Genomic DNA, 269,499 nt, shown 5'->3' with positions numbered 1-269,499 from the left:
AGGACTTCATGTCACTGAGGCCTGGTTTCTGTCTCTGGGCTCCACTTCCCTGGCTTGAATCCATTCTCAGGATGGGTCTCTCCATAACATGGCAAGAGAGACATCCCCTCAGGCGCATATCCAGCCACAAAGAGCATCTGTTTTTGTCCCAGCATTCCTCAAAAGTGACTCGCTGGCTTGACTGGGTTATGTACCCATGCCTGAAATAATCTTGTGGCCATGGCAATGAGATTTACTAGTTAGCGTAGGTCCTGATTACATGCTCATAAAACTCACAATTAAGAAAATGGAAAGGCAGGAGAGTTCCTAACCACTTCTGGTCTGGCGCTGCCCAACTGAAGCCAATTTTTGCTCAAACTTAAAAAAAAAAAAAAACAAGAAAGAAAAATAGAAAAGCAAGCCACAGACTGGGAGAAAGTATTTGCAAAACATGTATCTGACAAAGGACTAGTATCTATCATATATAAAAACTCCTACAACACAATAATAAAAAGACAAACAACCCAATGAAATGAGGGTGGGAATTTAGGCACATCACAAAGGAAGACGAATAAATAGCCAATAAGCACAAGAAAATGTGCTCAACGTTGCTAGTCATGAGGCAAATACAAACTAAAATCACTGCACACCCACCTGAATGGCTAAAACTAAAACTAAAAAGATACTGGATTTGACAAGGTATGGAGCAACTGGAATGCTCACACATGGTTCTTGGGAATGTAAAATGGTACAACCACTTATAAAAAGGAGTAGAAGTCTCTTAATAAACTAAAAACGTACCCACTAGTTAACCTAGCAATCCCACTCGTCCATGTTTACCTAAGAGAAATGATAACATGTATCCATTAAAAAAGTTGTATGGTAATTGTCATAGCAACTTTAAGATTGGAAACAGCCCAAGTGGAAAAATTAGAACAGTAGTCACCTCTGAAAGCTGAGGATGGAGATAGACTGGAAAGGGGCACAAAGGATATTTTCTGGGGTAATGATAACGGTACTGTTCTATATACTGACAGACATTTGAACTGCACAGAACATACAAAACTCAGCACTGTCAAGACGGTGTATTTTTTTGTATGCAAATTTTATAATGAAAGAAAAAACATGTAAACAAATGTACTCTATTCAACGATACACATTTAGGAGGAAATGTACTGATGTCTGCGATTTACTTCGAAATGCAACAAAAATAAGATGGATTAATTGCTTGGTGGAGGAACAGATAGATCAATAGACATGCGATGAGGTAAACTTAGTAAAATAATAGAATGTAGGTGATGGGCTAATGGATGTTCACTATTCAATTCTTTTGATTTTGCTCTGCTTGAAGATTTCACAATAATATGCTGGGGAAAAAAAGATTACAGAAGCCATCTTTGGGGGAGGAAGCTGAGCCATAGAGCTCAGGCACAGAGTTCTGAGATCTCAGAGCCGTAGATCTGGAGAGTGAGTGAAGGGATGAAGGCAAATACAGCTGTTACCAGAAGAAAAATGGATGTAATGGGGATAAACAACTCTAGTCCACTAAAAATAGTGGCACAGAAACAGCTCAAGGGTGTGGGAGAAGAAACAGATTTGGCTGAAAGAGGATGACTCCAAATGGGTCACGCTCACACAGCGTTTAAGGATATGTGTGCCCTGCTGGACATATCCATCCTCCCTCAACCTTAGCTAAGCGTTGGACAGACTTATCTTCTTCCCTGGCTAGACCAACACAAAACAATACAGTTGCTTATAAAACTGCTTCTTTTCCTTCTGCATAGAGAGTAAATAATGACTGCTAGGGATCCATCCATCTAACCATCTATCCATCTACCTGCCCACCCATCCATCCATCTGTCCTCCCATCCGCCCATCCATCCTTCCAACAAAGGCTCTTTCTGTGGCTGGATTATTGAGGGATGGTCTCTGAAAGGTCCTTGCCTTTAATAATCTATCCTCACCAAGAAGTATCAGGAAAAAGATAGCTAGAATCGGGGCTGGAATGGAATCCAGAAAAGAGTTGCAAAGAACACAAGATGATAACAAAACCATAAAGAAAGCCGACAATTGGTATCTATGACTAGAGAGAGACATGAGCCAGGAGATAGAAACAGGCTGGAGTGGTGGTGGCAGCCGTAATGAACGCCGCCCTGAGTCAACTAGGCACGGGGGCTGAGATGCTTTTCCTACGAAGGAAAAAAAGTTACTGGCAAAACATATGCTCCATTTGTTACGTGGAGATTTCTAGAGATTCTAAATCTTGAGAATTTTGTCCCACAAATTAGGAATAGAGTTAAAAGTGAGTGTGTGTGTGTGTGTGTGTGTTTGTGTGTGTGTGTGTGTGTGTGTGTGTGTGCGCGCGCGCGCGTGCGCACATGCATGCTGAATCTAGCTGAGCCTGGGTGTATCTGGAAGGGAGAGAGGCAGGCAGGCAGGGTCCCCTCGCCCATCTTGTAAGTATCCCGCTTCTGGTCCATGTCTGTCTTGGGAACACCAGCTTTGCTCTGCAGCTTGGCTGTTGTGCTTGGCTCAGCCCTGGACCTGGAGGCCAGGGAGAGGAACAATGACTGCTTCACTAGAATGAGGCTGCCCTGAAGCAGGAAAGATGCGAAGTTTCCAAAGACAATTCTACCCATGTGGCAGCAGGAAGGAACCTAGCTGCATTTTGGGTATTTCATCTCTGAGATAAAATTAGTGTCCGGGATTGCCTCAAGGGTCAAAAAGTCCTAAAGGCCAGGTTGTGGGTTATCTTTTCTCACCCCAATGTCTGGGATGAGGTCTGGCTCCAGGCTGAATCACAGGCTGCTTTTGTGACATTCGGGTGCATGTTCCATGCTTCGCAGGGACACGTAACTTTCTGGTTTTTTCCTTGTTGATTCTCACAGCTTCCAAAGACCTGGGGCTCCAGAAAAGAGGTCTTGACCACGGGCCTGGGCCTGACAGCCACAGCCCCTGTGCTGTCTTTTCCTAATCTTGAAAAGAAGAAATAAACACACAGAAAGTCTCTCTCCCACTGACAGGGTCTGATGGATAGTCTGGCTCAGCTGCGTGGGGAGAGAAGGATGTTTTCATGTTTTAGAACCTGAGGCTTGCAGGTGATTCAGACAGAGAACAATTGTGGTTTGTTTGTAAAGATAAAATAGATAAGCCACAGGGAGGGCAAAGATGAGCCCAGCAAGTTCAAGTGCGCCGGTGGATGAACTAGTCCATGAGTTGCAGGCTTTGGTCCTGAAGTCTGCCTGGCTTCCAGACCTGGGATCCTCTTCCTCCTTCCTTTCTCGCTGACATTAGTAAATCAAAACAGGTGTCACTGAGCAAAAAAAGCAAGTAGTAGAAAGGCATGGTCAGTCTGATCCCTTTATGTAAAAACAAATTAAATGTACACACAAACCACTCAGTTTATTTCAAAGGATATGTACACGTACTTGCAAATGCATAGGAAAAAAGCCTGAGGCAGAGACGACAAAATGATAATAGAGGTTGCCTTTGGAGAAGGATGGAGAAGGATGAGGTGGGGAGGTGGGAGGGGGTGAGGAGTTGCGGGAGCCTACGGGACAGGTAGTCAAAAGAGATTTTCGTCTTACCTAAAATGGTAGTTTTTTAAAAAAAAAACAAACAAGTAGTATGTATTTGTGCATTGTTCATGTAATTAAAAATCGATTTTTAGAAAAGATCTTATTCTTTAGTGCAAAGTGAAAACATCAAACTGCGTGAAAAATGTAGGTTAGAGATTAACATTTGCCTGTCATCCATCCTCATCAAGAAGAGTGATAATGGTGATGGTGGTGACAATGATGTCAGGTAAGGTTTGTTGAGCTAGGGGCAGCTTTGTGTTAAACTCTTTACCTATATTACCTATTTAAGTTTTATGACCTCATGAGTTGGGTACTATTAATTATTCCCATTTTACAGATGAGGAACCCGAGGCTCAGAGAGCTAAGGGGATTTGACCATGGTTAGTGCAAGGTTAGTATATGGTTAGTACTTGAATTTCAGGGCCAGGTCTTTTGGACTTCACAGCCTCAACTTTCAACTACAACGTTACGCCTTCTGCTAAAAAGTTTCCTCTGCTACTCAGACTCCCTTACATTCCAAGAATGTTAGGAGACTTAGGGGGGCGGGGGTGAGGCAGAAGGAGGAGAAAGGGAGACAGGGCAGAGAAAAGAGGTGCTAGGAGCACTGTGGGGTGAAGCCTCAAGAACCCCGAGGGTCCTGAGCTGCCAGATGCCCACCTAAGCCCAATGGCTGGGAACACAGGTTCTGGAGTCAGGCCTGTCCCCAATCCCAGCTCTGCCACTGAGTAACTGGGTCACCTTGAACAAGCCCCTTAAGTCTCTGATTGAGCCCAGGGTCCTCTCCTGGAAAATGGCCATGTCCCAGGGCTGCTCTGGAATGCATGTGGGATGCATACAGAGTACTCTGGCAAAAATGGCAAGAGGATGCTCAGAAGTGCCTGTTCTTGGGGTTGGCATCACCAATGGGGCAACAGGTTGGGCCTTAAGGAATGAGCGACCAAACTGAGTACCTCCACTCTGCAGCAGAGACCAAGGCAAGGACAGGGCAGGTAGCACAACATAGAAGGTGCCCCCCTCCCAACCAGGTCTGCCTCTGTTGTCTGAAGGTCCTGAGAATGGGCGGAGGTGTCCTGAGGGCAAGTCAGTCCTGACCTGGGCTCACACAGGTAACATGGTCCTTCAAGAGACACAGGCAGATTCTGCCCATCCCTAGTCCTGCAGCAGCTCCCCCTCACAGGAGTGCCAAGGGGCTGAGGGGATTCCCTTTGGAAGGCCAGATGGAGGTGGTCCAGATTGCTAAACTCTGGTGTCCAGCTCTTAGCAAGAGATTGAAGGGGCATCAAATGATCCAGCACACTTTAAGCCTTTGGAGGCTGAAAAGCCATGGCTTTTGGGACCATACTGCATTGAGTAAAAGGGCTGGGAAATCATGGTGTATCAGGGCTGACCTCCTCTCAGTTCCTGCAGGCATGATTGTCTGTCTCAATGAGAGACAGCAGCAAACTAAGGGAGAGAAGATTTTGTTAACCAGTTTCCCTGCTACAGAACAGCCTCTTAATCTGTGCTCTGGTTACTCCTGCTAAATAACAAATTGCCCCAAATGTTACCGTTTTTAAACCACCATTTTGTTTTGCTCATGTAGATCAGGGATTTGGGAAAGGCTCAGCTGGATGTTTCTGGCTTGAGGGGGTCTCTTGTGCATGGTGCTGCAGTCAGAAGATGACGAGCTGGACCAGCAGGGCAGGGGCAGAAGCCACTGTTGGGTGGTGGGTGGATCTGGCAGCACTCAGGGCTAACTGAGCATCCCGCTCTCATGTGAAGTCACAGGTCCTCTCATGTGGTCTCTCCACGTGGGGGTGGGAGACATTGTTGCAATTATCTTTGGAAGATGCAATTGCTCACATCCTCTCATATTCCCAAGCCATAACCTTAGCCCCTTCCCCCAGCCACCATTGGGTTGGCCGCCTGCTATTATCCTTAAGGGAGCGGCCAGCCAGCTGCAGGTGATATTTGGGACACAGGACCCACCAGTGGAGTATCATCAATTCCTTTTGAACAGATATGGGCTCCATTAAAAGGGCTGGCTCTGGCCAAGCTCATAAAAGTAGTCACGCTCTTATTAATCCTCATACTTACTCTTGGAGGAGGGGCCATTACTATCCACATTTTACAGATGAGGAAACGGAAGCTTGGAGCGGGAAGGGACTTACACAGTTAGTAAGCAGCTGAATTGCCCCTAGAAACAGATCCCGAGACAAGGATCTGGGCGCAAGAAGTTGTTGATGGGGGGGTAGCCCCGAGACCAGGGCAGGAGGAGCAGCTGGGTTGGGTGGTTTTTTAAATGGCCACAAATTTCCATAAAAAGGTGAGGTCTTCTTCACTATCTCCGCCAATATAGTAAAGTAGCAGTGACGCTGTGAATTCCGAGGTGAGGTCATATGAGGACTGCAGCTTCCTACCTGGTCCACTGGGAGACTTGCTCTCGCAGCCCTGAGCTGCCCTATAAGAAGCGGGACTTCTCTGAGGAAGCCCAAGCTACCAAGAGAAGCCACGGGGAGGCTCTTCTGTCAACTGCCCCAGCTGAGCTCAGTGACAGACATGTGAGTAATGACACCTCCAGATGATTCCCGTCCCCGGGCGTTGAAGTCTCCCCAGTCCTCTCGATACTGACCCTTTCATATCTAGAGTCCCAGATTTCATGGAATAGAGTCAAACCTTCCCCTACGTGCTCTGTCTGAATTTCTGATCCATAAATCTGCAGGCATAATAAACTGGCTGTTTGGTCCCACTACATTTTCTGGTGGTTTGTTTTGCAGCAATAGGAACTAGACTGGGGGAAAGAAGGGCTCAAATTTTCTGGGGGTCCTTTAAGCAACTGAGCGGGGTCCTACCTCCTCAGAACTGCCCAACTCCTGCCCCTCGTTGGTTTCTGGTTTGCCTCTCACGTGGGCTGAGCACACTCTCTCGGACAGAGCGTGGAAGGAAGCCCGTGGACATGCTTGGGAACGGTCTGTGGATGACGTGTGGAGGGGGCTGTGTGGGGAGGGGCCGGCCAGACAGTGGCAGCTCAGTGGTGAAGCTGGGACTTGAACTTGAACTCTCTGCCTTCATGGAGCCCAGTGCTGCTTTCAGAATCTTGTGAGGACCATGAGAAGTCCCGGACACAGACAAGTTGTTTTGTGACATTAACGTGTTGCACGTGTGGGGCCACACGTCAATGTACAGGGACCAGCTTGTCCACAGATGCATCCCAGAACCTCCCTCTTCCCATCCCTTGCAATTCCTGTCCAATGTCATGAAAGCAGGAAGCAGACCAAGGTCACATTCCAAGATGGGCTTTGTATATTCACCGCCACATCTGTCTCCCCAACCAAACCAGAGGCTCTGGATGGGCTAGAAGTGGGCCTTCCATCCCTGGTACCCTCCTGATGCCCAGCTCGCTGCCCTGCCTCTGGCATCCGGCTGGAATCTTGAAGGCAGGGGCTTTGCCTGTCTTGTCTGCACTGCAGCTGTGTGCCTGGAACAGTGCCCAGCACACAGTAAGTTCTCAGGGATTATTTTTAGGGAAGGAAAATGAGTGGGCGCTCACTTACGATCCATGTGTGAATAAATAAATGTACGAGTAAATGAATGAAGACTTCTCTGAGACAGCCTGGCCCATAAAACCTCTGCTTCTGTTGTGAGATTTTAGCATTTAATGTCTATGAAGAGACACTTCTCTAAGTCTTTCTGGTTTATTTTTGCAGCTTTGGCTTTATCTCTAAACAGTAAGGGACTTTCATGCAGTGCCTGTGTCTACAAGAGATGTGCTATCGCACATAATTTATGGCTCATATTTTTATATTCCTCCCCTGCATTCTACATAAAAGCGCTGGACATTTGAACAATTTTTTGAAGATGAATTCCTGATGCACACACAGAGCATGTTATTAAAGGAAAGATAGAAATGGTGGTTGCCAAACTCTGATTTTGTGACAATAATATATGGGTGGATTAAAATTGCCAGAATTTCATATATCCGGAGGAAACTCTGATTCAAAAAGACACATGCACCCCACCGTTCATAGCAGCACTATTTACAATAGCTGAAATGTGGAAACAGCCTAAATGTCCATCAACAGAGGACTGGATAAAGAAGCTGTGGTATGTTTATACCATGAAATACTACTCAGCCATAAAAAAATTAAAATAATGCCATTTGCAGCAACATGGATGGACTTGGAGATTGTTATTCTAAGTGAAGTAAGCCAGAAAGAGAAAGAAAAATGCCATATGATACCACTTGTATCCGGAAACTGGGGTGGCGGGGGGAGACACAAATGAACTCATTTACAAAACAGAAACAGACTCACAGACAGAAAACAAACTTATGGTTACCAGCGGGGAAATAGTGGAGAGGGATAAATTGGAAGTTCAGGATTTGCAGATACTAACTACTATATATAAAATAGGTAAACAACAATTTCTACTGTATAGTACAAGGAACTATACTCAATATCTTGTAGCAACCTATAACGAAAAAGAATATGAAAAGGAATATATGTATGTATATTATGACTGAAACATGCTGCACACCAGAAATTGACACAATGTTGTAAACTGACTATACTTCAAATAAAAAATATTGCCAGAATTTAACCCATGACTTTTGCATCTATATTCATCAGAGAAGTAGCCTGTGGTTTTCTTTTTCTGTGCTCTGTTACCACTCAGCAACGAGGTTGTGCAAATTTCATAAGACACATTGGGAAGATTCCATCTTTTCTCTGCTGGGGAAGAGTCTGAATCTTGAGATTACCTGTTCCATGGATGTATGAAATAATCCAGACGTAAAACTATCAGGGCCCGGAGACTTTCTTTGGGGAGGGAATTCTTTGAGAAGATTGTCTATCTCTTCCATAGTTGATGTATAATTTGGTTTTCCACTTCTTTTCAAGTCAATTTTAGTAATTATAGAATGTCTTGGAAATTGTATATCATTCATCCCATCCAGATTTTCAGTTTTACTAGCCAGACCTATACATGTGATCCTCTGTTATTTTTTGAAATCTCCCCCATGATTGTATTCCCTTTCCCATTCCTAATGTTTATATTAATTTTTCTCTTTTCTTCCTTTTTAGGTTTTTTTTGGAAGCTGAGTTTTCTTTACTCAAAATTTAATTGTAGTAAAATATTCATAACATAAAATTTACTATTCTAACCATTCTTAACTGTGCAGTTCAGTGCCATTAAGTACAACACATTGTTGTATAACCATCACCACCGTCCATCTTTAGAAGTTTTTTTCATCTTGCAAATCTGAAACTCTGACTCATTAAACTCTACTAGCTCCCCATTCTTACGTCCCCTCAACCTCTGGTCACCACCATTCTACTTGCTGTCTGTATTAATATTTGACTTCTCTAGGAACCTCATATAAGTGGAATCACACAATATTTGTCCTTTTGTGTCTGGCTTATTTCACTTGGCATAATGTCTTCAAGATTCATCCATGTTGTAGCAAGTGTCAGAATTTCCCTCCTTTTCAAGGCTGAATAAAATTCCACTGTATGTAGACCACCTTTTGTTTATCCATTCATCTGTCAGTGGGCGCTTGGGTTGTTTCTACCTTTTGACCCTTGTGAATAACACTGTGACATGAGTGTACAAATACAGAAGCTGACTTTTGAAGCCTTTGTTATGGCAGGCGGGGGTCGGGGGGGAGCAAATCAAGAACTCCCCCTGCTGGTTCGTTCTTGGGGAAATCAGAACTAGGGGAACCACTGGCTGGTAAAAACCTCATCATCCCTTCCACGGATGAGGAGTTGAGGCTTAGAGAGGACAAGCAACACTACTGCAGCCACACAGCCAGGGAGTGGAGGAGTTAAGGTTTGAGCCCAGATCTGCCACCGGAAGCACTGCTTCCCAGCCACCTGGCCTCTCTTGTCCCTCCCTCTGAGCTGTGCTGGTATCTGCTCAGTGACGGGCCTGTCACTGGCCCAAAGTTATCCTGCAGGGACCTGCTTCTCAGTGCTGGGCAAGCTGTCTGTGGGAGTCTGAAACCCATTTTGTTCATTACAAATGAAAAGCAGATGAGATTTTAAATGTTTTGCTTTGGCTGCCAGTGCTGGGTGGAGCAGGGCCCGTGAGCAGTCACACCAAATAAAACATATTATTTAGGAGTGATTGGAAGGCAGACAAGCTGAAAACATTGTGCACGGAAGGACTACTGCTATCCGCTCCTGAGCATCCAAATCACTTTCCCCAGGCTCGCACATGGATTCACATTTAGGGCAATTTCCCTCATGGTAGCGCAACTCTGACTGGGCTCGGGCTTGTGGACAACTGATTTCCCAGCCAAATGACTTCCAGCCCCAACACGGAGGATGGGGCTCAGTGGGGCTTGGCTTCCCTGGGTCTGCCCTGAGCTGCCTGTGGAGACGTCATCTCAGCACTCAGGACTCATCCTCCCAGTTTCTGCTGGGATGAGAAGGGTGGACAGAGTCTTGACCCCATGCATTGGTTGAGCACTTATTCTGTGCACTGTAACGAGCAGGCTGAGCCGAGGAGCAGCAAAGGAGGAAACTGAGGCTCAGAGAGGTTAAGGTGCATGTCCAAAGTCACACAGCTCCCCAAGGAGCTCCTAAATGGTAGGAAGGCAGGGCTGGCTAGCAGGTGCCATCCTGTGTGATGCTGGCATCTTTCGCACAGACGTTTAGAGGGAGGAGGCAGGGTAGAACTGCCCAGCGTGGCATATGACATAGTGGGTTTCAGGCCCTCTGAAGCCAAATCCTAGGAAGGTTCCTTAGACACCAGCATAGGAACTCAGAGCCAGGGCTTGGAGGAATGGCCATAGGTGAGGGGGAACCTGCAGAGGTTATTAGCATATCTTTCTCATACTTTCTACTGTGCGTGGAGGCAGGGCTGAGTCTACAGCTATACAGAGGAGGAAGGTTGCAGAGGCCAGGAGCCACCAGCTCGAGGCATCCCCAACAGGACAGAGAGCCCAGCTCTTAGAGACTGGAGGCCTGGGAAGGGAGCACTGACCCAAATGCCAGACACAGGTACACAAGGCATCTGACATGTATGTATGAGCACTCAGTATGTGCCGGGCCCTTGTGTAATAGGGAAGAACAAACCTGACTCCATGTTAGATCTGTTCCTTCAGCCCTAACCCTGTGCTCTGGTTCCTGTGCTGAGTCATACTGGTTCTTAACCTTTTGTAAAAGAATGTTGCCTAGAGCCTGAAATATGACAGCCCATTGTCAAGGCTCTGATCTTAAGGGTATAACACTTTTCCATTCATATAGAGATAAAAAGTTGCAGAACAGAGAATAACATTTGTTTCATTGTAGGTTTACAGGAACATCATGACCTGACCCACCTGGACAGCTGCAAGAATAAAGGATTCCAACACCAAGAAGTTTGCAACAACCAACCACGCCCCATCCCCTTTTTAATACAAAAGGAACCTGAATTCTGACCTGGGTAAGACGGTTCTTTAGGACATTAGTTTGCGATCATCTCAGTCTGCTGCGTTTCTGAAAAAGCTGTTATTCCTTGACCCAACACTTGATTTATTGGCCTGTCGTGCAGCAAGCAGAACGAGTCTGGACTCGGTAACATTTGGGGCTCACACTCCAGCAGGAGGGAGCTGCAGAACAATGATGGTAACTCATTAACCAGAGCTTCACAAGCACCAAGCCCCGTGCTGAGCAATTTGGAGAGATTCACTCTTCAGCCCTCCTGAGAGCTTGATGGGGGGATGTGTTCATAAAACCAGATTAACTATCTTAAACAGTAAGAGCTCATTTCACAGTCCAATGCTGGGCAGGGGTGGCAGGTAGGGACTCTGCTCCACACAGTCATTCACAGCCCAGGGTTGAGAGCTGGCAGCAGGTTTCTCCTACAGTCTATTGGCCAGAATTCTGTCACAGGGTGCCTGCAGGGGCACCTGGAAATGTAGTCTGGCTGGGAGTACCTGGGAGGAAAAGGGAAATATTTGGTGGACAGTGGCCAGTGCTTGCCACTGATAGGAGCCATTAGGATTCCAATTTTGCATTGAAGAGATGGAAGCTCAGAGTGGTCCAGTGGCCCAGCTGGGAGGGGATGGAGCCGGGATTCAGCTGTGGGCAGTCTGACTCCAGACAGTATGCCCCAGGGTGCTCTGGGAGGGCCATTAACCAAGGGAGAGATGAGGGGAAGAGCTGGGGAACTTGGAGCTGGTTGACTTGTTTCTTCTTTCAACAAACTCTGGCTGGGGTGATGAGGGACAGGTCCCAGAACCCACTGATGAATAAACCAAGCCCAGCCCCTAAAGTGCCCACGGAAGGGGAAGAGAGAGCCAGGGAGTGGGAGGCAAAAAGACATCTCGGCCCCTCAGTGCTTTCTCTGTAACCAGGGTGTGCATTTAACAAAGTTCATTCCATCCCACCCTCTTTCTGCTTAAAACGCTTTCATGCCCTCCCCCCACCCTCCAGATAATGTCCCCAATTCTGCAGGATCTGGCCCTGCTGCACTCCAGCCCCACCCCTTCCAAACTCCAAGCCCCCACCTTGCTGAATCACGCACACTCAGAACATGTTGTTTCTCGTTCTCCACGCATGTTAGTTTGCTGGGGCTGCTGCCATAAAGCCCCGCAGACCGGACGGCTTAAACAGCAGCAATTTACTGTCTCCCAGCTCTGGAGTCTGGAAGCCTGAGATCAAGGTGTCGGCAGGGTTGGTTCCTCCTGGGGGCTGTGAGGCAGAACCCGTTCTATACCGCTCCCAGCCTCTGGCGGCTTGCTGGCCACTGCTGGCATTCCTTGGCTTGTAGAAGCATCGTTCTGACCTCTGCCTTCATCTTCACAGGGCCTTAGCTCCCTGTGCGTCTGTGTTCAATCATATTGGATTAGGGTCCTCTCCTCCTCCAGGATGACCTCATCTTAACTAATTACATCTGCAATGATCCTATTTCCAAATAAGGTCATATTCTGAGGTGCTGGGGGTTAGGACTTTAGCATATGCATTTTGGGGGTCACAAGTCAACTCATAACACTATGCTTTGCCTATGCTGTTCCCTCTGCCTGGAACTCCCTTCCCTACATTGTCTAGCAGGCAAGCTCCCAAAAGTCAGCTCAAGCACCGCTCCTTGGCAAAGGCCTCACAGTAGCCGAGCTAGAAGTGACCCATCCTCCGTTGTGCCCCACTGTCCTCATACAGCCACCGGCCAGCACATCAAACACTTTGTAACCATCTGTCTGCCTCTTTGCCTCCCTGACTCAACTAGACTGTCATTTCCTCAAGGGTAAGGATGGTGCCTACTAACCCTGGGTGTGCCTGGCACCAGGGCAGGATCTGCACATGGGAAGTAGCCCTGGCTCAAGGCCCATTGAATTGATGCATAAAGTGAGAAGGAAAGAAAGACGAAAGAAAATGAGAGATGGAGAAGCATGGGGAGTGAGCCAAATCAGTGTCCCTTGCCCCCTCCGGCCCTCCCCTCTACCAGGGCAGACTTGGGTGCTTTCCACGATTCAGGTAGAGCTTCGAGAATCAATGTTGTATTTGAGGGCTGGATTTTCTTCTGTGGATGGTTGGGGTGGGGGCAGTCTCTGGGGGCTCAAGGTAGTGGAGGCGGGGGTGTGCACAGTTGGGGGAGTGGGAGGGAAAGTGGAAACCTACCTACAAGGCCAGGCCCAGCCTCCCAGAGAAGCAAACTGCCATCCTTAAACACTCCCCAAACACATTTTTGATGTAAATCTGTTTTTGAAATAATAACAATAATGATAAATGAAAAGAGTGAGCGCACGCAAGAGGGAGGGAAAGGGGACTCAGCCAGGCCCCTCCCCCGGGACACCAAGCGGGGAAAAGCCCATGGAAAAATTGAAATTAGTTGTGACAGCTGAAATTCTCCGCTCTGCAGACGACATTTGACAGGGTACTTAAAAAAAAAAATAAGAAGAAAAGGGAAAGTGGATTGGGCTGCCGGGGAAGGGGGGGTGGGGGATTTCAAGTGACACAAGACGCATAATTCAAGCTTCTTAGATTGCAAAAGCTCTTCTTACCTAAGGGGCCTGCTGCCTTTATTTTTATCCAAATGGCTCAATTACCGCAAAGCCCCACAGAGAAAATTACGGATGTTTGCCTCTATTTTTCTCCTCTTGTCTCGACAACTGTAGATATTTTGTTTTCCTTCTTTCTCTTGCTCTCTCTCTCTTTTTTTGGGGGGGGGTCGGGGGTGAAGGGAGAAGGGGGGTGTTTAGATGGGCTAAGGGGCCGGTGGCTTTTGAATTGCTCCTCCAAGGCCGCATCACACACACACACACACACACACACACACACACACACACACACACACACAATCTCAGGCCACACCACAACTGGTCTTTGTGTGTATGTCCATTTTGATGTCTGTCCGTCTCTATCTTGCAAACGCGTCCTTGCTGTGCTGGTCCTTCCCTCCTCCCTCCTCCCCGCGGTTCCTGCTCGGCACCCGTGGCAGCAGCTTCCTAGGGCCCCTCGCTGCCCAGTGGGCACCCCCTCCTGGCTGCTCTCCTTCCGTCTCAGTGATTTCCAAACCCTGCAATAGACACAGGGAGGCGCAGAAGTGCCCATTTTCCAACGTTCTTACTGGGTCTCCGTTTGTCATTTCCGGAATTGCCGCTCCAGGGAGCCGGGCCCGGAGGCTGTGGCGCTCACACCTGCCGCTCCTCGGGGGACGTCTCAGCCTTGGAACCTGCCTCCAGCTCCAGAAAGCTCTCTCTGGGGCTCGGGGCTCCAAGGAATGCTGTCTGAGCATCAGGACCCTGGTCCCTGACTAGGGGGCAAATGGGGGATTTGACCTCTGACTTGCCAGTGGGGCTGTGCCTCCTCTCCAGCCACTTCCCTGGCCTCCCTCTGGGCCATCCTCACCGCGCCTCAGCCTCCCTACTTGCTTCCCTGCCCTCTTCTGGCCCCTCCCACAAAGCCAGGCTCCTTCCTTGCCTAGAACCTTTTCTGGCTCTTCGAGCTTGGGATAAACCCCTCATTGGCCTTAGGGTAAAAACCAGATCTCCTCCCCGCACCTTATAAAGCCCTGCAGCTCCAGCCCCACCCCTCCCTCCTGCTTCATCTGGGAGTCTCTCCCTCCCATCCCATCGCCTTCCTGCCCTGGGCCGTTGTAGCTGTGTCTCTGTCCACCTAGCTTGCTCTCCGCTTCCCTCTCTTCACCCATCTGTCTAACTCTCACCCAGCCTCAGGTATCACTGAAATGTCCCCTCCTCAAGAAACCTTCCCAGCTCACTCCTCCCTGCCATCAGGCCAGACCCTGCTCCGAGCTCTGGTGGCGCCTGCACGTGGGGTAGGACACAAAACACGGAACAGCTGTGTGGACCGGGTCCAACCAATCAGAATGCGTGCTGGCTGCAGCCCTGCAGCCGGGGCCTGGAGGCCCCTAGACTGGGCATGATGCTGGGAAAACGGATGTGGCGCTTGAGGAAGGCCGTGTCCCAGGTCTCGGCTGAGACACTGGGATGTGCCCCGCCAAGAGTGGGTCCTTGTCTTCGGGCAGGAAAGAATACAAGAGCGAGCCACAGCTGAGTAAAGGTAGATTTATTTAGAGAGATGTGCACTCCATGGACAGAGTGCAGGCCATCTCAGAAGGCAAGAGAGGGAACGACCAAGAGGCTCCTTGTTGCTAAGTTTTTATAAGCTGACAAGTGAGAGGATTATTCCAACTACTTTGGGGAAGGGGCCGGGATTCCCAGGAGTTGGGCCACCGCCCTCTCCTGGACCTTTCACGGTCAGCTTCAGAACTGTCGTGGCGCCTGTGGGAGTGTCATTCACCGTGCTGGTACATTACAATGTGTGTAATGAGGCTCAAGGTCCACTGGAGGGTGCGTCTCCGGCCGTCTTGGGCCTCCAGGTCTATTGGGAGTTGACTTTTCTGCCCTCTTGGTCCTAACTGCTGCGCCATTCCTTCAGTGGTGGTGCCCTGCCCCTTCCTTCCCGTCTCAGTGGGTCCCAGGTGAGGGAAGTGGACACAGAAGTATACCCATTGTTCAACCTCCGTTCCTGCCGGTGACCGGCAGCTTGCCGGTCCCTGTCCGACACGGCTCTCCGCCCACTAATCATTCTTGGTTTGATGCCCATCACCTCCACTAGCTGTGAGCCCTTGCGAGCAGACAACACTCCCTGTTGTATTTACACTGTGGCGCTGGATAAATAGCTCTTGATGGACCAAAGGGCCACTGGGACCTGGCCCTTTTTGGGGACCACTGATTTCTGTGCCCACCAATCCCGTCCTATGGCCGTATGTAGCTTAGCTGCCTGTGGGTGGCCAACAGGCCAGTAAATCCAAGTGGCACAGGACATTGGTAGCACACATGGCATCATGGTTGTACTTCAAAGGTTCAGGGTCAAAGGGCCTGGATGCAAATTCCAGCCTCAGTGCTCTCTCTCTGAGTGGTCTTGGGCAGTCAACTGAGCCTCACCTGTAAATGGGGCAGGGAAATGCTAATGTGTGTAAGTTACTTAACCCCTTGTTCCGGGCTTGTAGCATTTTGATTATTGAATTGGCTTTCTCATTATTTTATCTCCTTGCTTCCATAATCAAGCAGGATCCCTGGTTGATCCCTGCTTGCCTCTCCAAACCACTGTCCACTTCTCCACTCACTTGACACATATCTACTGAGTGTCAATGATTTTCCAGGTGTGAAGGGACAACAGTGAGCAAATCAAGTGAAAAACCTGCCCTTGGCAGGTCCACAGGGGACCCGCTACATGCAGGTAATGGACTGGAGCTTCCGACAGTGACTTACTGCCTCCTCCCTGCATCTCTTGGTTGTAGAAACCATGATTGCCCCCATTTTATAGCTGGAGGAACTGAGGCTCAGAGCTTGAGCAATTTGCCAGTCACTGGGTTAGTGTCAGAATTGAGATTTGAACTCAAGCCCTTCTGAAGCCAGACCCTGAACTTTGCTCTGCTAATCACTCATCAGATTGAGACACTCCTTCGTGTAATCCTTCTCAGTGTCCTCCATACTCTTGAACTTGGGTCCTACCAGGCCTGACCCCTGACTTCATTGTCTCCTTCAGCTCTCTCCTGTCCCCCTTGAGCCCCTTCACCCTGGCTGGGTGCCTCCCCCAACCACACTAATCCTTCAGTTCCCCAGACAGGCCTAGTGCTTTCTTACCTCCTAGCCTTCGCACATGCTGTTCCCTCCACCCAGGACACCCTTCCCTTCCTCTTGGTGTGGTTAACGTTCCTTCTCCTCCAGGTCCCAGCCAGACCTAACCTGCTCAGGGATGCTCTCCACTTCTCCCCAAGGCTGATAGGCATGACCTCCTCCTGTGGGCTCCTTCCTGAGGCTGTTATTCTAACTGGCTAATCCCGCTACTAGCCTGTGAGTTCCCAAGGCCAAGGCCTTTGTTTGCCTTTTTCAAAGTTATATCCTGGGCACACAGCACAGGGCCTGGGACACAACAGGAGCCCAACAGTATTTGCCGAATGAACAAATCAATGAAAAATCGCTGAAGTCACTCTCCCGGCTCCCTCTCGCCCAGACTGCAAGAAATGAGATGCAACATGAACAAAGCAGATCTTTCTCATGCTAAATGAAAACGGGCAGACACACGGACTGTATATAAACTTGTTAACAGATGTACTGACTGTATATAAACTTGCTATATCTGGGGAGCATGACTCAAAATGAGCATTCCCCTGAAAAAAGATGCGAACACCCAGGGAAAGAGCAATGAGCTCGCTGCGCTGAGAGAATATTCTGTAAATGCACGCGGGACCGCAAACTTCGCAGAGGGAGTAGCGCTGCGAAGCAGGGCGGCTCTTCCAGAGGGGAACACACTCCCCGACCATGGTATGTGTTACTGCGCAGCTTAATCCAGCATTAGTCTCACAAAATAATGTGTTCTAGGGTCACACTTATTGGAACTGTTGTGCCAAACCCCACAGCAGCCTTTTGCGCTGGGCTGGGTGAGAGTCCCAGCAGGGGCCCAAGACATCAAAGGTGTCAGGAGCTGCCCTGCGGGACAGAGGGAGGAGAAGGTGGGGGTCTCTGGGGCTGGGGGTGAGGATCAGAGGAGCAGGGAGCAGCCCATGCCCCCTGGGACTCCAGGAGAGGCCGCAAACCCCACAGCGGCTGGTGTAAACGACCCTATAGCGTGAGCTGAGGATGGGACTGGGGCTCCCCTTGGAGTTGCTGTGTGTGGGGATGTGGACCCCTGAGAGGCAGACCAGAAGGCCAGGACTGAGGGTCCTCATGCCACCCCCAGCACAGGCATCCTGGGCAGCCCTCAGTGCCCACATTCTGGGATTGGAAGTCACTGCCCACAATCAAGGGCAAGGAGGCCACAGCAGACATCCATAGGGTCACCTCAGAGTTGGGGCACAAAATTGGGAAGAAGGGGCAGCAGGGGGCCCCCGTGTGGAGCCCCAAATGTGGAGATCCCCAGATTCTCCTGTGGAGGCCAGGATGGGCCTGGATTGGGGGGGTGGTTGTGGGGCAAGGAAAGTGAGGGAGATTGTGCTCAGCTAGTCTGTGGGTCTCAGCTTGCGGGTCCCAGGGCCCCCCAGCAGAGTCAGGAGTCAGAAGGTGGGAACCAGGCAGCCCCAGACCCCATCTCTGAGCTGCCCACACTCCAGCAACATCACTCTTCTTCCCCTCCCCTCTAGCACAATCTCCATCCTTCCTCTTTCTTAGAAACGCTGCCTGCCTACCTGAGCAGATGGGTGCCTATGATGGTGCACCTGGGAGCAGCACAGCCCAGAGGGGCCCCTGATGGGCGTTTGCAGCTGGCGCCGGCCCAGCATCCCCGCCTTCTGCTGGCTGTGGGTGCAGGCCTGGAGTCACAGGCCTTGGCTTTGAGTCCTGCTTCGTTGCTCTGTGTCTTTGACAGCTGACCTCACTGCCAAGCCTCAGTTCTCCCACCTGTAAAATGGGTGGTTGTGAAGATTCAAAGGGACACTGTGTGTGGGGTGCTTGTCCCAGAGGATGTGCTGGGTTCTGGTACTGGCAGTGGCTGCTGGGTTTATCCTGGTGCTTTTTCCACTCTGGGAGGCTCTGCCTTAGTCAGCCTCTGATCCATCAAGAGAGGGCATCTGCCCTGAAGAGAACTGACTGGGGATAAATTTATGCCTGATTTGTGGCCACAGGCACAGATTAAGTCCAAGGTTGAGGGCCAGAGAGGGGGGACTTACACACATTTCAGATAAAGCCAGAATTAGGACACAAGGATCCTGACCCCAGGCCCAGGACACAACATCCCCAAGACTGGAACTGCTGAACACACCCTCCTGGGAGCCTGGGTCAGGAAGGGTGGAGGGTGAGGCTCAGCCAAAGTTTGTGAAGAACAAACAAATCATAAAAATCTGGTCATGTCACTCCGGCTGAAAACATCCCCCAGCTTGCAGGAGCAATTTCAAACATGTTTGCTGCAGAACCTTCAAATGGAATCTTACACCAAAAATCTAAACTGACAGCTAATGAAAGCGCCTGTCAGAGACCGGGGTGCGGGCTGAGTGCAGGACCTGAGCCGGACCCACCTGTCTTTGGTTTATCTTCTTTCAGGTTCCTGGGGTGCCTCTGAGGAAGCTCTAGAATTCCAGGGAGCTGTGTGAACCATTGGCCTAAAGCTCAAGTTCAAATGCTTGAGCAGAGTGTATAAGGCATGTCATGGTGCAGTCAGCTGGCCTCCCTCACCTCACCTCCCAGCCTCCCCCACATGCCCCCTGCACCACTCAGAATGGCCCATGGTCTTCTTGCTCCAACTGACTCACATCTTTGGCCATTCCTACAGATTGTTCCTTCCTCTTCTAATACTTTCCACCTGGCTCACTTCTATGCATCCTTCAAAACCCAGTCAAGCACCACCTCCTCCAGGGAGCCTTCCTAGGTTCCTGTGGATGATGGCACTGTCCTTCCAGTCCTGGACATACCTTGCTAATAGCATTTATCACCTGCCCTGTACCATCACTGAGTTGCACAAGGAGGCAATTCTGTGTAGGAGCTCAGAGCTGAGGCCTCAGAGACTTGGGCTCAAATGCTGACTCCCAGCTCAGCTGCTGTGGCTCCCTGGGCAGGCTTCCTGACCTGTCTGAACTGTTTCCTCATCTGCATAATAACACCCACCTCCCACAGTCAATATATGAATCAGACAAGATAGTGTGGGCAAAGAGCTTGGCCTGCTGTACACACGTTTAATCCACAGCAGCCGTCTTTCCTGCAGGTGCCCGGGGAGTCCAGAGAGATGCTGGGGATGGGGCCACAATGAGACAGAGGCTGAGGATCTGCCCTCAAGGAACTGACAATCCAGGCTGGGGAGCAGAAGTCTAGACGCAGGGCAATGAAATAATGCAACAACAGTTAAACACAGGCAGAAGGAGATGAGTGCATCTGGCTGGGTCATGTGTCTTGGCCTAAAACAGATGCTCAGTAAATGTTTGTTGAAATGAAAAGAGCTGCACTCTGGAAGGGAAAAGCGCCCGGTCTAGGGAGCATTTGTGGAGAGCGAGAATCTGAGCTGTGATTTAGAGGGTGAGCAGAATGTGGATGGGTGAGATTCAGAGGTACCTGGAGCCAGGGAGTCCAGGCAAGGCTGGGGGCTGGGCGAAGAGCACTTCAATTTTATCCCCAACTCAGCTACAAATGAACTGCAGCTGCTTCAAAATTATCTCATTGTTTTTCTCTTCCCTCTAACCTTTCTGTATTGCCTGGATGTTTTTCAACGAGCATGTGTTACTTTGAAAATCAGTAAAAACCATTAAGTTATTTTCATTTGCAAGATTTTTTCCCCTTAAATCACACGCACCAAGGACGGTTAAAATAAAGTTTTCAAAGCAAAAATAGAGGAGGCATCAGAAGCAATGATGAAGAGAGTGGTAATTATACCAGACACCTGAGAAGAGTGAGTTATTTTTGACCAACGGTTCACTTTGACTTTGAGCTTCCAAAGACAAGGCCGAAAGAGGAATTGGCAGAGGTGGGAGACAGGTAATAATAACCAGCACCTTGCGGCGTGGAAAGGCGGGGCGAAGGAAGTAGGGACTAAGATAGAGGCTCTGGTTTGCTGGGCACTTCCTTGAAGCCTCCTGCCTCATTGAAATCTATCCATGGCCTCCTGGGGAGGTACCATCACTGTCTTCACTGTGCAGAAGAGAGAATCAAAGCTTGCAGAGTTGAGCATCACCTCCATGGCCCAGGAGCAGGAAGTGGCTGAGGCGGGCTGCGGAGACCTGAGCGCATGCACACCAGCTGCACCCTGGGGAAGCAGCAGGTGGAGGCTGCGGCATCGACCAACGGACAGGGCTGTCCTCAAGTGCAGGTGCAGTGGGGTGGGGACTTGCCGGCCTCGAGACTGCCGGCCTGACAGCTGGGGGCCAGCACCTAAGCCTCCTAATGGAGTCTGGATACAGTGCACGGCGGTGACAGTTGAGCCCAGAGATAGCAGGGTGCGTCATGCCTGTTTGACAGAAGGGACAGGTCATGGCAGACCTGTAATCCCCTGATTTCTGGAAGGCTGTGGTACTTAACCCCTGCCTCTCCAGACTGGACAGCAGCCACACCAGCAGGGCTGGCAAGCTAGGGGTCCTGAGGATCCAGAGCAGGGAACACCGCTTCCTCGTCCCACCCCAGGGAGGACCTTTCACCTCTGCCATCTGGCCAGCGCCTACTTGGGCAGTTGGAGCTGTGGAGGGAGAGCTCCCTGCTTCAGCTCTCAACCTCTGCCTCCCAACTCCTTTTCCATGTGGAAGCCAGTAGGCATCTTTGAAAAAGAGAAATTTAGTGAGAACTAAATCCATTCTGTGGCTCCCTATTTGCCTTCAGGATGAAGCCAGTCTCCTTACTGTGGCCTCCAGGGTCCTTCCAGCAGGCTCTTGCCACTTCTCCAGCCCTTCCCTCTGGGCTTCTTTCTGGTCCTCCAGTTCAGCCCTGCCTCAGGGCCTTTGCATATACTGGTCCAGCCAGCTGTGATCCCAACTCTCCCTCGCCTCTGTCCATTCGATGAGCTGGCTCAGCGCTCATCCTTCAGGTCTCAGCCTAACCCACCTGAACCCTGAGACTGGGTCATGGTGCGCAGTCATGGGCCCCAGCAACCCCCATCTTTCAGACTGTGATTCTCTGAGGGCTGGGGAGGGCCTGTGCTTCTGGCTCCAAAATCCACACAGGCATCGCCTCAGTGAGTTCTTGCGGCACCTATGATGGCTGACCTTGCAACCCCACCAGGAAAGTAATGCTCTGAAAGGCTAGGGCTACAGGTGACACGGCCAATCCTGAGCAGAGTCAGGATTTGAGTCCGGGTCTGTCTGAGGCTCTGGAACCCTACATCAGACCGTCTCTGGGAGCTGGAAGAGACCTTAGAAGCCACAGTCCAACGTACTCAAGGGACGTATACGGAAACTAAGACCTAGAGATGGGCGGTGACCCCACCACTACCCCAAGGCTCCCCCAGCAAGTTGGTGAGGAACTGGGAGAGAATCCTGCCATCCCTAGCCCAGGCCTGGGGTCTTCTCCGCCCCCCACCCAGTACGTCCAGCCTCTCCTCTCCTAGCAGCCGCCTTCCGGTGCAGAAGAAGGGGAGCGAGGCGATGCCTGGGCTAGGACCCTTCCCCAGCTGCCGGGCTCTGGCTGGGAGCAGAGGGGCTTCTCGGAGAGGCCCCCTCCCCACCTGTCCCCCAGCCCTGCTGGCAGCTGCTTAGCACAATTAGCTAACAAGTGGTTGTTTTGTGGAGTTACTGCTGATGTGTTTTAAGTGGCTCTCTGAGTGGGAAATGTTTGGTAGGAGAGTCAGGCAGACAAAGGGGAGTGAGTGCATTAGGTTTTATCGGTCTGTTCTGCACACAGCTGACATCACTCTTTGAAGCGAGTTCTCTTCAGCCCTGGGAGAATGATAAAGAGACAAGAGGGAGAGAGTGCAGACAGGCAGACATGCTCGCTCACTTGCACACGCGCCATCCAGTCCTCCGAATGGAGGCATAATGGCCAGAGACATTGGACCAAACTGTCCGACAGATGGGGCCCGCCCTGCTTCCAAGGAGAGGCTCTGGCTGCAAAGACAGTCTTCAGGTGAAACAGAATAACTGAATTAGCCAACCATTGTGCTGTGAGAGGGTAATGCGTCTGCCTCTTCCTAATGGCCACCCAGTTGCCAGAGAATGAGACCTCTTCTGATCACGCAGGCGATTCAAGGACAAAAGTCACTGAGAGATGGCAGAGGGAGTGGGGAGGAGGGAGTCCCCCCGATCTGGGCTGAGGCTTGGACAAAGGGGCCATCTCCTGGCCACCCTCATGCCCAGAGCTTCTGCTCTTGGTTTGGTAAGAAGTAGTGAGCAAGGAAGTAGCTGTGTGGAAGGGATGCTGGCAATGGGGGTAGGGGTCCTGGGAGCAAGAAGGAGTGTGGCAGACAGGCAATGGTGACATGAGGGTAGACAGTGGGATGTAGTCTGGAGTTAAAGCAGCTTTCCTTAACCTCAGTTCAATATAGTCATCTTTATCAGTCCCCCTTTCTCCCAGGTCTTGTTTCTGCTTCCTTAAAGGGAGGGGATTTGATTTAACCCATTGTCTATCTATCTATCCATCCACCCTTCCACCTATTCATCCACCCACCCATCCATCCATCTGTCCATCCATCCATGCAAATATTCATCCATCCATCCTCCCACTCACCTGTCCATCCATCCATCCACTCACCCAATTATCCATCCATCCAAATGGACAGTCATTCACTTAATAAGTATTTTTGTTCAATAAAGGTTAAAAATATTGTACTTTGCTGTGTGTACAGCTTTGAGTACTGAAGTTGACATGCACTGCCTTACCATCATTCCTTTTTCATGGGGAATTCTCTCCTTAGAAACCCCCATCTTTCCATTTTTGTTTGTTGACATTTTCTACTTTCAAAGCCCATTTTGCATGGTAGCTCCTGCTTGGCGCCTTTTCAGATGCACTCACCTCTAGATAAGTTAGATATCATTTAATAAGTATTTTTTGAGCCCTGATTATGGGCCAGGCATTCTGATAGGGGCTGGGAATACTGAGTGAACGAGAAGCTCATAGGCTAGCGAGGGACAGATGATAATTAAAAATCCCAGAGATAATCATTAATGATAGTCATGATGTGTGTTCCGTGGAGAAGATGCAGGAGCCTGTGTGGCAGCTTGGTGGAGGGTGGGGAACACTGCCTGGGGGAGATGACTCTGGGGGTGAGACTTCTGGGGATGGGGCAGGAGAAGGAGGATGGTGGACACTGAGAGCCTCAGGTGGGCAGAAAGGGAAGGAAAGGAGATGTCCGGCAGAAGGAGGCTCTGAGGAGGGACAGAGCCCCAAGGAGTAGAAGGGGACCCAGTGAGCCCAGGTGAGGCTGGCCACAGGGGTGAGACCAGGAGGGGTCCAAGTTCCCCAAAGCTCAATGGTAAACACTGGTGATGACAGAGGAGGGGATGAAGGGAGAGGCTAAGGACAGACCTTGTCCAGGAGGAACTGGTCATGGAGGGGAACCCAGTCTGGGCTGGGAGTCTAGTTGACAGAGGAGAAAGAGGCACTTTTTACCAAGAGAAAGAATTTCATTCAACTCACCAAAGCCTCTTTGCTGTGCCTTGTCCTCACCCCCAGTCCTCACCTGACCCCTGAACTCTCCCCTATTGTTCTTCCATCATCTTCTGAGATGAGCCCGGCTGATACAGGCTCGTTGCCACTGTCCAGTGTGGGTGAGGCAAGGAAGCAAGGTGGTGGCTGGACACTCACAGAACTTGTGGGTCAGGGAACACAGGTTTTAGTTTCCTGAGGATAGTTCATCCAAATGAAGGAGGTATGCTTTTATTTTCCTTCTCCTTGGCCTGACTCAGGTAACACAGGGGAGATTTAGAACACCAATGACAAAATGGTTTCATCTGAGGGCACCAGCTCCAGCCCACACTGAGGGAGCAACAAGAGACATAAGGGAGATGGAGACCCTCGAGGGCCCTGCCCAGCATTCTCCTGGTGCAAACCCACAGGCTAGGGAGCCCAGAATTGGGATTGCCACCTGCAGTCACACTAAAGTAGTCTGAAGGCTAGGAAACAGGCCGGGTTTTGGGCTCCTTCCTCTTAACATCTCAGACAGCTCAATGAATAATTTTAGCAAAACAGCAGTGAGACCCAACGATTCCACTCCTGAGTAACAGATGAGTGCCTATGAAGGTTAATGTACAAGAATGTTCAAAGGAGCTTTTCTCCTGTGCATCTGGTAATTTTTGGTTACATACCAGACATTGTCATGATGCCTTGTAGAGACGTTTGACTCTGTTACTTTCTTAGGAAGACTGTTGGTTCTTACTGGTGGAGGCAGTTTCATTGCTGGCTGCTCACCTTGGACTTATGCATGCTTGGTTTTGGGCATTGTTAGAGCAGATCTGTAGAGAGCCCAAGGTGATTCTCAAACCCCTCTGACTTGGCAGAACTTAAACTCCAAATTTTGCCTCCCCTGTGGATCTTGCCAGGGCTTGTTTTTGTTATTAGGACACGTAGGCCTTACTGTAGGGCTTGGTCCTTATTCCTAAGGGGGAGACTCTTCTGATGTCAGAACTGGAGGCCATGATACCAGTGAATTCTGTCCTCTCTGGCTGGACCAGAACATCAATACCTCCCAGCACTGCTTGATTTCAGTATCTCTGTTCCACTCCTCACTCCCCCAGCAACTGCTGTCTGGAAAGACGCAAGTAGTCTTGGCCTGAGCACACACAGCCCAGATCTGGACCAAGGTCTTGCTTAGAAACCCACCCCATTGCAGCACCCTCTTCTCCAGCCCCACAGACTCCAGCTGCTGTAGCAGCTCTAAATTCTGACCTCTGCCTTCCCCACTCAGTGTGATGGCTCTGTTCAGCTAGGACCCCAGCTCGCCGATCTGGGGTTGGGACACGGGCCCCAGGCAGACAGCCAGGTGAGTGTGAGGCTCCCCTCGCAGGTTCCCTTTCTCCCAGGGATGGCAGTCTCGTGCTTTCTGAAAAGTAACTACCTCATATATTTGATCCAGTTTTATGGATGTTTATGGTGGGAGGGCTAGTTGTGTACCCATTACTCCACCATGGCCAACAGAAAATGGTTTCTGGCAGCATTATTCATTTCTTCTCAAATAAAAATTTTATTAAGGAACCATTTTAGCTCTACGGAAAAGTTGCAAAGATAGTACAGAGAGCACCCTCACACCCTTCACCCAGCTTCCCCGTCATTAACATCGTATGTGTAACCATGGCACATTTGTCAAAACTAAGAAATTAACATTGGTACAATATAATTAAAGTACAGACTTAGATCTGATTTTATTAGTGTTTCCATTAATGTCCTTTTACTGTCCTAGAATTCAGTCTAGAATCCCCTACATTAGCAGCTCTATTTGAATAGCCAGGAGCTGGGAACAACCGAAATGTCCATCAACAGAGATGGGTAAATAAATCATGGTACATTCATGTAATGAAATACTATGCAACAGGGGAAAGAAACAAATTACTATATAGGCAACAATGTGGATAGATGTCATAGACAGTGTTGAGTGAAAGGAGTCTGACGCAAAGGGACACTGCGGTTCCATTTTATAAAGTTCTAATTAATGAAGATAGAGGTCAGAGCAGTCATTACCATTTGTGGCAGAGAGCCCCTAGGACGACCCCCTTCCCATAATTCCTGGTGTTTACACCCTCTTTAATCCTCTCCCCTTGACCTTGGGTGGGACCAGTGAATTGCCTTCAGCCAAAAGAGTATGACAAAGATAAAAGAGTTTTTTGGATGTAATTAAGGTCCCAAATCAGTTGGATTTTGAGATCATCCTGCGGGTAGGCTGGACTTAATCAAGTGAAAGCCTTAAAAAAAGAAAGAGATTCCCCTGCTGGCTTAAAGAAGAAAGCTCCTGTGGTGTTAACTGCCTGCGAGAGGACCACATGGCAAAAGCAGATGAAACTTACAACCAGTGAGAAAATTGGGACCTTGGTCCTACGGCTGCAAGGAACTGAATTCTGCCAACAACCACGAGGTCCTGGAAGACCGCCCTGGGCTCTGGAAAGGAACACAGCCCAGCTGATGCCTTGACAGCAGCTGTGGGAGACCCTGAGCAGAGGACATGAAGCTGTGCCCAGACTCCAGACCCAAGGAAACTGTGAGATCATAAAGGGATGTTGTTTCAAGCTGCCAAGTTTGTGGTCATTTGTTACACAGAAAGAGGTACCCAATACACCATTGGAAGGAGAGTGACTGGGAGGGGGGCATAAGGCGGCTTCCAGGTTGCTGCAAATGTTCTATATCTGGATTTGGGTGATGGTTATATGGGTGTGTTAAGTAGTAAAAATGCATCAAGTGCACTTAAATTCTGTGCAGTTTACCATGTGTAACATACACCTAAATTAAAAGAAAAAAAAGATTCAATGGCGAACACAACGGTTCACCAACGCTGGTTTTCTATCCCAGCCTCCTGCCCTCCCCCTATCCATCACCTTATCTATCCCAGGACTCACCTCCAAGGGTCAGGCATCCCCTCTCCTCTGTCCCTGTTAGTCATTGCTTGCATAAAATCTCACCTACTTGGGCAGCATTTAGAGAGCAGAGGCGGCAGCTCTTTTCAAGTGATCATCTTTCCAAACATTTAAACCGGATCACGTCACCCCTATCCAAAATCCTCCAGTGGCCTGAGATCCTGAGTGACTGGGGTCTTGCCCAACCTACCGCCCATCCAGGGCCACCCCTGTCTCAGCCACCCCACCGCTCTCTGCTTTTTACTGGTGGGATCCATTTTACTCTTCTTTAAATGAGTTGCCATGTGCTGCAGTTCTGAAGTTACTTCAAATACTTTTGGACACAGAGTACCCTCCCCCTGCCACTTCCTCCTTTGTTCATCTGTACCCTCTTTCTTTAGGGTAAAGATCTTGAAGTGTATACATGCACATACCACACACACGTATGCGCACGCACACACGGCTCCTAATTTAACTTTACGAGACCAGCCCCTCTCACACCTTAACATGACTATGAGTCAGCTGAGGACCTTGCTAATGATGCAGATTCTAATTAGTAGGTCTTAGGGGAAGGGACCCCAGTTCTGCCTTTCTGGTAAGTTCCCAGGTGACCCTTTTGGTCCATGGCCCCTGCTTGGTGTCCAGGATTGGAGAACCACCTTCTCTTCCTGATGGCCCTGCTGCTGGGAGTGGGGGGTGGCGGGTCACATGAGGACTGAGGAAAATTTGGAGGGCCCTCCAGCTTTTGGTACCTTCCTCCCTAAGTAAAGGCCACTGTTCTCTCTGGGGAGTGAGGGGGTGGCTCGATGCCTCTGGCCTCTGCCCTTGGTGGGCTGTTTCAGCTGAGTCAGGAGACTGTCCTGAGGTTTGGCTTCTACACTTGGAGTCAAAGGCAGTGATCTCCGCCCTGGTGGCATGCTGGTTCCACTGGGGTCCTACTCGAAGGCTGTGGAAGAGACAGGCTTGGCCTTCTGAGGTGCCAGTGACACCCCAAGTACCATGCCTGCCACCTTCGCCCACAAGAGCAGGCAGAAGAGCTGAGCAGGGAGAGGGAAAACCGGAAACCTCCTTGAACTTGCTCTGTGGCCTTGAGGAGCCTCCTCGGCCTCAGTTCCCCATTTCTGGAACCGAGGAGCCTGGCCTCATAGCCCTCGGCTCTTGCAGGCTCGTGCCTGAGACACTTTGGTGGGTGGTGGACAAGCCCGGAGTTGTCCTGTGCCAACGGGTGCGTGCAGACCTCAGCTCAGTGGCTGTCACGTGGGGTTTCTGGGGGAGGGGGTCCCCTGCTGTCCTAACTGGCCCACTTGGGGCTGTTTTTCACAGCACCATTGATCCAGCTAAACCAGGGAGATGCATCACAGCTCCTCCTGAGGTCAGGGGTTGGGCCGCCCAGCTGGTAAATCACCCCGGGGTGGTGTTTTAAAGCCTTGCTCTGTGTTTTGGCTCCTTGGGGCCTAGCTTGGGAGCAGCAGGGCAGGGGGGAGGATGCTGAAGTTTGATATGGCTCTGGGGGCTGGTGGGGGCAAAGGGCTCCAGCCAAGGGAGGGACAAATAGATCGATGGGAAACTGCCAAGACCTCATGACCTCAGTGATGGCTTCAAACCATGTTCTTAATATGCCCTAGTAAATCTGGGGGTGGACTTACCTCCCCTGGGGACAGTGGGGACAGAGACAAGGGGGAGGCCAGGCAGGAGATGCCAGGGAAGTGACAGACAATGACCCAAGTGGCTAGATGCCCAGTATCCCCGGGCAGCCTGGGTTTGTCTGCTCTCCTTTGTCATCTATAATGGGGTCACAGCACTTTACAGTTTGCACAGGACCCGCCATGCCCTGTCCTTGTTGCAGCAGACTCCGAGGGAGTGTGGTTCGCGGCCAGTCTGACAATGGGGAAACTGGGCTCAGACTTGGCCCACGTGGCCCAGCTTGATGGTGGCAGAGCTTCTGAGGAACAGCAAAGGGGTCATTTTGGCTGCGGGACAAAATACAAGGAGGTCCAGACAGGTAGGGGGACCAGCTTCACTCCTTAATGAGCCACAGGAGGGTGTCAGTTCGGGGTGGGGGAAGGGCATGGCATGATGTGATGAGAGGTCTGGAAACCACATGGAAGTGGAGAAGGCTCCAGTGGGCATCAGGGGGCTCGTGTGATGGACAACAAGCTTAGACTTTCTTCCCAGCACCACCCACAGCCGCCACCATCTTCCCAGGCAACCACCTGCAGTTCCTAGAGTCTGACAGACCTGGGTTCGAATCCCTCCTCTGCCCCTGACATGCTGCATGGATGTAGGCAAGTGACTTTGCCTCTCTGAGCCTCAGTTTCCCCAACCTTACCTCTTCGAGTGTGAAAGAGCTAGCAGTGCCTGGCGTGGGTCAGTGAGCAGGGCCCCCGTTATTCCATTTCCCCTTCCAGCTGCCTCAGCGTCCCTCCCCAAGATGCCTCCGCTCTCCTGGCCCTGGGCTTCCCCAGCCGCCCTCCAAGGGAGCTGTGGGAGGCGAAGACATCACACCTGTGGGTCCCCGGCACCCAACACTATGGGCTGAGGGCACAGACGCAATGCAGAACACAGGGGCATCTGCCCCTCTGCCTCTAGGCGGCACTAATTGTCCCTGCTGGACCCCGCCCCCCCCAGGCCAGGTGCACTCAGAGGCCAGTGGCCCGGGTTCCAGCCTGGGCCCTGCACTACATATCCTTTCTGGATCTCGGTCTCCTCATTTGTGCAATGACTGGTGTTTCCCCAAAGCAACAGGCCCACCTGCTGGCCCACAAGATGAGTTAGGATTTTGCATATAATAACATCAGACCTTGTTGTGATAAATATATTGTCCTTTTAATTCTCTTCCATCCATCCTTGTGTCAGGGAGACTTGGGTCGGTGCTGATTTCTCTTTAGCGTCTTCTTAATATTCGCTCAACTGACTTTTTGAAAATGTTTCAACATTTAAAGAATATTTTAAATTGTGGTAAAATCCACATAACCTAAAATGTACCGTCTTAACCCTTAAGTTTATAGTCTGGTAGTGCTAATAAACTCACTTTTTTATCAGAGAGAGCAGAGTTCCTTAGAGAAAAGACCGGCGTTCCTCCCAATTCTTACACCTCATGTGTTCAAAGATGTGGGTGACGCGGGCCTTCCGCACACACCTGCTGGCGGCCGGTGGGCAGACCCAGCTCGGCTGGGAGGCGTGGGGTTCTGGGCCCGGGCTCTGGCTTCAGATGTTCCTGGGCTTCAATCCTGGCTCTGCTTCTCTCCAGCTGGGAGGCTTTAGGCAGTGAGTCTAGCCTCTCAGCCTCTGCATCCACACCTGCAAAATGGGGCTGCTGTCCACTGCCCCAAAGGGTCTTGTGGACCTTAGATGTAACCCCCAAGGAGGCACCTCATGGTTGCCATTATCCAAGAAGGATAGAGCCTGCTCAGTGAGCACCAGCCCTTTGATGTTTCTTCTCTCTGATTCTCATCCTCTCCAGTCTGCCCAGTGGTGGCTTAGGAAATAGGTCTTTCCTGAAGCACCCATTCATTTGGAAGGCTGCCTCCTTGACAGTTTGTTCCCACTGCCTGATGCTTCCCAGGACCAGAGAAGGAGGGAGAAGAGCCAGCCCGGGAGATCTGGTTACAGGCTGCTCAGCATTACCTGCCTCCCTCCTCCCAAAGGGCAGGGGTGGCACAAAGGGCCATGTCACTGACCAGTGCGATTGAGCGACCAGATTGCAGGGGCAGGGAGGGGACACGGGCGGGGGTGGGAGTGCCTATGTAGTTCTTGTATCTTCCTCTTGGACGGGGTTTTGACGGGCTGCCCGGCTGCCCCCGGGGAACTTGTTTGCCCCTGGCCTCTTTCTGCATCTGTGGCCCCAGGAGTCAGGGCTGAGGCTGTTGCCTGGCCCTGGGGCCAGCCCCGGCCATCGCTTCCCAGCAATCTGCCCCGGGACATAGATAAAGCCGCCTTTCAGAGCTCCATCCAGGACCTGGTAGGGAGCCGGGGAGGAGTGCTGGGGTCCTTGGAGCTGCCAGACAAAGCCGCCTTGTTGGGAGGGCTCAGAGGGAGCAGGGATCCCCCTCCCTGGTGAGACCCTTCCCCTCAGGGTCTCTCCAGGGTGCATGGGGCCAGCTGCTCCCAGGGGCAGGGCACTGGCCTCAATAAGCCCTGGGCACAGGAGGGCACAGAGGGTGGGGCTCAGGGGCCTGGATCTCTGAAAGCAGGACTACCCTGGGTTTAGGGGTGTCCCAGCTGCCTCTTGACCTGGCTCTTCTTAGCCACATGAGCCCTCATATGTTCTGGCTGCTCTTAGAACAAACCCAAGGCCTCATGAGGTGCTGGGTGACCTAGCCGCGCCCCCCTCCCCAGGCCCTCATTCTCTCTCTTTCCTGAGCCCACTCGACCCTTTCGGTTGCTTGAACCTCAGGTCCTTGGGAGTGTTCCCTTCTCTTCAGTCTTTTGGAAGAGTTTGAGTAGGATCAGTATAAATTCTTGTTTGTAAGTTTGGTAGACTTCCCCAGGGAAGCTATCTGGTCCGGGACTTTTGTTTGCAGGGAGGTTTTTAAAAAATTACTGATGCTATTTCACTTCTAGTGATCAGTCTGTTCAAATGATCTATTTGTTCTTGACTCAGTTTTGGTGAACCGTGTGTTTCTAGAAACTTATCCATTTCTTCTGGTTGTCCAGTTGGTTGCCATATAGTTGTTCATAGTTTTGAATCTCAGATCTTTGAACACATACTGTTCCCTCTGCCTGGAATGCCTTTCCCTGCACTTCTCACATGGCCGGTTCCTGCTCACCATTCTCAGAGGCCACCCTGACTCCCCTGTGCAACCTCCCCCACCACCTCCTATCCCGTTTACTCCTTGCAATGTCCCTCTAGTACCCCGGGGAGCTTGTCTTCTTCACCTGTGTTGTCAGCAACTAGGCAGTGCTGAGCACCTGGGACATGTGCAGTAAATAATTGTCTAATGAAATAAATGGCCCTGTTCCCCAAGGGGGTGTCACCCAGAGAGGGGAAACAGCAGCCGGGCCTGGCGCCTGTTGGTGTTTTATTTCAAAGTTTTTCTAGGGCTTCACAATCTCTTCCACATCTGTAGAGGGTCGCTCTTAGGCCACTCCCACCCTGAGAAAGGGGAGAGGTCCCTGTAACCCTCCCTCTGTCTCATCACCCTCCTACACCATCCTCTGAGTGGTGCCGAACCGCTGGGGGCTGCCTCGGACAGAGCCACGGCAGAGCATCTGTCTTCATGAACAAGGGGCCGGGTGAGGCCCAGGGGAGACCATGAAGACGGATGGGAGGTGGGAGCCGACCCCGGCCTGTGTAACATGGACATAAATAAATGATCACCCCAGGCGTAAACAGCCGGGTTGGGGGGTTTGGAGTCTACACGGTGATTTCTCAAACCTCGGGCAGGAGTCGGGTCAGCTGGGGTCCCAGATGGGAAGGCCTCCTGTTTTACAGTCGCTTCATTACCATCTTAACTGAGTGGCCGGCTGGGTCCCTGGGAGCCCCAGTGGGGGTGGCTAATGTCACAATTAGTCACAATTGGTGCCTGCACCCACCCCAGGGTCAGGGTGCGGGGGAGGGGTCAGGGGAGGCAGTAGCGTGTGGGGTGCCAGTGGAGTTGTGATAATTAATAGTAACAGAACAACAGCTCTCATTTGTTGAACGGTTACCAGGGGCCTGCCCTGTTGTGAGCTCTTTATGTGAATGATTTATGCCTCAGGCCAGCCTCATAAGGTAAGTACTATCATTGGGCCCATTTTATAGATGAGGAAACTGAGACTCAGAGAGATGAGGTGATCAGCTCCAAATCCAGGTTGGCCTGAGTTGGAACTGGAATTTGCAACCACTGTGCTCCCGGTTCTTACTGTGGCTCAGCAGGGAGCCCTCTGCGGCCCTGGCAGCTCTGACCATCTCCCTCAGGGAGGCTGGGGAACACGGCCCGTGTGACTGCATCTGCACAGCCTTGGTTGAACACGCAGGTACTCAGCCCCTCCCAGAGCCTATGGAGGTGAGACAGGTAATGAAGAACCATCACAGAGCCCATTTATCAGGCCTCCCCTTTGGTGGATGCAATCGGTCTCCATCTCTCCAGGCCTACAGTTTTCAAATTTCAGCAAGCATCAGAATCACCCAGGTAGCTTGTTAAACAGGTGGCTCTCCGGGCTCCAGACTCGGAAGGGCCCAAGTCAGGAATCTGCCTGTTTATCAAGAAACATCCCAGGGCAAGGGTAATAGCTCAGTGGTAGAGCGCATGCTTAGTGCACGAGGAGCTGGGTTCAATGCCTAGTACTTCCATTTAAAAAAAGATTAAAAGAAAAGAAGAAAAGAAAAAAGAATCATCTCACCCCCAGTGGCAAACACAGCTCCAGCATTTCAAAAGTCACAAAGGAAATCAGCCCAGAGTCCTTTCTCACTGGCCTGCCTGAGCTCGTCCAGGACGCAGACAAGTGGGGGGAACGTGTCTAAACCCTGACCCGTCCTCACTGCGCTCCCCTGGATGTTGCCAGCTGGGGCCCTGGCGCTTCGCAAGGAGACCGCTGGACGGGCTGTCAGCCTCACAAGCTCCCGGAAGGACATGCGAAAAGGAAGGGAACCTAGAGGTCATGAAATCCAAGCTCTTTGTTTCAGACTTGGGGGAACAAAGGCTCCAACCGGTTAAGGGACCTGCCTGAGGTCACATAGCAAGTTAGTGGCAGAGTCAGTTCAACAACTTCCCATGACGTCAAGCTGCTTGGGGCAACAGGTGTCTGGGATTCCATCACTGGAGAGTCAGTACTTGCTGCCAAGTTCCCGGAGGTGCACCCGAAGCCATCAAGATAAAGCGCTTTGTGTTAGCTGGGCTGATGTGGTCCAGGGCCTGGCAGAGAGCAGCTGGTCGGTTAATACTTTCAGAGCATATGCACTGAACATCGCCCACAGCAGTGGGCAAAACAGACGCAGACTTTGCCACCAGGGGCTCAGTCTGTCAAGCCTCCAAGGCCTGGGAGCCAGATAAGGAAGCTCCGGCAGTGGCTTCTCTCCTCCGGGGAGGAGGCTGATCCTCTTCCTCCTTACCCCGACTTGGCCGAGACCTCACTTTTGCTGATCCAATGTCAGGCGGGACGAAATGAGTGAAGCCGATGGAGTGTGAGACATTAGGGTGTGGTAGGGACTCCAGCCTACATGGATAGCGTTTGAATTCTAGGTTTTTATTTTTTCAAGATGCATTGAGTCAGACACTTGAAAACCCTGATATACATAAGGGCCAAGCCACGTATGACCATGGCCTTGGCCATGGTTGGCCATGGCCAGCATGCTATGTAGTACTGGCTGAGGAATCTGGAGACCAGAATTTATTTCTGGGCCTCAGGTGAGTGAGTGATCTTGGGTGAATCACTGGCTTCAGTGTCCCCATCTGTGCTCAGAAAGGGGTCAGGGTCACCTCCGAGGCTGTGTGCCGGGAAGCTGCTGGGAAACCAGGACAGACACCAGCATGCAGTGAGGCTGCTGTGGCTTTAAAAGTGCCTGGGCAGCCCCAGCGGCAGCAGCAAGCAGCGCAGGCCACCTGCGGAGCCCACCACAGCTGGGAAGATTAGTCTCTTCCACTAGACAACACCCATTACCATGTTCCAATAGCCATCACTTCCGCTAGGAGAGCTGCAGATGAGATATCGATTGCACTGACCCCAGGCGAGCCCTTTCCCCAGCCTGAGAGGCGTGCAGATCAGCCCTGCGCCTGGCTGGCCGCTGCCAGGGCCCTGCTGCCTCCTCCCTGCAGCCCCCCAGTGCTCTGCATCCAGGTGAAGCAGACAGCGGCCCCACTGGGTGGGCTGTTTGGGCCAGCAAAGGCCGGACTCCGTGTGCTCTTCGCTTTCAAGAAGGGAGTTGGGGTGGGGGCAGTTCAAGCGAGCAAAGGCGTGGAAGTGGGAAAGGACGGCCTGCAAAGGGCTTTGAGAGGTGGGGTCTGGCCAGGCCATGGGGAATGGGAGAAACAGGAGGCCAGGCTGCTGGCTGGGGAAGGGGGCCTGATGCCAGCTTTCGGGTGGGCAGTGCAAGTTTTGGGTCAGGAGGTGACACGACTTCAACTCCACCATTGCCCTTTAAGACTCCAGCCTCCTCTCCAGGTAGCCTGGCCTGCTGGCAGCTCCTAAGGGCTGCCCCTTCTCCCTCTGTTCGGGCACTGGAGTGCTGGAAATGGAAAGAGGGTGCTCTTGGACCTGGGCCCTGGAGGCAGCCTCTTGAGCGAGGAGGCTGTGCCCGCCCCCGCCCTGCCTGCCCCGACCCCAGCTCGGGGCTGGGCGCATCGCCCACGTGAGACTGAATGTCTTAGCAGAAATCAGCTGGGATCGAGAGTCAGCGGCAGGTGCAGCCTCCTTCATCCGTTCACTCATTGGTGGAATCCCGCAGGGTAGGAACCAGTCACAGCACAGAGCTCTTATCAGACAAGCAAGATGCCCTCTCTGGCCCCTGCCATCAGCACCGTGATGGGGGCAGCCCAGGTGGCTTGAAGCTTTATTTGCCCAACATGCCCCCATACATTTTTTCAAAGAAGGAAAGCACTCACTTTTTCTTTTTTTAACCCTATAATTTCCACCAGAGTCACCATGGCACCAGGGAGCCTTCTGGTGCACTGGAAATGTCCCACATCTTCATCTGGGTGGTGGCCACGCAGGTGGATATGCAAGGGAAAATTTATCAAGCTGTCCACCTAAGATTTATACACTTTACTCTGTGTGTGTGTACACATGTGTGTATGCGTGTGTGTGTGTGTGTGTGTGTGTGTGTGTGTTTGTGTGTGTAGATTTTACTTCAACAAAAACCAACTCCATCTTCTGCCTTTGGACAGGAATGTTTTGCATCTTCCAGGGAGGCAGGAGGGGCCTGGAAGGTGGGCCTGTCTGGCTGGTGGCTTGGATCCCTCCTCAGCTCCCCAGACCCAGAAGGTGAGAGGGCCTGGGGTCCTTGCTCGGTATATTCTGCTGAGCCCAGCCTCCTAGCTCCTGATTTCTTAAAATTCCCCCAGACATGAGAAACCTCCCATCGCCCAGCCAACTGGAGAAAGGAGTGTGTGTGGGGGGGATTTAGAAACAGTAATAAAATAATAAAATGATAACCAAGATGGGTTAAGAGAATCCCACCATTCATTTATTACAGTTTCCTTGAGAGCCTCTTATCTGCTGAGCCCTGTGCTGGGTGCCAGGGGATACAGTAGTGGGCACAGGGGACATGGTCACTGGTCGCTGCTCCCAGGGGGCCTGCCGCATGCAAGTAAATGGAAGCCATCTCAGGAACATCCCGGGCTGGGCATTTAGGGAAGGCTGGAGGATGTGGTCCTCCACCTCAAAGGCCGAGAAAGTGGCCCTGCAAACGGCCAGGTGCATCAGGTCAGAGGCAGCAGCTACCGATAAACAAAATACACCCAGTTGCCAAGCTGTGACTTTATAACAAAAAATCGAATTGTCACACGGGCCAAACTCACACCACAGAAGCACCTGCTCCCTGCAAGCATGCTGCACAGGCTGAGACACTGTCGGTGGGAGCCAGGAGCCCTGACACCCGCAGTTGCTGCATAAAAATGTGCCCCTGCAGGGTGGGCACTATTGACAGCCTGGTTTTATAGCTGAGGACGCTGAGGCCAGTTAGAAATTCTGAAGTCACCCTAGGCCACCAGTTAGGAAGGGGCAGAGGCAAGATTGGAACGCAGGTCCGCGCAGCCTGCCCTATAAGATGGGGGCTCGCCTCCCCCTTGCTTCCTTCACTATGATGGTTGTGAGGCGCCCACAGCATAAAGGAGAAGAAAGGGTCTTCTGAACTGTCCACCCAGGGCACACACTAAGGGCAAGTTTTATTTCCCTTGACCAGATTCTGTGATGTTCTCTCTATGCGGAGCAGTGACTGAGACCAGGCTCCAGGCCCGCTGTGTGCCACAGGGGGGCCTCCAATATTCCGGGAAGAAGGGCCCATTAAGATCCCATCCTGCAGGGAATGGGAGGGAGGGTGTAGCTCAGTGGTAGAGTGCGTGCTTGTCAAGCACGAGGTCCTGGGTTCAAGCCCCAGAACCTCCATTTTAAAAAATAAATAAATAAACCTAATTACCCACACTGCCCCACCATCCCACCAGCTTGCACACAGCTGTCTTGTGAGGATCCGATGTTCTACTCTGGCCAAGTGCCTTCTCTGTCCTCCCCATAGACTTACTCCAGCCCCGTGCATTCCTAGCCTGTGCTCTTCCCAATTCCTTTCCTTTACATTGCCCATCTTCCCCCAGCCCCTTCTCTTAAAAAATGTATTTTTGTGGGGGAGGGTATAACTCAGTGGTTGAGTGTGTGTTTAGCATGCACGAAGTCCTGGGTTCAATCCCTCGTACCTCCACTAAATAAATAAACCTAATTACTCACCCCAAAAGAATTTAATTAAAAAAATGTGTTTTTGAGTTTTAATGGAAAAGAATCTGAAAAAATATGTATGTATGACTGAATTGTTTTTCTGTACACCTGAAACTAACATTGTAAACTGACTACACTTCACTAAAATTTTTTTTAAATTTATTTTTAACCGCTTTATTGAGATGCAATTTATATCTCATGCAAGAGTCATCCATTTTAAGTATACGATTTATTTGTTATGAAGCCTATCAACAACATGGAAAGTTAATTATGCTATTATGTTAAATGGAAAAAAATGAAATAAATGTGCAGGAATGCAACATAAACTACGTTATATGCATGAAAACAAATGTGCATTTGCAAAAATGACTAGCTGGAAAAACATAAAAATATTAACCAAAACGTTTTGGTTAACATGTTGGATTCAGAAATGATTTTTTTCTGTTCCTCAAAGTTTCTATAGTTTTCAATATTACTCTACGAGGACACTCTGGCTGAGCCCAGGTAAACAACATTGTGTGACACTGACAGTCCCATCTATCCCCCAGTATCTATTTGCTTTTCCTGATTGAGTTGAGCTAGGAACATGCCCAGATAAAGATCTCCAATGTTGGGAGTGACCTGATCCAGACATATGCAGCCTTCTGTAATGGTCTGGGAGCAACTCCACAAAAGCCTTATAGCCAGGAGTGGGGAGATCTAGGGTCTCCCAAGGACAGACTCTACCCTGAGAGGCAGCAGTTAGTCTGGATGAGCTAACCCCTGCAATAGGATCTGATGGAGTATGAGGTGAGTCTAGTGGCAGCTGGGGGTTGTTGACTGAAACTATTGCCAGCTCAGACCGTTTGGCCACACCTGCATGCTCAGGTGGAAGCGGGCTGTGTATATGAAAAAGTAAGAGCTCTAACATGTCGGTGTTCAACAACCCTAGTACAGATCCCCTAAAGGGGTGGTTTCCTCCCTACTACTCAGTGGAGCTGGGGTCAGTGGTCTTGAGAGCTGGGGCAGCATCATGTCAATGGCATAGGCAGTGACACAAGGGACAAGAAGGTGAATGAAGGCAGGTCCTGGGCTGTGGCAGGAGGGCTGGGGTGGAATGGCTCCTGAGCACTTAGGCACTGCTCCTTGGGCTTCTAGATCAAGGAAAACCCTGAAGTGAGGGGGAGGGGAAAGGGGAGTACATGTTCCTGTAGTTCCTTGGATGTGGCTTCTGAGCTAGTAAAGACTGGGTAGGTATTCATTCACTCAACCAATACGTCGTGAGCACCTGTTATAGACCAGGCATGGTTTTGGCACCTGGGACACAGCTGTGAACAAAATAGACCTAGTGTCTGCCCACGTGGAGCTTCCTGTCTAGCGGAAGAGACATTTAACAATGCCCAGCGCCCAATAAAAACTGTTAGACACACAAAGCAAAGCAAGGCATAGAATGACAGCTGGTGATATGTGACAAAGAGAGGCAGGGCGAAGTGTGTAGTAAGGGCCAGGTGGGGGCTCTAGATTGAGCCTTGTGGCTACCTGTGGGAGGAGGAAGTTCCAGGCAGAGCTCTGCTCCTGGGGCTGAAGCAGAGGGAGAGGGAGAGTGAAGGGAGGTGAGAGGGAGCCAGATCAAGAAGGAATAGTCAGTGTACCAACTATCTTTTGCAGCATAACTAATGCAGACTTAGTGTAATAAAGCGAAACCTTACTGATTCATTCTCATGAGGCTATAGGTTGTCCGTCTGGGTGGTTCTTCTGCTGGCCTTGTGTGGGATCATTTAGGTCGCTGCTGTCATCTTACGGCTTGCCTGGTCTGGAGGTTCCCACGTGGCCTCACTTCCATGTCTGGTAGTTGGTGCCAGGTATAGTAGGGACTCTGGATTTTATGCTGAGTGAAATAGGAGCCATTGTGGGTGGGTGTTGGTTCAACAGGAATGAGAAACTGAGTGACTTAGGATAATGAGATACTAAGTGTGACCCCAGGCCCGGGTGGCCTAGGGGTATTTGGATGATATTATTGTTACATTGAAAAAAAAAATCAACTTCCACTTCTGTCTATGAAGGAGTAAGATGCCCTGGAATTATACTCCCACTGTAAACAATGGACAAAACACAGGCACATTTTTAGACATTCAGCAGCAGGCAGCACAGAACTGTGAAAAGAGAGAGACAGACAAGGGGAGCCCTGCTGCTGCCTAGCTTTCTGCCTGGAGATAATTCCCAAACTGCAGAATGGAGAGGGGGAGACAAAGAGTCCAGTGATCTTACTGAGCTAAGAAGGCAGATGGCCCTTGTGGAGGCCAAGGCAGCTGGGATTCACGGGGCCGATGACCAGAGAGGAGGGAGCTACTAACAGAAAGAACTCCAGCCATCTGCATAGCGGCCAGTGGAGTCTTTGGTAAATGCCAGTGTCGTCCTAGAGTGAAATCCCATGAAGCTGCATAAGAACAATTTTCAAGGAAAGAAAAATGACTGGGAATCTCATACAGGACTGGGAATTGTTCAAGTATCCTCCAGCATGAGTGGAGAGACCGCACTGAACACAAGTCATCAAGTAAGACTCCTAGAAAGGCCACACCTTAAGAAGTAGAGTGAAATTATCCCTAGAGTAAGAACTAAAGCTGCCCTCAAAGAGCTTAAAAACAAATCTTTAAAGAATTAAACTAATCTACAAGTAACTAAACTGCCTTCTCTGAAGAAGTCCAATACTGTTCAAGGGAATACAAGGAAATCCAATGATGCAAGGAGGTTACAATGCCCAGTGTTAAAGATTTTAAATCATGAGCTGTACAAAAAAGTAGAAAATGTGACCCAAAGTTAGGAGAAAAATCAGTCAATAGGAGCAGACCACGCAGCAACAGGGATGATAGAATGAACAGAAATGGACATTAAAGTAGCCATTATGAATATGTTCCATACACTCAAGGATGTAAAGGAAAATATAAGCATGGTGATGAGAGAAACTGCATATATAAAAATGACTCAGTGATGAAAAATATCTGAAATAAAACATACACTTGGTGAGATTAATAGCAGATTAGCACAGAAGAAAAGAACAGTGAATTTGAAGACATAGTAACATACACTGTACAAAATGAAGCTCAGAGGAAAAACAGACTTAACAGAGAAGAATTAACTGAGTCTCTGTGATTTATGGAACAATTTGAATGGTCTATGATATGTATAATTAGAGTGCCAGAAAGGAGAGGTGGGTAGACAAACAAATTTTAGGGAAAAATTCCTGGAAATGTTCCAAATTTGATTTAAAAAATCCACACTCTAAAGCTCAATGAACTCCAAGTGGAATAAACATAAGAAAACAGTAACATGGCACCTCACGATCAGGTTGATGAAATCAGCGACCAAGAGGAAGTCTTAAAAGCAGGCAGGAAAAAAGAGATAACTTTTACAATGATAAAAGTTTTTAGCTACTTTGATCAAGAATAAGGGAGGACACAAATTACCAAGGTGAGTAGTTAAAGAGGGATGTTACTCTCAATCCTAACATACAATTAAGGATAATAAAAAAAATTATAAGCCAATAAAATCAATAACTTAAAATGGAATGGGCAAATTCCTCAAAAGACATGAAGTGCCCAAGAGGAAATGGACAACATGAATAACCCAATATAAATCAAAGAAACTGAACTCATACTTTAAAAGCATCCCACCAAGAAAATTCCAGGCCCAGGTGGCTTCACTGGTGAACTCTCTCAAATATTTGTGAAAGAAAGATTATCAATCCTACACAAGGATAAGTATAAAATACATACCTTCCTTATTTTTAATTTTTAAAAATGATATTTGACTACCTAAAGAAAAAAATAGCAACATATTGTGAGGTTTTATAGAAGCAGTATATATGACAACAAAAGCACAGAGTGAAATGTTCTAAGATTATACCGTTGTAAGATTCTTATGTCACGAGATGGTATAACATTAATGAAAGTAGACTGTGGTAAGCTAAAGCTATACAATACTGCAAACTCTAGAGAAACCACTGAAAAGGCAAAAAGTATAGCTAATAAACTGACTACTAAAAATACTCAATCCAACAAAAGTGAGGAAAATAATTTAGAATGGAAAGAACGAAATCTATAAAGGAGGAAAGTTTAAGTAAGTTGGGGGTATCAATATAATGGAATATTAATGTAGTTGTTGAAAATGTTTGAGTTTTTTGATGTAGAAAACGACTTTTATGATAGAATGTTAATTTAAAAGCAGAGTAAAACACTTGCTTTTAAAATCCTTTAACCTAAATACCTCTGCAAAAATGTTTACAAGCATAGAAAAATATGACTGAGAAGAAATATATTAAGTATAAGCAGCATGTATAATCAGGTGGTGATACGATGGGTGATGGTTATTTCTCAAAGATTTTTTTTTTAAACTCAGATGCAGCCTGATGATGGTTAAGGACGTAAACACACAAGATCTGGGGGTCAACCAAGCCAGGGTTTGGTTCTTGGCTCTGTCACTTGCTAACTGACTGAACATTGGCAAATCCACTTCTCCATATGTAAGTTGCCTCCTCTGCCAAGTGCAGATAAAAGCATGTCGTTTTGGAGATTTTAATGAGATAATGTAAATAAAATGCATAGCAAAGTGTCTGGCACAAAGTTAATATTCATTGAGTAATTCACTGATAGCTTTTATAATAAGATGAAGACAAGTTTTAAAAGACAAAACTTTTAAAAGAAACCCTCATTCACAAGGGCAGTGGAGTGGAGATCAGAACCAGGGCAGAACCCACAGCGACCAGCAACCAAGTCTTCCCAAGAACAGTGCTTCTGGCTGCAAGTACCAGAAAATCTCTCACCAGGTTAATTACTCTAAATGGTAACTGGTTACGAGAACACCACAGCGTCTTAGAGAATCCAGGTTAAGAAATGCCACCAGCTTCCATGACACGTTACGGGAACTGGGATTCTAAACCGGAGACACTCTTCCCATCACTTCCTGCTTGCTTCCTTTTTCCTTTCTGTTTGTCCCCGCACTGGGCACCACCCTCAGGCCTAAGTTCCCAGGTCCTCACTTCTGGCCATTTCCCCGGGCCCAATCCCTGGGACTGAGATTCTGATTGGCCCAGATCTAGTCAGGTGACCACCCAAGGTCCAATCAGATCTGACCAAAGGGGTGGAGTCAAGTACAAACATGGCTGCTTTAGGCTGCAGTTTGTGGAGGAAGGATAGAGAGCCTTGTAGGACAGGAGTAGCCCCCTTCCCCCCCCCAAAAGTCCTCACCAGATTCTGTCCGCTCTTTTTCTCCTCTCTGCTCAGGCTTCTCTTCTTGCTCGGGTTCTTCCTCCTCCCTAATGTAGGCTACTTAGGGCCGCGCAGCCATGGTGGGGAAGCCTCGTGTGGTCAGCCGTGGCCACCATTCCCGGGAGTTCACTGTGGGCTGTGGGCGGGACCCCAAGGATGTCACCGAAACTCTCCTCGGTTCCCCTGGCACGTGCCACAGGGCCACAGTCGGTAACAAAATGTCAGGCTGCTGGTCTAGGGTCTGACGCAGATGGGCACTTCTGGATTCCATGGTTTTTGCTGGCGAGAGGGGTCTATTCTTACAGATAAACAGGCTCTCTGGCGGATGGCGGAAGGTGGCCTTCGGCAGCACTTAAGTCAGAAAACACAAAGGTTGGTCTAAGAAAAGCATGATTGACTACACACACACACCCTCTCTGTGTAGAAATAAAGAAACAAGACTTAATGTATCATTTTTTTAAATCGTCATTTTATAGCTCCTCACTGTAGCCGCACCCTCTCCTTCAGTTTGCTGACCACTTCTGCAGGCTACAGGGGACCAGGGAACAAAGCTAGGGCCTGGCACCCCCACTACACTGCCAGCCCTGGAGAACAAGTCACAATTACAAATTATCACAACAATTAGCAGCTGTACTTGGGAGACAGGCAAAGGGAGGGGGCCCAGCTCCTCATTGTCAGCGGGTCTATTTGGCGGTGACCTTGCTCTGAAGGCGATGATATTCCTTCAGCCTGTAAACCAGATTCAAAACAAAGAAAAATGTAAATTAACAATAACAACATGCACTTAGTTCAATTAATTCAGGGAGGGCTTGGGGGTGTGTGTGTGTGTGCAGGGGGCAGCTGTTTGTTGAGATGTGTGTGAAGTTGCCTTTTTTTCCCTCCCTCCCTTCCCTCTCCTGACCCGGCCCCTCCTGCCTCCCAATCAGGATAATGTTATTAATTTATCTTAGGGGGAAAACATTGCTTGCCACTGTTGAAGACAAAGCGTTTAACTGGCAGTGGGAGAAATGAAGAGGCCATTATGAAAACCCGGTGTGTTCGGAGCCATTTAAAAGGGTTTATGGAGTCATAAAATACAAGACAGGGTGAAGAAGCGGGGAGGTGGAGGTGACTGTCAGGAGGGGAGAGTGCCCAGGACGGCTGGGCTGGATTCGATGTCTTTCCTGGTCTTGGCTTCCCGGACAAGAGGCGGGCTCGGGGAGAAAATGGGTCTGTTATCAGAGATAGGAGAGTCATGCTTTCTTCTTGACCCCAAGCCCCATGAGAAGGAAGTTGGTGATTAAGAACCCAGAGCTGACCTAAACATTATCAAGCTAAGTGAAGTAAGCCAGACAAAGACAAAAACTATACGATATCACTTACATGTGGAATCTTAAGAAACTTATTTTATCAGAAACAGATTCATAGACAAAGAAAATGAACTTTTGGTTATGGGGGGAAGGGGGAGAGGGATAAATTGGGAGTTTGGAATTTGCAGATACTATTACTGTATATGAAATGGATAAACAAGGCCCCACTGTATAGCACAGGGAACTATGTACAATATCTTGTAATAACCTATAATGAAAAAGAATGTGTGTGCGCGTGTGTGTGTATGAGTCGCTATGCTGTACACTAGAGACTAACGCAACATTGCAAATAGACTATACTTCAATTAAAAAAAGAAACCCTCAGAGCTGGACAGACAGGCCTTCTGGACTCGGCCCCACGGAGCCCTTGCTGCTGGGCCCTGCGCCCATCCTGTGTGCCAGGGTCCGGGCAGAGTGCTTCATGTCCGCGGACTGATAACCGAGCTTTCACCGCACCTGTGACGCAGGTATGGTTGACATCCCCGCTGTGATTTCCAGAGGTTCGGAAGGGGCCTGAGACCAAACTGCAGAGCCAGGATTTGAACCCAGGTCTGAGTGGCTTCAGAAGTGTGTCACCCCACTGGGCCATGGAGACCCACGTTTCCAGTTAGACCTGCAGACCTGCAGCTCATGTATGGCGACATGAAGGCAGGCGCTGGCTGGGTGACCATCTGAGGCTCCTTTCTACGTCTCAGCCATTTCCCTTGCTAACCTGCCCAGGAAAGGGGCTCCTACTGGAGTCCCTGTGGCTGGAGAAGGTGGGAGTGCATGTCAGAGGCAAACAGCAGAATATAGAGACCTGGAACCCGAGTGCCCAGGACCTTCTGTTGCTCTTGGCTGTCAGAAGGCTGTGCTTCAGGCAGCAGCCTGTCGCTCCAACAGCTCAGGGGGGCTGTTTGATGTGACCTCCCACATTCGGGGTGCATAGATGTCCTGGAGCAGTGTTAACCTGAGCAAGTTACTTAACCTCCCCGTGCCTCAGCTTCCTCAGCTGAGGAGTGGGGGTGATTCTGCCCGTCTTATAGTGAGGACGAAATGCATGGATATTTGCAAAGCCTATAGTGGCTGGCATGGTCTCCAAGTGTGGGTGCAGGAAACTAGGGCCTTGCCTCTCTCTGGGTTTATGACCAGAGGATGGGAGCAGGCTGGGTCCAAAGCAGGCACTGAGGGTCTGCGGGTGGAGGGACAGGAAGGCGGGGCTTTTCTAGGGCAGGCTAGTAGTCAGAGCACTGAGGTCCCATCAGAGCCTGCTTCCCACACCTGGAGGGTCCGAGGACCCATCAGGGCCCAAAGCTGCTCACCTGAGGGAGTTGATGTTGATGAAACCAGTGGCATCGATCGGCTCGTAATCGCCCTGCACGTTCATGCTGCAAGGAGGGAGCAGAGGCTTGTTAGCATCCCCCGGGTCTTGGCCCTGGCACTGGAGGGACCTCAGCCTCTCAGACACCCAGGCGTTTCCCCTCTGTTGATCCAACCCGCCCTGCTCTTTGGCTTTTCATTCCATTCCTTCCAATTCAGGGAGCCCTACCCTGGGCCAGGCATCATGCCAGGGCTGGAGAGCAGGGAGCCGCACCCCTGCTATGCAAATGGGTGGGTTGGGTCCTGGCCCAGCCAGTACCAGCCTGGTGAAATCCTCCTACGAACCAGAGCGCTGCGTCTGTGACCCGAGGACCCATGTTGGAGCCAGCGCTGCCTTCAGGCTCTGGGGGGTCCTCGAGGAGTGCCCAGGGACAGCTGATGTGGCCAGTGGCCTGAAGGCCTAGGAGGCCAGAGGTTACACACCAAACAGCCTCCGATATGCATGAAAGCATTCCTCAAGCTGCAGGGAGGACCCAGCATTCAAGATCTGCCCACTAAGTCGCCTTTTACCTTGTTTGCCCAGAGTGCGTCCTCGTCCAATCCCTCCTCAAACCTGGGCACCCACCCCATGCCAGCTGGTCACGAAAAGTGCCCAGTCAACTCCTGCCATACTCAATGAAACAGATTTTTTTCCCAATCTACAGTTTCCATTACTAGATTCGACAGCCTCCCTCTCTTGGGTGTTCTCATTTCTCTGCCCTTCAGAACCCTTTCCAACCATGGTCCAGCCACCTGGGTGAGCATCCTGGCTCCACCCCCAACCACAGAGCTCAGGGCAAATGCCCCTGCTCTTTGAGCCGTAGTCTCTCACTTGTGAACGGGGGCTCTCAGCATTACCACTGGCTCCACGTGCAGCGATGTAGCTGGCACCTGGCACACGGTAAGCATCACGATTACCAACCTCATTCATTCACTCACTCATATACCAGGCATTTATTAAGCACCTCCTATCTGCCAGGCGCTGTGCCAGGTGCTGAGGAAGTAAGAACAAGACCAGAGTGGCACCCGCATGGGGGTGGGGAGGGGTGTGACCAGTGCAGACAGAAGCAATCAATCATCCATCTGCCTTTGATAATTACGACTGTGATATGCTCTTTGAGGATAAGTTCAGGGTGCTGTGGTCTCAGATCTGACTCCACAAGGCCACTCTCTGAGCCCCTTGGGGAAGGGGGTCCCTCCCATTTCTCATGGACCTACTGTTGTGTCCTGCCTTGAATCAGCCCCTTGTCTTCGCAGCAGCAGAACTCCAGCCTCAGGATAAAGCAGCCTTGGGGTTCTCGATGACAAGGAGATGGCCTGTCCCCTCAGGAGCCTTCCTCAGGGAGGTGAGAGTGGGGCAGGGAGGGCAGAGGAGACCTGCCGTTTTCTGAGGCCCTGAGGCTGTGCCTCTGACTGGCTCTTTGTGGACTGTGGACTCTGTACAACAACAAATGGGGTCTCGGCGCCTCCCCCGCCACGCCCTGGCCCTGACCTTCATGGGACCTTGATGCTGGCACATGGCACTCCCACGCTCCCTGCCCTCCCTCCTTTTCACCTCCACTGGCCCCTCCAGGGCTCAGGTGGCTGAAGCCACCGAGAACCGACTAGCAAGCTCCCTGTAAGGGGAGAAGACGTCAGACTTCCGAGGGGCTGCCGCTTGGGCAGGGGAAAAACTGGCCCACACTAAAGCATCAGCTTCCTCGAATGGCTTGTGCAGACCTTGCCGGGGGTGATAAACGAAGCTTAACATGAGCCCTCCCTCCACATACACACGCAAACCACGCAGCTGGCTTCGGACACCTGGCCTCACTCCCACTGTCGGAATCGCCTCGTCCCCTTTGGAAGGAGCCCTGCGCTCAGCCCAGGGAGAAAGCAGGGCTTGGACCGCCTTCCTGCTCCCCCATGTGCATCTGTCTTTTCACCTCCATCTCCCAAGAGTCAAAACAAACTCTCCCACCCTCTTCCCCCAAGCAGGCCCTTCAAACCCCCGCCCTCCCCCAGCAGCCCCTGCAGAGAGAGGCCCACATCCAGAGGCAAACTTGTCCCAGGAGATGGGTGAAGAGTTCCCAGAGGTGTTTCTCAAAAACTGAAGACCTCTTTTAAAAACTGTGGTTTGGGTGGGGTGGAGGGGGTGCCGGTGGAAAAAAGAGTTTACAATGATTTTTTTTTTTTAACCTCCCCTGACGGTCTACAGAAAACCTCTGTGCTTTTATTTTTGCTCATTCGAGTGGCTCTGACCTGCTCTATAATTACGTTACTTTCTACCTACTGTGCCGCGGCATTTCCAGTCCTGCTACCTCTCGCGGCTTCCTCGCTGGTCCCTGTGACGCTGTCACTCAAGGGCTTTCAAGTCAGCGATGTAGAAATCAGAAAGAAAGGGGAAATGGTCGGAGACACAGTGAGAATAAATGCTCCTGCTTTTCTCTCTTTTTTCCCCCTTTCCCTTTTTACTTTATTCATTTAATCTCCCCGAGTGAGACTGTAAGGCTTAATGAAGGGTTGGACAGATTATTAGGGGCTGTGGATTTGGAGGGGGAGGGAAGAAAGAGCCAGAGAGAGAAAGAGAGAAGATAATTTGACATTTACCCCGACTGATCTAAACTGATTCGGTTATATTTATGGCTTATAAAGTGTTTAGAAAGATTGAAGGGGGGAGAGAAATGCAACACGGCAAAGAGAAGAGAGAGAAAAAAAAATAATATTGACTGCCAAACAAAACTCGTACTTTAATCGCCGACTGGCTTCCGGAAGGGGCGAGCTGGCCGCGGCCTGAGCTAGGCTGGGCCTGGGACTTGAGTCAGGTAGGGCTACCTGTCCCCCTCTTGTTTGGCCAGGTGACCTCCAAAGGGAATGCCTCGCTTCTCGGTCAAGGCCACTTTCTCGGTCATGATGCAGACACAGGAGCACCTAATAGGCCGCCGCTGCCCTTGACCCAGCCTGCCAGAGCTCCCCACCGCTCCCGCGTCCTTCTCGGCACCCTCGGCCTGGCCTGCTGGTCCTGTCCCACTCTGATGCTCCCCTCGGCAGCCTCCTCTTGGACTCACTGTCCAATGCCCTCAACGCACATTTCTCCTCCACTCTAGGCCCGTGTGTCCAGCAGCTGACTATGGTTCTCCTGGCTGATCTCAAAGAAAACTCATCCTCAAGATGTCCAAATCCAAATGCACAATTTTTTCTCCCATTCCCTCAACTTAGTGATTGCCACCAAAGTGTACTTAGCATCTCTTGCCACAAAACCCAGGGTGATTCTGCACTCTTCCATCTCCCTCGACACCCAAGCTCATTCGATTCCACCTCCTAAATACCTGTCAAATCCGTCTGCTTCTCTCTAGTCCCAGAACCATCAACCTGGTCCAAGCCACCAGCACGTCCCACGGGAGCCCTGGTTTCCACCCCTGCCAGCTCCCACCTCGCTCAAATCTGTTCTCCAGAGCAGCAGGAAAGGCCCCTCAAAAACCACAGGTCCCTTTAGGATCGGGCTCCAAAGCCCTCACACTCCAGTGTTCTTGTAGTGCCTGTGGTGCTCTGGGTTCCTCCAAGGCTCAGAATCTCTACACAGCACGTAGTCTCTCTGGAAACTCTCCTGTCCCCTCTCTACCTGGCTCACTTTTTTCTTTTGGAGATCAGCTCAAAGATGACTTCCGAGGGGAAGCTTCTGCACATGCCGGTTATTATACCCAGCCAGAGTATCCAGTACCTCCACACGGCCCAACACCACCTTTCCTCACCCTACGCTCGGCCCTTTGACTGGGGCCTTGCTCCCATCCAGCCTGTAAGTTCCACGAGGGCAGAGGCAGGTACTCTTCAGGACTGTCTCCCCTGCGCCCTGCATGTCCTCAGGCACATCTTTGTTGAGAAAGCCAGTCAGAGAAGATGTTGGACTGAGGGTCTGTGCCCAGCTGGGGCAGGTGTGGGGGTGCCTACCTCACCAGCTCCTCATTGTAGAGGGACAGTGGGGACTCCCGGCCGAGGATGTACACCTGGCCCTTGAAGACAGACACCTGCACTTTCCCTTCCACACGCTCCTGGGACTTGGCGATGCAGTGGCGGACAAACTCACACTCAGGGCTGTGCCAGAAACCTGCGGGGAGGAAAAAGAGAGGGTGCTAGGGAGCCAGGGTGCCCACTGTGCTGACGGCCTTGGGCCAGGACACAGGGAGGACTTGGGCACATTGCACCTCACCCCATCATGGCAGACGTGAGCTTGGGAGGGCCGTCCCACATCTGCCTCATTCACTGTGAAGTTCTGGCACCATGTGCTCTTGTAAATGACTGTGTTAAGGATCAGTCCCGCCAGCTCCTGTCCTGTAACCTTGCTGGACTCCTGTGGGTGAAGACGTGCCTGCGCAAGACTGCAATGCAGTCAACCCCAAAGGTCACGAGGGTCTAACCCACTGCTTCATACCACAGACATTCAGGGAGTGCCAAGGGCAAGGTGCTGGGGACACAGTGGTGGAGGGACCCCATCCTTTGGCCCCATGGGGCTCAGTCTTATCAGGGCAGCAGACAGCTGGGCAGGAGACCTCAAGTAAGACTCAGGCATAGGTCACCAGGGCTGAGATGTGGGTGCCCAGCAAGACCATGTGTATGGTCTTCACTTCTCTGTGCCTCTGTTTCCCCATCTATTGAGTCCAGGGCTAGTGGGCTTACAGTGCATGGGGGCCCTGGGCTCACTGGTCAAGAGCTGGGAAGAGCCCCACACCTCAAGATGGGCAGGCTCCTTGGAAATCAGTGACTCACCTTTAAAATACTGCTCATATTTTCTTTTTCAAAAAATACTTTATTTATTTATTATTATATTGTTTAATGATTTTATTTTGGCAGAGAGGGGAGGTAATTAGGTTTATTTACTTTTGGAGGAGGTACTGGGGATTGAACCCAGGACCTTCTGTTTGCTAAGCATGCGCTCTATCACTTGAGCTAATCCCTCCCCCCTAAAATAATGCTAATATTTTCATATGCAGATATTTCTGCATGTGAAGCACAGGCACCAGGCTAAGTTCTCTTCACCTGGACTAACTCTTTGAATCCTCACAAACAGTCCCAGGACAAAAAGCTCTCTTGGCCTCTTTCTCTTCTTTTATTTTTTTCTTATTTTATTTTTCAATTTATTTTTTAATGGAGGTACTGGGGATTGAACCCAGGACCTCATGCATGCTAAGTATGTGCTCTACCACTGAGCTGTTCCCTATTCCCCAGCCTCTCTCTTTTCTGCATGAGGAAGTGAGGCTCCGGGAATTTGAGAGACTTCTCCAAGATCACACAGGCCGAAGTGGGGGACCTGACCTCAGCTGGCCTAAGTTATAACAACTCTGCTTCATATGATCATCTTGGCGCTCTCCCATCTGCATCTGCACCATCCCCGAGGCGCCTGAGAAATGTTCTACCTCCCCTGTCACTCACATCTGTCCCCTAGATCCCTTGGGTTGGGGAGGGCCATGCACTCAGTCCCCCGGTCGGCTCGGGGTCTGGACAGTGGCTCCTCTCATTCTCTGCTGAGGGCAGGCGGCTGTGGCCAGGGTTGGGGGAGGGACAGCGTGAGGGGTAGGGTTTCTCTGAAACGGAGCTGGGAAGGTGAGCCCACCTGGGCAGCTGTGGGGCCAGATGGTGCGCGATCTCCTGCCCTGATAAAGGGCCGGGTCAGCCGCGGGTCTGCGGCTATTGTTGGAGGCCCGGGCCTCCAGGGGCACCTGCTGAGGCTCTCCGTGGGAAAGGGGAGCAGGCCCTCTCGGCGCTGGGGTCCGGTGGCTCATAGACGTCGGGGAGGATGGGGCAGGGGGAGAATGGGCTAGGTCCTCAGTCTGTGGGGCCCTGCTATTTGAGTTCACATCAGCTCCGCCTTCACAAGCAACCTAATCTCTGTGCCTCAGTGTCCTTTGCTCGGTGAGATGACACTAACCACCTTCCAGGGGGTTGTGAGGATTCAGTGAGCATTTTGCATTTGAGATCTGAACATGGCCTCTGCCAGCCCTCCCTGTGTACAGGGAGACAGACACCCAGAGAGGGAAAGAGCCTTTCCAAAGCCACACAGCGAGACCCTGAGGGCTCCTGACTCTAGCCCAGACCCCGGTGGGAGGGGACACGGATGGCCACCCCCCGCCATGCCCCAGTGGCTCAGCCATCTTTCTAAGTTAGGATAATTAGACCATTAGGATCCAGGCTGGGAGACAGGCGGGAGATGGAGCCAGAGATAGGGGGGCAGAGACCCCTGTGGGTGCACCTGGCCTGGGCTTTATTGCCCCCCTCCCCACGGGGCCTTGTGCTCAGATTTCTCTTCCCAGCAGACCCAGCCTGGGGAGGGGATGCTGAGCCTGGGGTGCTGCACTGGGGAGGCCCTGTATGTCCCAGGCTGGGGGACGCCCTGTGGGTGGGGCCTGGGGCTGGGCCGGACTCTCTACCAATTGGGACGACAACTCTTTGTGCTTTAGACCCACTTTACTGCTGAAGCAACTGAGGTGAGGGGAGAGGTGGGCTACACCCTTAAATGAGATGAGTCCTGAGGCTGGGGTCCTGCCAGGACGACTCTTGTTGGGAGGGGCCAGTGTCTGCTCCTGGAGGGAGGCGGCCTGTATGAACCCCGTACAGGCAGGTCAGGAAATCTGGGGATGGGGTGAGAGGAGGGGGAGGTGGCCAGCGGTCACAGGAGCCAGGGCATCTAGGAGTGGGTCTGAGGCAGAAAGGCTTCCCCAGGCCTCAGTCTTCCAAGGCCCTGAGACTTCGAGGAAGTTGAATACCACAGCAGAGTCATGGCTCTGTAGCTGGGAAGCTGGAAAGGACGGAGAAGGGACCTGGCCTGGTGCCCTTTATTTCACAGGAGGGGAAACTGAGGCTCAGGGAGGAGACAGACCTACTCAAGGTCATAAACCCAGAGAGAGGCAAGGCCCCAGTTTCCTGCATCCACACTTGGAGACCATGCCAGCCACTAGAGGCTTTGCAAATATCCATGCATTTCGTCCTCACTATGAGATGGGCAGAATCACCCCCACTCCTCAGCTGAGGAAGCTGAGGGACAGGGAGGTTCAGTAACTTGCTCAGGTTAACGCTGCTCCAGAACATCTATGCACCCCGAATGTGGGAAGTCACATCAAACAGCCCTCGTGAGCTGCTGGGGGTTCAGGCTGCTGCCTGAGGCCCACCCTGACATCTCTGGGGGCATCTATGGACGTCAGAGGCATCTGGGTGAAGTTAATATTAATAACAAGTCCCTGGGAGGAGCCTCCACTCCGAGATTTTATTCCCTTTTAGACCTAATCACTGTAACTCATTTGGGGATGCAGAGGGCTGGATGCGTGACAGCAAGGACTCAACCCAGACAGTCTGGTGCAGAGGTACCAGCCCCGCAGCCAGGGAGCAAGCTGTGTCCCAGGCGCCTGGGCTCCCCTGTACACGCCACTGTGTCCCTCGATCACCTTCCTGCCCCATTGGGATCTACTGGAGTGGCCAAGAACTTGGCCTCTGAAGCCAGAATCCTGGACTCAAAGCTTCCGCTCAGCAGCTGTGAAACCTTGGACAAGTGTCTCTATCTCACCTCTGTGCAGCCAAGATCAGGTAATACTCGTCAGTGCCCAGCTCAAGGCTGGGCAGCGAGAGACATGGCAGCCATCCTGGTGTGGGAGGGAGGCTGGTGGCCCCCGGAGCAGGAGTAGCCCCGGGCCAGGTGCTCTCCCCTCATCGCAGCCTGCCACGTCTTAATGACTCTGCCACTTTGTAACCAAAATCCACCTTTCAGTGTGGCCACCCTGCTGAGCGAGGGAGCCCGCAGGAGACAATGGTATTTAAACACCTGTCTGTACCTGGGGAGAGGGGACTGGGCTTCAGAGCTGCTGGGAACAATGGGAGGGAGAAAATAATGCCAACCAATAACCACCAAGTCCCCTTGAAATCCCAAGATGAGTTACAGCGATTAGGAGGTTTCAGAGAAAACAGCACCTCGGAGAGGGTGGCGAGGGGAAGAGGCGAGGGCAGTGGCGGTTCGTCCCAGGCCGTTACTATTACTATTAACTTTCCTGGGGCCCCCCTGACATCCGGGCCCCTGTGGGTGGGAAGACTAGCCTGTCCCCACAACAGCTCAGAGGGGACCCTGGGATGTGATTTCTCAAATTAGGAAACCTGAATGTTACAGAGCAGGGTCAGCCCTTTCTGGAAAGGGCCAGAGAGTGACGATTTTGGTCTCTGCAGAGCCACGTGGCTTCTCGCCAAACCACTCCGCTCTGCCACCGTAGCGCCAAGGTAGCCAGACAGCGTATCATGGGTGAGCCAGACTGGGTCCGCAGAACGACTTAGGGACACTGAGATTTGAATTTCCTATAATTTCCATATGCCATGAGATAGTATTGTTTTTTTAAAAAAATTCTCCAGTAATTTAAAAATGTAAAAACTAGTCTTAACTGAACAAACTAGTCATGGGTTGAACAAAAATAGTTGACAGGTGGGATTGGTCACCCCTATTATAATGCGAGGGCTGGATTTGGAGTCGGGAGGCCTGGATTTTAACTCCGCGACAACAGGTAGGGCACGGAAACTCAGTCTCCCCATCTGGCGAGTGGAGACCGACCCACACTGCGTGCATGGGCTGGGCACGCGGCCATCCCAGTGGTTTCCCAGCGGGGCTCCGGCCCAGGCAATGCCCAGGCCTGGGGCTCAGTTCTCGGTCAAGGTGGGCTTTCCCTTGCTTGAGGCAGTTCAGGTAGTGGCTTCAGGTTCTGCCTGGAGACAGGCTGACCTGGGGTCAAGTGCAGCCAGGCCACTTCCGGTTGCGTCACTTTACATAAGCTCCTTTCAGACTGAGCCTCAGTTTCCTCATCTGTAAAAGGGGCTGGCCGCAGCTCTCTTACAAACACTGGGAGGCCCCTAGGATGGCTCGTGTCCCCACAACAGCCTGGCACCTGGCATGTGCTGGATAAGACTTGGCAGCCTCAGGGATGACAGGAGCTGCTTCCCTGGCCTGCTGGAGTCATGCAGCTCGCAGGTAGCAGAGGCAGCGAGACATCCTAGGGGACTGGCACATTTCCCTCGACACCCTGTGAACAAGGCAGGTCCCAGCATCCCCTCTCACTCCCTTGTCCCCTGCCCTTTCTCCACCCCCTTCAACCTGCATCTTCCGGGCGCAGGGTGCAGTGGGCAAGGTGGGACTGGAGGAGGGGTCCCCTGGGTGGGGGAGGGGAGGGGAGCGGCTGCAGGGTCTACGCACCCGTGTATACCAGCTCGGCGAATTTCAAGCCCAGGCCTTGTTTGATTTTGCGTACTTCCCGATCCATGGTGAAGGCCTCGATGTCTAAATGAGCGTGGTAAAGGATCGTCCCCGCTGGGGTCTCGTAGATACCTAGCCATTTTTCCAGGCAGGGGGAAAAGAAGAAAAAAGAGAGAAACACATGAAACCCAAACTGTCAGCGAATGACAAAAAAAAAAAAAATAATAATGACTCGTCTGACAGGAGACAGCCGGTCGGACCCATTCACGCCCAGCTTGCTGCAAAATGCGTCTGTCATTATGTTCACGCTGGGGCCACGACAGTCCACTCTGCGGCTTGCGGAGAAAATGTCTAGATGCCCCCCTTTGAAGAGGCCCTCAGACGCTGGAAAATGACAGGGTTTCAGAGCCGCTCCCCTCTCCTTCCCGACTCGTGCCCACCGGCCTGCAGCTGAAAACCTGTAATTAAACCGACAATGGTGGAGCCCAGGGCCCCAAGTGTCCCTTCCCACCTTCCACCAGGGAGCCCGGGGAGGGGACGGCTGGGCACACGTGAGCGCACATGTGTCCACATGTGCGCACACGTGCCGCCTTCAGCCGGCGGCTCCCCTGCAGCCACGTCTCTGCAGAGAAACCCTGACCTGTGCTGATCCCACTCTACAGATGGGGAAACTGAGCCCCAGAGAAGGGACGCGGCTGAGGTGGAGCTGGGAACTGAGTCTAGGCCCCCGCGTTCCTGACCAGCACTTTGGGCTGGTTGGTGATGCGGCCAAACCCAGACAGTGGTGGGAAGGCGGTCCTGCTAAGTCTTCTCCCCATCACCTCAGGTCCAGGTCCTCCATTTGCCAGACAACCTGCTTGGACCAGGTGGTCTCCAGGTGATGAGGGGGCACCTGGCCCTGAGCTGAGCAAGGTCCCGGGAGGAAGGTCTGATTAGTAGCGCCACCCTAGATTTGAGGGCAGTGGGTCCCCAAGGAGCAGGATTACGCACAATGCGCACAAGGCCAGGCTCCCATTTCCCAGCAGCGTGGCCCCGTGAATGAAGATCGGGTGAGTACCTTGGACAAACCCGCCCTGCGTCTGCTGGGCTGATAGAGGGGTAATGACCGCCCTATCCCCACAAAGGCCACCCCAGAAGGTCCCTTTCTTCCCACCACATAACTTTACAGCCTTAAAGGGGCAAGTTTTCAGTGACTCTCAAAATTGACCACCATCATCTTTCCATAGAAAGGATGTACACACCTGTGTACGGCAGCGCTGTTCACATAGTCAAAAGGTGGAAGCCACCAGAATGTCCACCAACAGATGAGCAGATAAACAAAATGGGATGTTTACATACAATTAAATATTCAGCCTTAAAAAGGAAGTCCTGTGGCACCACGGATGAACCCCGAGGACATGGTGCACAGGGAGGCAAACCAGCCACCAAGAGACAAGCACTGTGTGATCCTGCTTACGTGAGGTCCCTAGAGGAGTCCCACTCACAGAAACAAAGTAGAATGCTGGGTGCCGGGGCGGGGGTGGGGGTGGGGAGCGGGGAGTGAGTGTGTAATCACTTTGGGAAGATGAAAAAGTTCTGGAGACGGTGGTAGTGGTGGTGGTGGTCGATGTCCAGCAACGTGAATGTTATAATTAGTGCCACTAAACTGCACACTTCAAACAGTTAAAATGGTAAGCTTTGTTTTCTATTTCACTACAATTAAAAAAAAAATGCTTAAAAAAAAGAAAAAACCCAAACCAGAAAGGAGATTGTTTCAACTTCAAAGTCCAAAGGGGACACAGGCAAGGCTGTGTCTGATGTGAGTAGCCAGAAATTTCCTCTTCTGAGACATCTTTAAGTCCGGAAATCACAGAAGTGTCACGGCCCTAGAGAAAAGCCTTTGAGGACGGCCCCAGTGTGGTGTTCGCCTAACTTAGCTGCAGATTTGTTATTCAAACCGTCTTAGGCAGAAGCTTAGCATGTACGATTGATAACTAGACCCTGCTGGGTGGAGCGGAGCCCCCCCCCCGCAAACCCTGGGCTCCACCACACAGTATTTAAAAGGTAGAGCTGGGCCAATATACCAGTTTCACAGATGGGAAGACTGAGCCCCGGGGAGGGACATGACTTGCCCAGGGAAACCAGGACCTGCATCCAGCCTTTCCATCTCTGTTCCAGGTTGCATCTCAGGGCCTTTTGCAAAGTCATCCAGGGCTCACCAGGTGTGAAAGGGACACCCAAGTCTGAGATGCTGTGGCCAAGGAAGACCCTGAGCTGTTCCCAAGGCTCCAAGGTGCTCTGGAGCCAAAAAGAGCCTCTTGGGGGAGGTGTGAGTCCCTCATCCGCAAACCCCTGATAGCCTGGTCTCGGGGCACGTGCATGTCAAGGAGACCAGGCACTCATATGATTACAACGTGCCCATCCCATTTCACCCACGTGGCTGCAGCTCTCGAGCCATCTCTGCTGTCCTGAATCAGTGGTGGCGGTAAATGCCTCCCCAGCAGGAAAAAACCAACACCCCCAGGTTTATGCACCAAGGTCCAAGCCCTCGACTCCCTCAGGGGTTCCTCAGACCCCCACTAGGTCTCAGCATTACTCCTGTAAATACAGTGCAAACAGGCTCGGTCATCCACATCTGCAAAGGGGCTCGGAGACGCAACCCAGAAAGAGCTCAGAGAGGCTGATGGAGTAGGAGTCGGGTGGGCGGCTGAGAAAATGACAGCATGAGAGCAGGGACCGGAGGTGGCAGAGGGGGACACAGAAAACCCGTGAAAAGCAGACAAGATCTCAGCACAAGATTTGGGGCCACTCCTTGTGGAGGACATTATGATGCCACAAACAAGTGGCTCCCAATGGCCCCAGGCCACCAAGAACGGCCTGAGGGTTCAGCAGTCTGTTTATAAAGATAAAGGTGTGCAGAACGTTTGGCGATATCTGCCTCCCAAATGGCAGAAAGAGCCCCGATGTGAAGGCAGGTTTTCAATTATCCTAGAAACTTTACCACCAAGAGCCAGTGACAGCAAGACAACGACAAAGCCCTGTTTGTCCTTTCATCCTGGTGTAAACTAGGAACCCCATACTTACTGGATTGGAAGTGGGCCTTCTAATTCCTTCTGTTCATTATTTTTGCCACACTTTAGAAAACCCCAGAAGCATTCAAAGCCCATCCTTACACTGCATACACGCCCGTGACAGCCGGCCAACAGCGGCAGCCCTCTTCATTTTCAGCTCCTGGGGAACCTGGCTGCCTCTCTGCTTTTCTGTCCTCAGCTGGCCAGCCGTGGGGCGGGGTCCACGCTGTATTTGCAGGGCTGGTCTGTAGACCAGAAGTCCCTTGCAACTTACACCTTCATGGAGAATATGCAGCTCAGCTCAAGGAAGAGCCCTGACTTGCCCCGGGGACCCCCTGCCATTGCCCCATCATATCTGCTCCCCAGTATAAGAGCAGAGAGTTTCTGGAGGGCAGAGCCACCCGTTCCTGAGCCCTAGGAACCAGCCTCATGGCTGTCAACCCTCCAAGGAAGACACAGGAAGAATCACAGGCCACAAAAAAGCCACAGCCATGAAATTAATATTATCACCAGCACAATTAATATTCCTGTTCTTTTTCTTAGAAGGTGTTAAAGTTAATTGTGACTGATGAAAAAGCTTGTTTTCAGGTGTGTGTGCGTGTGTGTGTGCGTGTGTGCATCTTAAAGATCTTCCCTCTCCTCTCCACAGGGGGAGGGGATACAGATGATTTCTGTGTATTTCTTCTGGGGAAAAAAAATGACTTAAAAAAAACCAGTGACAGAAACCTGATGCTAAAAGACTATGGATTTGGGGCTTTTGACAGTCGGCATACAAACCACTGCGCAAAGAGAAGGAGGAAATGACAGCTGAGTCTCCGTGTCGCTGTGGAAGAGACAACAGACATCTTCGGAGTGACACGCACAGCGGATTCAAGTGTCTATTTTCATCTCCCCGTGTTTACAGGAAAAAGACAGAGGTGTCAGCGGTTCTCTGTGGAGCAGCTTCAATCACACCATAATTACTGCCAAGGAGCGGGAGGGGAAGAAGGGCGAGGAGCTGGGGGGCGGCCGGGGGTGGGGGAGAGTGGACCAAGGAGGAAGAGGTGGGGACCAGAACAGCTGCTGCCGCTTAAATTCTTCTCATCTGCTCCCAAGGCTGCCAGGTTAGCCCAGATTGAGCAATTTGGCAGAATTGAGCGGGATCCGCCAACTCAGCTGGGGTGTGGGGGTGGGAGTGGGGGTTAGGGCACCTGGACTAGTTTCTGGTCCTGTGGGAAAGCAGTATCCAGAGGGAGGGATTTGGAAAGGCCGGGGGAAGGAGGTTGGCTGGAGCCCAAAGGCTCCCCTCTTAGGTACCAGGGCCAAGGAGAGAGGCGGTTGCCATGGTGATGGGGAGGCAGGTCCTGGTGGGACTCGAGCCATCCTCTATGCCCTGGCGGCCCGCAGGCCCCACCTGGGAATCAGGGTGGGCCTCTGAGGCTGCCCATCCCAGGCCTCTGGGAGTGAGAATGCCTTTGCTTCACAGGTCTCCCTCCGCTCTGGAACGTTCCATCTGAGCAGAACCTCTGGGAGGCCTGGACAGGTGGGCGGCAACCCCTTGCTCCTTGGCCAAGAAGAGGAGCAGTAAGGAGGAAGTGAGAGAGGAGGGGGGAATGGGTGAGAGGTGGGAAGGGTGGAGCAAAGAGGGCAGAGAGTGGGAGGGAGGAGTAGAGGGCAGAAGAGGAAGCAGGCGATGAGGAGTGGGTGGAGGTGAGACCCCAGGGCAGGGCTGGGAACAGAGGAACCGGCTGGAGAGGTGAGGGAAGGGCAGGCACAGGCTCCTTCCCTGCTTCCCTCCTGCCTGCCTCGCCCCCCCTTCTCCTCCCCACTGATTTCATTTACTTCACTTAATTAGCCCCCCTCCAGAGTTAAAAAGATAATGTGATAATGACGATGTGAACAGCCACAATACAGCGAAAGCCACTCCATCTGCAGCTTCCCGGGCCCCCAGCCTGCTGACCTCAAGGCCCTGAGCGCTGCCGACCTGGCCACCCCAGACCCAGGGCACTAGCACCGCCCAACTTCCTACCCATCCATCCCAACCCCCCCCCCCCGAAAAAACCCAAACCCTTAACGAATTTCAATTACGAGCTTTGTAAAATCAATACAAATGACATTTCCCCCGTACACGAAGGTACGAACAATAGCGTCTTCCTGTTCTGCCCTCAATATAATTGACAATTAACAGCTTCTCCCATTACTGTAGACCTAATAAAAACCTCATGGGCAAATCCACAATGCCCTCACTTATTGTCCCCCACCCCTTTCTTTCTCACAGTGAATTATTGGACATGGAGAAGTAGAAGCAAGACCTCACCCTGAAATTATGAAACAACTCTCTTCTCTCACCCCCCAGCCCAGACCAGGAAATAGGCAGCATGCAGAGGAAGACGTCCCAATCACTGGGGGGGCCCACCTTTGTCGGTGGGGGTCGCAGACGGGGACAGCGACTTGCCTAAGGTCATACCGCAAGTTCTTGAGAGTGAGAATCCAGGTTGTCTTCCCCAAAGACTGTTCAACTCCCAGGCTAAATTCTATGTGTTTAGGGACAGCCCCCTCGCAGGTAACACACACCGTACCTGGGCGAAGTGTGGGCTGCGTTCCAGGAATCTCTTCCTCAGGGGGGCAGCAAGAAGCCAAGGGAGTCAGACCTGACTGCTAATCTCATGGCTCCGCCCTTCCATGGTGATGATGCCCCAGCCTATTGTCCAGGCACAGTGCCTACTATGGGTCAAGAGCTCTCTGTATTGGATCTGCACAACAACCCATTTCACAGATGAAGAACTTGAGGCTCAGAGAGGCCACGTTGCTTTCCCAATGGTGATGGAGCCAAGATGGGGAATCAAGTCTGGTCCCCAGGCCTGGATCCTGACACCAATCCTCCTCCACCAGGTCTGCAGGGGCTCAGCCAGCGTCGGACCCAAGCCACCACCCAACTGGCCACGTGGGGCTCCTCCAACTTCCTCTATCACTCCTGCTGGAAGGCTCCACTCTATTCCACATTCTACCAGCTGAAGCCTATTCTCCTGCCACCTCTTCCAGGGTGTCTCTTTGGAGTAGCCCAGGCCACGCCTTTATCACTACTTCCTTCTGTTCAGGTTGGCTTGGTTCCCCGCTCCCAGCAGGGTGCTGTTTCATGGAGTGACTTGTGGCGTCCACTCCTTGCCTCTCTGCGTCTGGACATCAGTCCTGGTCCTGCCACTAACATGCCTGTGACTTTGAGCCTTGGTTTCCCTGACTGTAAAATGAGGGTGCTGGTCTCTGGCCCCCCACGCTCTCTCCAGGGTCTGCCTTGGATAATGTGCTTTGTGCTGGCTCCCAAGGGCAGACTGAGACAAAGGGACATTTCATCAGATGTTAATATAGGTAAGACACAAAGGTAAGTGAGGGGAAAAGGGAGCAGCTAATTAGCCATATTGTTCTCCACAAGGCCTTCCCGAGAGACTTTCAATTAGGTTGTACCTCAGGATAATAGCTGTGTCGAGGAGGAAAAAAACACGAAAGAGGCAAAGCGGCCCCTTCCCTCCCTTCCTCCCCTTTTGAGAGAAACTCAAACAGGTCACAGCCAGAATGATCCAGCTCCCACCCCGAGGCCTGCCACATTACACTTGGGGAACCTGAGGCCCCGAGATAACAATTCCAAGGTCACCCAGCAAGGCACAGGGAGGGAGCCCGGCTCGAGAGCCCCGGCACCCTGCCTCCCGGGCCAGGGCCTTTCTAGCCGCTGGAATCTGGCCGTCAACGCTCTTTGGATTTTAGAATCTTAGTAAAAACATCCTGAAGGACAAAGGGCCATGACGATACCTTGGCTTGGTTTTATCTGGTTGTGTCACCTTTTAAAATTGACCCTAAGTAAAGCGAGTTGAACACCTGTCCACACAGAAGGCCTCAGTGCACCACTCACTGGTACTTGAAAATTCGAGTGCCTGACTTCGGGGCTCCAACTGCTGAAAACCTGCTCCTCCCGCTTGGAGTCCCAAAGCACTTGGCGTTGCTTTATCCCAGGGGGGCATGAAAGCTCCTCCTCTACAGGGGGAGGGGGAGGTCAGGATGACCTGATGAGCAACCGATAGGGAACCCTGAGGGGACGGAAGTGCCTGCTTGGGGTCCAGCCTCTCCTCCCTCCCGGCCCAGCCAGAGGTTGATAGGGGCCGGGCAGCTTAGCCAAGGTGGCAGCCGCTCAGCACCAAGGCGGAGTCCTGCCCATCCTTGGAGAAAGCCCCCACTCCTCCACACCATGCCAGACCCTGGGACAGGCCCTCAGGGCCCCGGCTGGCTCACAGCGCCCACTCCTGGCAGGATTCCCGTCCTGCCAGCCAGCTGGCCTCCTCCATGCAGCTTTTAATGACCACAAAATTGGCCCTACATGGTCTGCCTCTAAGCCTGGCCGACCTGCCCAGGGCACAGGAGGGCCTGACCTCCAGACCTGGTCCTGGACTCCTCTCTCCTCTGAGCCTCCCCCTGACCCCTAGGCTCTCCCTGCTCCCAGGACAGCTCTTCTCATAATGCCTCGGACGTCATAGGCAAAGGGCCCCTCATCACCATGTCACAAGAGGGAAACTGAGTCTGGCAGGGTGAAAAGACTTGCCCTGGTAATAGCGATGTGACAGGGGCTCAGTGGCTTCTGGGAGCTGAGGCTCGGCCTCCAGGGAGGCCGACAGACTCACCTCGGGACTTCATTCCAATGAAGCGGTTCTCCACGATGTCGATGCGGCCCACGCCATGCTTGCCCCTGTGGGGAGACCACAGGCAGGGCGTCAGTCCCCATCTCAGGATCCAAGACTCAGAGGACATCTAAGCCAGGCCACCGGTCCTACCACCCATTGTACAGATGGGGAAACTCAGGCCCGAGAGGGACGGGATCACCTGAGTTACACAGTGAGTTCAATTTGCAACTTCCGTCATCTCTGTCCTGGGCCTCGTGTGCCCCCAGCCCTAAACACTGCTCACCTTTCCTTCTCTCCTGGTCTCAGATCCAGCAGAGCTTGGAAGCTCCAGCTGGACCATCCCTACGGGGCAGTGGACCCCCTGGAGTCATTTACCATCCAAGGCTGAGGGCCATCAGGACTCTCCCACTAAACCAAAGAACCTCGCGCTTATGGGGCAGTACCAAGGCTGACTGCAGGACACAGGCCTCTCCTCCTCGGCCCCTAAACCTCAGGCTGGGACCATCAGCCGTGATGGGCCCAGCTGGTGCCTGCCCGAGACAACAGTTTCCCTGGAGGCTGGGCACGGCTGCCGGCACTCACGCGACTTCGTTCAGGTACATGAAGAGCTCCAAGGACGTGCTGTGCGTGGTGCCATCCTTGACGTTGGTCACCTTCACAGGGACCCCTAGGGCAGGAGGAGAGGGCGGTGGGCCTGCGGCCTGAGCTTGGCGGAGAAGCCTGCGCCTCTCCCCCGCCCTCTCCCTCCACCCGCAACGCCTTAAATGGATGTGACAGATATGGACTCCAAATGACTCCTTGAAAAGCCCTGTGCAGGTTGAGGCCTGCTGGGGAGAGAGAAGGGGCGAGAAAGCCCCCCAGAATGAAAGGGAAAATGCAATAAAAACGCTCTCCCCCACCCTTCCCATTCTCTGTGCCCCTTTTGCATTTAGGGGCTGTGAAATTGGAACCAGGCCCCGAACTAATTGAATTTCACGCTCCACCATTGTCTTACGCAGAAGTACCTTCTGTCCCACCAGTTACCGGGGGGCCGCCTGGCCGAGGTGCGGCTGAGCTCACACACACACTCACACACACACACACACGCACATACACACATGCAGACATGCACACACAGCCCCCTGCCACGTCTGTCAGGCGGACCCCTGTGCCCCAGTCCTGCACCCCAGACCCACATGCAGCCGTCTGACTGATGGGGGTGGAATGATGCCCGCTCTGGCGGGCGAAGGGCTGGAGGCGCCCATGAATTCTGAGAAGTCGGGTCTGGGGTGGCAGGAGGGCAGGAGGGAGGTGGCCGCTCGGGGAGGGAAGGGCCCAGTCAAGGGGGTGGCGGGAGGGGGGGCAGTGGGTGGGTTCGGGGTTGACTTTGAATAGCAAGGGGGCATTTTCTCGAGCGGTGTGAAATGAGCAATAAATGTATTAGAGGCCTAACAAGAGAGCTGTAACAGTGACAAAGAAAAGCTGTTCAAAGTTGGCGGCTAATCCCCCACCCATCTGCCCAGCTCATTACCATGTAGCCAGCGATCGGGTGCCAATCAGGCCTCAATAGCGGCTTTCCAGTCTTTATTAGCCGGGCGCCGCTTGGAAGGGCTTCGCTCAGGCGCTGTCAGCCTCGCCATTCTTAACCCCCATTTCCAGGGGTTTTATAACTTGGTTGTAAATTGCTATTAAATGTAAGTCTGCCCAATAATGAACCTTAAGCCCCTCTCGCCACCCCCCGCCTCTCCCCTCTCCCTTTCTCTCCCTCCCGGTCTCATTATGGCCTCTCGGGGCCTTGGAAGGGGCCTGTCCCCGAGAGGAGCTGACATTGTTGGTGCTGCTGCCGGAGAAAGCCTCTTAGCCTTTAAAATAGTTAATAATTAGATTAAAACTTCAAATAAATTAACTAGAGGGTGAATGGGGAGTCATCAGGGAGGGTTCCTCCCGTCTACTTTTTTTTTTTCCAGACAGTCCTCAAAGCATTAAAATGGATCACGTTTCTTCTTAGGCTCAGCCCTCAGGGCTGCTCTGTTCCAGGAGGAAAGGGGGCCAGACCCTGTGTTCAGGACCCTCTCTGCCTCCTGCCCACCTCCCATCCTCACCGCTCTCCCGGGCTCCTGGGGGACCTACGGGGGGTGCTGCCTGGACCCATGCCACCATCTTCTCAGAGATGATGCCCAAAGGGATCCCACACCCAAGCAGGCATGGGTCCAAAAGAGTGGGCATAAGATGGACTTAGGGCTCCAGCTGCCTCTAGGGGCCTTGGACAAGGACCCATTGGTCCCCAGGTGGCACGAAATTCAAGGGTTTGAACAGATTGGGGAAGCCATGAAAATGCCCACTGGCCTGGCCAGGCTTTGGGGAAAGGCAAGGAGGAGGCAGGTTATTAAAGTACCAAGAGCCTCTGTTTCCCACGACCTCATTCCACGCACCACGCTCAGCACCTATGAGCACCATTTCTGTGGCCCATTTTATAGGTGAGTGAGCCTGAGGCCCAGAAGGGTGAAACTGGTTGTCAAGGTCACATCAGCAGGAGAGAGCAGGGTTTTGATCCCCTGCTTGCTCCTCCCCGATCCTCAGAGGTGCCCTGGGAAAGGCCTCTCGGCAGAGCCCCTCACTCTCTGTCCCCTCTCTGCAGCTGCCTTGTGGACAGAAGGGCCGGCCTCCTTGCCTGGGCTTGGAATGCCCTCAAGACCCCTCTTGGTTCCTCCAGCTCCTGCCCAGTACCACTTCCTCCAGGAAGCCTCTCTGATTTCTGCAGCTTCTTGGAAAGGTCCTCTCCTTGGACACCCTGAGCCCTCACCCTGAACCTGGTCCTACTCCTCCCGTTACCAGGCATGCCTTGCCTTCCTCTCTATCCTCCAGGGCACAGAGTGTCCCTGGTACCAGGCTTGAGGCTGGGCCCTCAGACCAGGCCAGCAAACACTTCTTGTCGACAACAGAGAAAATGAGGAGATCAGGACACGAGCAGGAATGGCAGCAGCTTTGAACCCAGGATGGGGCGTAGGGAGATGCATCACGCAGCTAACTTAGCACCAGCAGTGGCATCAGAGGGGCCCCTGAGGCTGGCTCTTTAAGACTCGCACTTGCTGAGCACCTTCTCAATGCTGGGCCCTGTGCTGGATACACCCCACCCAGACCTCATTCGATACCATGAAAACGCGAGGCAGCAGATGCTCTTTTATCCCCAGTTTACAGATGAGGAAACTGAGGCCCAGGAAAGTTGAATGACTTCCCCAAAGGGCCAAAGCAGCTGGCAAGTGGCTGCTCAGGGACTAGAATGCTCCCTCCAGATCTGGTGCCCATGAACCAGGGGACAGCACCCAAGTGTGCTTTCCTTCCAAGCCTGGAGGCTTACATAGATCATGCCATTCAGGGGAAAGGGGGCAGTGGGGAACACCTGAAGCTCCTGCCTGAACTCTGGCTTCTAGAAACACAGGAGGGATGCAGAGGGCTTGTGCCCAGGCTCCTAGGCAAGAGGGATGAAGGAGCCGGGGCCCCAGGAGTCTGCCCCTTGGAGTCCTGACAGGCGGGCACCTACCTTTCTTGAACTCGATCTCAAGCATGTCCGGGCTGTTGGGGGCTTTGGCCGGGTCCTGGGTCTTGGTGTAAAGGCCCGGAGGCGCTTGGTTCTGACAAAAGACAGAAAGAGGTTGGAGGGTGGTGTGTCCAAGCCAAGCTGTGCCAGGCCAGTCCCTGGACACCCTGCACCCAACTGCCTGCTGAGACCTGCACCCCGCTCCAGAACCAGGGGGCTGCTGGCACTTGCCACCGGCTGGCAGAGTCCAGCAGGCCTCCCAGCCCCCTACCCAGAGCCAGCCAGGGGCCTGGCAAACAAAAGGCTCAAGGAATCAGACGATTTTTCCCCTCAACTTGATCTCATCTTTTTCTTCGACGCCCCCACAGCTGGAGGTAGAATAGCAGGAGGAACAAGTCAGGCAGGAAGAGCACGACTTTGGAGGCGCGAGGCGGTGGCAGCGCCAGGCGGGCTCCCCGGGAGCGGGCGCGCACGCTCTTGCAGGCGCCGGGAATTGGGGTTTATTCTGCACTGACCGCAAAGCTAATGACTGTGCGTGACCCCAGCAGGTGCTCCGGCGAGCAGAGCCGTCCCCGGGGTCCCCGAGGTTAATACTCACAGGGAGAAAAGAGGAGAGCAAAGCAAAAACCCATTTGAAAACACATCAGCCTCTATGTATATTTTTTCTTGGGCGTGTTGGAAAACGGGCCCCTTGCGTCTTGATGCAGCGGTGCTGCTGGCTGCCTGGAACTCGCAAGTTCCCTCCCGCCTCCCGAGGCCCCGCTCCCCCAGGCTGAGGCTTGGACCCTCGCCACAGAGGGGCCGGGGGCCTCTTGGGCCGGACTGCTCACGTCCCTCCTGTGGGCATCCCAGGGCCCAGCTGTTGTCCACCTGCTAACATCCTGGGAGGTGTCGTCCCTTAAATCTTTGCTTTCAAAACCCTGTGAATGCTCCCATGCCACTTTGCATTTGCAGCTTCTTTCGTGTTCTCAGCAGCCCTGTTTGGTGAGGTCAAGTACAGTTACCCCACCTACAGATGAAGAACCCGAGGCCAAGGGGGAGGGGCTGTAGGTGCAACAGTGCGTTCCGTGCGGGCAGGGACCACGCGGCACAGGGCAGGAAGCCCACGAGGCCCTCAACACTGATGTGTTGGATTTTAGGCTGGTGGAAAACAGCCCCAAAGCCAGGAGTCAGACCTCAGGCTGTGGGGCCTTGGACAGGCTGCTTCACTTCTTTGAGCCTCAGTTTCTTCATCCGTAAAGTGGGGGAACTGATACTTGCCTTCGACTGCCTTACCATTTAAATGTATAGACAGTTTTTTATGCTGTTTAGTGGACAAGATGTCAGAGAAGGCCTGGTGCAAGCTTTAACCCACTCTGGAGGCAACAGGACAGCTGGAATAGTCTCCTGGCGATGCCTCGCTCCAAGAAGAGCCATTCCAGGAGAGACGGGCCAGCAGGGGTGCCCTAGTCCCTCACCTGTTGTCACTTTCCTTGTTGGCTCTTTGTCAAGGTGAGCAATCATCCCAGTTCCCACACCTCGAGGAACTTTCCAGTCCACACCAAACAGGGACAATTGATCCTTCTGGCTTTATGTCTGAGCTCAGATGGGGCTGGCAATGGAGCCCCTGCACCTCCCAAATGCTGTGTGGCTTGGGGCCAGCTGCATCCCTTCATCTGTTTCCATCTGTGGGATGGGAACAGGGACCTGGTATGGACCTCCAAGGCAGACCCAGGGAGGAGGAGGGTCCTTAAGGACCTCCAGCCTAATGCTTCCATGGACAAGTTGAAAAACCAAAGCCAAAGAAGCTGCTTGTTCAGACCACACCGCCTTGCTCCACCGGTGTGGGAGCCAGCTTCAAGGACTCTAGCTAGAACCCCTGTCCCGTGCTCTTTCCATCACCCCATGCGGTTTCCCAGCCGCTTTAGTTACCTGAGAAACAGCACGAGGGACATGGCCAGACGCAGCCCAGGCATCGGGCTGGTTTCAGAGAAATGCCTGGCTCCCAGGCTTTCATGGGTCCTGCCAACCACCACATTCCCTGGGAACAGAGAGGCCTGAGGGCCATCCTCAGCCAAAAGGCAAGTGAACCAGGGCTTGGGGACTCTGGGTGGCCGACATGACTCCGGAGCTCCCTTCCTCACCTGCCTGGGGCTCCTCCCTGGCCGTCCAGCCTGGGCTGAACTCAACCTGGGGCACCAGCGCTGAGAGCCCCAGCCCTTCCACCAGTCAGTTTCCAATCTGGCGCTTGTCAGCGGAGCCACAGACAGGATGAGAACGTTTGCATTTGGGAGGAGAGAGGAGGTGGGAAGACCTAGCAATCTACGGTGGAAGTCGGAGGCTTCCGACACCCTGACAGCACCGATTAAATAAAATAACCAAATAGAAATAAAGTGACATTTGCTTTGCATTCCAAGGTGGCTCACGCCTGCCTTCTTTTTACTCTCCCTCCTAAAAGCCCAGTTCAAATGACAAATAGTTTGTTGCCGAGTATCAATACCATCTATTTATCCATCCCAGCAGGAGGGCTCACTTCCAATGTCATCTTGTTGGGGGGGGTGTTGGGGGAGGGAAGAGAGTGAAGAAAAAAAGAGAGAGAGAGTGGAGGGGGGGAAGGATGGGGAGAGGGCGAAAGAAAAGCATGAAACAGGGCCGAGAAGGAGAAATTGGAAGCAAATGGCCCATGAACTAAACCATGATGTAGAGGCATGATCGATGCTGCAATGGTTTATTCATCCATCAGATACGGCGGGCCGGCAACTGAATGAACTCTTTCACTGTGGGCCGTATGAAGTTAAAGCAAGTAAATTTCTATCTTTCTTCGCATTAGCTGCCTCATTGCCCTTCAATCAACCCTCACGGAGGCAGAAAATGGCTCCGCCATCTGCCTTCAAACCCTCCCTTCGCAGGTCTCTGGGCTTTTTTTGGAGAGGGGGAGGGGGCACCAGTTCCCTGAAGCTCTGTCTCCCCAGCTCCCCACCCCCACCCCGCCCCCGCCACCCAGGGGGCCGGGGCTGCCAGGGGTGCAGCATTCCTTCCACCGCGGAGAGGAGAGGAGCACTCCCAGGCCCCTGGCTGCTGCCCCCTCATTCCTGGGACCTATTGGTGGTAACAGGACATCAGGACCCCATGGGTCCCCACCCTGCAGCAGGGTTGCCTGGGAAAGCAGGGCCAGAGCGGCCAGACCCTGGTTCCTCGGCCTGGCCCCTTGCTTCTCAGCGGGCATCTCCGCCTTGACTCACACGCAGCCCAGCCTTTCCTGCCTGAGAGGACCGTGGCTCCTTCCTTCCCAGATAATCTTAGCCAGCCTGAGAAGGGAGGACAGGACCACTGGTTCCATGATTGAGGTCCTGCCCTGCACCAGGGACAGGCCAAGTACTTTTTTTTTGGTGGTTGGGGGAGGGCAGTAACTAGGTTTATTTTTATTTATTTTTAACGGAGGTACTAGGGACCAAACCCAGGAACTTTGTGCATGCTTATCATGCGTTCTACCACTGAGCTATACCCTCCCCTAGGCCAAGTGCTTTTTTAAGAAGTTGGAGGCTCAGAGACGGTGAGTAACTTGTCCAAGGTAGCACAGCAGCAGAAAGCAGCGTTGGGATTCAGATCCAGGTTTCAGATCTCCGGGAACAAAGCATTAATCCTCCCACCTAGGTTGGGTGGTAGAATCCTTAAAAATACACCCTTTAGCACTTACTTATCTGTCCGCTGCTCTCATTAGACAAGAGCCCTGAGAGGGGAGGGGACTGGCACCCTGGCACTGCCTAAGGGGCGACGTCCCCTCTGGCCTTGGCTCTGCTCCCCCAGTTGTGAGGCGAGAGCACCCCAGGCTGTTAGAGAAGAGGGTGGATGGTTTCCCAGCAGGCCTGGGGCCCAGCGGACACCCTCCTCCAGGCCGCTCTGTTCTGCTCAGCCTCCTCCGCCCCCCTTGGCGCTGACTGACTGGCTAATTAGGGGTGGCTGGCCTGAGTGTCGTGGGGTCAGCAGAGCATGAACTGGAAAAGCCTGCGGCCTGGAGGCAGCATCCCCGTGGGGCCATCAGCCCCCAGGGGGCAAGGGTGCGGGCTCTCCTGAGTGACACGGTTGGGCTGAGGACTGAGCGGATGGGGAAGGGAGGTGTGGGCTGGGGGGGAACCAGCGGCGGAGGGCCAGCCCCCACCATGGGGTGACCCAGGCACCAGGCCTTGCTGAGCAGCTGGTGCCCTGGGGCGAGTCACTCTTCTGGACCTCAGTTTCCTCACTCATAAAATGAGGAGGCTCATAGCCAGGAGTCAAGGAAAGTAAATGGGGGCCAGGGGATGCGAATCCCAGGCCTGGCTCCAGAAATGGTTCACGTTCTAGTATTGCCGCATTGACCAAGTGGCCTGGGCCCCGTGGGGAGCTGTCCCCGGACCCCCGGCAGGGCTCCAGCTCACCCCGCCCGCACCCAAACCACCTGGGCATCCTCGGCTCCAGCTGGCCTTCTTGGATCCCCTAGGCCCAGCTGCCCGAGCACACCGCCCCCCCTTCCCCCCAGCACACGTCTTCCCTAACATCAGATGAGCAGCCCACCCCACCCCCAAACCAGCCGCCCGCCCGGCTGTGGGGCTGAGCCAGGGAATAGAGACACATTCCCTCAGGGACAAAGAGATTTTTCTCTTCCCAGGATAGATTTCGCCCTGCCTCCCCCATCTCCCACGGTGGGCAGGGGGAGATACAAAGGAAAACCCCCCAGGGAGAGAAATCCTAAACTTCAAACAGGGGCTGAGGCCCAGCCTGGCCGGCCGGGGAGGCTGGGGACAGGGGATCAGGGTGGCTGCCTCGGGCGGGCGAGGGGCACAGGCCCAGACAAATGGGTCCTGAGGCTCTAATCTGGGCCGCCTCCCCCAGTGGCAGCGGCAGCGGCCTGAGAGCTGGTGGGCACAGGCTGGGCCCTCCCACAAGTGTCTCATCTGCCTAATTGCTTCTTTATTGTCTCACAATAACACTCTTTCTCTATGCTGCCCTGAAATATTTCCTTCCTCTATTCATCCCAGCAGCAATTAGAAAAAGAGCACCGGGGACGGGGGTGGATCTCAAAACGCAGTGTGGAGTGGGCAGGCGGCAGGGGGCCCGGTGGGGAGGGTCGGGGAACACAAGCAGGGCTCGGCCCCAGCCCCATGCCCGGCCCCCCGTGAAATTTCAAATTAGGCTACAAACACACCAGACAGCATCGGCATGGAGCAGCTAACACCAAAGACTGCTGGTCTGGGGAAATGGGAAATTACCTTGGGGTTCTCCAGGATTCCAGCCTCGTAGCTGTAAGGGAGAAGGAAGGTGGGGGTGAGTAAGGAAGGGGCAGAAGGACACAGCTACACCCTGATACCCTCAGCCCCAACACAAGTCCCGTCTGTCCTTTTATCTCTGCCAAAGCAATGGCTGCCAATCCTCCTGGAACATTCTGGGCCCCCCCAGACTTGGCCGTGGGAGCTGCAGTCTTCTGGGCCACAGCCTCAGGGTGCCAGATCTGGGCATGGGGGGCTTCGCACATGCTGTTCCCACTGCTTTAAATGCTTTTCCCTGCACCCTAGCTGGTCCCCCTCAACCTTGAAGTTTTAACTTCAAATGCCACTTGCTCAGAGAAGCTCTCCCCAATATCCTAGCCAAGGCCAGCTGTCCACTATCTACTGCTGGCACTCAGCAGAGCTGCTATGAGAGCTGGGGACAAGTCGGGCACAAGGTGGCCCTTCTTCCCTGAGGTCCCAGGGCTCTGTGAGAGCAGGGACCGTGTGACTTGTGGGGTCATCACTACATCCTGGCCCAGAGCAGACAGGTGCTCAGTGATGCCAGGCAGAGTAGGGGACGGGTGGGCGACATCTTACCTGATGTGCATGAGGTTCTCGTCCATGCTCCACGGGTTCTTGGGGGTGACTGGGATGGGGATTCCGTGTTGCTGTAGGTAAGAGGAGACACAGGGCTGGTGTGAGGCAGCTTGAAGCAGATGCAAAGGTCAGGCCTGGCCGCCTCGGTCAAGGTCGAAGACATCCCCAAACTCTGGTTCCCAAGCAAGCAAGACCTTGAACCCCCATGCTCACCGCATCCCCATTCTCCTTCCCCTCCCCCAGGCTGCCTGGGAAGGGAGTGACGGCTCCATTTCCAGACATGCCCAGGCAGGAACTACAAGATCCTGTCTGAGAAGTTGCAGAGTGGATGCTGACCTTAAAGGCTTCTTCCAGAAGATTTTGAGTCTACACTTCTAGGGCCCCCGGAGCACTAAGAGTGTGCCGAGGGTCTCCCAGCACCATTCGCTGATCCCCACCATGGTCCTACGAGCTGGGAGCTAGAATGGACGGCCCTTTCACAGTGAATCTCATCCAGGGCATCTGCGCCCACACAGGTGCTTAACATTGACCAAGGAAGCGCCAGGCGCCCACAAGAGCTGCTGGCCCCTGATGACTGCTTCCGAGGTGCGGGCCCAGCTCTTTCCGGGGGTGCCTTCTCCCCCACCGCCTAGCACAGCCATCGCACACATCACTGAGCAGCCCCAAAAGGGAACAATCCAGCCAGATTCCCCACCCCATCCTCCCCCTTGGTTCTGATTATGTTTTGCTTCCAAAATGATCCAATCCTTTGTTCAAGGAAAAAGCCATCCCCACGGAGACCCTGGGCCTGAAAGGCTGTTGGTGACACTGTGAAGGCCTTTTGGGTCAGAGATGCAGCTGGGTTCCTTAGCTGCCCCGTGCTGCCCTGGCTGACACCTGGTTGGATCCAGCAGACACATCACAGGCTGCCTTCTCCTTCAGCGCTTACCAGGCACAGAAGACAGCGAAGTGGCCCAGCCTGGCCCCTTTAGGTCGGCATGCCCATACACTCTGCTTCCCAAGCCCCCTTTTGGCACCTCACCCCGGCGGGTCCCAGATCCTAGCCAGCCCCAGGTCCCACAGCCCGCCCCAGCACCCTCCCATCTCTCCTGATGGGGATGTGCCCTGGCTCAGCTACTGCCCACGACTACGATTCCAGAGGCTTCCTCCAGGGAGCCACTGTTTCCTTCATCACCACCTTAAAAATTCCTAAATAAATTGAATTAAACCCTCTGGATTTTTTTTTTTTCCCAAGCTTTTCCAGGAGACTCCTTTGAAAAGAAACAGCTCACATCCACTCGAAAATTTGCATACTCTTCCCCATAAACCACACTGACAAATGGAATGCCTCATGTAGAGGCTGCTCAGCGTTGCCCAAGGTCTGACCCACGCGCTCACTCGCCCTGTGCCGTCTCCAGGTGGAGTGCGCCAGGTGTGGGGACCATGGGCCAGATGGACTGAAATCCGCACAGAGCGGAATCCCCAGGCTGGGGGCCGAGGAAACCAGTGGGCAGGTTACCTGGAGCCTTTCTTTTGGGAGGTGGTCTGGAAACACTCTTGCCTTCTCTCTTTCCCACTGGGGCTCTGTCAGAGCACGGAAAGGAGAAAGGGAGGGAAGGGGTGGAGGAGAGGACAGGACGGACCCCCCCACCCCCGGCAGGGAGACACAATGCCAACAATAGTTCCTCGACCAAAGAGATTGGTTTCCTGGGCTGCTCTGTCCTGAGCTTCCCGCCAACACAGACACACACACAGACACACACACAGACACACACAGACACACACACACACACACACACACCGGAAACTCTGGATACAACTGAGGACAGAAAACAAAACCATCTTCAACATGGACACAGGAGTCTGCCCAGTTTCCCAGCCCCCTACCTGGCACACTGGCTTAAAGAAATTTAATGATGTTGATAGGGATAAGGATGGGGTGATTTTGAGTGTTTCTTCCTTGGACAGCAGACTGGGGAGCAGAAAGCGAGACAAATGTATGTTTCCTACGCGCCTCCTACAGCGCCCTGTGGCCTTGACAACTTACGGATCTCGAAAGCCGGGGTTTTCAAAGCCCCATTGATTTTTGTCTCGACTGAAGCAGCTGCCTGGCTCTGAATTTTGGACAGTCTGGTTGCTGCTCAGTTATTCTGGTCATTCCCCAGCTGCACAGACACTGCCTCCGTCCTAGAAGGCGCTGACTCCCCGAGCTCAGTTCTGACACCAGCCTCTGAGGGAGGACCGGTGGCTGGGAACGTGGCCTCATTCCTTCCCGACAAACTCTCCTGTTTGAAAGGTTATTTGAGACAGAAGCTGAGCCAGGCGGCTTCTCCCCACAACCTGGGAAGGAGGGGCCACAATTCTGAAATTCACCTTTGCTGGAAAAACCAAGAGCCGCTTTTGTTCAGAAGCTTCGCGGAAACGGAGGGCATCGTCTGGGTCAGCCCTGGCCCTCTCTTGAGCCAAGACTGCAGGCGTTAAGAACATAGATGGGGTGGGGGTCCCCGTTCATTATTCTTAAAGATAAAACGTGCTTCATACTCTACACCATCAAGGAGACGAAGAGGGGGAGAAAAAAAAGCCTCCAACCCGGTTCTCTTAATAGCTCTGCTATTTGAAAATTTGTTTGGCAACATATGGGCCTGCCCTTGTAAACTCCCCTCTTAATAATAAAACAACAGATGGCAGAGGAGAGCTCTCCTCCGAGCTCTTCGGGTCTTAATGGGATGCTGGCGGTAGGGGCAGGGCTGTGTCCCCGCTGCGTCCCCTACCACGCGTCACCTTGGCTGCAGCGAGAGCTCACAGCCAGCCCCGGTGACTGCTATTTAAAAACCTGAGCAATTTTCTGGTGTATGCACCGAGTTGCTTTCCCCCAGTCTGATTGATTGAGGCTGTTTGTCAAAGGCTGCCATCGAGTCGCTAAAAAGAAAGGGACCCTGGGGAGTGGCTAAGGAGCTTGATGCAAAACTTCTAATATGTTTTATTGCAACTTGTACTTCAAAAAGGCTGGTGCAACAGACGTCTTTGTCTGGCTCTGCCCCTCGGAGTGCTTACCTGTTCTTGGGAAGGCATTGGGGACAATTAGGCAGGTAATAGAGGGGCAGAGGACAGCCTCACTCCCGCCCCCATCCGTCCCCTGAGTGACACACACAACGCAGAGATGGCAGTTTGGATGGGAAGTAGAGGGGGCCCAGTGCCCTCCTGCGTGGTGGCCTGGGGACTCCCTTCGGAGACGCCCAGCCCAGGCAGGGACCATCCCTCTGTGGGGTGGCCCAGGGAACTGGTGCTGTGGGGGTGGGGGGGGCAGAGGTTCAGGCTTCAGATGTGGCAGTCGGTCCCAGCCTCGCGCCTCCAACCCAGACGGCCCCTGGAGGGCGCCGGGCAAGGGCTGGGGTGATGGCGGAGACGGGCCATACCTTGGCGTACTCCATCAGATCGTTGCGGCCCTGGAAACGGTTGTAAAATTCGGGCATCCTCCAAGGAGCGATGACCTAGACACAGGACAAGGAGTCAGGACTGGGAGGGCCCGGCTGCCAGCTTTTCCTGGCCCTTAAGCTACACAGTTGCCTCTCTGGTGAGAGGCCTGGGACTGCACTGGTCACCTGGGTTAGGGGATCTACGTAGCTCATGGGGGGTGGGCAGGGGGATCCCATTAAGCAGAGAGGGACGCAGCCACATCAAAGGGTGGCCTTGGAGACACCCGAGCTCCATGGCAGAATGGCCGTGTGCCCCTAGGTGGGTCCTGGCCCCTCTGGGCCTCAGTCTCTCCTGTTGAGACTTGAGGGCTTGAACTAGACAGGCCTCAAATTTCTCACTAGCACCCCTGCTCGAAGGGCCAGGACCCCCCACCCCTGGTGACTAAGGGAGGGTCCACCTAGCCCAGCCCACATGACATACGATGTCCCCCTCCCCTCCCCTCTTGTCTCTCTCCCTTCCACACCCCGGGGCTCCTCTGGGTGGGGAAAAGAGGGGAGTTGGAGCCTGACTGAAGGGACTGAGCTCATCTCACCAGCCTGGGGGGTCAGGGACAGGTCCCCAAGAAGAGACCCACTCAGCCCTGGAGCCAGCCCAGCCCCTGACGCTGCCAGCAACAGTCTGGCTGGGAGAGGAGCTGTCGTTTGGATGAAGAAGCCGGTTTGATCTCTGGGCTGGGGAGCTGATAGGGGCAGGGTGGGTGGGAGATGGGCCCCCTGGTCCTGGAATGAGCAGCACCTGGACCAGGCTCGGCACAGGGAGCACCCTCCAGCCTCATCCCAGTTCCCAGAGACTAGCTTAGGGCCCTGTCCCCAGCCCCATCCCATTCCTGGGCTTGGCCTCTGCAGACAAAGACCCAGAAACCAGACACCCTGGCCCCCCAAGCTGCTGTGGGAACAGAGAGTGGGGGTCGGGGGAGGGCGCCATGCCCACCGGCCAGCAGCATCAACAAGCAGCCACTGTCCAGGGGCTTCTCAGCCGCCTGGTGTTTGAGGTCAAAACAGATCATTAGAGCTCATTACGGCTCACCTCCAGGCCACTCTCACCCCCTAAGCAGCTGCTGGCTGGTTCCAGGGACAGAGAAAGATGTTCCACTTAAAAGAAAAAAAATGCAACTCTTTAGGGCCCCTTGTGGGCTTGGGAGGGGCACATCTTCTGTAGCTTTAGCCAGAAGTGGCCTCAGAGGAGCTCAGTGTTGCCCCAGATGGCAACCAGGAGCCACGTGTGGCCACCAAATCGTGGCCGGTACTGGCTGTAAGCATAGAGCACACAGCGGGTCTAAAGACAGTACCAAAAGAATACAAAACATCTCAATCACTTTTTTACATCGATAACATGTTGAATGGTACGATTTTGGATACAGAGAGTTCAATCAGATACATTCCTAACATGACGTCACCTGTTGCTTTTTGTCTTGGTTTTTAAGAAAAACTTAAATTCTCCCTGGAGCTTGCATTTGTGAGGCTCAGTGTGGTTCTATTGCTCCACCTTGGCCTGAGCTGGGGGACTCCTATCCTAGGAAAGGGTCCAAGACACGGGGGGGCCAGGGCTCAGGCAGCGGGGAGGAGGGGCTTTAGCTGGCTGGCCCCCACCGGGGCTGAGAGGGCTGTGGGCCGCGCAGAAATCGGCCAGCCGTGTCCCGGGACGGTTCCAGGCTGCACCCAGGAAGCCAGACCTGGGATCGCAAGGACACAGCAGAAAGGTAGCCCCGTCCTTCTGATCTGTGCCTGACCCACCCAGGCACCCGGGCAGCATCCCCGGGAAGGACAAGGGGTGGGGAAGAGTGCTGGCGTGAGTGAGGGAAGCATCGCCCACCACAAGGCTCAGGTGCATGCGGTCCATGTACATGACCGCCCAGAAGCCCAAGCCTCGCCACCAGGGGCCTCAGCCCCCAGCGTCCGCCCGCTGAGGGGAGGAGCAACATCCTACCTTAATCTGGGGGGCCAGTGAGTAGCAGGTGAGCTCAAACCGGACCTGGTCATTGCCCTGAAACACAGAACAGGGGACTGTCAGGAGCCACAGAACGCGGAGCCAGTGGGAGGGTCGGGGGCAGGGGCAGGGGCAGGGCTGCACGAGCGTCAACTCAGGGCAGGCCCACTGGATGGTTTTCTCACACAGATGCTCACCTCCAACCTCGCACCCTCCTGAAGCAGGTACCAGGATCCCATCAGAAAGACGAAAACTGGGCTTTCTTGGAGAGGACACACCAGCTACTGCCCCCTAGGTGCAGTCAGGACTCGAACCCAGGACTGCCTGAGCACAGAGCTGAGCTGCGTGGGCACACGAGTGTGCAGGACGTGTGCCCCCGTGTCCACCAGACGCCCACATGCCCGGCGTGTGCTGAGTTGTGACTGCCATGACTTTAGTGAGCGGCAGTGGGCCGGCGGTGGGGGACACGTGGCAGGACGTGGGTGCGCGTATCTGGGAACATGACAGGATGTGCACACAGGTCATCACGTGCATCCACACTGCAGGGGACGCGCGCAAGGGCTGCAGGCCTGGCCCTGCCGAGACTCCGGGGAGCCCTGGGCTGCCCGCACCTCAGCCTCTTCCTGGAGGTCCCCCACTTGCCTGGCCCCGCCTGGCCCCAGCCAGAGACCACGTTCACTTCAGGGCTGGGGCTTCACAGTGCTTTGTCCATAAAACTGGGAATACTGTCTCCTCTGGGGGCCTGTTTCCCCATCTATATGGTGGCTGGTTGGGGGAGGGCCCTTGCCCCTCAGTGCCTCTGCACAAAGAGAAACTGAGGCCCGGAGGTAGAAGGGACTAGTCCGGGGGCACAGAGCCTGGTCCGAGCTCGGGTGCGGGCCCCCCCGGGCAGCTGGCCCGGCCTCCCTGCGCCTGTGCCTCTGCTGGGAGGCTGGACAGGAGGAAGGGGAGGCGGCCTCAGCCAGCCCAGCCTCGAGAGACAATGACTGCGGCGTCCTGCCTGCTGCTCCCGTCAGCTTGGCGGCCTGGAGGGAGACGTAAGCGCCGCGGAAATAACAAGGGACCTCGCGCCTACTGTGAAAACTGCACGGGCACAGCGAGGCAGCGGCGGGAATAACATGTTATTTTCCAGAGTCTTGTCAGGCGACGCGGAAACACAGGTTTCAGCCCCTCTCTTCAGAGCCAGGAGCTGAGGCCCGAGGCTGCTCCTTTCCAGTATCTCCCGGGCCCCCGAGCGGGGCTGGACCAGCCACCCCAACCACCCTCCATCCCACCCCTTCTGTGAGCACCTGCTGTGAGCTGGCTTTCACAGGGGAGAGCCACCTGGCATTAGTGGGATTTTTAACCCTGTTTTATAGATGAGGAAAGCCGGGCTCAGAGAGGTGGAGTTACCTGCCCAGGGACACACAGCCAGCAGGCACCACTCCCATCTATTAGGTCACATTCAGGTACAGAACGCATTGAATCCTCCCAGCATGCCCCTGAGGTGGGATCTGTTATTATCCCCATCTCATGGATGGGGAAACTGGACCAGGGGGCAGTAACACTTGCCAAAGGCCCGTGGCCAGCACAGTTCCCAGAGCCATGGCGGCCATAATAAAAAGCAGACTTATTTTAGATTCATAAAGCATATGTTCTAGTGTTGCGTATCCTGACGACTTTTTCTCCAGGGCTTCAAGTTTCCCCAGTACAATGGTGACTTGTGCCTCCTCAGACGGGCACACTGGGCTGGTGTCTGCCCATCCAGATCACCATGGGGACACCCATCTGTTCCAGAGCCAGAGACCCTCGAAGGAACAAACAGGCTCCCTGGGTTCAAACTCTGTCCCAGGCAAGACCCAAGGCCTGCGCGGTCCCTCCTCTCCCTGACCCCAGGATCCCCGGCAACCAGGGTGGCCCTGGTGGCTTCCCCGGGGGTGGAAGGAGACGTATCATGTGCTACACACCCCGTGTGCGTCTGAGTCCTGATCCACGTGTGGACGTGTGTGAATGCAGGTGCCACACCCTCGGGGACTGCGGGGCTCCCCATCTGCTCCTGGACCAGCCATACAGATGGCGCCATTTACAAAGCTCCTGCTGCCTGTGCCCCCCAGGCTCCTATTTCAGGGCCCCTCTTCCAAAACTGGGGAGAGGGAGGAGGACCTGGAAGGTGCAGCTCTCTGGTGGGGTGCAACTGGGGTCCCCCGGGGTGTGGAGGGGAGGGCCCCAGCTCGCTCCGCACCAGGTGCCACCTGGGCTGGGCTCTGGGCAGGAAGCTGCCTCTGGCCTCCGGACCTTTGCACAGGCTGTTCCTGCAGCCTGGGATGCCCTTCCTCCTTGGAGTCACTGGCTCAATCTTCCTCCCCCAATACCTCAGTGTGACCCCCCTGCTGGGTTAGGGCTCCCAAGTCCCCTGTAGTGATGTCCTGGTGTGTGGAGGAAAGCTGGTGCTAGGTGAGTATTCAGTGGGCGGAGTCAGTGAACAAATGCATGAAGGTGGCATTGGAGAGGCTGGAACAAGGACCCCGAGGCCCTGGTCATGCTAGAATATCCCCACCTGTCGAAGACCCCTTGCCGTCTGCTCACACCCAGCTTTCTCTTCACCGAGTCCCTTGCAGAAAGTTCTGCCGAGTGTCCTATGGGATCTGCCTCTGGGGCTGCCAGCCTCCCACAGGCCTGGCCCCACATGGCTGCACTCACGCTGGATCCCCTCCTCCAGGTGTGTAAATTCAGCGACGCACCTCATGGTTCCCATCAGCTAAGCAAGCCACCAGCCCCTGCAGGTTGCTGGCCCCTCCCCACCCCCACCTCCTGCCCCAAGCCTGGCATCTCTCTGGATCCCACTCCAGACCTTCCTGCTCCTCCGCACTCACCCACCTCTTCTAGGAAATTGCCTGCTTCCCCAGGTTCTGTAAATGAGGGGCAATGGAGGCGCAGGAGTGTGCCTTGCCCATCAACCTGGGAGCACCTGGACCCACCGTCCCCTGTGGCCTTCCCACTGCTGGTTTTGGAGGCCCCCAGTGATGTTTCACGTCTGATCATCCCTCTTGTGGGCACTGAGTGTGAACTGCAGGGAGGCCCCCAAATCCCAAGAGGCCACAGAACTACCGCCGAGGGTGTTCTTCCCAGAACCAAAGACCTGCAGAACCAGGTGAGAAACAGAGGACCCTGGGTGGCCAGGCACCTCCTGCAGTGGCTTCTCTGCAGGGAAAGGGTCTCACACTCAAGCCTCTGGTGCCCTCTTGTGGCCAAGTAGGGCAGCGCACACAGCTGCTGGTGTGTATTCCCAGCTGCACGTGAGCTAGTCTGGGTGAGCGGTGTCTTTCCCCGGACCCCAAGAGCTTCCCAAGCCAGGGCCAGACCCACCACACAGACACATGCCCTCCACTAGCCCTGAAGGCCACCTGTCCTCAGTCCTGATGGTACTTTTGGAGGGACCTTCTCCAGGCAGGAGCCCTTCAGGAATCCTGATTTCCTAGCTTTGGCTTGAATAGTCTTGGAACGGGGAACTCACTGCCCAGCTCATTGCATCATGCACAGGTGAGATGGCTCAGAGGTTCTTTGTCCTGCACTGACGTTCGTTCTCACAGCCTCAGTACAGGGCTGATCTTTGCACCATCGGGGCACTTCCCTCTCACCAAGTGAGCACAACCTTTTTGAGGGCCAGGCCTGTGTTGAGTGCTTTCTTAGAAATCTTACTGCTCTCAACTGCCCCATGAACTGGTTCTCATTTTACAGATAAGGAAATGGAGACTCCTGGGGTGAAGTCACAGTGTGAGAGCAGGGGAGCCAGGACCTGAACCCAGCTCTACCGGCCTGAAGCCCCCAGTCCTGAACCTCTGGGTGGAAGGCGGCATGTATGTCCCTGCCCCCAAAGCCCTGGCCCGCCCACTGCTCCACCTCTGGTTCCTCCCCCCACTCTCCTCCCTGTGTGCTCACGACCAGGTGTGAAAACCAGAACCACCAGTCTGCGGTCTGCTTGTGAGACACACTCACCAGTCCCCTTCTTCCACAGGGGCTCGCCTTTCCCTCCAGAACAATCTCCTACATCCCATGGAGGGAGGACACTGGCCACCCCCATCCAGCCGGGGGCCTCCCTAGCCTTCTAGTCTGTTGCCCTCAGGATGAAGCCAAACCCCTTCTCATGGCCCCACCCAGCCCTGGCCCAGGGTGCAGCTCCTGCCCTATTTTCAGGGCCTCTTGTTGCCAAGCTTTTGCTCAGGCTGTTCCCTCCACCTGGCACACTCTTCCCATACCCGGAACCCTACAGCCACCTTACTGTGCATCCATTCTCTCCCTCGCTAGGACACAGGCCCCCGGAGGGCAGGAGGAGGGTCCCAAGAAGTTCAACACTGTCCCTGTGCCCAGCACGCGTCCAACCCTTTACAGACACCAATCCAAGCTTGCTGACCGAGCACCAAGCGAATAAGGAAGCTTCCAAAGACAGGAGCCAGGGCCACCCAGTGGGGCAAGGCCACCCTCAAATCACATCTCCCCAGTCCAAAGCTTAGCCTCGTGTCCCCTAGGTCACACTGAGCCAGAGCCCGCTCCCCCAACCCCCACTGCCTCCATCAGCTGGGTGGGGGCCCTGGGTCAGGTCAACAGGGAGCCCCCGATCTGCCAACTGTGTGGTTACCGAGCCGGATCCTGCACCCGCACCAGGCTGTCAGAGGGGTGTCCACTAACTGGAGAGTCTGTATACTGACACTGCCTGACAGCTGCCTGCATTGTTCGGAATCTTGTTCCTCGAGTCCTGTAACCTGCCGCTCAGAGCCCAAGGTCGTCCTTGGTCCTCACTGCTGCACACAAGGCCGGAAGTAGGGGGTGTTACGGGTTGAACTCTGTCTCCCACAGAAGATAAGTTGAAGCCATAACCCCCCAGGACTTAAATACGCGACCTTATTTAGAAACAGGTCTTTCCGTAAGTGACTGAGTTAAGATGAAGTCGTGAGGGTGGGCCCTAGTGCAGCATGACTGCTGTCCTGATAAAGAGGAGACACGTGGACACAGAACCAGACATGCCTGGGGGGGAGCCGATGTGAAGACGCCCTGAGGGGGCAGCCACAGGAAGACGGAGGCTGGGACTGAGATGCCTATGAGCCAAGGACACTTGTACTCCTGGAAGCCAGGGGGAGCTGGAACCGCCCTTCCCTGGGGCACTTGGGGGGACCACGGCCTCCAACACCTCAATTTCCATGAGAGAATCCGTTTCTGGGGTTCACACTGCCCAGCTGTGGGGCTGCTGCAGCCTCCCCGGGGAACTAAGACAGGGCCTTTCCCCACTTTGCAGATGAAGAAACTGAGGCTCAGGGAGGGCAAGGACCTTGCCCGAGGCCACTCAGCTGGGATTCCAGCACTTTACTACCTTGTGGCTCTGACCCTGTATGGCAACTCACATTGTGACCTTGGTCAGATGTCCCCCAGCCTCAGCGTCAAGTTTGCCAAATGGGGTGACGGACACTGCTCCCACCACACGTGGAACAGACACGTGGGACTCACACAGGCGGGGCGCAGAGCGGACCTGTCCCTACGCCCTGACACTCGCTGCTAAAAACATTCCTCTTATTCAGACTGAATGGGCCAGTCCATCCATTGCAGGGCTGACTGTTCTGGGGAGAACCTACAACTGCTCGAGGGCCGTCCGCCTCCTGGCTGCCTGGGTTCCCCCTTCGCGGCCCCTCTGCCTCCTCCTCCTGCCCAGCCGTCCATCCCGGCCTCACCTTTCCCGTGGCACCGTGAGACACATATTTGGCTCCCTCTCGTTGGGCAATCTCCACCTGTTTGCGGGCGATGCAGGGCCTGGCCAGAGAGGTGCCAAGGAGGTAGCGGTCCTCGTACAGTGCGCTGGACTGGATGGCGGGCCAGATGAACTCCTCCACAAACTCCTTGCTGATGTCTTCGATGAACACCTATGGGGAGAGAAGCCCATGTGAGGCAGACTTGGCAAGGTGGGGAGCAGTTAGAAGACAGAGCCCCAGGGGCCTCTCATGGCTGGCATCTAAGGCAGACATTGCTAATGGATCCTGGAGCAAGCTGAACCTTTACTTCTCTTTCTGTATCTGTAGTAGACATCACTAATCAATCCAGCATACACTGCTGTATTCTCTTTCCTGCATACATGGCAGACATTACTAATCAATCTTGATATACCATCCAGCAGAAACTGGATGTGGTCCTTAAATTCCTCCTAACACAGCATTCTGGGCCTGAGATGAAGCAGTTGCCACCTAGGATCTAGAGCAGTAGATGGATGTAATTCACAAAAGCCAGGGATCATTTTGTCCCCCAGGGAGCAGCTGGCAATACCTGGAGATATTTTTGGCTGTCCTAACTGGTGGGCTGTTGGGGTGGTCTGGCGTCTAGTGGGTACAGGTCAGGGATGTCACTAAGCATCCCACAATGCACAAGGCAGGCAGTCACGTGTCAGTAGTGCCGAGGTCGAGACACCCTGATCTAGAGGGACGGTTCACAAAATGTAGACCCCCCTGGAGTTCCTCCAGACCCTTTTGGAGAGATTGAAAACATTTTTTTATGATACTCAGTTATTTGCCTTTTTCACTTTGTTGATATTCATATTGAATATGCAAAGTAATGATGGGGAAGGGGCTGGCACCTAGCACAAATCAGGGCAGAGGCACCAAACTCCTCAGAGCCATTGTGTTCTTCACATCTTGCTCTTGAGGTGCCAATTTTACTTAAGGGTGGTCTCGAAGATGCGGTAAAAATGATTACTTTGGTTAAATCGCAACTGCTGAGTCCAAAATGTGAAATAACAGGTAGCACTTCTGCCGCACCCTGAAGTGACTTACAAGCTGAACTGGCCACTTTTTTTCCATAGAACATCCTTCCTGCTTGAATGAAGAACTGACAGACAAAAGAGGGTCATTCAAACTTGGGTTTTGGGGCAACATTTTCATAAAACTGAATGCAGTGAGCCTGTCACTTCAAGGAAAATTGAGTATTTGTTGCCAATGATAAAATCCAAGCTTTTTGGTAAATTAGAATTATGGAAAACTTGTATCTGACACCATGAACTTGACAGCTTCCTAATACTTCTGATGTGAGTTTTATTGCATCTTACCACACTTCACAGATATTGTGTTTTTTTAACAAATTAAAGGTTTGTGGCAACCCTGCATCAAGCAAGTCTATCAGTGCCGTTTTTCCAGCAGCATTTGCTCACGTCAGGTCTCTGTGCCACATTCTGGTAATTCTCACAATATTTCGAACATTTTCATTATTATTATGTTCATATGATGATCTGTGATCAGTCATCTGTGATGTGACCACAACTCACTGAAGGCTCAGATGATGCTTAACATTTTTGAGCAATAAAATATTTTTTAGGTGTGTACCTTGTTTTCTTTTAGACATAAGGCTATCACGCACTTAATAGACTGTGGTAAAGTCTGCACCAGGAAACCAAAAAATTCATGTGACTTGCTTCATTGTGTTCTTCGATTTACTGCGGTGGTCTGGAACCAAACCCACACTATCTCTGAGGTCTTCCTGTATCGACACATGCGATGTTTTGCTATTTTATAATAAAACGTATCAACATTTGGAGGATCTGCATAACTCAATGAAACAATATTTTTCAAATGACCGATGGATCTTATGCAATCTTGTGTGGGTAAAAGGTCCACTCAGAGCGCAAGATGGACGGGGGGATGTTAATGCATGAAAAATTCATTGCGACCATTTCAGATTCCTCATCACACTCATCTTTAAGAAACTGCCACCTGTTAGAATTCATGCTTAGCGTACATGAGGTCCTGGGGTCAGTCCCCAGGGCCTCCATTAAAAAATAATAAATAATAAATAAATAACCGTTAAGGGTGTAAAAGCAGGGTCACAGGATCCTTCGTGTTTCACAGGTTTCTGTGAGTCTGTAATTATTTCAAAACAAAACAATTTTTTAAAAAATGAAGCAGAGGATGAAAGAGAATGAAAAGCAATGGGAACTATATCTTAATGTTATATGCAAGAAAAGAAACATAAAAATTCCAAATCAAGAAGAGAGGTACTGAGAACAAGAGATTTTGAGAATTGCTTTTCAAGAGTAATGAACTAAAGCCAGATCGTTACACAAAAACCCTACTCATGAGTTGGCCGGAAGTGCGTTCTCACCACCAAGTGCTCAGACCCTACCTTCTCAGCCTCTGCTCAGACAACTCCTCTCCTCTCCACGACTTAAGGGACGCCTGACCACGGAGGGACATCAGGTTAAGGACCACGGCCAGTGATGGGACATAGGACTGTGGGTGTTCACGCCCCCACGTGTTCATCTTAACGTGTCAATTGAGCTCTTACTATGCGCCAGGCTCCTTTCCAGGTTCTGAGAACCTTGCAGAAGGGCCCTGCTGGGGGAACCAGTTCTGACTGGGCAGGTGGGCTGATGACCTTGCACAGCATCCTGGCTGTGTCCCCTGCCCACTCCCCCAAATGCAGGGGCACAGGGACCAGGGGCTGCCTCTTGGGAGAAGCTCACGCTTCATACGGTGAGCCCACACGAGCAGGGACCACGATGGCCCCATTCACCATATGGGCCTGCTCACCACGTGATTAGATGCTCAATCAACACACTGATTCTGCGGAATGGATGGAAGGACTGGTGGAGGCACAGAAGGCTAAGAGGGATGGGCAGGTAGGTGGATGATGGATGGATGGGTGGTTGGGTGGACGAGGAAGAGAGAGACTGATGGGGGGTGGGATGGGAGATGGTTGGGTGGAAGAGGAGCTGGGGGAGACCAAAGATGGTGCCATCACACACCTGAAACCAGAAGGAATTGATCTCACACTCTTGGAAGGAAGAGGACCAATTGGAAGGATGTAGGAGACAAGGAGCTCTGGGACGGGAACCCCCACAGCTGCTCCCACCAGGTCGGGTCCCATTTCCAGCCCCAAACCCCACCTTCCACTTGGTACCTTTTTGGCCCCGAGCTTCAGGGCCTTCTTCCTGGCTTCCTCAAAGTCTTCCTTCTGGCCGATGTTGGCCTGAGGAACAGAAGCAGAGAGGGCCAATCAGCCCCGGGGCAGCAAGAAGAGTGAGAAGAATGTCCCCCCACCAGTGCCTTTCACACGCCACAGCTCTCAGACGGAGGTGGCTTCCATTTGATGGCTGGAGTCACAGTAAGAAGGAGAAAGGGCGCAAACCAGGGTCTGGAGAAGCCGGAATCCCTTCCGGAGCTAATAATCGGATCTGCCTGGGGTGCTGGGAAAGTTTCTGTGGCCTGAAAGGCTGACGGAGCTGGCCCTGGGCAGCTCGGCTGCCTGTTGGGCTGGGACAGCTGCTGTCACCGTCTTGAAGTTCTAAGGCTTCCCTTGAACCCATTCATCTCTTCCCACAAACTTCCCCCAAAGCCAGTACAAAGCTCAGCTTGTCGGCCACTGCCCGACTCCCCGCTCCCTGCCCAGCCAAGGGCAGCAACTTGACCTTCCCAAGGCACCTGGGCCGGCAGGAGGTGGAGGCCTGTGCTGGGTGTGCCCCGCTGTCCCCCTGCTGGAGCCTGACCTCCGGTTCCCACAGCCCCGTCTAGACAAGGGCAATTTTTCTGCTGGCTGCACTCTGGCCTCCTGCCCAGACCTTGGCCCTGCATTCTGCTCAACGGACTCTGGAATCTTCCCAGAGTCCAGCTGCAGGTGCTTTCCTGAGGTCACTCAGCTTTTACATCTGCCTAGTGGTAGCCCGGGATCTGGTCCACCCCGCTGTGCCCCCGAGGGCAGGATGAATAACCCTGGGCTCTTTGCATCGGCTCAAAGTCGAGGCTCTGGGGACTTGTGAGCAGGGAGCTGCCCCTCCCTGGGCCTCGCTGCCCAACCCGAGCAACACAGGGTTGGCTCCGTCAGGAATGGGAGACTGGCTTTAGCTGCAAACAGACCATTCTTGACAAAAGCTGAACTTTGCCTGCCAGAGCACCATGCCCACTTCCTCTGGGAACAGAACCTTCCAGCCTAGCCAGTGTAGGATTCTCCAGTCTTGGCTGGATTACTGGGGGCTGACAGGGGACTTCAGGGAAGGGAAAGCCGCTCAGCAGACCCAGACCCACGGTCCTTCCATGGGCAGGCTCGTCCAGCAACTCTGCCAAGCTCGCTTCTCATGCCCCCCGTCCAGTTACTCGTATGGAGAGCCTGCCCCCCCACCCCACCCCGTGCTCTGGGGGCATCTCAGACCCGGGGACGTCAAAGATGTTTACTCGATGGATGAAGACAGGAAGGGAGCACAACCAGAAGCATTTCTCTACAGCCGGAGGCTTAGAGCGGGGAAGCCAGGCTTGGACGTGGGACACAGCAGCAGGACCAGTAGGTGGAAAGACAGACGCGCGGGGCGCGCGCTCACCAGGTAGGCGATGACGTCATAGCCTTGCTCCTTCAGCCACACGAGGATGCAGGAGGTGTCCAGGCCCCCACTGTAGGCCAGGACCACAGAGCCTTTGCTGGACATCTCGTCTGGAGGGAGATGAGTCAGAATGTGAGTGACCAGAGGCAGCCCAGCCCTATCTGCCAGCCCCAGCACACAGCTCCCTCCTGGCCTGTCCCCCAGCTCCCCCACCTCGGCCTTGGGCAGTCTTAAACCCCCCACGAGCTTTCACTGTGGGGTTTGGAACGGGGTGTTCCTCTATCATCAGGGCCAGCTGGGGAGCTGTTCCTTCCTGCAGCTACTCCCCTTCCATCCCTGACCACCCCGCCCCCAGGGGACCCTGACCCTGCACGCTGCACACACCAAGCTGGGGCCTGGGCATGCTGGCAGCAGCGTTTGGGGCTGGCAGGGGGAGGCATGTCTTGGAGCCGATCCCCCACCAGCTGGAGAAGACAACAGAGGCTGAGCTGTTGAGGCCAAGGCGAAGATACAAAGGACACACAGCATCCGGAGACAGGAGGGGCCATGTCCCAGAGCCTGCAGCAGCCCATACATCTCCAATCAGAACTGCTCCTTGCTAAGCTGGGGCAGTGCTAGGCATGGCCCTGGGGGTCTCGTGTGGCTCACCCTGCACCCCAACTATGATGCCATGAGGTAGGTGTTGCCACGCACATTGGGGAGGCAGAGGCTGAGGCTCAGAGAGGTCAATGGCCAACTCAAGGTCACAGGGCACATGTCTGCATCTGGCTCTAGAACCTGGGCTCCTCCCAGCATGCAAGGCTGCCTCCCAGGTGTGGCTGGAAAAGGATGCTGGGGGCAGAGCCCTGCCCCGCTGGACCTCTCCCATCTGGGTCCAGTGAAACTTCACACAGTGGAATTTTAGGCTCTTTGCAAACGCAGGTACTTCTGAGAGAGGAAACACCAGCACCTCCCTTGGTGAGCTCAGCTCTGAAATGATTAGTTGGGCGGAGCTCAGAGACCACCTCCCCTGTGTGCAAATGGGGAGACTAAGGCCCAGAGGGGGAAAGAGAGGCAGAGGGGTCCCGCCTCTGCAGCCAGGATGTACATGGATGATAGATCTGTCCTTCCGCAGCAGGAACAGATGTGTCCCACGCTGTCCCTCCCTCTCCTCAGCTGCACTGAAGCTTCCAGAAGGCACTAGGGCCTCCAGACTCCTTGCCTTTGCAGCCACTGTTCCTTCTGCCCAGAAGGCTCTTCCTGAACCCTTGGGCTGCATTAGGGCTCGCCCTGCCTCCCCAACACTCGCCACACGGCCCTGAAAGTATATGCTCTTATTATGGCTGCTCTGCTGAAGAAGAGACTGAGGGTCAGAGAGGATGGGCAACTGATGGAGGTCATAGGGTCAGCAGGTGGTAGGGCAGATTTGGATCCAGGCCATCATGGCCCCAGCACCCTGCACTTACTGGGGCCATGCTTGTGTCTGGTGGGAGCGCTTACACTGGAGTCTGACCAAGGTCCTTAACAGACACTATTGGGAATGGCTGCGGACACCCACGCACAGTCTGTGCTGCCCTTTAGACTCGGGAAGGGAAACACCTCATGGAACAGTGAGGATGGAGGTCTGCTGGATGTCCACATCTCTCCCCTTCCGTGGACATTCAACCACCTGCCAGGCTGCTCCAGGCCAGCTGGGCTGCTGGCCACTCACCAGACCCCAAACCTGGGGCCAGGAGATGTGCCCATGGCAACCGCAGCCAGGCAACGGGCCATCCAGGATGGACGGAGGGAGGTGAGAGGGAGGCAGGAAGGACTCAAGGTAGGAGGTGTCTAGGGTTGAAGGTGTGGGTCCCGGCTTCCAGAATCTGTCTAGACGGCTCAGTGAACCACCCTGCAAACTCGATGGCAGCTCAGCTGCCTGGCCCGGCAGCCGGGTGACACCAGAGGCCCTGAACCCAGCCTACCCAGGCCCTGGAATTCCCTAGGGGCAACTTAGCATGGAGACTCGGGAGCCCCAGAGCCACCTGTCCTGTCTCCTGCCCCAGGAATTTGTGTTCTCCCAGCCGTGTATTTGTGTGCAACAGTGTTGGTGGTGTTGTTGCGGTGGGGAGTGTATCGTCGCGTATTTGGGAAGCTCTGCTGAGATGTAACTGACATACAAGAAACTGTTCATGTCTAAAGCATGCAATTTAGTACGTTTCAGCATGTGTTTATACTCGTAAAGTCATCACCACAATCAAGATAATGAACATCCGTTATAAGCTGAGTCTTCCATTTGTGCTATCCCCATTTTAGAGACAGGGAAACTGAGGCTCAGCCTTGCTTGGCTGCTAAATGGCAGAGCTAGGATTTAAACTCAGATCAGCTAGACTCCTGTACAGGGCTACGACTCTCTGGGAAGGTGCAGGGAAGTGGGTCCCTGGGATGAAGTGTGGTCTGAGAAGCTGCAGGTGGCTCAGACACCCTGGAGTGGTTGGGCTGGGCTCGAGACAGGGAGACACGATGTGGGCCAAAGATTCACCCAGCTCTTAGGTCACCCCTGCTCTGCCACTTCTCAAAGGTACTGGGACCAGACGATGGGCACCGAGTTGGGGGACGGGGCAGCTCATGGAGACAGACCATCTGGGTCTGCCCTGCTCTGCCCCAGTGATCCCACCGTGCCTTGGGCGTGGCCCCTCATAGCAGGTCATGCTTTATTCTAACTGCCCCTGCCCCCCACTGTGAGTTCTGTGGGGACAGGGACCATCTCTCAGTGCCAGGCATGTGGCAGGCACTCTGAACAATGCTGCTGATTCTACTGTATGGAGGTCAGTTCAGAGAGGGTTAAGCGGGGCGGGTGATAGCTCAGTGGTGCTTAGTGTGCGTGCTTAGCATGCACGAGGTCCTGGGTTCAATCCCCAGCACCTCCATCAAAAAAAAAAAAAATACTAGAACAAAAGCACAAAAAAACTTAAAAAAAAAAAAAAAGAGAGAGAGAGGGGGTTAAAATCTCCTCTAGGCCTGGAATTCCATGCATGCTGTCATCCAGAAATTCTGGAGCCCCTCCTGCCAGCCAGGCTGCGTGTGTGTGTGTGTGTGTGTGTGTGTGTGTGTGTGTGTGTGTGTGTGTTGTGTGTGTGTGTGCGCATGCCTGCATTTACCCTGGAGTGTGTACCTGAGACTGCATGCGGGTATCTGGATGCGCACACACACATGGTGGGGGGCACGTTTGGGCCTGCGTGTGCACATACGGAGGGAGGTTAGCTGGGCAGGTGGGCTGAGAAAATGATGTGCTCTGACCCTGGCGTTGCTCCTGCCTTCCTGGTGAAGCTCCCTCCTCCCTCGGCCAGGCTGGTCCCTGTGTGATGAGGCCCCAGCCTTCGGCAGAAACTAAATGAGGCTGAGGCCCCAGTTTAGGGGGAGGGAGAGTCGAAGAGGGAGGAGCAGCCAGGTCCGCTGAGTGAGCCTCACTGTGGGCAAAGCACAGTGGCTGGGGTCTCCAGACCTGGGTTCAAGCAGATTATGCTGCTCACCTGCAAAATGGGAGCAAGAACAGCTCATCCTCCCACAGGGTGACTGTGGATTTAGTGAGATTCCGGGAGGAGCCCAGGGCTCAGAGCTGAGCACCAGGCCTGTGCCCACTAGACTGTGCTCACCACCACCACGGCTGACCTCCGGCAAGGCCCTCGCTCTCCTCAGTATCACCATCTGCACAACAATCTGAAAGCCCTTCTGGTTCTGACAGCCCGGGACAGTGGGCTTCCTGCCTGAAGATCAGCCTTCCCCAGCCCCAGGCTTGCCGCCACTCCACCCTCCACGAAAGAGCCAGGGCAAGTTCTCTAGCTCCCAGGCACATGACCGCTGCCAAGAAGATCCGTGTCTCCAGGCCCCAGTGCCAGCCCAGCCATCCTTTGCCAGAAGAGGGACACCTGGGAAGGAAAGAAGGAGGCCTCATGCCAGGATGCCTGCCTGCCTGGCCTCAACTGGCAAGGTTGGGGGCATTCTCCACGGCTGCAGCCAGAGCCGTCCCGCCAGCTCCCAGGGAACGTGTCAGGCCAGCCTGGGCAGTGGCTCAGCGCTAAGAAAATCCATGTGGCTCTAAAACGTCAAAGCCAGAAGGATGACAAGGCAGTTACTATGTTTAGTGCCACATGGGCATCATCTCACAGAGGGACAATTATTACCACCTGTTTACACACGATGAGCCGGAGGCTCAGGAAGCTTGTGTGACTTGTGCAGGTCTTCAGCTAGCGGACAGCAGTGCTGGGCCCGAAACCCAGGCTGACTGCAGGCCACCTGCTCTTTACTGCTCTCTGCCCTATACTTTCTGGCCCCTAGAAAACCACAGATTGTCTCCCCCTCCCTTGTCCGCCAGCAGACAAAATCCTCAATGAATCAACACCAATCAGTATTCTATTTTTCTGTGTGTCATGACTACAGCCACATGAACGTTCCTCTGGAAACCCTCCCTCGCAGTCTAACTCAGCTAAGCTGGGTTCATTAGAATATTTTGTAAAACCCTAGGTCCACTTAGACCATAGAATCTCTCCCTGACTAAGGGGTTTCCTCATTTTAGGATTGCAGCTCTCCTCACCATTTTGCTGCCCTGGTTGGCGTCTGAATGGAGCTAGGCTGCAATTCCACATGCCACCAGCAGGTGCTGTGCTCAGGGTGCAGCGTGAGCATTTGCTTGCCACACTCGGCTCATTTCATCTGCACATACTTGGCGAGACCCAGAGGAAGGATGTTCTTCTCATCTGACAGGTAAGGAAGCTGAGGGCAGCAGGGTCACTCTGGGCTACATACTGAGCTGGTTTTCAGCTGCAAATTCCTGGGAACTGAGAATCAAATCAGGAATACTGGGCTCTCTTGGGGACACCTGCACTCCAGCAAACTTCCTCCACCCAGGGTTGGGGGGGTCATTTGGGCATCAGCCTTGGCTTAGGAAGACTGAGTCTTCAGTTTCAATGAGGATGCCCCAAGGTAGGAGGTAGGAAGACTAAGTAGGTCTCACCAGGCCCAGGTGACAGACACTCAGACCCTCTCCTAAGAGCATTTGGCTCTGGAGGAAAGATTGTGTTCATTAATCCATTTATTCTACTATATTGAAATGCCTGTGGGTCCCTGGCCTGTCCCAAGACTAGAGAGGGTGTCTGCCCCACAGGAAGGAGCCAAGGCCTGAAAGATCAACTTTGCCCAAAGTGTTTCAGCAGAAATCAGAACTTTAGACCTTGAATTCCACAGAGGTTATCTCTTTCCACATGGATGCCCACAGGCAAGGAGCTCACTTCAGGGGCTGCGTGCTCAGCACTCCGATGAAGGTATCTGGCTGTCCTGGCTTGCCTCCCAGGACCCATGGGGCGAAGATGAGATGGGGCACGGGACAGTGCTTACATAGCAGGTAAGTCTGGGCCTGGTCCCCCACCCCGAGTCAGGCTTCCGGGGCCCCGGGCCAGGGAAAAACCATTCCCATCAGAGGCAACTGACCACACAAGCCCAGGGCGGGCAGGCGGCTGATAGGGGCACATATAAGTACTCAGGGGAGCTCTGACTGTGCTGCGTGGGGGCCTCCCTCCTCCACCCTACCCCGTGCGTGTCTGGGCTCTAGGCGCTTAGCAGGCAGGATTCACCACTCATTCACTAGCCCTCAGCACAGCCAGATTTCTTCTCTGCACGATGCACAGGTGGTTCCACCTAGGTCTGGCCCCACTGCCTGGGCTCTGAGAGGGGGATGGAAGGAGGAGGGAGTTTAGAAAGGAGACTCCTCCAGTTCCTATCCAGTTCCCATCCCCTTTGTGGCTGTTTCTGCCTCTACTATCTCCCTTCCCCACCAGAACCCAGGGTAGGAACGCAGGGACTCCGTCTCCTATTCTGAGCCCCCAGCTTGACACCACCAGGTGAGCCACTCCCCAGACACAATGAATGGACTCTCTCAACAGTATACAGACTCTTACTGTTTCCTGGGCCCTGAGCCTGTGCCAACCATGACCCATGGAGAAACTGAGGCTTGGGAATCTGGGAGGCTGACCCAAAGCCTCACCCATTTGTGGAGCCATGCCTGCCTTGGGGGCTGGGGTCTGCTGGCGTCCAGAACCTGTCCTCTCTTGTCACCAGCCTGGGTGTGGAAGGAAGGGATCAAAGCCCAGGGCCTATTTGATCCATCCCTGGGGAGAGAACAGGTTTGTTCCTGCCCAAGATGCGCAGCCAGACGGCGCTGCGCCGGAGGAGACGCCCCCACTTTGCAGAGAGGAACACTGAGGTGGCCAGGTCACGGGACCTCCTCAGGAAGGGCCCAGGCAGGATCGGAGAGGAGTTTCCTCCATTTCACAGACTCTCCCTCTCTGGAGGGCGCAGTCGCCCAAGGGGCCAAAGGCAACAGCAATCAGAAAGCAAACATTTCCTGCGGAGCGGCCGCTCCCACAGCCGGAAACCGGGCACCAAGGCCAGACGAGGCCACCGACCCCACCAGCCAGAGAACGCAAATCCCTTTCACAAGGCAGCGCCGGGCGAATAACGCCCCCTGCAGGGGAAGGCGCCCCACCACACCCAAGGCACCGGAGCCGGCAGCCTGGAGCCCCGGGAAACTGAGGCTGGGGCTGTGGGAGGGGCCGACGTCCAAGCCCCGGGGGCGAGCGGCAGAGGTGAGGCTGCAACTCTGGTTTCCAGCAGAGAAAAAGAGGCGGAGGCAGAGACGGGAAGGGGGATTGTCAGAGAGGGGACCTGAGAATTGGGAACCCCCACAACTTCAGGGCTCTCAAGGTTTCCATTTGTGGGGTTCGCTGCCTAAAGCAAGCTGGATCAGACAGGGAAAATCCAGAAAGGACCTTTTCTGGCAAAGGCGACAAGTAACCCGACCTGCCCCTCAGACCTCTGGACTCGCGCCCCTGCCCTATCCCCGCGGCCTTAGGAACCCTGGAACCCGGCTGCCAGGCGTTTGAGCAACAGGAGTCCGTTCCCCGCCGCCTCCTCCGCTCCTCGGTGGGATCCGGCGAGAGGGCGACCCAGGTTGGTGAGTGGGAAGGGGACTTCTTACCGGGAGTTAGTTGGCGGCGGCAGGCGGCAGGCGGCGGAGCAGGGCTGCTTGCGGCGCTCATCCCGGGTTATAAGCACGGGGCCGGGGGCAGGGCTCGGGGCCGGGGACTAGTCGGGGGACGCGCGCGACAGGCCCCGCCCCTGGGCCCGGCCCCCTCGCGGAGCCCCTCAGCGTTCGCGGCCACCCGCGGGTGGGCGGGGCCAAGCCTCCCTCTCCCTCCTCGCCCCTCCCTCTCCCTCCTCGCCCCTCCCCTCGCCCGCCCCCGCCCCCGCGCCGGGCCGGTACAGCCTCCCGATGGCGCGCGGGGCCTTCCCGCCCTGGCCTGAGTATCTTGCCGCTAGACTGGAGGCTCCCCTGGGCGCAGCAGTGGCTGGAACCCAAGCAACTGGCAGGATAACAGCCCTCCTGCCAGAGATTTGCCGCCTGGCCCTGACGCTCGAGCTCTTCTTGGTGGCAGTGGGAATGAAAGTCCCTCAGGCCCCCGAGTTCTATGCCCATTTTTGTCCAGTGCTGGCCTTTCTACAGACCTCAAAGCTCCTCCCTTCCCTCCAGCTCTAGCCCCTGCGAGCGGGAGCCCATTGTATTGTTGAGAAAACCGAGGTGGCACGAGAAAGTCAGGGTTGCATCCCTCAGTCCAGGGCTGGTTCCTGGCTGTCTCCCCAGAGCCTGGCACCTGACCAAACTCCTGAGAGCACCCAGTAAACAGTGAATAGAAGATGGGCCGATTGCTAACCCGTTGAGCAGTAGGGAAAATTGAGGTTCACAGAGGGGAAGCTTCTTGCCTGCAGAAAGAAACAGGGAGTTGTGACCCCATTCTGGCCTTCAGAAGGTTCTGTGTCAGAAGTTTGCCAGACTGGTTTATAGGTCCCAAAGTACCAGTCACTGCAGCCACAACCCAGTAAAACAGCAGGTCCCAACCTGTGCAAGGCAGCACCATGGTGAGGACTGACCCCCGGAGGCCAGCTTCCCAAGTCCTCCCAGCCCTGAACCCCCTGGAGGTGGGGGCCCTGAGGCAGGGCTGCCCGGTTAGTCATTCAGCCGTCTTTGAAAAGAGGTTGGGGGAGGTGATGCGAGGGAGGCAGCCCTGTCCCAGGCCCCTTCCTGCAACCAAGAAGCGGCCAGAGAAAAGGACCCTTGGCAGAGAGGGGTGAAGGCTGCCCACTTTGTCACTCTCAGCCCCTCTGCCAGCCAGCCCCCTATCCCACTGCCCGACACCCCTGCCCAGTCACTCAAGCACATCGGTCAGTTCAGTAGCTGTGAGTCCTTCAGGAGGGAAGAGGTATCAAACCAACTTATGAGCAAAGCCACAGTTCCCTGTGAGCCCCCCAGCCTCTGGCACACAAACCCCAGACATGGCCATGATGGCGAGGGGGCCCTTGTGAGCCCTGTAGTGCAGGGTGACCGGGGGGACTTGAGGCACCTTCCTGCCGGGGGTGGGATGGGGGCTGGCCCCCTTAGCCCACCCACTGGGCCGCCCCTGAGCCTCCTAGAGCTGGTGGCCTTCCACACTAGCAGGAAGCAAGTAAAGAACAGCCACAAAACAACATGCCCTCAGGGGTCCTGCAGCCTCGGGCAGGTTCCTCCCCCTGCAGCCTCGGTTCCTCATCTGCAGAGCTGCCCCGGCAGAGCAGGGAGCATCTGCCCTGTATTCTCGGTCTCCATCCTCTGACTGTGCTTGGTCCTCCTTTCTCCCTTTAAGATGTCACTGGCGAGGCCATGGATGGATGGGGACCTCCTCAGACTTGTTGCAGAGGAAGTGGAGGGGTAAAATTAGGCAGTAAGGCTAATGTTCTCCAAGCTCCCCAAAGTCAGGGGTGGCCCCAGAGAGAAGCCCCATTACCCAGACTTTAGAAAGAGGGTGCGGTGAGAACTGAGTTCTTGCTAGTCTAGGACGGATGGGTGGGAGGCCTAGAGGTGGAAGAGGAGGGAAGGTCAGCATTCCCTAGGACACCTGGCGGATCTGGGCCGTAACCGCAACCCTCATAGTTACCACTAAGCGCTCTGTCAGTCTTATGTGCGTTTGATTCTCACAACTACCCTCTGTGAAGTCGCTACTATTGTTACCCCGTATTACAGACAAGAGCCTCCAGCACAAAGAGAGGGTGTATCTTCCCCAAGGCCACAGAGCGTGTAGATGGCAGAGCAGGACTAGAGCCCAGGGTCTGGAGGTCCAGCTCAAACCCTCTGCTCCAGCTCAGGCTTCAGCTGAATTGTCAGAGGAGCCAGGGTCTCAGTCCCAGGGTCACAGGCTGTGGGGAACCTTTACTCCCTGCTGCAGAAATGGCTCCAGCCCAGAGTCCCGGAGGACTGTCCCTTCCTGAGGCATAGTCATTGGTGACATAAGGTGCAGTGAGCTCACAGCTCTCCTGAGAGGAAAACAGGGGCGCAACTGCGAGCGGGGGCCTCACCCACTGAGCACCAGGGGAGATGGATGCCCAGAGGCCCGAATCAAGGTGAGAGTGAACTGGCCAGCTCCCGGATGAGCCACTTCCCACCTGCACCCCTCCGTCTACCAGGCAGACATCGCCCCTCGCCCCAGCCCTCACCCTGCAGAGCAGTTCCTGGGTCTATGGCAGGGGGGTGGTAGTGGCCAGAGGAGAGCCCCTCCCTGGGGCTGAGCCACCACGGCCTTTGCCTTTTACCCACACTCAGGTCAAGGTTCTTCAAGGAGCCCGCACACCTCCCAGGTGAGTGACCTTGGGTGACACCGCTAAAAGCACAGCAGCACCCAGGCCTGACTACGTGAAGAAACTAAGACCCTGGAGTCTAAGAGGTTCATATGCTTTAAAAACCTCCAGAGTCTACGCCTGTCACTCCACCTCCGCCTCCTCCACACTGATCTGCCGTCTTCCTTACTCAGACCATTGTCAGAGCTTCCTGGATAGTTTCCCTGCTTCTTCCATTCCTCCCACCCAAATCCTTTCTCCCCCAACAGCCAGAGAGTCCTCCCTTCTGAAAACCCTTGGGTGGTTCATTTTCCCCCATATCGATTCCCTACTGTTCAAGCAACATTAGTTGAAGATTTCCCTTTCCCCTCTGAGTTGCGTTGGCACCTTTGTTGAAAACTAATCAACCATGTAAGTGTTGGTCTATTTCTGGATCCCCTCTTCTGTTCCACGAATCTATTTATTTATCCTCATGCCAATACCACACCATCCTGATTACTGTAACTTTACAGTAAGACTTGAAGTCAGATAGTATATATCTTCCAGCTTCGTTCTGTTTCAAAACTATTTTGGCTATTCCAGGTCCTTTGCATTTCCATGTAAATAGGGGAAGCAGTTTGTCAGTTTATAGAAAAAGCCTGCTGGGATTCTGATTTGGGATTGCAATAAATCTATATATCAGTTATGGAAGAATGAACATCTTAACAATATTGAGTTTTTCAATCCATGATCATGGTCTACCTCTCTATTTATATTTTCTTAAATTTTCTAGCATTTAAACAAACTTAAAACTGTTTATTCAAACTTTACATTTATTAATTGGTGTTTACATGAGCAACAAGAAAGACAGGTCAGTCTACATCTTGAGATGACCTTCATTGGTGGTGAATTCATTAAACAATTTTTGTTTTAAACCAGAAGTGTATCTATGAGATAATGTTGAAATATATACCTTCAAGTGTTAAAAAAAAAAAAAGCTCGTTAATTTGATATGAGGTCTCAGGAGAGAATCTTATAAGGATAGAGACTAGCAAGGCCCAGAGCTAGAAGAGCTGGAGTTTCATAAGTTCCCTGCAGGTGATGAGGTGTTGTAAATGGACCAGGTGGGGCTGGATATGCTCCTCTGGGAAAGGATGTGTGGCTATTGTGGGAAAGGCCTGGGGTCCGTGGCATCACCTCTCATGCTAGAAGAGATAGGGCTTCTTGGGGTCACAGGTATGGCTGCTCCAGAGCCCAGCTTTGAGATGAATGTTCTATCGGACACCTTGGATGACTTGCCAGGTGGAGGCCTCTTCTTAGGCACATGCCCGTGTCTTTTATTTAGAGAAGAAGACCTGGCAAGTTGGGACCAGGATGAGAGGTACAAAAGTCCTCATTTTCTTTTTTTTTTAACTTTGTAATTTTTAATTTATTTTTGAAATATTTATTTCTTTATTTTTTAGGGGGAAGGTAATTAGGTTGTACTTATCTATTTATTTTGATGGAGGTACTGGGGATTGAACCCAGGACCTTGTGCTTGTTAGGCACACACTCTACCACTGAGCTACACCCTCCTCGCAACTGATTTTTGTATATTGGCCTTGTGTTCTCCAACTTTGCTAAATTTGCTGATTAACTCTAGTAGATTTTTGTAAATACCTGAGGGTTTTATATATAGACAATAAAGTTAACTGTGAGTAAAGACAGTCTTACTTTCCCCCTGAATTAGGGTTGTGCCTTTCTTGCTTTATTCCAGTGGTGAGGACACCAGTGCAGTTTTGAATAGAATTGGTGAGAGTGGATATCCTTGCCTTGTTCTTGATCTTAGGGGAAAGCATTCATTCAGTCTTTCACCATTAAGTGTGATGTTAGTTGTAGGTTTTTCTTAGATGTTTTTCACAGGTGAACAAGTTAACTTTTATTCTTAGTCTGTTGAGAGTTTTTGTCATGAGTAGGGGCTAAATTTTGTCAAATGTTTTTTCTGCATCTATTGAGATGGTCATATGATTTTCTCTTTATTCTGTAACTGTGGTAAATTACATTGCTTGATTTTCAGGTGTTGAACCAACCTTGCGTTCCTGGAATAATTGTATCTCAACAAAGTTTATTTTTAAATTTTTGAGGGAAAAAGGACAGGGGAACTTTGAGTTAAAAGACACGTAGAAGATGTAATCAATTACCATCTGTAGACTTTGTTTGGATCCTTTTTTTTTAAAGCATAGACGAAATACCATCTTTATGAGCAATTGGAAGTTTGAACACTGACAGGCTATTTGGTGATAACAAGGAATTGTTGATTTTTTTAAGGTATGATAATGGTATTATAGATATCGTTTTTAAAAAGCATTTTAGGTTCAGGGATCTATTCTGAAATATTAATGAATGAAAATGACTTCTAAAAAGAATCTGATGCTCCCCCAACACTCTTGGGACAAAATCTAGAACCCTGTTCTTCCTCTTCTGCCCTTACCCGCTGTGCTCCAGCCATCCGGGCTTGCCTGTGGTTTCTTCAGAGTGCCAAGCTCTGTCTTGTCTTACGGCCTTTGCACGTACTGTTCCTCAGGGATGGTTCTCTGACCACTGCCTCTCCTCCCACCGGATCGGTCCCTTGTCACATGGTCTCTCTCATCCTGGCACACGAGAGATGCCTGAAGCCTTCAGCAACAAAATGGAGAAATGTGAGGGCCGTCGCCCCTTCTCCCTCTGCCCACCTCTGTTGTCTTGGCTGCCTGTCATCTCTCACCCACACCTCTGCAGGAGGCACCTCCCCTGTGGTCCTGCCTGCGCTCACTACCTGCTCTGATCCACCCTCCACGTTTCAGCTAAGGTGGCTTTTCTGAGGGTCAGCTCTGACTGCTGGGGCCACTTATCTGAACTGAAGGGCGTGCTCAATGAACGTGATTGCATCAACGCCCCCAGCAACCTGTAAATGTGGATACAGCCTGTGCACCTAACAACCAAGGAGGCCCCTCTTGTCCTCCGTCTCTCCTCGGCCACTCGAGGGCTCCGAACCTGCAGGTCGTGGAGGGGCCTAGTTGTGCAGAGAACCCAAGCCCCTGGCCCTGCAGCCACCTCATGGCTGGCACCAGAAGCCACTTTGCTGCTATCTAGGCCTGGAACACAGAGTGTCCTCTGGGTTGGACCCTAGGTTGCCAGTCTCCACCCAGAGGGAACACAGAGTCCAGTGTGGATTCTTGGAAAAGCTGCATCAGGGAGTTTAATGAGTGACCTGCAGAGCTGTTTTCCATCCCTGACGGTTCAGAACAGCCTCAGAGGTCAGGTGGCACCAGGAGGCTGGGTGGCTGGATGGGGCCCTGGCCAATGACGGCCAGCAGCTGGAAAAGCCGAAGTGGAAAACAGCCTTTTGGAGCTGGCTGAGCTCCCTTGGGAGGCACCTCCTCTACTCGGTGGCCACCCTGTGGGTGTGGGTGGCTTGGGGGAGCACAGGACTCACAGTCACCGCCTGGGTCCAGGCCAAGTCTGCCGCTGGCTTGCCGCTGGGCTTCGAGCAATCACTCCCTTCCCTGCCTCCGTTTCAGAGGCTCAAATGGGAAATTCATGAGAAGGTGGGGGAGGAAGGAGGCCGACAGAACACACACTTCCTTGGTGCCGCTCAGGTCTTACATTGCCACAGTGCTTCCTCTTCATCCTCCTGGTCCTTCTTCTCCTCCCCATCCTCCTTCCTTGAGAAGTGGAGGCAGGGGAGCCTGGAGGCTAGAGGCCTGGGCTGCAGAGTCAGAGGGGCCTGCATGTATCCTTCTCTTCCCCTTCATGCTGTGTGAGTTTGGACAAATGGCTCACCTTCTCTGAGCCCCCATTCGCTCCTCTGTGAAATGGACCTACTATTTTTTGCCTCTGGAGTTCCTGGGAGGATTAAATAAACTCAGGCCTATCAGGCATTGAACAGTCAACAAGTGGTAGTTTGATGAACACCAAGGACCAGGGTGAGGCGGGAGAGGACAGCAGGCTGCCCCTCTCAATGCCCCCGCCCCAGCGCTGACCCTTTCATGAACTGCAGTGTCCCCGGCTCCATAAAAAAGTAACAGCCCAGCAAAGGGCAGGGCTCAAGTTGTGACCCACGGCCCCCAGGGCTACACATAGAGGGTTGTTCAGTCCAAGGAAAGTCTTGGACAGGTGGGCCCTGGACAAATTGGGTATAAGGTGGGACTGCGTGGCCCTTCCCTCCCTTCGTCCCTCCTCCCTGGAACTTCTCCACTCAGCCTGAAATTCCCCCATTGGTGACTTCTGTGCTTTAAACCAGGGTTGGCAAACTGTGGTCCCTATCTGTTTTTGTGACGTCTGCAAGCTAAGAATGGTTTTTGCATTTGTAAATGGTGGGGAAAAAATCAAAAGAAGACTATTCCACGACTTGTGACAATTATGTGAACTCATATGTCAGTGTCCATAAATAAAGCGCTGTTGGAACCCAGCCACTCTCCTCCTTCGTGTGTGTGTGTTGACTCCGGCTGCTTTTGTACTGCAATGGCGAGGGAAGTAGTTTTGTATGTTCCCCGAAGCCAAACACATTCACTATCTGGTCCTTTGTGGAAGACATCTGCAGACCCCTGGATTAAAAGAAACCAGCTTAAAAGTGGGAGTGCCCCGGGGAAGATTCAGTTGGGGCTGTTGGTGAGAGTCAGGAGTCCCAGTCTAACCATTAACCAGTCACCTACCAGGCAGGTGACTGGGCCATGATCCCCTGAGCCTCGTTTTCTCCATCCGTACAATGCACACGGGGATTCCTTCTCTGTTTACCCCAGCATTGCTGGACGGCTCTCTTGATAAAGTCTGATTGTCATTTGTCCCTTAGTGGGAAATAACTGTTTTCCTTGTTGCCCAGATGAGAGAACAAAAATGCTGAGGGGGAGGTGACAGTGTCACACTGACCAAGGGGAGCAGAGAGGAAGGATCCCTTCTCCTCAAAATCACATGCAAGAGATAGCCTCTTTCTGCCAGAGGCTGTGTTTGGGGGCAGCTGACCACAGAGTGGTCAACGAGGCAGGGGCTGCAGCCAGCCCAGGAGGAGGGCAGAGACAGGAGGGGTGGGAGGAGAAACGGTGCTGGGCTTCTGACAACTCCTGTCCCAGCACACCGGAGACAGGTCAGTCCATACGCAGGTGTTCTAATTGTGTCCCTCCCCAGCTCACCCCATCAAAGCCAAGGCCCCTACAGTGGCCCAAAGGCCCCACAGGATCTGCTCCAATCCTCTTACCTTTCTAATCATTCCCTCTTTCCCCCACGGACCCCCATCTCCAGCCTCCCCCCAACCTCCTTGCCAGAGCTCCCCTCTCCCAGCACCCTCCTGTCTGAGGGCCCTGGTAGTTGCTGTTCCCTCTGCCAGAACACCCTTCCCCCAGCCGTCTGCACAGCTTCCCCCCTCACCTTCCTCAGGTCTCTGCTCCAATGTCACCTTCTCAGCAAGGCCCACCCTGATGGCCTATTAAAAACTGTCCCCTAACCCCCCACTCCCACCCCCACCTTCCCAACTTCGGCTTTCTCCCCAGCACCCTTACTAACACATACATGTTTTACTCATCCTTTCCTTGCTGTTTACAAACCCTTCGCTGAGAGAACGTAAGGTCATGAGCACAGGGATTTTATGTTCACTGCCTGGCGCATAAGGAGGACCTCATGAATCTTTAGTGGATGACTATGATTGAATGGAATTAATTCATTAAATATAATTAGGAATTATTCTTAATTAAGAATTACTTTTTGCTACCAGGTGGAGCTGCTGTCTGTGTAATACATTTTGTGCTCATTTAATTCTCCCCACAGCCCTGCGACTGGGGTGGGGGGTCGGGGGCACATCATATTTTCATGTTTTGGGGTGAGGAAACAGCCCAGAAATGTGCCTGAACCCCCCTACTCCTAAGGAGCCTGGGCTCCTGGACTCCTGCTCCAGTGCTGCTGGACCAAAAGAGTGGTGGTCTCCCTCCCAGCCAAAGCCTCTCCTTACCAAAGCGAAATAATTGGACGAAAAAATCGAACTGGGTAAAAACAAACGTTTTTATAGTATATATATGCACACCAGGTTCAGGATGACAGTGCCAGGTGTGGGTAGGTGACAGCTGCTGCCAGCCTCATGGGGTAGGGTCTGCCCCTCCCATATCGGGTGTTTTGGTGCACTGTGTCCCAGCCCAGGTTCCCCTGGGGCTTGGGGCAAGCCTGGAGAAGTGGGTCAAGCTTCACCCTAGCCCAGCCTGCGGTCTTTGCCATCTGCCTGCTGGGCTCCACCACCACGGGGGGGCGGTGGGGAAGTAGGAGGAGCTGGGATTTTCGCTGTCCTGGGGTCAAGGCTGCGCACAGGGTCGTGTTTGCTGAAGGTCTCTTTGACGCAGAGGGACTGGAGAAGGTGACGTCGCTCGCCACAGCAGGTGTCGTGGGCAAGGGCCACCCAGGCGGCGGGGAGGGGCCGGCTCCTCCCCCTCCCCCCGGAGGTCGTTGGCCCCCAGGCTGCTGCCGATGACCGCGGCCCTCAGTAGGGGTAGGGGGACACGGCGATGAGCAGGACGAAGACGCTTTGGTGGCGCGGCGCCGCGGCGCGCACGGTGAGCCGGTAGAGGCCGGCGCGGGTGAGCGCGCGGCGGGTGTAGACGGCGCCGTGGCCCGCCCGCAGCCGCCGCAGCGCGAAGGGGCTGCGCGGGTCAGGCTCGAGCACGCTGAGCTCCGTGCGGTTGGCGGGGACGCCGGCCTCGGAGAAGGCGGCGAGGCGGGCCACGTCGTGGAGGGCGCGCACGCCCAGGGGCAGCGGCAGCAGCTTGTACTGCAGCGTGGAGGGGCCGCCCGCGCTGCAGTCCTGCGAGCAGCGCCGGAAGCACGTCCTGCGGGCGGGACAGAGCCACCGACCCCGGGTTGCCCTCTGAGCGTGGCCCGGCCGCTTAAACCAGACATCATCCTCAACCCCCGCAGTTCTCCCAGGCGCCTACCGTCCCTCCACCCCCGAGCCCCAAATGCCTCTCCAAAGCGCCACTGCTAGCCCATTTTAGAGAGCAGCAAACTGAGGCCCAAAGAAGCCAGGGATGTGACCTTTCTCATCCGAGGAGATACCCTAGCGGTGATAAAACTTACAGCTCCAGGTCCCTGGAGCCCCCGAGCTGAGTCACGCTGTGGATTTGCCGTGGGGAAGGGCAGGCGGGGAGCTCAAAGACACTTGCTCTGCCTTGCCGAGGGCACCCACTCTCTCTCACGCCCCACCTCAGCTAGGCTTCCTGATTTGTAGGGTCCTGCACAAGACACCACCCCAGGGTACTTTCCCTAACAGCAGCGGCTGGTGTCAGCCAAGGGCCCCATGTCTGTGCACTTTCATGAGTGTCTGTAGCCATGGTGATGTGGAGGACATGTGTTTTGTGTTTCTGTGGCTGCGTGTTTGAGTTCTGGGGTTTTGTGTGGGATTCTGGGTGAGGTTTATGTGCCTGTGTGTGTTCCTGTATCCAGAGTTTTATGAATGTATTTACGTGTTCCCGCGTGTCCCTGTGTATACAGCTCCCAGTACCCCTCTCTCTCATTCTCTCCCAGTTCTGGCCTGTCTCAGCCCCCTGTGCCCCATGCTTGACTGAAGTGTCACTGTGCAGGAAATGACAGTGTCCAGGCAAGCTTGCACCCTAGTGGCTGCAGGAAGGTGCTTTGCCTGAGGGCATGTTCTGCGTCCAGGAGTTCTGGCAGGGTTGACCCACTGGCCCTAGGAAGGCCTCGACCCAAGACAGGGCCTTCCTGGAGAAGAAGTCCGGCTGTACAGGAGCCAGAGTCCAGGCAGACAGTCACCCCATTCACCTCCCAGCCAACTCAGCCCTTACCCGGGGCTGGAGCCCCGCCGGTAGGTGGGAGGACACGGCGTGTCCACACACTGGTAGCTGCCGCGGGTGTTGAAGCACATCTGGCCAGGTTCGCACTCGATGCCATCCTCCTCACACTCGTTGATGTCTAGGTGGGGAGGGTGGTGAAGGGACGGGGGAGGAAAAGATGGCGCAAAGGAGAAGGGCCCAAGGCAGGAGCTCGAGAAAGCATCGGGGGAGGGTTAAGTGGGAGAGAAATGGCTTCAGAGGCCAGCGAAGTAGGCAGCCCCTGCCCGTCTCCTGAGCCAGCCTGACTCATGACAGCCTGGCTGGCAGGCCCCTAGCACCTCCCCATCTCCCCAGGTGGGCACTCTGGGGACCTCCTGAGCCTGGAGCTGGGGTGGAGAGCCTGGGGGAGATGAGGGCTGACTTTAGACCCAGAGGGACCACTTCCCATGATCCTTCTCTGCCCCTGTGGAAGCCCCACCCTCTCAGAGGACATTCACTGACCCCCGTGACAGAGGGTGAGGGGTGGAGACAGGCAAGGCAGGCATGATCCCTGCTTTACAGGGGAGCTGGAGAGGGGGAAGCAGAATGACTAGCCCGGCCCCAGGGTAAGCTGGGAAAAGGGAGCTGGTTTGGGAGTTAGAGGACTTCACTGCTTAACCAGCAGCGGCTGCCTTCTGCGAGCACGGGCTCTGTGCTCACCCTCCACATGTCTCATCCAAACATTTAGGGGAGGACTGTGTTTGCCCCATCTCACCAGGGAGCTGAGGCACAGAGAGGTGAAGTGGGTTGCTCAGCGACACACAGCAGGACTGCAGTCAACCCCCAGGGCTGCTTTCAGAGCCTGCCTACACAATCTCTTAGCTCTTGCCTGGAGTGTGGTACCAGCCTGGCTCTGGCCAGCTGGTTAGAGGTCGCTTAACCCCTCTGAGCCTGTCTCCCTGCCTCTCCCTCACAGGAGATGGTTGAAAAGGGGCTGGAGAAAGCAGACTGGGTGAGAGGCGCCCCTTCCCACCAAGTCTTGCCTGGTGGCGGCGTCTAAGAGAGCCCCCTCCCCTCCCCACGCTCACCCTGGCAGTTCTTCCCGCTGGGGAGGAGGCGGTAGCCGGCGGGACAGAGGCACTGGTAGCTGCCCTCAGTGTTTCGGCAGGCGTGCTGGCACAGGTTCCTCACCCGGCATTCGTCCAGGTCTGGCCCGGGGCACAGGGTGGGGGTAGGGGACAGAGAAACACTGAGTCACAGATGCTTGAGTGGCCACACGCCTGCCTGCTGGGCACGAGGCGAAGCAAACCAGGGAAGACCCCAACTTAGGCAGCCAGGCCTTCTCCCTACCCTGCCCCACCCAACCCCGAACTGGGAGCTTAGGAGAGACCCTGGGCTTGATGGTCACCAAGGCACAGGATGGGGGGACCTGGGGGGGGAGGTAGCGCTCCGAGGACAGACCCCTCTGCCCAGGCGGCGATGCTGGAGCACATCTTGCCCTCCAGGCTATCCATCACCCTCCTTCGCCTCTCTGCAGCCCAGCACCAGTCTCTGCTGGGTCTTGGGGCTCTCCTGGACCCCCACCCCTATATTATCCGCTAGTCCCTGTTCATATTCTCATGTCAACCTGGAACATTCTCCTTCCCTCCCTGACAGCTTTATCTCTGTGCACCAAGGGGAGTGTGGGTTCCTGGGAACATTTGCCCTCCCTGTGGGTGAGGTATCATAAAGTTAAATGGTTTGGAAAACACTCCATCCACTTTGGAAGCCCCTTGCCCACGAGCACAGCCAGGACTCCAAGGAACCGTGTAGTGAGGAAGCAACGTCTGCATGCACCGCCTACCCCACCTGCCCGTGAACCCTGGGTTTCTGACCATGGGCGTGGTGCCCACACGCCCAGACTAGGAGCCTGAGACAGCACAGCGGGGCATGTCCCCAGCGGCTTGGCTGGGGCTCCATCTTACCCGTGCAGGCACCGTTCTGCCGGATGAAGCCAGGAGGGCACCAGGCCCGGCCTGCGCTCAGGGCTCTGGGGCCCGGTCGGAGGGAGACCCAGGCGTGGTAGGAGCCGCTGAGGATGGGGATGCGGGGACGCAGCCAGGGCACCAAGGAGCCCTGGTGGCTGACGGTGGTTACGTTTTGCGCACTCCTCTCCAGTGGGGTGCAAGTCCTGCCGTCTCGGAGGAGGGTCTGGCCTGGCGGGCACAGGCAGCGGTAGCCGCCCTGGAGGTTGCGGCACTGGTGGGCACAGGTCCTGGGCACCTGCAGGCACTCGTTGATGTCTGGAAAGTTGCAGGTGCCAAGGTGGCTCGGGGCTTGCTGCAGCCGTTCCACCTGGGTCCAGCCGCCTCTCTTGCTCCCTGGCCTGCCCCAGAATCCGGCTGCCTCACCCGCTGCACACAGGCCTGCCTCCAAGCCTTCCCTCCCCTGGACCAGCCCCTGCCTTGCCTCCCACTCCAGCCTCTCCTGCTCAAAGAGAGCTCTGAGCCCCAGACCCCACGGTGGGCGCACGGTCAGTGCTGCCTATTGTTCTATTCACAGAACTCAGCGTCACCCCTGTCATAGCCACTCCCTACCAGGGAGCTGGGGTGCTGACCAGGGTCCCAAAGAGTGGGTGGCTCTCCCCATACCTAGGCAGGGCAGGCTGGGGCCCTGGGTCCGGTACCCCCTGGGGCAGCTGCAGTGGTGCCCGCCTGGCGTGTTCTCACAGATCTGGTTGTAGTGACACTCATCCGTCTGCTCCAGACACTCATCCACATCTGGGAAGGCAGGGGTGTGAGCGGGGCGTGCTGAGGCCAAAGCCCCTCCCCCAAAGACATCCCATGCCTCTCTGCATCTCAGCCTCATCCCTGTCCCCTTCACCACCTTCAGTGCCCCCAGGTGGATGTTTGGAACCATCCCTCCTAATGATACCAGCTATGGATGGGAAGAAGGTTCTGGGTCCAAAAGAAGGAAGAGGCTTAAAAGGTGAGCTTTGGAGGCAGAGTCCCAGGTTTGGACTTAGCTCAACCATGTGTCTTGATCTTTGAGCCAGTAACTCTCCCTCTCCGAGCCTCAGTTTCCTCATGTGTAAAAAGGGGTCAAGACAGGACTCCTTCATGAAGTCGTGGGGAGAACACTGGATCATGCACACAAAGGGGTGAGGACCCTGTATGTAGCAAGAGCTCAGAAAGTGGTGAGAAAGAAGGAAGGGAGGGTGGAAGGAAAGCAGGAGGCAGAGGAGCCCTTCAAATCGTCAGGGTGCCCTGAGGGCCTGAGGCCACTGAAATGAGACCAAGTTCCTGGTGCTCTCCCTCTCCACTGATGGCCTTTCTTGGAGGAACCCAGAGGACCCACAATCATGAAACCCTAGAATGCTAGAGCAGGAAGGACCCTAGAAGTCACCCACCCAGAGGTGGCACGTAGGTTTTGTCTCAAAGGCCAACTGCAACTGATTCACAGTAGCCACTGGAGCTGGAGAAGCTGTGCTGAGAAGGATTCAGAGGCTGTCTCTAGGCTGGACCATGAGGGGCACAGGGGAAGTGGCAGAAGATAGACCATATGTTTGCCATCCCTGACCTGGTCCCCTTCACAGGACAGATGAGACACCTTGGCCCAGAAAGGAAAAGACACTTGCCAAAGGTACGCAAGTTGCCAGCAGCCAGGCTGGGTCAGGACTCAGACCTCCTGAGCCCAGCCTGGGCTGTCTACCTGGCCTTGCTGGGCCCCTTCTGCAGAGAGAGTCCCAGTTTCCCCAATGGCCCAGCACCCCAATGACACACAGCACCCCCTATGCTGAACCCTGGCAACCGCTGGGTTCCCTGGAGGATGGACAGCTCCACACCCTGCCTCGTGTCACCTTCACAACCCGCTCCATCAGCGGCCTCCCGGAAGCCAGGCCTGCAATCGGGGAGGCAGCGGTAGGACCCAAGCAGGTTCACGCAGCGCTGTCCTTCCAGGCAGAGGTCAGCGTCCCATGCACACTCGTCCACATCTAGGGGCGGACAGGGGCGGGGGCTGCATGGACACATCCCGGGCCCAGCCTACCCACACAGGCCCAGAAGCCCCTGGCATGAAGGTCCCCGCCCTCCTGCTAGCTCTGTCCATCACCTTGGCACCTCCAGAAACTCTGAGCCCACCAATGAGGGACCAGGGGGCCATGGCCTGTGGCATCTGAAGGAGCCCAAAGAGACTTGGCAGCTCCAGGCCCCGCTGGTGGGATGGAGGGACACAGATGGGGGAACAGGGTCAGGACAGCACCCCAGGGTCAGACCTGTCATCCAGTAACTTTGCTAAGGAGGCAAGGAGAGCAAGCAGGGCAGATAGGCACCAGCTCACTTCCGACCCCAGTGGACCGGAAATGGCCACTGAGGGCTAGGAAAGCTTCTGAGGCCGTGTCCAAGCCCAGCAGGTATGAATGCTGTGAGCACAGGGTGGCCACGTGTATGTCTTTGGGGATCCCCATCACCACCCGCCTCCTAGTACTTGAGCTTCTCCTTTCTGTGGGCCCTCAACACAGGATGTTCCCAGTGGGAACAGGACATTGGAACCCCTAGGCTGGCATCCAGTGCCCTCAGGCATGTCCCCTGAGGTATGTGCCCCTGGCCAGGGTCCTGGCCCCAGAATCTCCAGGCACACACCTGGGCCAGGTCCAAGGAGAGCCTCCCCACAGGGGCCCACTCACCTCTGCAGTTCCTGTTGTCCCTGGCCAGGGCGAAGCCAGCTGGGCAGGAGCAGGAGAAGCGGCCGGGCACGTTGTGGCAGGAGTGGGAACAGGGGCTGGGGCCGCCTGAGCACTCGTCCCTGTCTGGGGGGTGGGGAGAGGTCTGGTGGTCCACATGCACAGGACCTCCTGCCCGCTGGCCAGGACGGCTCGTCCATCCCAGGGAGAGGTCTCCCTCGTCCGTGCTGGGGTGGGGAGAGGGCGCTCACCCACACAGAACTCTCCCTGAGTGTCCAGCTCAAAGCCCTCAGGGCAGCCAACGTCATTCTCTTCTGCAAGGCAAAGGGGACAGGCCCTAAGGACACAAGGGTGCCAGTGCCCAAGGGTCCCCAGGGGTAGAGAGCCCACGTTCACAGCTCCCTCCCTCCCATGAGTGCCCAGCGACTCATGGATCCCATGCGCAGCCCAGGCCTGTCAGGGGCATTGGTTGTGGGTTGTGGCCAATTGCACTAAGGGGCTCACAGGGAGCTGGCCAGACCCCGGGCTGGCAGACGCAGGGAAATCGTAAAAGAAAAGGACAAAGCAAGAGGTCTGTATGTGCAAAATTGTGCTCCGAGAGCCTAGAGGAGTGGATGTGGCCGGTGGCTATGCACGGAGGGCACACAGAATGGGTAACTGAGAGCATCTGCTGGGAGCAGCGCACATGGCAGGGCTGGGGCAGGCTGTCTTCTGGGGATGGGAAGGAGACCAGGACAGCACCCTTGATAAAGCGGTCACTGGGTGCCAGGTGTGGGTTTCAGATATGGCGTCTCTAGTCCTGACACCCTGCAAGGCAGGCCATGTCATGTCCATTTTATAGATGGGAACACTTAGGCTCAGAGAGGGCCAGGGCATTGCCCCCAAAGTCCCACAGCTGGGAAGTGGTGTGGCTGAGTCTGAACCCGGGTCTGCCTGATGTCAAAGCTGTGCTCTTACCACTGTCCCAAGTTCAATGTTAAAAACACGCTGGGATCTCAAATAATGGTAACAGGTGTATCTTTTAGCATCTGTCGGTTGAGAATAACCCATGGCATGCTCATGTGGGTCTCTGAGGGTTCCAACAGTGGCTCCTGGCCCCCTGGGTGGGGCCTCTGGTGCAGGCCCCCTTGAGAAGAGGGTGGGGTACTGCCCAAGTCGAAGTCAGCCTAGGGGGGTTGGACCTTTACTTTGGGGCCTGAAGAAACACTCTGGAAGGTTTGGACAGGAGTGGCCCAAAGTCTGTGCCCTTGTTGGGGGTGTGAATGGATAGACAGAAGCAAGGACAGTGTGGAGGTGAGCAGACAAGGAGGTGAGCTGTCTCAGTCCCAAGTCCCTGGTCCATGGTCAGTGGATGCAGGGGGTGTGGGGTGACCTCGGCTTTCAGACAGGTGCATCTGGGGCCCCTGGCAGGCTTTGGCTGGGGCAGTGGGGGATGGAGTCAGGACAGGGGGTGGGGGGCCTCACCAGCCTGCAGGGCTGTGGAGAGCTGGAAGCGCAGGGCCTCGGCCTCGGGGTCGAAGGCTGAGCTGATATCGGAGGCCCGCAGGCGCTGCACCAGCTGGGGCTGGGGGCCCCGCGCCACGTCATACTGGATACTGTGGTTGCAGCGCAGGAATGTCGGGAGACTGTCTTGCAGGAAGCTCTGCGTGGAGCCCACAAAGAGCCGGCCGGGGCCCATCTGCACGTATCGCTCCTGGAAGTCCTGGAGGGGGAGGGGAGGGGAGGAGAGGCAGGAGGACGCCCGGGATATCAACTTCCTGGGGGTGTGGGACCCTCAGCCCTCCACTGCGGATGCTGGGCGTGGAGGCCTGGCGGCCCTTCCAGCTCTTCCTCCGACCAGCTGGGCACCCTCAGGCCTCGGCGTTCTTGGTTATGAAAGAACACCTGTCTCTGGGAGGTGGGGCCCGGAGCATCCTCTCACCAGGCTGCTAGTCCTCCCCTAAGTCCAGCCAGGCCACGCCCCAGCCCCTGCTAGGTTGTCACGAAAGAAAGTGGGCCCCGCTACTAGGGGATGGACAGTGGGAGGAGGGCTCACCCACTGCATCTGCACACCTCAGGGCTCGCCCCACTACCTGCACGTGAAGATCTGCATCAGCCAGTCTCTCAGGGACGATGCCATTGACCACCATGTCCAGGAGAAGGAGGCCGTTGGGATCCAGGCCCCGGGCCACCTGGGTCATCGTAAGCCGCTCCCCTGTAATCCATCCCATCCAGCCTGGAGTCACCACGGGGGAGAGGCCCTGGGCTCAGACCTCAGCCCCACCCGGCCCACCTGGGGGAGATCACTGCCCACCTGTGGCAAACTCCACATGTGATTCCTGCTGGAAGCTGCCACCTGTCAGGGAGTGGCCATTCAGGGCATTTCCACTCTCTCTGGCCAGAGCCCAGTAGATGGGGGCGATGGTGACCACGAGCACCCGCATCAGTGGCCCTAGACGGGGCGAGCATGGAAGCCAGGCTAGGACTGGATCCTGAAGGTAGCTGCTCTCCTGCTCAAGGTCCTTCAGTGGCTCCCGATTGCCCCCAGGAGTGCTCAGCCCCTTCTCTCCCCACCTAGGCCTGGCCCTGTGATTACTTGGACTAGTTATTGGATCAGAACCTGGGAAGAGGTGAAAGCAAATATCTACTTCATGGAACAGCTGTGAAAATTAACAAAATATATTTATACAAAGGAGTGCATTTAATATTCAACTGAATTCAATAAATATGGAGGGCTACTGGGTCACCACAGAGCCTGGGATTGCACAGATGGTCACTACATATATGCCAGACCAAGATGAAAATCAACTGTCTCCTTACTCGCAGATACCTTCCAGAAGAGCCTGGGAGAGGCAGGCTTGCTCTAAACCATTGACTTGGAGAAAAGAGCCCAAAAGTCCTGCGGCCACAGATTCTCAGACCCTCCCATGATGCCCAGGCCTCCTCCAGAGCAGGTGGGGTCTGAGACTGGGGCAGGGGAAACCCCACTTGCTTGGGGCCAGGGATATGGTCCAGCTTCTCAGCCAAACTGCTGGCTTAGGAGAGAGGTGCAGGAGGGCTGATGACCACAGGAGCCAGCTGGGCCCCTGGGCCTGGGAGCAGAAACTTCTCAGCCTTCCTGTGCCTCTGTTCCCACTCAACAGAGACTGGCTCACCTGGCTTCACGGCTCCTGCTCCTGCAGCTGGAAGCAGCAGCCACATCTGGACAGCGTCTCACTTCACTCCCTCTCTGCTGACAGCCAGCCTGGAGGGACCACCCCACGTGCCTCTGTCCCACCCAGTCCCCTGACCCCCCACTGTTCACAGTCTGTGGTCAAGGGTGGCTTTGGAGGAGCTGCTTTTAACAAAGCCCCTGTCTGCACTGCCCTCTGCCTGGTCTGGATCCCCTCGAGGGGATGCAGGACCCCCTGGGCAGGGTCCATTACAGCAGCATTTGCAACATCTCTCCAGAACATTCCATTTGCTTAGGACATACTATGTTATGAATGTGTTTGAAAGTGGACACTTCTTGGTTCTCCGGGCCTTCTAGCTAATGCTATTCTCCACGTTTCCCCCTTTCTGGCCCCTCCGGCCCATATCCCTTACTCCTTACTAGTGAGCCCTTCCCTTCCCTTCCCTTCCCTTCCCTAGAGGCTCTTGCCTTAATAGTGGAAAAGCCTCACATGGCAATCAGTGGTTTCAAAAGTCATCATCTGATGCTGCAGTCACCTAAACCTGGTAATTTCGCACTCTGGGGCTGTCAATGCAGTTATTCCGTTTCGTTGGGGGCTGTGGGGTGGGGAGGAAGTGGTCTGCATCTCGGTCCACTGTGGCTGAGACTCTGCTCCCCTGGGAGTCAGGCCCCAGGAAGCCTCGGGAACTCAGGCTTCCCCTCCCCCTGGGTCTAGCAAGAGGGTCCCCAGATGCAGGAGATGCTCTGGGCCACACTTACCCACACTTGCAGGGACGTGGCTGATGCTGCTGCGGATGGTGGTGACCCCAGAACGTGCCTCCTGCTGCACACTGGTATTGAGGACAGCCACGCCAAATTTCTGGCCGTTGATCACCCCAATCAGGCTGCCCCGGCCCCCCTGTGGCTCCTCTGTGAGGAAGGAAGAGAACAAGAGTGACTCTGTCCACCTCAGTGCCATTGGTACATGCAGGGACTGTTATCCATTTCATGAAAGAGTGAACTGGGGCTCAGAGAGGGGCAACAACTTGCCCAATGACACACAGCTCATGGGTGAAGAACTCAGTGCTCAGGGGATCCTGGCTCCAAGAGAAAAGGAGGCATTTAAGAGGAGCCCCACACAGGGAGGGTGCCAGCTGCTAATTCTGGCTCTGCCATCACCTTCTTGGAAACCTTGTCAAGTCAGGCCCCCCAAGCCACACTGAGTTAGATTATCTATAAAGTAAGGAGGTGGGACCACAGATGCACCAAAGACCTGTTGACTTCTAAAATGCGAGGAGCCCAAGATAGTGAGTGGGGGCTGGCACCCTGGAGGAGCCAGGAAAGAGAGGCAGGGCACCAAGCCAGGAGCTGACTGCTGCCACCTGAACACCTCCCATTCCATCAGGGGCCCTGGCTCCAGCTGCCCTGCAGCTGGCCTGGCTGGAGTGGGCTCAATTTCTAGCAGCCGCCAGGCAGTCTGCAAACAGATGCTTCTCAGCGCTAATCAAATGGATGGTACGGGCACAGGGGGATGCTTCCTCTGGCTAATGAGCCAGCTGTCTCGTTTGGACGGATGGCGTTCTAGGGGGCAAGAGACAGATTTCTCCACTCATCAGCTCTCTGGGGAAATTAACAACAAATTGCCCAGGATCTGTCGAAAAAATAACATAAAACACTCAACTGCCAAGATCCTAAATGGATAAAGCGGAGGACTGGGTAATTTCAGATTCCAGGAAGCACAGCCATTTCCCGCGGCCCATAGCTGGGGTCTGATGAGATCTGATGCCCATCTGGGACGTCTCTCATCAATAAACACAGCTCAGGGGTTCAGGGGAGGGAAAAGAGAAGGCCACAAACCCTCCTCTGGCCTTGCAATAAGGGGGCAAGGGAGGAGCTGAGAGCTGTAGACGAGAAGGCAGCCGCCCGGCCCTGGTGGCTTTCGGAGGGGACAGGAAAATGGAGGCCAGGAACGACAAGCCACTGTCAGCTTTCCCAGACATGGGGTGACTCAGCAGTCTCCTGTCCCCACTAGGCCAGGTTCTCCCTAACCCTCAGACTGACAGGACAGGAGGGAGAGAGTTAGGGGGCCTCAAAGCCTTTGAACACCTTTGATCTAGCAATATTCCTTGAAGGATCTCATCCTATAGAAATATTTGGGCCTCTACACAAGGATGTGCACCACAGTGTGGTTTCTGGAGGGGAAACTGGGGGAGAAAAACCTGTTGCTCATTAGTGAAGCCAACAGCAATTAAGTTTAAAAAACACTCCTGTGGAATGATATGGAACCGTTACAGAAGATGTGAGTTAGGCGTCTTGTCATGGGATGTTGTCTGAGATACAGGAAGTAAAAATGGCAGGTTGTAAACACAGCTTGTACACTTGACCTCATTTGTAAAAAAGAGAAAAGTGTTACCTCTTGACACGCAGAGAAAAAAGTGTAGGACACACCCTAAATAGTTAGCCTGAGCTATTTCTGATGATTGGATTATGGGAGAGGATTGGTCATTATTTTTTTTCTTCACAGATTTTTAAAAAATTAGCTGGCTTTTCCACCATTAACATAGATGAGATTAGAAATTAGTTGTTTCCATTAAAAAAGTAAGGAGGCTGTTATGAGTTGAATTGTGTCTTCATAAAAAGCTGTGTTGAAGTTCTAATCCCCAGTACCTGAGAATGTAACTTTATTCGAAGGTAGGGTCCGTACAGAGGTGACCAAGGTGACATGAGGTCACAAGGGGGGCCCCAACCTAATATGACTGGTGTCCTTATGTAAAGGAAAAATGCAGAGATGGACACGAGCACAGGGAGAAGACCATGGTGGCAGAGGTCAGGGTGATGTTTCTAGATGGCAAGGAACCCTTAAGACGGCCAGCAAACTATCAGAAGCTGGAGAAGGCTCTGGAATAGATTCTCTATCACAGACCTCAGAAGCAACCAATCCTGATGACACCTTGACCTTAGACTTCCAGCCTCCAGAACTGAGATAATAAATTTCTGTTGTTTGAAGCCACCCAGTTTATGCTCCCTTTGGTGGCGGCCACAGGGAACGCATCCAGAGGCCATGTGGAGAGCACTGTGGGGTTGGGAGCTTTTCAACAGGACAAGGTAAGAACTGGGACCACGCTCTGAAATAAAGGGAGGCGCTGCTCAGACCTGACGCTGCCCTCGAGACGGCTTCTGTGCCTGGGTGTCAGAGAACCACTGAATGTTCAGAGCTGCGCGTGTTGGTGTTACCCCCTTGCCTGCAGGAGATAAGGAGGCCAAAAAAAGAGGCCAGAAGGAGTCCTACAGTTGGCTCGCAGTGGGTTTCAGGTGGGTTTTCAAGTGGCAAAGTGTCAGTGCTCTATTCCAGTTAGTCCAGAGGTGCTGCCTGGGGAAGCATTCTATGGGGAAGGAATCTGATGTTGTGTGTGGTGATAGATTAGTGATGTCTGCCATGGGCAGGGAGAGAGACCTAAAGCCACAAACATGAAGTATTTACTGCAGAGGCACAGAATTCATACGTGCAGTGACTTTCCTTTATGCAGGCAGAGTCATTTTAATGCAATTTCTTGGGATGGTCCTTTTCCAAATTTTGACATTTGCTCTGACCCAAGGGAAAAGGGAGCTGATGAAGGAGACCTGAGATGTCAGGGGTTAGTAACCCCAGTAAGCACTCTCTGTTACTGAGTACCGACCATGGGCAGGCAAAGCTTGGGACAACATCAATTCACAGACTTCACAGCAGCCTTCAAGGTGGCCACCGGGGACACCTTTGCTTTACTCTGCCTACTCCCCAGGGTTGTGGCATGTCTAAAGAGAGGCACACGTTTATGCCAACTAAATCGGAACAGCCAGGGTCTCCTGTCCAAGGGGAGCAGCAAACACTCAGCATCTCAGAGCCTCAGTTTCCCCAACTATAAAGGCAAGGTAGACAAGATGACCCATAAGCCTCTCTGGGCTGTTAATGCTAAGTTTGTGACTTAAGTAAAGAGAAGAGCTGGGGAGCTGGCAGGGCAGTGAGCCAGGTGCCCCACAGGGCAACATACAAATCCCCATTGGGCAGAGGACCCCACCCCTGTCCATGAAGTTCTGGGCAGGGACGCCCCATACCTCTCACGGTCAGGAATGCCCGGGCTGTGGCAGAGCCCAGGAGGTTGTGAGCGATGCACTCGTACACGCCCGCGTCCCCCGCCTCCACACGCTCCAGCCACAGGCTCCCATCCAACAGGGTCCGGAGCCGCCGGCTGGCCCGCAAGGGCTGGCCTGCACGCAGCCACTCCACCGTGGGCACGGGCTCTCCAGCAGCCTGGCACTGAAGGGCCACATCCTCCCCGGATCTCACTGTCACGTCCTGAGGCTTCACCTGGAACACTGGGGCACCTGTGAGGGCCCAGGACAGCTTTTAGAAACATTTTATTTTTTTTACAGACAGACCTCAGAGATATTGTGGCTTCGGTTCCAACCACCACAATAAAGTGAATATCACAACAAAGCAAGTCACATGAACTTTTTGGTTTCCTAGTGCATATAAAAGGTTATGTTTACACTACACTGTAGTCTATTAAGTGTGCAACAGCAATATGTCTAAAAATAAAATCTGTAGGCCTTAATTAAAAATACTTCATTGCTAAAAAATGCTAACCATCATCTAAGTCATAATCTTTTTGCTGGTGGAGGGTTTGAAATCTGGCAAGAATTACCAAAACATGACACAAAGACCCAAAGTGAGCAAATGCTGTTGGAAAAATGGTGCTGACAGACTCGCTCGATGCAGGGTTGCGCAAACCTTCGATTTGTAAAAACTGTAATACCTGTAAAGTACAATAAAGTGAAGCCCAATAAAATGAGGTGTGACTGCATTCAAGCGACACCTATTTGTTCAGACAGGTTAGAAAATACAGAGGCAAACGGTCCTCCCACCCAATTACCATTCCTGAGCACTTCCTTCTACACAGCTTCCTTATGAGAATGTAACAATGTTGCCCCTCCTTTCTCTTTCTTTCTCTCTTGCTTCTTCCTTAATTCTACAATAGATCATAACTACCTTTCATAGCATTAAATGTTCATTTTTAGTGACTACTTGGTATTCCATCGCTTGAATCTGTTATGATTTGCTTAACCAGGTCCCTATTATAGGACATTTAGCTTGTTTCCAATGAAAGGGTGACATTTGTCAGAGCTGCCTCTACTTGATGGCAGATGAAATGGGCAGGCGCAGGTCCTGCCACTTTTGGTGATTGTGATTCTCACCAAGTCACTCCCTGACCCTCAGTTTTCTCATCTGAAACAGGATCATTCCTGTCCACTTACTAACACAGACCCTCCAGAACGGCTAAGATGAAAAGGGTGGAAAGTGCCCAGTGCTGGTGAGGATGTGAGGCAAGTGGAATTCGCACACACTGCAGGGGGAGGTGCAAACTGGTACAACCACTGTAGGAAACCGTTGGCCAGTGTGTTAGCTTCCGGAGGCTGCTGTAACAAATGGCCACAAATTGGGTGGTTTAACAGCAAAAACTGGGGATGGGAGGAAGAGCTCAGTGGTTAGAGCGTGTGCTTGGTGTGCATGAGGTCCTGGGTTCAATCCCCAGTACCTCTGTCACAGAGGAAAAAATTTAATAAAAATTTAAAAATATTAAAAAAAAAAAAACCAGCAAACATTTATTCTTTCACAGTTCTGGAGGCCAGAGGTCCAAGATCAGTTGCTTTCATGGGGCTAAATTCAAGGTACCATGTTCCTTCCTGAGGCTCCCGGGGAAAAGCCGTTCCTTGCCTCTTCTGGTGGCCTCTGGCTTTCTGTGGCTTAAATTTCGTGACTGAACCACTGCATTTTCTATCTCCTTCTTTACATCACCTTCTCTCTCTCCCTCTAATCTCCCTCTGCCTCTCTCTTATAAGAACACCTGTGAGAGCATTCAGACCCCACCAAGGTCCTTAGCTTCATCACACCTGCCAAAGATCCTTTTTCCACGTAAGGTAATGTTCACAGGTCCTGGAGACCAGGACGTGATCATATCTTTGGGAGCCATTTATAGCCTCCCACAGCCAGTATATCCTAAAGCTGAACCGATGTGTCCAGTACGACTCAGCAATCCCGCTCCTGGATGCATGTCCTCACAGAAACAGTGGGCACGTTCACCACAAGGCGTGCGTACGAACGTTGCAGCAGCATTGCTGACGTTTGCCCCAAACTGGAGACTAACCTACAGCAGAATGCATAAATAAACTGCCTTACAGCCACAGAGTGGAAACCCACAGAGCAACGAGAAGGATTAAACTAATTCCACGTGCAATCTCACACACCACGTTGTGCACAAGTGGCCCGACACAGAGCACATGTGACATGGTTCCACTTCAATAAAGGGCAAAAATAAACAAGAGCAAGACTTCAGCTCTGGCTGAGTGAAGAGGTCAGCGAGTTGGCTCCTCCCCCAAAAAACAAGGAACAAGCTTGACAAAATTGTCAAAACCAACTCTTTCAGGGCTCTAGAAATCAACTCAAAGCAAACAACAAATTGAGAATCATTTGTCTCAGAAAAGCTTCTAGAACTTTGGGCCCAAACAGTGGAAGGGTGTGGCCTTCCTGCCTGAGGCTGCTCCCAGCTCCCACCCCCACCCCATCCGGTCATCATACTAGTTTTATGGGGACAGGGCTGGCTGCAAAACCGGCAGTTTTGCTGTAACCAGAGGCTGATTTGATTTGCAGTAGAGGATGAAGGCGTGCTCTGAGAAACCAGGTGTACTGTCGGGAAAGGCGTGGAATTCTTGGAAGCAAGTGGGGAACTGGCACCTGTGCTGGCCTGCAGTCCTGGCCCTGGTTAAGGAGACCAAGGACCAGCTGGAAATTTAATTGGAGGACCGGGAGATGAGGGAGCCCTAGAGAGGCTGTCCACACACCCCTGGCAGATATGGGAAATATGCACTTGTGCAGGGGAATACCAGAGGGCCAGAAGAGTCAGAGCCCAGGCTGAACTGAAAGCTGCATAAACTTTTTTCTTTCTCTTTTTCTTTTTTTTTTTAACAATCTCAATAAAGGAGTCTGAAAATCAAATCTTAATAAATATTAAAATTTTGAAAAAAACCCAGTAACAATAATATAGGTGGCATTAGTTGATTATTTACTGTGTGCCAGGCACAGTGCTAAGCACTATACATGCATTATTTTATTTAAGCCTCACTTTACTTATGATGCCTATTATTAGCCCTGCCTTAAAGATAAGAAAACTGAAGTGCAGAGAAATTAGATGATTTGTGTAGGGTCATGGAGCAGATGGCTAAGCCAGTAACAATCCCAAGTAGACTGAGCCCAGAACCAGCCCTCTTAACCAGCAAGACTGAAGAAAGTATGACCTATTCCTGCCTCAGGGCCTTTGCACTTGCTATTCTTCCTGCTTAAAACAATTTCCCCTAGATTGTCACGTGGATGCCTCCTTCATTCAGATCTCAACTTATATTTTTAAATATTTGAAAATTTTAAAAAGTGGCCTTTCCTGATCACCCCATTCCCCAAAAATGCCTGAACTTTGAATTATTCCACAACCACATTCACATGCATTGATGGAGGGTGAGAGTTTTCTTTTCTTTGCCTTTAATTTTCAGAAGTTTGATTGTGATGTGTCTCAGGCAGACTTCCTTGAGTTTATCCTGTTTGAGTTTTGCTCCGCCCCCATCCTCCTTCTTTTCTATACTTTTCAAGCTATCCTTAGCGAGAGGAATAGGCAGAAGTGCTTCTATGCCACCTTGTCTGGAACCAGAAACCTACCCCGCCGCCACTATCCCCAGCCACGACAAAAACTCTCAGCAAACTAGGTATAAAAGGGAACTTTCTCAGCCTGCTAGAGGGCATCTACAAAATACCCACAGCTGACGTCATGCTCAGTAATGTAAGACTGAATGCTCTCTGCCTAAAGCTGGGAACAGGGCGAGGCTGCCTGCTCTCCTATTCCTGTTCAGCACTGTATCAGAGGGTCTAATCAGTGCAATAGGAAACATGGAGAAATTAAAGTTACCCAGAGGGGAAAGGAAGAGGAAAAACTGCCTCTATTCATAGATGACATATAGAAAATTCTGCACCCCAATCTTCACAGCAGCACTATGTACAATAGCCAAGACATGGAAACAACCTAAATATCCATCAACAGACGACTGGATAAAGAAGCTGTGGTATATTTATACAATGGATACTCAGTGATAAAAAAAAGAATAAAATAATGCCATTTGCAGCAACGTGGATGGACCTAGAGATTGTCATTCTAAGTGAAGTAAACCAGAAAGAGGAAAATGCCATATTCTACCACTCACATGGGGAATCTAAAAAAGAAAGAAAGAAAGAAAAAAATAGAGGACACTAATGAACTCATCTACAAAAGAAACAGATTCACAGACAGTAAACAATCTTATGGTTACCAGGGAAAGGAGATGGGAAGGGATAAATTTGGGAGTTTGAGATTTGCAAATGTTAATGACTATATATAAAAACAGACTGAAAAACAACAAAAAACAACAACAAAAGAAAATTTTATATGTAGAAAATCCTAAGGACTCTTTCAAAAAATTACTGGAACTAACTACTTTAGCAAGATTGCAGGATTTAAGATCAAGATACAAAAATCAATTGTATGTCTATATATAACTAATGAAAAATCCCAGAGTCAAACTAAGAAAACAATTCCATTTACAATAGCCTCAAAAATCAGACTATACTTAGTAATCAGTTTAACAAAAGCATAAGACTTGGAACCTGAAAACTATAACATATCACTGAGCGAAACGGAAAAAGATCTAAATAAATGGTACAGAACAATTGGCTATCCACATGCAAAAAATAAAAGGAATTTAGATCCTTATCTCATACAAACATTAATTCAAATGGATCACTGGCCTAAATGTAAGAACTAAAGCTGTAAAAATTATAGAAGACAATGTAACCTTAGGTTAGAGAAAGACTTAAAATATAACACAATCCAGAGGGGAGGATATAGCTCAAGTGGTAGAATGCATGCCTAGCATGCACAAGGTCCTGGGTTCAATCCCCAGTACTGCCTCTAAGAACAAATAAATCAACAAATGAACCTAATTGCCTCCCCCACAAAATAAATAAATTTAAGAAATAACACAATCCATAAAATATAAAATCAATCAATTTGGACTTTTTTCATCAAATTGTAACAATTTTGCTCTTCCAAGGCACCATTAGGAAATGCAAATACAGACCACAGACTGAGAGAAAATATTTGCAGATCATCTATCTGATAAAGAACTTGTATCCAGACTATAATATAAAGGACCCTCAGAACTCATTAATAAGACAACCAATCCAATTTAAAAATGAACCAATGCTCTGAACAGGCACTTGGCCAATGAAGACATATGAAAGGATAATAAATACATGAAAAGCTGCTCAATATCAGTAGTTACTAGGGAAATGCAAACTAAAACCACAGTGAGATACTACTTCGTACCCACAAGGATGGCTAAAATAAAAAAGACCAACATTACCAAGTGTTGGCAAGGATGTGCAGAAACCAAAGCCTCACACACTGCTGGAAGGGAGGCAAAATAGTGCAGCTAGTTGGGTGGGTTCTTAAAAAGTGAGCCCTGCACTGGTCATGCCACCCAGCAATTAAACTTCCAGGAATCCACCCAAGAGAAAGGAGAACAGATATCTACACAAAGACCCGTACACAGGCATTCACAGCAGCATTATTCGTAAGAGTCCAAAACTAGAAGCAATCTAAACATCTAGTAACTGGTGAGCGAATATACACAATGTGGTCTATCCATACGGAGGAATACTATTCAGCAATAAAAGGGAACAAACGCTATAATGTGGATGAACCTCAAAAACACTGGTAAGTGAAAGAAGTCAGAACCAAAGACTGCATATCATTCCATGTATATGAAATTACCAGAAAAGGTATATCTCTAGGGACGGAAGGTAGATTAGCAGTTGCCTGGGGCTGGAGTTGGGAACATTTCCAAGCTCCCTCTGCAAATGGGCAGAGGGAGCTTGGAAATGTTCTAAAAGTGGGTTATCACAATGCTATAAATTTACTAAGAATCACCAAACTGTATACATATAATGGGTGAATTTTTTTCACTTAAAAATTATGATAGAGAACATATCAACTTAACCATCTTACTCACTTCTAAGTACACAGTTCAGCAGTATTAAGAGTATTCCCACTGTTGTGCAACTGCTACCACCATCCATCTCCAGGACTTTTTCATCTTGTGAAACAAACTCTATATCCGTTAAACAATAGTCCCCGTTCCCCCTCCCCCAGGTGCTGGCACCCCCCATTTTACTATTCATTTTATGAATTTGATTACGCTAGGTACCTCATATAGTTAGAATTATACAGTATTTCTTTTTTTGTGTGACTGGCTTATTTCACGTAACATAACTCAAGGCTCATCCATGCTGTAGCATGTGACAGGGTTTCCTTCTTCTTTAAGGGTGAATAACATGAATGCGTGAATTTTATGGTATGAAAATTATGTCTCAAGAAAGCTGTTTTTTTAAAAGAGGCAAAACTCTGGACGATTACCTTGGGAGGAGGCAGAGACTGAAAGGGGGCATGATGGGGAGGTTTGGGGGCCAATACTGTTTGTTCTATTTTTGGATGTGGATGCGGGTTAACTGGAAGGGTGCGTGCTATGAAAATTCAAGGAGCTCTAGCCTTGTGACATGTGCTCTTCTGTGTGTTAATCATCAATAAAGCGTTTCATTTAAAAAAATCTGTACTTAGACTATTTCACAGGGTTACTTCAAGGCTCACACAGGGCTTCGTTAGCTATAAGCTACTTGGCAACTGCAGGATTTGTTGCTAGGATCTTGATGACAGCTTTGAGCTTTGAATAAATAGGGCCCCCAGGCCTGTCTGTTGGGTCCCCAGTACTTACTGACCAGGACTCCCATTCCACACTGGGGAGATATTTCATAGGAATTCAACTGTGTGTTCTGAATAAATACTCAGAATGGCCCTGCCTCTCTGCCCTCCACTCTTATCAAACAGCAGGGGCGGCAGCCCCAGCCACACACCCACTTCACCTGGTCCCCTCCCAGCGCCCAGCAAAGGCGGAGACTGAGACTCACTCTGCAGCACGAGGACCACCACTTTCTCCACCGCCCCCATCTCGTTCTCCGCCAGGCACTGGTACCGTCCGGCGTCGTCCATCTGCGGGTGGGCACGGGAGGGGGTGTGGTGTTCAGGAGAGGAGGACGATGGGGAGGGGAGCGTCTGGGGACAGCTGAGCACAGAAAGGGGCTACCCGAGCAAGGCCCAGCTAACCAGGAGGGAGCTTAGAGCGTAAACCAGCCGGGGGCTCGCAGATTCCATCATACGTCAACAGAAGTCCAAAGAGAATCCAGCCCCTTTCACACCTGGAACCTGGGATGGGGGGTGGCGACCAAGGGCTTGGACTCATTGCCCTAAGGGGAGCCACATGCTACAAAAGCATGATTTAGATCCACCTCTTCCAAATTGCGTACGTTGCGGCATTAGGGCTCCATGGCACTTGATTAGGGAGTCCTTGAAAAAAGGGTTCCATGGTCAAAGAAGTTTGGGAAACACTGAGTCAGACAATGACAGGCTTCTAACTGCAGGCTTCTGGGGGCTTTCACTGCGCCAGGGCGCACTGCGAGTTCTCCAGAGGGGGAGGGTTCACAGCACTTCCTGGCCTCAGGGATAAGGAAGTCTTTTTTCACAGGATATCCACAACCACAGACAGTGGTGCAACTTAGGAAGGATGCTGGCTCGGATTCACTTCCGAGTGGCAGCGCCAGAGGAGACGGAGCTGGGGCAGCCTGAGGCCTCTGTCCGCGCCCAGATGATATCTCGGAGACTGCTCCCAAGGGACTGTCGGTGGGCAGCACGGCTCGCAATTAACAGTGTCGATTTGGGGTGGGGGCGTATAGCTCAGTGGTAGAGCGCATGCTTAGCATATACGAGGTCCTGGGTTCAAGCTCCGAGAAACCAAATAAATAGATAAATCTAATTACCTCCCCACTGCAAAAAAATAAAGTGTCAATTTGGGCATCAGACCAAGTCAGGACCAAATCCTGGCTCCACTGCTTACCGTGTTGAACCCATTACTAGTACATTGCCATGTCTCTGGAGCCTCAGTTTCCCCATCTCTAAAATGCGGATAGTAACAGTAGGATTGTTGTAAGCAACCAATGACATCACGCTAAGTGCGAGGCGTGGTGCCTGGTCCACAGCAAACACTCAGAGCGAAGCAGCCCTTACTTCTGCTGCGGCTGCTGCCTTCACCAGTCTGGGGATTCTCACCATCTAGAGACAGGCTCCCAGATGAGCGAGATCAAGGACCCCTAAGATGAATCCTTGACAGCACCAAACTGTGGATTTCTGCATCTCCACTGGGACTTGCGACACAGAAGGGAAGATGAGCAGGGGTTGCCCCATTGCCCAAGGCTTTGGAAACAGCATGGAGTAGGAATCAGGAGACCTGGGTTGGGGTCCTGTCTCAGGTGCTTACTGATTGTGGGCCACTCTGAGTCTCAGTGTCTTCATCTGTAAAATGAGACACTCTTACCTGCCTACTCTGCCCCATGGAATTGTTATTAATAACATATATTGACATTACTGAGGGACCAGTCACTCTTAAGTACCTGGTGTGGGTCATCTCACTGATTCCTCAATACAAACCTACTGAAAAACAATTATTAGTTGCATTGAAAGGATGAGATAACTGAGGCACAGAGAAGTTAAGTCACTGGCTGGAGGTCACCTTAATTAGTTGGGGGAGAATCTCTGGGTAACAGGCAGGAAAGTGCTTTGTCAACTGTAGAGGGTGGTGCCAACCTAAAGAGCTATCTCGAGAAATCAGGCAAAGCAGAGGGTTGTCCCAGGTGGCCCCGCCCCAGGCCCCGCCTTGCCTCGGTCCTGTGGATGGTCAGTGAGCCATTCTGCAGCTGGTGCCGGAGACGGCTGCCCCGCAGTGGAAGGCCATCTTTGATCCAGCGGATGTCAGGAGCTGGGTCTCCATGGACCACACAGTCTAGCCGGATGCTGCCCCCAATGGGTTCTACCAGGTAGGAAAAGGCCTCCCCTTGTAGGACAGGAGCCTCTGCATGAGGTGACATCAGACAGAGGGTCAGAAAGGAGGCTCCCTCCAGGCTAAGCCTCCCATAAACCCATCCCCAAAGGTCTGCCCACCAGACCACAGGGGCCTACAGAGGCTCCTGCTGGCTCAGTATGGCTGTGTTGAGTCAATGCATCAAGGATGGAAAACAGCTTCTGGGTCATGGATCTAGTGACATACACTGGCAGTGGCTGCCAGGAACACTGTGCTGAGAAGGATTTGAAGCTGAGTGGTAATAGTGCTATGATTGATTAGTGATGTCTGAGATAGGCACAGGAGGGAAGAAAGGATATTGAGTGTCATATCCTCATTCTCATAGAAGGATTACCCCAGCAGCAGGGTACTTTGGAAAACAAGGACTACATGATCATTAGGACGCCTCTGTTGGACACAGCAACACTAAGATGTCCCTGATTCTCATTTTATGCAACTCTTAAATCAGTCCTGGAAGGCCTATGTCAATTTTCATCCTTGCTGGTTTCCTGTGGTTGGATCTACCAACAGCTACAGCTGTGCCCTCGTGCCCTGAGCAGCTCATTCCTCTCCATCAAGCCCCAGCCCCATCCTAAAGTTGAGCATACAAGTCATGGGGTCACCATGAACTACTCCCAATGGGTTATCAAACTACTCCGAGTGGAGGAGGAATGTGGGGAGCAACTGGCAGGCTGGCAAGATTCATGCATTTTTTTGGCCAGGGTACCCTGGCCCCCATCCCTCCTCCCATGCCGACACCATCCAGCTGAGGGTAGCACTACAGATCAATTGGTCAGATCTCAGTTCCACCTACAGGTAGGTCATCTGGGGAAGGTAAGAAATACTGAGGCTGTCTACAGATAACAAATGCTGGAGAGGGTGTGGAGGAAAGGGCACCCTCCTACACTGTTGATGGGAATGTAAATTGGTGCAGCCACTGTGGAAGACAGTATGGAGGTTCCTTAAAAAACTAAAAGTAGAGTTACCATATGATCCAGCAGTCCCACTAATGAGCATATATCCAGAGAAGACTATAATTCAAAAAGATACATTCACCCCAATGCTCACAGCAGCACTATTTACAATAGCCAATACATGGAAGCAACCTAAATGTCCATCGAAAGATGACTGGATAAAGAAGTTGTGATGTATTTATACAATGGAATACTACTCAGCCATAAAAAAGAATGAAATAATGCCATTTGCAGCAACATGGATGGACCTAGAGATTATCATACTAAGTGAAGTCAGATAAAGACAAGTACCAGATGATAACACTTATATGTGGAACCTAAAATATGACAGAAATGAACTTATTTATGTAACAGAAACAGACTCACAGACATAGAAAACAAATTTATGGTTATCAAAGGGGGAAGGTAGGAGGGGAGGGATAAATTAGGAGTTTAGGATTAGCAGATGCAAACCACTATAAATAAAATAGATAAACAACAAGGTCCTACTGTACAGCACAGGGAACTATGGTCAATATCCTGTAATAAACCACAACGGAAAACAATATGAAAATAAGTATCTCTAACTATCTGAATCACTTTGCTATACACCAGACACTAACATGACAATGTAAATAAACTATACTTCAATATAAAAAAAATACGGGTACTGGGGCCTCACGCCAGAGAGGCTGGCTTACTGAGTCGGGGCTGGAAGCTGGGCCTCCGTGTAAAGTCCCCCAGGAAGTCCTAATGTGCAGCCAGGGTGGAGAGTCACTAGTTCAGAGGACAGAAGGCCGGTTTCTTAGAGAAACCAGTGGGTGGGGTCAGTGGAGGTCTGGAGGAAGGCCACATGGTCACTGCCTACCCTTCACGTGGACGAAGCTGACCGCCTGCACGCGGCCCACTCTGTTCTCGGCCCAGCAGACGTAGGTCCCGCTGTCTTCTCTGGTGACTGCCACCCGCTGCAGCGTGCTGCCCCCGTCCTGCTCGGACACCCCGTCTGTGGCAGAGAAAGAGACGCCCCAGGGGCCTCTGAGCCCAGGGTGCCAGGGACTCCTTCCCTGAGCACTTAACTCAGGCCTGGGTAGCCAGCAGGTAATTCATAAAGACACAAGGTGTCCCTTCCCCTGTTGGAAGCCTAACCAAGTTGGACTGGATCATGGCAGGCACAGGGCATATTAGAGGATGGGGTTGAAGACCTGCCTTTTCTCATTTTCAAGTCCACACCGTGAGTTTGATGGGCAGCCAAGGATGGTCTTTGGAGGCCTATTAACACTTCACACTTACAGAAATATTGCCACAGCTTACATCCAGGTGGGTGCCACTAATGGCCTTTGTTTCCCCTGCAGTCATTAGACACTGTCCCGTGAGGAAAAGGGGCAAGCCCTGCATTGACGGAGCATTTACTCTGGGCGAGGCCCTGCCAGGTGTGCCTCCTGCATGAAACCGTTCCACCCCCAGGACCCTTGTTATCTTCATTTTAGGCTGAAGCAGCTGAGCTCTGAGAGCCTGAATCGCTCTCTCGAGCTCCCTGCCCAGGCCGTGGTGGGTCTGAGGCAAAGCCTGCTCAGCAGGTGTGCAAAGGTGAGCTGCACACATTTCCTGGCGCCTGGACTTGGGTACAGGAGGGTCTGAAAATACCATTTTGCAGTGGATGGGACTTAGCCATTTATCCATTCAGCAGACATTTACTGAGTGCCTGCCATGCACACCACAGCGCCTGTGCAGGCCTTGGGCCTCCCTAAACATCACCCGGGACCCAGGTGGGAGGCAAGAGCCCCCCACCCCAGGAGAGGCGTTTGCCGAGGGGCCTACGATGGGAGCGGCAGTGTTGGGCTGGAGGAACACGGCTTCCTCTCCTGACCATGAGGTCTCCAGGCTAGACTCTTTTTCTCAGGTGGCTTCTTGCCAGGTCTGACATGTGACTGGTCACACAGGACCACATGGCTGTTTGCCATGTCCCCACTGACAGGGCCGAGTCTGGAGACCCAGGACCCAAGATGGACCGACATCCCCTTCCTCTCCACTAGGTGGGGTCTCCCTACCTGCCTGCCCTCCTCAACCTCTCAGGGTCCAGGGTCCCTGTCCCAGACCTGTGACTGGCCGGTCGTTGACAGTCCAGCTAATTCGGGGTGTAGGGCTGCCTCGGGCTGCACAGCGAAGCCACAGCCTGTCCCCAAGGTGCAGGCTGCGGTCCCCTGGCAGGGTGGTGAAGACAGGCAGTGCCAGGATGGTGAGGTGCACACGGCGGCGGGCGCGGCCCACAGCGTTCTCGGCGGTGCAGGTGTAGGTGCCAGCATCCTGGCTCTGTGGGCAAAGGGAGGGGTCAGCCTGAGAACTGCCACACCCAAGCACAGGCCAGAATGCCCCCGGGGACCTGCCCCCCGCCCAGGTTCCCTTGGATCATCCAGCCTAGAGAGGTCAAATGACTTGCCCAAGGTCACACAGCTAGCAAACGGCTCGGCTTCACCGTTGCCCCGCTGCACCTCCCTGCAGCCTTCATGTGGCCACACGCCTTGTGATATTTTAAGGCAGGACAAGAAAACTTATACATAAAATTCCTTCTCTACCTGTTTGCGCCTCCTCCCACCCCCTTTAATGGGAACATGCGTCTGCATTACACATTAACCAGAACTTCTCAAAGGCGGGAGCGCCTGCTCGACCGTAAAAATCAATTTTTTCCCCTTTCTTCTGAAGCTAGCAGCGTAACTTCTTTAAAGAACAGCGTTCTTTCCCAGCTCTGCAAGGGGTCGTGGTGACCTACGGCTCACTTTGTGCGTGCTTGCCTGGACTAGGCATTCTTGGTGAACTTGCTGTAAAGTGTCAGTGTTTCATTTTGATGTACAGTCCTTTGTCTTGAGAATATATATGACTGCACCCTTGACTTCTAACAGGCGGAACAGTTCTCAGAACTTCTGAGAGTCTGTCTCCTGGGTTATAAGTTATAATCCTCAGTTTGGCTCAAATAAAATCCCCTTTTTTTTGTTCTTAATTTGATTGTTCCTGGATTTTTGCAGATAGCCTTCATAGTCCAAGCCTGACCACATGCTCGTAATGGTCACCCTTTACTGAGCACCTACTATGTGCTCAGAGTGGGACCTGCACTTGCTCATCTGTGCTCGCCTCATCACCACCCCTGAGGCAGGTCCTGCTTTTGGTGTCCTCTCCAAGAGGACAAGTTCCATGGTGCATTCGAGCAGGGCGGGTACGCTCACCACTGCACATCTGGCTCCCTGTGTGGCAGAATCCCTGGCCCCCGTGCCCCATCCAGATGTGCCCGCCCAGCAGCTGCCTGTCCATCTGGAGAACAGTCTCTTTTATAATTACAGAACATGATGAGTGCTGATGGGGGCCAGGGGCCAGGGCCCCACCCACACTCCTGGCTCAGGTTGAGAACATTTAGGAGCAGTCTGGGGACACAAAGTCATTCCCGCGCCCCTCTCCCCTGCCCCCGGCTGTCCAGGGGGAGGGATTCAAATCTGATTCAAATCTTGGTTGTCTCTTGGCAATAGCATGGCTTTAAAATCTGGGTATACTCTGAACCTTGGTCTCCTCATCTGTAGCTGGGGTGATAACACCTACTTCCCCACATTCCTAGGAGTAAGTAACCGCACAGTGTTCAGCACAGAGCATGACAAATGCGGGGAGCTCAGCAGGTGTTTGCTGCTCCCACGGTTACTAGTCCCTCTAGTCCCTGGGGCCGGAGCCGCACCTCCGAGTTCTTCACCAGCAGCTCCCCGGAAGGTTGGATGGTGAACTTGCCCTCGGCTCCAGACACAGGCTGGCCATCTTTCTCCCAGGTGACGTCGGGCTCGGGACTGCCACGGGCCGTGCAGGGCAAGAAGGCGTGGGAGCCCTCGGTGATGGACAGATCAGGGAGGCCAGTCTCAATCACAGGTGGGACTGTGGGGAGAGGGAGGTCCACTCGGGGACTCGGGCTGGGCTGGGGGGACTGCCCCTGTCCCAGTGCCCTCAGCCCGTGGCACACCCTCAGCCCCTTCCTCCACTTCCATCTGCTGCTCCCGCCACCCCCTGGTCATAGGCCATTGCCCGCAGTCTGAACAATCTGGAGATTTTCTTGAGTTTGGGTGAAGCTGTGACGAAGTGACCTCATTCACACATGTGCACACACATGACTAAAGGGACAGAAATGGCTATTGCTCCTGGAAAGCCAAAAGAAATGAAGAATGACTAAACTTGTTTCCCACGAGGGCCAGAGGAGGCAGAGGGGACCAGAGTTACCGCGTGAAACCAGACCTCGGGCACAAAGTGGGAGATGTCTTTCCCTAAATTCCTTCTAGAACCACAAACTGTGCTGGGGTCGGGGAGGAGGCAGGCATGTTCCCCACCTGGAACCAGAGCCAGGCAGGGAAGGGAGGGGCTCTCAGGAGCCTGAAAGCCCTTAGCCCTCTGGGGTCCACTTTGACCTCCCTCCAGGGACCCACCGTGCACCACCAGCCGAGTCTTCCCCATGGCACTGCCTGCGCTGTTTTGGGCAATGCAGAAATAGTTCCCGGCATCCTCTGGGCTGGCGTGGATAATCCGCAGCTGTCCACTGGGTAGGACCTGGGTGCTCACCCCTGGATTTGGTGGGAAACAATTGGGGGCTGGTGGTTGGGGCAGCAGAACCCCCAAGGAGGGGAGGAAGGCTGCTTGGGTAGTTCTGTCTGACTAGGCATCAAGTGACTTGCTGTGGTCACAGGGTGACATGGGGACAGAGTGAGCGTGGAAGCTGGACCCAGACCCCAGCCAGGCTGTCCCCCTCCTCAACCTCCCAACCCAACCACCCAGTGTGCAGGCAGAATCTCAGTCTCTGGGCTGGTAAGCGGAGACAGGAGGGCAGGAGGTGAAGTGGGCCAAGGGTGGGTGACGAGCCTCTGGGCAGGACAGGGGTCTTCTGAACCCCCTAGCAGGTGTGCAGAGGCCCCGGGGCAGGAAGGAGGACCCCAGGTGCGTACTCTTCTCTTCCCACCCGTGCTGGCTGCCAGGGAGACTCACCTGCAGTCACGCTCAGCCCCTCCTTCTGCCAGGTGACGCTTGGCCGGGGGATGCCCGAGGCCTCGCAAGGCAGCAGCACCTCCTCCTCTGCCACCGCCCAGACCACACTGGGTAGTGGCTTAACCACGGGGGAGGCTGCAAAGGAACAGGGCTGCAGAGGTCCCTGGGAACACTGTTAACACCCAGGCTCCTGCAACCCGGGGGCCTCTGAGCATTGGAGAGGCCTCTGAAGGGAAGAGGAGGTTCTGGGAACCTCAGAAAGGAGGACATGGGCGGGCTGATCCTTTTCTCACTAAGAATCCTGTAGTTCTCTGGGCTGGGGGACATTTACCTTGCACAGTGAGGAACACATGCTTGTGGGCCACGCCCGCAGAGTTGCGGGCTGTGCAGGTGTAGCGGCCAGCATGGATGGGGAGGGCCTGCCCGATCTCCAGGGCACCTGTGGATGGGAAGGGGGTACGAGATGGGTGAGGGGACCCGGGACAAACATCCAGGGACTGAGCCAGCAGGGCTTTTACATGCCCCACCCTGGCGTCCCTGTCGCAGGCCACTCGACCTGCCTCCCTGCCCGTTTGTAAGCAGCTTAGGGGAACCTGGGCCTGCCTCTGCTCCCTGTCCAGAGCTTAACCATGGGCAAGTTCCTTCTACTCTCTGCACCTTCTAGTCTCTGGGCCAAGTGTACAATGAAAAGTCAGACTGGATGGTCTCTAGACTCTTCTGGCTATGATGTGACAAGATCTGCCACTGCCTTACCTGGAATCCCCGGCTCACCCTTAGTTCCAAAGGTTCTCACCCTGCTATCGTTGCCTTGCTATGCTATGCTCAAAATTTGCCTCTTCTAGGAAGCCTTCCTGGATTACTGTCTCTTCAGCCCTCCCTTTGCCCTCTCACCCTGAGCCTTGGCTGCTCAGTAAACACCATTTTAACCTTCCCAGACCACAGGCTGCACCTCAATAGTCAAGTAAGTTGGTTTCTAAACTGTCCCTTGTGGACCCTTGAGGGCCTGCTGGGTTGGCAAGGGGAGCAAGGTCCACCTGACTTGGGACCATTCTGCAGTCCCCACCGTGGCCCCAGATGGAACCAGAGCCTCAGTTTCTTTCATGTGTTGGGCTTCCCTAGAAACACGTGTCAGAGGAAAGGTTCAATTGCTTTGGAAGAGTTTGAAAACCACAGATCTGGCCCGGGGTTCACAGACTTTAAGATTTCACTAACTAACCAAATAGCAAATAAATTGAATTTGGAGAATCCCAGCAAAGTTGCCAATTTTTTATTTTGACAAGCAAAGACACTTAAAAAGAATCAGCATTTCCTATCACTTTAATTTCATAGAAGAAAGGCACTTTCAACACCAAATTATTAAGACAAGCATTTTGTCCAGAATAAAGGACAATCCTTCTAATGAGATGAAACTAGCTTTATGAAAACTTTCATGGAGCTCTTATTTTTCTCCTTTTGCCATTAAGCACCACTGATTTACCAATGCACATCAGGGACGCACCAATGGGTATCCACACTCTGGTAGACGGTTGGGGATACTGAGGCCCAGAGGGGCGAGGGGGTTCTCTCAGGTCACACAGCAAGGGGATGGCAGAGCCAGGCCAGAACTTTCCATCTTGCTCCACCACCAGGCCCCAGTGGGCTGCTTTCACACCCTCTACCCAATTCCCCTGGTGCCCCCTCCACAGCAGGGCCCCATGGCTCACCCTTACTTACCCGAAGCTGAGACACGATAGCCATTCCCCCGCATCCCCAGCCGGGTGCCCGCCTTGCTCCAGGACACGACCGGGACCGGGACACCTGTGCTGTGACACGTGAGGACCACGGGCGCCATCTTGGTCACCATGAAGTCTGTCTGGTCATCAGCAATGGTGGGAGGCACTGAAATGCAAGTGAAGGTTTAAAGCCCTGCCAAGGTCCCCTGGAGACACACAGCCATGGGGCCAGGCTGACGAGAAGGATAAACGTATCACAACACAAGGTGCTGTCAGTGATGAAGGGCCAGGGATAGGGGTGCACCAGAGAGAGAGTCACATTCATTCACCCAGGCGGCGAGGTTTGCTGGGCGTTGGGGCTAGTTACGCACTGCTTTCTGTAGATACAAGCCAGGTATCTCGGGGAGCGTTTCACAAGACAAGGGAGCTTGGTGGGAACACAGAGTAGGGGAGGCCAGAGAAGGCCTCTGCAGAGTGTGGCATTTCACCTGAGATCTGAAGGAGGAGCAGGTGTTGCCTGGGCGAAGGAAAGAGTGTTCACCGTAGAGGGAACAGCATGTGCAAAGGCCTCGCAGTGAGGAAATAAAGCTGAACAGCATGACTGAATCCCAGAGTGAGGGTGAGCTGACCCGGTGGTCGGCAGGGCTGACCTTGTGGGCCCAGGTGATACCATGAATTCTATACCAAAGTCAGTGGGCAGAGATTTTTAACTAGGGTGATGACAAGATTAGATCTGGGTTCAGAACAATCTGGATTGGGGAGAGGCCTCTCCTGTGAGTTCCTATGGGCCAGGAACTGGAGTTGGATTATGTCAGTGTGGGAGGGCAGGATCAGGGAGGGCTTCCTGGAGGAGGTGACCCAGGAAGCGCAGAAAGGCTCAAGAGGGAACCAGGGCAGGTCCCCGCAGGCAGAGAGAGCACCCAGGAGAGGGAGGTGCTGCCCCCATCCCAGCTTCCTCATCTGCCCCTCACCGTGAACAGTCACTCCTGAATGTCAACTTACCATGAACAGTCACCCAGTAGAGCCTGCGGGCCTCGCCCACCTCATTGCTCACCACACACTCAAACTGGGCTGAATCTTGAGGGCTGGGGGCTGCGAGGAGCAAGGCATTGGAGGGCAGGAGCCTGGACAGACAGAGGGACGGTTGTCTGCTAAGGGACTGGCCTGAGTGATCTGAAACCAGCCAGCCGTGGCCTCCCTGCCAGGGAATTTGGAGCAGGGATGTGTCTCAGGACCATTTTCCCATCTCTGGAACTTTCTCCTAGAATTTTCCACCTCCCAAGATCTAGCCATTGAGTTTTGGGTGATTTTAATGTTTGCCCAGTGTTTCTCCACAACCCTGTATGTTTTCCACAGTCGCCACCCATGGTAACTTCTATAATAGCAACCACAGCCAAAGCTCTGCTCAGAGCCGCCTGCGTTCACGGACACCTGCTTTAGTCATCAATCAGCTGGCACCTAACACAACTAATATTTGGTGAATTAACTGGTGAACTGACTCGCTTAATACTCCCAGCGATCATTTCTGCATTTGAGAAACGGGGAGACCGAGGCTCCTGCAGGAGCCATGGGTCTGGGCTCAGCCAGCACAAACTTGGACTTCCACGTAGGTTCTTAGACAGGTGACTGAAGTGCTTTTAAAGGCCATGGATTCTCTGTTTGGGTGTTGTCCCAAGTGCCCCCACCTCCTGCCAGGCATCTCAGTGTAAAGACCCTCCTGGCCCCCTGAGGTCAGGACACAAGTTCTGGTGCTGGCTTTGGTGAGACCCGAGCATGTCCCTGCCTTGGTTCTGGCCCGGTTCCCACTCTGTGAGATGAGCACGCCCTTAGCCACCCCGAGCAGCTCGTGATGGTCCCAGAAGGACCAGCTCAGTACCGGTAGGCGCCCTGCTGCAGGCGGAAGTCCAGTTTCTGTCCGTTCTTCCACCAGACCGCAAGAGGCTTGGGGGAGCCACTGGCCTCACAGGGCAGCGAGGCGGGAGTGTGGGCGGTCAGGGTCAGGTTGGAGGGGCTGGGGGCGATGGCTGGAGGCTCTGGGGAGAGAGCAGTCGTCAGGGGCTAGGGTGCAGGGTGGGAGTAGGTGGGAGGGGCTCACTGAAGCTGTGCCCAGAGGGGAACCAGGAACAGGGGATGCTCATGCCACCTTCAACCCATCCCAGAGGAAGCGGGAACGAGGAGGCAGGAGAAATTCCCAAAGGGGACCTTCCAGTGGGCTCCCAAAGCAGAGGTGATGGGGCCTTTGCTCACCCCTGAGGCTGACGTCCCCCTACCAGCCCTCCTTGAAGGAGGCCTCCAGGGTGCAACTCCCCAGCGGCACCCACCCCCTGGGGCCCGGGCCCAGCAGGTCAGCTTCCACCAAGGTGATTGATTGGATTAAAGAACAGATTGGAGCACCTGGGGGCTCAGTGATTCTGCGTGTTGTACAGCTCGTGCAGGTTTATCACTCACTTAATACAACAGTAAGTGGTGAGTATATGCAACATATGCACAAAAAATAAATACGCATCTTGGAATGTACACGCTCAAAATCTCTACTAATGGGCTTCATGGTCAAAAACATTTGGAGATCCTTACTCTTGGCTCCTGACAGATAGGATGACCCAGAAACTAAGCAGGACTCAGCCCACACTGGGGCGGATGATGTAGGCAAAAAACACACCTTCCCTCACTGACCTACCGAAGACCCGGAGTTCACGGCCCTGCAGATCGGAACCTGCAGAGTTGGACGCCAGGCAGAGGTAATGACCCGCGTCCTGGGTGAGGACTGGCTGGATCCTTAGGGAACCCTCAGGCAGAATCTGAAACCTGGAATGGAGGGAGGGGTTGCCATGGGTATGTGCAGACAAGCGAGGCCCCACAAGGGGCTGGACCCCTGCTGGTGTCTCCAGCAAGACCCTCCACTCTGTCCCTGGCTTTCCCAGTGAGAGGGTGCTAACTCAGGAGTCCTGCATCTGCGAGTCCAGGGTCAGGGCAGGGGGTGGGTCACAGCCATGGGCGGCAACCCGTACTGCCACCCAGCATCAGAAAGGGTGAGAGGAGCTGCTTCAGGCCTCTGGGGCTCCCACCTGGGCCCAGCCTTTCCCAAGAGCCAGCAGGCAGTGGTACCCCCCCTCTTTCTGAGAATGGCCCCTAGATCAGGTCTAAAAACTGCTCCCTCCCAGGGGCCCTGTCTGGACTGTGGCCCCGCTCCCAGCCACAGCCAACTGGACTGTGGACAAACTCGGCACACAGGCTGGGCCAGTGGAGTTCCCTGCCCTGGGAATTTGGAACTGGAATCCACAGACAGCTCTCTAGGCTCTGCAGGTTGTATGAACAGAGGCGCTAAAAGTTGGGGGCTGGGGGATCCATTTCTACCATGTTCATAGAGAAAGAAGTTGTTGAAAATTGGTCAGAGACAGAGAGAGAGAAAGAGGCATGAAGCCCACACAGAAACAGAGATTTGCAACCAAGAGTCAAAACCAGAGACAGCCACCATGTACTTAATAAGTGGGCATGCCTGTCCTTGGGTTCTGAGAAGACCTATGTCCTTTCTGCTCTAACTGCCCAGGTGGGCTTCTGTTTACAACCTGTAAAGAGATACCTGAGCCCCTCCCTATTGCCCTTCCCTGCCAGCTCCCACCTGGGGCTCCCAGGATCCAGGGGGACCCCGTCCTTCCGCCAGCTCACGAGGGGTGGGGGGGCACCATCTGCCTGGCAGGGCAGCAGGGCCGTCTGGTTCACTGAGGCGTTCACTGCGGGTGGTCCTGGCCGGATGCTGGGGACCGCTGGAGGAGGTGCACAGAGGGAGCATGTGCTAGGAGCCTGTCACTCTCGGGGGTGGGGTGAGTGGGGGGTGGGGCAGGGCCACTCACTGTGGATCTGCACTTGGAAGGCCAGGCTGGTGCTGCCTGCAGCATTGCGGGCTGTGCAGCTGTAGTCGCCGCTGTCCGCCGTGCTCAGGGCCTGCAGCTGGAGGAACCTCCCCCGCTCTGGGAACTGGGTATGAGCATCTGCCTGTAGAGACCCCCAGGATGGAGAGCCCCTCATCAGGGCTGGTCAGGCCAGGCTAGCCCCCAGGCACCAGGCAGGGAGGACCAAGGAACCAGTGGGGCCGGACAGTGGCCTCTGCCCCATTCTGGGCTGGCCTGCAGCCCCTGAATTGATACCCAGCTGAGGACCCTCTGGAGAAAGAGGCTCCCATGGGAGGGAAACAGAATCCTGCGCCTGGAGCTCTGCCTATTGGGTGTGTTCCAAGGAGCTGGACCTTCCACCAGATCCACAATCCTTGGGTCCACAGCAGCAAACTGGCCCCACTTCAGGGATGAGCACAGAGAACCTCAGTAACTGGCCCCCTGTCACATAGCCACTAAGTGTAGCTCAAAGGTACAGCACAGGTATGCATCAGAAGCCGCGGGTGTTCCTGGCCTCAGTGTTCCCATCTGCAACATGGAGCAACAGCAATAACAGGGGTGGGGAACAACAGGAGAGCAGTATGCAAAGCCGCGCGGGCACAGAACAGGCCCTCAGCACCAGGGGTTCAGTCTGGTTGGGTCTGGGGCCTGAGAGGGACAAGGCAGTGCCCCTGGGTCCCCAGCCTGGCACCCACCTGCAGCAGGATGCCATCCCGGTGCCACTCAATCTCCGGTGCTGGGTCCGCCTCCACTGAGCACTCTAGAACCAGCTGTCCCGGGGCCAGGCCAACCACAAAGCGGGGGCCTTGGGGCCCGATGACATTTGGAGGGGCTGGTGGGGCCGGCAGAGAGGGCATGAGAGATGGACCCTCCCCTGGGGGTCCCATCCTGCCTCCCTCTCCTGGCCCCACGCCGGCACCCCCTACCTTGAACCCTGACCCGGAAGCTCTTCTCGACTTCACCAGCTGGGCTCTGGGCCAGGCAAGTGTACAGCCCAGCATCGTTCACCTGGGGACGGAGCAGGGTGAGCAGCTGCCTCTGGCCTCAGCCTGCCCACCTCCTGATCTGGCTTCCTTCCTACGCCGCTAAAGACCCAGGACTGACTCAGGCCTGCTGAGTCTGCCATCCCGCCTTTCCCATCAACTCCTCCTCCCTCTGGAATATTTCTTCCCTACCACTCTCTCATCCTTGCTTTAGGGCTAGGGCAGAGCCTACCTCCTCCAGGAAGTCCCCTCTGACTGCACCAGCCCTTCTCTGGCCAGGCTAGGGATTTATCTGCAACAGCCAGTTCCAACTAGGAACTCCCATGGCATCATCACATCCTCACACCCCACACAAAAGTGGAGCTTGGCCAAACCTTGCAAACTGCCACCAGGTCCCTCCCCTCCCCTCTCCATCCCCAGCTTCATCCCACAGAGGGCAGGGCAGCAGCACCTGCACACCCTCCACCCGGAGCACCCGCCCGGCCCTGTTCAGGGCCTGCCCGTCCTTGTGCCAGGTGATGTTGGGTGTGGGGGTGCCCCGGGCATCACAGAGGAGCTCCAAGAAGGCGTCAGGGGTCAGCGACAGCTCTGCAGGTTGGCCTGAGTCCTCGATGTGGGGGGGATCTGCAAGACACCCCACCCTGGGTCAGCTGTGGAGGCTGTGCCCGGAGCACTGGGGGCTGGGTTCATCCCCCTTCTCCATCAGCCAGATGCTGACAGCTGGGGCCACAAATAGACAGGCGGTGGTCGTATTGGAGGGTCCTAAAAACATCAGACCACGGGCCCGCTGCCTGGGACAGTTATTTGTGCTTTAAAATCAACAAGGATACAGAAAGGTACGTTTGCACTACACTGTAGTCTATCAAGTGTGCAGTGGCATGACATCCCAAAATAAAACCTATATACCCTAAATAAAAATCCAGTATTGCTAAAAACTTCTAACCGTCACCTGAGTCTTCAGTGGGTCATAATCTTTTTGCTAATGGAAAGTTTGAAATATTGCACATAATTGACACAAATTTTTCCAACATGGCACAACACTTGCAAAATCTGTGCTTGAGACCTAGGACTGCCCCCAGATTTCAGTGACTTTGACCCTGCTTAACAAGGTTTGGGGGACAAGACACAGCAGCCAGGTCAGTGAGACCGGTTCTCTAAGCCCCAAGTCTCCTGCGGTGCTGACCTCACCCACTGCCTCCTCCATCGCCCCCAGAGGCCCACTCTCCCATCCCTGGACCACAAAAGCTGGTGCTGGGGGCAGGTGACCCACCCATCACTGTCAGCCGGAAATGCCTCCTTGCTTCCCCCGCCTCGCTCACGGCCACACAGGAGTAGGTCCCCGCATCACCAGCTCCTGCTGTCTCCAGCCGCAGGCCGGGCCCCTGTTCAAGGCTCTGGGGCAACAAGGGCTCCCCATCCTTCATCCACGACACTAGGGGCAGGGGGCTGCCCTGGGCTTCACAGGGGAGGACCACCGGGGAGCCACGGACCACTGCCACGTCAGTTTGGAATTCCACTGGCTCCAGGATGGGGGGCACTGTGCAGGGCAAGAGTGGGCATGAACCATTTTATTCCACGCCAAGTGGTCCTCACCCCTGGACCTTTGCACAGGCTATTACTATTAGCCAGCATACCCTTCTCCTCAACTATTCTTTCTCATCTCCAGTCCTCAGCTTAGATCTCACTTCCTCCAGGAAGCCTTCCCTGAACCCCCAAGGCCAGGTGAGGTACTCCCATGGCATCAGCTCCTTCCTCTGGCATCACTAGTTGGGGAATTATAATTGTCTCTTTACAAAGCTGTTTCCCCCACTGACCTCTTGGCTTCAGGGACTACCTCTGCTCACTGCCATACCCTGGCGCCTGGCAAGGCCCTGGCACACCAGTGTCCAGTGACTATTTGTGAGGTCAATGAATGAGTGAAGGAATGAATCAGAGGCTGTCTCCGTTTGCCCTGCCTTGACACCCCTGAGGGCCAACCCTTGGTTCCACCCAGATGGGCAAAAGGGAGGGGGCAAGGGCCTTTTTTTTCATCCCCTGAGACCTAAAGACCTGCATGCCCACCCCCTGCTCTGTACCTTGCACCTGCAAGGTGAAGTTCCTGTCGGCCACACCTGCTGGGCTCGCAGCCACACAGGTGAAGATGCCGGAATCCGCCAGCTGCACCTGGGAAATCCTGAAGCCCTCGAGTGAAAGAGGGAAAAAGCAAGAGAGAGGGAGAGAGAGAGGGAGGGGGAGGGAGAGGCAGCATCAGTGGAAAAGTTCCCTTCCTTTTTCATCCTGTCTCCTAAGCCTTGCCAGACAGAGGGGCAGCTCTGAAACACACACCTGAACAGGTCCAGCCCCTTCTTAAACCTCTTTCCTGCCTCTCCGGTGCCCCTAGAATAAAGCCCAGACTCCCATCCGCCACCCCTGCTGACTTCTCTGCCCACCTCACTCTGCAGCCAGATTTCCTGCTTCCCAGATTCTGGAAGCCCCACTGCCCCACCCCAGGACAGCCTGCTAGCCCCACCTTCTTCTTTGAAACAATTCCTCTTGGCCTTCAAGACTCACCAGAGTCATCTCCACTCACTGTCTCCACTGCCTGGGCCCCCACTTTCTCTCGAACCTCCTTTTGTCCCAACCACTCCTCCTGAGCTGCCCTTGTCCATGTCCCCTGGAAAGTTCTGGAGAAGGATGATGGTGATGGTTGCACACAATGTGAATGTACCTAATGCCACTGAACTGTACACTTAAAAACGGTTAAAATGGTCAATTTTATGTTATGTATATTTTGCCACACACAAAAAAGTTAAGTCACATCATGATTCTTCTCTGCTGAAAACTCACTCAAGGCTTTCCTTCTTTTCTTAGGAAAATCCAAGTCTTTTGAAGGACTTACGAGGCCCTATGTCATCTGACCTCCCCTCCCCTAACTCTGCTCCTAGAATACACAGCCACATGCCCACCTCAGGGCCTTTGAACCTGCTCTTCCTGTCTGGAAGCTCTTCCCAGTGGAACCCACTCACCTCCCCTTCTCACCTCACTTCAACTCTGCTCAAGTGTCACCTTATCTGAGTGCCTACTGCTGGCCACCCTAAAATAGCACCCTCCACTACCACCTCCCAACCCTTTACTCTTCACACATATCCCTTGTGACGTGTCACTTTTTTATCTGTTTATTTTCTGCGTCCCTCCCTCCCCACAGCTGCAGGAGCAGAGGCTTCATCTTGCTCACTGTTCCATCCCAGTGCCTGGAACTGCACCTGGCAAACAGCAAACACTCCCGAAGGCATAAAGACTCCGTTCAGGCACCTTCTTTCAGGAAGCCTTCCGTGATTTCTTCCACCCAGGGCCAGGTTAAGTCAGATGTCATCACCTGGATCTGTGCCCCCTGCCCTGGGCTGTGAAAGCCTGAGGGCAGAGGTCTCTTTCATCTCTGGAACTCTATTTAGGGGTGAGGTCCTCTCACGCACCCCATCAAAAACCTCAGTACATTTATATTATTTCTACTCTATAAAACATTCACATGTGTTTTTAAGCCCAAGCTGCCTGAAGAGTGTGTCCAGAGCCTACGATCCGCTGGCTGGCAGGCTGGGGAGCCACTCCCTTACCTGAGGGTGCGGCCCGAGCCATGGAGGTGGGTGCGCTGGGAGAGCGGGAGGGGCAGGCCGTCCTTGAGCCAGCTCATGTGGATGGGCGGGGAGCCCCGGACGGGGCACATCATGGTCACCAGCTCCCCGGGCCTGCTCATCAGGGTCCCCGTGCCCTCTGCCCCCTGCTCGATGGTGGGAGGCACTGGTGGGTGGGCAGAGAGGAAAAAGGGGGCAGTAAGGGAGTCTGGGGAAGGGAAGTGGGCCCCTCTGAGGGAAGTCCCAGGAGGTGGCACCGATATACCTAGACTTTTGCCACAAGTAACCATTATGTGGCAATCATCACATGGTTCTTGGGTCCATATTCACCCCTGGTGAGGATGCAGCCCACTGCTTGGGGACACGGCCTGGCCCCATGGCTCTCTCCTTCACCCCTGACTCGCCCGCTGCACCCATGGGCTGCCGCGATTGTTCCCCTAGTCTGAGGACTGTCAGAGGCCCAGAGGGGCCAGACTGACCTGGCTCACAGACTGGGCGTGGCTGGGGCTTCACTGGGTCTCCTGCATCCGGGCCTCTCACCACCCTCCAGATGCCCCAGTGGTGGCCCCACGGCAGCCAGGCTGCTGCCATCCTGGACAGTGGGGCTACCTGCCTCTCCTCGCCCCTCAGCTGCTCACCCAGCACGTTCACGGTGTGCAGCCTGGCATCCTCCCCGGCCGCGTTTTGGGCCACGCAGGTGTAGGCGCCGGAGTCCGAGGCCCTCAGGCCCTTCAGCACCAGGGAGCTGCCGTCCAGGGAGAACCTGGCATGGGGAGGGTGAGCCAGGAGCAGGTGCGTGAGGGCCTGTAGGCCCTGTGGCCTGGGGTGGGGAGGGCACAGGCCGGGCCTTACCGGAGGTGGGGGCCCGTGCCCTGGCCCAGCGGGCTACCATCCTTCAGCCAAGTCACGTTGGGTGGTGGCTGCCCGTCAGCCTCGCAGTCCAGCCGCACCTGCTGCCCCTCCAGGATGCTGTGCTCCTGTGTGGCACCCGAGCTCTGGATCCGCGGGGCCACTGCGGCAGGGGCTGTGGTGAGGCCTGGGGCAGTGGCTGGGGCTGGCATGGGGGAAGGACACGGGGGTGGCGCAGGGTGCAGACGTACCCAGCACAGCCACCACGAAGTCCTTGCGGGCCTCGGCCTGGGCGTTCTCAGCCACACACGTGTAGGTGCCAGCCTGAGCTGGCTGCAGGTGGCTCAGCTGGAGGCGGCCCCCCCGGGACACCACACCATGTGCCACATTGCTTTCTGTGGGATGGAGGGGCATGCCAGGACTTCACCTGCTCAGACCCAAGCCCCAGGTGCCACCACGGGGCCCAGACAAAAGTCATGTGACTCCCAGAGAGGGTGCCTGGCTCCCCACACTCACAAGGCTGGAAAGACCCCAGGAACCTCTAAATCACCCACCCCTTTCTTGTGCTCATAGGGAAACTGAGGCCCAGACACGGGCAGGGCCTCTTGCCATCCACATCACGGCCCTCCCCAGCCCAGATCCTTCTGATTGTTCTGGGCCTTCCCTATTTCCCTCCAGTGGGGACATCTCCCAAGGAACCCCACTCCCTTTAGTGTCCAGGACTTGTTCCTTTTCCTGTTGCCATTTCACTAAATAAAGGAATAGCTGGCACTAAAAAGGGAGGGGCTGGTGTACTCACCAACAGGCATTCTGTCCTTCAGCCAAGTAACAGTGGGTGCAGGGACCCCAGTCACATCACAGCTCAGGACCAGGGGGCTCCCAGCCACCTGGCTCACAGTCTCCGTCTTGGGGTTCTCAAACGTTGGGGGCACTGCAGGAGAGAAGCCAGATTCCTAGAATCCTAAGACTCTGCCCGTCCCCCTGCCCCCAACTTCCCTCCATCAGGCAGATCAGGGATTCCCAAGAAACACTTCCCTGGGGTTGGGAGTTGACATCTTATGCTTTGCCACTGATGGTGATGTGGGTTGTTTTATTCAGAAATATAAGTACAACCAGCAGCTGGCTATTTCAAAACATTTACAAAGCAGAGCCCAGGAGGGTATCGCTTAGCCCAAGGATGGCAAGTACTCGGTACTGCACCAGTAGGCCTTAGCCTATGCCAGGACAGACATCACTAATTGATCCCAGCACTCTCTCTTGCTCAGCCAGGATGACTTCATGCACCCTAGGCAGCCACTACCAGTGGAACAGAGATGGCTGTGCTAGGATGAAACATCCTCTCCCTCAGGAACCAGACAGTCTCCCTTTTCCACTGTTCATCAAGACAGCCATCAGGAGAAGGAGGTATGAGCTTTGAGCAGCAGATCAGGTAGCAATCATTTCCAACACTGGTATTTAATATGGCTTAGGATTGGATTCATCCACTTCCCCCCTGGTGGGGAGGCTACCGGCTTTGCCATCTGTGGCAGATAGCTGATGTCCCTCCAATCTGTCCTTTCCATCTTGCCCAGCAGTTTTAGCTGAGCACGGGGTCACTCAGGTAGAAACTACATTTCCCAGTCTCCCTTGCAGCCGGCTGTGGCCAGCTGCCTAGGTTCTCACTAATGGGATAGAAGCAGAGGGGACAGATAAAATTTCTGCATCACTCACTTAAAATAAAAGTGCTTACCCTCTACTGCTGCTCTTTTCTGCTTCATGGGCTGAAACAGGATGCAACATGGACAGGGACAACCCCCAAGGGGATGGGAGATCAATAAGATAGAAGGATCCTGGGTCCCTAAATTGCCACTTGGTAGGTCCAGGGCTACCCTCCAGCCTAGACACAGACCTCTGGGCTTTTGGATGAGAGAGAGAAACTTCCCTCTTACTTGATTCACTGTATTTTGGGGTCTCTTTGTTACACAGCTGAGTCGATATGCTAACAGACACAACATCTGACCCCAAGAAAATCTGGCCAAGCTTTCATCCCTTGCTTCCCTAGGTAGCTCCAAAAGGCTCCTCCTCAACCACAGCTAGAGCCACACCCAATCAAATGCCATCTATGTTCCATCCTTGGGCTGGTGGGGTAGCACCTCAAGGTGGAGGTGACATGGTCCCAGGACCCCAAGAGTCTGATCTCTGATGACTCCCATCCAGTGCCCCCACGCCAGGCACTGTGCCCAGCACTTTATAGACACAGTCATGGCAGTCCATAGACTGAGAGCTTCCTGCATGCCTAACAGGCAGGTACTGCTACAGTTCCTTTTACTGAAGATAAATCTGTGGCTCAGAGGAACAAAGTCACTCTACTAAGTCCCACAGAGCAAGTCATGGGCAGAGTCCTATTCAGATCCTGGGCTTTTCAATTCCAAATCTTATGCCCTAAACACTCAGCAACACCTCCTCTTTCTGGCTACTGCCTTTCCCATCCTTGGTGGCCCCATGTGCTGCTAGGGGTCCTGTGGCGATGCTTGCAGGCTGGTCCCCAGCTTACCCTGGACCTTGAGGATGAAGGTCCGCACAGCCTCCCCAGCTGCATTGCTGACTCGACAGCTGTATAAACCTTTATCCGACACCTAGGACAGAGAGAGGGCATGATAATAGTCAGGGTGCATGTGGCTGGAGTGGGGGCACCTAGAGCTCCCCCCAAAAATCCAAGCCCCAGAACCTTCCAGAGCAAGGACTCTACAAAAATGCTGGTCCTGCCTGGGAAGCCAAAGGAGAGGTGAGACCCTCTGGCCTTTACCAAGAGTCTCGAGATGCAGGAGGACTGATGGAAAGAGAGTGTGCAGATTCCAGAGCCCACCCTCCCCTGAGCCTGGAGGAGAAGGACCCTGGCTGTGGGGATGAGCTGAGCCAGGAGAGGGGAGCCCCAGGCACATTTCCAGAGGAGCAGCAATTGTTCATCCAGTGAACACTTCTGAGTGTCTAATCCACCTGGGGGTGAGGGGAGGCATGCAGAACAGACTCCCAGAGAGTCGTAATCAGAGGGGTCTGGAGAAGGCTTCCAAATCTTGGGGAAACAGGCAGGCATCAAGGCACGGATCTGCTCAAAGTCACTCTGTGAGCCAATGCGGCACCAGATCTGCAGGCTTGGGTTCTTCCCACCTGTCCAGCCCCAGAAGCTGCTAATCAGCTTGGGGTGAGGTCCTGCACGCCGAGGAGGCAGCATCCCCCACACACTGACACCCAGCTGCCCACCTCCCCCCAGCTCACCAAAACCAGGAGGCGACATCCCCAGATCCACCCCTGGCCGCCCACACCACCAGACAGCTCACCTGGGAGTCCTGGATCTCCAGCCTCTGCCCACCTAGCAGAGCTCGGGTCCGCTGTGCTGGGACCAGGGGCTGCCTGTCCTTGTGCCAGGTCACGGCCGGCTCGGGGAGTGAGTCTGTCTCACAGCTCAGGACGGCCTTGTCCCCGGCCCTCACCACGACCACATCCTGGGGGCTGCTGGGAGCCTGCTTGAAGGTGGGTGGAACTGGGGCAGGAGACGGGCCGAGTGAGGTGCCACGGCCTTTCTGGTGTCCTCCCCGCCCCAGCCCACGGGATAACGCCTGTGAAGAGACAAGGGTCACGCAGTGGACCCCACCCCAGGGACGATCACAGACCCAGGGAACTGGAAGGAGAGACGCCAGGCCAGCATGCCAAGGACCTGCTGGGTGGCCTGGGAAAAGCCTCTAGCCCTCTCTGGGCTCAGCCTCCCAGCTGGCCCTCCTAGGCTCTTTCCTACACAGCGCAGGCCCTAGCTGAGTTAGAGGCCTCTGTGAGGGACCGCAGCTCCCACCCCGGCTGTGAGCCCACAGGACCCTACGGTGCATCAGGCGCACAGCAGGTGGACAGGCACAAATGAATTAACCCGCCCTAGGGCTGGAAAGAAGCCTCCAGGGAGTCCAGGCTTGTGACATCTTGGGCCAGATTTTCCCCAAGAGGATTCTGAAGACCAAGAGCCCCATACAGCTTCCATGCAGAGAACACTGTGATCAGTCAGGCTTGGGAAGGGCCCTTCCTGGGCCAGCTCCCACCACTGTTCTGCTGTCCCCTCCTCCCCTTCAGAGCTCACTGGGCGCCAGGCACTGGGCTAAGGGCTCACACATCATCTAGTCCTTGTGCCAACTGTCACCTTACAGATAAGAGACCCGAGGCTCAGAGAAGGGCATTGATGTGCCCAAGTTCACAGAGCAAGTAAGTGCGCAGCTGAGTTTCAAACCCAAGTGTGTTCAACTCTAAAACCCAGAATCTGAATCACTGCCCCCCAGACACCATTGCTGCAGAGGGCACAGGTGTCCAGGCTCCCCCAGGGCCAGCTGCCCCTCTCTTGGCTGTGCTGCCTGAGGGATGTGAGGGCAGATTGAAGGAGCAGGGGACAGTGCAGGTGGGGGACAGACAGGACGTACCGAGCACGCTAAGCTGCACCAGCTTCTGGTCTCGGCCAGCGGCATTGAGAGCCTCACACACGTACACCCCGGAGTCCGACGGCTGTGCCCGAGGCAGGTGCAGCGTGTGGGTGCCTGTCGGGGGGAAGCCAGCCCCTGGCGCCAGCGAGCAGGCCCCAGCCCCCAGGCCCCAAGCCCACAATCCTACAGCCCTCCCAGACTCCCAGTCCTGTCCCAGATTTGAGGTAGCAGCTCTGGCTCCCCCACGGAGCCTCAGAGCTGGGCCGCAAGCCTCAGTTTACCCACCAGGCAGGAGGAAGACCTTTTCTCCCAGGGAGAGGCCTTGGCTGTCCTTGTACCACGTGACCTCGGGGCTCGGGTGAGCACGGACGTCACAGGGGAGGGAGACACTGCTGTTGAGGATGGCTGTGACCTGCTCCGAGTTTAGACCTGCGATTCGTGGTGGGACTGTCCCCATGGCCACCAGAATAAAGAAAGACACATAAAAATGCATGCTGGTGGGGGGCAGAGAGCCACAGAGGGAAACACAGGGCTTTCACAAGTTCCCACTGCTTACAGAAGCATAACTGCCTTACAGATGAGGACATGGGGGCTCAGAGGTCAGAGAGGGAGAGTCACATTTCCAAAGCCACTCAGCTGGTCAGCGGCGGAGCAGGAATAAATATCAGTTTGGGTTTAAGTCCTAGACCCTGAGTGCTCAACACTGTCGTCCCTCCACCCGAGGCCACAGCTGCCCCACATCTGAAGGCAGAGCCCATGGCCACTGAGATGCACGTGTCACAAGGAGGCAGAGGTTGAGAGGCTGACTCCAGGGCAGGGAGACCCCCCACGGGGTAGCATCTCTGAGTCTGTCTCCATAGGTCAAATCAGGCTAACCTCCTAGCTCTGCTGGCAGGAGTGAGCCCAGGGCAGGTGCTCAGCCCCACGCCAGGTGCACAGTAAGTGCTCAGTCATGGTGCTGTTAAGGCCTGGGAAGAGCCATTCCTTTGGCAACATCTGAAGCTGCTTAAAATGATCTGAGGTCGGCCCTCGGTGATGCAGGTCCCCACGTGCTCTCTGTCCCGGGAGACGGCTGGCACCAGGCCGTGATCCCTGAACTCCGAGTGCAGGCCCACAGCCCAGGACATGGGGAGGACCGAGCTGCTGTGTCTGCCTGCACGCATCCCCCATGGGGCAGGCCGGACAGACCCACAGCACCGGCCCCTCCTCAGGGGGCTCCCCCAGGAGCTGCCTGCTCAGCCCAGCTCACCTTGTACCCTGAGGGTGAAGAGCTTCTCTGCGGAGCCCGCCGGGTTCTCGGCCACGCACATGTAGCTGGCGGCGTCAGCCACCTCCGCCGTGGAAACCTGTGGGCGCACATCCCCCAGCCCAATGGCTTTGGGCCCCCCAGGAATTATTGTGAGGGCTCCCTCCCACCCAGCCCAGGCACGGCAGGCACCAGGAGGAGCCCCCTCAGAAGACCCCTTCGTCCACATGGAGCAGTACTTGTGGGCTTCACCCCACATCCATCTAGGGCTGTCTGTGACATCTGGGCAGGACGTGAGGCGAACTCCCTGGAGCTAACCCGATGATGACAAGGCTCCCCTGCCCACCTCCCCCAGCCCCAAGGAGGGCTGCTCGGTGCTGTGCTGGGCCCCAGGGGTGTCGTGCAGCTGTGTCTGGAGACTGGGTAGCCAAGGTGCTGCCTGGGGTCCTAGGTGCTGGGCATGGTCTGTAAGCATCGGATGGCATTCCCGTGGAGAGCTGCCCTGTGCCGCGCTGGGCTCCAGCTGTGCGAGCCTGTGGGTCCCTCTCAGGTGCTATGTGCAGCCCAGTAAGGCTCCTCATATATGATTTTTCAGTGGGCTGAGTTGAATCCCAGGGGCTCTAACATGGTTTCAGGCAAAGAGCTTAATTGGGCACCGGTAATGGCAGCTCCTTGGTCCCCAGATAAGCAGTACTGAGTCACAGCAGCTGCTGACTTTAGCCCAAGCGGGGGCCGTCCTGACCTGCAAGACTTGCCCGTCTTCCAGGACCTGCAGCCGTGGGCTTGGGGAAAAAGGCAGCCCATTCTGGAGCCACGAGATGGTGGGCACAGGGTTGCCCAGGGCTGGGCACTGTAGGCTGACGGTGCTGCTGGCGTTGACAGTCACCTCCTCCACCAGCTCCTCCGTGTCACCCAGGATCACAGGTGGGGCTGGGGTTGGGGAGAGGAGGGTGAGGAGCGGGCAGCCTCCCTGGGAAAAGTTCCTTGGTTGTGGGCAGCATTTGGTGCTACGCACTGGCTGGGGCTCCTGCCCACCAAACCTTCCCAGGCCCCTATGCAGCTAAGGAATCTGGGGCACAGAGAGGGTAGTGGTTTTGCTCAAGGTCACACAGCTAAGAAGCAGCACACCTAAAATTTGAACCCAGTCCCATTGGTTTCAGAGCCCACTCATAGCGCCTCCTACATCATGTACATCTGAATATAGGAAGACTGCACATGGTCTCTACCTCTACCCTCTTTGGGAGGGAGACCCCCAGGGGGCCTGCACACCTGAGACCCAGGCCCCCTCCCGCCCACAGGCTGGGCCACTCACTCAACACCAGCAGCTCGTAGTGCAGCCAGTCCTCGCCCACCTCGTTGGAGGCCTTACATGAGTACCTCCCGGCATCCTCCGCACGGACCAGGGGGATCTGCAGGACTCGGCCCCCTGGGGGGGACATGGGGACAGAGGCCTGAGCAAGGGCAAGGAAACCCGCTTTTTCTCCTGGAGGGGACCTGGAAGACATCACTGCGCCCACCTCCACCCCACCTGTGAAATGCACAGGATCGCTTGCTCAGCCCAGGTCACGGGGGAGGGGATCAAATAAAGCACAGGAACGGCTTGTGCTGTGTCAGGCCCTGGGCCGGGCATTTCCGTGGCCTCTGACTCTGTGTGCTCTTACTACTCCCATCTTACAGATGGAAAAACGGAGACTTCCTAAGAGTGCCCGGCAGTGCCAAGCCCAGCTTCTCAATGAAGGCAGAGGGAAGGGGCAGAGAGCTGGGCGAACATCCAGGCAGAGGATCTCAGGAGGCTGTGGTGGTTGGGGGTGGGGGGCATCACCTGGGACCCTCTGTGATGCCAGGCTAGGGCTAGACTCTGGCAGCGGGGGGGCTGGAGCTGGTCTCCAGCTGGGGCCAGGCCAAGGTCACTGTGTGTTCAGGATTCTGGGCTGGGAGACTGCTGACCCAGGCTGTGGCAGGTTTGTGACCAGAGTTAGAACCAGGGACTCATTATGTGCAGAGCCAGGGGACAGTAGCCAGGCCTGGGGAGGCAGTGGCCATGGCCTGGCAGGAGGCAGGGGTGTCACTCCATACATGAGGTTAATCTATGATCAGGCCAGAACTAAGGTCAGCTGTGACCACAACCCCTATGTGCCCAGGATTAAGGGTCAGTGGCCAGAGTCAGAGGTCAACAGTGAGATTGGAGAGATCAGTATGTGACTGAGCTCACTGTGCACCCAGGTCAGAGGGCAGCGGCCGGGGGAAGGGGTCAATGACAGCTTTCCATAAGTGTTACCTCTCCCAGACCTCCAAGAGGCCGCCTTTTCTTCTTGCCCCGTTCATCCGAGGCAACACACCGTGTGAATCCTAGGCCAGGGGACCACCCAGTCCTGGCTCTGTGCCTGGAATACCTCCCATTTCTGGGCCCCCCCAGGGGGCTGGGCAGCAGCCCAGGGAAGCCAGGCATTTCTAAGCTTCACCCCTGGAAAGTTTTAATTCAAAACCATCCTCAAAAAACCATTCCAAAATAAAATGGTTGTTTAAAGAAAAATTAAATAACCTTAAATAAACAAATACATAAAGTAATAAAAAAATTTAAAAGGTCATACGAACAATGAGCTTGGACTCTGAGTGGGCATCAAAGCCCAGTGAGAGCGTCTTCAGTGTTTGGGGGTCACGAGATCTTAATAAAGGGACTGGCCCCTCTCCAGAGACAGGGGCCAGGACATATCAGATCTTGAAGCCCAGAGGTGGACACGGCCCAGATGACAACCTCTGTTCTAAAAATCAGAGGCACAAGGGGACCCTATTCTTGCCTTTAAACTGGGAAAGAACTTCTAGCTCCTGTTTGCAAAAGGCAGCTAAGGTCCAGAGTGGTCACATGCCCTACCGGGGGTCACACAGCAAGCAGCACACAGGAGAGCTCAGAGGACTTGCAGAAAGGCAGTCAAGGAGGCCAGCTCTGATGAGGGTGTGACCCTGGTGCCTGCCTGCAAACGCCCCGCTTCGCTGTGCAGCCCTGGCCTACCTTGCAGAACAGACATCCCATCCGTGGCCGAGAGGGGCTGGTCCTCCCTGTACCATGTGAGCGCTGGGGGTGGGACCGCGTTGGTGTCGCAGTTCAGGTAGGCGGGGCTGTTCTCCATGACCTCCCGGTATTCCGTCACCCCACCCCGGGCCTCTTCCTGCCGGGACAGGGTCTCAAAGTCTGCACTGGCGTCTCCCACCTTCTGGAACATAGGGGGCACTGGGGAGGGGGCGACAAAGCCATTAGGACACACAGCTGAGGGATGGGAATGCACCCCTGCTCAAAGAAACACCCCCTTCCTAACCTCCCGTAGTTGCAGAGATCCCACCATCTGGGCCAATCCCTTTGGTCAGGGCAGGTTTTAAATTTACTCACTCCTTCAGCCAGTGTTTACTGAGCAACTACTATGTGGGCTCTAGGATAAGGTTCCTCCCTCTGGAGCTCACATCTAACCGACTCATTCTTGGGACACACTGATATGTCTCAGGGGAGGAAGCCAGATAGTAAGTGTTAGCCAGTGTGTGCCTTGGAGCACAGAGGCACTCAGTCATCAGCTTTTGGAGCTGGAGGGGGCCCTCAAGGCCACCTGGTTTGATCAGGCACATTTCACAAAGGTAAAATGAAGACCCAGGGGGACAGTGATGCCCCCATTCTCGAAGTGAAAGAGCCCAGGCCTACGGTCTGGGGGGCAGACATGCTGGACAGCAATGAGGCAGGGGACGGGCACCCCAGAACAGAGCCCTGCAAGGCCACCCAGAAGCACTGGCACCCCTCGCCCCAAGTTGTGCCACTGCCAACCCAGCCCTGCCTCCTCCCACTGGCCCACGCCCCACTGCAGGGCCCCCACACACCCTGGATGAGCACGTTGAAGTCCTGGTCGTCCTCGCCAGCCACATTGGTGGCCACACACAGGTATCGCCCTGAATCCAAGACCTGCGTGGGCTGGATCTGGAGAAGCCGCCCTTCGCCAAGGATGCGGACACGCTGGTTGGGAGTCACGGGCTGGGGGTGGAAAGAGGGGAAACAGAAGTCAGAAATGAGGGGCCAAAAGCACCCAGACAAGTGTACTTAGATTTTCACGCAATTTTTAAAATACAACATAAAGTGATAGGAACACCCTGACACTCTTGTAACCCCAAATCCGTGTAACGTAAGAATTGGAGAACTCAGTGGGTGAACATAGAGTTTAATGTTTGTGAGCCTTGCTTCCTATGAAAAGCTGGATTTCTTATTAAAACATAGAGGGTGGGGCAGGGCCCAGGTGAGCTCTGGAATCATTCAGTGCTCTAACTGCCTTTTCTGGAAGGTTCCAAGCAGATGAGGCGGACCCAGACGAAGAGCCTGAGGCCGCCAGGGGACGCCGAGCTCACCTGTCCGTCCTTGTACCAGCTGATGGTGGGCGGGGGCGCGGCCCAGCACTCGCACTCCAAGGTCAAGGTACTGTTGACCTTGGTCTTCACTTCCTTCATGCCGACCTCCCCCAAGGGGTCATCTTTGGAGATTGAAGGGGGGACTGAAAGGGACAAGGGAGCCTGAGAAGCAGGCCTGGAGAAGAGGTGCTGAGACCCCGCCCTCCCCCTGGTCCCAGGCCTGTCCCAGAAACGGGGGGGCTGGGTACTGAGAGCAGGGGAACAGGGACCCTGGAAACCCACCCGTTCCTGGGGAGAGATGGGTCCGGAACAGGGCAGGTCTGAGGCAGGGGAATTTTGGGGGTGACCTCAGGGGGCCCTCCTGGGGGTACCAAGTCTCAAGTTATGGGGCCTCTGGTCACACAGAAAGAAGCCAGGACCGGTGTGGGTCTGGGCGTCCACATGGCCCAAGTCCTAACTCACTGGTTCCCTCCTCCTCTGTCCCTGGCCCTTAAATGACTGAGCCGGCCCTGGCTGTCCAGTGACCACCAGAAGAGACAAGCCACATGAAAGCGCCTGGGGTGCCCACGTTCCCCGGGCAGTCTCCTGCCCACCGGCTGGCACCCGGGAGGGTCCCGACTCACTGAGGACTTCCACATGATAGTTCTTCATGGCTTCCCCAAGCTCGTTGGTGACCACGCAGGCGTACTGGCCTGCGTCTTCCTTCTGGGCATTCAGGATCTGCAGCCCGTGAGTGCCTGCTTGGGGGGAGGCAGCGGCCAGGGTCACCCTCAGGCATTAACCGAGGCTTCCTTCCTCTGACCCAGCCCCATGACGGCCCCTTGCCCCCTCGCTCCCCGCCAACCCTCTCAAGGGCATCACCTGGGAGCAGCTGGATGTTGTTAGAGGCCTCAAATGGGGCCCCATCCTTCATCCAGGTGATGGTGGGGGAGGGAAAGGCCAGCGCCTCACAGATCAGAGAGATGGGGTTGTTGACGGTCACAGTCACCTCCTCGTCTGCACTGTCCTCCGTCACTCCCAGGATGGTGGGAGCCACTGTGGTGGGGCAGGGAGTGCTCATTAGTGATCTCCAACCCTGGGCCCCAGGGTCCAGAAAAGTCTCAGACTCTGGTACTTCGCTTCCGTGCTTTTGCTGTTCACATTACACAGACTGCAAACCGGGGCCCAGAGGAACCATGCGCTCTGTGGCCAGTCTTGAATTCAGGCCTGGGTGACCCAGAGCTCTCCGCCGCTCTGCAGCACCACAGGGGGAGCTGGACACCTTCCTGCCTCAATCTCCTGTGGAGTCTCTTAACATTCAACTGTCTGCTAATTTAAGCAGAGCCTTCTCAATTCTGTTTGTGGTTCCAATTTGTACCAGTCTCTGAGCAGACGTGGAGGTGGATGGAGTTTTGCTCCCTGCTGAGAAAACTCTGCTTTCGTTGGTCCCCAAATTTCTTCTGTCAGCCCCTGCTGGGGACCTACCTTTTTACCAACATCATTTTTGGAAACAGATTTTTACCCAACAGTCTGTGTCCCTCTCATCTTCTAGATTACTGTTTCTCGTAAAGAAACCACTCATGTTGACTGCCCTTGGGAGGCTGATGGCCTGGGTGTGAACTGCCACCCTGGGGCCTGGGATCTTGTCACCTCTCTAAGCCTCAGGACTTCATCGGTGACACGGGGACCAGCACATCTCCCAGCTCCTAGGGCTGTTGTAAAGATTCAGCTAGTCAGGCCTGTCCAGATGCCTGGCCTGCGGTGGACATTCAGCTAATTACATTATTTTTGCTGTTGAAGTGGGAGGAAAAAACAGTGTTTTGTGGGAAGCTGTCTGTAAGGAGCTGGTCACCTTGGTCCTCCCTCCTGCCGGCACCTAGCATGGCCAGAAGATGCCCAGCACTTACCCAGGACGCTAAGCTGGAAGTGTTTGGTCTTCTCCCCGACGGCATTGGCTGCAATGCAGGAGTAATGGCCTGCAGTAGACAGGTTGGCCTGGAGGACCTGCAGGAGAGCTCCATCTGGAGAAATGCGGTGGGCATCTCCACCAGCCAGGGGCCGGCCATCTTTGAACCACGTGACTCTGGGCTGTGGGTGGCCTGCGTGCACAGGGGAAAGGCAGGTGAGACAATTCAGTAGGTTTTGACCAGGTCAGCTGAGAGGTCAGAGGCTGCTCCAAGATGGGACAGGGGGCATTGATTCTCCATCAGAGGCCCATGCAGCAGGGCAAGACACAGAAGCAGCCACCAAGTGTGGTGTAGGCCCTTTCCGATGTGGTTCGATTGCCTTTTCCTTACCCAGGTTGTGGGCCAAGATGGCTTGGTACAGACAGACAAGACAGGAAGGCAAGTTATTTCTTCCATTCAGCCATCCATCTACCCAACCCACCCCATCCATCCATCCATCCGTCCCCCTACCCACTTCATCCATCCATTCATCCATCCACTCACCACACCCCTGTCCATCCATCCATCCATCCATCCATCCATCCATCTCTTCCAGCCCACGAGCCTACTCTGGGAGCCTACTCTGTTGGGCACTGGGGATACCAGGGCGACAAGGTAGCCCTTAGGTCCTCAAGGAGCCTCCCTGGGGTACACAGATGTCACAGGCCGCTATGTTCCAGTGTGGCCAGTGCTGGGATGGGGGAGCACTGGGACCTGTGAGAGCCCATGGGCCCAAGGGGTCAGCCAAGAACTCCTTGTGGAGGGTCGTGGAAGCTGAGATCTATAATCAGGTGAGGAGTTGGGAAGAGTGTCTGGGGTAGAAGCACAGAGAGAGCAAAGATGAGCGGGACACGGTGTCAAGTCCAAGATGTAGAGGGACCCTCCGTGGGGAGCAGGAGGGCCGGAGGCAGAGAGCCCAGATCTCCAGGGGCCCCCTCTTTCCACAGCTGCCTTCCTCCCGCTTCTGCCAGTCCCTCACCTGTGGTGTTGCACGTCAGGAGGGCCGTCTGCCCCTCGGGCACCTTGATTGCCTCCTCCACGTCCTCGTTCTCGATACTGGGAGGAACTGGGAGAGGCAGAAAGACAGACAGTTACTGACCAGGGTTGGCCCACTCAGGCTGAACAACAACAGAGCAGGAAGCCAAGAACCCATGGCATCTCTTCTGCCTCCCCATCCCCTCATACCTGCTGCTGGGGAGTGAGTTTAATAAGCATTTGCTACCGGCTGAGAGAGGTACCACTGCTCCTGGGAGAAGGCCCGAGCACAGGAAGGTAGCTGGAGCGTACTGAAAACTCCTTGCCTCTTTCATTTTGGGTTAGTCCTGGCTATTTCTGGAAAGTTCTATGGCAGCCTCAGAAAAGAGGTTGCTGATGAGGCAAAGAAAACAAGGCTCGGCCTCTCCCTCCTGCCTGTACCGGGCGCCCCGCTACAGCATGAGCCCTCAGTCCGGGGCCCCAACCCCAGAGGCTCCCAGGCAGGAGGGGATGGATTCCTGGGTGCCCACGAGAACAGGGCTGTGACATACCCAGGACCTCCACGCTGAAGTTCCTCCGCGCCTCCCCAGCCTCGTTGCTTGCCAGGCACGAGTAGAGGCCTCTGTCTTGCTCCTGTGCCTGGGTCATTTTCAGCATCCAGCCACCTGGGAGGGAGGAAGGTGGGTCCCGGGCACAGCTATGAATAGCCTTCTGTCCCAAGCCGGGCCCAGGCTGCCCACCAAGAAGAGGAGCATTCCAGGCATTATATTTAGATGTGTATGTGTCTGCCATCCACAGTGTTCCATTCTTCAAATAGGGAAACTGAGGCCCAGGAGGATAAACAGATGGATGGAGCCTCCTGGACATGAGACCTACACCAGCATAAACTTGAGGACCCTGTTCTAGTAAGAAGGGTCATCACCTGGCCACCTCCAGTTCTGTGGGTTGGCTGGGGCTAGAAGGACAGCAGTGTGATCCTGGCTCAGATCAGAACCCCCACTCTGTTCTGACGGACGTGGTAAAAGGCTGCCTTCTCCCAAAGACCTCTCAGAGGTGAACCAGCTCCTCTCAGAGGAACCCACGGATCTCCTAAGAGCAGCCCAAGGAAGACAGTACACAGGACACATGTCATCACTGCTATTCCTGCATCCAGGGCAGACATCACTAACTGATCGCCACTCTCCTTTCTGCTGGGCCCAGATGCAGTCTCTGAATTCATACCATCACAACGAATCTGACAGCCTCGACCAAGTGCTCAGAAGTGGTGCACAGGGGAAACTTATTTGCCACCCCAGCTTTGGCTGTGTGGAACAGTGGATGGGGTCCTTGAAGCTGAGCTTCAGTGGGCCTAGGGGCCCTGCAAGATTCTGATGGGATGCTGCTTCTTGGCCTCCCCGTTTGTGTTCCAGCGAGGATTTCCGGTCAAGATAGCAGAGTGGTAGGACCACGAGCTCACCTCTCCTCGCGGCTACAACAAAACCACAACTAACTGCTAAACAACCATCAAAAATAAAAAGACTGGAACTTAGCAAAAAAAGATCTTCTTCAACTGGAAACATAAAGGGAACCACAGCGGGATGGTGGGGGGGGGTGCCTGTGATATATCGGGCCCCATCCCCCTCCGAGTGGGTGACCCACAAGCTGAAGAATAATTAAGTTGCAGAGGCCCTCCCACAGGAGTGGGAGTTCTGAGCCCCACGTCAGGCTCCCCAGCCCAGGGCTCTGGCATTGGAAGAAGGAGGAGATCACAGGCCATCTGGTTTTGAAGGCCAGTGAGGCTTAGCTCCCGGAGCCCCACGGCCCTGGGAGAAACAGACTTCATTCTCTTGGGAAGCGTACACAGAATCTCACGTGCACCAGGTCTGAGGGCAGAGGCAGTGATTTCATAGGAACTTGGGCCAGACCTGCCTGTTGGTTTTGGAGGGTCTCCTGACAACATGGGGGACGGCTGTGGCTCACCAGGGGACATAAAAGCTGGTGGCAAACATTCCTGTAGTGTTAATCTATGAGAGCTTTCCTGGAGCATGACATCTTGATCGGATCATTAGCACCAAGACAGCCTGTAGGCTTAAGGGCTGGAAGCCTCAGGCCAAACAACATACAGGGTAGGAACCCAGCCCCACCCATCAGCAGACTTACTGAGCCACCAAGGCCTCTAGACACGGCCTGCCCACCAGAGGTCCAGGACAAAGCTTCACCCAGCAGTGAGCAGGCACCAGCTCCTGCCAGGAAACCTGCATAGGCCTCTAGTCCAGCCTCATCCACCAGGGGGCAGATACCAGAAATAAAAGAACAACAATCCCAAAGCCTGTAGAAGGAATCCACACACACAGGCCAGACTCTACACTGTATATCAGCAAGGACCATCACAGACCAACTTTGTGACGAAGATGAATATTCAGAGGAGAAAGTGCTTAGATCAGCATTTCCAAAAGTTTGTTACAGCTCTATGGGATGTTACATAAGCGCCAGGAGAATCTTTGCTGTAGGACTTATCAGAACCTTGACTGTACAATAGGTCACCATGAGTCTCCAGGAGAGCAGAGCAGAGAGCCTTCTCCAAACTTATTTAAATCCAGTTTTTTTCTTCTCTTAGAGCACATCAACCAACCAGTGTTTTGGGGTGCACTCTTGGGGGACCAACAGCTGAAATGGTTATCCCAACCAAGCAGCTCAGGATTACAGATCATGGGAACGTGATGGACAGAGGCAGAGGGCCAGACCTGATACCCAGATACTCCCCTGACTGGCACCTTACCTGCCAAGAGGTAGGTGTCCTCCCCAGCACTGATGGGCTCCTCCCCTCGGAACCAGCGGACCCCCGGGGGTGGGATGCCTGTGGCTTCACAGAGCAGCGTCAAGGGGCTGTGCAAGGCAGCAGTGACGTTGGTCAGTGGGTCCAAGTCACCGATGAGCTCTGGGGGCACTGGATGCAGAGGAGAAGCCACATTCAGGATGAAGACAGTGGGGCTGGATGCTCCTTCCCCACACCCCCACCAGCACCCTCTCCCAGGACCCCCACCCCTCAGCTGGGGGAGTCTGAGCAGCAGAAGTGACAAGATCAGAGCTGCTCCTGCTGAAGGGGGAGAGTGGTGGCCACAGGCTGGGCTTTGGTGTGGGACTTGGGCCGCAGTTTCCCTGACCCCTCAGAGGGACGCCTGGAGCGTTCAACAAGAACACGTATGAAGTGCTAAGCACAACACAGTGCCTGGCTAATTTGCTTAAAGACTGAGCAAATAATACTGGCATTAGAGTAAGGAGAATACAGGTGGGTCCCTAAATGCACACAGCAGAGTTCCATTCCAAAAAGAAGCTGCATTCCACCGGGCATGGATAAGTGGACGAGGCTGGGGGTCCCAGCAATGCCAGAGGCATGATGAGCGGGGCCTCCTGGCGGGGAGGGTATAGCGGTAGAGCACATGCTTAGCACGCACGAGGTCCTGGGTTCAATCCCCAGTACCTCCTCCAAATATAAATAAATAATCAAATTACCTCCCCCTCATTAAAAAAAAAAAGTGAGAGAGGGGGGCCTCCTTAAAGAATCCCTGTGCACCTCTCCCTCCTTATCTCTTCCCACTCTCTGCCTCCACCCTGAGGTCTGCAGTAGGAGCTCAATAAAAGATTGGGATCATGAGGCTGTTCTGGCCACTGTGGATGTGCTCCAGGCCTCCGCAGACTCTGCTCCCTCTGCTTGGCACTCTTCCTCTCACCCCACCACTCGATTAACTCCTCCTCAGCTTTCACATTTCAGCTAAAAGGTCACCTCCTACAGGAAGCTGCCCTGATTTCCCAGGACGGTGTTCAGGGTCTGATCTCTCCCAGACCCACAAATTCCTCCATCACATATGAATCATGCAGGACAAAGATTGCCCAGAACAGGGTAGGGGAACAGTAAACAAGGGAGGGAGGGAGAAAGGAATGGAAGTGAGGGCTACTTGGAGCCAGTCCTGACATTGAGAGCAGTGTTTGCAGCTTCCCCCAACAGCAGCCCTCACCAGATGTCTGACTCCTGGCAGAACAAGGGGTGGCCCCAGGAGCACAGCTGGAAGGCTATGCCTACAGACTGAGGCAGCCTTGCCTCTCGAGTCCAGCCCCTTCCTGCCCTCCTCCAGCTGCTGCCAGTCCTCACCCAGCACAGAGAGCGCAAACCTCCTCTCGGCCCTCCCGGCCACGTTCTCGGCCACGCAGCTGTAGTGCCCAGCGTGGGCAGCCTGAGCCCGCTCCATGTGCAGCCTCTGCCCCTGGTCCTGCAGCCTCAGGCCAGGCTCGGCCCCCACCGGCTGGCCGGCCCGCTCCCACGTCACCCTGGGTGGTGGTTTCCCTGTGGCGTTGCATTCCAGGGTGGCCTCCTCGTCCTGGACCACGGAGACCTGTGTGTGGGGTTCCCGGGCGCCTATAATCTGAGGGGGAACTGGGATGTGGAGAAGGCACGTCAGGGAAAGCTGGCCGCTGAGCACCAAGAACTCCCCACTTGCCAGGCTCTGGGCACGCCTCCTTTGGCCTATCGTCCCCCTGCCCCTTGCTGGCTGTGTGACCTTAGCCAGGTGGCCTCACCTCTCCGGGCCTCCACTTTGCATCTCTGTAATGGGGTACGCTGGGAATCACCGTGGGCCTGCTGTTCAGACAACGAGCTCACAGCACAGCCCTTAAGATCTGGGAGGGCTTTTCTGCCTCAGAAACCAGAGGCTTCCCAGAGCTAGAGGTCGGGGGGAGGGATTGTTCCTCAAGGGGGGTCTCCCCAAGACACAGAGCAGCGCCTTTCTTGGTTGTATTTTCTAGAATGATTTTTACAAGGCTGAGAGATTTAATTTCATCACTGCAGGACAAGCAGATGGAGATGCAGGTTTCTATTATACAGAAGAGTTCATATAAATTTTACATTCTTTTAGTTTCCAGCTGTCTCAAGCTGTGTTTTTTTCCTTGGGGGCCACTGGGAGCTGCCCAATCTCTCATGCTGAGGGCAAGAGCTGTAAGAAGCTGACCAGGAGGGGCAGTCAAAACGCCAGTAGTCTCAGGGCTCTCATCATTCCTGTCCCTGTCTCTGCTCAGGTTCTGGGGGTGAGGGCTGCCCTGCCAGGGTGCCTGGTTGCCCACCCTTCTGGCCCCTTCTGACCCCTCCCACCTGGCTCAGGCCATCCCAGCCCGACTCACCGTGCACCTCCAGCTGCTGGTCCTGGCTGCTATTTCCTGCCACGTTGCTGCACTCACAGGTGTATGTTCCCTCCTGGGCTGGCTGGGCCTGTCCCAGGTACAGCAGCCGCCCCACAGCTGACACCTGCCCAAGGCTGGCCCCCTCTCCAGGCAGGGGCAGACCTGGATGCACGAGAAAGAAGCCCTTGGTCCCCAGGCCTTCCACCAAGAACATTTGTCCTCTCGTCCATCCTGACCAGCTCCTGCTCATTCCTCAGGTGTCCACTGAGACATCACCTCCACCAGGAAGCCTTCCCTAAGTATCAAAACTGATCCTGGAACCTGCTCTGAGCTCCCATAACTCTGATCTTCTTCCTAACACAGATCTGCCTGCAGGTGGCCATCTGAATCCTGCCCTGGCCTGGGCTGTCCTGGAAGGCACACCTGCCTCACTTTCCCCCGGGATTGTTAGAGGCTGTCCAGGGCCTGGCGCATCATAGGGCTCAGTGAAGGCTATTGAATAAATGACCCATCCATCTAGCTACACTGACCAGGGGAGGGAGACCAAGCAGCTGGCACACCTGGCAGCAAGGAGACTCCGATGCAGGGAAGGATTTTGTAGACCCCAAGGCACCGGATTAAACACTAACTTTCGTCACCTTGCACCTGTTCACAGGAGCAGCCCTCTGGGCTCTGGCCAGCCATCAACATGTGTCCCAGCAGGGGCAGGAGCCCCAGTGGCCACAGGACGATACCTCCTCCCTCTTATGGTCTATCCTCTGTCCATACTCTGTCTCCTGGTGATCTCAAGGTCTTTCTGCTTCTAGATTTATTGTTAGGCCAGACCTCTCCTCTGAGCGCCAGACACCTACGTCTGCCCAGCTGACAACTCATTGGGTGGCTAGCAGATCTCAAAATTAACAGGGCCCAAACTCTGGACCTGGCCCCAAAACTTGCCCCCGTAGCCTCTTCGTCTCAGTGATGGCAGCAGAACTCCCCTGACTGTCAAGCCAGAACCTCCAGTCATCCCCGACTCCTCCTCTTTCTCAGCCCTCATCCAGGAAATCCTGCCAGCACCACCTTTGAAACTCATCCAGATTATGGCCCCCTCCCAACACCTCATGGCTACTTACCTACCTACAGGCACCAGTATCTTTTGCCTGGAGCCCCTGCAGGAGCCTCCTCCCTGGCCACCCTGCTCCCACCCTTGCTCCCCATGGTCTATGCTCATCACACCGGCAGGAACCTGCTAGAGTACAAATCGGATTGTGTCCTTCCCCTTTCCAGAGCCCCACAGTAGCCCCATCTCACTCAAGGTAAAAGCTGAGATCCTCACAACAGCCTTTGATCCAGTCCCCATCACTCGGTTGACCATGTCCTGCTGCTGCTCCTTGCTGAATCTGCTCCAGCCCCATTGGCCTCTTTGCTGTTCTCCAAACATGCTTGTCTCATTCCTGCCCCAGGGCCTTTGCACCTGCCATCACATCTGCCTGGAATGCTTTCCCCTACAATATTCCCATGTTCACCCTTCACCTTCTTCAAGTCTGCTTGTTCAAGTGTCCCTGGCCACTCCACTTAAAATAGCAAATCCAACCCCCTCCCCAGCTCCCAGCACATCTTCTCCCCCTTCCCGGCTTTTTTTTTCTCCAGAGCACTTATCACGTCAGGTATTAAGTCATTTACAGGCAAACCTCAGAGATATTGCAGGGTCAGTTCCAGGCCACCGCAATAAAGCAAATATCAAAATAAAGCAAGTCACATGAATTTTTTGATTTCCCAGAGCATATAAAAATTATGTTTACACTATACTGGAGTCTGTTAAGTGTGCAATAGCATTACGTTTAAAAAACAATGGGGGGCAGCATATAGCTCAGTGGTAGAGCAAGTCCTTAGCATACACAAGGCCCTGGGTTCAACCCCCAGTACCTCCAACAAAGAATAAATAAATAAGTAAGCCTAATTACCTCCCCTCCCAAAAAAACCCCCCAAATTCACCAAGCCACATACTGAAGATTTGTTCACCTTATGTGCAACAAACCTCAATTTAATAGTCATTGAATGAATGAAATTAAAAAAACAACGTGCATACCTCAATTAAAAAATACTGTACTGCTAAAAAAATGTTAACCGTCACCTGAGCCTTTGTGTCATAATCTTTTTTCAATAGCCACAGATTGCCATAAAAAGGATAATAATAATGAAAACGTTATAAATATTGTGAGAATTATCAAAATGTGACAGAGACCCAAAGTAAGCAAATGCTGCTGGAAAAATAGCGCCAACAGATTGGCTGGAGGCAGGGTTGCCACAAACCTTCAATTTGTGAAAATGTAACGTCTGTGAGACTCAATAAAGCAAAGCACAGTAAAAATGACTAACTTTTTGTTAATTATCTGACTGCCTCAACCCATCACTGTATTTCCAGAACCTAGAATGGGGCCTCGCATAGAGAGGTTCTCAATAAATACTGGTTAGATGAATGAATTCCAAATATTTATTGAGCACCTGTTTTGTACCAGGCACTGTCTTGGCCATTGCTGAATTCTCAGACAGTGCCTCATGGGGCTTACAGACTCACGGAGGAGAAAACATTGAAGGACTAGGGTAGATGACATGACAAGTTAACACACAGGGGTGGCATCAAGGAGGCTCTGCCCTAGACTGAGGTGGAGGTCAGGGAGGGCTTCCTGGAAGAAGAGGCATGAGGATCAATCTAGCTCTCACTGGCTGAGAAGGGGCTGGGGGGCCTGCAGACTCAGGGACGGAGCAAAGAGGGGCTTCGGAAGCATCATTTCTGTAACCTGCACCTGTACCCTCTAAAGCTCCCATGTCCATCTCAGCTAGGGTCTGGGGCGGCACCCAGCGAGGGCAGGGGGAGCTTCCTCCTCGTGTGGGGCCATGAGGGTGGAACTGGGCAGGGGCAGCCATCCTACCGTCCTTCCTCCAGGAGATCTTGGGGAAGGGGATGCCCCGACATTCGCAGGACAGCCTGGCGGAGTGCCCCTCAGTCACAGTCAGGGTGCGGGGCTCCGGTGAGGGGAACACTGGAGGGACTGAGTAAAAGCAGAGAGGAGGTGAGGGAGCAGGAAGCTGTGGGCTGGAATGAGAAAGGGCCCCCGGGGGAGGTGAGGTGGAGGAGGGCTGTTTCCCGGGACCCACCCAAGGCAGCACTCTGCCTCCACCCAGGGCTTGAGAGCCAGCCTGACAGGGGCACGGGAGGGACCCCGCGCAACCCAGGAGCCCCTCACCCCAGACATTTAGGTTGTAGTGTTTCTCCGAGCGGCCCGCCTGGTTCAGCGCCTCACAGGTGTAGCGGCCTGCATCCCACACCTCTGCTCTGTCCACCTGGCCGAGAGCAGAACAACCCATCAGCAGGGGCCGCACAGAGATGGGGTTACCTTGGACATGTCACATGACCTCACTGAGTCCCACCCTCCCACTTGGGACCTGGGGGCAATGACAGCATCTTATACCAGGAAGTTCCTAGAAGCCAGGGCCTTGGTGGCCTGACACGGCTTGGGGACAAATGGCGGCCCTGCCAGCCTCACCCCACTTCACATCCACAGCCCAGCCCTGTTCCAAGGAGGAGGTGGAGGGGGCCCTGTCATCAGGAGTCAAATCCTAACCTAGGGGGAGATAGAGCTGGGCTGTGGCTTTGAAGAATGAAGGGAAGAGGAAACCAAATGGTGGTGCTCAGAGTTGCAAATGATCATATCACAAGGTGCAGAGGGGTGGGAGGAGGAGGAGCAGGCTGGAGTGGAGGGATCTCCCCAGTAGCTGGGAGAGGTACCTCCCCTCCCCCAGCTGACGCAGTTGAGCTATTCTCTGGGACAGGTGAGGACCTCACAGGTCACACACCTCCAGCAAGGCCTTGTCTGCGGAGAGGCGGACACCGGGCCGAGGCTCCAGGGGTCGGCCGTCCTTCCGCCAGCTCAGCAAGGGAGGGGGCACAGCGTGGCTCTGGCATTCCATTGCCACTGACTCATTGGCCACGACGGACACGTTCAGCTCTTCTCCAAGGATGCTCGGGGGCACTGCAGGAGTGGGCAGGAGAGGGGCTGTGTCAGGCACGTGAGTGGGGCTGGCAGGACAGGGCCACGACCTGGGCCAGGTCCTCCCCTTCCAGCAGCCAAGAGCCAACACCAGGGGATGGGACGTCGTCACTGGGATGGGGGCCACTCCCTGAGCTGCAGCCCTCTTGTCCTCCCTCAACGACCTTCAGAGGAGGCCCCCAAACTTGAAAAGGATGGTGGATTATAACAACATCAATGTCCCGAATCCGACTGTGTACTTTAGTTGTACCAGATGTTACCACTGATGAAAGGGGACCTAGGATCTCTCTGTTTCATTTCTTACAACTGTATGTGAATCTACAATATCTTAAAAAAAATTTTTTACTTAAAATTTTAATTTTAAAAAAAGTTTTATAAAAGCAGGTCCCAGAACCACCTTTTTCCCTGTGACAAAACCAACCAGTGCAGTGTCAGAGTTAAGAAGGCAGGGTCCGGAGTCAGTGCTCCCACCAGGTGAAGCCCTGCGAGCTATCGTTGGTCACTCTGTGAGGCCCTGGAGACCTAACTCAGCCTCTCTGGGCCTCAGTTTCCTCTTCTGTCAAATGGGGGCCAGCTTGTGGGGCCACGTGAGATTAGACACAATGATGCAGGTGAGTGCCCGGCACAGAATATCTATTATCTTGACTCCAGCAAAGGGAAAGAGCTAGAACCAGACGCTTCCTCACCCCTCCTGCCCAAGGCTCTGCGTTTGCCAGAGTTCTTATGTTTTCCTCCACAGAGCCCCACAAAGTCCCTGACGAGGAAATTTTTCAGTAACAGCGACTATAACTGGGTGTTTCATGAGCTTAGTGAATCCCATGACGCCCTCTGAGGGGGGTGCTATCTTATTCGCATCTTATGGAAGAGGAAATGGAGGCTCAGAGAAGCAAAGCAACCAGCCCAAGGTCCCGGAGCTAGAAAGTGGTGAGGCAGGATTTGAATCCAGGTCCGCAGCACTAGAGAGCCAGTGTTCCTAACCACCACCCCACACTGCCTTTCCCCAAACAGATGGTTACCCCCATTTGACCACGACAGTGAGATTGTATGACCCCCTGACTCTTGGCCTGGTGTTCCTCCTGCTACGTCCTGCTCCCTGAATACAGAGCTTCTGGCTGAGCTGGGTGGCCCACCTGCCCACCTGTCCATGATGAGGGAGTTCATACTCTAAGTCGGGGCCCTGGGGGTCCAACTGACCCCCACATGAAGGCAGCCACAGTCTCAGGCCAGACCTCCCACACCCAGCCGCCCCCTCCCTCTTCGGATGTGGCTGGGGATGCCCTAGATCCACGTTCTCGAGCTGCCGGCCTGGACCTGGCAGCCTCCAGGGCCTGACACTCACTGTGGACATTCAGCATGACGTCCTGGCGATCCTCGCCCACTGCGCTCACGGCCACGCAGGAGTAGCTGCCTGAGTCCGAGGCCCGGACACTGGCCAGCGTGAGGACCCGGCCCCCAGGGAAGACCTGCGCCCCAGAAGGAAGCCCACATGAGGTCATGCACCTTCACAAGCTGGCCCTGCTGGCCGGCACACCTGGGCAGCCCGCCCCAGACCCCCAGAGCCCCCCACAACGCAGGGGAGCTGTGAGCTGTACCCAGACCTTGGGACCTTTGCCACTGATGGCCAACTGCACTGGTCTTTAGAAGGAGCTCCCCGGAGCAGAGCTGTGGCTGGGGACCTTTTGAAATGGGGCTGGTCCCCGAGTGTAAGAGGCACAACAGATTTCAAAGAGTTTGTACAAAAAGAATGTGACATGTCTAGTTAATAATTTTCTATAATGGTCATGTGATGAAACGATGCTTTTGGGGTATACTGTGTTAAATAAAATGTATTATTAAAATTGGTTTCACCTGCTTCTTTTTACACATCTTAACACTGCTACTAGGAACTTTACAATTCCATGTTTGGCTCATGTCTGTGGCATGTGGTGTTTCTGGAGACCATCTGGCTCTACACTGTTAAGCAGCTCCAGCCAACCCTTCCGGGCCGTCACTGCTTCCCTCGCACCTTGGTGCTCCCAGACCCTGACCTCTGCTCCCAGCACCTGCTGGGGCACCAGGGAGGTGAGCCGGGACCACCCAGCCCTACTGACCTGGAGGCTGGAGGTCCCTGCAGTGGACACGGGGTTTCCATCCTTCAGCCATATCAGCATGGGGCTGGGGACTCCAGTGGCGTTGCAGGTCAGCCGAACCGGGGTGTGGAGCAGCACGGGGCCTGGCAGGCTGGGCGGCAGCGTGATGCGTGGAGGCACTGCAGAGCCAGGGAGACACAGGGCACGGGCTGAGCCCCCCGGGGACGAAGCAGGCAGGGCCTCTGACTAGGCACCCTCACAGGACCACACAGCCACACACAAGAGCGCAGGGCATGCCACTCCACAGTTCTCATCTCATCCTTCTACCTCCACCATAAGGCTTCCATAGAAACTAAGGCTCAGAGAGGGCAAGTCACCTGCCCAAGGTTGACCAGCTAGGAACTGGCAGAAGCAGCACTTGAACTTGGGCCTCTGGTCAGCATGAGGTCATTACCATGGGGATAGTGTAGGGTAACAAGGGTTGGGGATCCCCGGGCAGGTTCTGTTTCCCAACTCAGAGGTATCAGCCTACAGGTGCCCACTCTTGGGCAGAAAATGGCCAGAAGATTCAGTTGCATCTGGAAGGCCTGAGCCATGATGCTTGGGGCCCCAGCCTCTTGTCCAGCTACCCTCTTCTCTTAGGATACAGACCCAATCTCTCCAGCTCCATCTGGACACCAGCACACCTGGCCCCTCCTCTCACGGTTCTGTAAGCTCCAGGCCCCCGGCTTCCTTCCAGTTCCTCAAATTCTCTACAGCCTCAGGGCTTGGCATGTGGTCTCCACTTAGCTATCCAGCTCTCAGAGATGCCTCCCGGGACTCCCCAGGCCAGGCCAGCACCCCAGTTCCAGGCACTCACCTTTCCTAGGTCTTATCACAATGGAACAGCACTGTGGGTAAGTGCCCAGCCACTGTGTCCTTGACTAGACCGACAGCTCCCGGGTCCGTGTGGCTCGGGGCCGCAGCCCCAGGGTCTGCCCAGGACGCGCACGGGAACAGCTCGTCCTACTGGGCTTCACTTTACTGCACTTTGCAGATGTTGTGTTTCTTTTACAAGTTGAAGGTTTGTGGCCGCCCTGCATTGAGCAAGTCTGTCGGGGCCAATTTTCTAACAGCATTTGCTCATCTTTGGTCTCTGTGTCACATTCTGGTAATTCTCCCAATATTTCAAACTTTTTCGTTATTGTTGTATCTGTCATGGTGACCTGTGATCAGTGATCTCTGCTCTTACTACTACGACTCACCAAAGGCTCAGATGATGGTTAGCATTTTTTAGCAATAAAATATTTTAAATTAAGGTATGTACATTATTTTTTTAGACAGACTACAGTATAATGTAAGCATAACTTTTGTATGCACTGAGAAACCAAAAAATTCATGTGACTTGCTTTATTGTGGTGGTCTAGAACTGAACCAGCAATGTCTTCAGGGTCTGCCTGTGCTCAGTAAATGTGGTTGGATAGAAGATAGATAGATGGAGGAATGAATGTTTGAATAAATGGTTGGGTAGATAGACAACTGGATGGTTAGATGGGTGGCTGGATGGACAGGCAGGGGGTTGGATGGATGGTTGGATCAATGGCTGGGCAGGTAGGTGTTTCTGCACATAGGTGGAAGAATGGATGGATGAATGGATGGATGGAAGGAAGGAAAGATGAATGAAAGAAGGATGGATGAATGGATGATGGATGGTGGGTGGAAGAAAGAAAGGATGGATGACAGATGGATGAACAGACTAATGGACAAATGGAAGGAAGACAACTTTTCAGACAAGGCTCCTTTTAGTTACAGGGCAGCTCACCATTGACCCGTAGGCCATACTGCAGCTCTGTGCTGCCTGCCACATTGGATGCCACACAGCGGTAGCTCCCAGCATCAGAAAATCGGGCTTGCTCAATGCGGAGAGCTCTTCCATCAGCTGACACCGTCACTCCCTTCCGGGCAGAGAGAGGCTGGCGGCCCTTGAACCAGGAGATATCTGGAGAAGAGATGAGAGATGATAGGGGCCCTGCCAGCCCTTCAGACCGTGCCGGTGTCATGGGCATCCAAGAGAGGCTTCCAGGGTGGCCACATGGTGTGCCACTATTTCAGGCACGGGAGAAAGCCAGCGTTCTCCACGAAGTGGGGCAGGGACAGAACAGGGCAGTGTTGTCTGAGATGGAACCCAAGGCAGAGAGGGATGCAGCCTGGGGCAGCCAGGAGCCAGAAGAGTCAAAATCAGCCCCACCTCATCTCCTCCTCCCCCTGCCAGGAGACCACTCTCGAGAGAGAGCTTTAGAGGAGAACACGGTGCACCCAAGGCAGCAGCCTCAGAGGTATGGACCGATTGTATCTTCACTTCCTTATATCCTGCCAGGACCCGTCCCAGAATAGGGTTCCCCGCCACCCCCCCCCCCAGAAGGGGGCAAATACCTCCAGGGCTCAATACCCCAGACAAAGCAGGGGAGACTTGGTTCACATGGGGGACAGGAAATGGATCCTCTTCCTGGGCCCATTCTGTCTGCCCAACACCCACCCCAGCTCCCAGCCCTTTCCTCAACTGCTTCTCCAGAGCAGAGGCCCAGACAGACGGCAACTCAGAGGTCCTGGTTCTCACCCCAGCCCCGGGGCAGCCCTGTGAAGCTGCAAACTCAGCAGCAACCTGCAGGTTTGTTTCAGGCACCAGCACAAAGGCTCTGGGCCATGGTGGGGACTGGTGCTTAATGGGCACTGGATGAACAGCTGGTGAGAAGGAAGAGAGGAACATGGGGGTGGGGGTGCTAATTTCATCCTGTTTGGCGCACAGCCAGAGCGGTCCCTGGCACTGGCGGGCCTCTTTAGATGGGGAACTGGCGCTGGCCGGAGGCGGCTTTCAGCCCAGAGGAGAGGTCTTACCAGGAGAAGGCACGCCTGAAGCCAGACACTCCAAGGTTACGGAGGCATTTTCCAGCACTGCTTTGTTGACCGGGCCTGGCTCGATGTTGGGGGGCACTGGGGAGACAAGGAGAGCCCTGGCTTGGGGGGTGCAGGCTCTAGGTGGCTCATCTCAGCCACTCCCAATGCCCCTCCCAGGCCTTCCCAAAGGGGCTGGACAACAAGTCTCCAAAACAGCTCAAGTCCGCTGACCAGGAAACGCCGCTCCTGACCCAAGTGCAAGGCATTGGGAGGCAACCTGCGTGGCAGTTGTACGACAGGGACGACCCTGGTGCCCGACCCCCAGGAACAGACATCAGCACAGCGGGGAGGTGGAGCCCAGGCAGCCACGAAGAGTGACAAGACTGACAAGAGCGGGGATGTGCTCAGACACACAAGGACGTAAATGAACCCCATATGAACAAGCAAAGGCAAGTATGATTGAGACCAAGGCCGTCTACTGACAATCCATCCAGCAGGAAACAACCAGAAGGGGCCACAGAGCAAATGACTCTCTTCTTCTAAAGTTAAGGACATGACATTGATTTTAGAACCCCAAGCCCTCCTGGACCCCCCATGGCAGCCCCGCGAGCCCTCAGTCACCCACCATCCCAGGCCCAGGCTCCGCCTCCGCCCGTATCCTCACCCAGCACCTTGAGCGCCACGTCCCTCTTTCTCTCCCCAGCCAGGTTAGTGGCAACACAAGTGTAGATGCCTTCGTCCCTCAGGTCCACCTTCTCAATCTGGGCGGGGAGGAGGGCGGAGAGGAGGAGGGGCAAGTGTGTGCCAGGGATGTGGGTAGGGCCAGGGGCCCAGAACCAGAGGGTGGTCAGAGCGACACTGGGACGTGGCAAGTGGCCAGGCTGCTGCTGACCCCAGGGCAGTTGAAGTGAGTCGTGGGCAAGGCTTGGCTCTGGGGGTGGAGCTCTGAGCCACGCATTCAGATTCCAGGGGATCCCTCTGATCTTGGGGATATGCCCCTTCCCCTACTTTCTCCCTCTGACAGCTGAAACACCAGGGACCTCAACTAGGCTAAGGGCTCCCTTCTTTCCTCAGACTCAGCACCCCAGTGAGCATTTCCAGGATGAGTGGACTCTGTTCGTCCTGCCCCCAGGCTGCCAGGGCCCTGGTCAGGCTCTACAGGGCCCCTAAAAAGCATCCCCTCCACCTGTGCCAGGTTGGCCCACCAGCCCTGGGACCCTTGCATGTACCTGCAGGTTCCCCCCTGAGGCCGCCAGGGCCACCCCATCCTTCCACCAGCGGAGGCTTGGGGTAGGCACCCCAGTCCCTGCACATCGGAGGGTCACAGGCTGCAGGAAAGGGGCTGTGATGTTCTCACCCCCAATGATGACCACCGATGGGAGCTCTGGGCAGAGGAAGAGAGAGGTAGGGAGGGCCTGGTGAGGGTCAGGAGGGGTGCAGTGGGCACCCAGAAACTTCCTCAATGCCTGGGGGGTGAGGAAGTGACCTTGCAGAACTGTCCTCTAGCCTCTCCCCACTCAACCCACCAGACACCCGGCCTTGGGGGAAGAGCACCAGACTGGGAGCCAGTAGAGCAGGTCTTTCCCTTTAAAATTCTCCCATCCATCATCCATCATCCAACCATCATCCATCCAGACATCCGTGTGGGCATTAACCATCTACTCTGTGCCCCACACTGTACTAGGCACAGGAACACATCAGAGAAAGCTCTGCACCACCCTCAGAGCTCCCAAACTGGGCCATGGAGATGAGCAACCAAATAAGCAATCCCAATACAGTGGGTGGGGGGCTATGGCCATGAGAGGCTGGGCAGTGCAGATTATAACCATGGTAGAATTAAGGAGGGCTTCCTGGAGGAAGGGGTGTTTTAGGACAGACCTGAAAGGTAGGGAGGAGCTAAGCAGGCAAAGAGGAAGAGGCAGAGGGAACAGCATTTGCAGGCTTAAATAAAGGTAAGAAAGCCGATGTATTTTAAGAGTTGAAGATCAGTGTGCTCAGCATAGAGCAAGTGCCAGGGAACAGGGGGTGGGGTTGGGGGGAGCTGAGGAGGGGACTAAGGGTCTGTGGACTGGGCAGATGACAAGTGTGGTGAGCAGCTAAGACCACCCTCTCACTCCTGTGTCTCTTTGGGAAGCTGGGAAGTCCAGCCTAGAGAAGACTGGCTCCATGACCTTCCCACGTCCCCCAGGCCTGACAAAGGCACAGAAGACCATGACCTCTGCCTTCACCCTCCAGCATCTCCAGCTACCACTGCCCCAGAACCCCAGGCCCCCCTCACCTTGCACAGACAACTCCACCTCGGCCGCAGCAGTGCCCGCTTCATTGGTAGCCTGGCAGGCAAAGAGGCCCGCATGGTCCAGCTCCACATGGTCGATGTGCAGGGTGGTCCCCTGCGAGGCCACCTGCACACCGGCCAGCTCCTCGGCCGGGCGGCCATTCTGAAGCCACCTAAAGTGTATGGAGCGAGACAGGTCAGCCTGAGGCCAGGGAAGGCAAGGGCAACAAGACAAGCCAGGGGGCCTGGCAGCATCTCTCCTGCTCTCACATCCCTGGCTCCATGGCCTCTTTCTTGCCCCTGGGAAGGGAAGCATCTCCCATCCCCACCCACCCCACAAGCATGCCCTCTCTACTCCCACCTCAGCCCCCCAGTTCTGGCCTCCACCGCCCAATACGCACTGGATAGCGGGCAACGGGGAGCCCGAGGCCTGGCAGGGAAGTTCCAGGGGCTGTCCCACGAGGGTGGTCACCTGGCCCAAGCCTTCAGCCACCAGGAGCTGCGGGGGCACTGCAGGCAGGAGCCACCACTGGGTGTTTGGGAAAATTCCAGTCCCAGTGCCACCAGACCAAGGCCAGCCTCACCTCACCCTCCAAGTCCCCCCATAAATGGGCCCTCCTCCAGGAGGCCTTCCAGGACTACCAGGTCACGTGAGTGGTCCCCCGACCTCCCCGCACGCTTGGTCTGTTTACTTGGCGTCTGTCTTCCCACCAGACCCAGGGCTCAGGAGTCCCTTCTGCCTGTCCCCTGCCTCATCTCAGAGTTAGTGGCTGAGAAGTGTCTGTGGAGTGGAAGCAGCAGGAAAAGGACCCATCCACCCGCCCCCAGAGCCTGCGCCCACCACCCAGCTTTGGGCCTCAGGGAGCTCTCCATAAATGTCCATCCCACTGATCCAGAGCGTCTCGCAGAAGGCAGAGCTGTGTCCTTCATCCTGGCTGACCTGACCCAGCGTCCTGGGCAGGAGCAGGGACCCTTGATCCCAGGAGCCAACCCTGCCCCCTCCAAGCCCCAAGGGGCCCCCATCCCAGGTCTCAGTGTCCTCATCTGTCTCCTTTTCTGTCTCATGCAACTCAGGGAGCACTGGTCAATTCTCCCCCACCTTCCATCCCCTCCACACGCAGCCCGGGGGACTCGGGTGGGACAGGCCTGTGCTCACCTTGCACCTCCACAGAGTACTGCAGCACGGCCTCCCCCGCGGGGCTGCTGGCCACGCAGCTGTACAGGCCTCCGGACGCTCCCCCCAGGCTCTCCAGGATCAGCACGCCGCCGTCCGCCTCCACCCACGTCCCGTTGCTCTCCGCCACGGGCAACCCCTCGTGGTGCCAGGAGAGGGTGGGGGGTGGGCGGCCTCTGGCCACACACTCCAGCGCCAAGGACCTCCCGGCCACGGCCTTCACCACGTGAGGCCCTCCGCCAGCACCCTCGATGGTGGGCGGGACTAGGAAAGAGGCGCGGGGGCTGCTCAGGGGCCAGCAACCTGATGAAGCCCCTCTCTGACCTCCTCCCATGTGAAATGCCTCCTTCCTTCCTCCGCTAGCTGAAACCCCTGTTCAGATGTCATCCCCTCTGGGGAGCCTCTCCCAGACCCCTGGCTGGAAGCCCTCCCTCCCTCCCCTGCCCCTTGGTGGTACCCACCCCAGACACACTTGCATCTTTTCTCCATGCCCTGCTACCCCAGTGAGCTCTTGGTGAGCATAACAACGCTTGTCTGTGCGTGTCTCCAGCATCTGCACACAGTAGGCCTCGATATCCGCTGAACTCAAAGTGGTGGGTTCCCCTTGGGCCCCAGACCTGAGCCTCTGCTCCTACAGGCCCCTCCCTGACCTGAGGAAGTGGGCGGACCCTGGCCCAGGTGACCCGGCCCATGCGGGCTCCTAACTCAGCCAGCAATCCAGAGGGGGGGCTTCTCTCTCCCCCATGGGGAGGGCCCCCAAGTTGCTGAGCCCACAGAGCCATCACCAGGAGAAACAGGGAGATGAGGGAACGGGATGGGCTTCTCAGCCGTGTTTGGATCACAAGCCCCGCTGAAAACACACACATGCATTTTGCACTCCATTTCCAGGAGGACTTCAGATCCCCAAATAAGAGTCCCTGAGCAGGCAGCTGGGCTCATCTCCAGAGGTTGCCCTTAGAGCCCCCACATCCCAACTGCCCTTTGGGGTCTCCAGGGCTCCAGCACCCAAGCCTTTTGCAACTTGTATCTTTGGGGACCAGAGCTCCAGAGATGACTCTTCACAAGAGGCCATGATGACCCCACCAGCCTGCATTCTGCCCTCTCAGCCTTCACCTGCTCGGACCCATCCCTGCCCCCCCACACACCCCTTCCTCTGCGTTCTTCGCCTGCCGTGAGAGCCAAGACCCTCCAGGCAGGCCAGCCCCAAGGGCAGTAGCACAGGATTCAGAGTCAGATGCTCTAGGTGTGAACTGGGTCCCCTCACCTCCCAGCAGGGCGACCCGCCCCAGAGCCCACCAGGCTCACCCACGAGTGGGGAGACATGGGCCCTGGTCCCTGTAACCGTGCTGCTGTGAGGAGCCCTGGGAGGGCTGACCACAGGAAGTGACTGATTAAGAGCAGTTGGTTATTAATGATCACGGGGGCCTGAGTGCAGTTTCATGAAGAGCCCTGGGGGGAGACCTGGATTCCTGACTTGCTCTGCCCGGGCCCCGAGACAGGACCCCCTGTTCCTGACCTGCTCCTCGCCCGTCTGAGGCGGCTCAGACGAGCTGAGATGACCCTTCTCCCTGGGTAACTCCTCAGTCGCGGTATCCTGGGCCCCTGCCGCTCTCCTCACCCTCCTTTGGAGACAGCTGGAGGCCTCCATGGCCCCGAGTCCCTCGTACCACCCACCCCGGCTGACTGACCGCTGCCCCTGGCGGCTCACCGTAAACCTCCAGCCTGGTGGCCTTCTCCACGTCCCCCACGGCGTTGCTGGCCTTGCAGGTGTAGATGCCCGCGTCTGAGCCCCGGGCCCTCTCCAGCTGCAGCTGCCGGCCGCCTCTGGTGGAGACGACCCCAGCACCAGGGAGCAGGGGGTCCTCGTCCTTGAACCAGGTGATGTCAGGAGTGGGGACGCCTCGGGCCTCACAGAGGAACCGCACGGGGTGGCCCTCCATGACAGCCACCTCGCTTGTCTCGTTGGAACCCCAGATGGTGGGAGGTGCTGAGGACAATGGTGAGGGGTGCGGTCACAGGGAGCCTGGCCATCACCGAGGCTGCTGGTGTCCCATCCCTAAAGGCTGCATGCACGTGCCCCTGGGCCACAAGCACTGCACACATCACAGGCTTCTACTGCAGGGGTGGGGAAGCCGTGGGGGACGGTGCAGGGGAGGTGGGGTTTGGGGACAGATGGGAGAGGCAGGCTTGGGTGACAAAGGAAGCAAGCCTGGCCATCGCAAGAGGCGTAGAAGCTGGGAGAGGGCCCCAGGTCAGGCTCTGGACCCCACTTTGCCTCTAACTCGCTGTGTGACCAGCATAGGTCACTTTCCCTCTCTGGGGTTCAGTTTCCCAATCTGTAAAATGAGGGACTGAACTGGATCAGGGGTTCCCACAGGGCTGGTCACACACCACGAGTGGTACCCAAGACAATCCTCAGGGCACACGGGCCTGCATCTTATAACAGAGCAGCTACACCCTCCCCAAATCTCCTTCCTGCCCAATTACAACAAAGGAAAAGGCGTTTGGTGTGTTTGGTGCCAGTGTGTTCCTAAACGTTCTAGCACTTTCTACCCTGCCCTTTCTACCACATGCAGGCAGCTCGCGCCTGAGGGTTTCCAACATCCCTCTTTGGTTGCATTTGTTTCCCCAGCTTCCTCCCCCGAAGGCCAAGTGGCCCTGGTTCCAACTTCCCTGTGAGATATTAAACATCCTTTTAAATAAATGTGTTTCATTGTAAAGAAAAGTGACTTGATTTATAGAAACAATCATCCTGAGTGGAATCAGGAATAGTAAAATTTGTGACGCTCGGATGGGATTTGGGAAACAGGCCAGATTCCCTCTGTCTTTCCCCCATCCACCCACCTCCCCCCCATACAACCCTGCTTTACTGGACTGGGGGCTCACTCCTCATAGGCCCCCATTTCTCTCCTCACCCCCTCCCCATGCAGTGGTCAGCCTGTGGTGGGGGCTGGGAAGAAGCCGGGCTCACAGTGAATTCTGAGCTGGAAATCCTTGGCCTGCTGGCCTGCTGGGCTGAAGGCCACGCACTGGTACCGCCCTTCATCCCCCAGGTGACTGCTGGTGATTCTGAGAACCTGGCCATCCTCCTGGAGCTGGACGTGAGGGTCCCCGGGGAGAACAGGTCTGGAAAGATGGTGGAGAAGACTGCCAGTAAGGCTGAGAAACTGGCAGGGGCAGGCTGCACGGAGGAGAGCCTGCTGCTCGAGAAAAGGAAGACTGAAAGATTCACAGTCACCAAAATGTGCCAACAGCCCAAGCGCCCATCAACAGATAAACAGATAAACAAAAAACCAATGGGTCAATGAGGAAATCAAAGCTGAAATTAAAAAATACCTTGAGACAAATGAAAATGAAAGCACAACCACACAAAATCTATGCGACACAGCAAAGGCAGTGCTAAGAGGGAAGTTTATAGTGATACAGGCCTCCCTCAAAAAAGAAGAACAATCTCAAATAAATAATTTAACCCACCAGCTGAATGAACTAGAAAAATAAGAAAAACCCCAAAAGGCAGCAAAAGGAAGGAAATTATAAAGATTAGGGAGGAAATAAATAAAATACAGATTAAAAAGACCATAGAAAAAATCAATCAAACCAAAAGCTAGTTTTTTGAAAAAGTAAATAAAATCGATAAACCTCTGGCCAAACTCACAAAGAAGAAAAAAGAGAGAGCACAAATTAGCAAAATAAGAAAGGATAATGGATAAATTACAACAAATAAAATAGAAATACAGAATATCATATGAGAATATTATGAAAAACTATATGGAACCAAACTGGATAGCCTAGAGGAGATGGACAAGTTTCTGGAAACATACTGTCCACCAAGACTGAATCAAGAAGAAACTGACCACTTGAACAAATCGATCACTAGAAGTGAAATCGAAATAGCAATAAAAAACCTCCCTACAAATAAAAGTCCAGGACCGGACGGCTTCACTGGGGAATTCTACCAAACATACAAAGAAGAACTCATACCAGTCTTTCTCAAACTCTTCATTCTATGAAGCCACCATCACCCTGATACCAAAACCAAGCAAAGACACTACCAAAAAAGAGAATTATAGGCCAATATCACTGATGAACATAGACGCCAAAATCCTCACCAAAATATTAGCAAATAGAATCCAACAATACATAAAAAAGATTATACATCATGACCAAGTGGGGTTCATCCCAGGGACACAAGGGTGGTTCAACATACGCAAATCAATCAATGTAATACATCACATCAACAAGAGAAAGGACAAAAACCACATGATCATCTCAATCGATGCAGAAAAAGCATTTGATAAAATTCAACACCCATTTATGATAAAAACTCTCACCAAAGTGGGTATAGAGGGGACATATCTCAACATCATAAAAGCTATATATGACAAACCTACAGCCAGCATAGTACTCAACGGTAAAAAACTCAAAAGCTTCCCGCTAAAATCTGGGACAAGACAAGGCTGCCCACTATCACCACTCCTATTCAACATAGTCTTGGAAGTCCTAGCCACAGCAACCAGGCAAGAGAGAGAAATAAAAGGGCTCCAAATTGGAAAAGAAGAGGTGAAAGTGTCACTATATGCTGATGACGTTACTATATATAGAAAACCCTAAAAAGTCCACACAAAAACTACTAGAGCTGATCGAAGAATTCAGCAAGGTAGCAGGTTACAAGATTAATGTTCAAAAATCAGTGGCATTTCTTCACACTAACAATGAATCAACACAGAAAGAAAGTAAAGAAACAATCCCCTTTAAAATAGCACCCAAAGTAATAAAATACCTAGGAATAAATCTAATCAAGGAGGTGAAAGAACTATACACAGAAAACTATAAACCATTGATGAGGGAAATTAAAGAAGACTTTAAAAAATGGAAAGATATCCCATGCTCTTGGATTGGAAGAATCAATATTGTTAAAATGGTCACACTGCCCAAGGCAATCTACAGATTTAATGCAATCCCTATCAAATTACCCAGGACATATTTCACAGAACTAGAACAAATCATAATAAAATTTATATGGAACCATCAAAGACCTAGAATTGCCAAAGCATTACTGAAGAGAAAGAAAGAGGCTGGAGGAATAACTCGCCCAGACTTCAGACAATACTATAGAGCCACAGTCATCAAGACAGCATGGTATTGGTACAAAAACAGACATATAGAGCAATGGAACAGAATAGAGAGCCCAGAAATGAACCCACAAACTTTTGGTCAACTAATCTTCGACAAAGGAGGCAAGAATATACAATGGAATAAAGACAGTCTCTTCAGCAAATGGTGTTGGGAAAACTGGACAGCAGCATGTAAAGCAATGAAGCTAGAACACTCCCTTACACCATACACAAAAATCAACTCAAAATGGATCAAAGACTTAAACATAAGACAAGATACAATAAACCTCTTAGAGGAAAATAAAGGCAAAACATTATGTGACATACATCTCAAAAATGTTCTCCTAGAAGAAATAAAAGCAAGAATAAACAAATGGGACCTGATGAAACTTACAAGCTTCTGCACAGCAAAGGAAACCATAAGTAAAACAAAAAGACAACCTATGGAATGAGAGAAGATCTTTGCAAATGAAACCGACAAAGGCTTGATCTCCAGAATATATAAGCAGCGCATATGACTCAATAAGAAAAAAATAAACAATTCAATCCAAAAATAGGCAGAAGACCTAAACAAGCAATTCTCCAAGAAGACATACAAATGATCAATAGGCACATGAAAAAATGCTCAATATCACTAATTATCAGAGAAATGCAAATCAAAACTACAATGAGGTATCACCTCACACCAGTCAGTATGGCCATCATTCAAAAATCCACAAATGACAAATGCTGGAGAGGCTGTGGAGAAAGGGGAACCCTCCTACACTGCTAGTGGGAATGCAGTTTGGCGCAGCCACTGTGGAAGACAGTATGGAGATTCCTCAAAAGACTAGGAATAGACTTATTTTATGACCCAGGAATCCCACTCCTGGGCTTATATCCAGAAGGAACCCTACTTCAGGATGACACCTGCACCCAAATGTTCATAGCAGCACTATTTACAATAGCCAAGACATGGAAACAGCCTAAATGTCCATCAACAGATGACTGGATACAGAACAAGTGGTATATTTATACAATGAAATACTACTCAGCCATAAAAACCGACAACATAACGCCATTTGCAGCAACATGGACGCTCCTGGAGAATGTCATTCTGAATGAAGTAAGCCAGAAAGATAAAGAAAAATACCATATGAGATCGCTCATATGTGGAATCTAAAAAAGAAAAACAAAAACAAAAAAACAAAGCATAAATACAAAACAGAAATAGACTCATAGACATAGAATACAAACTTGTGGTTGCCAAGGGGGCAGAGGGTGGGAAGGGATAGATGGGATTTCAAAATTGTAGAATAGATAAATTGTAGAATAGATAAACAAAATTGTATAAATAATATAGCCCAGGGAAATATACACAAGATCTTATGGTAGCTCACAGAGAAAAAAATGTGACAATGAATATATGTATGTTCACGTATAACTGAAAAATTGTGCTCTACACTGGAATTTGACCCAACATTGTAAAATGATTATAAATCAATTTAAAAATGTTAAAAAAAAAAACAAACAGATAAACAAAATGGGGTCGATTCCTATGATGGAATATTATACAGTCATTAAAAGGGATGAAATACTGAAACCTGCTACAATGTGGATGAACCCTGAAAACTGTGTGCTGAGCCAGACACAGAAGGCCATATATTGCATGACTGCATGAAATGTATGCGAAATATAGGGAAATCTATAGAGAGAGAAAGCAGATTAGTGGTTGCCAGGGGCTAGGGGAGGGGAAGAACGGAGGAGTACAGGGTAATGGGTACAAGGTCTCCTTTCGGGGTGATGAAATGCTCTGAAACTAGACAGAAGTGATGGCTGTGCAGCACTGTGGATGCGATAAACACACTGAATTGTGCCCTTTGGGATGGTGAATATCATATTAATTCCTTAAATACCTTAAAATAAAAAATATCTTTAAAAAGTCTTTAAAATAAAAGGTAGACTGGCTGAGTGATGAGAAAACACTGCCTGGCAAAAGCAGGGTCTCACCTGGGTGATCTCAGGCGGGAGTGCCTCACAATGCCCTCTGCCTGGGCCCTGGGTGGCTCGTGCACAAGCTCCCACCCTGCAGAGTTCCACCTCCCAAGCCCCTCTCCATCCGGCCCCTGCCTGGCTCCACCCCCACGCTACCACTGTTGGCGGGTGAAACCACTCACTGCCCGTCCTTGGTCCATTCCACCTGGGGCGTGGGGACCCCCGAGGTCCGGCACTCCAGCTCCACCCCTGCACCAGCCAGGCCCAGCACCTCCTGGGCACCCCCAGCTCCAAGCACGGAAGGTGGGACTTGGGGAGAGAAGGGGTAGGGAGTGAAAAGGCTCAAAGCCTGCCGCAGGGCTTTTGCATGTACAAGTCCCCTGCCTGGTGAGCCTTTCCTCCTCCCACACAGCCCTCCTGGGAAGCTCCCCAAGCCCCTGGTTGGAGAGGCACCTGCTCTGTGCGTCCTCAGAGGCCCGTGCTACTCTTTTGTAGCACATAACACAACAGTAATTACTCAGCTAATGACGTTACTGTCTCATGTCTGTCCCCATGGCTCTGTGACCACAGGCCCAGGTCTGCCATGGGGCCCTCTGTGCCTCCGGCTCCCAGCAGGCAGTCTCCCCTCTCCCCTGGCCCACCTAAGAGGGTAGCGGCTGCACGGCCAGGCACCCTCGGGAGCTGTAGGGGCTCAGGCCTCACTCACTGAGCACAAGGAGATCGAAGTCCCTCTGGGCAGTCCCAGCCTGGTTCTCGGCCCGGCAGGAGTAGAGGCCCGCATCGCCTTCCTGGATCCTGGGAAAGTGGAGGGCCCGGGCCCCGTCCAGGAGGCGGTGGCTGCCCACCTTGGGGATCTGGGCAGAAGAGGCCACGGGGAGGGGGTGAGCGGGGTCTGGCCACCCCCCAGCACCAGCAATGAGGAAACTGAGGCCCAGAGAGCTGATTGGTGACTGGAACCCAGGGTTTCTGATTCCCGGAATAGTGTTGTGCCCTCTCCACCATTCAGCCCCTTGGGCTTCATCGTGGGACCACAGTCCCATGGCCCTGAGCCCCAGTGCATCCCCAAAGACACCTATCACCTGTCACATCTCCCCACCACACATGGCACATGAAAGAACCCATCCAGAAGGCCTGAACCCAGTCCAAGTCCCACCCACAGCCCATCCACCCCAGGGGACACCCACCAGCTGCCCATCCTTGAGCCACACGATCTCAGGGGCCGGAAAGCCATTCACATCACACTCCAGCGTCAGGGACTGCCCAGCCATGCCTGACACGTTGGCCTGGCGCCCGTCCTCCCGAATGCTGGGGGGCACTTGGGAGCAAGGAGAAGCGGAGAAGCTGCCCCCTCCTCAGGACAGCCGCAGCCACTGGGACCCCGTCTGGACGAGGCAGCCCAACTGCTGCTCTTCCCCAGATTCTGAGTCCCAGGATGTCTGCCCCCTCAACACCCGATCTGCCCATCAGGAGCCTGTGGTCCCGGGAATGGCCTCAGTAGCCTCGCCAGGGGACCTGGACCTGGTTGTGACCAGGAACTGTGCCCCTCTCTGTCTCTGACATTCCACTTTGTAAGATGCAGAAGCCCCCAGATCCAGCTGGTTCTGCACCCAAAGTATTGTCACGGTCATCTGGAGGGTTCTCCAAATCGGAATCTCTGAATGTGGGGTCTAGGTTAGTCTTTGAAACAAACTTCCCATGGCAAGCCACCCGATTAGGAACCATTAATGTTTAAAACTGCTTCTCACCCCTTCCATGAGCCCACATTAAGGGGAAGCGGTCCCCTCCTCCAGGACACAGCACCGTGGACGGACAGAATATGAGCCTCGGGTGGTTTCAGCAGCTTTAATGGGAGGCGGGTTTGGGGACCCTCCACTGTCATCAGCACTCATTCTTTTTATTTGGTGGGGGAGGTAATTAGATTTCCTTCTTTATTTTAACAGAGGTACTGGGGATTGAACCCATGCATGCTAAGCACACGCTCTACCACTGAGCTCTACCCCTCCCCACCCCATCAGTGCTCATTTTAAAATGAATTCACTACTAGGCCATTTAAAAGGCCATTTAAGGAGTTCCAGGTTCTCCTTCACTGTCTCTGTGGGTCTCTCTGGGGAAGGGGATGCCCACGCAACCTGCCACTCTCCCCACACCCTCAGGCCCTCCCGGACAGGCACCGCGGGAAGGGATCTGCAGCCCTCCCTGCAGCGAGCCTTCAGGCCGAGGAGCCGGGACTGCCACACCGAGGCACCCCGGGTACCAGCGGGAGGTGTGTACAGAACGTCCCCCGGCTCTAGGGTCCCTGCTCACCGAGGACCACCAGCTTGGCCCTCCTGGACGCGGAGCCTGCCTCATTGGTGGCCTGGCACTCGTAGTCTCCGCCGTCTGTGGGAGAGACGGAGGCCAGGAACAGAGAGCCTTCATCCAACACCGCCAGACCCGGCCGGCCACACAGGGGCTCCGAGGACGGGCCCTTCCGCCACGTGACCTGTGGCTTGGGTGTCCCTGGTGGGGCACAGAGTCATCAGCACGAACACCTTGTCCGCTTCACTCTCCACACCCACACTGCCCCACTCCTTGTGCAAATGTCTGACCCTGCGGTGGGGAGGGGGTCCCAGGCACCTCCTTGCCCCCCAGGCTGGAGGAGCGGCCCTCAGAGCGGCAGGTGCCCACACACCCACCGCCTTCCCACCCAGCACTGCGTGTCCATGGCCTCCCAGCTCCTGGGGTGGGTGACAGGCATGGGGGCCACAGACTTTTCTGGCTCCCTTCTCAGGGGCCCCATCTCATCTGGAATTGTACCCCCACCAGCACTCCCAATCCCCTCGCCCACCCTCGGCTTTCTTTTTTTTACCCATCACCTCCAACTTTCTAACGTACATAAGATATACTTCTTTATGGGTTTTTTTTTTTTTTGGTCTATTGTCTAGTTCCCCCACAAGGGCAGGGTTTTTGCTCTGCTCCCTGCTGCACGCCCAGCCACAAGCCCAGCGCCTGGCACACAGTAGGTGCTACAGGAATGAACGAGCCTGCCGTGCTCAGCACCCATACTGTCCCATTGGATCAGCGCTTAGACACGAGGCCTGGCACCGCTGACGACAGATGCCCGGCCCCACCGTGAGCACCACAGTCCTCCTGGAGCCCATTCTCCGACACTCTTCACGTCAGACTGTCCAGCATCCGGCCCTGCTACCAGACCGTCAGCTCATCTGGCCTGGCACACAGTAGGTACACAATGAACAGCTGCCCCACTGGGCCTGGGCACACAGTAGCCCTTAGATCGGTGCTGAAGGAATGACCCAGCCTTCCAAGTGGCACACATGCCCGTGAGGCCTGGCACCCAGTGGTCACAGCAGGGCTCAAGGTCCCGGGAGCCCCAGCTCTGCAGACTTGCTGAGTGACCTCAGGACAAGGGCCGCCCTCACCCATGGCTCCACCTGCTCAGCCCACACCTGCCTTCCTACCTTCACTGGCACCGAGCAGGAGGGGAGCCTGCAGCTCCTCCATCACCCCATCGACGCCCACTGCCACCACTAGTCAGCGGGACTCACAATCACTGCTAACACCAACGATCATTAACAACACCCCCTCTATCTGCCGTCTCCCCCGGCAGCAAGGTGCTCTTTGTAAACACACTCTCTCTTTGCCTCACTTGCTCTTTTCTCTGTCAGCCGCAGAGGGGGAAAGGTGGTAGGAGGAAGGGGTGGGCCACCCCATTATGGCGGGACAAGATTAAAATGCAGCACATCCAAGGCATCCTGGGTGTGGTCTCAGTTCAGGATGGCCCCTGCCCCACCCACCGTACGGACTGCTCCACCCTAAGTGCTAGGGATGCTACACGGTGGCCGTGAGGGGAAGGGAGGGCCCGTGGCCACCAGAGCTCTGGGATCTCTAGGCTACTTAATCCCACCTCCCACCTCCCACCTCCCGCGTGCCTTGCTTGCTGTTACCAGGGACTGGCACAAGGTGGCGCACTGGTCAAAGGCGGGACAACGGCCAATCCAGGTGGGCAGCTCTGCATAAGGGAGCCCACCTGGCTCCCAGGGGTCCCGCCTCAGTGCCTGCCTCCCACCTGCCTCTCCCTCTGTCTGTTCTACGGACTTCCCTGGGCCCCGTGGCATGAGGAAGTGCCAGCTCTCCTGACTCCTGTCGGTGGCCACTTGCCCCTTAGACACCCAGACACCTGCCCTTCTAGAAAGCGCCATCCATGCAGTGGCGGTGGTGGGAGGGAGGGACAGCACATCCTCACACCAGTCATAGGAGGGCCCCACCCGGGCAGGCAGAGGGATCCACCGGGAGGCTGTACAGAAAGGCAGAATCATCCATCCGGTTAACACACTTTGCCGAGCCCCTACTGTGTGCCAGGCATGATGCTGGGAACTTAAACTCCTGTTGTCCACTGGGCCTTCACAGCAGCCCTGTGTGGAGGGATGGGTGTGACCCCACTGTACAGCTGAGAAAACTGAGGCTCAGAAAGGAGGTGGGAACCACCCCGAGGTACACAGCCTGGGAGGACTGAAGCAGGGTTCAGTGCTGGGCAGTTGGCCAAGGGGTGGCTATCTCGGCCCCACACTGTGCTGTAGCCCCAAAGGGCTGGTTTGCCCAGGACCACGTGAATCATCTGTGAGAAAGTCTGAGGTTTGGGGACAGGCAGGGGCCACCAGGCATTGATCCTAGGATACTTGGGCCTTCCTCTGCCCCCTCTCCAGGCACAGAGGGGCCAAGGGCTTAACAGGCACTCAGGGCTGAGGTCAAGGCAAGTCACTCTTTGTGAGTTACCTTCTGCCTGTGTGACCTTGGGCAAGCTGCTTAACCGCTCTGGGCCTAGATTGCCCCTGATTTTAAAAAAACAAAACAAAACAAAACAAAAACAGCTAACGGTAATCCCCATCCTACAGGGTTACTGATGGGAAGTACCTGGCGTGGCCCTGGTAGGAGTGAGGAACCCGTAACCCTCCACACCCATGCGCACTGCCCCCAGGGTGTGACCCAGGGTGCCGGAATGTGGGTGGGTCTCTTGCCCCACCCGGCCTGCCCGGGGCCCAGCCTCACCTCTGGCAGGACACGGCAGGCTGGCGTTCTCTCCCGCTACTCTCTCCAGCAGCCCGCTGGTCTTATCGGCCCCCCAGTACGGCGGCTCTGGCGGGAGGTGATGCGGCCACACTCACATCCCCGAGCCCCAAGCTTGAGGCTCCCCCAAGAAGTCCAGGGCCGGTGGACAGGGCATTCCCCTCCAGAAAGCCAGCTGTGCCGGCTCACCTCCCGCATAGTGGCCCACGGAGCAGCCACCAGGGCCACGCACGCCCCCCATGGGCTGGGGGGCTGAGCTTGGGCGTCATCCTTCCCTGCACTCCCCTCATGCAGTTCAAATTCATAATGGTGACAACGCTAGCACCACAGATCCAGATCTTTCTGTGCACCAGGCACTTTATACACATGCTTTCACTGACCCCTTACGTATTACTGGACACAATTTGTAGGGTCAGAGAGTGTAAACGACTGGTCTACGGTTGTCCAGCTGGAAAGTGGGAGAAGCTGGACTTGGGCCCCAGCGCCTGCAGCCCACCCCAAGGACGGAGTCCCCCAGGGGCTGGTGAAAGCTGCCCGACACCAGGCGGCCCCCAGCCTCAGGGGCTGGGGGCTGGGAGGAGGGAAGGCGTCCAGCAGCTCAGAAGCCCAGGCTGCTGTTGTGGGGAGGTGGGGGGGGGGCAAGGGGGACTCACCCAGCACCCTGAGCTCCAGCTCCCAGGCGTCCACCCCGGCGCTGCTGGAGGCCTCACAGCGGTACGTCCCAGCGTCAGCGGTTTGGATGGCTGGGAAGTGGACGGAGCCCTCAGGCCCCCCGCCCTGCAGGGCCACCCCGTCCTTGGCCCAGGTCAGCCGGGGCTCCGGGGTGCCCTCAGCCACACAGTTCAGGTCCAGAGCGTCTCCCGCCAGCACTTTCAGGGCCCGCGGGCCCGGCTGCACCTGGGGGGGCACTGACAGGGCCGTGGGGAGGGCTGTCAAGGCAGAAGGCCCGGGTGGGGGTCTCAGAGCCCAGACCCGCGGAGACGGCCCGGCCTGCCACAGGGCTCCCCTCACCCCTGGATGTCACCAACAGGCAGAAGTTGTCCTGGGAGAGATCCAAGTCTCCTCGTTTCGTCAGAAAACGACAGTGGGGCCCCCCATGTGAATCCCCCGATTAAGTAATATCAGCCTTTTGCGTGAACACACGGGCTCTCATCAAAGAGTCGCTCCTCCGTGCTCAGTCCCAGCCCCAGCCCCAGCCCCAGCCCGCATATACCATTTGAGAACCACCAGCTAGGAACTACCCAGCTCCGTGATGGATGGGGACACTGAGGCCCAGACGGCGGCCAGACTGACTCAGCATGGGGGGTGAGGATAGGGGGGCAGCATGCACAGAGGGGGAGGTTCAAATCCCAGCCCTGCCCCTCGCTGGAGCCTCAGTTTCCTCCCCTCACAAAGCCGCCCCCGGATGAAAGGAGATGTAGCACTAGAGCCGCCAGCACGGAGCCTGGCCCGCAGTGGTGCCAAAAACGTTGTGGCTAGACTCACTCTTTCCCTTCCCTGGGGTAGGAGGAGAGTGGGTTTTGTTTCTTCCGCATTTGTGTTTTCTAGTCACTTTCCCATCGTGCATCTCATTTGGTCCTTCCTATGGGGTGGGTGGTGCCACGCCCATTTTGCAGATAAGAAACTGAGGCTCAGAAAGGTTGTCACTTGACCAGAGTCACCCACTCCATCAGCTGATAGGAGCTGGACCAGCCCCAAGTCTGGGTCTGTGTAACCAGGAGTCCAGGTGGCTTCCTGTGGGGCCAGACTGAGGGAGTCCGGAAGAATTCTTGGAGACGGGGACAAGTGTCCCAGGCCCTGGGAGGAAGCCGGCCCTTTTCCTCCCCATGGGAACATGACCCCTGGACAGAGGTCGGCTCCCCCACCCCGAGCCCCAAGCCTCACTGTCCAAGACCACAAGGGTGTTTATGCCCTCCCCACCACTCCGCCACCAACTCTTGCTGAAAATGAGAAGTTTCCACTGTACTGAGTGCCTGATGACATTGATACCCCTTCTGACAACTATGGGATAGGCATTATTGCCCCCACTTTACAGAAGAGGAAACCAAGGCTCAGAGACGCCAAGCAGCTGGCCTAAGGTCACACAGCCAGTCGGTGGCAGAGTCAGCATTCAAATCCAGCTCTGCCAACTCAGGGTCTGCTCATCACCCCGCCGCCCTGCTTCCTTTTCTCCCATACACTTATGCAAACCCACAGCAAAGCTTTGAACCCCTCCATCTCTGAACCATCTCTGTAAAATGGAGAGTGAGCTTAGATCAGGGGTCAGCTTTTTGTGTAAAGGGCCAGATAGTAAATATTTCAGGCTTTGCACGCCAGATGGTCTCTGTCTCAGCTACTCAACTCTGCCATCACGGCAGCCACAGATGATACGTAACCGAACACGTGTGGTAGCACTCCAATAAAACTTGTATTTATGGACACTGAAACTTGAATTTCATGTAATTTTCACAAGTCACAAAATATTATTTGTCTTTTCTTCCCCAAACATTTAAAAATGAAGACATCATTCTCCACTCGTGGGCCGTATAAAAACAGCAGGTAAACCAGAGGTGGCTGAGGGCGGTGGTCGGCTGACCCCCGTCTTAGGCGATTCCTCGGGGCTGGTGGAGACCAGCCCCCCACCTCTTTGGCGGAGTGACTCCAATGGCTGCTTCTGTGAATGAGACCTGGACACCTAGGTGAACGCCCACTCCTAGGCCCGCCCTAAGCTGAGACCAGAACCCCCCCTCCCAACCTCCAAGTCCCCACGGGCACTGGGCCCTGCCCTCTGTTCTCCGGGGGCCTCTGAACAGCAACTCAGGCCCAACCAAGGGGTATGGGAGAGGGAGAGAAGAGGGGTGAGGAGGAGGAGAGAGAGTGCTTGAGGAAGACAGGAAATAGGGTTGCCAGAGGAAACACTGGAGGGCCAGAAGAGGTGACAGCCTGGCATGGAGATGGGGAGGGGCTGAGAGGCCAAAGAACGAGGCGGGGGTGCGTGAAGCTTGCCACCAGCTCAGGTCCTACCTTGCACCCCGAGGATGTAGTACTGAACGGCGGATCCTGCAGGGTTACTGGCTGTGCATTCATAGAGGCCACTGTCACTGACCTGGGCCTGGGCCAGACGCAGGGAGCCCGATGGGAGGAGGTGACGCCTGTGGGAATGAGGGGCACTGGTGAGACCCCAACTGACCCCACCTCTGCTGGAAAGGCCTCAAAACCCAACTTGAACCAGCTGCCTCCTCCAGGAAGCCTGCTTGGAGTGTGGCAGTGTCCACCAACCAGCCTTCACTCCTCCCCCTGCCCTGCCTCCACTTCCCCAAACCACCAGGCCAAGGCCGGGTCCATTCCAACTGGTGTAACAGATAAAGAGCACTGGACTAGGAGTCCACTGGGTTGGGTCTGACTTTGAACCCTTCCGAGCCAGGTGAAGCAAGTCTGTTCACCTCTTAGAGTCCCCATTTCCTCATCTGTAAAATGGGCACACACAGAGGGCCTGTGACTGGGGCTGGTGAACAGATTCCACGTGGGCTCAGCCCAGGGCCTGGCACTTGGTCGCCAGAAACTCCCCCTCCTCTAATGCACGTGCCTGCGGCTCCTCCACCCTGCTCTGAGAGGGGGCGTGAGGTCTTGTTTGAAGACCCCTCCCACAGCTTCCACGGAGAAGCTGCAGCCCCGAGGCCTTCTGCGTTAACGTGCCAGGGCTGGGCAGACTCCGAATCCAGTGCTCTTTGGTGTCCTGTTGTCCAGTGCTGTGTTGCGCCCTCAGGAGGAAGCAGTTCATCACTGCCCTCCCCAATCCAGCCCACCTTGCTGAAGCCACCTGGCACCCATCCCACAGGGATCTGGGACCCCCAGCCAGGCTCCTGCAGCTGGGCTGGACCCCAGGGGGCCCTTGCAGACATGATGTCACCAGCCCATATGTGCTGGCTCTGTGTCGCCCCTGCCCTCCTTGAACTGGGAGGGCAGCTGCGGCCGCTGGCCCCGGCTGGCCCCAAGCACAAGCAGCCAGCACGGAGGCAGGGGACCCCAAGGGCCCCCCAGCCTGTGCTCATCAGGGTATAGCTGGGCTCCAGTCCTGCTCCCACCCCCCTCTCTGCTGAGTCTCAGGTTCCTCCTCCGCAAACAGGGATGACAGAGGAGCCCCCATCTTCCGAGCAGCTGCAAGCAAAGTGCTGAGCTGCACACATCAATGTTGCCGGTCAATGTTGCCGGCCATTTACTCTCTGTGCAACCTCAGGCAACTAGCTTTGCCCTGCTGGTCCTGTCTCCCGATCTGCAAAGTGGGGTCATAATTACTCTGCTCAGCAACCCCCTCCTCCAGTTTGCCCTGAGCACCCAGCAGGCACCTGGAGCAAGTTCTCTGAGGACAGTTGTAAATGATCCACTGGGTAGTGGTCTCTAGAGCCCAGGCACTAGGCTGAACCAAGTGAGTCTGACCCTGTTCTGCCATGTGCTTGCTGTGTGTGGTTGGGCAAGTCACTTAACCTCTCTGTGCCTCAATTTTCTCCTTTTGGAAAATAGAGACAACAGTGGTACTTATCCCTCATAGGGTTGTCCAGAGAACTGAAAGACCTAATCCACAGCACCGTGCCTGGAACAGAGAGGTACTCAACAAAGGTCAGCTGTTACCATGGTGACGACACTGCATCCATAACAATACACAATGCAGTTTTGCATTAAAACTCTTATATAAATGGCATCATGTGTATGTATGTGGTTCTAACTCATTAATTTTTCACTGCTGTATAGTAGTCTTTTGTGTGAGCATACCACAATTTATTAATTTGTTCCCTTTTTGGTGAACATTTAAACAGTTCTTTCTTTCCTCCCTCCCTCACTTCTTTCACCAGAGTTCCCTGCACACTGATGTATGTGCCCCCCACGCACAGGAGCAGGACTCCTGGCCACAGGCTCACACACCGTCAGCTCTCACAGTTAGAGACGCCATCATCCCCCCTGTAGGGCAGGGCTTTATCAGAACCTTCCAGCTGAATGTGAAACATGCAAACTCCCAGGCCCCACTAGAGACTGATTTGGGGGGAGGCTGGAACTGGGGTTCTACCAAGGCCCCAGGTGGCTCTAAGCACTAGCCCAGGTCACAAGGAAGTGCCCCGTCCCGAGAAGCAGCCCAGCGGAGCAGGTGGAAGCAGGGCTTTGACAGCAAGTGGCCTCTGCATGCCGCCATTTGGCCTTTTGCAGGCTGATCTTAGGCCAAGGACTCCACCTCCCTAAACCTCAGTGTCCTCATCTGGGGTCACAGGAGACGGTACATATGACGTGACATGATGCGCACAAAGCCCACGGTGCCTAGGACATAGGAAGTGCTCAATAAACGGCCCTGCTGTTAATAAAATCCCTGCCCCAATCAACGTGTCTGTGTGTTCGCTCCCGAGGCCCCAACCAGCGGGGCAGCCCTAAGTAGATCCCCTCATCTGTCAAAGTGGAAGAAAAAGGGGGAAAACACCACACAGATGTTTATTTGTCCCAGTGACAAGTAAACATTCCCCCTGCGTGGCTCCACTCCCCCGGCTTGGCTTTACTCATCCACAGTTTTTGTTGTTGTTGTTGTTGTTGTTGTTGTTTAAGTTAATTAATGTTGACATCCACCAAATACGAGCCAAATCAGTTTGAGGCTGAAACATACACATTCAATCACACTCAGAGGAAGGGACACAGTTCCTTCGGTGACTTTGCTACAAACCTGGACTAGCCCAGCAGGGACACATGGGTCAGCTGAAAGAGGTCTAGGCTAGGCACTGGAGTTCTGGATCTAACATCCAGTTTGGCTATATGCTGTGCAACTCCAGGCAGGACAGTCGGTGTCTCTAAACCCCAGTTTATTTATATTTGAAAAGACAGCTCTGAACTCCTTGATCTCAGAGTTGCAGTCTGGTTTTTCTAAGAACTTTAGAGACCACAGAACCCCTTACTCCCTCCCTCACCTATCTCTTAAAAGGGTAGGAAGTGGGAGCTTCTGGGGGAAAAAAAATAATGAAAGAAACTTCCAAAAGTGGAAACAATTTTCAACAATAAAAGTAGGCATCTTGTCTTTCTCAGGATGAGCCCCAGGTCATTTCCTAGAAAGGAAATGCTGCTCAATACACCCAAAGGAGGAAATGGAAAGGGAGGCCCATCTTACAGATGGACAAGCTGAGGCCCACAGAGCCCTGGCCACAGTGGCTTGTGACCACCTGTCCACTGGGCCCCAAGAAGACACATCCCCTTCTGTCTTATTTGCCTTTGCATCCCCAGAACCTAGCCCAGACCTGGCACAGAGCAAACGCCACTCTGATGAGATGTTGGGAAAAAATAAAGCAGCAGCCACGGGCCCTGGGGCCAGCGGGACAGGACCTGGAGTCCTGGGGGTTCCAGGACAGCCCTTCCGTCACCTATGCCCCGCTCTTTCCACATCCCAAGACTCCTCGAGGTTTGGGGGCTGCAGCCGGGGGAGGGGAGGTGCAGGCAAGAGAGAGGTGGGAGGAAGTGGGGAGGGCTCTACTGCTGTGTGCGTGTGGTGTCATTAGCGGCAGCCTCTCCATCGCCGCGAGAGCAGACAGATGGCTCTGTGTGGAGCCCAGATGAAAACACAGAGAAGTTCGAGGGGAATTTCCTGTTTATGACATCCACTGGGCTCGAGCCTTTGCTGTTGGCTGTAAGGTTCACGCAGCCACGCAGATGTTGGGGGACGCTGGGGGAGACTCAGGAGTGGACCACTTACCCTGCCGGGTCCCCTGGGTCCCGCGAGCTCCAAGGGGGATGTACCTGCCCACTGAGGCCAAAGGGCATCTGATAGAAAGTGCAAATCCCCAGGCTGCACCTTCACTACAACCCTGCTTGGGGTCACCTCTCCAGCTCCTCTGTGGCTCAGGGAAGCCACCCGTGCTGCCCCAGGTGGATCCCTGCTCTCAGTTTTATGCTCCTGGAGTCAGTGGGGCATTTATCACACCTGTAATCACCTGTCACCGTCTGATGGCACCGTGAGGGGCGGGGCCAGGTGTGCCCGGGTTCCTGCCATGTCCCCAGCCCTCAGCACAGGCACTGCCCCCACAGAAGCCTTCCCTGATGGATCCAGGCAGGTGACACTTCCCTGGAGCCCAATTCAGCTAAATGCTCATTCATTCATTCACTCATTCATTCATTCACTCATCTGACAAAGAGCCACAGGGTTCAAGGTGGCCCAGCTGCCGCTGGGGTGGAGGAAATGCTCCCTGTCCTCAGGCTGCTCAGAGTCTGGGTGGTGTATCTGCACCCAGTCCCTCCTCCTGTGTCCCGTGCTCATCCTGCTGCCCCTGTTTCTAAAGGGCACATCCAACCTCATCAGGCTGGCAGAGCCTTCCGGGAGGAGCGTCAGTGGCTGCCGAATGAACAGCGCGCCGTGCAGTGCCGAGCCCACCAGAAACTGATTCTCACCCACAGCACGTGGTCAGGACAGATGCCCACCACACGTCAATGGATGCTGGGTGCGTGTCTGCTGGGTTGGGGTGGGGTCTGAGCCTGAGGCAGGGTTCCTTCCCTCCCCGCCACCAGCACCAATCAACCTGGAGGGCGTCTCCATCCACCAGTGGCCTCTCTGACCCTCACCTCCTTGCTGGGGCTCACCCACATCATAGCCCCTTGTAAGGAAGCCCCAAACAGGAGCCCCAAGCTGGAGCAGTTTAGGGAAAGGGGCCTAGTGCTAACCAAAGGGCCAAGCACAGTGTATGAGAGGGAGGGAGGACACACCACCCGGGAGCTCGTGTAACGTAAATCCAGGGATGCTAACAGCGACGGCTGTCAATGCTTGAGCGCTTCCTGTGTCCCATGGCACAGCTAAGCCCTTTCACACATTCTCACCTGAAACTCCCAACAGCCAAACCCGCAAGGCAGGCAGGTCCTACTGTCACCACCCACTTCTGCAGATGAGAAAATTGAGACCCAGAGAGATGAAATCCTGACGTCCACGGCCACCCCGTGGTCAGGGCAGAACTGGGACTCTGCAATCAAGCTCCCCACCATTTTGGTGACCTCAATGTTCAGCCCAGAAATTTATTTCACTTGAATGTTCCCCAGAAAGAGAGCTATTGGCCATGGGCTGGCAAGACTGACCTCAGAGCCACCAAGCCAGGCATCAGCATGCGCTGTGAGGACCCACCGAGGCAAAGGCCCCATGGGGGGCCCTGGGCGGTCCCTGCCACACTGCTGGCTCCCGGGGATGGGGCAGCTTTTCTCCGGAATCACCAGAACCCAGCTGCAGCCCCCACCCCTCCACTGGGCCAGGAGATGGAGTGGGTGTGCTGACTGCCCCGCACCACCCTCGGGGACGCTCCGTCCTCTCACTGTCCCCTCCCCTCCCCTGGATGGTTTGGCCCCGTGTGGGACCCTGGCTGGCTGCCCCCGGGAGCCAGAGCCGGAGCCAGGAGCACTCGCAGCTGTCCCAGCTACACATCAGAACCACAAACAAACACTGTTGCCTAGAAACGCCGCCTCGCCCCAGCATCCCTGGGCTGAATCATGGGGCCAGAGCCCCTAGGCACTCTCTGGCCATCATTGCCTGTCCAACCCTTTCATTTCTCAGATGGGAAGACTGAGGCCCAGAGAGGGGAAGGGCCTTGCTCAAGCTCGCGCAGGGAGTCGGGGGTGGGGGGGCTGGGATGGGAACCCCAGGTCTCCTGCCACCTGATGTCATTCACACCAGAGCTGGGATCTTCTCTCTCCCAGGCTGCTCTGGCACAGTCCTGAGCCCATGAGATCCTCAGTAAATCCTGCTGACTCCAATTCTGAATTCACAACTTGGATGGTCCTTCCACAAACAGTCCCACAGGGTGAGAAGCACCCAGGGCCCATTCCCACCCTCGGACGCAGCCGTTCCCTTTTGGGGCTACATCCCCAAGGAAACGACCCAGAAGATAAAGAGAAGCATTTGAGCAAAGATGTTCCAACAGCCCGATTTATTACCGCCAAAAACTAGCAACGGAGCATCTGCCCCAAACAGAGGAAGAGCTTAGCAACCGTGAGAGCTAAACGCCCTGGAATGTTCTTTCGCCCTTTAAATGAAAATTTATGACATGGGCCAGGATGAATCTAGAAAATGGGTAAATGGAGGAAAAAAATCAATGATGAGGGCGGAATAGAAGATGCCCTAAGTTTAACTGTATAGAAGCACCTGCATGAACACACTGGGAGGGGCGTGGACACAGGCAGGTGGCTGAGAGTTTCATGGGGACAGAAGCTCCTCCTGTGTTTTCTTTCCATTAGGACTTTCTGACTCAGGAGAGCAAGGCTCCCTGAGTTCAGAATATTCTCTAGAATCTCCAGAGAGAGTAGGGACCAGACTGGCCCTGGCCCAGAAACCTGATATGTGTGTGTCTACGTGTTGTCCTGTTTGGATCTCTGGTGTGTCTGTGTGCATGTCCATGCATTTGTGACTGTGTTTGTGTGCATGTCCACATGTATTCATGTCGACGTGTGTCTGTGCATGGGTGTGCATGTTAAGGCCCAGCCCTGGGAGTCGGAAGGTCAGGATCCCAGGTCCCCACACCCCATGGCTTCTGTTTCCCCCTCAGCGCTCAGGGCATGATGTCATTCACCCCAGCCACCTCGAGGATGGCCGGCAGGAGAAGAGGGCCACCCTTTGTCCAAACAGAGATGGAGGAGGCCTCAGAGGCTCAGGCCAAGGTCAGCACAGGACCAGGAGAAACAGGCCCCAGGCCACCACGGGGTAGGTTTGGGCCTTCCATCCCCAAGGACAGCGGAGGGGGCCACTGCAGAAGAGGGGGCAGCTCAACCAGCAGAAGGAGCACTGAGTCCAGAGGGAGAGGAAGAGATGGAGGAGGAAGCCGAGGAAGAGGAGCAGACAAGACAGCAAGGCCATCCCCTGGCACCGCCACCGCTCAATGTGTGTTTTCCATGGGTTTTTTACACCTGTATTTTCTGGCTGAATGGCTGTGGGACTAAGAGGAGCTGTGTGTCTGGGAGAAAACTGAGCTTTGTTCTGTGTGGGGAAGTGGTCAGAGTGCCACAGGGAGGCCCAGAGAACCACAGGGACCCAGAGCCTGCAAATGAAGTTCAAATACAATCAAAAGTTAATGAGCAACAGATGACTGGATAAAGATGTGGTCTATATATACAGTGGAATATTATTCAGCCATAAAAAAGAATGAAATAATGCTATTTGCAGCAACATGGATGGACCTAGAGATAATCATATTAAGTAAATCAGACAGAGAAAGACAAATAGCACATGATGTCACTTATATGTGGAATCTAAAGAAAGATACAAATTTATTTACAAATCAGAAATAGACTCATGGACATAGAAAACAAACTATAGTTACCAAAGGGGAAGGGGAGGGGAGGGATAAATTAGGAGTTTGGGATTAACAGACACACACTACTATATATAAAATAGATAAACAACAAGGACCTACTGTACAGCACAAGGAACATAATCAATTTCTTGTAATAAGCTATAATGGAAAAGAATCTGAAAATATATGTATGTATATGCATAACTGAATCATTTTGCTGTACATCTGAAACTAACATTGTAAATCAACTACACTTCAATAAAAAATAAAATTAAAAAATATTAAATTTTTTAAAAAAGCTGATGAGGTTATTCACAATCACCAACAAGTGGAAATAACCCCAACATCCACCAACTGGTGAATAAACGGACAAAGGAGGTCTATGTACATGGTGGAATATTATTCAGCCACGAAAAAGAATGAAGTTCTGACACCTGCTACAACAAGCATGAACTGCAAAAATGTGATGGTATGTGAAAGAAGCCAGGCACAAAAAGCCACAGAGTGTATGATTCCATTTATGTGAAATGTCCAGAATAGATAAATCCAAAGAAAGCAGAGAAGTGGTTGCCAGGGGCTGGGCTGGGTGGGGTAGGAATGGGGAGTGGCTGCCAATGAGTGTGGGTTTTTTTCTTTTATTTTTCTTTTTCTTATTTTGGAGTGGGGGATGCTGGAAATGTTTTAGAATTGACTGTAGTGATGGCTGTACAACTGAATTTACTAAAAAAAAAAACAACATAGGATTGTACAGCATGTGAATTCTATCTCAAAAAAGATTTTATATTTGAAGAAGTAGGTAAGAATTTAAATGAGATAGACATGATGATGATAATTTTTTAAAAGCTGGAAATGATGCTTTAGTTTATAGCAGCAGCAGGAAAATGATACCAGAGGGAGTGATTTTCCAGCATCGCACATCCATCACTGTATCTCAAGGGCAGTATTTAAAGTGTCCACTTTACAGATGGAGAAACAGGCCAAGAGGAACCGGTGGCCACCTGAGACCACACGACTAACACAGAACCAGCTGGGATCCACACTCAGATGTGATGAACTCTGGGGTCTGAGCCCTTCACCCCAGCCCCCGCAACCCCAGGCATATTTCCCTCCCCTTTTAGATAAACTCCCAGAATCTTGTAAATCTCAAGAGAAGGCCATAAGCCAGCAAGAAGTGGAGAGGGCAAGAAAGAGGAACAGAACAAAACTGTAGGATTGCAAAAGCAGCTCTCACAAATTTATGGTTCCTGGCTGATTTATTAACTCATCACAACAAGGAGGGGTGAACAAATGGGAATTGTGGTTCCCCATTTCAGTAACAAGTCAAAAATAAACACGCACCCGCTGGTGGCTGCCTAGCCAAGGAACTAGGACCAGGCTTTCTGGGAAGAGATGCAGGCTCCCCGGCCCCCACCCACCCCACCCCGACCCGCGACCTGGAGCTGCAGGGGCACCAAAGGGCTTGCTTTCAGGTGCGCAGCTTCAAGGACTGGGAGCGCTCACCCACCAAACAGATGTTCCGAGAGGCAGAGTCCCATATGTGGGGGTCGGGGGGTGGGGGTTGCACCGCAGGCTGCTCTGAGACCTCCTCCGTCTGGAACTTGTCAAAGACCTCGCCAGGACTGATGTCACCAGCCAGAGCTACCTCTCTCCCCCTTCCCCTTCAAAGGTCAAGGACCGCAGGAATTTTGAGGCCTCCTTGTCTGGAATCAACCCGCCCCACGCCCTGTCTGGGGTCGGGATACGTCCTGGCTTTGAAGGACACCCAAGCCAGCCTCCTCCCTCTCCACCCACTCCCAGGACCCCTGAAAGCCCAGCCGCCAGGCACCTGAGCTGCGGGTCAGGTGAGGAGTCAGGACACTGTTCCAGCCATGGTGTTACTCATTTCTAGCTGAGTGACAGCGAGCAGCTCAGTCCACACCACCTCGCTGAGCCTCAGTTCCGCTCGGACAACAAGGGCTGCTGTGCAGATTGAAGGAGGTCCTGCACGCAGCGCCCTGCGGCCGGCACGTGAAGCACAGTGCGTGTTATTCCCGAGGGCCTCACCCCTCTGAAGGGCACCCATGCTCCCTCGGTGGCCCTTGCATCCCCCTGAGAGTGTCCACAGGATCCCACACATCAGCTGGGTCACTCGTCACCTTGAGGTCAGTTTTCTCAAACCCCAAGCTCTGCCCATCCCCAGGCCCGAGGCCACATGACTGGGGTTACCTGTCGGTGATGGGAGGCACAGGGCGGGAGTCCTTGGTCCAGGTGACCAATGGGGGTGGGGTGCCCTGGGCCTCGCAGTCCAGGGTCACCTCATCACCAGCCTTGGCTGTGACCCTCAGAGGCTTGTCTGCATCATGTGACCCGTTCACAAGGATCCTGGGCCTGGCTGTTGGCAGAAGCATCAGGGACTGTGAGCAGAGTAGGGAACCAGGGATGGGGCCCAGAGGGGACCAGCATGGCTCCCCCAAGCAGCTGAGGTTGTACTGCCCCCGGGGAGGTACAGAAGGTGGGTGGGCTCTGTTATAACGAGGGAGTGTAAGTTTCGGGATGGGCCCAGATCCGATGGTTCCCCCAGTCTCCCCCTACCTGTCCACAACCATCCTCCCTCTGAAAGCTTATCTTGCTTTGATGACCCTGGAATGGTCCTCCCACCCCAGTGTCTCCACTCCTCTAGCTTCTTTCTGTCTGGTTTCCCTTCCCCAGGGACATTCTGGCAGGTTCTGTCCTCCCTTCTCTCCCTCAATCATCTCAAATATTCTCAGGAATAAATGGGATCAATCACCAGATGATGCCCAATCTCCCTGTGCTTGAGGTCCCAGGGGAACACTGGTTCCAAACAGCTCAATATACAACTAATTACTTAATCACAGCTGTGATGGGGGCTTTAAAGAGGACTTTCCAGAGAGTTCACAGCAAAGTGATTTGACTCAGCTGAGGGGCAAGAGAGCCGAGATCTGACTTATGGGAGAAGTCAGCGGGGCCAAGAGGTGAGGAGGGAATGGCATTCCAACAGAAGGAACTGCATGTGCAAAAGCCCTGAGGCAGGATGGATCGTTTAAGAAATTGAAAGGAAGCCAGAGGATCTGGGCACAAAGTGTCAGGGAGAAGGGTGGGTGAGAGGGCTGCCAAGGTGGGAGGGGGTCTGGTGTAGGGCCTTGTGTCTTTCCAACGCTTGTTAATTCCCTCCATCTGGTTACAGAGGGCTGAGTTGGAACCACTCTTAGTACCATGAGCATGCTCATACTGCTGGGATCAGTGCCATGAGGGAGGACAGCTTTGGTCTGCATGCCCTTCAGATGGAAAGAATTGAGAGATAGGGTTGACAGGGTGCAAAGAAGATGCAGGTAAGGTCAGACTGTTCATGCCCTTGTACCCCACGCCTCCCAAGTCCCTCTCCCAAGACAGGAGCGGCCATCACTCACTGTTGACAGAAAGCCACATCTCCTGGCTGGAGAAGCCCACGGCGTTGGTGGCCGTGCAGACATAGGCCCCTGCATCCTGGGCAGATGGCCGGGTGATGAGCAGGGTGCCATCCTTGCTCACATTGTAGTGGGGATTCCTGGAGGCCAGGGCATTGGTTTCCTGCGGTAGATCACAGGTGACATCAGCAGAATCCACACTCCACTGTGGCAGTCTGCATCATTTCTCTCCCCATGATGCACTGGGCCTATCTCTGTCATTACCTTTATGGTAACAGCCTTCGCCTACCTTGGTCCAGGTGATGGTGGGGGTGGGAACTCCTGAGGCTACACAGGGGAGAGAGGCTGGAACCCCTTCACTGGTGATATGGTGGGTGGCAGTGGGCTGGATTCTAGGTGGCACTTTTTAAAACAAACCAATTTCATAAACCAAAGATCAGAAGAACATTATTCACAATAGTCAAAAGGTGGAAACAATCCAAATATCCATCCATCAAAGGATGATGGGTAAACAGAAAATGGTGTGTATATATGGAATATTATTCAGCCTTAAAAAGGAATAAATGTCTGATAACATACTACAACATGGATGAACTTTGAAAATATGATGCTAAGTGACATAAACCAGACACAAAAGGACAAACATTGTATGATTCCACTAATATCAGATGCCTAGAACAAGCAAGTTCATAGAGACAGAAGTAGAATGGTGGTTGCCAGGGGCTGGGGGAGGGGAAAATGGGGAGTTAGTGCTTAATCAGGGATGGCACCCTGGTCATGAGGTGGAAAGCCCCATGAAAAAGATGGCAGAACCCCCAGGCAGGGCCACTACCCTCCTGCCAGCACCATTCAGTTCCCTGGCCCTGCGCCATTATCTTGCTTTTTAAAATCTGAAGCAGCTTACTTCTAGGAAGGCAGAACTTATCCCTAAGATTCTATTGGCTCCCTGAGCTAATTCCTGATTGGTCAATTTCCCTCACTCTTGATTGGTCCATTTCCCTCACTCCTGATTGGTCCATTTCTCTCACTCCTGATTGGTCCATTTCTACAAAGCTTGTTCCTAATTAGTCACCTTTGTTACACCTTATTTGCATATGATGTTACAAAATGTTGCAAAGTCTAGTCTGGTAGCCTATAAAAGCCTGTGTAAACCTACCGACGGGGTCCAAAGCTTGGAGTATTAACTTCTCTGACCCTGCTGGCATAATAAACCTGAGATCTCCAACCCTCTGAGTGCTGCTTGGTCTCTTGCCCAGATCCAGGTTGCTGTCACAACTGAGCTATAATACTGAGCTGTAACACACTTTGCTGCAACAGTCATAGAGCTTCAACTTGGGAAGATGAAAAAGTTCTGGAGACAGATGGTGGTGCTGGTTGTGGAAAAGTGTCCCACTGAGTTAAAAAACCCATCCTGAAACTGAGCCCCATGGGGTTAACAGAAACTGGCAACTAACAGAAATTCTTGAGCTTGTCTTATAGCTGGTTAAAATCCCCTCTGCTTGAGCCTGGCTTTGCTGAACGAGCTAGCTTAATTGTTTTGATGCAAATTGCATGCCCTGTAAGCTTCATGTAGCCTAAACAATAAGATGTTTACTCCAGTTGTTTTCTAAGAACTTGAAGACAGCTGGGTCTAGTTTGAGCTCAAGCTGGCTAAGACTGGTTGGGACCATCGACCCTAAAACTGGGCCCTGGGCAGGTGTCTGATGAATGACCTTTAGATATCAGAGGGCCAAAAACTCCACCCTCCGATCACGCTAGGCACCTCCATTTTTCAACATGCATCCCATGAAGAAGCAAGTAACGCAGATACACCTGCACAGAACACCCGTGACCTCACCTTTTTCCTACCTGCAATTTCCTTTCCCCACGCCTGAGACCACCCTGCCTCTTTATCCTGTAAATATCCCAAGCCCCTCGCCTTCCAAGAGGCAGATCTGAGACCCGTTCTCCTATCTCCTTGCTTGGCTGCCTCGTGAATAAACTCCCTTTGCTGCAAATCTCAGTGTCTCAGCGTTTCGTCTTGACTGTTGGACAAACAAACCTGGTGGCACAACTATGTGAAAGCCACTTATGCCGCTGAAAGGTACACTTAGAAATGGTTAAAATGGTAAGTACTATGTTATGTGCATTTTACCGTGATAAAAAAATTTTTTTAACAGGAGAATACAGCCATCATTGTTATAAATTCATGCCCCAGACAAAGGGCAGCCTGTGTCTAGGAACCAGCTGTGTCATTTCTTAACTCTGGAACTTTGGATAAACCACTTAATCTTTTGGTACCCATATTCCTTGATTAGCAAAAAAACTAAATTGACCTTAATTCCCTGCCCACTCTCTGGGGAGGGACAGATGAGAAATGGCAGAAAATAGTGTTCACAGGACACAATGAACTTGAAAACAAGTGCCAAATCCATCCTGAGCATCATCCAGATTTGCAGGCATTAAAATAGAAGGTGGGGAGGGGTTGGGATCTCTGAGAGGAGCGGGGGAGGGGGAACTGGCATGGAAAATTTGGGAGGGAGAGCCGGAAGCCAAGGGCTCTGACAGTAATACTCTGATCCTTTAGGGAGGGAAATGCCCTCCCAGATTCTCCCAGGTGGCCAAAGCCAGCAAGTCAATGAGTATTTGCTGGACAGAAATGAAATGAGCCAGGAGACGAGCTTGACGGCCGTCCACCTCTGCTCGGTGGGAAGTTAGTGGGTGATGCTCTCTGCAGAGGCAGCCTTCCCTGATCCTGTGATTTCGCGAGTTACCCTGCCTCTGTGTGCCTCAGCTTCCTTAACTTCAGAATGTGCAGTCTTTGAAACGCACCTCTTGGAGCAACAGAAAATTAAGTGAAACATACACAGAAGCTCTCAGAGGTCTGGCACATGACACATGGCCGACCTTTGATCACTGTTACTAATTGGAATTATGAGGAGACAGGACAGCTGGATTCTCGACCCAGCCTCCTTTTGAACCTTGGTTTTGATCCACCAAATGGGGAACAATGAGTTCTTTCTGCTCATCCCTAGGGGGGTTAATAAAGCAAAGGACACAAACAAACAGACGATATTAACATCCAAGATAAACGACAAAACATAACCAAACTTAGTTGAAACTTCTTGTCTTATGTTAAAAAGAACGGTGGTACCTGGTTGGGTGGGTGAAGGGAAGTAGGGACCCTCCAACACTGTGGGTGGGAGAGTAACTGGGCAAAATACACAAAAAGCCCTAAAAATGTGCAATCTCTGTGAGTCTAAACTCAAGTCCACATTAATAGTTTATCCTAAGGAAAGAACTGATCATGTGGGCAAAGGTGGAGCATGAGGACCTTCAGCCCAGGTGTTCATGCTGGTGAGAAACTGGACATAAGGGGACAGGTTATATACTCCTGGCTCATCCAAACAGGGGACAATGCAGTCTTAAAGGATGCTTTGAGTATTATTAACAGAAAAGTTATAATATATTGTTGCAAGAAACACTCAGGTTGCAAGACAGTAATATTATGTGGTTCCAGTTGGTTTTTAAGTATCTGTGTGTATGTGTATATAGAGAATTTATATATAATTTTTATAAAGTATATCATGTAAGAATAATTTATATACAATGTACATAAGGAATATATGTAATGTATATACATATATACCGTGTTTGTATGTTTACCTGTGCAAGCTCATGTGTGTAGAAAGTATAAAAGATACACACTGAAATGTAAAATTATTCTGGTTCTTCGTAGCTACTTTTTTTTTCCTTGTCCAATCTCTAAATATCCTAGAGTGAATATGTACTATTTGGGCAATTTTTTAAAACAAAGGTGTTCAAGATCAAGTTCCCGCCCGGGGCTTTCCCCCATCCCGTCCTGTCCCCTGTCCCGCCCCTACCACCCCAGACTCACCCTGGACAACCAGGTCCACGTCCCTATGCTGAGAGCCCGCCGTGTTGGTGATCACACAGCTGTACCTCCCTGCGTCCTCCAACAGTGCTTGGTCAAGGTGAAGGCTGCCGTCTGCTCGGATGGAATGCCGGCTGCCAGGTGGGAGCTGGTAAGATGAGGAAGCACCAGCTTGGACCAAAGGCCCCACTCAGAACCAGCTAAGAGAGAGCCCTCCAGAAAGCGCACCGCCTGCCAGGCCAGTAGAGGGCAGCCTGGACTGAGAGGCCAGGGGTTCAGAGAAGGTAGGTGGGGGTGGATGTCACAACCACTTGGCTCCCACCACTTCCCTGAGACTTGTCCACCCCCACAGACCCTCAGAGCCAGGTGGGCCTGACCTGTGGCATACCCCACCCTACTCTCCCATGGCCGGCAAGACACCTGACCCAAGGAGGGCAAGGGAGCCTCTCCTGGTGAGGCGGAAAGCTCCATATAAAAGACGGGCAGAACCCCTAGGCAGGGCCGCTGCTCTCATCCCAGCAGGGTCCAGTTCCCTGGCCCAGAGGCTCTGTCTCACTTTTTGCCTCTAAAGCGGCTAACTTACACCTAAAATTCTATTGGTTCCCTGAGGTCACTTCTGATTGGTTACTTCCTTCACTCCTGATTGGTTATTACTCTCACTTCTGATTGGCCCACTTCCCTAACTTCTGACTGGTTTATTATGTAGTACTTCATTTGCATGGCACTCACTCCTGATTGGTCTATTTCTACAAAGCTTGTTCCTGGTTGGTCAACTTCTGTTGTACTTTATTTGCATATGATGTTGCAAAGTGTAAAACTGGCAGCCTATAAAAGGCCTGTGTAAACCCACAGATGGGGGTCCAGAGCTTGAAGTGTTAACTCCTGTGGGCTTGCTGATGTAATAAATTTGAGTTGTCCTGCTCTCAGAGTGCTGCTTGGTCTCCTGCCTGGATCCAGGTTGCTGTCACAACTGAGCTATAACATGGAGCTGTAACACATTTTTCCGCAACATTGAGAGTACAGAGTTGGGGCCAGAGCTTGTATTGAGTAGGGTCTTGAGCTCCACATGGAGGCCACAGAGAGAAGGGACGACCTATCTGTCTGTGGGGAGTGAACAGAGCCATGCGGGGCAGAGCAGAGGTGTGGCCATGTCAGAAGTGGTCCCAGAGAGAGAAGCATCGTGATGGCTGTCCCAGTGTGTCCCTGTCAGGACCAGGGTGGGGCCTGGGGCAACCTCTGTAAAGATGTCCAGCCAGTCAATCCTTGATGAGGGGCCCAAAAACCTTTCCACCAGGCCTGAGCCTGCTTTGGGCCTCCCTGACCCTGTCCTGTGAGCCTGGCTGCACATTTTGCCCTCAGGGTCCAGGAGATCCTCCTGGCTGTTTTGGTACCAGACCCTCTCGGGCTGAGCGAGCTTGAGGGGGTTTCTGCTCCTTGCACTTGGCAGCTGGGCAGGCACGGGTCCACCCAGTGTCCCCATTGAGCTAAAACAGGCTCTGCGTCCCTGGCCACTCCCCGTTCTGGCATGGATGAGGCCCATCGGATTATACTAAGGCAGGCGCCTCACCGCCCCAGCCCACACGCCCAGCCAGAGTCCTCCTCAGGGTCACATCTCATTACACAGACTGCAGAGGGTGTCATAGACACGATCAGTCTCCTCCAAGCCTGTACGCTCCAGAAGCAGGACCCTGTCTGCCCTGCATCAGGGCTGGGACAACGGGGCCAGGACCAGGGCGGTGGGAATAGAAAGATGCCACACAGTCACTGCCTGCCTGCATGTCCGGTGTCTGCCGTCTGCTGGGTGGGGGCACCTCTCCACAGCCTCCAGGGCAAAGGCCCCGGGATGTCCGGGGACAGGCCACAAGCACTGAAGAAAAGGGAGCTGCAAAGGAGTGAACAGGAGAGGGGAAACAGCGGAAAATAAAGAGAATCAAATCAACAGGAAGGGACAAAGCAGCCACTGTGCGCCCAGCAGTGTGCTAGGCAGCCGGGCCAGATGTTAAGCTGCACAGGTCCCACCTCTGCCCTGGAACCATCAGAGTGGGGGTGACAAGTGCGTTGTGTCTGTGCCCCCACTAAACGGCTGCTCTAATGAAGCACAAGGTCCTCCGGCCAAGGACTTTGGAGGGTGAAGGATGCCATCCGTGCATTACCAGAGAAGGTTCTGGAAAGAGGCAGGAAAGAGAGGGAGGAAGGAAGAGGACATTCCAAAACAGGGGAACCGCTACATAAAATAAACCACAAGGTCCCACTGTATAGCACTGGGAACGATTCTCAGTACCTAGTAATGGCCTAGAATGACAAACAATCCGAAAAGGGACATATTTATGAGTGAATCACTATGCTGTACACCAGAAATTAACACATTGTAAATCAACTATACTTCAATAAAAAATAAATAAATAAAAATCAAGACAGAACAAAACAGGGGAACCACAGAGCGCAGGCTAAGGCGTGAAGGTGACAGCGCCTCCACCTGGGCACCAGGAGCCCAGCACTCACCGGCCGGCCGGCCTTGAGCCAGCGCCTCTCTGGGCGGGGCCTCCCAGCCAGGATGATGCAGGGCAGGGACACGGGCTGCCTCTCCAGCACTCGGACGGTGGACGCACTGCTGGCGATCTGTGGGGGGGCTGTGGGAGAGACGACAGTGTCGGACACACTGGATTCCTGTGGATGGTCATTCAGGGGACAGAGGCCCCTCTCCCCAGTGGGAGCATCAGGATTAGGGATCCTAAAGGGTCAAAGGGCACAGTTTTTGGAGCACACTGCCCAGAAAGTAGGGGTCCAGATACTCCTCTTGGAGAACCTGGCTGTGGACACACCTGTCCTAAAGGACAGGCAATCATGGGGGCCTCCCCGGGGGTGCCCGGCCTCCCCACCAAACCCTCCTCTCCAGATCCACCAGCGAACCATGTCCAGTCACGATGAGGCGGGCTTCCGCCTGCACCTTCCCAAAGACATTTTGAGCTTCACAGACATACAGGGCCTGGTCTTCAGGGACCACACCTGAGGGGCAGGAAAGAGGCAGGCCCGACTGTCAGAGCAGACCATGGCTCCAGCCTCCAAAGGCTCCAGCTCCCCAGGTGCAGACAGAGCCCTGGGCACAGCCTGGCCCTGCAGAGGTAAGACAGCTGGGATGGCAGGGAGGAAACAGATGTGGGATACAGACGCCTTGGAAGGGTGAGAAGGCCTCAGTGTGCTCATGTGTAGACTGGGGATCATTTATCAAAACCTGCACCTTGTAGTGTGATTGGAGGGGTCAAGAGGTGGTGCAAAGCCAAAATATGACCCTCCATCAGCCTGACCCCAGGTCAGACCTGCTGGTCAAGGTCCTGCTCCTGGCCACCTAGTTTGGGGGCTGAGGGTATTGGAAGCCATTCTGTCTCCCTGCCCACCGTCCCTCAGCCCCAATCTCTTACTTTCAAAAAACAGCACTCCTGAATCGGGCTGCCCAGTCCTGCTGCCCCGCCTGGGCCCCATTGGCTGGCCATCTCCACGGCGCCAGGTGGCTGTCGGGGGTGGGCGGCCGGTGGCCCGGCACGCTAGGAGGGCACTCTTCCCTAGTTCCACGGTGACATCCCGGGGCAGCTCCTTCAGCTGGGGCGCATCTGCAGGCAGATGACTGGTCAGCCACACCCCAGAGGCTGGACCCACCCAGCCCCCAGAGCACTGTTCCGAGGACTGCCTCCCCTCCCATTTCTGGAAGGTTCCTTCTCTTCCAGCCTCACCCTCGTGAACCTGGGGCTGACTCATCTCCAGGGCTCCAGGGCCAACCTGAACTTGGCAGGGTCCACCCCTGGAGAGCGCGTGGGGACAGTGAGGCAGAGGGAGTGGCCTTTGGCAGGATGAAGCTGCCCATGCACCTCCTACCCTGCATGGCATCTCGGGGACCTCGCTTTGCCCAGACATGCAGGGCAGCAACATGCCTGCTCCTGGCAGCGACACCTCCCGGGAAGCCCACCTTGGAGGGGCTGCAAGTCACGCTGGGTCACAGAAGCCCCACCGCCTCTTAGCTCCCCCACCATGTCCTCCTGGGCCACAGGAGCTTCCTCTCACTGGTGCCCTGGACTCCGGCAACCATTTCCACAACCCCAAAGAGCCAACTTCTTGGGGAGATTCTAGAACATCTTTATTTCTCTACGTCCTTCTTCGCTTGCTGAACATTTTGTAATAAGCATATAAATCTCTACACAAAATCAAAACAGGCCTATAAATAACTTGACCTTATACTTTATGGTCACAGTGGGACACTTGAGAGTGAAAAGAGCATCCTTACACCGGGATGACAGACCTAAGCCAGGCCGCCCTGCGCACCTGAGTTATAAAGAAAGTTCGAATAACATACAGGGTTTATCTCCTTAATTTTTGTTCCACATGCCCCAAATCCCATGCCCTTCATACAAGGTCCACGAGTAACCACGATTAATAGTTTTTAGTGTTTCTTCCAAACTTTTTTCTAAGCATTGTCTTACTTTTATAATCAGGGAGTGGAAATAAGTTACTTCCCAAAACAGAAACTCATGCTCCTTTCCACCCTTCTGCGGGCCAGAAGCAGGTCCAACTCCAGACAGGTCCAGGCCCTGTGCCTTGCAGCTTCTGGGCACTGTCCTCAGGTCCCTGTCCTCAGACCCATGACCTGGAAGGTCCCTCGACCTGTTTGGAACCCACTGCATCCAGCACCATGGAAAACCCTCAGCCCCTTTCTTCTTGCAGTCTCTTTCCAGAAATCTCCCCTATCCATCCAAATCATGACATCAAATTTCCCTCCTGGCTTCAAGAAGTAGGGAAGTTCCAGGGAGATCCAGACACAGCTTGGAAAATCACTGCGAAGGAGGAAGACAATCTTGGACCTTAACTCAGACACCACCCGCACGCCGCTTTTCTTTCTCACTGGGGCCTGGAAGCTGCCGCGGCTCAGAACTCAAGAAAGCCTCTGATTTGGGCACTTTAGCTGGGGTTACTGGCCCTGCGGAGCCCTGGTCCTGGGGGGCATGGCTTTGCTATTCCCCCTCCCCTTTCCCGGGCCTCCAGGGCAGAGCTGAGGCTCAGGTCCAAGGCCAGGTACCCCCAGAGCCTACCTTCCCCGCTCTGCCCAACCCCCTGCAGGGCTCAGCTCAAAGCTCCCTCCTCCAGGCAGGCCTCCCACCCACTGTCTCTCTCACACTACTTCTTGACCCCCTCTGTCCTTAGCCAAACAGTCCAGCTTTATCTCCCGACTGTGGGATATCGTAGAGCGTGCTCCCTTCCCTGTTCTCCTCCCAGTCCAGTGCTTCCCTCTGAGAAGCAACAGCTGACTCATAATAATAAGCAAATAACATGCACAAAGGGGAGCATCTGGAACAGCTACTGACAGCTATGGTGACGGTGCTTTTAGAAACATGATTTCATTCATGGTCTCAATAAACCCATGAAATGGGTATTATCACAACCCCATTTTACAGATGAGGAAACTGAGGGCCAGCGAGATTAAGGAACCAGCCTGAAACGCAGATCAAAGTCAATGGCAGAGTTGGGATCAGAGCCCAGGTCTGGCTGCTGCTAAGGCCCAGGTTCTCAGCCACCGCACCTCTGCCTTCCCCCTATTACTCGGGGATAACTTGGTGCCTCTTCTGTCCTCTCCAGAGGTGAATCTCAAAGCAGCTACATTCTAGTCTCAGATCCTGCCCAGAAAATGGTGACTCAGTCTCCCGTTCAGCCATCCCCCTGTTCCTCATTGGAGCCCCCTAAATAAGGCAGGACCCCAGAACCCTGTACACCAGCGCTGAAGGTCCTCTGGTCCCCTCACTGTGCAGATGGGAGACTGAGGCCCAAGGGAGGGGTGGGGCCAGACCTGATCCTGCAGCACATGGCGGGGCCAGGCTTCCGGCCCAGGCCCCTTCCAGGGCCTCATCCTAGAGGCTCAGCCACCTCTGCTTTCAGGCTCCTAGCCCCCTCCTCACAGACTCTCAGGTGACCCTCTGCAGGGGAGGGGGCACTGTGAGGTAGCTGGCTCTACCACCATCATATTTCCCCAGGAATGGCCCTTTCTGCCTTGGCCTTGGGCGGGTTTCTGGGGCAGGAGCTGTGAATGCCCCAAGACAGGTGGACATCACAGAAGCCGCTGGGCTCCCTGGGGAGGCCCAGGTCTCATCAGCTGACAGCTGCCATGTGCCAGTGGGGCAGCAGCTCTGTGTGGGGACTCTGGAACACACAGGAAGAGAGAATAGGCCCCCTGAAGTATGCCAGCCAGCAGCCCAGGACGGGCCAGGACAGGAGGGTCTGGCCACCTTGAGGGCTGCCTCTGCCTGTCCCCACAACCCCCACCCCTGCTCCCCCCTCTTCAGAGGAGCTGAGACTGCAGTTAACAGCACCCAGCAGATGGGACCACTCCCCGCAACTCCCAGGGATTGTCTAGAGGGAAAGACACCCACAGATTCTAGGATGGCGACACCTTGACAGAAGTGACTACTTCCCTTCCTCTGACTTGGCGTCCAGGGCGAGGGACACCAGCCTGAAGGCCTGAAGCCCGGGCAGGGCCCCCACGCTGCCCCTGCCCCACTGGGGACCCAGGGTGAACCCCTTTACCGCTCTGTGCCTCGGCTTCCCCATCCAGAAAGAGGTAACTATTTTCACCCTGGTTCCAATGCTTTAAAGCTCCAGGGCTCTTTACTATTGTCTGGAGACCCTGCAGCCCCCCATCTCCTCTGCCAGCCCCCCGTTCCTGTGACTCAGAGTCCTGAGCCTGCTTGGGAAGGAGCACTGCCATCAGCGTTGACTTAGTTTGGCCAGAAGGAAGGAAGTTGGTCTCAGGCCCAAAGACTGGACAGATGGGCAGGGTGGACCATGGGAGAGGCCGGCCTCAGGCCCTGCCCTGCACTTAGAGAGAACCCCAGGGTGTCTGTGAATGAGACAAGGCTGGTGGATGGCCTCGGCACCCCCTCCTGGGGAGACTCCTTCCCCCATAGAAAGATCCTGCGGTTGGGGCTGGAGCCACAGCCCCACTGGCCAGGGCTGGAGCATGACTTTCACAGGCCTCTTTCTCCCTAAAAAAAAAAATTCTAAATTATATTTTATGACTGTTTATAAAGACAAACCCAATCCAGGCTACATTCATTTTTATCTATTTACTATTCTTCACTTTCCTCTTCTGATGTCAAAAGAAATTCAAATCAGAACACTGTCCAGGGGCCCTAAAAGTGTCACGGTCTCTGGGCCTGGCTGCTGAGGCCTGATGGAGAAGCCGCCCGGATACTGGCCAAACCTGCCACGGAGCCAGGCTCTGTTTCTCTCCCACTGCCCCAGGCTGGCCAAAGGGTCTTCGCTCCCACAGAAGCACACCCCTGCCCCCCTGTGCATCCACCCAGCAAGCGGGGGCCTCAGGGTTGGGAACAGGAAGCAGAGATTAGAATCAGAGGAGAGAAACAGGGTTGCGTGAACACCCACTTGGCGAGAACTCCAGCAGGGCAAAGGGAACTGAGCTCAGGGAAGTTTTAAAGTAAAATAGAAAGGGCATTGAACTCGGGGAGGGGGGACCGCCCCATAGCCCAGTCACCAGCCACGTGACAAATCACCCGGCCTCACCAGGTCCTTGTCAGCCCTGCCCAGCCCATGGCCGGTCTATGGAGTATCCATTCCATTCAACCCTGGAGTGAAGCACATTATCTCATTAAATCTCTCAAGGACTTTATGAGCAAGCCTCTACTATAATCATCCCCATTTCACAGATGAGAAAATTGAGGTTCACAAAGGTAAATAGCTTGGCCGAACAAGCAGCAGGACCCAGACGTCGATCCAGGACTCTTCTCTGCCAAATGCCAGGTCCAGAGGGAATGCCAAAGCACCTTGCAGGGCGGCCCCCAAATACAGGCCCTGGCTGGCAGTACAGAAGGAGGCTGCCCTCCTTTCTGTACCCCAAATGCCACCAGGAAGCGGGTTCCCAGCTGAACAGCAGGAAGTGGGCACAGTGTCCACCCGTTCCCAGCTCTGGAAGGTTCTGCCAACCTGGCCAGGAAGGCTGCACCACAGCTGTCAAGCAGATGGGCAGGAAATTCAATTTCCCACCCCTGATGCCAGGCCAGCTCGCCCCAGACACACAGCTGTTGGGCCACGATCCACCCCGTCCCTGACCTGAAGGTCAGAGGCCACCAATGGCCCAGTGACCCCAGAAGCCTACTTCTGGGATGCCAGCCACCTCCTCCTCCTGACAGGAGGAAAGGGCCACAAGACCAATGGCTTGGCAGGTGAAGGGACAGGACAAGACAGGCGTGTCAGCCTGGGCCCCAAAGAAATAAGGCTTTGCTAAAAAGAAACGAGACATTCAGCAAAGGATGACTCTTGTACCAATGCCAAGAGCAGCCCTCCCTGGAGCCCCCTCTCTGCTGACCCAGGACCTTCTGACTAATCACAACCACAGTGGCATTTGGCAGCCCGCCGTGTCCCAGGTCTTTGCAGTCTCTCACTCACACAACATCCAGGAACACTTGCAGGTGAGGAGCCCGAGGCTCAGAGTGGGGAAGCAGCGTCCAAGCTCACCTGCTGGGAGCATCAGGATCAAGTCCAGGGACCAAAGGCCCGGACCCTGGGTTCAGATCTCAGCTCTGCTGCTCACCAGCTGTGTGACCTTGGCCAAGGCACTTAACCTCTCTGGGCCTTGTTTGCCCCATCTATAGAGGAGATGATGATAGAGCCCATCTCAGAGGGCTGTGAGGAGGATTTCATGTTGGTACATGAAATGTGCTTAGAGCTGGCCCTGGCACGTGGCAGATTTCATAGAAGTCTTACTTCTATTTTTATTATCAGGCTCTAAGCCTATGACTTTCCACACCCACCCCACCCTATCCAAGAGCCCAGCCACACAGTAAACTCTAGAAACGGAAAGTCTGAGCACACGACTCTCCTCCTTAAAACCTCTCACTGCCCCCGCAGAACAAAGCCCAAACTCCACCAGGCTCCCTAACCCGAGGCTGGGAGTGACCCACAGCAGGGCAGCCGCCTTGGCCTCCCCTCTCCCCACCGTCTCTACGTCCCACTTGCTACCTTGCTTGAGGTCTGCACATGCTGTTCCCTTTGCCTGGAACACTGTTCCCCGGCTCGTCACCTGACTGCTTCTAAGCTCAGCTTAAATATTGCCTCCTCCAAGAAGCCTTCCTGGCCTCCAGTGTTGCCAGAAACAAAGAAGCCACCCACAGGCCCCGAGAATGCTACTTCTAAATGCTCTACACACTGAATATTCTAATTGTCTATTTACCATCTCTTTTCTTTTCTTTCCTTTTTTAAATTTTTTAATGGAGTTACCAGGGATTGAACCCAGGACTGGACACAGGGCCTGGCCACTTGGTGACCACGTGTCAGAGGAATAAATGATGGAGATGAATGAAGGCTAAGGGTACCCCAAGCTAGAGAGGATCCCAACTCTGAGATGGCACCATATCCCCCAGGGCCAGACCCTCCTGACTGAGCCTCCGTGGGGAGCCCCTTGGCCATCCCACCCAGCCCAGTTAAGTACATTCTCCATTCTCTGCACTTGCCCAGAACTTCCAACACCTGTCTCTCCCATTGTGGCCACAGCCAACCCTCAGAGCCCAATCTGCTCCGGCTCAGCATGCCAAGGAGCCGTGCCCACAACTTCCGAGCAGCTCCCAGTGCCCGGGATCCAGGCCTGGAGCTTAGACATCATGACAATCACAGACAAGGCCATGTACCAGCCACAGAAGAATCCAGCCTCCTCCTCGTCTGTAAAAAGGGGATAATCGCTTCTCCATCTGTTAAGCACTCATGATGGGCCAAACCGTGTGCTAAGCATTTAATGCCTGATTTCACTGAACCCTCACAGCAACCCAACAAAAGAAGTAGTGTGGTCAGCTCCATTTTACAGATGGGGAAACAGAGGGTCAATGACTTGACCAAAGCACATACATGGTAGGTGATGGAGACAAGACTGGAACTCAGGTCTTGGGGATGACAATGCCCAAGTTGAACCAAACTGTCTCTGTGGTAGGCAGCCTCCAAATGGCTCCAGTGACTCCTGCCTCCTGGTACTCACACACTTGAGTGGTCCCTCCCACCCATCATGTACCAGGGCTGGTCTGTGTGACCAACAGAATACAGTAGGAGTGACAGTATGTCGCTTCCAAGATCGTCACTGGTTATAAAGACTACTGCTTCCATCACAGATCCTCTCCATCTCCATCTCTGTCTCTCTTGACTCACTCTCTCTGGGAAAATCCATGTCACGAGAAACCTTCTGGAGAAGCCTATATGGGTAAGGAATGGAGGCCTGCTGCCAACAGCCACATGAATGAACTTAGAGTGGATCTTCCAGCTTCAATCAAGCCTTCAGATGATCGATGCCCTGGCCAGTGTATTAACTGCCATCCCAGGAGAGGCCCTGAGGCCAGAAGCACCCAGCTAAGCCACTCCCAGAATCCTGACCCTCCAGAACTGTGAGATAATAAATGCTTATTGCTTTAAGCCACAAAGTTTGGGGGGCAATTTGTTACACAGCAAGAGGGAACGCATACACCATCTCCCTCTGAAACCCCTGCCCCACATGCTCTGGATCTATATGATGCAGATTCCCCACTGGCAGGCTACATGGCTACATTCTCTCTTCCCTGCTCAGAGGTAGGGCAGGTGGTAGGGAGCGGGGGCAGGTGGGGACAAGGTGTACACTCACGTCCAACTTCCAGCCGGATTTCCGCCGAGGTGTCGCCCAACTCATTGACAGCTCGGCAGGCATAGATGCCAGCATCCCTCTCCTGAGCTGCCGGGATCCGCAGCTTCCCAGAGCTGGAGGCCTCAGGGGCCAGAATCATTTCAAGACCCCCTGGACCAAAGAAGAGAAAGCATCAGGCAGGTACCCATGGTTGCCGTGGAAGGCCAAGGAGTCAGGCTGCCTTCCTGACCCTGGGCTCCAGCAACTTCCCAAGGCTGGAACCTTGGAGGGGTGAGTGTGAGGGAAAGGCTCCCTATAAAAGTCAGGACCCCTATTGTTTAATAGGTACAGATTTTCAGTTTTGCTTAACGAAAAGAGTTCTAGAGACGGGTGGTGGTGGTGGTGACTGTGTGACACTGCAAATATTCTTAATGCTACTGAACTGAATACCTAAAAGTTGTTAAGACGGCAAATGTTACGTATATTTTATCACAATTTAAAAAAAGTTTTTAAGTCAGCACCCCTGGGTCCAGTTCCCCGAGCCCTGCTGTTGACCAGAAGTGAGTCTCAGCTTGTCCCCCAGCATGTGACAGGATTATCGCCCAAGAACTCCTTGCCTGGGCTTCCCTACTGGGTCCCCATGCCCTCTGCCCAGGTGCAAGAAGAGGCTCGGATCGGCTCTGGGAGAGGCTCAGAGTCACTGAGATGACCACCCCCCTATGGCTGCCTCTCTGAAGGCCTTTCCCTCACTTCCCCTGCCTACTGTCCCTCTGTCCTTGCCCTGTCCCCCTACCCCACCCCCAAGCTCCTGAAGCCTGAGGGACCACCCTGATTCTGACCCCTTTTTACAATTTAATTTTTTATTTTTTAAATTGTGGTAAAACATACATAAACACAAAATTTTTTCCTTTTAAGCATTCTGAGTGTCCAATTCAGTGGCATTAAGTACCTTCACATTGTTGTGCAACCATCACCACCGTTCATCCACAAAATTTTTTCATTTTCTCAAACTGAAACTCGGCTTGTTAAATACTAAGTCCCCATTTTCCGCTCCCTCAGCCCCTGGCAACCATAATTCTCCTTTCTGTCTCCATAAACGTGCATATTCTAGGTACCTCCTGTGTAAGAGTCCACACCTGTAAGTGGAATCATACAATCCTTGTCTCTCTGCATCTGGCTAATTTCACTTAGTATGTTTTCAAGGTTCATCCACGTTGTAACAGAACTTCTCAAATTAAAAAAAAATGATGGTAAAAACCACATACAATGCATTACCCTAACCACTTTGAAGTGCTCGGTTCAGTGGTAACTCTATTCACGTTGTGGTGCAACTTGAATTTCATTCTTTCTTAAGGCTGAATAACATTGCATTGAGAAATCCCCTTTCAAAAAGGGGCTCCCCAGCCGAGCTGGTGGAGCTCTCAGCCACAGCACAGAGTGACAGGAGCACTGAGCAAAGAGTCCTGAGGCCTCTGCCACCACCAGCTGGGGACCAGTGCCTGCACATGGGAGGGGGCTGTGGTGGAGACGGAGCCCAGCGTTCTGCTTCTAGAAAGTGTGCGGCTGCAGCCCCAGGACCCACGCCCACTGGTGTGGGCCCAGGAGCAGCGCCCGTGAATCAAACCCCGGCTCAGAGAAGACCCTCTACACCCGTTAACTCAGAAAAGCCTCACACCAGCCCTATTATCACTATTCCCGTCTCTCAGATAATCACACCATCACCACACCATCACCGTCACTAAACACGGCGAGCCCAGCCCGTACGCCAGGCCTGTTCTAAACAATTGACACATATGGATTCATTTAATCCACATACGGACACAACCATCTTTGATTTCCCCCATTTTTTGGCTAAGGAAGCAGACTCAGAGAAGTCAAGTCACTTGCCCAAGGTCAACCAGGGGAGCCGGAATTCAAATCTGGGTCTATTCTAAATCCTGCTCCTGACTACAGAGCCAGCCTGCATCAGCTCTGTGGACACTGGGCTGGGCTGGGGCTGAGTGGGGGTTGCTGGAAATGGCTCCCTCTCCCCAGACATCCCATTCGGAGTGCCCCCATCCCCGAGACCATCCTGCCCCCATCCTCTGGGGCCCCGGAGGGACCGTTCTGCGGGCCCTTCTCCCACCTAACGTACCTCGATACCAGATGACCCGGGGCGGGGGCACCCCAGATGCCTCACACGCCAGCACAGCCTCCTCCCCGACGGCAGCAAGCACCACAGCATTTACGGCTGAGATGGATGGCGGGTCTGTGTGGGCAGCAGATGGAGAAGTAGGGACCAACCTACAGACCCCCTAGAGCGAGAATGCAGCTTTCCCCAGCTGGGGGAGGGGCAGTGGGGACAGGATGGTGAGCACCTGCCTCCTCCCCACCCCACACTCCTACTTCCCGAACCCGGGGCAGTCACCCCAGAGAGATGTAACTTCGGCTGGTTTTTTAAAAACACCAGTTACTCCTGGGCCCAACCCCCACCCTGCTGTCCCTCACTGAACTTGGGATAAAAGCTGAAATTCTACAAAATTCTAAAATGCCCCTCCCCCCCACCCCCACCCAGCCAGCCTCCTTGCAGCCTCTTGGCACCCACACTCATTCCCACCTGGCAGCCTTCGCTCCACCTGGTTCCTCTGCCTGGAATGCTGTTCCCATGCCTTCCTGTGTCGAGGGTCACCTCCTCGTGGAGGCTGGCCCTGTGAGTAACAGCCATTTCCCCCTCACCCCACCTGCCCATCACTCCATCACACTACCCTCCAACTGGACAGGGACCATGTGTTCACTGCCGTATCCCCAGTGCCTCCCACACAGCAGATGCTCGACAAGTATTGTGGACCAGAGTGGGGACGCTGGATACGCCTCTCCTGCAGATGCCCTTGGCCCAAGTACCTGTATGGTAGAGGGTGACTGTCTCCTCGTCTGTGCCAACCTCATTAGCAGCCTGGCAGCTGTAATTCCCAGCATCCTCTGGGGCCACTCCCTGAATGATCAGGGTTCCGTGGGCATCCACACGGACTCTGGAGTCGTGCCATGAAACAAGTTCAACAGCAAGGGGCCGGTTAGATCGGGTCATGTGCGGTTGCTCCAGTCATTTATGTTAATTAACAAATTAATTAACAAGATCACTAGTGACACCGCTCTACACTGGCTGCTTGCTCTGGGCCGGGCTGTGTGGTCAGCACTTTACTTATGCGGCCCTTTTTCATTCGTGGGGCTCAGAGAGGTAAGGTGACTTGTCCAGGATCACACAGCCTGACTGGCAGAGGCAGGATTCAAGCACAGGTCTGTGGGATTCTGGAGCTGTAGCTCCTGACGCCGGGGCTCACCCTGAGGCATCGTTATGTTTCCAAAGTGATCCCCTTCCAGAGTCTCAAGTCATCCCAGGAAGAAGGCAGGGCATGTGCTACCCCTCCATTCTCAGTTAAGAAGACCGAGGCTCAGAGGGGTCCCTGGGAGTCCTTGACCACCTGTTCCCAGCCCCAGAGCTCCAAGCCCTGGGCCTCTCACCTGCTGTCCCCTTGCAGGATACGACCCTCACGACTCCAGGAGATGTGGGGTGCCGGGTATCCAGAGGCTGAGCAGCGGACCCTCACCTCCATACCCTGGGAGAAGTGCTGGGACCTGGTGTGGATGCTGACCTGGGGGGCCTCTGTGGTTTAAAGAGAGGACAAGTGGGGAAGAGCCTGTCAGAGGAGCTGTGCTGAACCAGGCACCCAGCCCTGGGCCCCCTGCCCCTCCCTGCAGCCACAGATGGCGGAGACACAGGAAGCAAAGGCTCTGAGGGGTCTGCATCCCTGGGAGCAGCTTCCTTGGGACCTGGGGTTGACCAGACAGCTGCTCAGTCACATCCTCAGACCCCATAGGGACCTGACTTCCCAACAGCCCCCAGAGAGGGCCTTGAGCTCCCTGGATTTCTGCCCTGGGCTGGGCACCTTGAAGAGGCTTAGAGAGCTGTCGAGATGCCAGGGCTGGGGCCCTGAGTGTACCCCAAGGCCTGCCCACATATGGGCTGCAAACTTAGGTTCTATCCTGGCCCTCAGAAAGCTCACAGTACAGCAGACTTGTCAGGCTCAAACAGGCCTCTCGGGCCAACTCACCTATCTTTTTCCAACACGCTCACTCTTACACTTGGGGAAATAGCACCCAAAAGAGGAGGATCTGTCTAAATCCTGGGCAGACCTGAGACTACATCCAGGCACTAACACTTCCAGCCGTGCACTCCTCGCACTGCCTCCTCCACCTTCATCTGGTCAGTGCTGCCCAGCCCCTGCCAAGCACATCTGATCTCTGGGCTTTCAGAAATTTCCAGTGTTCCATCTCTGTCCTACATGTTGGGAGGGGTGGACAATGGACGTGCTCAATAGCACAGGAAAAGGACAGCCAATGAAATTGGCTTGGCCTACAGCAGTAGATACTTAGGTTAGATATGAGGGTGAACTTTCCAACTGTGCAAACCACTACAGTTACGCTGCAAGGCTACAGAATCCTTTCTCTAGAGGTTCAGAAAACACTGAAAGGGCTGATGTTGCCTGCCAGAGATGATAGCTGGGCAGATGGATGGCTTGATAGACTTAAGGGGAAAACACCAGGCAGTGTTGAATTGGGAGGACAACAACCTCACCTCGCACCAGGAGCCAGACAGACGCCCTCGTGACCCCGTTGGAGTTGCTGGCCATGCACTGGTACCGCCCGGCATCACTGGGAATGGTGCCGCTGACCTCCAAGGACAGGTTGGCCAGCTGTGTGACTCTGCCCGTCGAGGCTGACAGGAGTCGCCAGTCCCGGACCCATGTCAGGTTGTACGGGGCCTCGCCCAGGACCCGGCAGGACAGGATGGCGGTCTCTCCTGGAGACACGGTCACATTGGGGACAGGAACCACCTGCGGTGGGGGGTCTGCAGGAACAGGAGCACAGGAGGCACTGAGGGGCTGACACGGGGAGGGGGACATCCTGCAGGCCCTGGCTCCAAAAGCCCGGCTGCATCCCTCAGGACACGGCGGCCAGCAGAGCAGTTAACCGGCACCTGCTCACCACGCTGGGGCGGCCGAGGGCTGCGCGTGCGTGCCTGCTCCCCACACCGGCCAACTGCAATATTTAGCAAGACCCACACCACTCTTCACACCCTTTGAGCTAATAATTCCACCCAGAATAAAGTCTGAGACAAATACAGAGCTACTCTCTGTACACAGCAGCCAGATGTGGAACAGAAAAAGACCACTGTCCACAGGAGGAAAGAACTAAGAAACCTGCTCTCTCAAGAGGAAGAGGTCATAAGAAGTGACAGATCAGAGGCCATCTAACCAGGGACGTGGGCTGAGAACCTGCAGGAAAAAAGCCGGGTCCACGTGCCAGCGACCACGATGTCCAAGCATGCTAATGGGGAAATTTGACTCTGGCCAAATTAAATAGCATTAAGGTATTACCTACTGTTCATTTCATTAGGTACGATCATAGAATCTTTATTACATAGGAAAATCAATTTTAAAAAAAGAGAGATACATACTGAAATGTCAGGTCGCCTACCATGTAGTTTTTATAAGTTTAACTATAAAGTGAAAAAGCAAATATGGCAAAAGATTAGCACCCGTTCGGTCTGATAAACGTATGTGCAAGTTCTCTTATTCTGTTTTACTCTTCTCTGCTCACCACTTACAAACAGTAAAATATTTGCTGGCATGCTGTAGTGATAGATGACAAATTATACCATTTTTGTTAAAATGCACACATAGCTAAAGGTCCGAAAGGAAATGAATCAGAATGCTCCCAAGGTCCTCTCCACATTGGAGGGGTCATGGGTTATTTCCATCCCTTTTTGCTAGTTTATATTTTCCCGACTCCCTATAAGGAGCACGCGTGATTTTGTGTGCAATTAGGAATACAGAGTTGTGATCTCTCCACATTCTTTGGGCCCCTGTTCTTCTCTTCAAGAGAGTTTAGGCTCATTATTTTAAAAATAAAGCCAATTTCATTTCAAGAGGGTCTGTGGCGTTTCCAACCTTCCTGAGCCCAATGGTGCCACGTGGCAGGGCCTGGAGGAATTAAGGGATCCAGACTACGAGATGGATGATGGCTCCTAGAAGGGTCTGGGGGCTGACCAGGCCCCAGAGGCCAGACCAAGAAGTCAGGGGTGGGACTGAGGCTGGGGGCTGTGGGCATGGCCCAAGTAGGGGTTCTCAGTCTTCCTGCAACTGAGGCCCACAGGCCGTTCGTGGGTGAGACAGGCCAAAAGGGGAGCCAGCAGGCAGGTGCAGTGTGGGCGTCAGACTCCGGATGATGGACGGTCCCCAGCAGCTGGCTGGCACGCTCGCTCATGGATGGAGAAACCCCACGAGGAAATCCTAGAGGGAGAACTCAGGAAGAGGGTAGGGCGGGCATGTGCGGATGGGCCCAAAGGGACAGACCTGTGACGACAATCTGGGTCTTTGCTCGTCCAGTCCCAGCCCTGCTGACCGCTGTGCACTCATAGGTGCCTGCCTCGGCCTTGGAGGCCCGTGGGATCTCCCAGCTGCTGTTCCCTGACTCCCTGCGAACACAGAACAGCTGGAGACACACAGTCGCACTGACCCCAGTCAAGGTCCCCCAGCCTCATCCAGCCCTCTGGGGGCTTGATCCCCTGAATCTTGCCCAGAAGGAAGGCTCCAAATCCTCTTGGAGACATGGTAAGAAGAGGCAGGCAACCAAGGTCATGCAAATCCCACGATATGCTGTGTGACTTTGAGCAAGTCCTTTTCCCTCTCTGAGCCCTGGACTGCCAACCATTAAGGGGGAGGGGCTCAGCGGGTCCTTCCTGCCCTGACCAGCAAAGAGCTGGGCTTGTATGGGTTGAGTTTTCAGAATCTGGGGAAGGCCCATGACTCCTTCACGGGGTGGTGACCCAGCAGTGGTGGGAGCCTCAGGGAACCACCCTCCCGCAACCGTGGCCAAGCTGGGAGGTGCCCAGGAGGACACTGTGACCGAGACCAAGGTCCCGCTTCTGCCACCCACTCCCCTCAGATCCCTCCAGGGCAGTAAGCTCCCAGGAGCCCTGGGGCTGGGGACAATGAGCAGCCATCAGTCACTCACCGAAAATGCCTCTCCTCGCCCAGCCTGGCTCCGTCCCGCCGCAGCTGTAGCCGGAAGGGGAGGGCACTGTGCACTGAGCAGGAAACCAGCAGGGGCTGGTGCAGGTAGCCATGGATCCTGGCGGGCATGCTGACTAGGGGGGCACCTACGGGCAAGGGCCAGTACTCAGGATTCCTCCCCGCACCCATCCACTGCCTGCCCTCACCACCCAGCGACAGAGACCCAGAGGGATGAGGCAGGGGCTGGGAGGCCAGGATTCAACCCGTGACTCCACCATCTGGTGGCCAGTGAGAGCAGGTAGCATCTCCTCCCTGAGCATCAGTTTCCACCTCTGTAAAAGGAGGTTAATTGCGTTACTGACATCATTGCGTCACCGCGAGGAGTTGGTAAGAGACAAAGCGTGGAAAACACTTGGCATCTGCATGTGGCACAGCCAGCTCCGTCGACGAAAGCTCCTGTGGTTGTTATGGTTTGTGAGAAGACTAGCCAGGATGGACCAGGCTGAGCCACCATTTTCTCAACTGTACTGGACAGAGAAGTCAGACCAGCCCTGAAATCTGATGAAATGCTCCCCAGACAGACTCTCCAGAGCTGTGGGTGGGGCTGTGCAAGTGCTCGCCTGCCTGGAGGGTCAGTTTCACTCAAAGTTTTGGAGGGAAGCCCTTTCTAATGTAAAAATAAGCATAGTTGGAGCGTGGCTGTGAATATAAAATTCACACGCATTTTTGAGATAAACCAAGAGACTTCAATGAAATCTCACAGCTTTGTGGTGAGCCTCCTGGGACCCCCATCAGACACCACCGCCCTCCTCGACTGACCCTGGCCTTGGGGTGACACACAATTCTTTCCTTGGCTATTGGAATTACTTCAGTGGAGAAGTCTGAGAACTGTCCCCCAAGGTCGGTCTCGGGCCATCAGGGCCTCGCTGGGTGATTGTGGGCGTGCGCTCAACCCTTGTGCTGCCCTCTCTCCCATCCCCACCAGAGATGCTCTGAGGGTGAGACAATGTGCCAGACCTCCTCCGAGCACAGAGCTGGGGTGGGAGGGTGGCGGGTGACATCATGCTATGGGCTCCCAGCCACATCCCAGGGGAGAGGGGTGTCGGACCATCCAGCCACGTCCTCAGCTGTGTGCAGAGCAGCCACCACTCACCCCCACACACTGGAAGCCTCTGCAGGACCAGCTCTGGCTCCCTCTTCCTGGGGCTGAAACAGCCCGTGGACCCCAAGTCCAGCCCTCTCCATCCCCATGTCTCCAAACCCAGAGCCTCCTGCTCTCAAACTTCCAGCCTCCCAGATCTGGAAGGGAGAGGAAGCAGCAGAAACCTAAACCAAACCCCTCACTGTCATCTAGAGTGACATGGAGCCCAAAAGCCAGAGCTAAACTCCAAACTCTTGGATCCACCTGAAAGGACAGGGAAGAGGCAGTTACTCCCCCCGCTGAAATTCCCTCCTGAAATTTCCTCCTCCAAGCTCTAAAGGCCAAGGGAGGAGGAACCCGGGGCCACAGCAGGGGAGTGGAGGCCAGGAGGCTAAAAGAAGGGGTCCCAAGCCCCTCACCCTGCCCTGCCCTGCCCCACTCAGGTCCTTAAAGTCCTTCACCTCCACATGGCACCTTGGCGCCCTCCCTGCATCCCTGGGCGAGGTGGTCAGGGGAGTGTGAGCCCCCTCAGCAAAGCTGATGCTGGAACATCACTGACACCCACCTCTGTGAGCCGCTCCCAGGCCACTGCCGGGGCGGGGCAGCATGGGCGGGAGGAAGGAAGGGAGCCCAGTAAAGAGGTTGATGGCCAGTGAGCTCAGACCCCCCACCGCCCTGCCAGGACCAAAGGCATCTGGAAAGCCAAAGACTCTGCCCTGCCTTCTGGGAACGTCTAGCCTGGATGGGGAGACCTCAGGGACACACAAGAAACCACCAAAGGCCATACATGTGGGAACCAACACAACATGGTCAAAGATGGGGCCATAAAATGACTTGTTTCTACAATATTACAGTCACAGCAGCTGCCACATGTGGAAGGCCCTAGTCCACAGTTCCCACATCAGGTGCAGCCTCTGAGCACCCGAGAGCCGTCTTCTTATGTGTATTAGCTGATGGAACCTTCCGAGCAGCCCTGTGAAGTGGGTGGCCTCCACTTCCTCAGCTATAAAATGGGGACACAGCTCAGAACTGCTGTAAGCATCCAATGGGCTAATGCAGGGCAAGTGCTTGGCCCAGGACCGTCCCCTGGGAAGTGCTCAAAATGGTAACCAGACTAGAATTACCATGATTATGATGCCCACAAGTTTTTTTTTTTTAATGGAGGTACTGGGGATTGAACCCAGGACCTAGTGCATGCTAAGCACGTGTCCTACCACTGAGCTATTTCTTCCCCCCTTACCATGATTCTGACAGTAATTAGGATGATGGAAGAGCACCCACGGCCCTGCTTTCTGCTGTCTACAGTGTCTAGCACCATGACGGGCACAAAATGAATGCTGAATACACAGATGGATGGATGGACAGATGGATGGCTGGCTGGATAAACAGGATGCATGGGTAAATGGATGGATGCATGGATGGAGGATTTTGTAGTAAATCCTTGAGCTGAGGACTACATCTAAAGCATCTCAGTACTTAACATGCTGCCTTGCAAAGCTTGCTGCCGACAGAAGTTTAATGAACAAACATTTCCTAATCTAATCTGAAAAGGTTTCCAGGAAGAAACAGGCTTCCAAAGGAGCCAGGGAGCTGGGGGTGGTAAGAGTCACTCACTCACCTGGGGACAGCCCACTGTAGGAAACTCCGGAGACACGGAGGAGCAGGTTCCCCTCCGGGTCCTTGCCCTTCACCTTGAGGTAGAAGCGCTCCTTGGGGGTGTGGAAGGACGGCCCGCCCCACAGCTGATGGGTAGATCCGTTGGAGAGGGGCCGCGTGGGCAAAGTCAGGAGGGACCGCCCTGAGCTGTGTGAGAGCTCCACTGAGTCCAGGCGGCCGGGCGCCTGCAGGCCCGTGGAGTTGATCACCAGGGAGATGGGCACCCCTGCAGAAGGAAGGACGAGGAAAGAGGTGCTGGCATCTGTGCTGGGCTCCACGATCCTCCCAAGCAGGGGCCCCAGGACCACAGTCAGTCTGCTTGGCCCGCCTTCCCTGCTCCCTCACCTTCTCTTCCCTGTGCCAACGAATGCTAGGGTGAGGATAGAGGTGTGGGAGGGGCTTGCTACTGTCCGTGGTCCTGAAACACCACTGTCCCTCCAACCCATGGCTTCCTGTGGCTGCATCACCTCTCCTCCGCAGGCTGGGGCTCTCACTGGGCGGAACGGGGGAGGGGCATCCCCCCACCATTAACTCTGGTGTTGACCGTGGTCAGACAGGCCCTGGGACCAGCCTTGGTGAGATATACGCCCTAGTTTGGGAATGCTGACTCCTGCCCACCCTTTCCCCAAGTTTAGCTTTCTTTTGGTTTCCATTTCTATCTTGATGAAAATGTACTTTCCACACTATCACAGGAAAGACAAAACTAGACTTGGCTTTCATAATTTCCTTAGTTGATTTGGGAACAGTAGTTATTCGTTCTTCTCCTCTCATGGATCATAAACCAGGGACCAGAGGATGTGAAATCTGTAGTCCATGAAATACCTTAAAAAAATTTTTTAAATACCAAACAATCTAGAAAGGGCATTTGTGAATCAGGAGGCCCAGATTCCTTTGAACAATCAAGTGTGTCGGTTCTGGGCTCCATTCCTACGTGGCAACCATCAGCCGATGGCATGTAGCAGCTGCTCCCATGACCTGGGCCCCCACTGTCCACTTAGCCGCAGCCTCCCCCACTCGCCGGTGCCCCTGGCACTGAGGCCAAGTGCCAATTGCTATATATCGTTCGCAATTGCCCTGCTGTTTCTCACTCTTTTATTAAGGTCTTTGGACCCTCATTTTTATTGAAAGCAGAAAACAAAGAAGGTCCCATCTGGCCCCCTTCACCCTCTTCCACTGGGGACTGTTCGGTTTTCAATCGCCACTGTAGAACTCCGTTTAGGATTTCTTTTCTCTCTTGGCTTTAGAATAGGAACTAAGTTTCTCTGCCTCTCCCCCTTCCTGCTATTGGCAAAAACAGACACAAAATGAGCAAGCATCCCTCTTTTCATTCTGAAGATGTTACTGCTGGTCCCGATGGGGAAACCAGCCAGGGCTGACAAGAATGACAAACATTAGAGGAGACACAGACTTGAAGAAAAGCCCTAACAGTCCAGCACACACCCTTGGTGCAGAGTTAGTGGGACCTGATCTAGGTCCCTCCCCATCCTTCTGCTCAGCTGGTCCCAGCAAAATCCTCTGAATGGCCGGCTCCATGGCAAGGGACCATATTTTTCAAAACTGTAAATTGGGACCCCTCCTCTGACTACCAGATGGCATTTTCTAGCATGGAGCTCTGGCAGCCTGGGCCAGAAGCCCCTGCCTGCTCTGGGGCCCAGCCTTCCCCAGATGGAACCACAATGGGGGCATAGAGGCGACCTTGGACCCCAGTGGGCGGCTTCTAATCAGAAAACTGATCCTTTGCCTCCAACCCCAACATCCCCCCAGGCTACCCACCCCCTCTTCAGCCTTCAGGATCTCTAAACAACCATCGGACACTCACTTCCTTGGAGTAAGACACTGTTCCCCTTTTCAGGTAAGCTATCAGCTCAAGCACCTGTGAATGCATTAGACTAGCCAGATGTTCACAGGAAAACTGAAGAAGTGGGGCTCTAGACAGATAAGTCTTGACAAAGACAAAGGGAAAGGTGTGAATTCAGTAGTAGAGGGGACAGCATGAGGTCCTGGAGGCACTGGGTGGCAGGGAAGACGTTCTAAAGGTAAATGATCCCAGGGGCACCTGGGCTGGAGCCGACAGAGAGGGCGCTGGCCCTGGGCGCGGTTCACAGTGATGTGAGAGGCTGGACCTCGCCTATGCAGGGCCCACTCCATGGTCACAGGCTCATGGATGGCCCCCCCAAAGCTGCCTGCACTTCCCGAAGGCGGCCCTGCATCGCCCAAGGGCCAGGAGCACGGTACCTTGCAGGGGCCACTCGATGGTGTGGTTGAGGTCCAGGGAGGGCTGAGTGGAGAATCCAGCTCGGAAGTCGATGCTGCTGATGCCCGTGATCCTCACCGAATGGCGGCCGCTGCTGTAGACCTAGCACAGGCCCCGGCCCACGTCACCCGGGCGTCTGACCCCAGCAGCCCAGCTCCAGGCAGGAGGTGCCGAGCTGACCTGGCCTGGAGTCAGTAGCTGGAATTCTTCCGCCTTTGCAGATACGTGAGCAACTTACCTGCACCCTGGTGGCGCAGCACGATGCTCCCCAAACGAAGTGAAAGAAACCCAGCTCCCGCACTGTCCTGAACAGACTCTTGAAGCTGCCCTGCCTTTCCCACGCCCCTCAACAACAGCCACAGGCCCGGGCCGTCTCCCTGCACGTCTAACCCCTGCCTTCCCTTCCTCAAGAGAGACCTTGGCTCAAAGATGCTCAGAGTTTGAAGGATAGGGGTCGATGCCGCTGCTTCGCCTGTAGCACTGAGCAGTGCGCCTGGTGCCCAGGACGGGCTCCATAAATGTTTGCCTGAGCAGCAAGAGCTGTGTCCTTCTGAGGCAGCAGCCTGCCCCATCCCAGGAAACTCTGTCGGGAGCCCAGCCTGCCCCCAGGCCCAGGCCCCCAGCACCTTGCAGATTAGAGCAGACCCTGCTCCCCCTGCCAGTCCCGTCCCTCTGAGCCCAAGGTCACCCTTGCTTCTTTTGTGTATTCTTCACAGGACAAAGTTATGAACCACAGACCAGCTCGGTCCCCACCTCTGGACACTCAGGTGGCTTCTCCAAATCCTTAGATGTTCTCTAACTAACCCCAAATCACTCTACTTCCTGTCACTGGTGCAAAGCAGAATACTCCTCCTCTGTCCTTGGCCCTTCTACTGATATGCCCATATCACTGCCCATGCGCCAGCCCTCAGCTTCCCAGGGCCCAGGCTCCCCAGGACCCAAACAGGAGGAAGGTGGTGTCTCAGCTCAGTGATGCTGGTCTCCCCAACCCTGGGAACCCAAGGCCCCCTACCTTGATGGACCACAGCCCCGGATGCTCAGGCTTAAAGGCCACGACCTTGGCCGAGTCAGGGATGTTGAGGAGCACGTTGAGGCCCTCGTCCCTCTGCAGGATCCTCCCTGTGGAAGCCCCAAGGACTGCTTAGTCCCTGACCCTCTCCTGGGTGCAACAGAGGCCCTGCCCTGTCCCCAGCAACCCACAGCCCTCCAAACACCAGTCTCCGGCTTCCCAGAGGAATTGACGCGAGGCCTTTGGCAGTACTTGGGCCCCCATCTCATTCTGCTCTCCAACCTCATTCCTCCCCAGGTGCAGGCTGTACACGTGGCCTCTAGACCTGAGCACTCAGGACATCCTGGAAGCACCATGGGGCCAAGTGGCCAGGTCTAAATCACACTGACCCTGGGGGCCCCTGACAAGTCACTCCACCTCCGATGGAGAGTCGCAGCTCCCCATCTCCCCAGTATGCCACTAATTCTTGCCCCAACCAACTCTCTAGGCCACTGTAGGATTCCACTGAGAGATTGTGGGGAAGACACCATGTGAACCTTGCAGCCCAGGGACTGTCGATATTTGAATTCCCCTTGCTTGGCTGCTAATGGCCTCCCTGCTTCCTCACCCAGCAGGGGCGCCCTCTCTGCCCTCCACTCAGCATCCTCCCTGCCCTCCTCGCTCCCGGATCCTTGGATCCAAACCCTCCTCCACCTGGAGCCTCTCTCTTTGTCCCATCCTGGACTCCCAGCTCGGTCTTATGGCCAAAGAGGAGGTGAGCCTGGGGCGCACGTACCCAGTGGGTCTCGGACTTCGATCTCAGGCCCCGGGCCGCTCAGGGAGATAGTGACCTCCTTCAGGCTGGGGTCAAAGGGGATCCTCCAGGTGTGCTCGCCACCATCCTCATGGTCCGTGGACAGCAGGTGCACCTTGGAGGCCTGGACTGCTGACTCCACCCACTTCAGCACCTGGGAGACAGGTGTGAGAAGCTGATGCCAGGAAGTGCCCGTGACATCTTCCTTGTGTCCGGCCCAAAGGAGGCGGGTCCCTAACAGGCTTCCAACTATGAGCAGAATCCAGTCCCCCAGTGGGTTTTAGGCAGCAAACAGTCTTTCCAGGTCACCTGAGACCACCTCAGTCCCCACTGCCCTATATTAGACCTGATTCACAAGTGGGCTGGGAGCTGTGACACCTGAATGGAGGTATCCAGAAGCCCCAGCTTGGAGGGAACGAGGACAGGGTGCCCCTCCACTGTGAAGACTCTTCCCTCCTCCTTCACATGGCCAACTTCTATGACACCCATCACTTCCTCCAGGAAGCCCCCCTGATGCTTCTTACACTTTGATGAACACTGGAGATCTGGAATCTCCCCCAGACCAATGTGGTTCACCATCCCTCGCCCAAGGAGCCTCAGACCTCATCCCTACCCAGGCCCCATGCTCTCTAAGCAGGACTGAGAGGATCTGCTGCAAAGACAGTCTCCACCTGACCCTTCCACAACAGAGAAATCTAACATCCTTTGTTTCTGCAATTGCTCATTCACTCTAAAATCTTACTGTTTTAGAGAGGTCCCACTGAAAACCAGGCAACAGGTAATCTCTCCAGAATACCACACCAATCAGGTACACATTTAGAATATGATTTTAGGGGGTTCTCAAACTCCCTCAAGACCACCCCCCTGAGTGCATGGACCCCATGTGCACAGCCCTGGATCCAGTCTAAGACGGCACACATTGAGCACGAAATAAATTATTTAGTTTCTCCAAGCCTTACCATGGTCTTCAAGACTCCATGTTCTGTGGTTCACCTGCCCAACCTGACCCAAGGTCACTGTGCCCCTGACTCTTCCCATGTTCACTGGGCTGGACCCCCCATGTCACCCTAGGCAGCCCCCACCACACATGCTGTTCTTTTTGTAGAGACGCCCTGGGGTGGGGAGGGTATAGCTCAGTGGTAGAGTGCACGCCAAGCCCGCATTAGGTCCTGGGTTCAATCCCCAGGACCTTCATTAAGAAAAATAAATCAATAAACATAATCACCACCACCACCACCACCCCCAAAAAAGGGGAAAAAAAGAGATGCCCTGCATCCTCTTTATCAACCAACTCTGGTTAGATTCATGCCCATCTCTCCTGTTGGCCTGGGAGCCTCGTGAGAGCAGAGACCCTCTGCTGTGTCCCAAGTTCAGGGGCTGCAGAGTGGGTGTTCAGGATGTATGGTCACTGTGTGTGACACGGCAGAGCACACGCCTCCTGAACATGGTCCCAGGCTTGCCTGACAGATGCAGAGGTCTCACTCAATCCCACCGTCCCCTACCCAAGTTTATACCTCCTCTTTTGTGAAAGTGGAGCCCCCCAGGTTCCAGTAAGAAAACCAGGAAACAGGGCGTGGGGACGGGGGCTCCGGTCTGAGCCATCTCTTTCCAGGCTAAGTTACTTCAAGAAGCAACCTGTGCAAACCCTAAAACTGAACCAAAATGAAACAAGAACTGATTTACGACAAATTGGTATCATAAGCACCAACTGGAGGGAAAAGAATGCCTCCAAGTGAATCTGGAACCAAGGGGGTCAACGGAAATCTCTCAGCGGGAGGACAAAACAAGTGCAAAGAAATCTTTATTTAGTAGCTGTAAGTTGGCAGAATTATCCGTATTGTGATTGTGAAACTGTTTCGTGTCCCTGGTAGGATGAAGCAAGGAAACAAGTATGTTCATGTGTTCTCAACCAAGGTTTTCTCTTACAGCCAAGTGTATTTTAGCTCCAAGTATTTTATTTATATATGAATTCACTCTGCGTGAATTTAGAAGCCAGTGGTTTCTAAGTACCATCTCCCAGTAGGGTTCCTTGGAGAAGTGGCTGATTCCAGGTCTCGGGCAGACAATTTATAAGGTAAGTCTGGAACGACTGGTAAATTTATAAAGCAAGGAGGTTCTCAAAGACTAATGGGAACACATCAAAAGGACACAGGAACCAGTTTCAAGGAGCTCCCACTGGCTAAATTTCGGACAAAGTGAGCCCCCAAAAGAATAATGACTGTAATCAATCAAAACACATTGACTTACGTAATCTATGTTCCCATAATACTATGCAAAAAAGAAAGCAAAATTCAAAGAATAAAACTTCATTTGCCACCAACGAAGGCAACTTATTAACGAAAGAGAAAGAATGAAGTGCGGTCCTCACTTTTTCAATAGGAATTGTGCTTCAGAGAAACCAAATCATCGCTTTTGATGAGCAAAAGCTCTTCACAAAAGAAGGCCCATCAGTAAATGTGGAAGGAATGATGCAACCCCTTAAAAAATCATTGTTTCAGGCAAGCATCTTCAGTAGATGCTAAAACCGTGAGATGAAAGGTTGCCTGGGAACTGGAGGTCCACAGGGAGCCCACTGTTACCTCACAGATCACTTGAGTCAGAAGGGGAAACCCTAATGGCTTACAATGCAGAGAGCTGGCTGTCACCACCTTAACCCAGTGATCAAACTTGGGACATGGTACAATCAACGACTCTCCAACAAGTTAGTGGCATGAAAAAAGGGTAGACTACTCCAGGTTTAAAGAGATCTAACGTACATAACAACGAAGCGAAATGCACAGCCGTTGACTACATCTTGATTTGCTGTTCTGAGGACAAATAGGGAAATTTGGCATCAGACGACACTAACAAAGTACTATTAATTTTATTAGGTGATATTGTGGGTCATGTTGGAGAATACCTTTTTTTTAATCCATGCTGAATTATTTACAGATAAGGTGTCATGATTCAACAAAAAGTACAGAAAGAGAGAGATGAAGCAAGCAGAGCAAAAATGTTCATTGCTGAATCTAGTTGGTACTTTTTTTTTTCACTTTTCTATATCTTTGACACTCTTCATAGTACTTTTTAAAAGTGAAAATCATTTAAAAAGAATGCCATGACTTTAATGCATATCTGAGCAACACAGGGGTATCCTGTTGCTTGCCAACTCTAATCAGTTGGAAGTGGCTTCCTGGAATCCTGTTTGGAGAAATGCAAAGCCACATTTAGCCTCAATTAGAAATAGTTCTGTGATTGATTAGCAATGTCTGCCATGAATGTGGAATTAGAAAGTGGTGTCTGGCATGCTACGTATTGGTCATCCTTGCTTTAAATCACAGTCCTCCAGCTCTGCCTACCATGTGATCCTCCACAGAAGGGAAAGGGAACAGAAGGGAATCAGAAGAATCGCCCGAGATTTGGAAAATAAATACATTTTGATCAGACAGAGCTGCAACAACTGTGCTTAGATTTTACAGCGAAATTTCAGTTATCACAGGATAAGAGTTCTGTGTTCTGAAAATGCAACTGTTTTTATACTTGGAGCTACTTCATGCTTCTGCTTTGCCTAACTTCCTAACTAATGTTTCTCTTGAAAAGATCCCACCTGTCTTTGTCCAGAAATGAGGAGAAGGCTCTTAGTCTGTGCGGGGGTGGACTGGAAGTGAGAAGCAGCCAAGGCTCCCAGCTGGAGTGGCCGACAGAAGCTGGCGAAATAAGCGAGGCAATCCTCCTGACACGAGCAACAGCTCTGTGACCACTGTCCTCTTCCCCCGGGGCCAGGCCTTGTCAGGAGTCAGCAGCAGAGCTGCCAGGAGGTGGTGGCAGCACTGGCTGACAATTAACCCAGACAAGACACAGCCGCCACTGTGTTGCAACTCTCATTACAAGCTCCTTCTAGGATGTTTTGAGGGAGAGAAGATGCCCAGGAGTTCAGGCTACTGGAGAGGGCTGAGATGGCACAGAAGGCCAGTGACCCCGGCGGGAGTCGGCCTGCCTGTGGGGCCTGTCCTACAAGCACATCATCACCCGCTCGGGAGCTAGAGGTGCTGACCCTCTTGCCCCCAGCAAGGCCAGACCCCCGCAGACCCAGGCCTGGGGCCAAAGTTTTCTGGACCCGGCAATGGCCCCAGGGCTTGGAGAAGAAGGAGACTTCTGAGCAGAGAGCCTTCATCAAGCAAGCTTAATGTTTATTTGGTGAAGGTAATGGCTTCCAGATGTTAGCAGGACCCGGGGGCCTGGGAGTCAGCAATGCACTGGGGCTCAACTCTCTGCCGCTGATGGGAAGGAATGAGAGAATCTGGAACTGCTACCCTGGCCAGATGGTTGCTGTTCAGCCATTCGAGGCAGATAAATCATCCCCTGAGGCTCCGCCCAGGACATCTGACAGCCAGGATGGTTGAGGAAGCGGAGAAGGGAAGTGGGGCAGTGGCGGTGGGGGGGGGGGACGGGGAATGACTGGGTCTCAAGAACCACAGATCAGAAGACTGAGGGCTGGATTCCTCTGCCAGGAAGCTCAGCGGGCAGTGATGGAGAAAGAGCACCGCCTCTGCCACCTGGGCACCACTGGGCCCTGGTCCCTGGGCCTACCTTCCAGCGAGAGCTCTCACTCTGCAGGGGGCTTCGCTGGAGCTGGGGAGCTGTGTGTTCTGCGCTCCACACCGAAGCACAGGGACTGGGGGTACAGCCACCCCTAACCCCGACCCAGGGCTTTCTGGTGCCCGGCCTCGTCCAGAGGTCTTCCTTCCACCCTTGCCACCATCTCTTTACGCAGGGGTCTTCATTACCCAACTGCACACACGAGGAAATGGAGGCCCAGAGAGGTTAAGTGCTGTGCTAAAGGTCACAGAGCAGGCTGGTGGCGGAGCTGGTGTCCGAAGCCAGCATGTGACCTTAACCCCCCACCACACCGCCTCCTCTGGGAAGGGTCCAGGATGAGGTCATCTCCAGGGCCGGTGCCTCTTGATCTGTTAATCGGAACCACCTGGTCAGATCTCCCCTCCCTGCCCCCCACTGTCTCAGAAAGTGTTCACCTTTTCCCCGGGTCATGCCCAGATTCTGGGCAACTTGTCGTATTTGTACCTGCTGGTGCTGGACTGAGAAAGGGTCTGAACCCCCAGAATGGGACTTCCTAGGACCCGAGAAGGCTGCAGGGCCATGGGTTTTCCTGGCAATTCTGACCCATCCTGCTGGAGCTGGTGACAGGACGCTGAGCTGCATCTGAGCTGGAGGAAGATGTGCTGGGGCCAGGAGCTTCTCGGACCTAGCTAAGTCTTAACTGAAAATGCGCATCTCTAGGGCGGGCCCAAGCCCACCTCCCTGTCTGTGGAAGGATGGTGAAATCCCCAAATTCCGCCTGCTGGGGGAGAGGATCTCCATCTTCCTCTAGTTACCTCAGAATTTCAAAGGTGAAAAAGCGAGATGCCCAGAAGCACTGGGACCCAAGCTTGACAGGTTATCTCTCTGCATCCAGCACCTAGACCTGCACCGCACGCAGCAGGTGCTCAGTAAGCCAAGGGAAGCGAGGTCGCAGAACGTGTCGCTCCTGCCACACTGGACGCACTTTGAAAGGCTAAAAGGACCAACTGCGCATGCACGGTGTGGGGACTTGTGCAACCTCTGAGGAGCCCTCCCAGCTGGAGCCCCCCGGCTTGGGCAAAGGCATCGCTCCCTCTCCTGATCTGGAAGGCGCCAGGTACGAGGCATGAAGCTAATGAATGACAGAGCTCTGCCCACGGAGAAGAGGGACTCCGGCCTCTACCCAGGGGCAGCCAGTCCTGGCCATCAGAGGTCCCACCGCATCAGATGTGTGCTGCCCAGCCAGGCTCCGATGGCAGAAGGCTGGCACCATGGCCAGGAGCCAGGGGTTCTCCCCAGGTTCCAAGCCTTGAGGGAGAGGCTGAGGGAACCCAGCCCCACATCTGCGCAAGCCATCCTCCGACCCCCTCGCCCAGCTGCCTGATGTCTGATTTCCCCCCAGCAGGAACCCAGTTTCCGAGCAATTACCCAGACAGGACACCCCTAAGACAAGGATCAAGCCATCACCCCACTCAAATGCCTCCCTTCCCGGCTTGGGCAGCTCGGTGCCAGAGCAGGCTGACATGCCAAAAAAATAAATCCCACTGTGTCTCAAAGAACCATAAACGCCTTCTGTCAACAGAGAGGAAGGCGCTAACCTAAACATGGCCCTGGAGACCGTAAATACACAAAGCACGAAACTCTCTCCCGGAGGCGGCAGCAGGGCTGGTGGCCACGGTGGCCTCAGAGATGCGGCTCCTCTCGCCTTCCTCTTCCTCAGGCACAAGGGACCCCATGTCTATCCTCCAGCTACTTACCAAGCACCTGCTACATGCTGGTGGGGAAACGGCAGCAAAGAGGACCTTAAAGGTCCTGCTCTCAGGGAGCTCACAGCCTGGCGGCATTAAATAATCGCACGGTTGTAAAATGACAATGATATAAAGCAGCACGGGGAGCTGGGAGAGTGTAATGAAAGGAAGCTTAATCTTGACAGGAAATTGAGGAAGGTCTCCTTGACGAGGTGCATTTCAGCTAAGACTGGGAAGATGAGAAGGAGCCGGCAGGGAGGAGCTGGAAAAACAAGCCGCATGAGCAAAGGCCCTGGGGTAGGAAAGGCACACGGCACTGAAGAAAGAGCAGAGACAGCAATATAGGGCAAAAGGAGGATACAGGTGATGTGCTCAGAGAGGGGGAACTCAGATAAGGATCTAGACCTTCTCTGGGGGACAACGGGGAGGGACCTGTTGGTCAGATTTGTTTTAGAGGATCTGGGGGGTGCAGGAGCCAGCTCATACAGGCTCAAGAAAGCTAACTGTGAGCGTCACCTCCCAACTCTGCCCTGTGACTTCATGATGGGAGCTTGAAACTAGCCAGAGTAGGAGTATTTACACCATGGAAATGGGCATTCTTGTTCTTTCCTGAGAGACTGAAAGGGTCTCTGAAAGGGTCCCTCTGGCTCCTGAGAAGGAACGGACGTGTGGGGCAGAGGGGAAGCAGGGAGACACCTGAGCAGTTGCTGGAGCCTGGAGGGGAGGAAGGGCAGGCACTCGGTCAAAGACCGAGATGAGGATGCAGACTCCTGGTCAGTGCCGGGCCATTGGCAGCCCTGCATGCCAGGGCCGAGCAAGCCCCTCCCTGCCACGTCCCCAAGCAGGACTATCTCTCCCAGCAACACAGTCTGAATCTGACAGACCCCCTACATGCTCCTCCACCAACCCTGGGTTCCCCGACTCTGGGGAGAAGCACCCCCCAAACACACACACATATCCATTTCTGCCAAGCTTTGCTAGATCCGTCCTGCCAGCTTGGACCTGCTGGGAGACACACGCTAAAACCCAGGCTACTCCTTCAAGTCCCAGTTGCTTTACTTGCAAAACTGAGAAACCTACAGCACCTGCCTTTGGGGTGGGTGAGAGGGCTCAACAAGATGCTATCACAAAGCCTTGAGCGTGGACCAGGCTTCCCGCGCCTGCCGGGCGCCGAGCGCTCAGCGCTGCCCATCTGTGATGGCAGTCAGCCACCGGGCAAAGCCGCCCAGAGACGCGGGGTGTTAGCGCAGGCTCACCTCGGTCACCTGCTGCTTGTCTAAGTGGAACACCTGCCCAGAGCTGGCAGCTGCGATCTCCTCGTAGGCCAGGTAGCCAGGATGCGTGCGGTCGCCGCAGTCCCCTGTCAGCACGAAGACCACCTAGGAGACAGACAGGCAGCCTGACTCACGGCTTCCCCGCCGTCTTCTTCAGGCATGAGCGGTAGGGCTGGGACCAGGGAGGAATGACTTGGAGAAAGCCCCTTTCTCTCTCTGGGCTCAGGCGATGCGTCTGTTAAATGAGAATGACAAGTATCCACCCCGTGGGGGTCAGGACCGATGCAGGTCAGGTGTTCATCACAGGGCCAGGAATACAGTAGGTGTTCAATAAATGGGAGCTGTATTAAATCTATAAGGAGGGGAATGGAAATCACCTCCGCTCCAAGTGGCCCCAGAGCTAGAAGAACCGTGGAGAAGCCAAGTCTGTTCCAGACGGGAGAACAGAGGGGTCTCCCAGCCCTCGAGGTCTTCCCCCAGGATGTCCATGGGATCGGCCCTCACCCTGCCCTGCACATGTCCCCTCCCCCGCACATGTCCCCTCCCCCAGCCCTCACTGTGAAAGCATGGGACAAAACCCCAGCATCTTGTCTTCCAGACCCTCAGGCGACAGGAGACGGGCGACGGGGAGCAGAGGCGACGCCAGGAGGAAGATGGATTGCACGGACTCTTGACAGGGTGTGAAAGGAGTCCGGTGGCGTGGTCTTTATCAGGACCCAGCCTCGCCAGGGAGACAGGAGGCCCGGTGGGCGGGGCCGGAGCATGAGAACACACTTGGACTTCACAGCTTCACAGCCCAGCTTGTTCGCAGGGCTGGCCGGCATGGCTGGCGGAGGCTGGACACAGGCTGTGCCAGAGAAGCGCCATCCTCCACTCTCCAGGTGGGGGGCTCGGGGCTGCCCGCGGAGACCCCAGCTTTTTCACGTGGTCGCTCACCTGCGATTGCTTAAGCTGCAGGAGCCGCAGCACCTCCTCCTTCTTGTGGTAGTCCTTGGCGCGGGCGTCCGAGAAGACGTAGATGAAGGAGCCAGGGTTGGCGACCTCCACGGCGGCCTTGATGGCCCCTACGCTCATCTCTGGGCAGTCGCCGCCTCCCTGCAGGACAAGACACATCATTGGCTGCCACCTACCTCCTCCCTGCGGGGGGCCCACCCAGGGATACCCCCAAAACCAATGGGAGGTGGGGGTCCCCTCGAGCAGTCTCTGTCCTGCACGTCCAAGGGGCAAGCCAGGGCCCCAGCCTCTCCCTTCCCTGAGGCCCAGGGTAGCAGCCGACCTGCTTCATGTATCACTCACTCACTCACCCACGCCTGAGCCACACGGCCCCTCCCGTGGAGTCTGGATGGGAGGCAGACTCCAATAAGCACAACACGATCATCTAATTACGTAGTGATGAGTGCTACAAGTGGGACAGGAGGGACGGGAGCCACCGGGGCGTCTCACAGATGCCCCAGAGAAGCCACGTGTTAGCCAAGGCTTGGAAGACAGAGGGGTAGACTGGTCGCCAGAAGGAGAGGCGGGGGGCGGGCAGAGGAAAGCATTCAAAGTCGCCTCCCCGAGTCCTCCTCGCTGTAGCCTGCCCTGGAACTGATCCCAAATAAACGCTCAGCCCTCCCCACCCCGCCCACCAGCCAGGATCTCTCTGCAGGAAGGGAGCCGATCCCAGGCTCGAGGCACCCAGCACCAGAAGCAGGATTTGCATACAGTAACTTCAGTAAACACTTCTCTCCTTGGTTCACTCATTCCTTCTGTGTGCTGAGCCCTGTTCTGGGCCCTGGGGGGCTTGGCAGGGAACTAGACTGATCCGAGGGGCCCCTGTCTACAGGAAGCCAGAGCGGGGAAGACAGATGCTCAGCCAGGGTGTTCACTGTGGCCAAGAGGCCCAGGTGGCCATGGGGCATCTGACCCAGTCTTGGGCTTGGTTTGGGGGCTCCCAACTGACCCCTCTTGGATCCTCCCTCAGCTACCCCATACCTCTTCCTTCCACCCCTGCATCCATGCCCTAAATAATAAGCACCTACTATGTGCCAGGCACAGGGACTCCTGTGGGTATTTGGTTCACTGAATAAAGGAAGGAACCCTAAGAAGTACAGAATCTCCAGGACCCCTAAGCTGGAGCAGGTCCCAGGCAGAGCTGGGAGGCAGGTCATGGCGGTTGCAGGAAGCACCATCTTGGCCTCTGAGTGGGACAAAGACCCTGGCCTCTGGCATGGACTGGGAAGAAGGCCACAGGGGGCCAGCAGCCAGGGGCGGGGCAGCCCACCTGCACATAGAGTTCTCTCAGCTCCCTCTGAAACACCGCTGGGTCCGCTGTGAGGGTCACCGGGCCAATATCTGTAGAGAAGAGAGAGAGGTCCCAGTGGGCTTGGACCTCCAGACACACAGCCTCCATGGCCTGGGGCAGCAGTCACACAATGTGCCACCACCAGAGGTGACAACAGCTGAGGCCCCCACAAAATGGGAAGTGGAGGGGAGCAGCTTCCAAGGCTGTCAGCTCCGGAAGGGAGGTCAGGACACTCGGGCCCCTGGCCACTCCAAATCAGGCCCGGAATCCCAGGGGAGAGCAGAGATGGAGCAGGGGGCAAACCCCCGGTTCCTCCCTCAGAACCACAGTTCTCGATCTTTTGTGACCATGCCTCCCCTAGGAACCTCCCCTCTACCAGCCCACCCACCCCCACCATCATTGGGAAGGGAATTCTGGGAAGACAAAGAAACGGGAACTGGAGCAAACATAGTTTTGGACCACACAGCAGCCGCCCAACAAGCGTTTATTTTGACCAGCAAAAATAAAACCTTCCAGAAACTCCATCCGTCCATTAGCCCATCTGAAAAGAGCAGAATCAGATCCCAAAGGCGAGGGCGCGGAGCAGCTGGAGCTTCCATCCACTGCCAACGGGAGTGCAAAAGTGGTTCGCCCACTTCGGAAGACAAATGGAAGATTCTAAAAAGTTAAGCATGTGCCTACCATACGATCCAGCCATTCCACCCCTAGGTATTTACCCAAGAGAAATGAAAACACAGTCCACATCAAGACTTGTACTCAAATGTTCACAGCAGCTGTATTCCCCACAGCCCAGAACTGGAAATGAGCCAGATGTCTGTCAACTGGTGAATGAACAAACAAACTGTGGTACATTCATATAATCAACTACTACTCAGCAAGAAAACAGAGCAAGCTACCAGGGCAAGCAACCACATGGATAAATCTGGCAGACAGAATCCTGCGTGAAAAAAAGCCAGGCACAGGAGAGTGCCTACTACATGGTTCCGTTTATAGGAAGTTCTGGAATAGGCAGAATTAATCCAAGGTGAAAAAAATCAGAACAGAGGTTGTCTTGGCGGGGAGGGAGATCAAGGGAACCATCTGGGAAGGGAGAAGTGTTCTATATTTTGATGGGAATGTGAGTTCTGCGGGTGTATCCATTAGTCAAGAATGTAAAGCTAAGATCTGTGCATTTCAATGTATGTAAATTTTACCTCATAAAAAAAGAACCATAAAAACCGATCATCACTGAGTGGGAGGGGGGAGGAGGGGAGGAGGAACAGACGAGACAAGAGTGGCAGATTTTGGGGGGATGTTTGTTGGTGCTGGATGATGATACACGGGCTCACTGGATGTCTCTACTTACTTTATATATTTGAAATGTTCCCTAATTAAAAGGATTTTTTTATTAAAGAGCCATCATTGAAAGTCACAGCTAACATACGATGAGGATACCAGGGCACTGAAAACGGGGCCAGAATTCCAACTGGCCAGGCGGACATGTGCACAGTGGGGATTTTGCAAGCTTGTGTGGACGTCAGATTACTTAGGGAAACAGTTCATCCGAGTCCTTGGTGAACTCTCGTAATAGACTATTTTTAGTTCAAGAATTCTAAATTCCTGTCACCCTAAAAACATTCCCATTGGCAACCAGTCAACAGACCTTCATCCTTCTTGGAAAAGGAAGCACGTGGAATTCTCCAGCATTCATCCAGTTATCAAGGTAAAGTCTGGACACCAGCCTTTCTGCTGTATCCTTTAAGAATAACCCCCTGGAGGCTCCTGCCTCTCTGTTCTGTATTTATTCACTGTCCACCGTGGCCTTTATCAAGGCTTCTCCACCACCTCCCTCCTTCTGAACTCTGCAGTGACTAATTCAGCCAAGCTGTCGACCTTTGACCTCACACAGATCTGATAGGAACCCTGGTTCCGCCCTTCACCTGCCCTGGGGCCTCTCTCTCAGAGCTCACATCCCCGTCCCAAGCCTCAGTGTCCCCATCTGTAAAACAAAGCATGTAACAGCACCATCTCTTCTGGCTGAGAACCATCATTGTGAGAATCCAGTGAAGCCAGGGAGGGAAACACTTCGCTTGGCTCAGAGCAAAGGCTCAGCAAACCGGAGCTGGTCCTGCTAATCAGAGCACGCAACTGCCAGAGCTGCAGTGGGCGGCCTCACAGAGGCAGGCAGGCACTGACCATCTTGCTCCAATGAAGTCCTTCTATTCTAGTCTGACTGAGGACAGCAATAACTTTACTCAACACTGGTTACTATTTCTTTATTACATAATAATATATGTTCATTTAAAATATATATAATATTACTCATTCTAAGTGGAGCCAGAAAGAGAACAAAAAATGCCATATATCACTTATATGTGGAATCTAAAAAAAAAAGGACACAAATGAACTAATTATTTATAACTTAGATGATTGATTTCTTGAATATGTGTGAGCACATCTGACTGTCCTTTATGACTGGATTACTGCATTCTGTTGATTCTTATTTTGTGGTTGGCTTTATTCCTTTGATAACTATGTAAGTTTAAAAAGCTAAAGCTCTAAACTGTTCTTGAAACAATGAACAGTACACACATGTAAATTTTTAAACGGTGAAAAAACAAAAGAATCTCCTGACCAGCACTTGTTAGGTGCTCTGCCTGCAAGCCCCCTGCCACCCCCTAAAGGAAAGTAACTTTGCAATAACCACACTGCTTTTTGCCTAGTATAACATCCTTGTTCCTTCTCCCTTCTGCCTATAAAATTTTCCATTTTGTGTAGCTCCTTGGAGCTCTTTTTTATCTACTAGATTGGATGTTGCCTGATTTAAAGTGATATTTGATCAAATAAACTCTTAAATTTTTAAATAAAAATAAAATGACATTACTGATACTGACACTTCCTAAGCACTTATTACATACCAGCCTGCGTGCCAAGATGCTTCTGTGTATTAGTTCACGGAATCCTCCCTGGCACCTGAGAGGTCCACTTCTTACCCACATTTTACAGAGGGAAAAACAGAAGCCCAGAGAGGCTGAGTAACCTGCCCAAAGACACACAGTGACCTCCTCATCCAACCTCCTGGTGTCCCAAGCACTCGCGAGCACACGTAGAGAACCAGGGGTTGAATGGCAAACACAGGACCCTGGAAATTCCAGGAGCCCTGGAGGATCCCCTGGGCTGGAGATCCCTGGAAAGGACTTTAAGGTTGGCCTCTGTGTTAGTTTCCTATTACTAAAAGATTATTATAAACTCAGTGTCTTAAAACAACACACATTCATTTTTGGAGATCAGCAGTCCTAAAATCAAGGTGTTGGCAGAGCTGCATTCCTTCTGGAGGCTCTGGGGGAGATTCTGTTTCCTTGTCTTTTCCAGCTATTGGAAGCTTCCTGCATTCCTTGGATCATGGTCCTTTTCCTCCACTTTCAAAGCCATCAGTGTAGCATCTTTAAACATTTCCCCCTCACTCTGCTTCTGGCATCACATCTCCTTCTCTGACTGATCCTCCTGCCTCCCTTCTTACAAGGACCTTGTGATTACAGTGGGCCCCAGGAACATCTCTCCAGCTCAAGCCCCTAACTTAATCACAGCTACAAAGTCTCTTTTGCCATGTCAAGTAATACATTTACAGGTTCTGTGAGTATCTTGGGGCGTGGCACTATTCCGCCTATCACAGCCTCCGCCACCCCGTCTCTATCGAGAATGGGCTCGGGAAAAATCATAGATACAGAGAACTGAATGGTGATGGCCAGAGGGAAGGGTTTTGGGAACTGGGCAAAATGGGAAAGGTGGGGGTGGGGTGGGGTCAAGAGGTGTTAACATCCAGCTACAAAACAAATAAATCATGGGGATGTAATGTCCAACATGATAACTACAGTCAATAATATTGTACAACAGACTTGAAAGTTGCCAAGAGAGTAAATCCTAAAAGTTAACATTGTGATGGATGGTAACTGGACTTACTGTGGTGACCATTTCAAGATGTATATAAATGTCAAATCATTCTGTTGTACGCCTGAGACCAATATAAAGTTACATGTCAATTACACCTCAATAAAAAAAGTTTTTTAAGCAAAGAAAATAAAAGCCATAAAATTGGGAGAAAAAAATGAATGGACTCAGGAAAAAATGATTTGACTACAAACGTATGCACCAAACAGAACAAGGTGGAGGATGAAGAGATCTGAAGACTTCATCTTATTAAAGGTGGGGAAACTGGGACCAGAGAGGGGAAGAGAGTCCTTCAAGGTCAGGCAGGAAGATCTGGCGCTAGAGTTGATCGGCTACATCACGCAGACAGTGACCCCTTCTCTTGTTCATCATCATAGGCTTCGTGCCAACTTCAGCGCCCGGCACCTGGTAAGTGCTCAAAAACTACTGTTCAAATGAGCAAATGAATAAACACACCAATGAACCCCATTCTGCTTGGGAGGCTCCAAGTCAGGACTCAAGCTTCATTTACCTTTAAATCCTGTGCCCAGCACAAAGCTGGGCATACAACCGACATTCAGTAAATATCTGCTGAATGCCAAGCCTACCTGATCCCCAGGCCCTCCAAACACAGCACGCTGCTGCCCATCACTCAGAGAAACAGATCCAAAACGGAGCAGGAGACCAAACATGGTTATTCAGGGCATGCAGAGGGGTGACCACGCTAAGGGAGGGCTGGCCGGATGGACAAAAGTGTTGGTGATTTCTCTTAAGATAGAGGGTGGGGCCCCAGCAAAGACTGAAGGCAAGAGTTTTTAAAAGGTCTGCCCCCAGTTTTGAGCAAAGAGGGCTCTCAGGAAAGTACACACTTACAGACGCAGATGCTCACAAACCAGTCTGATTTCTTCCTTTTACTGAACAGATAATTCCTAAACTGGCTCTGGGTGCTGGCCGCTACTGACCAGTCCCATCATTCCACGGCAGGACCAGCTTTCAAGATGCCCAGAGAGGCTGAGGGCACAGAGTTCTTCTCTCCACCTGTCCTCTTTGCTGCCCGACTGCCTGCCCGTCCACCCATCCATCTACAGCTGCCAGCAGTGAGACAGAGATGGATGCCTTCTTGTCACTTATGAGTGCTGGCCCACTGCTTCATTTGTCATTCCTGGGACCTGCTGCACCAGCATCACACACCATCCTGAAGCTGCCCAGGACAGGATGCTTTCAGCAGGGTGGCCATTTCAAGACCTGTCTTCCAGCAGGACAGAGTGAAGTACCAGGACAGGGCAGGACACCTGGCGTGTCCCCATGTGACTTTGCCCACTGAGAGGGGTTGCTTGATCCCCTCTCCATCTCCCTCCTTCACCCTCCTTCATCCAGGCAGGGCTGGCTCTGGACAAAAAGCCTGAACACCTTACATCCTAACACGCTGCCCTTCCTAGCATGACGCTGATGCTGATGATGTTGACGGTGACGCTCGTGTTGATCACGTTGACGGCGACGCTCGTGTTGATGATGCTGACGATGCTGACTTTGATGTTGATGTTGATGATGCTGTTGATGTTATGAGGATGATGATGCTGTTGATAATGATGGTGGTGGTGGTGGTGGAGGTAGAAGTGGGTGATGTTGACAACAGCAGCTTCTATGATTGAGCACTTACTATTTCACAGGTGTTAGCTCAGTCCTACTAACATCTCCCTGTTAGAACTGGGGATACCAAGACTTAGAGAAGTGAACACCCTTAGTGAAGGTCGTACAGCTGGAAAATGGTAGTCAATATCTGCACTAGTTTCCTGGGGTAAAACAGCACAAACTTGGTGGCTTTAAACAACAGAAATTTATTCTCTTGCAGTCCTGGAGGTTAGAAGTCCAAAATGAAGGTGTCAGCAGTCCATGCTTTCTCTGAAGGCTCTAGGGGAGAATTTGCTCAGTGCCTTCTTCCTCTTTGCTTCCGGTGATCCTAGCAATCCTTGATATTCCTTGACTTGTAGACACATCATTACTCCAATATCCAGTCATACTGGACTCTCCTTCAGAATGATCTCATCTTAACTAATTACATCTTCAATTACCCTATTTCTAAATCAGGTCACATTCTGAGGTTCTAGGAAGGACAGGAATTCTGTGAGGACACTGTTCAGTCTAGAAAAATGTCCAAATCCACATACTTGGCTCCAAAGCCTGTTCTCTTTGCCACTGGCTATACTGCCTCCAAAAACGATGGTGATGATGATGACGATGACAGCTATCTTTGTTTAATATTTAATATATTAAGCATCAGATTCTCTTCTTTACATTTGACCCACATTCACTCAGAAAAACCTCACAGCAATCTATGCAGCCTCCTATTTATTAACCCTGTTTTGTAGACGAGAACTTGAGGCCTAGGGAGGAAAAGCAGACGGCCTAAGTCTCACAGCGAGGAAGCAGCAGAGATGAGATTCAAACCTGGGTGCAAATGACCCCCAGTCTCAGCCCTCAAACATGGATGAAGCTACAGACCCTTGGAACTTGTCCCCCAGTCCTTCATTCTGCTCCTGGAGGGGGAGGGAGGTTCGTGACCGAAGGTGAACCCTTGCCAGACAGCTGGGTAGATGTGGCGTGCAGTCCCTCAGGCCGCAGGGATGATTAAACCCATGACCTTGGCTCCACTTGTGCTGTTCTTGAGCATATGAGCCCCAGAGGCCTGGCCCAGAACCATCTCTCCATAGACAAATGTTTTCCACTCAACAAGAGGAGGGTGTGGAGCCTCTGGGACAGGCAAGGACCGTGCACAGGAAGAACCCCCCCAAGCCTTCATGCAGGTGATGCTCCAGCCCTTCGCCCAGTCTCATGTGTCCCAGTGGAATCAGTCAAGGCCACAGCCAGGCACTAAAGGTCCAGCTTCAGAAAGGCCTCACTCATGTCTAGGACTCTTCCCAGAGCCTACCCTTCCCATCTCTTTCTCAAAAGCAGGACGTGAACACCAGGACCCACTCTGGATGTGCACACACCCCCTCCTCCAGCCTCAGTGACCCCGGGCAGGGTCCCACAATCTGCCACGATTGTGGGCGAACTGTGCCCCCTCCCCAGGACTCAGTCCTCCCATTTCTAAAAGAAAATGAAGTCGAGGCCGCCAGAATTACAACAGTTCCTGAGCCCAGGGCTGGCTGAACTGATTCCCTTGAAGACCCTGCTGAAGGACAGACATGGTGGGTCAGGAAGCACTGGGCAAGGGGCTCCTTCCAAAGAGCCAAAATGGCTCCAGAACCTCAGAATCCTCCTCTCCCTCCTCCTTGGTGTCCAGGAGTCGAGACCCTGAGTCTCCTAAGGGCCTCCTCAGGAGGGCCTCTTGCCCTGAATACCTGATGGATTCTGGACCTGCTGAGTGTCCACATCAGCCGGTGCCCCCCATCTTCAAGGATTCACACTCCTGCCAGCCTCAGAGCCATCATTTCTGCTGTTCCCTCTGTCCATTGTGCTCCTCCTCATACTATATGGGCCTTCCCCTACCCACCCAGCTGCCCCCCACCTCAACTCAAAGCCACTCCTGTCTCCTCACCTCTCACAGCAGCCTGGGGCCCTCTGTTAACAGGGATCACACAAGTTAATGAACTTGGCTCTTCGCTGCAGGCCTGACTGGACTGACGGAAGGTGTCTCAGCAAGCTGGCACTCTGCCTGGTCCATGGTAGCCTCCGAGAATCGCAGATGAAGTGAGTTGAACAATGGGGCTGTCAGGGATCCCTGGGGACCAGGTCGACCTGAGGCACTCAGTGCCCCCAGCCCCGTGGGTGGCCTCCCCACCTCAGACTCACTGCATCCTTTCCTTGCTGCTTCTCTACTCGTAGGCATCCCCAGCCTGTCTCTCCCCTCACGCCCCTGCCCTGCACAGTCATGCCTACAAAGATGAGGCAGGAAAACCGCCCTTTGATGAGGGGCCATCAGTGACAGGGACATGCCTCATCCGCTCACAGCTCACAGGCCTCCAAGGAGAGAAGCACCAGGGCCAGGGCAGGGGGCTGGATTTTTCTCGCAGAGCAAGGACTGACTGTATCTATTTCATGATGAGAGGCTGGTTAATAGCAATGTCACTCCGGGGTGCAGTGCGCGCACACACACACACACACACACACACACACACACACACACACACACACACACACATTAGAGCATGCAGCCGCAGACACAGCTGCCCCAGCTCACAGGCAGTCCTGTGAACTGAACATGTTTGCTCTGCCTGCATCCTTGCCACTGACCAACTAAAACCTCCTCTTCCCCAGGGAAAGCTGACTGTGCATCTGCCGACCCAGAGAAGATGCTCAAACTCACCCTCAATCAGACATATGCAAATTGAAACAGGTCACCACTTCTCACCTACTGAATTAGCCAAAAAGGGAAGGGTGGTGTCCCTGGATGCCAGCAAGGGTGTGCAAAGAAAGCAACCTCCCACTCTTCTGGTAGGAGGGCAAGATGGTACAGCATTTTCAGAGGACAGTTTGCTGATATCTATTAAAATAGAAAATGCTCACATGCCTTAAGAATGCAATTACACTTCTGAGCATCCATCCTATAGATATGTTTTTGCAAATGTGTGGGTACTGAAAGCAACTTATTTTCCACAATATGGGGATGGGTGGATAAATCAAAATAAGATAAATTAAGATCCCTCCTGTAACACCTTCTGTAGCCATTAAAATAATGGGGTGGGTCTGTATTTCCTACCATGAAAAGATATCCATGATATATTATGTGGGAGAGAAGGAGCAAGTTGCAAACAGTACGCATAGTATGATCCCATTTTTTATATAATAAAAAAGCTAAGTGTATGTATGTATTCAACTGAATTACACACACACAGCCTCAAAGCAGACAAAATTATTAAAAGGGTTTGCATCTCTTGAGAGCAGTGTTATTAGAACATGAAACAAGCATGTATTAAATGTGTAAACTTCTCAGGAAACTTAATAATTTCAGTTATTAACTAAAAGAGCTAAGCCCTGATGCCAAAGCTGGGCAAAACCACAAAGGAAGAATATCACTTACTGATCATACATACTGAAATAAATGCCAAACTCCTAAACAAAACACCAGCAAATAGAACCCAGCTGTCTATTAAAGAATGATCTACCATGACCGAGCAGGGTTTACCCAAGGGATGTGGAAAAGGTCAAAACGAAAGGAATCACATCAAGTCAACAGGAGAAAAACCTTACAAATATCTCAACAAAGCCAGAAAGTCACTGGCTAAAATTCAGCACCTATCCCCCACCTGGGTTTTTTGTTTGGAGCGCGTGTTCTTTTTCACCCTTAGCAAATTAGGGATGAAAGCATCTTCCTTCACCTGATGAAGAAAAAAGAAGCAGCATCAAACAACGATGTACAATCAGAATGCTGTACAAGACCGATTTCAGCCACCACCATCACTTAACACTGTTCTAAGAGTTCTAGCTGCTAACTACCACAAAACGTTCCAAACAAGCAAATTATGTGACTGGAAAAGAAGAGACAATATTATAACTTGGAAAGGCTGTGGCTGTCAGCTAAGAAAACTCAAGGCACTACCCCCAAAAATTAAAACTGTTTTTTTTTTTCCTTCAGTAAGAAACTTGGAAACAAAATAAATGTATGAAAATAAAATGCTTTCCAACATATTAGCAATACTCATTTGCAAAAAATGTAATGGAAAAAAATTCCTGGTCAAAATAGTCATACGAAAACCAAAATATTTAGAAATGATCTTAAAAAGAAATGGGTGGAAACTATAAGGAAAAAAAATCTATAAGTTTTTACTAAGGGAAATAAATATGTGGAAAAAAGGAAGAAGTCTCCTAGATGGAAACAACTGCATTTTTTTAAATGATAATTCTTTCCAAAATCAAGATTTAACACAATTCTAAGCAAAATCATAGTAGGAATTGGGGGGGGGGGGTTGACTAAGTTTTTCTACTTTTCTTCTGAAAGAATACACATTCAAGAATTTTTGAAAATGAAGAAGATGGATAAAACGAACATGAAAAAGGTGCAGGGGCTACATAACTCTGGAAATAAGTTGAGTCTATAAGACTAAAGGTAAAGGAACTCTATTCTAGTTAATAAAGTTGTTTTGCAGGGGGTACAAGTTAGCAAAGCTAAGACCAGTATAAGTGTACTGGAGCTGAACAAGTAAGTGGGCAGTGGGTGATGGATGAGCCAGGTTAGCCGCTGTTGGAGTGGGAGGTTGTAGACAAGCAAGAGTAAGAGGTCGGAAGGATTCAGGTTGTAAGGAAGGAGAGCTGGAGACATCAGAATGGACTCATGTTCAGCTTGATACAGATACAGATGGTTACATATAGAAATATTTTTAGATATATACAGGTATATGCACAGATTACAGGTACAGGAAGTATCTCCCTGCTGTCAGCTAAGGGTCTGGAAGCAATGACACCCCAGTGGCAACAAGCACGCCTAGCACTCAGATTTTCATGTCTATTACCATCTTTTAATAAAAGGAACTAAGGCTCCTTAAATTGCTCGTTCTAGGACTGAGGCAGGAAATAGATAAGCCTGGAAGATCTTACTAGTGTCAGAATGTAAGAAAGTGCTTTAAAAAAAAATTTCACAACAATGGGGTATGTCAAAGACACACAGAAGCCAAATCAAAGTGCTTCCAATGACCAAAGTTGGAAAAACTTGAGCAAACAAAATAAATAAAGTAGTATTGGATTATAACTCAAAGTATAAAACAGGTATCTATTAGTCCATACTGATATATATAAATGATTGAATAAATAAATAAATGGGGCAAAGAGTCAGCTGTCATGCAGAAGAAGTCCAGATGATTCATGCAGACACTCCACGTTCAAGGAGATGGACCACAACTGCCTACTTCTTAAGTGTGGGATGCGTGTAGTGACTTTCTGACAAAGAGGACGGTACAGAAAGGGAGAAAGAAGAAAGTAACTTCACACTGAAGATGCCTGACAACATTAGCCAGCTGATCACAGTCAGCATCAACACTGAGAAGTCACTATTGATAGCAAGTACCTTTGATCTGATGTGATGAGAACGTCATTGTTCCTCTGTTGTCTTCCTCCCATTGCCTGGTCTAACTGGAGAAAAACCTCTGGCAAATCATGACTGAGGGACAAAATCTCTAAGCAGTTCTCATCAAAGCTGTCAAGATCATCAAAATCAAAGTCTGAGAAACCATTACAGCCAGAAGGAGCCAAGGGGACATGACAACTAAATGGAATGTGGGATCCTGGCTGGGATCCTGGAACAGATGTTAAGGAAAAATTGAGGCAATCTGAACAAAGAATGGACTTCAGTTAATAATAACATATCAATACTGGTTTGTTAATTGTAATAAAGTTACCATCATAATGTACAATGTTAATAACAGGGAAAGCTGGGTGCTGGGTATATGGGAATGGCTGTACTACCTTGGCAATAATTCGGTAAATTTAAAAGTGTTCGAAAGTTGAAAGTTTATTACAATTTTTAAACTGTCAACTGATGAATGGATAAAGAAGATGCAGTATGTTTAGATGTATACACATTTAAACAATGGAATATTATTTGGCCATGAGAAAGAAGGAAATCCTGATGTTTGGGACAACTTGGATGGATCTTGAGGGCATTATGCTAAGTGAAATGAGTCAGACAGAGAAAGACAAATATTGTATGTTCTCATCTATATGTGGAATCTAAAAAAAAAAAAAAATAAGTGGAACTCATAGAAACAGAGAGGAGAGTGGTGGTTACCCAGGATCAGGGAGTGGAAGAAATGGAGAGATAGTGATCAAAGGATACAATCATTCAGCTATAAGGTGAATAAATTCTGGGGATCTCATGTACAGCATAGTAATTATAGCTAATAATACTATAATACGTACTTGAGTATGTTGCCAAGAAAGAACATCCCAAATGTTCTCACCACAAAAAAGAAATGGAAATTATGTGAATGACAGAGATGTTAGCTAACACCATAGTGGTAATCACTTTGCGATATATAAATGCATCAAATCAACACACTGGACATCTTTAACCCAAAATTATGTGTCAATTATATCTCAATAAAGCTAGGGGGAAATTATTTTTTAAAAAGAATAAGAAAAGAATTTGACCTAAATACTATAAACCCAGATAATGAATCTAATGTGCTCCTGGCACAAGAATTGTCAGACAATGGGGCAGAACAGAAAGCCCAGATAAATTCTTTAAAGTAATTCTGGATAAACGCAGGATCCAAATGAATGAAAAAGAAAGGATTATTCAAAAAATAAACATGAACAATAGACTATCCCATTCTAGGAGAATTACATTAAATTATTTTTGACACCATTCACCAATTTTTTTAAATCCCAGGCTAAAAAATTAAATATGAAGAGAAAAAAGAAAACAAATGGAGAAACTCTAGAACACGTAACTAACTGATCTTGTGATAGGAAAAAAAACCCTGAACTGTTAAACAAGAAAGTGAAGAAATTACAAAGGGAAAAAAAAGTCCATAGATTTTGCTACATGAACACTTAAAACTTCAGGACTTCAGGAACCACAAATACTAAAAGGCAAGCCACCAGGAAAAATACTAACCACATGACAGAAGACAATTAATGTCATCAATATAAAGTCCTCATACTGACTGATAAGAGAACCACTAAAATCCCCACGGAAAAATGAGTAAAAGAACCGACAATTTACAAAAGAAGAAATCCATACACAAAAAAATCTAGTGAACACTTTGAAAACTTCCTGAACCTCACTAGCAATTAAAACAAGAAGATACCATTTTCCATCTTCTGAATTAGGGGGAAAATGTTTTATCCTTATTCCTTGGTGTTGGGGGCAGCTACCCTGAAACAGTCTGCTCAAATGCTTCTGGCAAGTTTAAACACCCAAAACATTTTGGAAAACAATTTGAAGAGTTGTCCACCCACTCCGTGTGTTTAAAATGACCTCGGAACTCCACTTCCAAAAACTTAATCCAATGGGGCGGGTGAGGGGAACGAATCAAAGATGCAGACAAAGATATACACACCAGAGTGCTTTCTGCAACATTTTAATAGCAAAAAATGGAAAACAACCTAAATTTCAGCCAAAATATAACCATTAGCAAAATTCTAGCTTTGTGGTTTGGGAACATACCACTTTTTTTTTTTTCAATTTAAAAACTTTTAAAAACTATTTCCAAGCACAGGTTCTTGGTTTATCTCCAAGCATGTGCAGTCCAGAACCACTGAAACTTGCCCTGCAAAGAGTGGTCTTTGGAGTTAGGTGAGGATTTCCTTTAAGAAGGCTCTCCCAGAACGCAGTTCTGGGGGGTCTGAAGTGTTAGCTAAAATCCCTGTCTCTTAGCTCCTCTTCTACCAAAGGGAATTCCATTGGTTGATTCAAAAGACACAGTCAAACCTAAACTACAGCTCCAATCCCTGCTCAGAAGCCCTCAGTGGCTGCTCACAACCCATAGAAGGAAATCTCAGTGCTCTGAGTCCTCAGTCCCACAGCCATAGCCCGGACCGATCTCTCTTCTCCTCACTTTCCCACTTCATCCTTCCTACACCCCAGCTCGCACACACAACTGTCCCTACATGTCAGGCCCCAGCCAGCAAGCCCCACGTGCTCAGGGAGCCCTCTGTCCCCACTGCATCCCTGGCACCCAGCATCAGCCTGATAAGTGGTCAAAAGCTGATAAATTTCCCTTCATGTTTTTCAAGTTCCGCTCCAACGCTGCTTCCTCAGAGAGCCTTTGGTCCTGACCGATAGCCAGGAGCAGGTACCTGAACCACCAAATGGCCTGTCTACCCGCACCCTGGTGTGAAACCTTCCCCTTTCACACTGGGAGCCTCAGCAGACTGTGCACACAGCTGGGGCTCAGTAAACGCTGAGGCCGCCTCCACTGGACCTGAGGTGTCCGTAGGGAGCATGGTTCGGGGAGGAGGATGGGGTTTTTGTTTCACAGAGGATGGAGCGAAGGCTGGAGAGGCACATACCCGCTCAGCGCCCAGAGACAAGAGGAAAGATTGGGGCATGGAAGCAAGGCTTCAAGGAGCTGGCGGCCAGAGAGGAAGCAGTGAGGACAGCCCTTAGGGGCCCCAGCCTGGGCCCCAGGATACCACATCTGGTTCCAACAGGCTGCTATTCTGCCCTGAAACTGCAGCCAAGCATTCTGGAGACAAATATGGGTTATGAATAAGAAATGACATCAGCCTGGCAGGTGGCTTTGTGTTAAGTCCCATCCTTGTCCTGAGCCTCAGTTTCTCCAATTGTAAGACAAAGGGCGAATCAGATGAGCTCTCAGCTCTCTCGGTGAGGTATCTTTGGAAGCCTAAGCATGACCCAGCAAGGGAGTGAGAAAGTTGGAGAGATAGAGTGTGAACTGTGTCTGAGCTGAAGCCCCAGGCAACACCTCACATGTCTTCACAGTTCCCCCAACCTTGTTGCTCCTGACTCCCAGGTGGGAGCTGTCCTTATGATGTTCCCAGAAATCTTTTTCTAGACCCCTGGCATCTGGGCTTTGAGCTGCAGAGCCCTGCAGAGCCCTGCAGAGCCCCACAGAGCCCAGAACTCCCAGCAGCAGACGGATTCCACACTCAGCCTAGGGGCTGCATGGAATAATGCCACACACACTGTTGCCCATCTTTCAAATATCTGTACTGATGCTGTGATTAATAAAGGAAAATTCTTCTAGAAGGGCTTACTACCTCATACAGCCTCGGGTCATTGATACCTTCTCAGCACAAGAACACTTTGCAGTACAATTCTGCAAGGATTCTGCCATTTTTATTTTGGGGGCTTTCTAAAGCTATCCTGGATAGAGAGGTGGACAGATGGAGAGACGTGATAAAACAGAGTGAAATTAACCATAGGATCGAGGTGGTGGGCAGGCAGGTGTTCATGTACCCCCCCCCCCAACACACACACCTATTCTGCTGTAAGTCTAAAGTTTTCCATCAAAAATGCTGGTGAAAAAGCAGTCCTGCCACTCAGAAAGTTGGGAGTCTGAGCTCGCTGGGCAGGTTCCTTGAAACGCCCCGCAGTGTGGTCTTCCAGGAGCCTTTTCTAGGACACGTCCCTAACACTGAAAGATAGGAGGCTGCAGGCGACGACGTGCCAACTGCCGGGGAGAAGGAGGCAGTGAGGGGACCTGCCAGTGAGAACAGGGCAGGTGGAGGCTACCTGGCTCGAGAAGAGCTGCCCTTTTCATACCGAGAACAGGTGAGGGGCAGGACGGCACGGGTGAGTTCGCCCGCTTTGCGAGGCAGTGGGAGCGCTTCTGGCCCCTGAAACCCACGCTGCGAGAAAATTTTAAGAATTAACGAAAAGCAAAACCGCAAACCCCGCAGAGGCGAATGCGGGTCAGGCCCTGGACACGAAGGCTCCATTGCAACCTCTCGGCAAGTTTGGGAGGCAGTTCACACCTCGTTTCATAAATGGGGAAAGTGAGGTTCCAGACGGTTCGGTCACTTGCTGAAGTCGCACAGCCAGGAGATAGCTGCACCGCATTTGCCCCCGCCTCTCTGTCACTGGCCTGACGAACACAAGCCGGGAGGCGCGCGGGAAGGGGAAAGCAGGTTCGGGGGGGAAGGAAGGGGCAGCCGCAAGGCCTGCCCCAGGTGCCAGGGGTCAGGCAGAGTGAATGCGCCAAGAAGGCGTCCCCGCGGGGCCGCAGTGCAGCCGGCGTGGGCCCAGGTGCGCCCGGGGCGCAGCGCGGGAGGGTGAGCGCACCGGGCGAGGGCGCCAGGCCCGGGACTCGGGGGGGGGGGGGCGCGGGGGAAGCGGGGGGGCGCTACCTGGGTCGTGGAAGGGCACCAACGCGTAGTTGCCGATGGCCTGGCCGCCGCGGCTCAGGCTGCGCTCGAGAATACGCGAGGCGCCGTCCATCACCTGCATCAGGTCGTCCCACATGGAGCCGGTGACGTCGAAGACGATGGCCAGAGTGGCGTCCCCCGTGGTAGGGGACAGGGGCGTCCCGGGGGCGCCCGCCGCCGCAGCTGCCGCCGAGACCGCCATCAGCAGCCGCAGGAGCGGCGTCCGGGGCATCATGCTGAGCGCGGCCGAGGGGCTGCGCCTGCCGCGGGGGAGGCGCGCAGGTCCTTCCGAGCGCGACGCCCTGGTGCGCCTAGCGGCCGCCCGACGCGCGGCTGCCGCGCGACACCTCGCTCCGTCGGCCCGTGGCCGGTGCGCGCAGGACGCGGGCTCGCGGCGGGGTCCCCCTGCTGGGAGCCCGAGGCGGGTCCTAGAGCCCACCCCGTTCAGGGTCACGGGCCCGCCTCCTCCGCTCCCCTCCACCGTGACTCAAACTTTCCCGGCCCCGCTGGTCGCCAGTCCAGACCCGAGGTTAGGGGAGGACGCGGGGCGGACGGCAGAAGGGAGCTGGGGCCGTGGCCAAAGCAGAGAGGGATGGAAGCACCGGCAGCACTGGACACCTGCGCCTCCCGGCGACCGCGCGCCCGGCTGCGGGGGCGGGAAAGGGAGGGGGGACACCATGGCCCCTGCCCTGGAGGGCCGCCCACGGACCCTGATTTTTGTGGCTTCCTCCACCCAGTCCCCTAAAAACTCCCCGACACACACACACACTGCAACTCTCTTTCCGCAGAGATCTGTGCTTCCCAGTAACTGTCTATTATTACTGCTATTATAATCAACTAATGTAAGTTGAGCAGCTACCATGTGCTAAGCGTTTTCACACAGTTATCATTTCCTTGAATGCTCGCTGCAACCCTAGACAGGGGCACTAACGTGAAACCCATTTTACAGATGAGCAAACTGAAGTTCAGTTGTTTGCCCAAAGTCACTCAACTCTCAAGTAGTAGAGACTTGATTAGAAGCCAGGTCTAGAAAACCTCCCAAGTCCCTGGCTGTGCTGCCGCCCCTAAGTATTACAAGACACTGTCATAGGTCATCTGATGACTCCAGAGAATGGGTGCAGCCCCTCTGCCCACCTGCCTCACCAGATCACATGGATTACACATGAGGGTTCTGGGACACCCAGGAGGTGCTATTGGTGCTTCCTGGGTCCGTATGGTCACCTTCTCCCAGACAGTGCTCCCTTCCACCATCTGGAGAGGGTCAGGTACCCCACCACTGCTTGTCCCAGGCTGTGCTCTCCTGGCTTATTTCTACACCTCTCTCCCTACTCGAGCCCCCTGAGGGCGAGGCTGCATCTTGGTTCCCCCATCAGCTCCAGTTCCCAGCCCAGCCCCTGGCATATGGTGGGGACGCACTCAATACTGCCTGAATAAAGGAAAAAGAGACAGCTTTTGTGGGTCTGCCTGGTTTTGAGAGCTACGGGAGAGGGGCCAGCTCGGTCCTCTTACTCTTCAGTCCCTCCTCGGGGAAGATCATGCTCCCGGGACAGGGACAGGCAGCCCCGTGGACATGGCTGAAGGCTCTGGGTCTGTATGTTGGTGGGTGGGGGGTGGATTTCTCCAGCCTCTGCCCTCCCAGAGCACTTAACCAGGAGGAAGCCCCCTACATCCCCTCTATAACTGCTCCCTTCTCCATCTCAGCTCAGACCCCACCTCTGAGGCTACTCTTGCCCTGGGACCCCCCCCCCCAGCCCCTGTCTGACCCCTTGTCCTAGCACTGACCACACTGTGTCACCAGTGTCACCCTGCCCCTCCCACCCTGACTGCGAGTTCTGTGGGAGCAGAGACCTGGTACCTGCACGTGGTCAGTGCCTGATGAAGATTTGCCACATAAATAGGTCAACAAGTGTCAAAGAGGCCTGGTGGCTGGGCACTGGCCATGGCAACACACATCTTCAGGGACTCAGTTCTAGACCAGGGCAAGGCCCTTTTGTAAGAAGGCCTGGGGTCTGAGGGAAATGGTCTCCGGGTTGCTGTCTGTCTCACAGTATATGTGGGAGCCAAGCACTTAGACCAGGTGACAGTAGAACTCACAGTCGAGCTCATGGGAAGTTGAGTCACCTGTGCTTCCGCACACTGGCTCTTTAAATCTTCCTGGGCTAGCTGTGGCCGGCCCCAGGGTCTGGGCAGGGCTGGGCCAGCTGTTGGAGAGAGAAGAGAGGCCCCAGCTGTGGGAAGGCAAAGGCAAAACGGAGCCAGGAACCAGACAGGGCTCACAGACGGCGACATTTCAGGCAACATGCAGGGGATCTTTGAGGACAGACCTGCCTTCGGTCATTCACTCTGCAAATCCTGGCCAAGGCTAAGCGGGGTTCCCAGCACTCTGCTAGGCACTGCTGGGGGAGGGAGGACACACAGATGTGCAAAGCGGGCGTCCCACCCTGGGGGGAAGAGACATGTAAACAAGTAATTCTAAGTCAATGAGGTAAGTGCTAATAGAGGAATTACCGAGAACTCTGGGAGCTCACAGGAAGGAGTGGCTGAGCCTAAGGGGTCAGAGGAGGTCACAGATTGAGCCTGAGAAGCCTCTAAGAACAAGAGGGGAAAGGCATCCGAGGAGCAGGAACAGCATGTGCAAAGGAAGGAGGACACGAGAGTCCCACTGCCAGCCCGCACGGCCGGAGGGTGATGGCAGAGGAGAGGACAAAAGCTCTGCCTGTCTTTACAGAGGGCATGGAATTTCTGCATAGGCACTGGGGAGCTATTGAATATTCAGCTGGAAACAACCTGCTCCAATCTGCATTTCAGAAAGGTCACAGCAGCAGCAGTTCAGAGTAGAGCTTGTAGATGTCAAGAAGCCATAAACCTCTTCCCCGAGGACCTGAGCCAAAGAAAGCAAGAAAACGAATGTGACCATGAATTTGAGTCCCCAGATAGCCGTGAAGCTCTCACCCTCTCTGGCTCTTGGTTTCCCCATTTGTAGAATTACTAGAGATGGATGGGGCTGATAAGATGACCCCAATGGTTCTTGTAGCCCCATCACTCTAGGACCACCTCCGGGGTCCCTTGGAGACACAGGAAGGATGAGAGGGAACATCTGAGCTCATTGTGGCAAAGCCGCCCCCTGTTGCCATGGAAGGGAGCCTTGGGCAGGCACCCGTCATCCCACCCAGAACGGCCCAGCTGAGCCTCTCCGGGGGGCCCATGGGCCCCAAGAATGTAACTATGGTCACCCCAGTGACAAGACCCACAGTCCCAAGCTGAGCACAGAAGGCCAGAGAAAACACAACCCAACTTCATCAATCAATTCCCATCCCACCACTTCGACGTTACGAGCCGCCTGGGAGCCCACATTTTTTGAACTCAAGATAATCCACATTTTTCCCCCATTTCCAGAAGAAGCAATCTCAGGGGAGTTATTTGTTTCCTAACATATCACATGTTTGCTATGGAGAACACCGTGGGTCTGGCCCGTCCACTTAGAAGAAGCATGCACTGTTACTGGCTGACCCGGCCACACTCAGCCTTGGCTTGGAAATCCAGTGATGTCCACTGTGTCTCCATGGGGATCCAAGACCAGCTGAGGGGCTGGATCAGAACCCAGGGCCCTAGACACTTGGCTGGTCAAAGAAAAGGGGCCCCTCCCTTCCTTCTGCTTCCTCATGTCTCACCCCCTAAATGCATCCTAGTCTTGCCCACATTAAAGCCTCTGTGACTCTAACACCCGCCTCTCACCTCATGCCACCCGCGTCCTCTTCCTAAAGGAACCTGCTCCATTCCCCTGAAAGAGTACAATTCTAAAGATGGGTAGCATTTGCCCAGTCCTTACTGAGTGCCAGACCCTCTGCAGAACGCCTCCTTCTTAGATTTCCTCTAACGACCACTGAGGTCAACATCTACCCTTCGCGTGACAGATGGGGAAACTGAGGCTCAGAGCGGGGAAGTCCTGTGTCCAGGCTGGACTTTGCATTCACACCTGCCTTTCTCCAGGACCTGTGATCAGCTCCTCCACCCCACGCTGCCTTAGAAACAGGGCAGGGCGTGATTTGTACAGGACTCCCACCAAACTAGAGCTGACGTGGTGGGCAGCTCCTCGGGCTGGACTCGGACTCAGGTTTCAGACACTTGGCACCTCTGAAATGCCCTCAAGTCAGATCCTACCCATCCGCCTGGGGAAAGTGAGAGAGAGAGAAGCCACCGTGTAGACAAACAGGCAGGTCTGCCTGTAGTTCTGTGATCCCACCCCCAGGGCCTGAGAAGTAGAAGCAGCCTCAAAGCCTTGCTTCCTCTCTTCTAGAAGGAATTGAAGAATTAAGCAAGGGCCCGGGGGAACAGGACTCTTGGGGAGTCGAAGGAGCTGACAAACAACTGGGGAAGATGGAGCTACTGAGGATAAGGAGGAGGAGCCAGGGCATCAGGATCTGCAGAACCAGTGTGCAGGCTCCCAGCAGCCAGCGCTTGAGTGATTTACTGCTGAATCCAATCCCTCTGCGGGACCAGCCTCCAAATCACATGTACCATAAGGAATGGTTTGAGATGGTCCCAAGAAATACTTAAGCGGGTCAAGAGTTACAAGAACTGTTGCTCATCCCCATGTTTGCAAGAACAAACAATTCAAAGAGCTAAACCAGAACCGAGAGCTTGAAGACTCGCTTCCCATCACCCAGACCTGGCCCACTGTCTCCTGGATGGAACTCATGTGTCACTGAGCTCCCCATGCTGTCGTCAGAGGAGAAAGACCCTGCCTCATTGGCAGGGGTCACTGCTCACTGTACTGTACACTAAGCCTTCTTGTCACTTATGGCCATGATGTCACCTTTATCCTTATCATCTGTGGCTGGCAGCAAAGCCAGAACGAGTTGAAGTTTACTGTCTGTCCCTTTTACTCTCTTGTTCTTTCTCTCTCTTTCTCTCTCTTTCGTCCCCATAATTAAAAATTCCACTGAACTGCTTTGTACATTTTGGCAGACACTGTTAGCTTCTTACCCTAAAGTTTTCCCCGCATCTTCCTGGAAAGCCTGGCTTTCCACCCTGACTTTCTGGTTCAGGCGTCTACCCTTCTTCCACATGACTGGAGGAGGAAGTGACCCATTCCCCTCTCCAAGGGAAATTCTGATTGGTTAGATCGTGCCTGTGGTCCCATTCTCCTGGCCAATGGTTGGGCTGGAAATGGGCATTTGATGCAGATCTGGCCAATGGGACATGAAGGAAACTGTGCTAGTGTGTCTCCAGATGAGATACAAAAGAACAAGGTCATAGGACTTACACTACCTGATTTGAAGCCTTATTGTAAAGCAATGGTAATTAAGACAGGGACAGGCAAAAAGAAAGATAAATTGGCAAATAGAACAAAAAAGAGAGCCCTGAAATAGATCTGTAAGTACAATTGATTTTTGACAGACGTGCCAATGGGAATCCTTTTAGGTAATGGTTTTGGAACAACTGGATATCTGTATGGAAAAATAATGAACCTGGATCCCAACCTCACGCCACACACACAAATTAAGTTGAGATGATTCACAGGATGAAGTGTAAAAGCTAAACTATAAAGCTTCTAGAAAAACAGGCACAAGGAAGAAAGAGCCCCTCTTCTTCCACTCAGTGATGTTGTGTCTGCATAGGACCCCTGGAACTTTGCAGCCTGAATCCAAGAGGAAGCCAGCCTGATGAGAGCAAAAAAGCAAAGGGAAGAGAGCTTTGGAGCCGCCCTATGTATGCCTTTCTTGTCCCATGCAATGATACATTTTCCTTCCAAGCTGGCCAATTGCATTGCATTCTCTGTTCCTTGCAGCCAAAAGCATTCTTGAGACATGCCTTCCTTGTTTCCCCCTTATATGGTGGACAGCTTTACACAACTATTTCTACTCAAACAACAAGCCAAAAAGCCATGCACAGTGATCTTCATGAGTAGCTAAAGGAATTATCAAACAATTCTTCTGTACCTTGGCTTTTTCAAGTGTTGCCTTAGGAATCCAACCTCCAGCGCAGGTGCTGCGGTACCCCAAGGAAAGAATCGTGACTGTCCACTGCAGAAGACGACCCACAGGATAATGTCCCCCAAAGGACAGAGACCACATTTGACTCAGTGTCCTTCACATCGCCAAGCTGTAGCACATGGTAGGAGCTCAGTAAGTAAGTGCTGTGTGACTGGACTGGATAGCACAAGGAAAGTCCTAGCCCTTGCATTCATCGTTTGAATGAATTAAACTCACAAGCTTAATCAGTACAATTAAAACCCCATAAGCAGTTTCCTAGTTCCTTTAATAATTCCCCTTAATTTACGTTCTCCCATTGTTTGAATAATTTCCCCCAGGTGTCTGAAGAGCATGATCAGAATTGGGCAGTCTTTGTGTTGGGCACAGGGTCATTAAAGCCAACAATTCTATAAAGCCCCATCTGTCCCGAAGTCAGGACTTCTGTCATAGCCATATTGCCCCTCCTGTCTGGCCTAAATGCCAAGCATCAGCCCCACTTCTTCTGTATTAAGGGGCACAGATGAAGGGGTTCACTCCAGAAGTCCCTGTGATAGATACAGCATTTGGCTCAGACAGGACATTGCTCACCCTTCCCCATCAGTACATTAGCTTGGACTGTGTTCAGCAGACTGGCTCCTGTCAACCAGAAGATGCAAAAAGCCTGTCTCCAAGGTAATGGAAGGGAAGCCTGACAGCCCAGAAAAATCACTGCAAAGCATTTAAAGATGACAGGTCAAGAAAAGCAGGACGGTGGGAACATAAGATGGGGCAGCCGCTGTGAAAACCGTTTGGCAGGTCCTCAAAAAAATTAAGCACAGAATTACCATCTGGTCAAGCAATTCCACCCCTAGGTATCTCCCCGGAAGAATAGAAGACAGGTGTTCAGACAAAAACTTGTGCACCAACATTCATAGCAGCATTATTCACAATAGCCAAAAGGCGGAAACAACCCAAATGTCCATCACAGATTAATGGATAAACAAAATGTGGCTTATCTGTACAAAGGCGTATTATTCAACAATAGAAAGGAATGGGGTACTAACACGTGCTACAACCTGGATGAACCTCGAAAACGTTAGGAAAGAAGCCAGACACAATGGACCACATGCTGTATGATTCCATTTATATGGAATCACATACATAGAATCTGGAAATATCCTTAATGTAACACAAGCAAAGCCCTATCGTCAGAGAGCAGATGAGTGGTTGCCTTGGGCTGGGGATGGGGGACCATGGGGAGTGACTGTCTAGTGGGTACGGGGTTTCCTTTGCGGGTGATGAAAATGTTCTGGAACTGGATGGTAGTGATGATTGCACAACATTGTGAATGTACTGTCAGTGAACTGTATGTTTTTGAATAATTAAAATGGGGGGGAGGGTATAGCTCAGTGGTAGAGTGCATGCCTAGCAGGCACCAGGTCCTGAGTTCAATCCCCAGTCCCTCCATTGAAAATAAACAAGTAAACCTAATTACCTTCCCCACAAAAAAATGAAAAAAAATTAAAATGGTGAAGTTTATGTTATATGTGTTTCACCACAATAAAAAGATTTTTTTAAGGCAGGGTGTGGCTGCCTGTGGAGGATGGATGGGAAACCAGAGTCAGGCGTTCCCAATGGCCAGGAGATCTGGGGAGGGCAGCTGGGGCCCCCCTCTGCCTCTCAGTGAAGCCGAGCTCAGCCTCTGCAGTGAGGGTGATGGATTCTCCCACCACCCTGGACCGGACCCCTGCCCCTAGTCTCTTTAACTTCCTGCCAATCCAGTTTGCCCTCAGGAATCTTCACCGAAGGATCCACAGTGTTATGGAGGTGATGTCCATCAAGGAGACAGACCCAGCTTAATGACCTGAGCTGTCACAGCTGACCTTTGATTAAAGCACAGACTTGGGAAAGAAATCAGATTAAAGTTGTTTAAATTAATGGTGCCTGGCGCTGCCTCCCAAGAAACCCCATTTGGAAAATCTGAACAAGAGCAATGATGCTCGCCAGCCCAGACATCAAGTCGTGACCTTCTTAGCATGAAGAGGAGCCGCTTGCCAAGTGCCAAGATTTATGGGGTAGACTCTGTTACAAAAGGAGATCTGATTTCCTCACATTTGACTTTCAGTGGAAACAGGCCCACACTGCAGGAACAAAAGCCTCAGGAACAAAGTGATTGGTGGCTTTTGCATGAGTGTGCAATATATCCCCTGTGGTGTACATTTGTTCCGAGTTTTGGCCACCCGCAATACTAAAATACAGTTACTTGATTTCCTATCCTCCCTTGCAGCTGAAGCATGGATGTCATGGGCTCTGCCCATTAGATACACTCCTGCTGGCCTCTGGGTCCAAAGCCAGACACAAAGATGCCCATGGTCCCTTGGTGGCAGTGGCAGCAAGATCAAGTTCTGCGAGTGGCGGGGCAGAGGTGTGAGCCACAGCCTAAGTCATCAGACTGGGGCTGTGATGACTCTGGGGGCTTCTTTCCACCTGGTGAGCACCAGGCATGATCCCCTAGCTCAGGTGTGAGCACCCAACTGAACTGCGTAAGTCAGCAAAAGTTAGCTTCTGTTACCTGCAGTTAAGAACCTTACTCCTTCAGGTAACAGATTCCAATAGACTTCCCCCAGCCAACGAGGGTCATGTGGCCCAGGCTGAACTCGTCCTAGTGCGCCATCTCTTCAGCTACAGCGACTGGTCTATACAGGCGTGTGACCCAAGTGGAGCCGGTCCACATCCTTCCCTGGGCTGTTTCTACTGGAGTGGAATCTCTTGCCTCTGGGGTGATGGCCACCCTGGGGTGATGGGACTCAAAGGCTGTGAGCGGAAGGGATGCAAGCAGCCGTGTTCCCTGCCCTGAGGGTGGAGGACATGTGCAGCTGGAGAGAATGAAGCCAGCAGAGAGGAGAAGCAGGGGGAGGAGGAGAGAGAGGGACTCACATCCTGTGAGTCCCTGCTCCTCTCACTTTCTGTGCTGTAATGATATGAATTGATAAGTTCCCTTTTCTTGCTGAGGCTTATTTGGGTTGGGTTTCTGCCATTTATAACAAAAGCCTGGAAGGTTGAAGGCAGTGAAATGTTGTTTTATTCAGGAGATGGCCTCATGGGCCTGTCTTTCTCCTGAGATGGCAGCTGACTTACGGTTAAAAGCAGCGAAGTCCCTGAGCACTGGACCACTGCTGACCTATTTTAGTCAGTCAGCAAACATTATTGAGCACTTTCCCAACACCAAGTCCTGGCCTAGACTCTTTCACTGAATGTGAAGTGATCTGGCATCCAGTAAGCACTCAATAATTGCTGGTGGCAACAAGTATTATGACCATTGGTTCTAATGTCCCCTTCCCATGTACAGCTCGGGGAGTTGGCACAGAGGGACAGGAGGGAGTGGGTTCAAGATCTGGGAAGGGTTGTTTCCCCTTTTGTCCCCATATATCTCTGATTAAAACCTCACCCCAAGTGGTTCCTCCTAGTTCTGTGAACTTGACAAAGGGAAAAATACGTTTTTTGATGTAACCAGACAACTGTGCTCTGAGGGAGTTGATGACCTGCTCTTGGAGGAAGTGATCCACTTTAAATACAGTATTTTCAAAATTGAGGAGTTCCCTGAATTCCAATGTGTAACCTTCTTGCCAAGTCTCCCCTGCTGGCGTGGGGAAGCACAGTTCTGTGCCTTCTGGACCTGGAACGAAAGAAAACCTACCCGCTCCAAGCTCCCGTAGGGCGTCCCCCAAATTAACGCATTGAATGGCAGCTTGGCCTCTGTCTGAGCTTCGGGCCCACCTCGGTGAGATGTCACGGCCAGAAGAAGCATGAGTGCGACTCAAAGGCATCAAAGAGCCAAGTCAGTCTTTACTGAAGGCTCTTGGAGTACTGGCAGAGGGGGAATTACAACTCATGATATCTTGCTCAACTACCTGAAAGTCCCCTTTCAACACATTTCCCGCAAAGCCCTCTCATCCTCACAGCTGCACCTCTAAATTCCTGCTCCCCACTCCCTTCCAAATCAATTATTTTCTCCTTCATAGCAACCAGCTCTTTTTTCAAAACTGAAGTATAGTCAGTTTACAGTGTTGTGTCAATTCCCGGTGTGCAGCATAATGTTTCAGTCATACATATACATACATACATTCCTTTTCATGTTCTTTTTCCTTATAGGTAACCACAAGAAAGTAAGTATAGTTCCCTGTGCTCTACAGTAGAAACTTGTTCTGTATTTTATATATAGTAATTAGTATCCGCAAATCTGGAGCTCCCAATTTATCCCTTCCCGCCTCCTTCCCCCTCTGGTAACCATAAGTTTGCTTTCTATGCCTGTGAGTCTGTTTCTGTTTTGTAAATAAGTTCATTTGTGTCTTTTTTTTTTAGATTCCATATATAGGTGATATCGTATGGTATTTTTTCTTTCTCTTTCTGGCTTACTTCACTTAGAATGACTATCTCCAGGTCCATCCATGTTGCAGTAAATGGCATTATTTTGTTCTTTTTATGTCTGAGTAGTATTCTACTGTATGTATGTATATATATACATACCACAACTTCTTTATCCAGTCATCTGTCAGTAGACATTTAGATTGTTTCCATGTCTTAGCTATTGTAAATAGTGCCGATATGAACGTTGGGATGCGTGCATCTTTTTGAATTAGAGTTCCCTCTGGATATATGCCCAAGAATGGGGCAATCAGCTCTTTTTAAAATGCAACTTAATTTAGTCCCTTTAGACTTCTCCCAACTTCTCTAACCATTACCTATTATTAGCCCACAAAGTCTCAGAGAAAACAATAAAATGTTCCTTAGGGGGTCAGGGAGTGGGGGAAAGCAGTGAGTACCCAGATTCCATCAAGCTTCCCTTTTCAAAAATGTCATGAGAAAAACACAATGAAAAATCATTTCTAGGCATACATGTGTTTGGATGTGCATAGGTGATGTCTGAAACTCAGTTGTTAACCATTAACTCCCCCTTAGGGAGCAGGGGAACTGTGGCAATTCAAACCCACATGTGTCTACCTCCCAAGATGGTGCAAAGAACACCAATGTAGCCGTGAGGACTCAGCCTCCTGATGACCAAGCCATCTTGTCCTTCAAAAGTGTCATTTTGTTCCCCTGCTTGACCAACCCTTACATGCGGTGACCCAGCTTCTCTCAGTAACTGATAGAACTAGCAAGGATTCAGAATAACCGGACACCACCATCAACCACCTGTATCTAAGTGACATTTATAGAGCACGCCACCCAACAGTATCAGAACACACGTTCTTTTCAACAGCAACTGGGACAGTTAGATATACCAGATCCTGGGTCATAACAAACCTTAAAATATACGAAGTATGTTCTCTGACCATAGTGGAATTCAACTAGAAATCAGTAAGAAAAAATGAAGACACAAAATATTAAAATATTTGGAATGCAGATAAAGCAGTGCTTACGGGAAAGTTTATAGCATTAAATGTTCACATTAGAAAAGAAAGGTCTCAGATCAATAATCTAGTCTTCCATTTTAAGAAACTAGAAGAAGAAGTTTAAAATAAATCCAAAGCATCTGGAAGGAAACAGAGCTAAGAGCTGAACTCAATGAAGTTGGAATTGGAAAAATGATAGAGAAAATCAGCGAAACCAAAACGCTGGTTCTTTGAAAAGATCAATAAAATTAATAAACTTTCAGCAAGACTGACAAAGGAAAAAAAAAACAAAAACTTATCAATATCAGGAATGAAAGAAGAGGTATCACTGTCACTACAGGCCACACAGACATTAAAAGAAAAACAAAGGAATAGAGCAATCCTATGCACACAAACCCAATAATTTAGATGAGATGGACAAATTCCTCAAAAACAACAAAGTACCAAAGCTCATCCAAGATGAAATAGGTAACATGACATCCTATAACTAATAAAAAAATGGAATTTATAGTTTTAAAATCTCCCAAAAAGGAAGATAGCTTACTGGTGAATTATATCCAGTAATTCCAGATAGTTTACCAGTGAATTATACCAAATATTTAAAGCAGGGGAAAAAATCCTACCCAATAAAAAGAGAAAGGGAACACTTGGTAACTCATTTTATGACACTAGCATTACACTGATACCAAAACCAGACAAAGACATACAATAGAAGAAAACTATAGACCAGTATTTCTCATGAACACAGATGCAGAAACTCTCAACAGAATACCAACAAACCAACTTTAGAACATATAAAAAGAATAATACACCAAGACCAAGTTGGAGTTATCTCAGGAATGTAAGACTATTTCAATATTCAAAAGCAATCAGTGTAACCCACCTTCCGGACAGCCTAAAGAAGAAAAACCACACAAGCATATCAATTGATTCAGAGAAAGAATTTGACAAAATACAGTATCCATTCTTGAAAAAAACTCTCAGCAAATAGGAATAGAAGGGAATTTACTCACCCTGATAAATGGCGTCTACAAAAACAAACACAAACAAAAATACCTACAGTTAACATCAGACTTACTGAACACCCTGCCCCTAAGATTGGAAGCAAGGAAACAATGTCCACTCTCAACACTCTTCTTCCACATCATATTGGAGGCCCTAGCCCGTGCAGTTAGGCAAGAAAAACATGGGGGCAGGGGTGGCTATGGATTGGAAAGAAAGAAATAATACTGTCCTGTTCAGATGACATGATTGTCAGAATAGAAAATTCCAAGAATTTTAGCCACCACCACCCCCAAAAAAATCCCAGAACTAATAACTGGCTTTACCGAGGTGGCAGGAGAAAGATCAACACATAAAAATTCATCTTATTTCTATGCACCAGTAATGAACATTAGACATTTTTTTTAATTACTGTTTTACAATCGCTTCCCAAAATGAGATAATTAGGTATAAACCTAACAAAACATCTACAGGACCCATATGCTGACAACTACACAGTGCTGATGAAAGGAAGCAGAGAAAACCTAAAGAAATGAAAAGATATACTGTGTTTGTGAATTGGAAGACTCAATACTGTAAAGATGTCAATTCTCTACAAATTGATCTGTAGATGTAATGCAATTTCAGTACAAATCCAGCATGCTCTAAGATAGAAACGAACCGGCTCTAAAATTTATACTGAAAGACAAACTAGAATAGTCAAAACAATTTTGAAAAAAAAAAAAGCATAAAGTGGGGAGACTCACAATCCTCAATTTTAAGTCTTACTGTAGAGCAGAAGCTCTCAATGAAGTCAGTGTGCTGCTGGGGAAGGAAAGCTACATAGATCAATGAAACAGAATACAAAGTGCAGGTATAGAGTGCCAACACCATTCAATGGGGGAAAGAACAGTCTTTTCTATAAATGATGCTGGAAAAACTGGATATCCACGTGCAAAAGAATGAAGTTGGACCCTTAGCTAAAAATATATACAAAAATTAACTTGATATGGATCAAATCCCCAAGTAAAAGAGCTAAACTATAGAACTCTTAGAAGGAAACAGGGCGAAAAGCTTCGTAACACTGGATTTGGCAATGATTTCTTGCACATGGCACCAAAGGCACAGGAAACAGAAGAAAAAACAGACAAATTGGACTTATTCAAAATTTAAAATTTCATAAAAGGAGAAAACATTTGCGAATCACATTATCTGATAAGGAAGTGTTATTTGGAACATATAGAGGATGCCTAAAACTCAAAAGAAAACCAAACAACCCAATTTATAAATGAGAAAAGTGCTTGAGTATGACATTTCTCCAAAGAAGATATACAAATGGCCAATAAGCACATGGAAAAAAAAAAAGCTGAACATCACCAATAATTAGGGAAAGCAAATCAAAGTCACAATGAGATAACACACCTCACCCGTGAGGATGGCCACCATCAAAAAAATAAAAACAAAAGGAACACAGAAAGTGTTGACAAGAACGTGGAAAAAATTGGAATCTTTGTGCACTGTGGGTAGACTGTAAAATGGTACAGCCATTATGGAACACAATATGGTAGTTCTTCAAAAAAATTAAATATAAAATTACCATATGATGCAGCAATTCTACTACTGGGTATAAAACCCAAAAAACTGAAAGCAAGACATAAAGAGAGAGTTGTACACCCACGCTCATGGCAGCATTATCCACAATAGCCAAAGCTAAAGCAACCCAAAAGTCCATCAACAGAAGAATGGATAAACAAAACAAAATGTGGTTTATGCATACAACAGAATTATTATTCAGCCTTAAAAAGGAAGGAAATTCCAACACATGCCACAACATGGAGAAATTCTGAGGACTTTATGCTAAGTGAAATAAACCAGTCACAAAAAGACGCATACTGTGTGATTTTATTTAGATGAGGTAACTAGAATGGTCAGATTCATACAGACAGAAAGCAGAATGGTAATTGCCATGGGCTTGATGAAGGGGTGAATAAGGAATAACTGTTCAGTGGATATAGAATTTCAGCTTTGTAAGATGAAGAGTTCTGGATGTTGGATGCACAACAAAGTGAATGCACTTAGCACTATTGTACTATTACTGTCAGTACTATTGGATTGTACACTTAAAATGGTTAAGACAGTACATTTTATTTTTAAATATAGCATTATAAAAAGTTTACATTACTTTCACCACATTATTAAATGATTTTTTAAGAGGTACTGAAATAAACTAAATTTAGAGCCAGAAAAAAAAAAAAAAAAAAGAAAGGGCAGATCTAGACACACATGATTGTGGCCAGTTGACTTCTGAAACAGGTGTAAAGACAATTCAGCAGAGAAAGGACAATCATTTCAACCAACGGTCTTGGAACAAACTGGATATCCATATGCAAGAACCCAGCAATGACAAACAAGAACCTTAACTTAAACTTCACACCTTCTACAAAAAGCAACTCAAATAGGTCATAGATATAAATATAGAAAGCATAAAACTATCAAATGTTTAGAAAAAAACATAGAAGATGTTCATGATCTGGGGCTAGGCACTGAGTTCTTAGACACACCCCCAAAAGTACAGTCCAGAAAAGAAAAAAAAATTGAAGGATTGGACTTCATCAAAATCAAAAATGTTCACTCTGTGAAAGACTGTGAAGAGAAGGAAAAGACAAGCTCCAGACTGTGAGAAGATACTGGCAAAGCACATACCCAACAGAGGACTTGTGTCCGGAGTGGATAAAGAAGGCTCAAAACTCAGCAGTAAGCAAACAAACAACCCCAAGAGGACACATGCAAGGCAAGTGTTCAGTGTGCTCAGCATCATCAGCCATCAGGGAAATGCACATGTAAGCCATGGTGCCATGTGCTGCACACCCAGTAGGACAGCAAGATTTCAAAAAGTAAAAGAAAAAAAAAAAAAAGACTGATGATAAACTAAGTGAGGATATGGAGGAGCTGGAACTCTCATTCATTGCAGGTGGAATATGGTGCAACCACTCTGGAAAACATTTCAGCAGTTTTTATAAAGCTAAACATACATTTGCTGTATAACCCAGCCATCTCACTCCTAGGTATTTACCCTAGAGAAATGAAAATTAATGTTTATAACAAAACTTACACATGAATGTTTACAGCAGCTCTATTCATAATCACCAAAAATTGGAAATGACCCAGATAGCCTACAATTGAATAGATACACAAGCCCTGTGGTACATCCACACTATTCTGCAACAAAGAGGGATGAACTACTGACACAAATAAGCAACGATGTTTGCTTGGATCTTAAACATATTGGGCTGATTGCTCCAGGTTGGTAGGTGGCAGCTTTAATAAAGAAGAGAACTTACTTACAAGGCTTGGGCAGCTGCTAGATGAGGAGGTCTCTGTGCCCACCAGCCAGAAGCTTAAAGTTTATTTGGAAGCCTTACCTGGGTTCAGTCACATCTGCTGTCCAGATGGTCTCAACAACACCTTACTCCCTCAAGGTTGGGTCCTTGAGAACATCTCCCACCTAAATGGTGGGCAGAGCTACATTCCAAGGACAAGGAGGGGTTGAGGAGCTTCTGACGGCTCAGTTCCAGCTCGTGGGTGGACCAGCCATCACGTCGTCTGGGTGACCTTCTCTGACACTGTGTGCTTCCATTTACATGACATTCTTAAAAAGATGACATGATTATAAAGATACAATGACGTGAACAGATCAGTGGTTGCTCTGAGTTAGGAGAGAGGAGGGTGTGACTATAAACAGATAGCAAAACGAATTTTTTTGAGGTGATGAAACTGTTCTGGAGCCTGATGGTGGTGGTGGTAACCTGAATTTATACATGTGTTAAAATTCATAGAACTTTACATCAAAAAATAAAGTCAGTTTTACTGTGTTTCAATTCAAAAAACAAAATAAAAAAAAAAAAACCAGAAGACTAAAAAGGTTAATGTAGATTAGTAAGAGCTAGCAATATTAGCTCTGAGAGGGACTTAATATACGTGAGTCTTTAAATAAAAATATTTTTCTTATAAAAACATTATGTGCTCATTACAGAAAATTAGAAAAATTGAAGACATGATGAGATTTTAAAACGTTCCTTGCACCAGCTTCCCAGGGCTAACCTCTGGCATTACCTCGGTGAATACAGCTTCAGACCTCTGTCCTTACCTTGTATATTAGTCTTTTTGGCCTGCTATAACAAAAACACCATAAACGGGGTGGCTTATAAACAGCAGACATTTTTTCTTACAGTTCTGGAGGCTGGGAAGTCCAAGATCATGGCACTGGAAGATTTCGTGTCTGGTGAGGGCCCACGTCCTGGCTCGTGGACAGCCTTCTCTCTGTGTGTTCATACTGTGGAAGGAGCAAGGGCTCTCTCTGGGGCCTCTTAGAAGGGCACCAATCCAAAAAAAAAAAAAAGAAGGGCACCAATCCTGTTCATGAGGGCTCTACCCTCATGACCTAATCACCTCCCGGAGGCCCCACCTCCTAATATCATCACCTTGGGGTATCAGCAT

At 53.0% G+C, this 269,499-nt stretch overlaps 2 protein-coding genes and 3 non-coding genes across 12 annotated transcripts; 2 read left to right on the top strand and 3 right to left on the bottom strand.

Annotated features, from left to right (window-relative positions):
- Nucleotides 1-36,878: 36,878 nt before the first annotated feature.
- Nucleotides 36,879-36,950, top strand: TRNAD-GUC. The gene has a single exon. It is a non-coding gene; the product is annotated as a tRNA-Asp (tRNA).
- Nucleotides 36,951-42,961: 6,011 nt separating this feature from the next.
- ASS1 (argininosuccinate synthase 1) lies at nucleotides 42,962-94,311 on the bottom strand. The gene is made up of 15 exons (XM_032478663.1): nucleotides 94,115-94,311; nucleotides 87,124-87,233; nucleotides 85,713-85,781; nucleotides 82,505-82,693; nucleotides 76,806-76,862; nucleotides 74,819-74,893; nucleotides 71,424-71,494; nucleotides 70,830-70,860; nucleotides 65,608-65,698; nucleotides 62,670-62,754; nucleotides 62,088-62,152; nucleotides 54,392-54,523; nucleotides 49,126-49,282; nucleotides 45,165-45,230; nucleotides 42,962-43,243 (listed from the first exon to the last, which is right to left on the bottom strand). The coding sequence occupies exons 1-15, from the start codon at nucleotides 94,173-94,175 to the stop codon at nucleotides 43,198-43,200; spliced, it is 1,305 nt and encodes a 434-aa protein (XP_032334554.1). The 5' UTR covers nucleotides 94,176-94,311; the 3' UTR covers nucleotides 42,962-43,197.
- Nucleotides 94,312-98,261: 3,950 nt separating this feature from the next.
- On the bottom strand, nucleotides 98,262-98,333 carry TRNAV-AAC. The gene has a single exon. It is a non-coding gene; the product is annotated as a tRNA-Val (tRNA).
- A 4,416-nt stretch (nucleotides 98,334-102,749) lies between these two features.
- On the bottom strand, nucleotides 102,750-253,109 carry HMCN2 (hemicentin 2). Of its 8 annotated transcripts, none has more exons than XM_032478654.1 (98): nucleotides 252,657-253,091; nucleotides 236,979-237,049; nucleotides 235,652-235,810; nucleotides 234,698-234,820; nucleotides 227,119-227,290; nucleotides 226,347-226,453; nucleotides 225,316-225,436; nucleotides 223,043-223,306; nucleotides 220,285-220,429; nucleotides 219,624-219,745; nucleotides 217,844-218,116; nucleotides 216,730-216,871; nucleotides 216,112-216,239; nucleotides 215,366-215,479; nucleotides 213,253-213,402; nucleotides 206,018-206,206; nucleotides 205,509-205,604; nucleotides 205,101-205,228; nucleotides 202,602-202,746; nucleotides 199,014-199,126; nucleotides 198,728-198,887; nucleotides 197,526-197,691; nucleotides 188,059-188,186; nucleotides 185,709-185,963; nucleotides 185,038-185,124; nucleotides 182,296-182,490; nucleotides 181,176-181,306; nucleotides 180,698-180,845; nucleotides 180,174-180,300; nucleotides 175,875-176,029; nucleotides 174,612-174,890; nucleotides 172,886-173,167; nucleotides 172,131-172,239; nucleotides 171,733-171,902; nucleotides 170,684-170,838; nucleotides 170,119-170,215; nucleotides 169,455-169,550; nucleotides 168,382-168,558; nucleotides 166,602-166,759; nucleotides 165,851-165,974; nucleotides 164,318-164,493; nucleotides 163,708-163,804; nucleotides 163,393-163,512; nucleotides 160,481-160,642; nucleotides 159,459-159,740; nucleotides 158,088-158,255; nucleotides 155,881-155,994; nucleotides 155,334-155,420; nucleotides 154,316-154,507; nucleotides 153,291-153,464; nucleotides 153,053-153,169; nucleotides 152,430-152,572; nucleotides 151,911-152,061; nucleotides 151,060-151,278; nucleotides 149,362-149,475; nucleotides 148,792-148,979; nucleotides 148,053-148,149; nucleotides 147,089-147,250; nucleotides 146,804-146,917; nucleotides 145,685-145,887; nucleotides 144,901-144,982; nucleotides 143,167-143,298; nucleotides 142,619-142,762; nucleotides 142,371-142,530; nucleotides 142,157-142,281; nucleotides 141,501-141,684; nucleotides 139,986-140,083; nucleotides 139,181-139,447; nucleotides 138,362-138,534; nucleotides 137,854-137,935; nucleotides 137,623-137,759; nucleotides 136,889-137,030; nucleotides 136,657-136,801; nucleotides 135,715-135,842; nucleotides 134,914-135,070; nucleotides 134,040-134,161; nucleotides 133,039-133,203; nucleotides 131,657-131,764; nucleotides 131,326-131,460; nucleotides 130,773-130,907; nucleotides 130,040-130,230; nucleotides 128,421-128,634; nucleotides 127,193-127,327; nucleotides 125,193-125,383; nucleotides 123,390-123,471; nucleotides 116,405-116,674; nucleotides 113,093-113,242; nucleotides 111,476-111,613; nucleotides 111,255-111,376; nucleotides 110,647-110,884; nucleotides 109,434-109,496; nucleotides 109,186-109,308; nucleotides 108,361-108,495; nucleotides 107,153-107,281; nucleotides 106,487-106,804; nucleotides 105,611-105,730; nucleotides 104,556-104,682; nucleotides 102,750-103,583 (listed from the first exon to the last, which is right to left on the bottom strand). In XM_032478654.1, exons 1-98 carry the CDS (start codon nucleotides 252,907-252,909, stop codon nucleotides 103,238-103,240), a joined length of 15,207 nt encoding a protein of 5,068 aa, XP_032334545.1. In that variant the 5' UTR covers nucleotides 252,910-253,091; the 3' UTR covers nucleotides 102,750-103,237. The 8 variants fall into 8 exon arrangements, with proteins under 8 accessions (XP_032334545.1, XP_032334550.1, XP_032334546.1 ...); XM_032478655.1 differs by having other exon boundaries at nucleotides 103,238-103,583; nucleotides 153,053-153,166; nucleotides 252,657-252,909; XM_032478659.1 differs by lacking the exon at nucleotides 108,361-108,495 and having other exon boundaries at nucleotides 252,657-253,093.
- TRNAT-GGU lies at nucleotides 117,818-117,890 on the top strand. The gene has a single exon. It is a non-coding gene; the product is annotated as a tRNA-Thr (tRNA).
- Nucleotides 253,110-269,499: the final 16,390 nt, after the last annotated feature.

This window comes from Camelus ferus, chromosome 4, assembly GCF_009834535.1.
Source record: "Camelus ferus isolate YT-003-E chromosome 4, BCGSAC_Cfer_1.0, whole genome shotgun sequence".
Lineage (NCBI taxonomy): Eukaryota > Metazoa > Chordata > Mammalia > Artiodactyla > Camelidae > Camelus > Camelus ferus.
The sequence above is the reverse complement of the archived record's forward strand: the minus strand, read 5'-3'. Positions and strand labels throughout refer to the sequence as shown.

Bases quoted from the DNA above. Each gene is read 5' to 3' on its own strand.
- ASS1 (XM_032478663.1), bottom strand. From the start codon at position 94,175: ATGAGCGCCGCAAGCAGCCCTGCTCCGCCGCCTGCCGCCTGCCGCCGC. The intron at 85,782-87,123 runs GTGAGCGCGCGC...TCTGTTCCTCAG, and splicing joins ATGACGTCATCGCCTACCTG to GCCAACATCGGCCAGAAGGA. The intron at 62,153-62,669 runs GTGAGTGCCGGC...GTCTCCCCACAG, and splicing joins ATGTACCTGAACGAAGTCGC to GGGCAAGCATGGCGTGGGCC.
- HMCN2 (XM_032478654.1), bottom strand. From the start codon at position 252,909: ATGATGCCCCGGACGCCGCTCCTGCGGCTGCTGATGGCGGTCTCGGCG. The intron at 216,872-217,843 runs GTGAGGTTGTTG...TTTAAACCACAG, and splicing joins TGTCTGGCTCCTGGTGCGAG to AGGCCCCCCAGGTCAGCATC. The intron at 188,187-197,525 runs GTAACCCCAGTC...TCATTCCCACAG, and splicing joins GTGCCTCCCATCACCGACAG to GCGTCACCTCCTCCCATCGG.